Consider the following 203,886-nt stretch of genomic DNA (forward strand, 5'->3'; position numbering starts at 1 on the left):
TAGATCCATAATTTATGTATAGAGATATGAATATAATTGATTTTTCGGCGACTAAAACAAGAGAACCAGTTAAGCATGTTGCAGCGTTACCAAACTCGATCCGGATGATTATCATCGGACCATCCGGATCCGACAAGACGCAATTGTTACTTAATTTAATAATGAGATGGATGAAGTGGGACAAGTTGTATTTAATCGCCCCTAGCGTAGATGATCAACGATACTACGAGGTGTTGAAAGATTTCAACGAGAATGCATCAGCGATCGCTAAAAAAAATGTTATTGAGTTTATTACAGATATCAATGATGCACCAGGCATCGATGATATTGATGGCGACGTTAACAATCTAGTCGTGTACGATGATGTTATGTTAGACAATCAAAAAAACCCAGCTAGGATATTTTCCAGAGGCAGGCATAAAAACACTGACGTGATATATGTCACTCAACGATACACTCAGATTCCAAAAGTAATCAGAGATAACTGTAATATTCTTGCTGTATTCAACGGCGTTGATACACACACGCTACGAAATATTTGGCAGACATGGTGCGGCGGTGACATGGACTTTAATGGTTTTCGAAACTTTTTTAGTCATGCTCAGTCGACCCCACATGGATTTGTAACGATAAATTTACATGATCCTCGGACACGATATCATATCGGACTTGACCAAATATTCGGTTAGTTGTAAATAATTTTCATTGTAAATAACCACTTAGCAGCAGAGGGGGCGATGACATCGACACGGTCGTCGCGCTTTTTTACCGGACGCTGACGACGCTGGGGATCGGCGCGCAGAAGGTATTAATTAAACCAAATGACGTTCCGGACAATTGTCGATTTGGCCCCCTCGACGATGACAACGACGACGACGTCGTTTTTTTTTTACCGGGCGCCGACGACACCGGATCCGCTGAGTGCAGAAGGTATTAATTAAACCAAATGACGATTGGACAAAATGTCCGATTCGCCCCCTCTGCTGCTCAAGGTTGTTGCGACTGGAAGAAAAACTGGTCATATGCAATAACCTTTATTCTTGAGCAAGTTTTTCTCTTCTAGAGTAAGTTTCTTGACCAAATTTTCCAGATGGCTTGCATTTAGGGCAAGAAAGATTTGGGGTTTAAAGGTCAAAGGTCAAGTCAGTTAATAAGAAAATAAGGATTTCTGCACCAAAGTGCAAGACTGCATAATTTACCAAAGTACGATGCCATTGAGACCCACTGGTCAGTTGTCTCCAGTCAACAATGCCCTACTAGTGCCTTTATAGAGTGCTATTATACATGTACTGTTCAAGGTACACTAGTTACCATTGTGCATTATATTGTTCACTATAGTGCACTACCTAGTTCAATGACTAATACATGTCAATTCCAGAACACTTCAGTTTAATTGCTTTGTACATGAAACGCACTGTATAAAGTTTCATGTACATGGGGTTGATATTGTTAACTTACTGTATCTGTGTACTAGATGGCACATGTACAGAGGTACTGACTATTCCGGGTGTTACTGTAATATAATTAATTTAGGTACCTGTAACTAAACAAACCAATTGCAAAAATCAGTTGCAAATAACTGAACATGTTTTAGATTTTGATGCAAGAACACATTATGATTAAAATCTGTTCAGAAAAGCTTAATTGGTGATACCAAGCCAGGTGCCACATCACTTTGTTCATACATCAGATTTCCAGATCTCAATGCCCAAAACTACAGATTTTATAAATATTTAGTGATAACCTCTTAGAGTGATAATAATCCATTGTTGAGAGATGGAAGATGGATTATACAAGAATTACGAGGCCACATCATAAGCTCACTGAGCTTTCATTCCATGTGAGCAAATAAAATGAAAACAAATAATAGCTGGAGTTTAAAGTATTTTATTGCTTATCATGCTTTTTACAGAAATACCAGTCTTGTACATTTTTTTATTAAAAAAATTGTCCAGAACTGCTAGGTTTATATTTACATTACTAGTGCACCCATACAATGGCCATCCATGTAGTTACACTTTCACTAACATTCACAGTATACTTGTGATTATATATATATATATATATATATATATATATATATATATATATATATATATATATATATATATATATCCCAGAATAAATGCACAAATTAATTTTTAATAAATCACTGGTCTGTATATAAAAATTGACTAACTTGTAATAAATTTGTGCATGTGACTTACTTTCCCAAATGCTTTGATATGATGAATATAAAATTAATTAAATACATGTCAGTTTTTGCTCTTTCCTTGAAATCCAAGCCCCTTTTTGTCTATCACAATAGCTCTTATTGATAGGTTTGAGCCCTGCACTGCTTCAATCGTGATCATAAACTGGATTCAAACTATATGCAGGTTAAACAAAAGTATATTGGTATTCTTGTCCTGATTCTTTTTTAATACCATATCACAATTTTTCAACCTCCACTTTCCACAACCTATTGCAGTAAAATCTGAAAATAATCCAATATCGAGTCCATAGTGAAAATACGGTGATCATGTTATACAAGTCTAGTCCAACTACAAGCTGCACATACCCAGATCAGCCATTGCATAATGACCAGGCAGATATGGATCTGTGTAGTTTGTTGGGTACAATCAACAGAACAGACTTTCATCTGCTGGCACATGATGGGATGGCAGATCAGGGTCTAAGTTATTTGCAGCTGGACACAACAACCCAGTAAATATGGCACATGAAATTAATATCCATATACTTTGAACAATTCTCCATTTGTACCATATGTGCTGAAACCTTCAACCAATGACCAACATTTTACCAACACTAGTGTTGAGACGGGAATTTTATTGTTGTAATGAATTAATTTGACTGCATAAAGTAATAATGCAACTGGAGGAAAACATTTTTTAAAAGTGGACTGAAAGAAATGGCCTGAAAATGATTAATGTCTGCACTATTAAAGTCAACCACTGTGGTTGGAATTCCAGTGGAATTTTATTTCAATGAAGGATCAGATGAATCAATGTCTCAACAATTAAGATTGTATCTATCCTTTCTTTATATACAGCTGAATCCCAACCCTCCCTATAAACAAAATAAAATGGAATAGCCTGAAACCATTGTGGATTCACAGTAACACTGAATATCCAAGTGAAATCTAAACTAACTTGGAAGAGGGGTTCCTTTAATAAATATGTGTTACTGCATCATCCTTTGTTACCTTGTTCATCAAGTGCAACAAGTGGACAATTAGATCACATGGTGAAGAATAATACAAGTGTTACTCTTAATGATACAAAATGAAAGATACTTGGATTATCTCTGATACAAATACAATATTAATACTGGAAAAAAAGAAAAATCATGGACACATTTGTTCACCACACCTAATAAATGAATGAATTACCTGGATATTCATTTATGCATACAACAATGATGCACAATAAAATGCAACTGTTATACTACCAAAAATTACACTGAGTGGACAAAGTTAGAAATCTCCAATTTTCTTCACTGAAATATACTTCAATAAAAATGTCTAACAAACATGCATCATACACTTTAAATCAATGACAAGGCTCACGAATAACTGAAAAATGCCAAGCTGTTGCTAATACACCAAACCAACATAATTTTTGACAACACGTATAAGGTCATATACACAAACAGACATTGGGAAAGGAAATAATGCCAGCACACTGGATAACTCTCTCAAATATCTGGATAATCACAAACCTGTTAAAAGGTTCCAATCTAATAATACAGTTTACATTTGGTAAAACAAGAATTTGACAAAATTTGTCACATTTTTCAGCGAATAAATCTTTATCTTTTGAATGCATCATTAATGTATCATTTTAGCTGAGAAGCACATATAAATTTTTGGATGACTTATTAAGAGTGTAAAAGTTGGACTTTTTAAGACTGTTGGAATATATTTATCAGATCAAAAGGAAAGATGTTTTACTTCTTAAATTTATACACTTGCTTAACATAAACCTGAAAGTTGTTGTAGGGTTTAATGCCATTTTTCAGTGCAAGATAGGCTATACATTGCAGCCAGCATAAATAGTTGAGGAAGAACCCGGGAAAACCCTGGAAATAACCACTGACCCACATCAAGCTACTGGCAAACATTCTCACATACCCGAGACTCGAACCCACACAGAGGTGAGATGGCAGTGATCCATCATGGTGAGCAATTTAGATCACTCAGCCACATAGGGCCCCTAAACCGGAAAGAAATTTTACTAGTGTTATCCATAAAATTGAAAGACCTTTCGACAGTATTTTTATTTTAAAAAGCAAACTACACTCTTCCATGTATCCTGTCTTTAGAGATAACCAATCTCATCATTTACTGTCAATATTCTGCTTCTTAACTAGCTCATCTCAAAGACTATTAACATAATTTTTTACATTATTTTGCTAATACAAAGTATTCCTAAGTCGAATCTCAACACTGATTTTAACATTCTCTGGCTTTAACATTAATGTATAAAAAGAAGAAATTTTTAACAATGTCCCTTTTTCCACTTATTTTGACACTGTCTGGCACATCACTAATTTAAACATCTTTACAATTAAAAAATGTACTTTTTTTTATAAGAAAATACACAATGAAAAGATAGAGACCTTGAATATCATTATTAGGCACTCTTGATCACCTAAATTTACACAACCTGGATCCAGAGGGAAATGTACATGTGACCATGCAAAATACAAGAGACAAGCACCACCAATTTTTTTTTGAGCAAGAAAATCTAGCCCAAGCTCAAATCCTCAAATAGGAGGTTGTACATGTACCTAAATTAATACACCAAGTTCTCTGAATCATTTTCCAAAGTTACAAAGTTACAGAATATCAATACATTTGGACTTTGAATCTGAGCTAGAGTTTTATACTCAAAAAGTGTCCAGAATGTGGAATAAAATTTGAGCATACAAATTATGGAATCAGACATGTTGCACACAATATTGTTTACATAAATCCTGAGTAATTCAATTTTTGTCTCCTTTTTGTGGTACCTTTATACATGCAATTACTGAGTAAAGTTTGCAACTGTATGACTCGCACTGAAAGACTGTGTTATGGGGTTAAAACATCAAAACCTAAATCAATTTCTACAATTCAAGGAACAAATGAAATAAATATGGTACTATAAATTATCTGAATTATTATGATACAGTTGTGAACCTTTGTACAAAAGCAATAATGAGCCATGAGAATTAAAAAAAAGGAATAGCCACTGATGGAAGCACAAGACACAACCAAGCTTACCTTTATGAAGTCATGCTCTACCTCTTTTTTATAAGTCACTCATATATGGACAGAAGTGTTACTGGATAGCCCTAAAATTTATTTTTTCAAGTTATGCATTTGACTCCACAGATGGAAACTGAAATATGTGAGTCAACCAAATATATGAACCCAATATGAAACAAGCCTTCCTGAGATAATGTGGGGGAAAAATGCTGCTGGAAAGTTTATCACTGTGAACTTTTGGGCTCCTGGTTCCTTAGAATTGATGTTTAGGGTCTTCCACAATGCATCTTACACAGAATTAAAATGATTCCCCTGCCACTCACTAATGCACTGAAAACTATGGTAAATTTGGTCAGTAATGACATTTTTTTTCAGGTTTTGTGGAGAAAACTGGAAGGCACTGCAAACTTGATGTTGTCCAATGCCAACTGCAGATGAGTCAGCTCAATGTTGAAGTCTTTGTGTAAACCGGTGTTCAAGACTTTGTCTAAGCCAATGTTACACATTTTTTCATACCCATAAATTTAAATGGACCAATAGCAAACTGATTAAATTTGATATATTTAAAGAGCGGGAATGCTTCTTTTCCATCAAAGTCTACCTCCCTGTAGGGAAAGTAGATGTCAAAGGTGAGTCCCACATTTGTAATATTTTCAAGTATTCAACTAAATTGTTTGCGCAATCAAAACTTTCTGTACTTAATGTAGTGGAAGTGGAAAATGCTTTTTTTCCGCCACCAAAATTCAAGTGAATCCCAAAGTTGGAAGGGCTGGGAATTGTGCAATTCTATTACTATAAAACTATATAAATTTACTGAAACTGGAGATTTTCAATCTTATGTAGTTGCTTTTTTGCTGTGATGGAGGCTGGAAATAACAAAGACATATTCAGGCTAGTCATTAAACTATCACGACCAGAATGATAGAACCATCATATAACTATATCATTAATATCACTGCCAAAGCCAGACATCAAATATTATAGTAATAACTAAAACACTTTGTAAAGGAGAGCTATAAATGATCGGCATTATTTTGAATATTTATTTGACTAAACACAGAAATTGTTCAGATCAGTGCAAATCAAGACTGGCCTGTGAAATCATTTACCTACTATACAGAACATATTACTTACCAATGGTCTTGCAGCTATTAAAGTTTGTAAGCTTCTACATACATAAACAATGCACGCTTGTGGATTTAATGTAAAAAATGTTGATTAAAACTTTGAGTGACAAAAATAGAACTTTTAAAAATGCTGTTTTCTAAACAATTTTAACATCATAGATGTGAATTAAAATGTCAATTTCAATGAAAATAAGTAAATCTATGGTAAAAATATTAGAATATATAAAGTTAAACACGATGCAATGAGAGTCAAAGGATTCATAACTATGAGAGTGCTTCAAACATTTTTCTCAGGCAGTATAAAAAAAATCACTTTGCATGGAAATAAATAACATCATTTTAAACTAACAATGATCCAATAAAATGTGTTCAAAACTTATATAAGATAATTTAAAACCAGATGTATTATTATTCACATTGGTCTAGATGATAGAGTACTATAAAAATGTTGCTGAAATGCATGTCAGCACCCAAAAATTGTGTATTTTTTAATAGCATTTCTGCTATGTTACCATACACATTTATATATCATACATATCCTACAAAAAAGCACAGACCCAGATCTGGCCTTTCTTTCACAAAATTTTACTCAAACTTCTGAGTAATAAATGTTACTGCAGATTCTGGAATCTTACTCAAATCAACATATGCACTCTTTGCAACTGGATTAGTAAGATATTTTCTAGTAAATATTTAGAGCAGAGTCAAGCTGATTGACAGATGGGCTTGCTATTGCATCACATATCAGTAAATCAGAGTACAGTTTGGGGCAAGATACACACATAAATATAGAAAGTATTACAGAGTAAGTCTTCATGATATAGAGTTTGTGACAATGTACTCAGAGTAAATGTAACTGACAAACAGTGTCACACAACACTTGCTAACAAACTTGTATCATTTTTTTCTTCATAAATCATATCAAAAGATCAACATTTTCTAATAACACTCATAAGAAAAACACAAATTTACATATTTTTGTGCATGTTTCAGATATTAACATCTGTTCTGAAAAGATACATGCTGTTTTAAGTACCTGTACATGCATGTGTAAGACTAGTAGATTTGTTAAATAAGACCTGGAATGCATATGGAACATCCGATGTGGATGGAAAGTGCATGTCCCTGACTCATAGATGAGGAAAGGCTCTTTACAGAAACAGAAATCTTGAATTATTCATGGATTTTCTTTGGTTATGTTGAGATACATACAAGCTTGTCACATGACTCTAGGTTAAAGAAGACTTATAGTAAATTCATTGATAATACCTGTGACACAGCACCTGTCTACACATAAACAAGTTTATTTGGAGTTTATAATTACCAAACAAAACATATGCTATAGCAATAATACTGTGTGTTGGGTGAGGTCAAAACTGCTTGCTTTAAAAACAGCATTTTAGTTAAGTGCACTAATTGACCATAACTTCCTGTCAGTGTTTTACATGATCAGTGTGCATGAGGCTTAAGATTTCCACATTAGTTGTGCATGCAAAAGCTGCCTGATGTGGTAACTGTCTGAAGAATTGAAGCCTTAAGCATGGCTATTTGTATAAAAAGTTGAAATTCCCTCCTGAAGAAATTTGTCCTTTTTTCCCAGCTGAGAATCAGATGTGAATTCCAAAGAGTGGAACTCTCTTCTTCAACTTCATTCAACCTTGATATCGTACTGCACTCCTCATTCCACTGCAAAGCCACAAGTCTCTTCCACAGCTTGAGTCAACTTGGCTAGAAGCTTTTCATAAGTCTCATAGGGTGGAATATCTATTCTGTTGAAACTAAACATAAATAAAGAAAAGCAAATTCATTTATTTTTTTATAAGTTTCATGGTTTTGTAAAAACATGGCATTTTGTTCGCTACTGTTTCAATAAAAACATCCTTGTTGGTTGGGTCTTCAAATTCGTAATTTGTACTAACACAAAATTCACAAAAATCGGCAACTCACAAAAACGGTGTTAAATCAAAGATATCTCATTCTCTTTATTGTAGCAACATAATTGTATTTATTCATGAAAGGAAAATTATATTTTACAAGTAAAATGTGCTGCAATTTTTGTCACTTAACCTTGCCAGTATCAGCACTATCTGAGTGTTTCTGAGCATTAATATCCATGCCAAGCAGTTAAAACCCCAATGGTGATGGTTCATCTTTATGGAAACTAAACTAAAATCTAATTCTTTCCATAAAATACATCCTCTATTACAACTGAATACAAAATTATTTTTCCACTGTATCCAACTTCCTTTGGGATGCAGTTTTACAGAAATCATGTTTAATGGCATATTTAATTTTGTGTAACAGCACTAACATAAAAGTTTGTCAAAATAATGTTTGTCAAAGAAACAATTGTAATTAGCACTGGACATGTCACAAAGTGACCCACTACCTACAATTTACTTGGCAGGGCTTTAAATAAAAGAGCCTGGCCACTGAAGGTCTCACAAAAGCCAGATACCATATAGGGCTGAACTCCATCAACACTTGATAAAGTTGTCCTATAAAAACAATCTGGAGGATGGAAAGTTAAGGGGGACTAACTCATGTAAATGATGTCATGTAAAACTAGAAATCAAACTCAATCAAGGTATAATAAATATGAAGCCAAACATCAAGCAATGCAACAAATATTGTTAATGTTATGCTGCAGAAACCAAAGTCATTAGGGCTGATGAATGGGGGACAAGACTTGAAAGTGATATCATGCCAGAAACCAAAGTCATTAGGGCAGATGAATGGGGGGATAAGACTCTTTAAGTGATATCATGAAATGGTAGAAACCAAAGTCATTAGGGCAGATGAATGGGGGACAAGACTCTTTAAGTGATATCAGGAAATGCCAGAAACCAAAGTAATTCAGTCTCATATTTGTTTGAAACCCAACCAATATGTGAAAACAAAAGTCAAAATAAGTAATCAAGAGGCATAACTCCTGAAAGTGATGTTGTGGAATGCTGTAAATCAACTTAATTAAAGTCTCATCAATGCAGACCTGTAAACTAAATTTGGTTAAAATCTAACAATCCTAAGCTACAAAAATGAAGTTTAGGAGGATGGTCAACTGAGGATCATAATTCCTCAAAGGGATTACATAAAAGGCTGAAAATGAAATTTTTTCGATGTCTCATCAATGTAAACTAAAGCTGCATACTAAATCTGATTAAAACTATTCCCAGCTAAGTTTTCTTGTAAAAGAGTTCTTGATGGATGCAAATGATTACTATAGTACTCTGCTAACTTCACTGAGTGATGTGCTGATTCACTTTCTTGCAGAGCAAATTTTGTCTGACATCAATTATCTCTGTATCCCTTAAAAATTGCATACAGTTGCATATTATTATAATTCTGCAATATGAAAAGCCTATTTGACCTCAGAAGGTCAATGAATCATGGAAATATAACAAAGTTAAGAATATTGTAACTAACCTAAATACTGAAGAAGAGTCCTTTAACAGACCTAATGCTCTACTGGGAGAAATGAATTTCCAGGATTTCAAGACAAGACCATTTCTTCTTTTTAACTGTTAAGTGCTGAAGCCATCTCTGATGTTCTTCAGCAATAAGAAGATTTTCAAATTAGCTGCTATGGTACACATGGATGTCGGTAGGGCACCATTTTCATTAGGATATCAAGGACAGCATCATAAGTCTTTTGGTGAAAACACAATGTCATCATAATGATCATCCATTTAGAAGTAGTAGTGAGTGACAAGAAGATTTTTAATACAGTCATCATAGCAGCCATAACTGATGTATGACAAGCACCATTTACATTTAGGACCATAAGAAATCTATTGCTGAAAATCTCATGCTGAAATACCACACATTTGCATAGGAATAGAGACAACAATATTTAAGAAGGTATGACCATCCATTCAGGAGTAGCAATAACAAGATTTTCAAGATGGCTGCTGTAGTGGCCATAGTGAAAGTAAAATCAGCACCATTTTCAATTATGACTAACTTGGCATCATAAGAAGTCTTCTCTCAAAACCCAACATCACATCAATTAGGACTTTCCATTTAAAAAGAGCTGAGATAATAAGATTTCTAAGATGGTTGCCATGGCAGCCATAGTGGATGTCAGTTTGACATCCTTTTTATTTATGACCTGCTAGACATAAGATGTCTTCTTTGTGAAAATCTGATGCCAACAAGGCCATTGATTAGTGGTAAAAAAAATTTCTAGATGGATGGCATGGTCGCCGGATTGGCACCTTTTTTATTTAGCACCATCTAGACATCATAAGTCTTTAACCCCAACTGCTGCATCTAAACATCACCTGTAAATAGCTCCTGAACCCCACAGATGCATATATGCAGTGTCGATAAGCCTAATTTACTACCCCAGTGTCACTTATGTGCATATAGTTCAGCAGTACTCAAAACCCCAGTGTCGCATCTATGCGGACGTGACCGCTATGTTAACTAAACATTGACTGGTTGAAAATAAAGAAGTTTACATAATTTTTCATAACCAATGAGAGGACTGTTTATTCAACATTTTGATACAAGTTTGAAAGCTGAGAGGTTAAATACAGACACACTGTAAGGGCTTTTCTGCACTTTACGAAACACGTGTAGTTGAGACAAACAAAGATGGATTTGAATTCAGATATGAGTGACTTTAAAGGGTTCAGTGCAAGTGCTATCGAAGAGTTTAATGGATCAGTCTTAGAAAATGGATCAGATATTGATGATGTGATTTTTAATCAAATGACGAGGCGGACATAATCCCACTTGTACAATGGAGTGATGACCTCGTCGTGTTAGAGATTAATGATTTTGACTCTCAAGTTGGTTCAACAATCGCGCTTGGACCACTAAGCAAAGAGAAAGATTTTTTTCTCAAGTTTCTTCCTGAATCTCTGGTGGAAAAGCTTGTGAAAGAAACAAACAATTATGCCAAGAAAATGGCGGTGCAAAAGCAATACCTGAAATGGTATGAAATCAGCATCACAGAGAAGTGGGCATATCCTGGAATATACATCGTCATTTATATGTGGATAATGACTTTTGAGAGGTCCCACTCTCAACTTCATAATTAGAGTGTGGATTTCATTCATGTTTTTATATGTACATACGTAAATATTGGATTTCTTTTGTGGGATTCAAAACAGTTTACATGACTGGAATTTCTTGTATGATGGGATATAGGAGTATATAAAGTGGAAATATATGAAAAACAGACACTATACAAGGTAAGCTGTTTTTTATTTCACTGAAATCCAGCAAAAACTAATGAAATAATGAATATAAATGTAACCATGTTTTTATTTTGAGTTTCTGTAGTCAGCCATGATGATGTTCTAGTATTTAGCCCAGCAACCAGCCTCAGTAGTCTCAGTAACTGATATGATAGCACTCAGCAGTAGTGAAACTACACAACAGCTGTATTAGCTAAAGGGTTAAGTGAAAACCCCAGGTTAATTAGGAGTAGCAATATAAAGCTTTTCAAGATGGCCAATATTTTGTCCATATTGGATGTAAGATCTGCACCATTTTTATTTGTGACCAACTAGACATCATAGTCTTTTAGTGAAAGCACTGTGTTGATATCATCACCCCCATTTGAGAGGGGTAGCAATAACAAGATTTTGCAGGTCAGAATGGCACTATTTTCATTTAGGACCTATACATGATCATAATAAGTCTTTATGTGAAAACCCAGTGTTAATATGACCATCCATTCATGAGTAGATACAAGATTTCAAAGATGGCTATGTAGTGGATGTCCAAACAGTTGCATTATCATTTATGACTCAGTAAACCGTGTGTGTGTGTGTGTGTGTGTGTTAAGTTTCAAGGTAATCCTCAAGTAGGCTGAGAAAGGCAATAAACTTGTGCTAATGGACTGATGACACAAAACAGACCATCCCAGAAGCTCTTATGGTCAATGGCCAGTAGAGTTAAAAAAGAAAACCCATACATGACAAAGACTCAAGTTATGATGATATAAGGCTGATGGTGTCAAGTGACCTCTGTGTTTCAATCTCACTGTGACTCCTCTACTTATATGATGGTTAAGAACCATATGAAGAAGTTAAGAGAAATATGCCATTGATAAAAAATATCAGAATTTAACTGAATGATATTGTTGATGGTGCTACTCTATGGGGTACTGTATATGAAATATGTAATAAGCCTTCCTATATTTTGCACTGTGACTAAACAATGGGCACTTTTAAAATCCCCATCAACTTTCTCAACATGTGCAATTTTTCACATGGGTTTTGCATAAGATGTATCTACAATCAATTCTATGATTTATATTACTATAAGAAATTAGCTATCTTAGCTGTCAACATAAAAAAGTTTTATTTCTCAACATCTGATAAGCCTTACAAAAAGGACATAAAAAAATAGTGGTTACAGCAATGATATTTTAATGTCAAGGATAAATTAAAATGTATACCAATGTAAAGTACATGGAAATGGTGGGTTCTATTTTGCTATAACATATATATATATTTTTCATATATTTACCATGTATGAGCTTTTGGCAAGTTATCAGTGCTGACATCTATCTGATGAATTGTGAATAGGCGTGGTCCTGCTGCCCCTGTTGAGCCTAAAATAAAACATTCAACCGTCAGATTCCAATACTATCAGTAAGTGCAATGATCCATTCATTCATCCATCCATATGAAACCTCTCTATATGACACAATTATTACTCAAACTTAACACCTGAAACTTCTCCATACTTGTTACTTTATTTCAGTACAAAGAGATTTAAATGAAACACACATCATTGTTACATACCAACACACACGATGATTCTGCAAATTGTTTTTATTGTTGAAATTTGTATCTTAAGTTAATTTTATGTCCTTAGCTCTAAAACCAGCCAAATACTTTCAAACCTGTCTTAATAAAGCACCACTTTTGTGCTGACCCCTCCCCCTTCAAAATGCATAACCAAATCAGGTGGTCACTCAAAAGTGATCATCAAGATTACAAACAATTTAAAACTCAAACTCAATTTGACATTCTGTCAGTAGTTTGTCTTGTTAGCCTTTCAGATATCAGAATGCTGAGTTGAGAACCAACCTGACGTTATAATAGAGTGTGAGAACTGTCTGATTGGTTAGTCACTTGACATGCTAGCCAATCAGACATCAGAATCTCGTGTCAAGTCAAAAAATTGGAAAACTGTAATCTTGGGGTCTGGATTTTCAAGACCAGTGGTCTCCCAAAGCAATTATCTTTCAAATCCACTTTTTCTGTGCTGATTGCGATACATGTTTTGTACCCTTTCACTGTGTTGAGTCAAATTTTATATACCTAATGTACTGTCTATAAGTGCAAGCAATTCTTGCTATGCACATGCATTTTTCACAAAACACAAAATTTGTTCAACCAACAAACATGCTGGTTTTAGTTTTTAACTTGCAGAGCATTTAAATCTTTTCCCTGCTTCTTTAATTCTTCTTAAACAACCCCTAAGTTCCAAATGTAATAAATACTCTCTTCTTTATTTGATATGTACAGTGAATTTTACATATCTGATGTATAGATTACCTTGGAGAGCTTTGAATCCCTGCAGAGGTACTCGAGAGCTCCCTGTGACAAACTGGAGAAGTCTGGCCCGTGCTTCATCATCAAAACCTTCCACTGACCTCCAGAACCACTTGACTATGTTACTGTCAGGTGTGCAATGTTTTAAGCGGGTGTGAAGTTTCCAGTCATCAATGTCTATTTTACCCAGTCCTCCTATCATTAGCTGCAAGAAAGTTTTAACAACCATGTCAGAATGGATTAACAGAATCTTGATCATCTATGGGGGCAGATTTAGCCTGAGGGGTAACATTTTGTCAGGGACAACTTGTTCAACCTCCTGTATAAATCTTACTTCCTGTTGGTTAATATATCTATATGCTGTCCACATGAACAAGGAAGATTCTTTTTCTTACCAACCATATGAATGATTCTACAGCAAAGATTGCAGAATATGAAAATTCCGTATGAGGCATGCATTACAAGACATGCACCAATGACATCAAGTGTGTGTAGATAGTGTGTGAATTAATCCAGCCCTAGGAGATTTACATAACCCTGTGAAAAACTAACTTGTATAATGGGCAATCAATAAAAGATATATATATATATATATATATATATATATATATATATATATAATCCAATTATTTATGGTTTAATAAACAATGTGATAATCACACATCAGCTAACTGATTGGGGCTGTATTATTTTTGGTTTCACCACAAGCTACTTCAATAAAATAAAAATAAAAAGATGAATAGTGCCACTGTATTGTGCTCCACAGTTTCAGCATATACAAGACAATGTGCCTGCCACCAAAGGTTGGTGGTTTCTTCAAGTTTCCTCTATACCCCAACTCCAAGATCATCTCAGTAAAAAAAATCTAACACGTCAAGTGTAAAAGTTATACATTTTTAGCACTATAAATAAAGTTTAAAACAAAAGGAAGTTTGTTTTGAGTACATCTTGAGCAAAACAAAGCCACTTACATCTTTGTGACTTATGTATGAATTAATATACTGCACTAATGCATAAAGTTATTTAATTCATTCTCTAATGTCATCACTAAAGAAATAAATCCAAATGTTAATTTCAAAAGAAACAAATTCTTAACGAAAAGTATGTTACAAGGCACATAACCTAAATAACCTACCTCTAGCTCTCTCTCGTCAAATGGTCGTAGTAAATGTTGTGGAATGATTTCATTGAAACCTTTCTGTAGAGCTAAAAATTGTGCTTCAATGCCCCTCATAAACCTCCACTGTACATATAACCTGGATGAGAAAAAGGAATATCATTAAAAATATGCTGAAAGTATAAATTAAAAAAACTTTTATTTATAAACATAAATCCTTCATTAACTGGAGCACATTTGAAATTCTTGCCAATATTCAACAACCAGGACACCATGTAATGGATGGAAACATTTATACATTATACAGTTCATTAATAAACATCAACAAATAAAGTCAACATGGGACAAAAACAATCTGATTAGAGGGAATGTAATAGATTTCAAGATAAAGAGGATGTAACAAACAACTGACTGAAAATATAAACATCACTATAGCATGAAACTTAGGTCACACTGACCCTACTATGTTTCAGTTACTCCCATCAAGACATATCCAAAATAAATATTTTCATGTGTGTATGTAAAATGGGGTCCAATAAATTGAAGGTGTAACAAACAGCTGAAAATACATGTCATGCATGTATGAAAATCTGCTCACAGTGACAAGTTTTGGTGTTGATGAGTGACTCTTATTGAGATACATCCACAGACCAAGTTTTGTGAGGGTAGATAAAACAGAATTGAAGATACTCAGTGTGTAAAAGAAAATCTTAAATACAAAATGACTCAAACCCCAAAACTCTTCCTGAAAATGTCAACAATTTTCATGCACGTAGGTAAAATTTAGGTTCAATACATTAAGGGCATAATAAACAAAAGTAAGAAAATGTACAAATAACTCGTGCATGAAAATGTAGTCATATGACCTAGTTTTGGTACGGTTGAGTTACTATTGTTGAAATCCCCATACCAATTTTCACCTGTATGTGAAATTGGGTCTTGAATATTGATGGTGTAACAAGCAAGTGACTGAAAAATTTAGAAGTCACTCAAGCATAACAATCTGGACACAGTGATCTAGTTTTTGTATGGTTAAGTGCTCTTGCTGAGATGCATCCACAAATGTTTTGAGTAGGTGAACTAAGATCCATGATACTGAAGATGTAACAGATGAAAAGCTGAAAATATAAAAGTCGTTCAAATGTAAATATTAGGTCACTGTAACTTTGTTTTGTTTAGTTACTCTTGTTGAGATGCAACCACATAACCAATTTCATGAGTGTTGGTTACGTAGGGTCTAAGGTATAAAAAAAACCCAGTTGAAACTATAGCCATTTGTATATGAAGATTAGGCACAATGACATGGTTTCTGTATGGTTGTGTTACTTTTATCAAGCTGTAACCAGATACCAATTTTCAAGAGTGTAGGTGAAATAGGGTCAAGGAAGTCACGAATATATGGCTTAAAAAATTCAAAAATCAAGCACTAAAATTAGGTCACAGTAACATATTTTGGTACAACTAAGCTCTTCTTGTTAAGATGCATCCCCAAACAGATTTTTTTTAATGGGTGTAGCTCAAATATAGTCCAAGGTATTGAAGGTGTATAAAAGAACTGGAGCTCATACATCAGTAAAAGAACATTTACTATGCAAGTATTCCACTAAAAAGGAGGCTAGCTCTTACTTGACATATTCCTTTTTATTCTCCTCCGTGACTTTGATGTTTTCCCCTCCTGGCTTTAACTCATGGTTCTGAAGCTGGCCAAAGGCCTCATGTTGGACACAAAATGTTTGGTCTAATACACCCTCTATGTCATTCTCCCTGAAATATTTAAACAGAATACATTAGGTTACAATGTAACTTCCAAACAAGATCTCCATTAGAGGAGAAGGCCTGTTCAAGGTGAACCTTTGTAAACAAATATCCTTTTAATAATTGGTTTCTTTCTGCTCACAGATGATTTTCTGACAGGATGTTTTGGAGTGAATTTAGGATATGTGGCACTCAAATGTTGTCTCTTTGCTTTGACAACTCGTCACTGAACTTGCCTGTGATGACCTATGTCTGTATGTATGTATCCATCCTTCCGTCAACATGTACAAATACTCACAGCAAGTGTAATAAAACATGCAAGAACTAGTATCTTTGACTACAGCAGTGATCCCCTCTATCCCCACAACTTAAATTGTTCTGTTCCCAATTCAGTGTCGAATGACAGTACCTGTAAGCTGAAATTGTCATATCCACTGCAAGAATGAAAGAAAATTAATATCTGTAACTTAACAACAACTGTATACAATGCACACAAGCAAACAAAGAATTGTTAGCTTTGTTGTTGTTGGTTTAATGTAAAATCAATTAGCAACTGTCAGCTGATTTTTAGAACTGGTGACAAGCCAGCAACAATGTCCAGCGACATCGTATTGACAGATTTGCAATGAACATCCAGATTTTGAAAACATGGCAAGCTTACAAGCAAACACAAGCCCAGCTATGTTCCACTGGCAATGAATATTAACAACTAGAAGCTTTTAACACATACAGTAAAACCTGTTATGAGAGACCGCCCCTTCTGCCAACCAAAAGCGATCTCTCAAGCCAGGTGGTCTCTCATAAGAGGTGTGTGAAAATGGACTGGTTTTCAGGGTCAATAGTTAGCATTGTTGAAAAATAAATAATACCCATACTCACTGTACATGTATCATATCCTTTATTCATGAATCTTGTTAAATATTGCATGCATTCCTCTCAAAATATCTTTATATAATAAAGATATACATCTATCAAACAACGAGAATAAAATTTATATTTCAACATCACATTAATATGTACAAAAATTGAACAGTTAGATATGATGTATATATCTTATTTTATACACTTATTCACTTGTTTTTTTAAAAGAAATCCATTATACTTCTTTGTTGACATGTTTTACTCAGCTATTTGGTCTGAACATGTATCTCAATTATTGCCTTTTCCGGAATCAACTTTCCACTTACTGATATGTTTTTACTCCTTGCAACACAAAACCACTCCCATACTCGCTCGTTCAGATCTCCGTAAACTGTCTGTCATGCCGTGGCATATTTCCTCTGTGCTTGTGCACCTTTCTGCCATTATTTTCTAATGGACTTCTTGTCTTTGATTACATTTTGAACTTGCGTTTTACCGACGCTTAAGCTGACTGCTATTTTGCGAGTGGTCTCGCCTTTTTCATTTCTTTCAATGACATTAATCCTTTCTTCCAGTGTTAAAATTTTTTTTTTTTAAGCGGAGATTCTGCCGTTGTTATTAGTGTTGACGTTATAAAGACTATTGGTTTTGATCAGGTTTTGGGGAATTGTGGAATAAATATATATTATGTACCAATGAATGAAACCAAAAGACATAATTAACTCATCAAGAAACAATACATTATTTTAAATCAACAGCGTTATAGCTCGATAAACAAATGTTCCGACCATCTGCACCCACGTAAACAGATTGTGGCTTGGTGAAACACTAACAAAAGAAATAAAAAATTTTAAAAAAATCCGGAAATGATTCTCACTTACTAGTATTAAAGACAATGAGCTCATTCACCCTCCAGGCATTATGGATTAACTGGAAAGCAAACGACATACTCAAACCAACACTGAAGCCCTTTCAAACGATTTCTCACTTGGACATAAGGACTACCGGCGTTTTGTGAGTTTTCATAAAGATAAAGAAAAAATACAAACCTCTAAATTGACTGCGTATATCCATCATTACTCCCTTTGATGTTACTCTTACTGGCTATTCACATGACTTCGGCACTACAATGGCGGTTAGTGACATGTACTTTAGTCTGGTTTACTGCAGTTTATAAATGACACCGTACGCTGGAGTTGTAAATTTTACAAAACTGGTACTGTAGCAAGACAAATTATTTTTAAATACTTTATTAGAGCAATCTTTGCTATTTACGCAATCTTTGTTACAAAGGATCAAATGATGGTTAGAGGTGTTTATCCCGATATATGGTTGTTCAGCTATAGTGTTATTTAATGTGCACTTTGTTTGCATACTACATTTATCCCGAGCTCTAGTGTTTACAAAGGATTAAGTTAAGGTCAGTGGTGTCAATCTGTTTTGATTTTTTGGCGATGCGGTCATTCATAGCAGTGTCAAAATGCATATTTTGCCAAGAAATCGCGGTCACTGGTCGCGTTCAGCAGGTGGTCGTTCATAACAGAGCGTTTATATAGTAAAATCGATCCGTGCATTACAATTGTGGTCGGAAATGACAGGTGGTCGCTCATAGCAGAGGTCGCTCATGACAGGTTTTACTGTATAATCATCAAAGAAATCTTATGTCTTCAATAATCTATTTCAACAGATTAACAAATAATACTTGTATAATGTGGCAATAAAACTTGGTCCTAATTCAGGTATCTGTCAGAAGAAACTAGTGAACATGAAAAATTCAGAAGCCAAACCATGACTATTTTATATCCAAATTCTGTTATAACAACACATTATAGTGCGATCTTCCCAATCTGATTAAATTCAGATCTCCAGTCCTATGTGAAGATCTGACAGTGACTGCTTACTGGTCATGTTCTGGTGACCTATGTTATTACCATAATTGCTAATTTTATCAGCCAATCAGATAAGTCTTATATCTTTGCATCTAAAAGAATGATTAGCATAGCTGAAGTGCATCAGTGTGTGCTGAATGATTTGAATCAATTTAAAATTTCTGTAAGCTGCATTTCCACTGGCTAACTCAAAGGTCACCAGAACATGAGCCCTAAGCGGTCACTGTCAGATTTTTCACCCAGAACAGTGGAGATCTGATTTTAATGATTGGTCATCTTCCTATACTTTGGAACTGAAAACTTTCTTTATTTAATAATATGTGTAAAAACTTACAGCATCCAGTTTAGGCTGCGGTGGAGTTCTGGGTCCACAGTCTCTAGGTCATCTAGTGTCACTGGCTTGCCAAGTATCTGCTTGTAGAACGGCATGGTAAAGCCACCATCCAGGTAGTGGCCATGGAATATGGCTATACCTATGATCCTCCCCACAAAATGGAAATATGACAAGTGCTCCTGAAATATAGTTTCATAACTTTCTCATCTTTTTGTGTCCTGAATATCTTATCAAACTATTCAGCAGCAGTAGTTTCCAACAAGCATAAATGATCTGCAAACCTATTTTTATGTCATTTCAGGTTATTGCGCTAAAATAAAAAATTCCCATCATCCAATTCCTCTGTCAAATAAACTTGACTCAACTCCAAATGCACACTTACAATATTCAGATGCAATCAAAAGACTGCAATCATATATTTTCATTAGGATTTCTAAATTTCTAGTAACATCTATTGTTCAAGATGGTGAGTCGTGTTTTGTGACAGACAGACCAGGAAATTTAAAATTTCATGTCTAACAACTGAAAACTCAAACAACTGAAAATGCCTGAACGCTATCCGATATAGTGTTCTCAATAGATGACTCCTGTTGGCTTTAAAAACAGTCTTTAGAAAATGTAACACTGTAGCCATATATTATATAACAGTTTTATTACAATGTTGCATTTACCCAGCCATGCACTTTTCAGTTGAAGCCCACTACTTCAAAAGGTAATGAGAAGGCCACAGAGAAATCGGATTAAAAGTTCCACACAAAGTGGTGTCACAACAACTTTGTTTTATGCTACTATGTAGAGGCCACTTTATCTAACTTAAAATCTCTATAAATGAATCTAAATATCAAGACTGCCACCACTTCAGAAAATTTATACCTAAGCTTAACCATTTGCCAGCATAGGTGTGACAAAAATCTACATTTGATATCTCATTGTCTTGTGATGACTGTAACCCTTCAATCTATACATGTAGTGTTCAAAAGTTCTAATACATCACCCTGTATACCTCTCCATATGCCATGACAAAATATGCCCATGCAATTAAAAAAACTGTTTACAACTGTATCATAAAATTAATTACTAATCAAACTCAAGAATCTCAAGCTATTTAGGGTTTGTAACAATTTTTCCAACAATGACCAGTTAGAACTGTCAGCATTTACATATCTGCTTCTGACCCAAGTTTGACATGGACTCTATAAAGAACATGGGGTCTTCAATTTGAACAGCTTGAAGATAATGTAGATTTCTTCTTTATATGCAGGCAAGAGAGGAAATGCAAAGCTTACCACTGTATAAACTTTAGGCATACCATCCCATTATTCCATATTTCAAGATAATGTAGATTTCTTCATACGCAGGCAAGAGAGGAAATTCTAACATATTGCTGTATAAACTTTAGGCACTGTATCATTATTCCATAATTCAAGATAATGTAGATTTCTTCATACGCAGGCAGGAGAGGAAATTCTAGCATATTACTGTATAAACTTCGGGCATACCATCCCATTATTCCACATTTCAAGATAATCATGTAGATTTCTTCATACGCAGGCAAGAGAGGAAATTCTAACATACTGATGTATAAACTTCAGGCATACCATCCCATTATTCCACATTTCAAGATAATCATGTAGATTTCTTCATACGCAGGCAAGAGAGGAAATTCTAACATACTGATGTATAAACTTCAGGCATACCATCCCATTATTCCACATTTCAAGATAATCATGTAGATTTCTTCATACGCAGGCAAGAGAGGAAATTCTAACATACTGATGTATAAACTTCAGGCATACCATCCCATTATTCCATATTTCAAGATAATCATGTAGATTTCTTCATATGCAAGCAAGAGACGAAATTCTAGCATATTGCTGTATAAACTTGAGGAATACCATCCCATTTATCCATTGTAGATTTCTTCTTTATATGCAGGCAAGAGAGGAAATTCAAAGCTTACCACTGTATAAACTTCAGGCATACCATCCCATTATTCCATATTTCAAGATAATCATGTAGATTTCTTCTTTATATGCAGGCAAGAGAGGAAATTCTAGCATATTGCTGTATAAACTTTAGGCACTGTATCATTATTCCATATTTCAAGATAATCATGTAGATTTCTTCTTTATATGCAGGCAAGAGAGGAAATTCAAAGCTTACCACTATAACTTCAGGCATACCATGCCATTATTCCATATTTCAAGATAATCATGTAGATTTCTTCATACGCAGGCAGGAGAGGAAATTCTAACATACTGACGTATAAACTTCAGGCATACCATCCCATTATTCCATATTTCAAGATAATCATGTAGATTTCTTCATACGCGAGAGGAAATTCTAGCATATTGCTGTATAAACTTTAGGCATACTGTACCATTATCCCAAAGTAAATCCAAAGTAAATGATGATTATGTACATTTCTTATTCTGACAAGAGAGAAAACTCAACGTGTCAAAGTATAAACTTCATGTATACTGTACCATTATCACAGTTACAGGTGAATGTAGCAAATGATATATAAGATATAAGACTTTAAAAACTTTGAAACAATGTTAACTTTGATAACAACAGTAACTTTGATAACAACATTGTCCTCACTACTGTCAGAAAATCAACACAATGTCTCATTCAACGAGATAATAATGTAAACAGTTTAATGGCTACCATTCTACATCATCTGACATGTCTCACTTTGATTTGTGAGACACTAGTAGTTTTCCTCAAGACTTACAGGATTGACTCCCGAGTCAGGGTTGATCTGAAGTGTGTAGATATCATCCCTGGCATACTGGAAAAGGCCGTAGTAGGGATTCAACATTTCATGAGATAATAGGTACAGCCATTCTCTGAAACATAACAAACACAAACTGCTTTAAAAGGTCTGCAACTACAGAGCACTTCAAAATACAAAAACAAAATCTGGTCATAAATCTTAATAGTATGTATGTATTAGAGTTTAAAAGCAGTTCAGTTCAATACCGGCTGCATGGTTCTACTTCAAGTTAACTTCTAAAATATGAATATTCTTGACAGCAACTGAAGGACAATGTAATACATTTATTTCATGGTTTTCTGACAGATATTTAATTTAATGTGGCCTGGCAAAAGAGGTCTTATTGTTTTCACAATATCAATGATTATCACATCTTTCAATTCATGATTTGCAGCAATCATGAGATCCTTGAAACCTCTATAAAAATAGTGAATTCAAAGTATATAACAAGTTTAACACTAAAGAATAACTGTATAGAGTAAACAGCAGATATATTTCACCGTGTCCAAAATCCAGTACTAGAGATTTTTACCATGAGATTAAATATATCCATTATTCACTCAGAACAAGCAAATTTTTATTTCCATTTAACGCTAGCGGAAGTGTATCACAAACTGAAGTAGCAGATTTCTTATGGTATCTCACACAGTAATGTCACCCATGTACTGTCTGTTCATGTTCTGTTGCGTTTTGTGTATATTCAAACAGAAAATATGAGTGGTATCATAATTCTCTTTCCTAATTCAAGTTCAGAAATCACATACTTGGGGGGAAAAAAGAAAAAATCTAAGATTAAGTTGCTGGTGAGATTTGAACATGGTTCTTGAAAGCTTAACATGCTATCACTGCACCAAGTTAATGACAACATAGCTGATGAAATTCTTTGTTCATAATGTTATCAATGTCTGCTGAAAGTAAGTTTCTGAGTGGAAAAGAAAATGTGAAAATTCACTCCAGAAAATTGACAAAATTATTTATAATGTAAAATCCACAAATTCATGGACTAGCATAAAAATAAAACCTAACATACTGTTTCCAGCTTTTACCAATTTGACTAATATTACAGCTGCAGTATAACAGGCATTCCACATCCTGGCAGATGCTGCTGCATAGCTGAATGAGCAATGAATAGTCTTATTTATGGAACATCCTCGCCCTTTTTTATGGAAAGCACCTGTGTTCTCAGTTCTGAACAACTTGGCATAATGCACATGGGTATGCAGAAATACCGTTACATGCCAAAAACATCCAAAAATATCTACCTTTTACATAATTTCATGACCTAAAATGATCCAGACCTTGACCTAGATATTTACATACAGCTAAGTGCATGTAAGAGGTGCTTTCACAATCAGAGGAGTGTTTACAAATAACTGTCATCAGCTATGGAACACTAAGGGTTTTAGAGGAGGAATTACATCCATGTATGCACTGACCTCTTAACTTTACATCAATAATTCAATAAATGAAACAAAGACAAAATAGTAAAAAGAAGTGTACCATAAATAAATGACTTTTGCAAATAAAACAACCATTTTTGTATTTTAATCTAAAAATTAAAATCTCACAACGGACTTAATATAAATTTAAAAAAACTCGGTCCTAGAGTACATGTGTTAAGCTATATTTTTCTCCTCAGCCACCCACCATATATCTCTTGCACAGTCCAGAATTAATTATTTCTTCTTTTAATAAATATCCTCCACATTTTTTGTTGTCTCAAGGCTTTACTATATCAATGTTTGGCCTTTTGTACACAATAACATTCAGCCAAACCACCACACAGAAGTATCATGTGCAAGACCTCATTTTACATATTAATTCTACACCCACCCCCTATCCCAGTCCAAACTTTCTTTCCTAACGATTTCTATAATTCTCACCTGGCCACACCCCCATAGTCCAGTCCCTCCTCTCCCTTGAACTTCACCATTAGTCTCTTCCTCAGGTCCTTGGCTCTCATTTTCATAACTTGTCTGTAGGAGTCCTGAAGAAAGAAAGTATCATCATAATCAAAATTTCTAGCCAATACAACTGCCTGAAGCAAGGAGCACAAAAAACTCTTGTGTTCCCTGACATCAGTAGTGTGTATCTATTTTAACTAATGGTTTTCAGTTTAACGAGGTTCCCTATTTTCACCTAATAATGAGATGTGAACATGTATGAACTCTTACAAACATGTAAATATTTGTTTTGCTAATACATCAATTGCCTGTCAGTCATCAAAATTTATATGTGATAATTAAAATTTCAATACACATCTACCATATGTACATGCTTGTAAGTTGGGTCCAGCTTCATACAACAGTGACCCAAATCCGCCATTACACAGAATGTGAGATAATTCATAAAAAACCCCAGCATAGACCCAGATTTGCTTGTGCATTCTTTGATGGCAGACTGGGTCACTGCAGTTTCTAGTTATGATATTTTCTGTTGGCTTTTACTGATTCTGCCTGGCTTTAGGTATTATAAAGACTAATGGCTGGTCACATTAAGTTTCAGTTATCTTCAATTTAGTGTGAAATTTACAATTGGGGCTGAAACTTTCTTGCAGTTTTGACTGATGGAGTTTAAGTTTGATCGAATTAATGAAGGAAAAATTCAGTACCAGCAGCAACATTCAGTGTAAAGTAGATTTTGATCACGTGAGGTCTTAACTTTTAAGAGGTTTCAATGCAGTAATAAAACATGTACATGTTTAACCTGAACTTATTCTAAGTTCGTAATTACTGCACTAATAAATGTTCCATTATCTTCTCTACCATATCCTGAAATGTCTGACACTGTTCAAGTAAAAATTTATATCTGTTTTACATAATTATATTTGCTTCAAATACAGGACTTGGCAAAGTGTCACTTGACTACTTATCCTGCAGGGATGGCGACTATAGGACTTGGCAAAGTGTCACTTGACTACTTATCCTGCAGGGATGGTGACTATAGGACTTGGCAAAGTGTCACTTGACTACTTAACCTGCAGGGATGGTGACTTAAGGACTTGGCAAAGTGTCACTTGACTACTTATCCTGCAGGGATGGTGACTATAAACTTCTACTTGTCCTGCATCAATTTTACTCATCCTATGCTGCAAATGGTACAGAATCTGCTTAAAATGATAATCGTCCATTCAGATGAGCATCTTGAAAAAATAAATTGTGCTTCCTCAAACCACAAGTCATAAATAAAAACATATCAATGGAAATTCTGAGCCAAGATATATCATTAGTTTAGCTTTGTGGTGTTTAACACAATTTTTCAACACATTATAGCCTATACATGATGGCCAGTATATATCTGGTGGTGGAAAAAAACTAAAATATCCTGGGAAATACCATCCCATGGGAAACTACTTGTAAGCTTTCTGACATACATATTGGTCGAGCCGAGGAACACAAACTTAGACCTCTCAGCTACCCAGGCCACCCATGATAAATTAAAATGAACCAAATGAAAAAAATGTAAACCCTAATCATATACCATCTAGCAGTAGGATACTTCAGGTTACATAAAAGGGGAGGAAATACTAACCAACTTGTGGAATAAATCCAAATATATTTAATATGTATGCCCTATCTTATTTCTTGCATCATTAACTTCCTCATCCTCTGCATGAAATCCAATCTCATGACTTTGCCATGAATATATGTAAAAAAGAGATTCTTCAAAGTAAATGCAGATTACTTACCTCAAATATTTCCTCCCTGGACACCTCCATCCTACAGTGACCTCCCTGAGGTTGTATTGCCTGCAAATCCTGTTTCAAAGTCTTCATTTTGTGGACTAAATCACGTTTATACTTCGGTACTGGAGTGTCATTCTCTTTATCACTACTACTTTTCCTGTGAAATAAATGTGTTCAATTAAAATCTATGAGTAAATTTAAGCATTAATTATTGCTATTTCTTTTTTATTTAAATTAATATGTTCTATTGGAAGGTTGAGGAACAAAAAAAAGGGCTGATGCTCTACTGGCTTTAAAGAATTTACATGAATCCAACAAAAGACCATTTCTTTTTTCTTCTTAACTGCTATATATTGAAACCATTTCCGAAACTTCAACATACCAAATTTAGTAACAAAAATATTTCCTTACATATCTGAGCTAACATGTTCCAAGGTACCTGTCAGTAATGGACTCAATTCTCTCAAGATTGTGGTGGCTATATTGTATGTGAGATTCATACTACATGTATTTTCTTTTGGGCCTAGCCAGACATAAGAAGTGTTTTGGTGAAAACCACATGTAGATATGACCATCTATTCAGAATGAGTAGTAATAACAAGACTTTCATGAGGGCTATTATACTGGACATTATTGGCTCCATCTAAAGCATTACTGGCAACCACTATTTATCTCTCAGTCATAATGACCATAACTTTGACTTTTTGATTTTGTAAAACAGTAGAGCTAAAAACCGAAGTTACAGATGATTTATGCTTCTAACTTTTATACTGAAGTGGACTGCTACATGAATATCCCATGGAAAGATTAATCATAGGTTCACTAAACTGTAATGAAAAATGACATTTATCAAATTCAAAAGTACCACATACTGGTTTGTATAACATGCACTGATGTATAAAGCACACCAGATTTTTGACCCAGAATGAGGGGAAAAATTGTTCTGCCATATAATATGCATGTGATATAATACATTTTAAAATCATTATAATTTTGTTCCATTTTAATACCGTGACAATAGTTGGCCATTTTGGAAAGTGCAGTGATCATCATTTAATACATGTCACTTAAATAGTGCAGTGATCATCACTTAATACACAACATTTAAATAGTGCACTGATCATCATTTAATACATGACACTTAAATAGTGCAGTGATCATCATTTAATACACAACATTTAAAAATAGCACAGTGATCATCATTTAATACACAACATTTAAATAGCGCAGTGATCATCATTTAATACATGTCACTTAAACAGTGCACTGTTGATTACTTAATACACAACATTTAAATGGTGCATTGATCATCATTTAATACATGTCACTAAAATAGTGCAGTGATCATCATTTAATACACAACATTTAAATAGCGCAGTGATCATCTTTTAATACACTTAGTGCAATGATGATCACTTAATACATGTCACTTAAATAGTGCAATGATCATCATTTAATATACAACATTAAAATAGCAGTGATCATCATTTAATACATGTCACTAAAATAGTGCAGTGATCATCATTTAATACACAACATTTAAATAGCGCAGTGATCATCTTTTAATACACTTAGTGCAATGATGATCACTTAATACATGTCACTTAAATAGTGCAATGATCATCATTTAATATACAACATTAAAATAGCAGTGATCATCATTTAATACATGTCACTTAAATAGTGCAGTGATCATCACTTAATACATGTCATTTAAGCCGTGCATTGATGATCACTTAATACATGTCATTTAATAGTGCACTGATCAACCAGTGTTTGTCTGGTCTTTCCTGTCAGTACACAGTATCCAGTCATGACCAATGGGGTACTTGGCACAGCTTTAGAACAAGATACCAGTTCTTATGTACATGTATTTCCAGTTGAATCACTGAACAAAATGCTACACTGAGATGTGAAATGAAATGAGTTTATTAGCACAAACAATCCAAGAACAAGACTACTGAGGTCTGTAAGTATTATTTAATTCTTTAATAAGGTTAGTAATGGAAACAATTTAGTACAATACAATTTTCAATGGATTCAATATTTCACAAAAAGTAAATCTAGCTCAAGTGCCTTCATCATTTAATCTGATCAACCTTTAAAAAATATTTTTCTTCAAAGTTTTTTATTATTATAAAATGGCATCTCCTCCTCAAAAATAAAAATTTAGTTTTAAAAAGTGTATTATACACATTAAAATATGGTAATAATTACATATAGGTTGGAAAAGGTATGGCATAATCTCTTATATTTTCTTACGATAATTTCTCAAGCTTTCTGAAATGACCATGAGCAATATTCTTGCTTGACTTCTACGGCTGTGATTAATCATCTCCTTGTAACATTAATAGCACTTCTGACATAGAAGAAATTATAACTTACAATTTCTGCTGGATCAGGTTGATGTTGGCTGATAGCCGAGGGTCAGTAAATTGTGTTGTTCTGTTGTTGTGATCTACAAAATACACCCTCCCATTCCCTGTGTACCTGGCTTCCCAGCCTGTGGGAAGGGTGCCCAGGTCTTCCTCACGCAAATCAAGGTTTGAGATGTCCCTAAGAAATGCAAAACAGTACCATGAAATTGTGAAAGAAATATTTTGTTTTTGTTGTTTGTTTGAAATAACATTCTATTTTGATTTGCAAGTAATTACTAATTATTCGTACATGTATATTGTAACAAGAATGAAAGGTACATAAGTATGCCTGCCCTGTATTTAATATGTCATATATATGCAGGCATGAAGAAGTATGACATGGCTGATGATGGAATTTGTTGACAAACAGGTCCAATATTTCTTATAGTCACAATAACAACCTCCTCGACCTTTGATCTTTTGATTCGAAAATCAATAACAGTCTTCAATGAGTAAGTGCAAGCCCTCAATGAACTTTGGTCAAGGAATATTACTCCCTCAATAACTCAGGAACCCACTTATAATCTGCAGTCAGGCATGGATTCCATTTTTTTTTTACAAAAAAATACCACAAAATGTCTTGGTTGAATGTGGAGAAAATTACAATCAAAACTGATAAAGGAAACCCTGATATATTGCTTGTTTTATCGATAATGGCAATTTATACCCACAAATTTGAATAAATATCATGAAATTACCAATTTTTAACAAGACATTAAATATTTTGTTAAATTTAACATTTTAATAAATAAATACCATTTTAATAAGTTTTGCCACATGAAATTCATGTTTTACTTCTATCTTTTAATTCAATTTCAGTGTAGTCATTATAAATGTGATATGCCCTCTAAGGTATTCAAATGTGAAAAATGTCAACCAGCACAGATATGTTCTTGATCATTTCCGTGTGAACCTAATTAAGTGCCAATCTCCAACTTGTGGAAGTATTCTTGTATTGTTACAATCAATTAAAAGCAGACATGCTTTGTATTATCATAACAAAACAAAGGGGGTAGAATAAAAGAAAAGTTTAAAAGCATGCAAATCCTATCTTAATAAGAACGAGTGGTCACTGTTCTAAATATTATGTAATAAAATTAAACTACATTAAATTAGCCTACTCATTCACAAACATTATTAAAGATAGCAAAGCAACCAAGTGAAATGAGTACTTGGTGTGTGTGTGTGTGTTTTGGATTTCTAACACAGCATTAACAATTTTTCAGTCACATTGATATGATGTCTGCAGAGTGGCAGTTTATAGTGATGTCATGCACTGAGGCATCATGCAGCAGACATGTAGCATCATGTCCCACCCAGTCACATTATCTTGACACCAGGCCGACCAGTCCTAACACTAACCTCTTAATGCTGAGCACCTAGAGAGGCAGCTGCTAGTACCATTTTTGTAAGTCTATGATATGACTTGGCTAGGGTTTGAACATGCAACCTCCCACATCTGAGGCAGATGCTCTAACCATTAGGCCACTGGAGCAGTCTAAATGAGTACTTGCTAATAAAAAACTTTGTTGCACAGATATGGTTCATTACAGCAAAGCAAGTTCCAAAGTTTATAGTGATCTTAAAGGTCCTGAAATGGCACTCAGAGATTTGCTCCATGAGAAGTTTCACTGTTATTTGCAATGAAATCAAACATCAATATTCACAAAAAAAGGAAGAGAAAAAAAATCTAGTTTTGATGTTTATGTTTGGTTCACAAAATAATTTCCTTAGTTTTTGAAAAACAGGAATTTTGTTTTGTTATGAATCAGCAACAACAAAATTCAGTGATAATACAGTGTTTTTGTGTACCTGTGATGATAGTTGAAACCTTATGAAAAATGCTGTTAATGATTTTTCTGAGGTTGAATATCTTGAAAATACAGGTAATTTAAATATATTTTTAAAAAATGCAAACAATTTCATATGACAAGGATCTTTACTGACAATTATTCCCAACTTGTTTATAAAACAACTATTTAGTCATTTAAAGCACTGCAGAAATGCTGCCAGAATTTTATCTAAAAGAAGAGCTCTGCCTGGCAACCTAAATAAGGGGAAAATAGTGGAAAAAAGGAGGGGAGGAGAAAACAACCAGATTTTTCATATGTTCCATAATGCTGTAATAGGGTTTTAAGTCCATCAGTTTTCAGAGAGAGAGAGAGAGAGAGAGAGAGAGAGGTATTTTGATCAAATAAATACCATACTTCTTAATTTCATTTTCTGATTCTTAATTATTCAGTTTTAACTTCATGAGTGTGTATGATTTGGATTTTTAACGTAGCTATAACAATGTTCGGTCATATTGCTAAGATGGCAGCAGTGTGGCAGTTTATAGTGATGTCTAGCACTGGGGCATCATGTTGCAGTCATGTAGTATGATGTTCCACCCAGTCACATTATCCTGACACAAGGCCGACCAGTCCTAACACTTACCTCTTAATGCTGAGCGCCAAGCGAGGTTGCTGTTAGTACCATTTTTGTAAGTCTTTGGTATGACTTGGCTGGGGATCAAACCCACGACCCCCCGCATCCAAGGCAGACATTCTAACCACTAGGCCACCGGAGCGGTTTACCTGTACAAGGCTTTATAGTTTTGTACCACAAGATCCCACAAAGCTAAATTGTTTGAGCAAAGAAATGAAAATTGCACCTGACTTTTAAATTGTCTGCATTTTAATTGGCCTTGGTATTCTGCCTTTACTACATTTAATTTCAAAATACCATCATTTACTACATTTAATTTCAAAATACCATCATGTCATCTATTTTAGTCCATCCAGCATGTAAAAACATATTACGGTAAACACCTATTTTTGGGCTCAAAATCACTCAGTGGTATCTCCATTAACACTTTCCCAGCTCCAATATTCAGATATCCTTCATAACTTTCAAAATCACTGTCATCATCACTATCAATAGTCAGTATTTGCTGAACAAAATTTTTGTATTTGACAAAGAACGAGGCTGGGATTCAGCCATTTGGGGTCTTCTAGGTAGCCTTACTTTAAACATGCATTTTGTAAAATTTTCTTCATGTCTGGTTTTGAACTACAAATTGTTCCTGGGCCTAATGTAATGTGCCAATCAAGTATAGTTTAACAACTTTTCATGTCAAGATGAATTACCCAGATGTGTAAACAACTGCCAACCTGAAAAAAGATGATTTGGCTATCAAGTGCTATGATAACTACTGACTTTACATAAACTGTGACAAACACTTGAAGGGTGAATGGTTAAATAAAACTAGCATACTGCACAGAGTACATTTTCACATGCAAGACTAAACTGATTTGGGGGAGTTCTTGTGAACAACTGTCTCCAAGTGCATGAATGTGTACAAATTTTGCATGATTTGTGCAATTGCACACCCTGGCAGCAATTCTGGCACTGCTACTCCCACAATGGGTTTTCTCAATATCAAGAAGGGATGGCATTCCCTTTATAACTACTTTTTAAATCCCTAGATAACTTGCACCATCGCTTACAGCGCAGTGCATGTTTTTGGACCCTATTGTTCATAAGTAAAGATACCAATGGGTACCTGGGTACTCGCCTGTTAATAATAACCCAGGTAATAAAATGGACAACCAGGCACCAATTCAATTTTTTTCTCCATCTTCTGATCAAGACACAGAATAATGATTACAGTTTGAGGCTTGTGTCATGTGCACATTTATTCATCCTCAAAGGGGCTCATGTTGTTGCTTACAATTTACTGGTCTTACTAGCACAATATAATAATACAAGGGATGACTCTTCTCTCCTTTCTTGCACGACCTATTTAACACATTAACCCTTGGTGATGAGTTTACATGGCAGGAGGTATTATAGAAAGGATGATAGATGTAGCTCTACAATGATACCAAATAATCTGAAATTTCTATATTTTTTAATACCTGTATACAGATTACTCTTCCTATGCTCAGATTACCGGTATGCTTTCTACCACTTATATTAGACCTGGCAATCCCGACGAGTCTGTCTCCGTAAGGCAGTTGATTTTTTCCATAAGTTTGACCAGTTTTCAGTACGGTGTAACAAAATATCAAAAACTGCTATTGTACAGCTGGAAAATGTAACTAAAATTTGATATTTGGAATGAGCAGCAATGCTAAACATGTTCAACTGAAAAGTTTGTAAAGTACGCATAGATTTTATTTACCACTAGTACAGTGCACAAATTTTAGTTCCAAACCCTATGCAGCTCATTGGCTTGTTGCTATCTCTCAACCTGACGTAATTCCTGGAAAGTCTTTTTCCATTTCACATGCCGGTAATCATATTTCTCACCACAAGTAATACTCAAATTGGCACATGATGTCCAATAAACATAACTATCCCTTACAGCTTTTATTCACAAGAATCTGAATATTCCTTTTCATTTTTCCTGTGTTGATTATTAACACTTTTCAAGAGGCTTATTTTCCCTTTCGTCTTAAAGATTAAAGTGTCTAATGTAATACTGTAAAGTTAGTCTGGTTCCCTGACCAATTTCACTACTTTTAATAAGAAACCTAGATCCAAATCAAACATGGATGAATAAACTTTCTGATTTTTCAGCTATGATAATTTTTCCGTAGTTTTGGCTTTTATGTCGTAAGTCCATATTTTAAGGGTAATTTTCGTAAGACTTAGGCAAAATTGTAAGAGTTGGCAGGTCCGTTATATTAGTAATCATTATTAGGGCTGAAACGGTACACCTGTGCTATGTATATGGTACATATCAATACACTTGATGGTCTTCATGTATGTTGGCATACTGGTTGTATTTCCAGTATGCAGATTACAGACAGAGATGTAATTATGATATATCTATATGTAATTCTCATCAATGACAAGAAAACAAAAATACTTTCAAAAACGAATACTTGTTGGCTGTCAGTGAGCCTAAACTGCCGAATGACCTATTTAATAGTGGCTCCATTTAACTCACTTTAACCACCAGGCTCTTTGTTTTGTTCTGCATGAATTCTTTGAAAACATATTAGCATTTTCATGTCTAACTTAAACTTGGAAGACATTAGAATGTTATCTTCAACACAGAAGAAATAAAGCAATTTCCTTGAGCAAAGAAAATCTCATCTAGAACAAATCTGGGCATGTGAATGAGGATGAATACCAACAAAATCTGTAACAGTGTACTTCCTATATCTACTAATTCAGTTAAAAACTCTATAATGAAAGTCACGGGTGTGTCAACTGGATTAACGTTTTTTATTCGAAATTAAAATCCACGTTTAGATGATGTGCTCCATGAATTGATAATAATAAAGGCAGCCCTGTTTGATAATCCTCAAAAGGTGATAATCCAGATAAGTGAAGAGGTGTTGTCATTGTGGGTTGTGTACTAAGTGCAGAATCTCTTGTGGGTGGGGCAGCATAAAACAAAGACTGACTACAGCATGCAGGAAGCTTTTGGCCACAGTATTCTGCTTTGTTTTGGACCATTTTCTGAAGCAGTGATCCCAAAAGAATTTTAAAAAAAACACATTAAAAACTATTGCTATCAGGTCAGGTCTGTATAAAAAATTATGTGGAACTTGGTGATTTAGCCGCAGAGCAAATAAATCCACATCTAGATGTCCACACAGTTTAATTGTAGCATTAAAGACAGTAGAACTTAACTTCAGTCAGAATCCTCATTTATGTTTTTAGACAATCAAGCTGCATTCCAATTCAGTCTTTGCAGCAAATGAAAAACATTTAACCAGATATTGTGTACCACAGCCAGATGGCACATGATAATTTCTGCAAGGTAGGAATGCAATCACCCATTTTGTTCTCATATGAAACTGTCTGAGCTGCCCAATATGTACCTTCCTAGGCATACACCTAAAGATGCAGTTGCAGATGGCAAACATGCTCGTTACCCCATCAAAACTGTAGTGGAAGATGTGCCAAAATCATACGTGATGTTTTCCTTTCGGTTACAACACTATCTGAGTATTTCACTCATTCAAGCCCATCCCCTCTGGGATTAAATTCAGCGGTTTGCATCCACCATTGTACTAAAACTCGCTGTCCAGTTAAACGTGCAAAATTTGGGAAATGGCCTGCAACACTTTGCCTCTGCAAAGGAGCATCCCAATCTGCAAAAATATATTGCTCACAAATGGCAAAAGAATGATAACTGCAACATTTTTGTGCTGAAAATCATAAATTATACTGTTTATTTGGCATTTTCTTCTTTAAAAGTTTGCTCCCAAACTGATCTTATCAATGTAACCATGGTTCTGATCAGTTATGTGACCAATACCATCTCATGGGATGAAGAGTCACTTATGGAGGAAATGAACTAAAGTTACTGTGCAGAAACAATATAAGCATCAGCTAGATAGCCATCATAAAAAATATGCTATGCCTTAAGGAGTGCATATGAAACTGAGAACGGTTGCCTTGACACTGTTTCATTTACAACATCTCACCATCACAAATACAAAATAATTTCACTGCATAATCTCTCTGCACCCACAACCCCAACCCATTCAATAGTGACCCGGAGTCATACTGAAAATTTTCTGATAAACATGATACATCATTCTGCAATCACCACAAAGAAAAATTGTGGTCAGAAAATACTGGAAAAATCACTGTGACTGAAATTTTTGTCCAACTGACTTTGAACACCCTCCAAAAGGTAGAAGCCACATAACACCCCCTACCCAGTGGTTTAGGATATGTAGTAACAGAGAAATGAATAGATGGGCAGACTGATGGAGGTTATCAAAATATTCCCTGTTTAAGCATGGGGGAAACAAGGGATAGGCATCAATGATTACATGTCCTTGTTTTATGTCTGCAGGTATTTTCCTAGCTTACTAAGCAATCCAATCTAGTACCCACTTACCTATTTGATTTTTACATATCATTTTAGTTAATATGTGATGTAACAATATTTTAGTTAAAAGAAGCACTCATTCTTCCAATGCAATTACACTTACAATCATTTCCTTTTTTTTTTTACAAGTGCTTAAATAATGTAACCAACCACTCACAATGACAAAGTATTCACACAGTAAAGTTAAATTTGCTTTAAATGCATACTGCTCCAACATGGAAAACAGAAATATCAAAATGAATTATTTCTGGACATTTTTTAAATGACTTTTGTAAAATTAACGTAAACCACGTGAACACTTTAAACATAATACACAGTATTCAAGAGTTTCAGTAAGAATTTTCTCTATTTCCACTGAATTACTGATCTGAGTTTGTTTATATCCTCCGAAGACAAGCTCCAATTTCCAAAAAGCCATTAAAAGTTATGTATCTCGTTGAAACTTAAAATAAATCAACGGCATTATCTGACAGCATAAATCAGATAAATCATTAATAATAAATCCAAGGTAAAGAATATATATATATTCAAAATTGTCAATAACAAGTCCTGGATCAAGCATATAAGTATTCAAGATCATTAAATATAAGTCCAAGGTAATGCATATATGTCTTCATGATCATCAATAACAAGTCCTGGACAAAACATCTAATCAAGATCATTAATAACAAGTCCAAAGTAAAGCATATCTGTATTCAAGATTATCAATTAAAAGTCCAAAGTAAAGCATATCTGTATTCAACATTATCAATTCAAAGTCCAAAGTAAAGCATATCTGTATTCAAGATTATCAATTAAAAGTCCAAAGTAAAGCATATCTGTATTCAAGATTATCAATTAAAAGTCCAAAGTAAAGCATATCTGTATTCAAGATTATCAATTCAAAGTCCAAAGTAAAGCATATCTGTATTCAAGATTATCAATTAAAAGTCCAAAGTAAAGCATATCTGTATTCAAGATTATCAATTAAAAGTCCAAAGTAAAGCATATCTGTATTCAAGATTATCAATTCAAAGTCCAAAGTAAAGCATGTTTGTACTGAAGCTCATAAATAGTTAAGTCCAAATTAATACATATATGTATTCAAGATTATCAATAGTTAAGTCCAAATTAATACATATATGTATTCAAGATTATCAATAGTTAAGTCCAAATTAATACATATATGTATTCAAGATTATCATTAGTTAAGTCCAAATTAATACATATATGTATTCAAGATTATCAATAGTTAAGTCCAAATTAATACATACATGTATTAAAGACAAATAATAGCTTTGCTCAAGACTACTTTAATTTTCATGATTCAAATCATACAAAAAAAAAATATCATAATTTGCAATTAAGTAGTTTTTGTTTCAAACTTTCAAAACTAAATTTTGTATATTAATTTTAATTTTTTAAATTCACTTCATATATTATTTTTTGCAGGTGATAGTGGAAATTCATTTAATATATTTCTTCATGCTTATTATTCAGGGTTCCTGCACCAAATGATTTTTGTTTTCCAGAATGTTTTTCAGGTTTTAAGGAGAAAAGGACAAATTTCAGGAGTCATTTTTAAAGTATGATACTTTGATTAAAGATATAATACTGCAGTTGAAGGCAAGTGTGTAAAAATCTCTTAGTTACCAGACTCAACCATGGCTACCAACTTAATATGATGATCATAGCAAAATCATTCACTGCAAAGTTACAGTGGAAAAATAACGTACTTTCTCTAAATTTTTAGTTTCACTTGTTAACATTAAATTCCAGGACATTTTTTATATAATAAAAAGTAAATTTTCAAGGAGGTTTCCAGGATATTTTCATTGAATTCAAATTCAAGTGGATTCCAGAACCTCCTTAACCCTTTACCTCATAGAGCATAGTTACAAAGTGTAGCGTGCTATAAATAGAACACCTGTTACCCATTCGACTCCATAAGCATAGGCCTGTCTGTTAACTGTTAAGCAATGTAGTGTATGTTAAATTTAACAGCAATTTTAACCATTTACATTTTTGGTACACATCTATTATGTGTGGAAAAATTTAAGAGTAAAGTCCGATTGTTATAGCTGTGTAATTATTTTTCATGGACAAATTTTTTATGGGTTTTTAAAATCTTGAGAGAACTCGTTCACCGTCAAGTCAGTGAGACCGCGTGTCCAACCATAGCTGCCATTTCTCATACTCAAAATTTACAAGTTTTTTGTCTGTGTCTACATCACTAAGTCATCTGAATTTGATAATTTATAAAAACTAATTGCTGCCTACATCAATATCAGAGCCTTTACCTAAGTTATTGAAGCTTTCATAATTGTGATTCTAATTGTGAAAACTTCATAAGTACTGAATGAAATCCGCGACCTCCATTTTGGAGAGTGTAGATTATGAACCAGTTACTTTAAATAGCAGATATTTACCAGAGCATAAACTGTGACCACATGATCTGACGTAATTCTCATTCGCAGAAATGAATGTAGTATATAATAGGGGGTTTTCCCTGAAGGTGGCGCTACAAAAACCAGCTTAAAATGGCTGATGTTTACAACAGACGGTCAAATGGCGCTTCCATGCAAATGGAGTAGAGGCGTCAAAAGGCGCTTCCATGCAAAAGAAGTCGAGGTGTCCAAATGTGCTTGCATGAGGTAAAGGGTTAAACATCAGAACAGTCACGATTTTTAATTGAAGAATTGTAAAATAATTTATTGTGATTGTGTACAACAACCAATTTATCTGTACATTAATCAGCTGTATAATACAACTCATACATGTAAAATTTTGTCATACCTGGGTACTCTAGGGTCATGCCATGTACTGACACCTGTTCGAGTATGTAAGAAGTAAACTTGGCCTTGTTGTGTTGTTCGTTGTTCTGAAATTTAAAATATACCATTTTTAAAATAAAAACAAAATGCAAATATAAAGTATGAATGATCAGCACATAACAGTTGCTGAAAATGTACAACACAAAAAATATTTGCATGAACTCAGAAAACTTGTACCTTGGAAAACTATTTTAGTCCATAAAAAGGACTGGCAAACCAATGGGGGTTGGGGTGAGGGAAGGGCTACAAAAGTCTAGCATTGCTAGGAATCTGTGCACATATAAAATTTATGACAGCAGAGTCATGAGTATTAAAGAAAATAATCCAAAATCAAGGACTTAAATTTGTGTGCGCATTTTTGAATATTTAATATAGCTTTAATAGTTTTAGTCATATCACTACAATGTCAGCAGTGCAGCAGTTTATAGTGATGTCAAGCACTGGGGCATCATGCCGCAGACATGTAGCATCATGTCCCACCCTGTCACATTATCCTGACACAAGGCCAACCAGTCCTAACACTAACCTCCTAATGCTGAGCACCAACCAAAGCAGCTGCTAGTACCATTTTTATATGTCTTTGTTATGACTCAGCTGGGGTCTGAACCACTGACCTCCCACAACTGAGTCAGATGCTCTAACCACTGAGGCCAATGAAGCAGTCAACTTAAATTTGTCTCTGCAGCATAAAATGCACAGTGTAGTGGCCTAGTATAATGGCACTATGCAGAACAATATCCAGTTTTGTGGCAACAAATGAAAAGATTAGACACATAAACCTACATGAATCATGCTTTAATTATAAACACATCACACATGCTGGTATTAATGGCACTGACAAAAGTTTCTGAGATATGAACTACAACAAGTTTTACTTGATTTGACACAACAGATATAATTAATGTGATAATACAATGCTGGTCTACTTTTAACTGACTGTAAAAATACAACAAATACTTGTCCAAGTCATAAAATAAAACACAATCAAAATTATGTTTTCCAAGAAATGCTCATGGGCGTCACTGTGATGGTTGATTGACATTTGTCACGTTTGAATACAACAGGGCATATCACATTTATGATGATTAGTCTGAAACCAAATTGAACGATAAAAATAAAATATGAATCTCACTTAATAAGACTTATTTATTAATTAAGGGGCCCCGAGTGGCCGAGTGTTCTAAATCGCTGTTACAGATCACTGCCATCTCACCTCTGTCTGCGTGGGTTCGAGTCTCGAATTCAGCCAATATGGGTATGTGAGAAAGCTTGCCAGTAGCTTCTCATGGGTCAGTGGTTCTTTCCAGGGTTTTCCCAGGTTCTTCCTCCACCATTAATACTGTCCACCATGTATAGCCTATAGTGTGCTGAAAAATGGCATTAAACCCTACAACATCAACAACATTTATTAATTATTTATTTATTGAAGTGCTGTCCCCTGTAGGCATTGCTAGCATTTTCACTGACTGACAATTCATTATACATTTTTATTTACAGCACATTGAGCATTTGTTGAAAAGAAAATTTAGTAAAACTATATGACTTCTTACTAAAAACTGCAAATTTCAGGATATTGATTCTGAATTCCCAGGCAGTAACTTCTGTTATTTTTGATGATACAATGAAGGATATATCAAATATTCATTTACCAATTTTGATTGCAATTTTATTCATGAACAGCAAACTGGGCCTTTATATTATGGTACTTTCTATACGGAAGCAAGTGACCCATGCCTGCCCCTGTGTTACAATTGTGATCACAAGTTTTCTCAACATGTTAAAGAATGTGAGTAGTATATACAGTTTTACTATAGGATAAAGAAAAATGACCTTAATAACTAAACCAAAATGCAACAACAGCCCCTCGAAGGGGCTGATACTTTACTTACAAGCTGAAAAGAATCGCCAGGAAATCAAGATAACCATTTCTTTATTTTAACTACTGTGTATTGAAGCCATCTCTGATATTATTGAGCAATAGCAAGATTTTCAAATCAGTTCCTGTAGTGGACATAAAGGATGTCAGATTAGCACAAATTTCATCTAGGACCAACAAAACATCATAAGTATCCTAGTAGAAACCCCATGCTGATATAACTTTCCATTTTGGAAGTGTAATGATAACAAGACTTTCAAGATGGCTGTCATGGTGGACATATTGGATATCAAATTAGCACCATTTTCATTTAGGACCAACATGGCATCATAAGTCTGTTGGTGAAAATGCAATGTTGATAATGACCAGCCATCTTGAAGAAGTAGCCAGAACAAAATTTTCAAGATGGCCACCATGGCAGCCATATCATAAGTCACACAAGCACAATTTTCATTTACAACCAGCTAAATATCATGAAAGGTATTTCATTTAAAACCCCATGCTTTCTATGACCATTAATTCAAGAGTAGTGATAACGAGATTTTCAAGATTTTCAGATAATCAAACAACATCATTTTTATTTAGGACAAACTAGACCCTGGGATATATGTGTATGCGAGTTTCACGGCAATCTTCTATGTAGTCTTGGAAGAGCAGCAATATCAAACTTGTGCTAATAGTTGGATGGACAGACAACAGACTATCCCATAAGCTCTCCTAGTCTATAACCAGCAGAGCTAAGAACAAATACAAATTCACCTCTCTATAACTTTGATATTTTCATCCAATTTTAAACAAAATTTCACAATATACCAAGGCATGTTTTATTTATGTTACTTGCAAAATTTTCAGAAAGCAAAAAATGCAAGAATTAAAGAAACAGACATGTACAAGATTTGGCAGAACTTCAGTTTAACCAAGGTGATCACATGTATGATTTCTCCAGGATTTTTATATAGAGAGAATTGCTGCTTTCTCATTTTCGCAAGGTAGAATTTTCATTTATTTTGTGGGGTGTGGAGAACAGTACTTATGAACAGACCCCATATAGAATGTTTCAATAAACATGTGTGATACATAAATATTCATGAATAAAAATAAAATTTATAGTTGTTTAATACATTACCAGGATGGGGGGGGGGGTGTTATTCATTCAGCTTAGAAGTGATTTGCATGAGTGGATATGATTGTGTCTTGTGACAATAGCAAAATGTTGAATGCATTAGAAATGCATGTAACAGCAGATATTAACACCAAATACCAAAACTATACAACATCTTCAAGTACTGTAGGTAAAACATTTTTAACTACTAGTTAATCAATGAAAGTGTCTCAATGCTCAACTGCAAGAAGTCACTTAGTAAGTGCCTGATTATGATATCTAATCTAAAACTAAAGCACTTGCATGATCAGGCTGAGTTTGTTTAATATTAATGAATGTAACATGTTTCATTACTTCACAGCAAATTCACTGTGCTCAATTTTCAGGTGCTCACTCATTTATAATGGGGGAGAGGATATTCCTATAACATAGCAATGATTTGCACAAATGTGCATGTTGGACGAAATACTGCAGTTGTACAGACCAAGAGAAGGAGTACTCTAAGGTTCCATGCCAACAAACAGTGCATTTATGTACTATTTATAGGGCTTTCAAAATATTTAAACAAAATTCGACTGAATATTTCACAACAATGGTGGTGATGCAATGCTCCTGGTGGGATAGTGAAACTATTCTTGGCTATTTGCAAGTACATACATGCCAATCATTATTGCACCTGTGGTGATAAACATTACAGGCAAATCCACCTGTGGGAATAAAAATTACAGGCAAATCGACCTATGGTTAAAAACATTACAAGCAAATCCACCTATGGTTAGAAACATTAGAGGCAAATTGACCTATGGTTAGAAACATTACAGGTAAATAGACCTATGGTTAGAAACATAACAGGTAAATCCACCTGTGGTCTCAGGGATGTAGAATAGGTCTTATATGTTTTCTGGCATTTTGTTTTGAGGCAACTATTTAAGGCGACCTGTTTGTCATAGAATAATGTTTCTCCTGTCATGGCCTTAGGACACTATCATGGCTTTAGGGTGCTGTTTATATTGGATGGATTTCATCCTTTGTTACCTTTGTCTTTCTTTTGTATGCCTTTTGGGGTCACTTTTGCAATATCTTTACGTCTGTAAATTATTGGTGAATATTTAGATTTGTCACAGTGGTTTGTTTTCCTAGGGATTTTGGCAAAGGTTTTGACTTTACCATTTCGCTGTTTGCCCACTGCTATAAAGCAAAAATTAAGCTATGTGCCATCATTAAATCACAAATACATACAAGTATGCATTCATGCATGACACACACACACAGCATGCAAAAATCTACTGCACTTTTAGCACTTACCATAGCCTTCAGGTAATTGTATCATATTGTGAAGCTGAGCCCTATTCAAATAGTTTCGATGCCGCGTAGAACGTCTGCGTGGCAAAGCACTGTTATTAGCAGAGTCTGATGGACTACTGTCCTCACTATTGCTATTATTATTGTTACTACTAGAACTAGTCTGTACATTAGTACTAGAGACAGTCCGTTGATTGCCACCTCCTGAAACATGGCGCTCACTGCTGTGTGAATTACTGTTCCGATTCGGATTACTAGAACTATTACGACGTGTTGATGAGTTGCTCCTGTTGGATGTGGAAGAAGAGGAAGAGGGACTCTGGCTGTTGCTGCTGTTCTGACTAACTGCTGTATTTGCTGAGGGTGTTATGGATGCCGTCGTTACCACACATTCTGATGCAGGCCTGAAAAAACAAAGGAAACCATGTATTAATCAAGCATTGAGAATCGCTATGTTTTGGCATGAAAGATATGGCATATAATAATAAGAAATTTTGATCCAGTTTCACCCAACTGTTACACAAGACTAATCAAAACAAGCATTTTTGGATCTGCCAAGTTAATTTGTTTTATCTTCACCACATGACAAAAAGTTTCAAGATTTTTTAATGACCTTGTGTGCCAAGATAAAATTTTATTAGAATCGCAAATATTTGTTCTTCAAAATCAAATACACCTGTTTCAAAACAAGTCTAAATATGTTACAAATAAACTAAATTGAAAGTTCTACTGAATATCAAATCTAACGACCCTCGTTTGTTATTAAGACTATACACTGGTGCAAGTTGCAGGACGAAAGGTATTGAACTAGAGATAGTATGTCAACTATCAATCATTCAAAATTGAGGTGTCTAATGGAAAGACCTTTGAAACGGCCATCTTGCCAATAACAACTAAATCAGTTATGACTTTTTCATTTCCAGAACAAAATACTGTTTCACAAGATTTGCAGTTGCAAAAGAATTATTTCTTGTTGACCCATTGGTTATTTTAAAAGATCTTTGTTTTAAGAAAAACATTATATGCCCCTGAAATAAGCTGTTGGTATATCAAACAACACAAACAGATGACCCCAACCAAAAGGGTGATAGAAACCCAAAAATACTGAACTATAACCTTGACAAGATAAGATCATCAACGTGGCATGCAACACTTTCTGATGATAATGTGGTTAAGCACTGAAAACGTTTAACTCAAGCAGCAAATTCAATGTTCAATGGCTGCCATGGCAGATTTCAATGGTTCTGATTACACCCCACAGCGCCTCTTCAAAATTCAAACTACTGCCAAGGGGACATAATCCAAAGTCTTTTAAACATATTAATTGTCCATATGCTAGGCCTGCATAGTTTACTGAAAGTTATTTTTACAATGTTACTGCAAGGGTGATGTTTGTATATCTGACTTCTGGCTCTCAATGGAGGGTCCTAAGTTATATCCTTCTCACAGATGATTACCATATCATGGTCAATATATCTGTAATTTTTGAGAATTACTCTCCTGACAAGATACTTATGAACAAAAAACATAGACATTAGAAAGATATTTTCTAAAGTAAAGCATTGAAATAACAAATATTTTAAAAAATCACAAACAAATCGAAGTTTCAGCATAGCTTCATGGTACAATGAAATGGCTGAAATATAAGCGAGCAAGTCTTTAATTAAATTAACCTGCACAAAAGAGGATGGATAAACAAGGAAGTAAAACAAATTGATATGGGTGTGAAGTGCAAGTATTCATCACCAACTTTGAGAAAAACAAGCAATATCTAGAATTAAAAGATCTTTCCCCAGACACTAGACCTTGCACATTTCTTACAACATGGAATTGCTAATCGATGAAACAGGTAAATCAAGATGTCATTAACTTGTTCATACTTTATAAACAATAACACAATTATTGCAAGATATGGAAGGACTGGAAATTTCATTCCCTTGCTGCCTAAGATTAGAACAGATGTAGGTTATCAAATCAGCCTTTATAATTGTATAGTGTCTGCCTAGTCCTGTATAAGTATGTAACAGAAAAAAAACCAATCTATAATTATCAGGAAAACAGTTCTTCATGAGCAAAGGCCTGTAATATTTGATCTAAAGATATAACATCACCTTTCACTACTACTCTGGAACAAGAAAATCTCCATAAATATCACGATAATGAATCCATTCACTTCGAAAAGAATAGAATAAAAAAAATATGATAAGGGAGCAGTAATTTGAAGAATGTATTGCAAGAATGACTTTTTGTATTTATTTACTCCTATTATGCTCAGGGTTGTGTGGTACTTTCCAAAATGATAAGAAAATAAGCTTTTTGATATAATTGGTACTTGAGCACTTTGGCACTGTAGCTACTTCTTTGGTTTACTTTAAAATTTGCAAAAGGTTTTAAAGAAAACAGTTTAATCCCACTACCTCCAAAAGAAACTTTCACTCTGTTAATGACTTTGTATCTATGTCCTACAACTGAAAATGATATATGATATACCTGTCTCATGATCTTTTCCTTACTAATGACCTTGATCTTTGAACTTGGGGCTTCACTGTTGTACGATAAAGCATGGACCTAGGTCAAGTTTCTTCAAATATCTGTAGAGGTGATAAAAGTGGCAGCCTGGTTTTATAATTAAAAAAATAGGCTACCAACTTACATCATATGTTATGACATTAATCTTGAAAACATTGGGCATGACTGCAAAATACATAAGAAACTGTCAGGTCCAGGTGGCTGAGTGGTCTAAAGTGCTCGTCTTTACCAATCAATGCCATCTCACCTTTGCCCACATGGGTTCGAGTCTCTGGCTTGACATTGTGCGTATGTGCGTATGTGAGAGTTTGCCAGTAGCTCCCCATGGGTAAGTGGTTCCTATTGGGATTTTCTCAGGTTATGCTAGCAACCAGATATAGTCCATCATACACTGAAAAAAGGTGTTAAACCCACAACAAAAAAATGTAAAGTTGATATTTTCAATGGTTCAAAAGTTATACCTCTACATTGACTGAGGTCACTAATTTATATTTTCCAGTAATGTGACCTTGACTTTAAGGTAGGAGGCTTGGCTATGGTATGTAATACACTGTTTATAAATGATATATTTGACAACTATAATTATAACATATTCAGTGGTTCAAAAGTTAAACCAGGAACAAGTGACATAATTTTATTTTCCCCTTGTTCTGAGTGTGACCTTGTTGCAGAGGGTGTGGCTACTGTATGCAACACACTTCTAGTTGTGAGACATATGTAACTAAAGTTTCATTAAAATATCTTGGTTTAAAAGTTATACTCTAAGTTACAAGTCAACGAATAATAATTTCCTATGCAATGACCGTAACATTGAGACTCGAGGCCTGGCTATGGTATGCAGCACACAAGTCATAATATATACTTCTGCAGTTTCATGAAAATGTCAGTGGCTGTCACAAATGTATGGAATGGGAAACAAATGTTAACAGTTGGATAAATGGGCAAATAAATATTCAACACCATAAAATAATATTCCCAACTTAAGATGGACTTAAAAATGCATGGAATATTTAAACCTGCAATGTATTGTTCATATTCAAATGCAAACAGCATTTGAGGTATGTAATGTATATTTAATTGTTTGTTTGTTTCTTAGGTTCTTTTTTAAATTTTTATTTTATTACATACAGTATGCTGGATTGACCTTGTCCAAAACTGAGTTCATTTATGTTTGACCTGATTGACTTTTTAAAAATGTTATTTATTATTTCATGTAAACAACTAATACACAGCTAAATTTTTCTCTATGTGTATGGGCTTAATATAACGATCTTTATTAATAGAAGAAATATGTTTATTCGGGTCAGGGTTTTGGACTTTTCTAAGTGATTTTTGCAGGTTATGATTTTGATTTTGTAAACATCAGGATCATTCTAGAAGGTTATTTTCCATTAGGTAATGTTTTTTTTATATATATAGAAAATGCTAATTGTGACCTGAAGTCAAGTAGAGAACTATATAATCTTGTGATTGTGAGGACTTGGTCATTCCTGCTTTAAGTCTTAGCACAATCAAATTGTATTACCGGTATATGTTGTGACCAGTAATTTTGGGCTGGAATCTTTCTTGTTAAAATTATTTAATTCAAGTGATTATTTTCTCTGGAAAAACAAAAGTGCTTTGATAAAATTCTTGGATAGAGACATTCACCGGAATTTATACTAAATTCAAACCTGGAATTATATTATTGTGATTCAACAAAAGATTGTTGACACATCAGCACTCCATATGCTATAACAGTCACATCATCGCCTTTAGTTTTGGATTTCTTCAGGACTTTGCTGAGCTTGTTGTCTTTCACTCTTTTCTGTTACTTATTTTAAGCGCATACACTCGTAACAGGTAGGGGATTTAATTTTTATTCTGGCAGTGCAAATCTGTTTTCAAAAGTCCATTTTTTCTATGCCTGGTTGTGTTGAATTGCCACTTATGATTATGCCATATGCCCTTATATGTTTAGGCTAAGTAACTTTCTTTTTAGCAAGATCAATACAAATGCTGTAAAACTGGTATTTCCAAAAAGATTCTAGTGAAATTACAAAAGAATAAATAGTATATATGCATATTGATATATACCATTTTGACAATTGTCAGTTAAATTGGCAATTTCTGAGGGTTTCTTACTTCTATTTTCTTCAATGCAAATAAACATGGAAATTATGTGGAAAAAATGTGATTATTTTGTTGTTTATAATATTAAGAGGCATCTTTCTGTTGATAGTGGTAAAGCATGAAATTCACACTAGGGTACAAAATTTAGTCATAATGTTAAATCAAAGGTTTCAGCTAAATACAGCACCATATATATTCACTCACAAGTTTGAGTCCAACTGCAAACAATATAGACCCTGATCTGCCATTGTATAATACGCAAGCAAATAAGGGTGTTTCTTGTTTATTTTACTGATTATTCCAAACAAACTGCATAGACCCAGAATTTGCTGACACAATATGCAATAGCAGATAAGGGACTATATAGTTTGAAGTCAGACTTGACTTTATCAGTGAGTATATGTTATTTTGCATTTAAAATAAAAAACAACAACTTTAAAATATAATTTAACATGGGCATTGTTGAGTGCTGCCACCACAACTAGAAAATGATACATATGTTTGGCTAGATAACTTTCTAATTTATCTGCATATACTTTTTCATTGTTTTGCCTAAATATCACTTTTTGTACTTCAAAACATGTTGATACCTGTCAATGTATGATCTGTAGGTGGGAATGTTTCACCAAGCCAAGGGAAATGAGGTGTAAAAGTACACTGCTGTTAAGTTTAGCATTTAATATATTGCATAGAACAAAAGCCTCAGTCTTAAACTACCCACATTACAAAGCAAAATGTGAGTATTGGTTTATCTGTTGGACAAATCAACAGCCATCCTGTGAGGCTGGCATTTGATACTGTTCCAAACTAACTAACTTTAATAACGCTTCCAAAGTTCTCTATATCAACAAGGAAGGATCTTGCACATTTCCCTTTGTCTCAGCAAAGAAAGAAAATTATGGTTCTTCCCTTTTTGAACACCCTGTAGATTGATAGATATATATGAAATTTATTTCATTAAATAAGCAAACATTTAGCAGCATGATCCAGCTTTCACAGAGATGGTTGTATTATTTTATCATAAGTGACAATCAAGTTCGAAAGTAATAATTATTGCAGACATATTGTAACTTGAAAAATCTTACCCATATGTTTCAGTTGGGAGCCTTGGTGGTTCAGTGGTTAAGATGGTATATTTATGACAGAATTGCATGTGTTCAATGCCCACCATAGGATAAAGCCTGCATTGGCTTCCATAGTGAGTCCTTGGGCATGACATTGTATTATGCTGGCCTCAGCACCTATAACCTTAAAGTACTGCTGTACAAATCTATGTCAATGAGATAATGTTTGTACCAAATTGCACCACCACTTGTTGAATGGTTCTTGTGTTAAGTTGGTTACAAGCAACATCCCATGTGAAGATATGAAGTTAACTGGCAAAGGCCACAACTCTATCAAAGATTATGTGTGTGTGTGTAAGAAATTTGGATTTTTAAAGTAGCTTTCAAAATATTCCACTCATATCACTACAATGTCTGCAGTGTGGCAGTTTATAGTGATGTCAAGTATTGGGGCAGCATGCCGCAGACATGTAGCATCATGTCCACCAGTCACATTATCCTGAAAACAGTCTGACCAGTCCTAATACTAACCATTAATGCTGAGTGCAAAGTGAGGCAGCTGTTAGTACCATTTTTATTAGTCTTTGGTATGACTCGGCTGGGGTTCAAATCCACAACCTCCCCAAATCTGAGGCAGACACTCATACCACTTAGGCCACCAAAGTGGTTTAAGTCATTCAAAAATGGAGCTGACAATACAAACACCATAAAAAAGAAACATCAAGGTCTACAAGACAATGTACACACCTTACTATATTATATTACTCTTTAAATGTGCCGTTTAATTTCATTCTTAATGCATGGCACAATTAATTGTTTTAAATGTATCTGTATACTTGTATGTATGATTTATATGTTCTTTTATGTTTATAATGTTTTTACTTTAGAATTATATTTTAATTTAGAGGTATGGACTTTGTAGTCTGAGATAAAGAATTCTTATTCTTATTCTTATTATTATATGTTGAATGGTTCCTGAACCATGCTGGTTACAAAGCTCTGATGAAGTGAAGATATTAATGAGTGAATTTTGATGACATCACCAAATTTGAATATTACTTGCATATTTGATCATTTGTGCATCAATATTGCACATAAATAACAAAATTAACCATTCCCTGACTATTTGTAAGACATTTCCAAAAACATGTTAAATTTATAGAAAAAAGGCCATATCTCCATCAAAACTGGACCTGAAAAGACAAAACCTTACAAAAGGCATGCCTACATGCAACTGGAAATTCACCTACCAAGCAGCATAAAATTATGCACAGCATTTTAATAGATACAAGTGTACACATGTACAAACTGATGGACTGACAGATAAAAAGGTGATTAACAAAGGGCTCTGATTCTAAAGGCCAATATAAAGAAGACAAATGATTTTCTTGAGAATTCTGAAGAAGAAGGGTTGGCAGAGAATTTGTCATCTAACCTACTGATGCCAGTACAGGGGTAGTATATAACCACTTGTAAAGGTGTGACCCCTCTTATCATGGTCTAAGTCATATCTCACCTACATGGCAGGTAATTTATTATTTGTCAGGTGAACATTACTGCAGCCATGCACTCACACAAAATTGTCTATATATATATATATCTTTGTTCTGCCTCCTAATCAATTTAACTGCATAACTGACACAGGGAATGACATAAAACTTGTTAAGATGTAAGAAAATTGCTAAAGGGACAACTCAACTCCCACACATGATATGGCAAAACAAATGGACACTTTATCAAGTGGTTTTATCTGGCAGCTAAATATTTCAGCAGATCCGACCACAAAGTGAATATACTGAAATAAAATGCACTCTCTACATTCTGAGGAGTAGCATTAATTATCTTAAATCTCTTTCTATGATATGTCTCATATATCACATCATTATTTTAACATTATAGGTTGGAAAACGGAAAAATCCAGGCACATTACTTAAATTTCCATGTTAATTGCATGACAAGATTAATCGTAGCTTCTGCTTAAAGACTTTGTATAGCATTAAATACTAATATCTTCTGTTTGGAATATTTTTACAAGCAGACATCATATCTGTAATTAAGACTTTAGAACAGCGTAAAAAATGCAAATGCGGTCAAATCCGCAAGAAATTTTAGCATTGTGATGAGCTTTGAAGTCTTTCTTGAGCCAAAGTAAAAAAAAAACCACACTGAACAGAATGCATGACAATTACTGTGAATACACCAGTTTCCATGGTTACTGTATCAATTCTCACTGAAACTTTGCTACAGTTATAAACCATAAATTTAAAGGTCAAATATGAAGGTTTCTTTTTAAATATACATGTATTTTTTAATCCTCCATACCTAACTAAACCATATTTGTTACTGTAAATTTCTGTTACATTATTTATGAATAACTACATTTAAAAGTATAACATCATAAAAACTTACATAAGTATTACTCCCTTGATATGCATAGTGAAGTGAAAGCGTCACTGAAACACAGAACTTGCAAACATAGAGATTATAGCACAGGGAATATGCACAAGTAATAAAATGAACAATGATCTTGTGAAATATGAAATGACTGGTACTACATATGCAGTATGGTCAATATAGTCACAGATCAATTCAGAGAAAACAAAACTTATTGTAAGGAGTATTCAACTGCAGAAGCATGACTGTGGCATATTTTGCAACTTTTATATTTTATAAGCCATACTAAAATATAAATACAACAGATCTCTATTTTTTGGTCAAAATTATAAACAACAATGTTTCAAAACAGAACCATGGTTCTTTGAAGTGGTACACAATGGTTCCTACTCACTTTAAATGTTATCCTTTATCTGCTAATATAATATTTCACCATGTTCTACTTTAACATAAAAAATCTATCACGATGAGGTTTAATAAAGATAGATGTCTGCAGTTAAAATACCCAATGAAAGGGAATGACTTATTTTTCAGTATTCTTCTTCACCTCTCATTTTCCCCCAACTATTGCATAATTGATATGTTTAAAATCCATATCTTTATTGGCTAGTAATACGCTTGACAAAAAAAAACTCAAATGAACATTACGGCCTGCCTGAAAAGGTCATCATACTACTTTCCCATCAAACACAATGTAATTACTAGATCCCTATTTTGACATCTTCAGTTAAAAATGTAAAAAGGAAAACCCATCCATTTTTAATTTTTGATAACAATTTGAGACCATATACTGCACAAAATTTGTCTTTTCTATTCGAGATGAATAAGCAATTAATATAATTCAACAGTAGTGGCTGGGTAGCTCATTATAGAATGTTATTACACCTAACATAAAAAAACCAAGCCTCTGTCAAGGCAGGTAATTATGGACAATCTAGCACTTAATTCATTTTCATGGTGTCGGAGTAAAATATTTTTAATCTACACATAATGTTTTAGAAACATAATGTTCTATAAAAAATAATGAAAAATTGACATTCTGAAAAGCGTTTCTATAAATAAACCTTTAATGAGGCAGCAAACAATCATTCTGTGGCAACAGTAGTGACCCTTTCCCAATCGATGAATCAATCAAGTATCAAAACAATTGTTGTTCCTTAAACTACAAAAGTTTAAACCCATGAACTTGCAGTAAACTTAACAGTAACTCTGAGAAATAATAATTTTCTTTATTTCAACCAATAATTACCATATATACTTACTTTTAAGCCAGGCAGAACAAAACAGACTCTAATCTGCTGACACATAAAGCATCTGCAGATCAGGGTCTATGTTGTTTGTTCTACTAACCAATCCTAATCGCTACAAAATCTCTGACAATAATTACAGGTAAAATGTGCACTCTAGACCTGATATTTCTTATCAGATAACTGTCATGATTTTGTGTTGACAAAGAGGATGGGTATCTGATTGATCAATTGTATCTGTCCCTTTCATGTCAATATCTAGAACAATTGTCATTTTCTCTAGCATTGCAATACTAACTTTCATAATAGTAGATCAGAAAGGTAAAGATTAATTTTTAAGTCTATAAGATGATGCTTGTTTTCTCACTTACTCCTGAATTTCTAATTGTGAACGTGTAGCAAAATTGTATATAAAATGAAAAAATATTTTAAAAAATCAAGTGCAATTTTACTTATAAACCAAGTGCATCAACACAACAAATGGTACAAGTGGTTGCTAGTCCAGGTGACATCTGACTGGGACTAAGCTGTCTCAAGCTGACCTTTGTTTATGGTGAAGCCCATACAAGTTGTAGTACCTTTGTTTTAACACAGGCCTGGTGATGTTGGTTGTCATTACAGGGGCCCAGCTGTCTTGGGCACAGTTGTCCTGTAACAGGTGAACCTAATTTCAGATTTCAGTGGTAATAAGTTAGTTTTAAGATAGACCTGTAAATATTGGCTGTCAGGACTAGAGCCAACTTTATTTTCAGTAGTGAAGCCAATTTCAATGGTAGAAAGTTTGTTTCTACACAGGCCTGGTGAAATTGCTATCTGATCCCATTGCTAAAAACATAAAACCTGATTACAGACCAAAGAGATCTGAGAAAGAAACAGGAGGAAATCTAAACCTTCTGTTTTGTTCTATGACATAAACAAAATGCAGTCTGAGTCCAATTGTGTTAACTACTTCCCTTTTGCGAAGCATCCAAGAAATAAGCTAAAATAATTTAGATGCTATGTGTCCAACAAAAAATGTTATTACCATAATGTAAGCAGTTATTTTCATCTTTTTTGCATGATATCCAAAAGCCCATTCTAATAATTGTAGCAATAATCATGTGCCAAAATATGTTTCACTTGGAAATCTCTTAACATTATCCATTAGCAAGGCACCACACATACCGTATATACTTCGTTTAAGACGAGTTCAACTACAAACAACATGGATTCTGATCTGCCATTGCAAAATGCATAGGGTCTGTGTTCCTTGTTCCACTGATTAAAAGCTAAACGGCAACCAAGACAGATTTACAAGATCACAAGAAGCATCTTCTTCAAGACCAAAAAACGACTGAATTAGATCAACTAAACATCGTATCTGAGTATGAAATATTTATGTTAGTGGTAAATCTGTCACATCATCAGCAATATCTGTAAAGCAGCTAATCTTTAGCAAACCTAAAAGTACAATTTCTTGTGCAAACATTAAATTTAACATTGAAAATCATGTAAAATTGATGTTCTGACTGATTTGTTTGAAACAAAACACACTGCAAACAATATGATGCAAATACACTACATTAAGGTGGAATCCCTAATATTTCTTGACAGGATGTTTTCAGTTGAAGACAAGGGGATAAGATGTGACCATTGTATGAATACTTCTTTAAGAAGTGCCAAAAGTTATCATTCCACTAATTATCATAAATGTTTCATGTCTGATATAACATGTTCTTCTTCACACAAAATTACATCTTCTACAAGCCCTATATCTTTAAATTGGTAAGCCGAAGGATTTTTTAGCAAACACAACAACAACAGTCAGGCAACATGCAAATTCCTTATTTCCATTAACTATTTCAATAAATTCTGTGAATTGATGCATCTGTATTCTAGAGCAGTTGTTCCCAACCTTTTTGAGTATGAGGAACCCTTCTTATAAATTGTTACAGACCCCGACATGCTAATAGTTGTACTTTTAGGCTCCCTTGAAATAACCCTGCAGACCACAAGAGGTCTGCGGCTGACAGTTTGGGAACCACTCTTTGAGAGTGTTAAGCAAATAGTATAGTAGGGTATATATTTTGTCAGTTTGGGAACCACTCTTTGAGAGTGTTAAGCAAATAGCATAGTAGGGTATATATTTCCATGTAAGGACCATTACAATGAAAAGTATGGGAAAAGATACCCTGTCACAAACTGTCCATAAAATGAAAAGCAACATTTAAAAATTCACAGAATCTGTGGAGACTGAAGACCACAGACTCCTTTTTTACATACAAAAGGATTCTTTCCAGCATGACAAAATTATTGAGATCGAATCGGTTATCAGGAACCAAAAGTGTACACGACCAATTTACAGCAGGTCAACAATCACTATAAAAAAAATTCCTGAATTCTTGTATATTTAAAGTGGACTTTATCATTTGAATATGACTATTATTGTGATTAATAAAAAAAATTCTTTTCATTATTTAAAAAAGATACAAAACATCACCAGGTCATTTACATCCATTCTTGCCCAGAGTACTTACAATACGTCTCAGTAAAATGTGACATAATATTGATGATATTATAATGTAATCATCTTCGATGGCTGGGACACATCTGACACATGGAGGATGGGAGGCTGCCAAAGGACATCCTATATGGACAGCTGGCCACTGGCACCAGAAGAGTCGGCCGCCCCTCACTCCATTTCAAGGACGTATGCAAAAGGGACATGAAGGCATGCAACATTTCAACCGATGGCTGGGAAGTGCATGCCAAGGACCAAGGAACATGGAGACAGATGGTCCATAAGGGCATAGCAGTCGCTGATGTGAGGAGAGGCCAGCTGGTGGCAGAGAAACGTGAGAGAAAGAAGAGTGTGGCAGCAACCACAGCAACTCAGACTTCCCAGTACGTCTGAAACAACTGCAATAGGGACTGTCACTCATGCATAGGTTTGCACAGCCGCAGCAGACGTCGCCAAAACCCCAGAGATAGACAACAATCCAAGGGCGCTAATCGCATGGTCTCTCAAGACTAAGCCACTTATGATGATAATGTAATAATCACATCAGTCTGAAGCTTTGATTTTACACAAGCAGACTAAATTTTTAAGAAAGATATTTTTATGTTAAGGGGCACAAGGTTGATAGCAGAAGGACAACAGGCATGGAATTCTGAAATGGTAAAGAATTACTCCAATGTATTTTTGCTTTCAACAGAAATGTGATACAAGTTCCAAGATCTAGTCAATATAGTAGTTGTATGTACTAAGTATAATCATCTTATCTCAAATGGCATGTAAGCAGCAGCAGTATGGAAAAGTTTAATGAACAGATAAGTGGATGGATGGTATCAGAATTGTGAATATTATGTCGCCTACTTCTTTGCAAAATGGCATGGATATGTAAAAAGTCTGCTTTCAGTATTCAGACTGCACTATTTAAGCTTTGTTATGTTTCTTTAACAAGCTTAGTGATAGCATATTTTAACTGAGAACAAGGTGAAAATGATTAAATTCACTGGGAAGTATAAAACAACCTTTGATTACGAGAAGAGGTCAACCATAACTTTATACAGTAAAAACTGTTATGAGCAAGCTCTGCTATGAGCAACCACCTGTAATTTCTGACCACAATCTTAATGCATCGCTCAATTTTATTATATAAATACCCTGTCATGAACGCGACCAGCAACCATGATGTCATGGCAGAATATGCATTTTGACACTGCTATGCACGACCGCATCGAAGAAAACAAGATAAACTACACTGACCGGTATTTAATCCATGTTACAATCACTGCTTACATGTTCTTAAAAAAGAAAGAAAAAAAAAATAGGCTGGCTACCAGCATCTTAAATCTTGTAGGTATAATTGTAGTGTTTTATATTTGCTATTGCAAACCACACTAAAGTACATGCGTATTATTCCAGTAATTAGCCTGGTTCCCAGCCTTATTTTCGCTACTGCCCATATGTAGAACCCTGCATTTAGCTCTATGCACAACCGTATCACGAGAACACAGACAGACACAACCAACCATTATGGAATCATCTGTAACAATGATTGCTCAAATAGTAAAGATTGTTCTAATAAAAAACAAGCAAAAACAAAGTACCACAAAAGGGAGGAGGGTCTGGCTACCAGTTGGCATTTAGTGACAGATGGTACAGTCCCTAAACCAGGTTAATGTACATATCACGAACTGCCATTGTAGTGCCAAAACTAAGGTAGTGATCACATATATGGTTTGTCTTTAGAATTAATCCATATTGCCAGTGGGTGAATAAGGTCTTTGTCTCTTAAACCAGCAAGTAAGAATCATTTGCGGGATTGACAATGTTAAAGGCTTGTGAATTTTATATATAAAAAAATTTCCCCTCAATATTACAGTGATTACAGTACATCCCAATCAACAAGCTGTCGATTATTCAATCTGGTGTGACCAGGTTACACACTTTGTTTACAGAGTTAATCCCTGTATGTCTTTTTTGAATTAAGCCATTAACTTTTGGCTCCAAGTAAAATGATTCTGTTTCTGGATCAGATAACCGCTTCTTTTTATTTCATTAATTGTTAGATATACAATGCACATGTATAGAGTTTTCATATTTTCCCAAAGCCCAGTCAAAACCGTCTTTATAGTCGATATTACAGCTGAGCACTAATAATGTTAATTGCTAGTACTTTAGTAACAGTGGAAGAACCTCCAACTAAAAAGAGGCAAATTTTAACGCTGGAGAAAATAATTATTGTAACTGAAAGAAGTGAAAAAGAACAGACCACTCACGACTTGGCAGTTTAAACGTCAGTAAAACAAATTTAGGGTGTTATAAAAGTAAAGAAGTAATTCAGAAACGATTTCATATGCTAATACATGTACATGTGATCTTCAAATGTAAATGTGATTTCATGTTTAACGATAGATCTTAATTGCTATGTAATTTTTTCTTCAGATGAATTCATACAATATTTTAGAAGAACTATTAAAAATGGTATAGAATATATGTACAGTGATTGTGGTTATTTTTCTTTAAATTATTCTGAAACTGGAACTTGGAAACTGGTCTTTTTTTACAAACATGTTATGAGACCACCTGTCTTGACAGACCTTTTTTTCTTGGCAGATGGGGCGGTCTCTCATAACAGGTTTACTGTACTACACACATATAGACCTGTCCACTATAATCTCACCTTGTGGGCCTTTCCCACTGTGTAGTTCTGTTGATATGGTTCACATAATGAACTCGTCCACTGGCTGTTCTTCTTTCTTCCCATCTGAAACAAAAAAATGTAACATGATCGATCAATAAAACAATGATTTTAATGAGCCGTGCTGAAACAGTGTCTAGCATGTCAGACTCATGACTGAAAGTGGGCATAATTAAATCCAACAACTTGATCTTCCTGGGTCAAAGTACTTAAATTCTTGTGTTGAAGAACAGCAAAATAAACCTTTAAATAATGGTACTTCCAGATTCCTATATTCTGGCACATGTCACCTCCATTTTAAGCTATATACAGATAACAGGACACAAGCACCAAGCATCAAAGCCAATATATTTTTTTTCACTTTGACACTTTAAACTGGATAATGCATTTGCTGTTTTCTATATGGTTTCTATTAAGGGCCAGTCAAATTTTCAAGCTCTGCCAATCTTGTTTTATTTATGTCAGATTTTGTAATGTGATCTACACCAATCAGCTGACCTTTCAGCACAGAATATGAGCCTGCTGAGGAGTCTCTCCAGTTTGCATTCATCATGTCAAAATTTTATTTGTTTCAATACAAAGCTTTCCATTCAAGCAGAGATTTCACCAGAAAATTTATATATTAATAATGCTTGGTGGTCATTACAACACAGAACAGTGAAACAAAATAATGTTACAACAATGAACAATAGGACATTTTCACACATAATAAACTTAAATGCACAGATGAAACTGACATAATTATTACATAATGATATCAATATTATGTAATTTTTTTTTTACCAAGACAACAATCTTAGCACTACGAACTCTGGACAGTGATGGAAGTAAATGACTGTTGCAATTTCAGTTTCTTTCTAAGCAATCAAGAAAATCGTTTATAGACTTTAACTCACTGCAACAACAGTCCTGTGAAAGTCAACTCTATATATATATATATATATATATATATATATATATATATATATATATATATATATATACAAGACCTCGGAAAATCTACAGTGACTTTATGACCTGCTCTAAATTCGCTGTGCATACCTTCAGTTCCCCAAACCTTATGTAATCTCAATAACTGTCATATGGAAAACACTCACCAAAATAACATTTCTCTCAGCATTTTATAAGAAGTCATTAATCCTCAACCTGTGGACTTTTATCAAAAGTTTCTTTTTTCCCTGAATTTTTACATACTTATTTGACTATTTTTATTTATTTTATATTTTAAAGGCAATTAGTGACAGGGTACTTACATACTTCTCTATGTAATGATCCATACCTGGGATAAATTTTTAACAAAAGACTAGTGGAAGAATGTGACCAATCTAATTTTTTGTGATTTTGCAATCCTTGGATCTGTAGCTATTAAAAATATTGCTTTAACATTTTTTTAAATATTCTAACATTTCAAAAGGGACATCCTGGCATATGTGGAAAAAAAATTGGACTCTGAAAAATGCTATCTATTTTTAAAAAAGCCTGTAAATCTTGAGGTGAAAAAAAACCTAATCTTCAATAAATTCATGACTATGCATAAGGTTCAGGACTGAACCATATACACTGCATGCTGAACCAAAAGCTCAGGAATGAACCATATACATTGCATGCTGAATCAAACGCTCAGGACTGAACCATATACACTGCATGCTGAACCCAAAGCCCTCAGGACTGAACCATATACACTGTATACTGAACCCAAAGCCCTCAGGACTGAATCATATATGATGTATACAGAACCCAAAGCCCTCAGGACTTAACCATATTAAAACCAACTGAACCAAAAGCCCTCAAAACTGAATCATATACACTGTATACTGAACCAAAAGCCCTCAGGATTAATCTTAACAATTCTGCCATTTCAGGCTTTCAGTTAGTGATTTGACTTCATTAAAATAAAGGAAATTTGGAACCAGAAACTAATTATGTTTTGAGATTTTAGTCTTCTGAGGTTTTGGTTTTGACAAGTTTTCATCCCTCAAAATACAAAACAAGTTCTCTTTCAATAGTTATCGACAAAGTTTTGTAACTGCAACTGGTGAAGAACTGGAGAAACCTTTTTCCTTCTTTCAGCCACAGTTACCTTGACAGCATCCAAATCTAAATCCGATATGTTTCCTCCATACCCCAAGTGCAAGCCATCCACAAAGTTTAGCAACAGTAGATAGTTGTAGACTGGAGTTATTGCAGAAACCATTTTCCTTCTTTCAATCACAGTTACCTTGGAAGCATTTGAGACTACAATCCATAAGGTTTCCTCCTTACCCCATGGTCTCACTGGATAGTTTTGGATTTTGACAACTCCCTAATTTTTAAGCTAGAAGGCATGAACCTAATTATCACAAGCCTAGCATTTATAAATTCACACAGAAGCTAAATCTGAAATGTGGTTTAGATTTACTCTGAGTTAGGCTTGGAAATGGGTCACAGTTAGATGAGCATTGGAATCAAATGTGTAGATTTGGCTGTAAATGTGCAGCTGTATTTACGTGTGTCTGCTACAGAGGTAAATATCTAAAAATTTAGATGGTTGAGGGGTGATGAAAAGTATGCTAATTTGTTATAGTACTAGTGAAACTTATTCATGCATAAGGCATATACTGATTCTTTTGGCTGCCTTGACACAGGAAAATAATGAAAATAGCTCATTGCTGTCAAAAATGAATGTAAAATTTAGGGGTTGGTGGCATTGTTGGTTCAGTATAAAAGCCACCAGTTGCATCAGGAATTAACCTGATTGCTGCTGTCAAAATCTCACATGTATGCTTTCTACAAAAATCATTTGTTTTTATTTGTATCTTCAGTGTAAAATTATTCTCATTTTTTCTGCAATAGGTCATTGTCGGATGAAAATTCACCAAATAAACTATCCACTGAGACCCAAGTGCAAGCCATCCACAAAGTTTAGCAACTGTAAATGGTGGAGAACTAAAAATAGTGTGCAGAAATGAAATTGGTAACAGATGGATGGACAACATCATAATATAATATACTCTGCCTTCTGGCAAGCATATACAAAATACCACAACAAAATCAGCTGTAAGAAATGCAGGTCTTGCCTGTAGGATACATGTTAATAGCTTGGTGTACAATTTGTTTCATATTATTGAGCAAGCCAATAGCTTATATTTTTTGCTCTCCTCCAACACTGGGGGGGGGGGGGGGCACTAATGCTGTAATTGGTCCTACATAAATTATCCATCATTGCTTCCAATACTTCAAAATATATTCGCTGTAGGATATGTAAAGTGCATGCTGGGATCCAATATTAACAGCAAACCACGGCCTGTACATGTATGAACATTTATTCTGTAGTTTATAAAGACCTGTTTAATAGCCAATTTGTCATTAAACCTTAATTAAGCAATATAATTTATTGCTGCAAAGTTTGCAGGCATTGTTGTTGTAGGGTTTAACGCCATTTTTCAGCACAAGATAGGCTATACATGGCAGCCAGTTTCAATGGTGGAGGAAGAACCCAGGAAGAACCACCGACCTTTGACAACTGCAAAATTTGTATTGTGCTTTTCAGTTGTTCATGTTTTGTCAATAATAAAACATTTATCTGCAATCTTGTTTCTTTCCTATTAATACCAACCAATGTAAACATATATTGTTGAAAAATCCCCTTTCAAACATAACTGTTTTTGGAATATGGCCGATTTCATCACTGATCTAGAAGCCTTCTTCCTTGCTTCTTAAACTTTGCCACAGCTCATAAAGATATAATCAGACCTACTTTTAATTAATGCCAAATTGAAATTACCACTTCTTAGGGGAAAAAATTCAGCTTAAATTACCATATATTCTCATAAAAGTTCCATCCAACTGCAAAATGCATAGACCCAGAATGCACCAGAAGATCTGGATTTATGCAGTTTGTGAGGATTAATCAGATGAACACACTAAGAAAGACCTTGACCTGCAGTGAAGTATGCACAACCAGATCTGAGTCTATGCTGTCCAAAGTTAGACCCTACTTACATGCAAAGTTTGTAAAGTATCATAAAAGTTTTTGAAACATGCAGGGATAAGATGGAAATAGGGAAAATAAAAAGTTTCTTTCTTCTCTCTAGTATAGTACAAGTTTTTTTTCTCAAAGAAATTTAAATTGGGCTTATTTTGTTTGCAGATTTATGAGGTACCATATAAACCTGTACTCACTTAGAAGTCCAACTGAAAACAACACAGATCCTAATCTGCCATCGCATAAAGATCTGGCAAGTCTGGGTCCATGCTGTTTGTTTCACAATTACTCCTATAAAAAAATAGCAGAGACCCAGATCTGCAAGCATGTTGCGTCTCTAGGTCTGTGCAGTTTTCAGTTTGATCTGACTTTTATATATATATATATATATATATATATACATACACACGCACACACACACACACACACACACGGTAGCTTCTTGGAATCTCATGCTTTTACATATTTTAAAATATTAAAGCTGAATGGTCAGATGTCAAACTGACATTTCCATGTATGGTATTAACTGCAAAACAATTTGATTGAAATAATAAAACAGCATGCATCAACAATCATAAACCTCAAGTTATTTGTGTGTGTGTGTGTGTATGTGTGTGTGTGTGATTTGGATTTTTAATGTAACTTTAACAATTTTTCAGTCATATTGTGATTATGTCTGCAGTGTGGCTGTTTACACTGATGTCTTGTCTAGCTCCGGGACATCATGCCACAGACATGCAGCATGATGTCCCAATCAGTCACATTATCCCGACAACAGGTCAACCAGTCCTAACACTAACCTCTTAATGCTGAGCACCAAGTGAGGCAGCTGTTAGTACCATTTTTGTACGTGTTTGGTATGACTCGGCCAGGGTCTGAACCCGCATCTGAGGCGTCAAGTTATTTGAGGATTGATTCTGATCATAACAAAATTACATGCATCATCCAGTATTATTGTTTGATTCCATGTACTGCAAGAAAAATGTCATACTAACTTGATGGATGAATAATTGTATCTGACATCATTCTAATGCAAATTGCTCCCACTTGTCAAAGAACTGTGGCAATAGTTTTTTTGTACAATCAGTTTGAGTCCAGCTGATGTAGATACATTAAGTAAAAAATTTATCTTCAATTCTTGAATCCTATTGGTTGCTAATATATTTAGATATTCAATTTAAGGTATTACAACCATTCAGAATTTTCCTGTGTCATCTCTGATAAGGAAACATATCCAAAACAATTTCTGCCATTCCAGTCAAATCAGAGTTCATACTTTCTTGGTCAAGATGATGTATTTAATAACCAACAAATGTCATGTGCCATAGGCGAAAAGTCTGCTATTTTCTTTTTTACATCATTTGTTTTCAGTAATAAGTAAATAGTCATGGATACAGGCATAAAAGTCAAGGAAATGTCTACATATCATATTTATGATAAGTATGGAATTTGCTCTCACATAAACTTAAAATCTTACTGTGACATAAGAAAAGGTGAATTATTTACAAACTCAAGACATATGGTCATAAAATGCAATACATTAACACTAGACAAATAAGTCATGGCATATTATCCAAGGGTCAAACGTACATTTCTAAAATGTCATAGCTCAAAATGTAATCAACATTATACAATGCAACTGCTTGTTTTAGTTCTTTTTTGAAATATCATCCACAGTAGCTCAATTTGTATGAGGTGAGTGGTATTACTCATATAGCAGTTTACCACAGTATTTATTTCCAGTGGTACGCACCACTGTCTTTTCCACTATACTGGTACAGTGTACTTTGGTATTTTCCATTAGTATGGAAAATTATGGAAATTCTCAAATACTCTTGTTACAAATTTAATGATATTAGAAAGATGCTTTCATCTTTCATGAGATAATAATTACAATTTTAAAAAACCAGTTGCATAAATTGTCACAAATTAATTCTGAATATTATATAAATAATTAAATTAATGAACTTTTCATCACATGTTTGACACATACCAAATATCCCAACATCATGGCCCAATGGGATGCTGTGAAAGATATACAGGCTAAATCCAACAGTTGGACAAATTTTGGGTTTAAAAAAAAGAAGAAAAAAAATTGTCTTTTTTTTTGTTTGTTACACTAGCATGTGTTTATGGATGAAGTACATGTATTCCTTTGTAAGACCAAGAATCATCCTTAGATTTTTGGTAGAGCAGTTGTTTTCTTTTTGAATTTTAGGTAATTTCTCAAGTCTGCTAAATATTTTCTTGGTTGCCCAGTCAGTGTTTTTTGTGTACTGACTTTCTCTGATAAATGTCTTGCCCTGAGTGTTAGTATCCCACTCAAAGTTACCACTCCAGTGGTCTAGTGATTTGAGCATCCACCACAGATGCGGGAGGCTGTGGTTTCGATCCCTGGCTGAGTCATAGACTTATAAAAATGGTACTAACAGCTGCCTTGCTTGGTGCTCAGGATTAGGAGGTTAGTGTTAGGACTGGTCGGCCAGGGTGTGTGTGTGTGTGATTAGGATCTTTTACGTAGCTTTAACGGTTTTTCAGTCATATTGCTACAGTGTGGCAGTTTATAGAGATGTCTAGCACAGTGGTTCATCATGCCGCAGACATGTAGCATGATGTCCCACCCAGTCACATTATCCTGACACCAGGCTGACCAGTCCTAACACTAACCTCTTAATGCTGAGTACCAAGCGAGACAGCTGTTAGTACCATTTTTTAAGTTTTTGATATGACTCGGCTGAGGATAAAATCCAAGACCTCCCGCATCCGAGGCGGATGCTCTAACCACTAGGCCACCGGAGAAGTCTGGTCTGGTGTCAGGATAATGTGACTGGGTAACTAACAGCTGCCTTGCTTGGCGCTCAGCATTAACAGGTTTGTGTTAGGACTGGTCGACCTTGTTTCAGGATAATGTGACTGGTTGGGACATCATGCTACATGTCTGCGGCATCATGTCCCAGTGCTAGACATCACTATAAACTGTTACACTGCAGACATCATAGCAATATGACTAAAAAATTGTTAAAGCTACGTTAAAAATCCAAAGCACAAACAAACACACTCAATGTGTCCCTGCCTATTATATATGAATACATTAGTTAGTAAACTGAGGCTTCATTGTCAACACATTTTATCTTTATCAACAAGCTTTGTAAATGTCAGCACAATTAAATGTCTACTAGAGGGTAGCAGCTCAGCTATAATGTAAGTATATTCATCCCATACGTTAGTTTTGAGATGACAACTTATTCAACAGTTAAAATACACATATCAATCATCTACTTTCGGATACTGGCTTTTTAAATGGGGCTGATTTTCTTTCAAGAAAAGATATTTAAGTTTCTTTAATATCAAGAAAAAAAATTCCACCAAATTTAATGGATATAATATCATATTAGTTTGCTTTAAATGCGAGTAAGATATTTTTCCAGTTCTATGAGAGTCAGAAATGTCAAAAATATAAAAATAAAAAAATCCCCGGCCATTGCTCAGAAAAATAAATTGTTGGTCCCTAATATAATTGTGGTATACTGTGGTATAAAACATTGTTATTTGCAGTATCCTGGGAATTATTTTTTTTAAATATAGAAAATAACACAAAATATAGGACTTAAAAGTTGAGAATTTAATGATGTTGATTCAAGTTTCCAGAAAATAGTCACCATTTCAAGGGTAAAACAACCAATATGTCAGGGTTTCATGTAACAATTCTGACTATGATTTGCTAGACAATCAACAAATAAAAGTCAATTCTTGTAGCATTAATGGGATCCACGCCTGCCCCTGCACAAGCTGGTTCATGAGTTACCAGAGTGGAGTTATGGTGTGGGAGTGGTGTACATATAAAATGACCCCACTTTCATTGCATTACAATCTGTTGTGAGAATTGTGTTAATTTACACAACTGACATATGAACTGCATCAATTTTTTTATTCTTAAAGAGATATGGAAAATTTAACTAATGTTTGTCTCGACTTAGTCTAAATGTAAATGAAAGTGCATACATCGTTGTTCTGGTCACAATCATCAAGAATTTAACCTGCAAGTGTATCCCTGTAATCAAACTATATTACACTGGACAACAAATTTTTACAAAAGTCATGTTACTGAAATAAAATTAGTCAATTCTTATCAATTTTTATGTGCTGAACACGAATATGGCAGTCAAATTGCAAAATTGGCTCTAGTTTTTTTGTAATCTGCAAGAAATTAATGTTTACATAACGAAATGCATTCCAATAGTAAAAGGTCAACTGTAATAGCCTACCTATAAAAAATCAAGTCATTGACTACATCTTAGATTTCTTCGCCTGTCTCTTGTACAGCTGTTCGGGAGCATCTCTGAAGAGTGTCCAGCAGTAGTCAGCCAGCATTGTAGTGGACCATTTTCCCTGGTATCTTTGTTCCATTGTTGCGATATCTTGATGAAAACGTTCGCCGTGTTCATCACTAACAATACCACAGTTGCTAGGAAAGAAATCCAAATGGGAATGAAGGAAGTGAATCTTTAGAGACATATTGCAGCCAAGTTTCTTATACTTCATCAACATGTCTTCTACTAGTTCCTTATAGTTTTCTGCCCTAACATTTCCGAGGAAGTTTGTAGAAACTAGGTGAAAAGCATTCCATGCTTGTTTCGCGTCACCTTCCAGCAAGTTGTTGAACCGGTCATCTTTGAAAAGCTCTCGAATCTGAGGACCCACAAAAACTCCCTCTTTAATCTTTGCTTCGCTGAGTCGAGGGAATTTTTCATGCAGGTATCGGAATGCTGGCAAAGTCCGGTCAATGGCTTTCACAAAGTTCTTCATCAAACCTAGTTTGATGTGAAGGGGTGGTAGCAAGATTTTCTGAGCCTCAACCAGAGCTGGGTGTTGGATATTCTTCTCTCCAATGGCTACATTCTGCCTGTGAGTCCATTCCTTCCTCATGTAGTGCATTTCCCTTGCTCGGCTATCCCACTCGCATAAGAAACACATGTATTTTGTATATCCTTGCTGCAGTCCCATTAAAAGGGCAACTACCTTCAAATCACCACAGAGGTGCCAGCTGTACTTGTTATACTCAATGGAATTCAGTAGCTGCCTTAAGTTATCGTATGTCTCTTTCATGTGGACAGCATACGCTACTGGAATAGATGGAAGAATGTTTCCATTGTGCAAAAGCACAGCCTTGAGACTCAGTTTCGAAGAGTCCACAAATAGTCTCCATTCTTGTGGGTCATGAGTGATTTTTAAAGCATTCATGAGGCCCTCAATATCGGAACAGAATATCAGATTACTTTCCTTTCTGAAGAAAGGCTCCAATTGCTGGTGGCACTTTCGATATGCAGTAATTGTGACATCTTCTTCTAGAAGATTCCATTGTTGGAGTCTTGATCCTAGCAATTCTGCCTTGTTCTTTGATAAGTCCAAATCACGAATCAGGTCATTTAGTTCTTCCTGTGTTATTCTGTGTGGGGTTGATGATGCACCACAGTGAAAATCTGGATCACTGCATGCTGATGGACCAGGAGAAGAACAGGTCGACTCACCTTTGTCTTCATCAGATGAATCAAGAGAATATTCTGCTGGAGGTTCTGGAATAGGAAGTCCCTCACCATGTGGAACTGGTCTCAATGCAGACGGAATGTTTGGGTAGACTGTTCTCGACTTCTTTCGCTTCGTTATTCCGCCGGAAAGAGGAGGAACCAAGCAGAAGTAACAGTCATTTAGGTGGTTGCTTGGCTCTCTCCACACCATTGGGACTGCAAACGGCATTGATGACCTTTTGCAATTCAACCACTTTGAAAGCTGTGTTGTACATGTAGCACAGCATATATGCGGAGCCCAAGGCTTGTCTTGGTCACCAACCTTGCATCCGAAGTAAAGATGATATGCCTTCTTCACTTGAGAATTGATACTTTTCTTCTGGTTGGCAAATGTCACTTCCCCACAAATATAGCAAAAATTGTCCGCGGTATTAACACACTTTCGAGGCATTACTGTTCTTTATTGTACGTAAATGGATAAAATAATAAGTTTTATGTAACAGTAGCTTGAACTGTCTCGCACAACGTCTAAAATATTTTAAATGCTGAACCTATCTGATTGGGCTTTATATAGTACACTGCTTACGTCAGCTTCAGCAGCCGCCTGGCATTAGTATAATAGGCCTACACATGTATAGTACACTGCTGACGTCAACTTACTTCAGCAGCCGCATGGCATTAGTATTGCATTGCATCAGAAAATGATGCAATCAACTGTGGATGATGTGAGCATGATGGTATTATGCAATGTTACATCATTATTCCGGATGTTGCTGCAGTCCTACTGGAGAAATTTACACAGTGAAACATAGAAAATGAGGTATATGAATATCTTCAAAACGAGAGCCAATACAAATTTTTCACGGTTATATTCGTGTTCGGCACACCAAAATACTACAGATTAGGGCCTTTTCAAGTCAGTAATGATTTCACTGTTGACCAGTGTTATCATTTACCTGTAAGCAGATGCATATAGAGATTTTATTACCTGGAGAAAACACTGTAGACTGAACATCATGTACATCTCTCTACCTGGTAGTAACAATAACACATATCATGTTTACCATACAGGTGAATGCTTAACCCAACTGATCTCAAAGGTGTTGCATACGAGCCATCATCATTTCTGTCCAGATTCAATGGATTCATCATTTACGTGTCCAGACTAATGTTAGTTACATTTTTATGTAAACAAGCAAATTTTTAATCTTTCAGCACACATTCACATTATGATATGTTGATTGATGTGCAACAGAAAATTCATCACTTTACTGAAGCCATGCAAAGGCAAACATGTTAACTGAACTTTCCAAGTCAAAATTCTTAGAGATTTTATAAACAATTTCCATTCAAGACATCCCTCTGATTACACAGTAACTTCATGACATCTCTGATTAAACCATCTCTTTCAGATACTGAACTGATTAAACAGTCCCTTTAATATAATGTTCTTTTTTTATTAGACAGTCCCCTTCAGACACTACCTTGATTAAACAGTCCCTTTAACCGTGGTAGTGCTGTGTTGTTTTGCTTAACCTTGAAACCAGTGCTGATTTGTTTCTAACTGCACCATCTGTACATGCTGAATTGTTTCAGAACAATACAGACTTTTTGGGCAAAATCTATATAACAGCTCAGAACTATTACTTAAAATCAGATTGATGTGAAATTGTAATGAGTGATGCATATATGCATGCAGATTGCAAACACTAAAAATGTCGGTTAATTGATGTGTGTTCCTGGTTACCATAGCAACCAAGTAGAGAAAATGGGTGGAAAAGTAATTTTTGACACCCCAAAAATAAAATATAGTGTATACTTTTCCATCAAATATAGTTATTCTGAATGTGTACATGAACAGTTATTTTTTTTCTACATATTACATATCCTAAGTTCATTACTTGTAGGCCTATGCTAGATAATTAAAACTTTTCTTTCAAACATGTATCTACATTTCAGTATGTTACAACATTTAGATGATGCAGTATTTATGTTGCTATTATTTACAAATTTTCTACATATAAAACATAAGTCTATTCACTTATATAGTTCACTGATATGGAAAAATACTAATCATACTGAACATGAAAAATAATTATAAATTTACTTTGGTTGCCATAGCAACCAAAAAGTAATGCTAGTGTTTGAAAGGTTTAAAAGACTGTTTAAAATAATATTGTTGGCAGAATCTTTTATGCAACTAAATACAGCATTGACTGTTCAAATAACTCAATGTTATCAAGTTGTTTTAATTATGAAGGTAAAATAATAATTATTATAATGTAGAACAATTATATTTGTCATGTTTTAGGGTGAAGAGAATACTGTTGATGCAATGAAGTCAAACTAACGGAAAACTAGTTATCTCATCTGAAAATTGCCGAAAGGCAGATGTCTTATAGAATTTTATGTAAACACATCTATAAGCAATTGCTATTGCTTGCAAGAATAAATCTGACAAATACAAGTACATGTATCTTTTTATACACGTGACAAACGTACGGTAATAACTGACACGAAATCCATCTCCATCGACTACAGTGGACTATTATTTCATCACATGAAGTAAATGAAATATAAATTTTTCTTTCAAAATAAAAAATACTGTTACAAAAGTTAGGATTTCACACATGGAATTAACGACTTTTAGGGTTATTTCTAGACTCAGACTACATAAACGTTTCTTTTGCCAGCTTCATTACTAAATCTTGTGTACATCAGTACTTTCCTTCACTATCAACATGCATACTGAATTTGATTTCTAAAATAGCTTTTATAATTAATGCATTCTTTAATATGTGACAGCAGATATAGTTTTTGAATAACCTTTACAACTCGAGTTGTTTTAAAATTTCATTTTTAATACATCTTCTAATGTTTAGCTAGTTTAAGCACAACTGTCAGTGGCCTACCAAATAGACGTATTTATTTCTTTTACATTCTATTGTCTACATCTGAATGATTTGAATATCATCAGCTAGAATAATATTGTCACAGCCATTAATTCGGGTCTTCTCACGACACAAAAGAGTTGTGTATCAATTTTCGGTTATATATGGTAATGAAACAGCCAAAAAATGCCAGTGTGCTACCAAATGAGCTCTTTGATCTTTACCGCCAAGTGAGGCAGAAATAAACAACAGTATGAACAGAGATGGAGTTTGAAACAACTGTGGAGCTCTTGTGTCGTGTACACATGTATGATAGTGATATTGGTTAACAGGTATTCTTTTCAGTGGAGCTGTACATTTAAGAGGCCTGAAAGTCATTATTACCGAAAATTAACATAAACATCTCGTTGATTATAAATAATAGAGTAAGTTTTATGTTTATTGGCCTACCTCGGAAACAAACTGACGAGAAAGAAAAAAAAAATTGCCACCGGGTCGAAATTTCAGATATTGGGTGAAGGTTTTGATTATTAGATTCCAAAGTCAATACAGTTTACATTGAGTGGGTTAATAAAGAAGTGAATATCTCTCTCTCTCTCTCTCTCTCTCTTCCATTTCTTTTTAAACTTGATTTTTGAGAAAGAGATAGTGAAGCAGAGCAAAAATAACTTTACAATGCGATATAAATATTGTGATTATTTTTTATATATAAAAATAATAGGCAAGGAAGGAATAAGTTGGAGTTGACAACCGACACCCACCCCACCCTCGTAAAATAAATGGTTGGTCCCTTTCAAGCTAGTACATTTCTCACTCTTGATGATGCAATGTACTTATTGCCCAATATAAGTTAAGACTCTGTACATGACAGACTTGTTGATAAACTTAGCTACTTTAGTTTAAGCTCGATTTAGTGGAACTTTAAAGTTGTTATTGAATGGGATGGCCATGTCACAGCACTTATTTATCAACGTGTGATAGTGTCAGAGTACTTTCATATAAACATGTGGCATATTCCTGCAGAAAATTCTCAAAATTTGGAAAACTGCGTATTGTTATTTATACATCCACACAAAGCCCTAACAAACTTTATTCTAATTTGGACTATCCCATACGTGTACTGTATACAGTAATCAGCGCCAACTGGGTATGGGGCAGCTGCGAGACGGCAACTACTTAACATCCACCATATTGTTTACATCAACGTCCACTGTTGACAACATATTTTCCCGGACAAATAAGTCGTCTGATTATTTGTTTTACTGATGTTACAGTGACGCAGAGCCGCGTTTTTCTTTTTTTTTTTTTTTTAGCCCTGATCTTCGCGACAATTACATATGCGATCTCCCTGCTATTATTAGCACACGATTAATGATTGGCCTAGATTAGACACCCGTAGACGTCACTGTCCTGTGCCATAAACTTATGATGTCCGCCCAAAGAGGTAGGTGACGTTTGACCATAAATATATGGCTCCCGCAGACACAGCCAGGTGACGTCATCCATAAATATATGGCTTCCGCACTACCAGGGTTAAAATATTGCTCTGATTAAATAGTACCTTTAAGATGTTACTATGATTAAACAGCCCCATACTAATATTAGTTTAAAACTGTTCCTTTAAAATATTACTTGGACTAAAACAGTCCTTTTAAAATATTACTCTGATTAAACAGTCCTTTAAAATATCACTCTGATTAAACTGTCCCTATGACATCACTCCCTGATTAAATCACAGTATGCTAGGTACAGGTTAATGTACCATATTTTTTAAATGTTTAATGTGCTTATCAAATTTGAATAATACACACCCCAAATCTGTACATGCTTTAGCTTTTCCACCAATGAATAGAAAAACACCACAGAAATATTACAAAAACATTATTTACTACCATATATACTCGTAAGTCGGGTTCAACTGCAAAAAACAAAGACCCCAATCTACCATAACTGATTACTCTGACAAAAACTCAATGTGTTCAACCAGTGCAGACCTGGATTTGCTGTTACACAATACACTATATCAATCAGTTGAAATATTTACAAGATGCAATTTCTGCAGAAAAGGTTTTCCAACTGCCAGAAACTATTGTCACATAATCTACTGGCAGATATTGATCTACACTGGGCATTCTGATTTAAGGATGATCACTTGTGAAATGTTTGAGAATTTTACTTTTTCAAAACTGGATTTCTTTACTTTGCAAAGGATTACAGCATTCTCATATCAGTTAAAAAGGTATAGGCTGGTATACATTTTCTTCTTCTTTTAGTTAAAACTCCATCCCAAGTAAGGATCATTATATAGAAATGTAAGGGAAAAAGTAACCTGCCACTATAGTCCATAAAATAATAACTAAATGAATATATATTTTTTTTAAATCATCAAATCTGCACAGACTGAAATCATCAAATCTGCACAGACTGAAGATCTGTGACTCCTCTTATCAAATACAAAAAAGAAAAGGGATGCTGGTGAGATAATATTATCAAATACACAAAGAAAAGGGATGCTGTTGAGATAATATTATCAAATACACAAAGAAAAGGGATGCTGTTGAAATCAAATATACAAAGAAAGGGGATGATGGTGAGATAATATCATCAAAAACACACAGAAAAGGCTCTTGGTGTGATAATACCAAATACAATAAGAAATGAGATGCTGATGAAATAATATTTCCAGTATAAAACAAGTTTTGAGATCACATCAGCTTTCCACAACAAAAAGCCTGTGCAGCTGATTGTAGGTTGTAAATCACTAAAGATCTCCAGAGATCTTGCATACATTTTGTTGCCTATTACATTTTATTTTCAAAGTACTGTTACTATGATTAATAAAACTGTTTAAGAATTTTTCTTTCTCATCTTTTAATATGAGACTAAAGTCACAAACACATAATTTCATGTCCAACCTCTCCAGGAGATCTGGTCACACATTATTTTATGTCCAATGTGTCCAGGAGTTCAAGTCAGAAACATATCATGTCCAATCTGCCTTGGAGTTTAAGTCACAAACATATCATTTTCATGTCCAGTCTATCCAAGAGTTCAAGTCACGAACACATTTTATGTCCAATCTGTCCAGGAGTTGAAGTCACACCATATCATGTCCAATCTGTACCAGAGTTCAAGTCACCAACACATCATATCATGCCCAATCTGTCTGGGATTTCAAGTCATTAAGACACCATTTCATGTGCAATGTGTTCAGGAGTTCAAGTCACAAACATATCATGTCCAATCTGTCCTGGAGTTTAAGTCACAAACACATCATTTCATGTCCAATATGTCCTTGAGTTTAAGTCACAAACACATCACGTTCAATCTATCCAGGAGTTCAAGTCACAAACATATCATTTCATGTTCAATCTGTCCAGGAGTTCAAGTCACAAACATAATTTCATACCCAATCTGTCTGGGAGTTCAAGTAATAAACACATCATTTCATGTCTCATCTGTCCAGGAGTTCAAGTCACAAACTGATCATTTCATGTCCAATTTCAGGAGGAGTTCACAACACTAAGAAACACCTGCATAAAAATATTGATGACATCATTATGTAAAGATCACATCATTTTGATCTGCACATTCAGCAATGATTTTACAAAAGATAACTACCTTGAAACAACCATTATAAAGCTGGAACTATCAAAGCACAAAGCCAAGGCCAATCTGGATTCATGCATTATACTGTTGGATATGCCCTACACCTCAGACATTATGGTTTAGTCTGGCAATGCCCTCTTCTTCAGACAATATTGTAGTCTGGCAAGTTTCTAAGCTTTAAAATATATTTTGTAAAAATATCAAAAGTCCAGTATATCTATATAAAATATTATTTAACAGTTTTCACTTAAAAAATTTATAAAATATTGGCATGTGAAACATCAGTCTGAATACTGATTTGAATACTGAATAATACATGAAGCTTGTACAAAGACTGATATGTAACTCGTAACTTCTGACATTTTTGACAGCCAAATAAAAATGTTGCAATGGACTGCTTACTTCCAGTCAAATTAATGCACACATGTACACATCTGCACACAAAAACAAACAATTCAACTGAACATATTGCTCATTAATATTTATTATCAACTGAAAAAGACTAAAAAGTAACATTTTTTGCAAATATTTTCTTGACAGCCTAGCAACAGAAGCTTTTGCATTCATTTCAATTTCTATCTGACATGAAAGCATGCATGACCTATGTTATGGTTTTTGCCAGCAGATATTTATATCACAGCCAGATGCACTGTGCAGATTGGGGCGTACACATAATAACTACAATTATGTGCTAGAGTTTGTATATACTACCTCCAGACTTCAATCTTTAATTGATAATCAATGGCTTAAAACTACATTCTGTTCTTGTCTGGCAGTATATGCCGAAATGCATGTGAAACCAACAAATACCATGCAATGAATGTGCCATGCTATCAAAATTAGACATTAATTGTATAATTCAAAACAGGTCAATGTTATAAAAAAATAAGACATGAAAAAAAATATTAAGGGAAATGTATGCAGAAAGAAGATTTAACATTCAGCTCAGAAAATTTACCACACCTGTGAAAAGCATGTTAAGTGTTTTCTTCAGGCTGTATCCTTGGATAATTTTAGTACTTAAAAGTTTGATCAGGGGGTTGGGAGGGAAGGGTTTTACATCACTTTTAACATTTATTGGCTATATCAGGATATGGAATCCAAGTGCATTTCCCGAGGACCCATTTAGACAGCCAATCCAGGTTGACTTGAGCAGGTACATGTATCAAAACCCTTGACTCTTGGATTATAAGTCCTATATTATACCCTTTGTTGAGAAAGGGAATAAATAATTGGTCATATTGTAAATGAGTAAAGGAACATCAGTAAAGGATATACTACATTATTAGTAAAAGAATGTGCTACATTAGACCCTGCAGCTGTGAGTAGCAATAACAATGTAGCTAGGGAGTGCTTCAGTCAGGCCAAGTGCCACCATCTTACTATTTTTGTACAGAGAGGGTACTCATCTTTATAGGGCTCCCATTCTTTTAACTCTGATTGGATAAGTTCATGAATAGTGGGCAAATTTTGTCATAAACTGCATAAAGGAAACCATTTGTGTTTTCTTTTAACACATTAACCCCTAGCGATGACTTATCGGGGCTGGAGGTAGTAGCCTACTGCCGAGTTCTGTAGCGTCATGGTCATGCATGATACACTAAAGTGGGTGGTATTATAGAAAGGTAGAGAGATGTAGCTCTACAATGATATCAAATAATCTGGAATATCTAGTTGCACTACAAAATACAGATTAAAAAAACTCTTTTTTGGACACGACTTTTTCCTACCCAAAATTTGTCCATGGTCGGAATCCGATTTTGTGTCTGGATTTTAGACTTTTTGGTCTCAGATCTAAGGCAAACCGGTATGAACTGCAAACAGACAGATGAGCCTTTGCAAAAAGTAGGATAAGATGGGCATTTGGAATAAAGAGTGGTCTCGATACAAAAATAATGGCTCCGTTTAGCAAAAAAACAAAACAAAAAAAAACAACAAATAACTCCAACTTTTACCCTTCTGCTCATGCGCGAGTCAAATAGCCAATGAAAAACGATGTTTCTAAGACAACTACACTGTATGTTATGGAAAGTTCACCGGAGATTTGGTGTTTTTGGATCTATTCAGAAATAGCTTTCAAAATGTGTTTCCTACTTGATTTTCAGGCAAATTAAATGACAAAAACCTCCAGGGGTTAATGTGTTAAACTTTACATTATTGGCAACAAATTTATACAGCTCAAGAGAAAAATTTCCTGAAAAATGCACAAAATGTATGGCTCAGTGAGTGTGTCAAGCAGGAGGTTTTATTTATGTATCTAAATATGGAATGTCGAGAACATTTTAGTACTTATCTTTGTTTCATGGGAATAGACTTGTATTAAAACATTCTCTCTTTAACTAGAAATGCATACCAGTTCTCTCCTTTGATCAGCTGGTAGAGGTAGCAACAACAGTCTGTTGTTTCATTAATAAAGTACAAAGAAATCTGTGACAACATGAAATCACCTTGTCTGTACAATAAATATAGATATATTTATAGTACATTAAGGTGATATATTATAAGGTACTTTACTGATAAAAAGTCAGACCCCTTTGGAGAGAGTTGTTGTTGTTTAACGCCATTTTTCAGTACACGATAGGCTATACAAGGCGGCCAGTATTAATGGTGGAGGAAGAACCCGGGAAAATCCCGGAAAGAACCACTGACCCACGAGATAGACCCCTTTGGAAGCAACTATATACTCAATGAATATAAAATCGTTGCTACCATGACTACTGTAACCAGCTCAGTTTTCTTTATTATTACTGCTACTTTACAGTATCAAACTTGCTTAATACATTTAGATATGAAATTAATGTCGTAGTAAAAGAGATTAATACAAATTTTTACTTTATCTTCTACAGATGAGCTGTGAATGTTTTCTGTTTGAAGAATAAGACTCCCCCCCCCCAATTTTATAAAACGGTTTTAAGGCTACTCACAGCTCAGGCTGTTTGTAGCATCCATACCTCTTAAACATCTTCATTTGTCTGTTATTTTATCATAATTTTACCCTGTTTAAGAAATAATATTGTAAAACAAAAAATATGTTTAGAAAACAACTATACAATAAAGCAAAAGGAAATAAAAATTATGTACAGTACTGTATTTAACTTTTCATAGGAAATATTGGAGAAAAATAAATTTTTATGTAAACCTACAATCATATAAACAATAGATCTAGATGAATTAATCTAAAAAATTCTCATGCTGATAGGCATTTATAAGAAAGCATTTATAAGAAAGAAGTACTTTATAGATTTATTGAAAAGTAAGAAGGTGGCTGTTACCAAACCGTTTTGTTTTTTACTTTTCCATAAATAAAACATGAACTGAAACAAGCTTTTCCCATAATTTGGCTTTTGGATTGGACATACATTCATAATTAGAAATTCTGAGCACTTAAGACTGCAAATTCTGGATTGGCAGAGGTACATATCCCCAAAATTTTCTTTCATATACCATATACATTTGCAAATTATGCTTCCAGAACAATCTGGCTATATTCACTAGTGACTAAGAATGAAACAATTCATCTATATATCGATGCTTCGATACACTAGCTGAAACGATACACACAGGACGGAGAATTGATACAAAACGATACTTACCATATGCATGTTATTTTAGCCTTCAGCAGTCATGAATAATTATTAGTTGCCCTGTTATTCTGTAAAATTATAATCCATCTGAAACAGCATTTGCAGTCACAGGCACTCGTGTTTATTTTAGTAAAAATGAAAAAGAGTATTTGAGAAAACCCACTTGTCATCTGCAAGTTAACACCACAGGTGCTCAATGCAAGCATGATGCTGAGAATAAAAAACAATAATCTGAAGGGAAAAAATCATACAGTGACAAAAATACCTTAGATTACCCACATGACCCGTTCTGACATGGGACCCTCTCTATCATACTATATAAGAAAGAAGGTATACGTAACTTCCAAATACTTTGTTCCACCCATGACCCTTGATTTCCTTTTGCTATTTCTGTCTTTAAAGGCACATGACCATACTAAATGAATTAAAAAGGAAGTGATGTCATGTTTTCTTACAACTGCAGTGATAAAATAATACACTAGACCACCAAAAAAAGAGGTGTTACGAGTCTATGCTCTTAAAATATGCAATAGAAAAGAGTGAAAGACAACAAGCTAATAAATGTAGAATTTAACAAAGAATTTATCTCCCTAGAATACATAGTGAAAATGAGAAAAAAGAACTTACAGTATTGCAATTAAATCCCAAAATAATACAAGAATTACAGACACAAGACGTAGTGATTTTAAGTCCTGAATAAAACTCTGTACAAGTCCCCAAGAAATCCAAAAATTGAAGGTGATGACATGTCTGTTATAGCTTATAGAGTGTTGATGCGTCAACAGTCTTTTGTTGAATCACAGTAATATAATTCCAGGTTTGAATTCAGTATAAATTCCAGTGAATCTCTTTATCCAAGAGTTTTATCAGAGCACTTTTGTTTTTTCCAGAGAAAATAATCACTTTAATTCAATAATTTGAAGAAAAAAGATTCCAACCCAAAATTACTGGTCAAAACATATAACATACAACTTGAAAGTGCTAGATGTTGAAGCATGAATGACCAAGTCCTCACAATTACAACATTATATAATTCTCTACTTGACCGCAGGTCACAATTAGCATTTTCAAAATAAAAAAAACACATTACCTACCCGGTAATGGAAAAGAACCTTCTAGAATGATCCTGATGTTTACAAAATCAAAACCATAACCTGGATTACAGTCATGAAATTCCAAAACATCCACCCAAATAAACATATTTACTTCTTCTATTAATAATGATCCTGATATTAAGCCCATAAACTGAGAGAATAATTCAGTTATGTAGTTGTTTACACAAATTAGATAAACAAAAGTCCATCAGGTCAAGCAGAAATTAACTCTATTTTGGACAAGGTCAAGTCCAGCATACATTGTTACATTACAATAGCATGTAATGAAATTAAAAAAATTTAAAACTAACAAACAATTGGGGCCCTGAGTGGCCGAGTGGTCTAAAGCGCTCTCCATTACGGATCACTGCCATCTCACCTCTGTCTGCATCGGTTCGAGTCTTGAATTCAGCCAATGTGGGTATGTGAGAAAGGTGGCCAGTAGCTTCTTGTGGGTCAGTGGTTCTTTCCGGAGTCTTCCCAGATTCTTCCTCCACTGTTAATACTGGTCGCCATGTATAGCCTATCTTGTGCTGAAAAATGGCGTTAAACCCCACAACAACAACAAACAATTAAATTAAATATGGATAACAAAGGTCTCTGTTAATTACAGGCATGGCTGCCATTGTGTACCAAATCAAATAAAGGGGTAGAAAAAAAGAAAGGATAAATGGGATGCAAATCCCACCTGCATAAGGGCTAGCAGTCCTGATCATGTGTCTGGTCAACTCATTTCAACTGATCAATCAAACATGGTTATAAATATTGTTATGAAAGTAATATAATTAAACAACCTTAAATTTGCTTGCTTGTTCATAAATATGATCAAAGATAAAATTGCAACCAAGAGAAGATATGGTTTATTATGGAGAAGTGAGTTCCCGAGTTTGAAGTGAACTTAAAATTCCAGAACTGGCTCTCAGATTTCTCAAGGATGAGAAGTTTCCATGTTGCTTGCAATGAAATCATGGCATCAATCATTTGCTAACTAAACAAAAAAAACAAAAAATTCTTTTGACGTTGACATTTTTTTATACAAATTAAATGTCCCTAGTTTCTAAGAAAATGGAATCTTGTTTTGCTGTGAATCAACAATAAAGATGTCAACATTTTAGAAAAAAATCATCTGGGTACCTGTTGATCCTAATAATCGATTACCTGGATACCCGATCAAAGGGAAAGTGTATTAAATGTGAACCTGAACCACTTTGTTGTACATTCATACATGACAAACCCCAGAGAGGTACAAGTGCAATTATTACAAAGTAACGACAGGCAAAAAAGTGCAATTAGAGCACAGGGGTCAAGTTAGACTTGAATTTTAGGGAGAAGTGACAGTCACTATAAATATAAAACAAGGAAATTGTTCGATGTACATAGCCAAATGGTAGCACATGTTGTCAAAAATACAAGATTAGTTGATGGAGGGTTACCACAGATTAATGTCACATGACACAACCCTTGCGGTGTACTCATTATCCAGTGTCTCGTTTGCTCCTGACATTGCCAGATATAATCTTAAAACTTTGATCTGAACATATAATTGTTTTTTTTAAATTTTATTATTTACATGAATTAAATGGGTGTGTGTGTGTGTTTGATTTGGATTTTTAACATAGCTTTCATAATAATTCAGTCATATCACTACGATGTCTGCAGTGTGGCAGTTTATAAGTTTATAGTGAAGTCTAGCACTGGGGCATTATGCCACAGACATGTAACATATGTCCCATCCAGTTACATTATCCTGACACAAGGCCAACCAGTCCTAACACTAACCTCTTAATGCTGAGCATTGAGCGAGGCAGCTGTTAGTACCATTTTTGTAAGTCGGTATGACTCTACCAGGGATCGAACCCACGAGAGGTTAATTAAATGGGTAACCCATAGCTAATTTTATTACCCAGCTAATTATGAACTGGTGGGTACCCGAGTACCAGCTGACACCTTTAATTAACAACAAAAGCAGTGATGTACCGTAATACTAAATGTTTTTGTGTACACATGAAGGTTGTTGAAATATCTTGGAAAATTGTGTTAATATTTCAGAGGTTGGGAACCTTGAAAAAAAAAGGCAATTTATACACAACTTCATTATAAAAGAAATCTTTATTAACAATTTCACAATTAATCAGCACCATTACTTGCCCCCACCCCATTTTTCTCTATGTCTCCTTGTTAAATTTTTTTAGGTACCTCTGTAACTCGTTCCTTTGCTTATAGCACAGTCTGTGCTTTTGGACTGTGTGTGCATAAGTTATCAAGGAAGATCTCAATTATTATTATTATTATTATTATTATTATCAGATCTCTATTATTACCTCATTGAGAGACAAAACATATACAACTATTGCCCACTCAAAAGCTCCACCCATGTGGTCCTTATTAACTTGAGAAGTTAGCCCAGTTCTCACAACAGTCATCTTTTCAAGTATCAAGTTTCTAAATCAAAAGGTTTAGAAGAAATCGAGCTATATTTAAACATACACACATAATTATTCTTTCATGTAAGATTGCATAATGGACCATTGTATATATAATATCTGGGACACACTGCAGGCTTTTAATTACCATATATACATAATACTCACTTACTCAAGTCAGATCCAATTGCTAAACACATAGACCCTGAACTGCTATCACATAATGTACCTGCATAAGAACAAACAACATAGACCCTGTTAATGCAAGGACAGATCTGGGTCTATGCTGTTCAGTGAGAACCAATTTAATGAGAAGTATAAACTTAATGCAACAGCCATCTTATTTTCCTTTATAGTTAAAATATCAAAAGCAGATGAACTGCCTCCAGTGCTACTTGTTGTAATTCGAATCTGATACACTTTTACTTTTTCCTCACAGATCCATACCTACTGTGTACAAGCAGCCTGAAGCCAATATGTTAACTGCCTAATATTGATTCAAGTCGTAATGCATTTATCTATATAAAAGTATGTTACGTCTGTATGCCTGTATTTGCTTTTAATAGCTCGTTCAATAATGGTTATATGGTACCAATTAAAAGTTCTAAGAAAGTAAAAATGAAGACACATTTTTTTAGAAATATTCCTCAACATTCTCTTGCTAAAATAATGCCAATTATTTTGTATCTGAGCTTTTTATACCACAGATATACAGTCATGAAGAAAAATTATTTCAATTCAAACTAATGCAACTACAAAAGCATAACATTGCAAATCTTCAAGTTTTTTATTTACTGCATACTTCCATCCCCAATTCAAACCCGCACACCCCACTCAAACAGTGACCCAGTGGTCGTAATGCAAAATTCATCACATAAGTGTCTTCCTACTACGACAACATAGAAAAATTTTAATCAGAAAATATTTAAAATTAACATGAACTTATGATCCCACCACAACCCTACCAAGACCAAAGGTGGTGATTGAAGATGACTTCCCTCTTGCTCATGAATTTTCACCCAACAGTTAGGAGAAGCAGAAATGGATAGATGGACAGATAAACAGCTGGACATATGGATGACATCACAATATCCCCTGCTGGTAAAAGTGTACAAATAAAATAAAAAAAATGGAGACAAGTACAAACTGAAGACTAAATATAAATCTGAAAGGTTGAGACTTTAAGTCTGGCTGAGTTATCTCAGTTCTTTTTGTTCGGACTATAAACTGTCACACTGATATTTAATCTTAATTTGCACCTCCAACATATTAAATTAAATAGACAGGGACTATAACATTTAAAATGGGCTTTTTATTTATAAAGAATAATCATTTTGAATACTGATACAGACATTTACAGCTTTCAAAACTCGACAGCATGTGAATTAATACCATTTTAATGTTAAAATGTAAATTTGAGACTCTGCATGCAATGTACGCACTAATTTATTACATCAAGTTACCTGAAATTGGGTGAAGCTCAGGTGTAAGATTACTGTAAATGGCACATCATGCTTAAAAATCATCTATGCAGACACTAGAAGGGGTATGACCAACTCTGGAGATTGCTGACCAAAGGGTATCTGCATTAAGCTATCATACTGTGCCAAAAAATATCCCATTATTCTCTTATTAGATTTATCATGACCATGAACAGTGACCTTCAAGTGCAAACCATCCACAAAGTTTGATCAAGGAACTAACTCAAGAACAAAAGTTGTGCAAAACCCAATTTGCTTTAAGTCACATTACCCTTGACCTCTGACCACTGAACCTAAAATCAATAGATATCTCCCATACATTAAGTACAAGCCCTTAATGTACACAGTATACAACTTAAATTAGTATGCAAAAACATTTTGCCATTTAGTTTGTAACCTTTAACATTATGACCCCAAAATGAATAAATTTCTACATTACCCAAAGCATAAACCATCCAGGTATTTTTTTAAAATGTTACAGGTATATGAACTGAAATTTTTGTGCAGAAACTATTTTTTAATTTTCAGTCAGTGACCGTGACCTTTAATCATTTGACTCCCAAATAAACATATTCTTCTTTTCGCCAGTGATCTTGACCACTGACCACAAAATAAACAACTTTTTCCTTACCCAAAGTAAAGGTGCATGGTTGAAAACAGAATTAGTTTGCAGAAATATTTTTTGATATTTCAACCAGTTACCTTGAACATTTGACTCCAATATTTAATACTTCTACCTCATGCAAACCAGTGATATGTTTATTCTAAGTCTGTGACACAGATCAAAAGTTATTGCATAGAAACATTTTTATGTTAGTCACAGTGAACTCAACTGTCAACATTATGAACTTAAAATCAATACACTTTTTCCCTGCACCAAAATGAAAGCTACATGTATGAAATCTACCATTCAGTCAGATTAATAATCGGGGGACGGCTATCACATTTTACCTTTTACACCAAGTCTATCAAAATTATGCAACTTGCCAGTTCTATGGTGAATTTTTGCTAGCCTTGGGCTATTGGCCACTGCTTATTCTGAACCACTGAAAGTTGAACATGTCAAAGGGAAAGTTAATTAATTAAAAATGACATTTGCAATATGCAATTTCATGTACCTTGATGAAACACAAGTTAACATAAGTAGTATCAGAACATGGGAGTTCTGGGCCACTTTTATCACTGTGCGATAAAAATGTGGTCTAGAGAAAGCTCCCATGGTTCATAGTACTGTGTGATGGGGGTTCTGGACCACTTTTCTTTAAGTAGCCATATGCCCCTTTTTCTGGCTGATGAATAGTCTCATGAGTCTTTGTGTCCATGTGCGAGTGTGTGAATGCCGTCAGTGGGCGTTATATGCTGTGTGATTTGGCAAATAACCGTTTATACCACGATAAACTCAGAAAAAACAACATTAAACTCATAAGTGATTTTCGTCATTTGATTTAATTGTACAAGATCTGCTAATGTGTCAGGAGTCGCTGTCATTTCAAGATGGTCCAGATATTGTTGTGCTTCTACCACATGTAACAACCAGAAATCTTCAACGGAAAAAAGGTATTTTTTGATGATATTTATAAATGTAATAATACAATGGGGTGATTGTTTCCATGCTGAGATTTACTTTTTCAAAGTCTTTTATTGTTGGAAACAAAAAATCTCTGTCCCTCAAAGCCCACTAACTCCAGTACTTTCTTTAATATTTTTCTCAATCATTTATTTTATTCAGAAGTTCCTGAGATGCCTTTGGAGCATCAACAAAGTTTCCTTGAGGAAGAACACTTCCTTTCTTAAAAACACTATTCAGTTTTTGTTCAGTTTCATATGGCATGAAATTTTCCTGGTACATATATGTACTTGTATGATGCTATAGCAACATCTGGATTGATTTTTCCATGCACGTTATACATGATCACATTAAAAAGTGCTTCCATGGCCTTGTTGTTTTCAAACATAGGAGGTTTGGGAACAACAACATCATCATCAGGAATGTTTCCAGATCGATGATTGAGTGCCATCATGCTCATGATGACCTCCACATCCTTGTACTCCAAGCTGACCTGCTGGGAAAAGCTGTGTTTGTTGATGGCACCGTGCAGTGTTTGATTGCTGCAAAATCGTTTTCATGAGATGACCTTGTCCATGCACTCATGATCTTTTCGGTGTGCATCATGATCTTCCTTTCGAGCAAACCGTTGTCATTTAATTAATTAATTTTCATGATCACATCCATGAGGCTTGGATGCAGCTCCGCCCTTGATTTTAATAAGCCAAGTCGATTCTCTGTCATTACAAAATTTAAGTACAGCAAATTACTTGTCAATGGCATCTCTGAGCTGCTGTTGTCACGTATGTCCAACTGAAATATGAGAAACTTTAATCTCCTTGTGTTTCCACTGTTCATATGCATTTTCTACTGATAACTTATTCGTGTTTCTCACCTGATTCATATCTGCATAAATTCCCATGCTCTGCTTAAGAACATGATTGTCATTTCCAGCATACAACGCATCCTTCCTGTAAGTATCATCAAACAATAATTGGTAAAGTTCTATATCTACATGGGCAATTTCAACCATGGCAATAATACTAAAATAATCAACCTAACCCTTTACCTCATGCAAGCGTCTTTGGACGTCTCTACTCCATTTGCATGGAAACGCCTTTTGACGCCTGCTGTAAACATCAGCCTATTTAAGCCGGTTTTCATAGCGCCACCTTCGTGGGAAAACCCTCTATTAGATACTAAATTCATTTCTGCACGATATCTGCTATTTAAAGTAACTGGGTCATAATCTCCACTCTCCAAAATGGCAGTCACGGATTTCATTCAGTACTTACGAAGTTTTCATGATTAGAATCACAACTATGAAAGATTCAATAAGTTAGGTAAAGGCTCTGATATTGATGTAGACAGCAATTAGTTTTTATAAATTATCAAATTCAGATGACTTAGTGATGTAGACGCAGACAAAAAACTTGTAAATTTTGAGCATGAGAAATGGCAGCTATGGCTGGTCAAGCGGCCTCACTAACATGACAGTGAATGAGTTCTCTCAAGATTTTAAAGCAAATAAAAAATTCTTCTGTGAAAAATAATTACACAGCTATAACAATTGGACTTTACTCTTAAATTTTTCCACACGTAATAGATGTGTACCAAAAATTTAAAATGGTTCAAATTGCTGTTAAATGTAACATACACTACATTGCTTAACAGTTAACAGGCAGGCCTATCAGTCGAATAGGTAACGTGTTCTATTTATAGCGCGCTGCACTTTGTAACTATGCTCTATGAGGTAAAGGGTTAAATCAGCTCATGCAATGTAAAAATTTGGAAATGACTTAACCCAAGATTAGAAGGTTCTGTCATGAGAACGGTAAAGTTAAACATGGAGTATCATTTTTGTCCTTCCATCAATGTTGTTCTGTTCAGGTTAATTTTGGTGCTGTTGATGTCTACTAGTCAATGATAAATTGAATTGTCCACGTGAAGTCCATCCATTGTTTGGATCACGATCGGTTCCTGCAGCTTCTCTATCGATCCACATAGAATGGTCCATAGTTCCAATATAGTAAACCATCACTGATCTCATGTCCAGCCCAGTACTCACTCTAACTCGCCTAGGATTCTGTGACGTCGTTCCAGTGGGTGGTGACGACATTGAAAGATCACTAGTCACTTGGTCAGCATGGATAAATTTCCAGATATTACACCAAATGTTTTATCATATTTGTTAGCCAGTGCCACATCAAGATCAGCTAACGAGACAGCCTGAGAAGATACAAGATCCTGTCCTGTTGGAGCTGATAAACCATACTGAATTTTTCCTCCCATGTAAATATTTCCTGTCATTTCTCCTCTGATCAATAACAATTTAGTCTTTGCCAGTCATCGTGCGGCATTGGCATCTGGGAATGGGTACCCTACATTGTCAAGATTGATGATGCTGTGACCGTTCATGCTGAATTAACCTGCATGGGATCCCCGGCACGGTTGACCTTTTTGACCAGCTCATCCTGACTCACAGAAGAGCTGTTGCTTGACCCGATAAGCATACCAAAGGAAGTGTAAGAAATGGTTTGCTGACAAGATCAACTCACGTGAATTTTTCACAAAGTGAATTATAAAAAAATGAACATCATTAATTTTGACATGAAGGAGAAAACAAAAGCGCACCAGCATCATTTTTTGAAAGCCGGATTGCCATTACACGATTGTGGGTCCTACCGATTGTGGTAAAACCAATCTGTTCATGAACATGATCCTGAACAACATGCTGAACTACAACTAAGTGATCATTTACATGCTCAATCCTCACCAGGAAAAATACAGGACACTGCACGAGTTTGACGACATGGTTTCAGGAAACATGCCAGAAGACATTTTTACCACTGTGGATCTGGACCAAATACAACCTGCAGAAGAACTGGATCCTGACACGCATAAGATCATCATGTTCAACGATATTAAAACTGACCTGGAGAACATGAACCACTTCAGCGAGTAATTTTCATTGTCGAGAAACAAGTGCTGCAACAGCCTTCATCTCAGGTGGCGCTCACCAGATAATATGTACTTTTGAGAGAGTGACGTATGTAAGGTGAAGTAGTTCGCATTTAAAACATGCACAGTGGAGAGAATGTTTGCATACCTCTATGCTACATTAATGTAATGTGGATGATATTTCTTCTGGATATTGTACTTTTGGAAATTTTACATGATTTAAGCACACTGCTAACTAAAATGACTGCTCCCTTGTGTTAAAAAATCAGTCTGAATTAGTCTAAAGTACACTATACATAGCAGCTATTAAAATAGGGAAAATGAATTTTGCCAGACTAGACAATACCAGCTTCTGAAAGTGCAATGAATGAATTACCAAATATATAAAATGTAAAAAAAGTTATTGGCTCTTTTTTATACAATTGACCTCTGAAGTTCAGGAAGTGAAAATGACCAAGTAGAGCTAGCACTTTTTTGAAAGGTGCACATTTGAAGTAAGGCCAAGCTGTATACTCTATAACCCATAGTACACCCATCAATCATACACCAAAATAAAGGGAATTAAAGGTTCTTTGCATTATACCTAAGATATACAAGGTCTTTTTTAAATAGCCAGTATAACCAGTGAGGAAAGCCGGGGACATTCTTTTTCTTTAAAATCCTAACCCTATGCAAAATGCGAAACTGTATAGCGCCACCTCAGTCATACTATGATGTGCCTAAATACAGCCAATGTAACAATGGGTGTTTTGTACTGTTTCCAGGCCTCAACTGTAAATGCTGCGGAAAGAGACAAATTCTCGGTGGCACTGTGGACGTCCATGCGCTGATTGGAAAACTTCAAGACCCCATGGAGGATGGACATTGCCTGGACGTAAATATACCAGACCATGGAATCCCTTAGAATGATCAGTCACTGCCCAGTCAAGAGCCCTACATTGGTGTGGATGCCATTGCAATGCAACACAATACCTGTTAGAGATCATCCCAATGAAAAAGTGGGATGTGATCAAGTCATGCTAAGGGACTTAAAAACACTAAAGCCAAAAAATTTCAGAGAACATGTAGATTGAGCTCATGTGCATGTCATCAATGGCACCAAACATAAGCTGGGCATCAGGACTCCTGGTAAAATGAAAAAGTCAGCTGTGACAGAAGATCTTTCGATGATTGCAGAAGAACTGCATAAACCTGCATGCAAGAATTTTCCACGGCACAGAGTCATTGTGGTCACAGCTGACAATATAAAGTTGGCAGATTTCGTCGAAATGAGAGAGTACATTGCATACAATGATCATTTCAAATATTGTGACATGGCAGTCATTGACATGTTCAGCAAATATGTATGGGTGGTTCCTCTCAAAAACAAAAAAGGAAATTCTATTGTTGAAGCATTTGACAGCATTGTAGGTGTGTGAAAGCCGAATCAATTATGGGCAGATCAAGGTAGGGAATTTTATAATAAAATCGTTTCAGATTGGCTTAAAAAAAATAACATTATCTTGTACGGCACATACAATCAATCAAAGTGGCCTCAAAAATCGCATGTGAAAGAGATTTACCAACGATAACACCAATCGATGGTTAGATTTTTTTGCCAGAAATCTTTGACCTATACAATCACCAATGGCACCACAGCATTAAAATGACACCCATGGAGGCATCTTTGGTTGACAAAAAACAACAGGTCATAGGCACCTTATTTTTTAAATCCAAATTCAAAGTAGCTGACCACATCAGAATTAGCAGACAAAAAAACTACATAAAAAAATGGACCAAAGAAGCATTCACCATCAATACCGTTCAAAAAACCATTCCAGTCACCTACACACTTGAACATTCCTCAGGAGAGCTGATCCAAGGTTCTTTTTATAAGCAGGAACTACAAAAAAAATCAGACAGGACATCTTCAGGATCAAAAAAGGTATAAAATCTCTTGTCAAGTGGTTTGGTTATCCTGAACAATTTGACTCGTCGATTCCAACAGCGTCAATGACGCCATTGTCTCATCAGATGCCAACGCCAATTTTATACATTTCACGTGACCTACCAAATGAACTCAGATCACCCTATTCAGTCAATAATAAAACTGATCTCGCTGCAGCGCTGTCAAATTAAAACATTTCAGCTTATTTTTATGTAGTATTGCTGATTACACAACTGAACCAGACGCTGATGACTATGGCTACGTCTCACCAACTCCTCGGACTCTTCTTTACTTATTCCACTTTTGGAATACCACTGTGAACCTCATCACTAGATCGCAATCAATCAACACTCCATGGATAACATGGAAGAGACATCCTCACTATACTACAATCACATCTCTAATACAACCCCAAGTAGTCAAGAATTCCCAACAGCTCCAACACAAGTGAGCTTAAAGAAAAAGTGGACTAAAGCCCCCATTTATTTAAAGTGGTCCAGAACCCCCACAACACATTAGTATAGAGCCATGGGGGACTTCTCAAGCACACAGTGATAAAAGTGGTCCAGAAACCCCATTTTCCTATCCTACTAACATAAGTTAATGATTAGAATGATCCAAGATATGATTTGCTCATCCCTGGTGACTTGCATGTTTGTTACGAGTCTAAAAAATTTACAGCTAATTATTTCTGTAAGAAAATCAATCTGTCTACCTTTGTTCGACACTGATAGAATCGTATATCTGCACTAACATCAGTACAGTAAGACACAGAAATCTGCCCTTTAACATTGATATAACATTTTCATGTTTAAATTTCCTTCATTCTCAAAACAGTTCTTCAAGGCTTTTGAAACAATAAAGGAACATTTTGTTTCATTTAAAACACTCATACAAGGTTTCTCAAGGATAAACATATTTTATGAAATTAAGGGACTTGAATCACCATATTTAAGTACTTATTCGAGCAACTCTCCAAATTCAAGAACTTGTCAGAGCAACTCTCAAAATTCAAGTACTTTGTAAAGTTTTTAAAGCAATTACCCATAAAAGAAGACACTAATTTGTGACTTGGATTTTAGTTACTAGGAGGTGTGAGAATGGCAATACTGTGGAATAACTGAAAATAATGTTGATCTGTGAACAATGAACTATAAACTACGTGCCTAAGGCTCTCATATACTGACCTCTCTAACCAAGTAGTACACAGATTCACATTCTCTAAGCAGACACTTACCTATTTGTTCAAGATTTACACTCCAACTGAATGTGACATTTTTGTTTTTAAATTATTATTTCATTCCTCTTCAACAGATCTAAACAAATTTCTTTTCATTCCACTCCTCTAGTAATGAAATGTTTGAGTGACATTTATATTCATTATCACATACCATTCAAATGAAGCAAAGGTAAAGAGTATAGATTATAAATGTTTAGGATCACAGCAACAGAATAGTATTTACATTTCACAACAGTCTGGATGTGGAAGAAAGAAACCTTTACGATGCAGTGCTTGCAAAGGCCCAGTTTCCAAATGAATGAATGAATACAAATGGGTATACAGTTTAGTCCCACTAATTCAAACAGTCTTCATTAACCCCAGTGTCAACAAAAAAACACATAATTTTTAAATGATCTACAACAAAGTGTCCCCAACACTATGTCATGTGTGTGTGTGTAATTTGGATTTTAATCTTAGCTTTAAAAAAATTTCAGTCATATCACTACGATGTCTGCAGTGTGGCAGTTTATAGTAATGTCTAGCACTGAGACATCATGCCACAGACATGTAGCGTGATATCCCACCCAGTCACATTATCGTGACACCAGGCGGACCAGTCCTAACACTAACCTCTTAATGCTGAGAGATAACCAAGGCAGCTGTTAGTACCATTTTTATAAGTCTTTGGTATGACTCAGCCAGGGATCAAACTCACAACCTCCCACATCTGAGGCAGATGCACTAACCACTAGGCCACCAGAGCGGTGTTATGTCGTAAGTATTAAGTATTATGTTATAAAAATCACAGATGGATAAACAGATGTCAGATTACAGACTAGATTATAATTCACTTTAAAAATTCTTTAAGATGCACATGAAACCATTTAAATTAGTTGACCAACACCCTGTGCATGTAAGTCTTGTTCCAGAAAATAAACCAAGAAATATGCCAGACTAAAAGACAATGTTATCTCAGTGTGCCTTCTTCCAAACCTTTTGCCTCAATACATATATAGAGACAACAAATGAAGATTACTTAGTGGTTATTTAGCTGGAGCTAAGTGCTGTGCTCCACAGCAGCCAATCCTGGCCAATCTGATAGTAGGATTCAAACCTGCACCCATCTGACTGCAAGTCAATATGCTAACCACTGAGCCACTGCAGCTCTCCAGGCAACAATGGAAAAACAGTAATACCAGGCAACAATAAAATACAGTTATGGAGTTTCACCTGTTCCTGCATACCAAAGTTGTGCCTGTTTCTAGATTAATGCCAGAAAACATAACCAGATATAAACTGGTAAACAAGTGTATCATATCAAGCTTTCAAGCCTCTAACATATCACATCACATACAAAGCACTGAAACCTTTCAGATAAGGTGCTACTTTAAAGTATCAGAACAGCAGTCAAGAGGGGTGTTTGTGATGTTTGTGTGTTCAAGGATAAAATGCCACTGCCCAATAACAAAAAACACCCTATAACAGAAAAAAGTCATTAAAAGGGTGGAGCAGCTATAAACAAACATGCTTGGTGTTAACAAGATCACCCTGCCTTGCCTCCTAATAAAATAAAATGAAATTAAAAGAATTACTGAACCTGACATAAAATCAGGTTTACAATCATTACTGAATTCCTTCAATTTTTTTATGTAGTAAACTTGCGTTTCTTTCTTACTGTACCTCAAAATTTTATGTATCTGAAGAATTAAATTAAGTTTTTTCTCACAATGATGTGAATGTACTATACTTTCCTCTTTAACTTGCAAAAACATTAACACCAAACTTTAACATGGAATCTAGCCATTGATGCCACAGTGCTACAGATACTTTGGTCTCACTATTGTCTAATGGGGGGGGGGCTCTGAGTGGCAGAGTACTTCTTACCAGGGCTTTTCTGGGTTTTTCCTCCACCAATTGTATTCCTGCCATGTACAGACTATCTTGCTCTGAGAAATGGACTTAGAACCAAAATAACTACTTTCTAATGACTGTGAAACAAAAACATGCACACTTGAATTATTTGTTTCCAAATAAATCTGATTTTCACAAACAAGGACATAAAGATTATCAATCAATCTAAAAGCCTTCAAATGAATGAGCATTAAACTCATAAATCCATGTAACAGAGAATATAAAGTATATACCTTTTGACATTTGTTCACATGGAGGACACCATCTATAGACAACCTGCAGATCTTGCACAATGAAATTTACAAACTTTTCTACCGCATATCAATATAAACTATACTATAAGGAGACATTCTGGAGGTTTTGTGCATGTTTGAAATATTCATATTTGATCACTGGAAGAATACCAACTCAAACAAAGCCATGTACTTGTAAGAGACCCTGAATTACTAAATTACTATCACTGACCTATATATCCAGAATATAGTCAGGATATTTGCTTGAAAGAGTTAATAACACATCAAGCAGGTGAAAATACTAAAGTTTTTCACACAGAAGATGAAACATATTTGTTATTCACTCACATAAGCAAATTTTCTTTTTATTTTATGCTCAAACATACTGGTCAGCAAAATGTATATAACATAGTTTAGTAGCAGATACCTTACTGGATTCCGCACAATATTGGCTGTTTACCATTTATGTTCTGCTTGGTTTGTGATTATTCACACCAAAAATATAAAGAGTAAATAGTTTTCTTTCCCAATTCAATTAAAACAGCACATTAAGAACTAAAACTAATTGTGACTTGTTGAACTCACTCCAGTGAAAATCCAGCATAAAATTAAAATCAAATAATTACATTTCTCTCTGTCAGGATAATTCATGTACTAATGAAAATTGTACATTTTCCTGAAATTCTGTCTGCAAAAATTAATATACTTTTGTCAGTTTATCAATGCATCCAACAAGTTTATTTCTGGTCAGAAATGAATTACATCTCTTCATATTATCTTCCCTCTGAAAATCTTGAAGATAATCCATATATTCCTTCAAAACTCTTTGTGTGTGTGTGTGTGATTTGGATTTTAAACTTAGTTTTAACAATTTTTCAGTCACATCACTATGATGTCTGGAGTGTGGTAGTTTATAGTGATGTCTAGCACTGAGGCATCATGCCACAGACATGTAGCATGATGTCACATTATCCTGACACCACGCCGACCAGTTCTAACACTAACCTCTTAATGCCTAGCAAGGCAACTGTAAGTACCATTTTTACAAGTCTTTGGTAGGACTTGGTTAGGGTTCGAACCCACGAGCTCCTGCATCCGAGGCAAATGCTCTAACCACTAGGCCACTTCAAAATTCTTTGAAATAATCTCAACACTACAACTTCACATATGGCAATGATTGCTCTAAAAATTTTAATCAACCAAGCCACTTAGACTGGTTCAGAAATTTATTTATGGAACACGAGTGTTTGTAATGATATCCTTGGTATAAATAATGAAATGACTACATCCAAAAGTGAGGTTAACAAAGAGAATACGTAAGTGAGGCAACAGGAACTTGTGAAATTCATGTGTAGGAGATGTTTAATATTTTATCACCAATGAAAGTCAACCTAGTTTTGCCTAATAGAAAAGGAAAAATATTATAATAACTTACATATTTGTTTTTAAATCTGTATTATGCCAGTTGATCCACTTAAGTAAGAATGTGAATTGTCTACATCAAGTCTTTGGGGACATCATACAGAGCAATCAGCATGTCAGCTGTTTTAACTGTTGCCTATTAACAACATCTTCAGTAAATCTACAAGATGGTATGGGCAATCAAAACAGTTTCACAGTCGGATGGTTGTCTATTCAATCGTCTAGTGTGACAGCAGGTAAAACATTCCTTAGTTCAAGTTCCATCTTGAATGTTTCATTTTGTCAGCTTTTAAGAACTTATCTGTTGTCCAGATTTTTTTTTTTACTATTTGAAAATTATTACAAATTTTGAAAGTAAGGTGTATCAAAATTGGAATGGTTGGTCATTTTGGTTAATTACTGTAGTCTTGATTATTCAGCAATTTGACACATTAATGTTTTAGTGATTGAGTCTGGTATCTGAAGTTTGTGTTTTGCCGAGTTCACAAAATACTGATACTCCATCAAATGTCAAAAAACATAACTAATAATTCTTATATAGAGCTATGGGATCCTGAGACAATATAGGACAGTATATATAAAAAAAATGTTTAACAAGGCTTTTCACATGGAACCTGTGCTACAATGTAATTAAAGTCCATAAAAATACAAACTGAATATAAAATCTGAAAAATAACACCACTGCTGAAAAAAAGTGAAACCTTTTTCTCACCATGCTAATGCAGATGAGACAAAAGATATTTATTATCATTTTAAGACAGATCTTTTTAACATTTTTCATTGGGGGGTGGGAAGTGGAAGAGAAACAGACTGAGAGACAGAAATGAAAAATTAAACTTGTATATATACCCTTCAGGAAGTTCATTTGGATCACTTGGAATTGTTGGTGGGACTTCTGAAACATTGTTTGGTCCATGGCCTGAGCCTCCACGATCTCTCGAAATCAAGCTTATCACAATCTGCCCTCGAACACTGTCATTATCTTCTGAATTATTCCTCTGCAAGTCCAATCGCTGAACTGTAACAGAAATTTTTGGTCGTTGACGAATAAAATTCAGCGGCATAGATACACACACAGCCATTGTTAAAAAAATATATGAAGAACAGAATGGATGAAGTACCAGGTGTTACACATCAATGTCACAGCTTCAGAAATAAATCAGTGTGAATGTTCTAACATGAAGTGGTACAATAATACTAGTCCGAGTCTGCTGGTTTAAAGAAGCCAAGTAGCAAAGTCCCACTGGTAGAAAAATGTATTAAATCGATGCAAGCAGTGTGTAATTATGCTTATGTTGACAACAAAATCATTTTTGCCAGAGGGTATGGAATGAGAAAAAAAATCATTTGTTCAATCAATATTGTCACAGAAAGGTGTCCATAAAAATGAACCATAAACTGTTAAATCCTGTTAGAGTGAATGCAACTAAAATTACTGTCAATGATACCGAGTCAACAATCCTCCAAGTAAACAGTCGCATGAAAATCACTTGTGGCTATGTCAAGTCGCTAGTAAAACTAGAGGATTTTTCCTTGCCTATCAGGTAGTAACTTCCTACCTGGTCCTCATCTCCCAAGCCTGACAGGTGGTGGCCAGGTAAAGTAGAAATTGGAGCCAGGTTTGAAATACAAGTCTCTTTAATCAGTGAAAGAGCTGAAAGTCCATTAATATCCAAGGTGTAGGACTGTCAACAAAGAAACACTTCATATATGTAATTAAACTCTTTGCAGACTTGCTCAGTATTTTGTATCTGAAGCTGCTCAATAATATATGGAATAATTCTGCATGTGTGAACACATTTATGACACATAACCTTTTCCTGGTAGTATATTTTTAATTACACCAGTTAAATATTAAATATGGCATGTACAATCACTTGCTGAAAACAGATGGTCCACTAAAAATAGATGATCCACTAATGATACCATGTTCACAGCCAGCTGCTATCAGCAGACAATCAGTCCCCCTTCTTAAATGTGGTACAGGCACACACAATGGGCTGCTGCAGGCAAACTACAGTGCATTACATACACCTTGGTGTTTTGACATACATAACACTGAATACAAATGCTAATACATGTACAACCATAAACCTGGGATGAACAACATCAAATAGCTGCCACTGCTGCTGCCATGCTCACTGCATCCAAATCCAAATCCACCTTGTACATGTCTCCTAAGGCTAATCAACCTCAATATATCTGAATCTTGAAATTTACTGTAGCTGGACATTACTGATATGTTATATAAATGTATGTATTAAATTGTGTTATATGTGAAACTCCTCGTAAAATCCTGCAATACAATGGGCCCCCAGCAAATGTTGTTATATACTGTATAGTAATTAGTTTATAACAAATTCTAATGGCTCCTACTCTCCTATCTGCACTGTCTCACTAGAAACATTGCCCCTCAGTAAAGATCCAGTTATCCACCCTCCCTATAGCAGTGAGTAAATCCTCAAACTGGGTGTAAGTAAACAATTAGTTCCCTACTCATATATACTATAGGTTGTTTTCACAGATGTCACGATTGTGTGTGCAAATACCCACAATGCAATGAGTGCATATCTTGTGCGGCCATTTTGAGTCCCTAACAAACCTTTATCTACACGAGTCATCACATATATTCAAGATAATAATCTGATTTAATTGTCAATTAGGATATTTACTTAAGCGAAATGATACATGGATTATACCTGAAAATATATGCCTCTGTAGCACAAAAATAAAAATAAAACTAAGTGACCTGTCTTATATCGAAAGACAGAAGAGAGAAGTTGAATCGTAACTGTGCATATTACTATCAAATATAAATGCAGTTATTTTTAATACAAACAGACAATACTGTCTTTTAAAAAATATTTTGTGTGATGTCTCTAAGCTTGTCACCTTCAAAGAGTATTTCTGGACAATGATCTTTGGGATACGATAACAGTTACGGAAATAAAATTTCATAGCATGTGTATTATGCCAGAATTTTTATGTACAAATGTTTTTTGCAAACACATGCATGTGCCAAAGACAGCTGACAAATCAGTTTTAATAAGTAGGGTCAAATATTGTATTTGTGGTGGAGATTTTGGATGTAGGATGGATGATTTTGAATGGAAGAGATAACCGTTCAAAGAAATTTCGTCTCCAGTGTATTAAAACGAAACATTTGCCTAATGGAGCATGACTTTGTACTGAATGTCAAAACCGATTATTCCTGAAATACTTTTTAAAATATGAAAATATGTATTAACAATTGGCTTTTTAACGTGAACTATAATATAATGATTGATTTCAGCCCATGTAAATTGAAAACCATTACATACATGTTTCTACTTGTTTGTGTATCCATTTGTTTATGCATCTGTTTATTGATGGATCTATTTGTTTATAAAAGAATAACAAAGACTTGAAATTTCAATGTTTTACTTGAACAAAAAAAGAGGAAAAAGTCATGCATTTGGTCTCGTACAATTGATATGCACAACAGAATGTGATGTTATATTATATCCTTGCGCACAAAATGAGACATGCCTTCACAATTATGTGGGATGAACAATGTTGTGAGGTGCCAGTTTGTGTGGCTAGAGAATCAAAATGGTGGATATGGAAGTACACACATTTTGTGACATCACGTGAAAACAACGGATATATATTCACTTGCAAGTCAAGCCAAAATTACAAATAAAAAATTCAGATCCGCCACATCATAATGCACCTGCAGATTGATGTCTATGTTGTTTGTTCTACTAATTATTCCTAATAAAATGCACAGAACTAGATATGCCATCGCATAATGTGGACTAGCCCAAGACTTAAACCCATGCAGACTGAGGTGAGATGACACTGATCGGTAAAGGAAAGTGCTTTTGACCACTCAGCCACCCAAGGCCCCTCAAATTTTTGTCAAACTAACCAGAATATTACTAGCGTCATACTAGCAGGCAGGCACTAGTTCTGTATGTTTGCGGCAGGGACTTAAAAATTTAGGAAATGATCGTGGTTGGTATGCTAATATGCACATCCTTCCCTGGCTAGGGAGCTAGTGTTGGGGGTGGGGTGGCATGAGATCATTGCGAAAAGTTGGGGGAATAATACTGATCTGCACTCAATTTAAAGTTATGTTTTTCTGGCAATCAGAAAAAGACATGTCTGCAGTTCCCCAGAAAAATTTATGTGAAATATTCCTAAACATAGGTTCTGAAGAAGGCTATGTCTCACCACTGTGCTATGATATACACCCATATAAATGACTGAAAATCCCTAACACTAAACCTTGACTGGTTAATACTGGTGTATTTTGCCAAGTCTAAAGAATGAAAGAAGAATCTCCTCAAAAATATAAAAAATCAATATAAGAGATGCAATTTTTTTCAAATATAGGAAATACAAAGTATTTTCTAGCAACGTTTACAATCAAGATGCATCTTTAAGCCTTTAAGTAATGTAAAATTCTAAAGAGCAAATGGTGACATCTGTGATGCATTGTAAAGTCAACATGGCGATATTGTTATACTTGTACCTTGCCACCTGCTACGCTAACTCACTTAACTAAATGTTGTATAATAGCCAAGCACCACAGATGACTGGGTACCAAGGTATTATTCCATTGGCAAGCCTCTGGTGTCTCAGCTATCAGGCAAGTTCACTAAGTGAGATAACACTGCTGATTTCTTTTAAACTGCTGCACTGTGAGTTCTTTAAAAAAAGAATACTAATCCGAAGTAAAAAAAGCTGACTTTAAAATGAACTCAAGGAAACAAAACTTCATTTTTAACAAGTGTGCAGCAATTTAAAAGAAAAGACCCATGATGGATGTATATGTGGGTACTGTTAATTCAACTCTGACCTGTAAAAACTAATTTAACAATAAAAGAGTTTCAATGAGAAATATTACCGTGACAGTGTTGTTGTAAGTTTAAAAATGTAATGTCAATGTTCATAAATTTGGTGATGTAATCAGCATGTAACAAGTTTATGTCATCCCAGGTAATTTTTCAAAGATCTCAATGATCAATGTCCAAGTTTCTCTTGAAGCAAATTGCCTAAACACTAAAAATTCAAACAAGCCCCATGATCATCAAAATAATTTTGAGATTTTACTTCTCATATTTCCAAACAAGGCTCTATTAATTTTCTGCATCTCAAGTTCTAAAAACAAAGTTCCATGAGACTAATTTCATGAAACTCCCTTCATACCCAACTGCCCCCTGGAGGGGTTAAACAATTGTCATTTGACTTCTTGTATTTCAAAATGAGAATCTAATTCCAGCTTTTCAAAACATGACAAATGTGGCATTTTATTATGGTGTTGAGCTACCTGAGAAAAAAAGTAAAAGCTGAACAAAAATAATATCAAATAAAAGAATAATGCATTAGACAGAGAGAAACATATATTAATGTTTCAGCAAACATGGACAAAAATAGTGAATGTCTGATTCATGTTGTTATTCACAATATGTCTGAAACTCTTTTGAGGAAGAACTAGTGAAGATTCAGCAGGACTAAGGAGTCACCATGGTAGCACAGTTGATATAGCATTAATTTTGTAATCCAAGGGTCACAGGTTGAGTACCTGGCTAGGCCTGGCCAGGTCAGCTGCCATAGTGTTTACTAAACTTCTGCATGATATAGCCAATAATGTGCTAAAAGTGCCATAAAACTAACAAAAACAACAAAAATCAGTAGGACAAGAAAATTTCTCAATCTACTAGTCCTTCAAGCTACAAAAAAATTTATGTCAAATTCTATGCTGTATCTACTTTCTACTTTACACTTTGATACACTATTTTTTGTTAAAGCTCAGCTGTGAATTACTGGAATTTCTGATAGAAACAATCTTGATATTTCACTTGAGTAAAAAAATATCATAATTATTCACTGTACCTCAACAGACACAGATAACATTATAACTGTAATATTTGATTTTGTTCTTAAATGTCATGTAGTTGAGTGATAACTATGTCTGCCTCCTGTTAAAGACTCAAGTTCAAATCTAACAAGGCCAGAATTATTTTTTTCCTTCTTAATGTGCTATTTTACTTCAAATTGTGAAGGAGAATTATGTTACTGTTTATATTTTCTGTGTAAATACTGTTGTAGCTGTGTAGGATAGGGGGCAGCTTCTTTGGGGAATTACATGTAGCTTGTAGAGCAGACAAACAAATGTCTAGGCTACATATTTCTTTAATGGTTTCTTTTCACTGTACCCAATTCAAATTCAAAAGCTCCCACTAACCAATCAATCAATCAATCAAAAAGGATTTAAGTCGCCTATGCACCTAAAGCTTTGGCGACTGGTTAATTCTCGAATGTCGATATTTTTAATTGGTCGATAATGTAGGAATGGAGCCACTAGTCTGGTTTTTATGTGCAAACGTCTCACATTTTAATTATGCTGTCTGGCAGAGGCAAGGCGGAAAGGAACCCATGAAGAAGAAAAAAACACAAACGTAACCAGACACAATTTTCAGTTCACCTAATAATAGAAAAGCATTTTATTCCCATCAATAGTTATTTAAATCCAATACAAATATCAATACGTGTTTTACACAATAGTTATTCCAATCTCAATTCAAATCCATTAGTATAGTAACCAAGTTATTCAACTTCCAATCAGATCCAATTTCACAAAACTGACATAGACAAACTAGAGAACTAACCAAAGAACCCAACTTCCAATCAGATTAGTCTTTACATCATTGACAAGTTAGCAAACCGACCAAGGAATTCAACTCCCAATCAGATCTGATTTTACATATCTCATTCGTACAAGTTAGAGACTAGCAAAAATTAACCGAAGTATTCAACTGCCAATCAGAACCAACCTTGTATAACCGATTTCACTATGCTTAGCAACCCTAAAACGCCAGTTCGTACTCTTATGATCAAATCTAGTCCAGTTGTACTAGTGGACAGTAAATATATCCAATAATGTGTAAGCCACCTGTGCAATTGTTCAAATCCAATGAGTCTTAGAAATTTTCCTATGTTCTATTTATTCTAATAATTCTAGTACATAATGTACTTTTTTTGTAAATTTCCCAATAAATTTCTACGTATTAAAAGGTCTAAGCGACCTAAGAAAAAACAATTCTGTCGCTATTACATAAATGGTTTTAATTTTTTAAGCGGTGGATGAAAGGATCGAATCAGTGTTGTGGTTTTATCAAATCGGGATTCAAAGCTAAAGTGGAATCTCTCAGATAATAGGCAATTTGGTAGCCCTAAGAAGGGCTTTTAGGTCAACAGCCAGAAGGTATTCCAGTGGTTCTCAAAGTCCCATGTATCTGCTGCCGTCATTTGATCCTCATATGTTTCTCTGGGAAATGCCTCGTACCCATACATTCTTGTTAATGCAGCGCCATAATCCACAAGGATAGTGAGCTGTGATTCCTGATAAGCCTTAGGGTAGTGTTGCAATAGGATACGTTGAGCAAATAGCCACTATGGGCGTTAGGTTTATCCTTGGTCTAAAGTGACCTCCAGGCCATATACTTTACAGAGCCTTTTCTGCCTCCGTATATATATCAACCTAGCAGACTTCACAGGAGACATCCTGATATCATATTTCTGTAACTGGCTTGATTGTTTCTGGTACATAGATCTGTGTTTCCTACATTAAACTAAACATCTGATATCTCACTAATGAGTTGTCTAGAAGCTGATTTGAAAACATATAAATGATTATAATATATCTGATCAGACTCACACTCACTTTCAACCTCTTCCTCAAAATATAAATGTTGAATAAATGTAGTTTATGTGTAAGGGTTGGCAAAGATTGTCAGAGTTCAAGTATAAAATATCTATTTCTTTAAAATCTATATATAAGATACTCTTGCTAAATAGAGAAATTTAATCTACTATCATGTCTCAAATATCATCAGCATTTTCAAAATCTAAAACTAATTGTAAGTCCTGTAAATAAACACAAATGCCTGTTCTCACTAACATAGACCACAGAGCTAGACATGTTAAACCAGATGAATAATGTCCATAAGGCCATGGGGTGAGTGTGCTGTAAAGATTCTGCTTGTATTGTTTTGGAAGATGTGGATTCTATTCAACATGACTATGTACAAGACTAGAAAACTAGAAAACAGTTAAATCATATCAAAAGTTCCTACTACAATAATCACAAAACACTGCAGAACATAATAAACCACTGACATTATGCAGGATCCAGTTTGAGCATAAAAAAGAGCATTTGCTTTCTACCAGTGAATAATGAATACATTTCATATTGTAGTTGAAAAACTAAGTATTTTCAGTCTCGGTTTTGCACCCACTCAATGAAATACATCCATTAATCACTTGTTTTAGTAAATACCCTCTATGTAGTATATTTCATTTTCCACAGTATGGCTGCAATATTTGCCTATGTAAATGTTTAGTTTACTGCCTGTAAACACTCACAAACTCGTGTAAATGGAGCAGCACATGATAACTCTGATGGTAGTGGATGTGTATATCCAGGTAGTAATGACTTTTAAATTGGTACATATGCTGCACTATAAAAAATACATGGCGATCATAAGGACATCTTACCTAAATTGTTACAAACTGTAGATTCAACAAATGTCATAATAAGAGGCGAAGGATCGACATACAACAAATGACAAGATTTCAAGTTGAGCCACATCATGTATCCAATCAATGGGTTCCATATGAATAACTATCAACTTTAAGTCTTGAATTTGGGAAATGTTAAACTTCAAATCAATTTGATTAAACAGCATAAATTCAGTTACTGTATACCATGCACACAATCAGATATTTTGGTATTTTTATATTACTGTGAATTCCCTATTTCATGTGTGTATGTGTTGGGGAGGCACTTTCATGGATCCATTGATTACCACACACCATAGATTTAAAGATCAGACAAACAATGAGCCTTCTGGTCTACCAATGATATACAAATTTAACTACTTACACTAATGTCTATTTTGCAAGTCAACAAGAATTGCTACCAATGAAAATAAATTATTTCATGTATAAAATTTAGCCAAGCTTACTTCTTGTGGTTTTCGAATTCACGTTTTTATGTAAATGCAGGTTTCACTAGGTTATATAAGTGAGAAGTTTCATGCATTTTTACAGCAGGGAGGGTGAAGAGACCATGTTTAGGAGGGTCCGTTGTGAAATTAACCCTTCCTACAAAAATGAACAGATAAATGTCACCGAGGCCTCTAACCTGGTTAGCTTATTTTTGTCTCATGTCAAATTTGTATGCATCCTCGTTCACTGACCTGTTGGTCGTCACCTTCCCTGCTGCTATCTGTGTAAAAAAATATGGCAGGTCATGTGGTGTAATTAAATAATTATTATATCAATAATAACACTAATCATGGAAATTTGCACAGCTAAACTACCAAGACAGCGACTAGATGCAATTAAGAAATATTTCCCCATCGGTGATTCTGTCAAGAAACAACTACAAGCGCATCAGGAGTCTCAGGTGGAATTTACAAAAGGTACAGAACAGTTGATTAAACCAATTGTCGAATCAACCAAGAAAATTGTTACAGCAACTGAGGCAGCACAAAAAGGTCTTGAGACATTGCCTGTTGATACTTCTGGTTATCTTCGAGCAACTTGACTGCCACCCTCCTCAACCACAACCTGAAGTTGAGTTATCGCCACTGCCAAAAGTTAAAATTAACAATATGGATAAATTTATGCCGGAAGGTATTGCTGCTATCAATAACCCAGATCAATTAATTAATATTGCTGCATTTGGATATCATAATAGAGATATGTATGTAAAACCCAAATATGTTAAAATTCTAAAATCTGCTGATTTGGGTTAGGGATATATATCGCATCGCTGCAAATATTTTGCAGATCAGATATGAGGCAGATGTTAATTGGTTTAACATTTTTAACCAGGAAGTAGGTGAGTATATTGAACAAAGAAACCAAGAAAGGAGACAAAAAGAAGAAAAAAATGAAGCAGCAAATTGAAAAATCAAAAGCAGAAAGGAAATAAACTGCAAGAGCAGGGAAAAAAAAGCAGACAAAACCTTCAAGAGGGGAGAAAGAAGGAGTAAATGAAAGTGGTATTGCTGCTCGAGGAAGTGGCCTTATTACCGCATGCCCCAATAATGTCCTTGCCGATGTTGATCGACTAGAAATTTGAACTGGCCGAAGACAACCAGATAATAATTCTCCAGAAATCATTAATGAAGCAACTGCTATTTGTCAGAGATTATTTACAGGTGGTATCATGGACATTAATGTTTTCTGGAGTTTATCGATGAAACCATTGATGATTACCAAAGTAATTGATGCAATTAGATCAGTGACAAGAAAAAAAGATGATCATACATAATGCTCAATGTGGACCTGTAATTGTCAGGGTGATAACTTCACCATTACCAACATATACAGTGATCTATGGAGATGGACTTGGTGATATTGTTCAGGGTCTATTCAGAAGGATAGCCCTCAAAGCAATACTGATAGCACAGCAACTGGGAATGAAAGCTATTGACATTGTTCGTGATAAAGGTATTGGTACTGTTGGTGATGTTGCTGGTAAAGCATTCTTAGCAATCAAGGATAGACTAGCACGATTATTACGCAGACCGCCACCAGTAAAACTGGAGACAGTAAATTACTTAGCACTGAAGTGATGCCAGCAAACGTCAGTAAAATAATAAATCGAGCTGCAAATGAGTGGTCGAAGGAATCAGCCAGTGAAAAAGCTCGGAATATAACTGCAAGTCTAATAGCGGGAAGTGGTCTTCATGTTAGATGATAGCAGATATAATAAAATGTTCAAATGTGTATCTGATCCAGCATTTGACATTGATGCATCAGTTCTCAAGGATGAATCGGTGTGCAATTATCAATATTATTCTTATGATGCGCATGTACCCGACTCACGTCAAAAAACTGAATTACAAGTTCAGGATACAAGATGATATTTCTTGCCTGCTGAGGTATTTATTGAGATCAAAGGTAGACTTTTGAAAGCAGATAATACAGCATACAGGATTGGTGATCGAGTTGGTTTTGTTAATAATGGCGTCATTGGGTTATTCAACAGTGCTACATACACGATTGATGGAAGAAACATTAAAATATGCCAGAACAACGTTGACAATAGTAGGACAATACTTGGCCTTGCAAGATACAGCGATGATTACTAGAGGTCAGCAGGTCTGTCAAAGATGTTTGCAAAGGATACCACTGATCATCCAGAGAGTAATAACTTGAGACCAAATGCAGCTGGAACTGCAGATGCATCGATTAATGAAAATTTCAACTTGGAATTTGCAGCATGCAGATTAATGTCAAATATCAATGAAGAATTTTCATGTGTGATTCCACTGTCATATATAATTGGATTCTGCAGACATGTTAGTAAAGTTATATTTGGCACTAAACACACCATGGTACTTGTTAGAAAAACCACCAACAATGATGCAATATAGCATGCTGCTGGGATTGATGCAGGTAAAGTAATACTAACAAAACTTTCATTGTGGATGCCAACAATGACGTCAAAGAATGAAGAACAATGGTTGCGTTCTTTTATGGATTCAGGTGGTAAATCAACGTTGTCATGGTGGATGATGACCACAGACAGTATTCAAAGCGATATTAATGGTTTATTCACATGGCAGATAGCATCACAGCAGGGAGTGTCAGCACCACAACATATATTTATTGCTTTCCAAAATGCTGAACAAGTAGATTTGCAGGAATGAAATCCAATGGTGTTTGACACGCTTGGGGTTAGTGAAGTTTCTTTGAGGATAAATGGACATCAAGGACTGTCTGAAGAAATGTTGCTGAATTTGGATAATAATCATGTTGCACGTGCTTATCATCGGTTTATGGAGCATGATCAGAATGTTGATTCTGGTTTGCAAATATCTCAGCAGGATTTCACAACATTATATCCGATTTATTATTTCTCAATGGAACATTTGGATTTCTTCAGACAATCTGTCTGTGAAGTGACGAATTTTGAATTGCAGTGAACTTTAAAAGTGAATGCATTGAGCATTAAAATTTTATCGCATTTAAACCAGAAAAGTCTTTGTGAAGGGTCACTTCGACCTTTCTTCGTTCAACTCCCCCACGTCAGTGTAAACTTCAAAAGGGCAGCATTCCAACTCAGTGAAATTGACCGGGGTATCATAACACATTCCTTAGAAAGTAAACATTTGCGCTACCAACCCTAACTGCTTGGTAGGAACCTATGTCCACTTATCATTTTTTCAAAGGGAAATTGTTATGCATCATCATTCACAGATTTCGAGCTGTCTGAACCTGATGAAAGGAATTATTTCTTTGGGAAAAATTAGGGACCGCTGCCTATGATTGGGCAGATTAAGTTAAGGTGTACACTTTTTGAGCAATCAGACTTTAAAGTGATCACCTTAGTCTAAATTCTTTAGTCTGAAAATTTCCTGGAAAAGTAAACATAGTCAACTCCATGGAAGCCTAAAGAGAAAAGTCTTTCCTTGTTAAACAAGAAAGGGACCAAGTAGCCATCTTGTAAAAAGAAACACAGGTTTTAGTGTTAGGACGTACAAGTTCTGAAAGAGAACAGCAATAAGGTACACAATTTTAGTTTTATGTAATATTCTATTATTTGATTGTTTGTTTTATGCACATGTGTTTGCTATGACTAGGTGTCCATATTATGTATTGTTTATTCAATTTCATGGAAATGTGTTGATGCTAGAGTTATTATGCAATTTACTTTTATTCAATTTCATGGAAAGTGTTGATGCTAGAATTGTTATGCAATTTACCTTTTAGTTATACAGTTATTAGTTCATTGGTAGAAGTGACTGCATGCAATCCAAATGTTCATATGTGTAGGATTTCACAGGGTATATGAAATAACTTCCTTTGTTTATTAGGACGATATAGATCATCATGAGTTAATGATAATTACCTAATTATATCTGATTTTGTAATGTTTGAATAATCTTGTAGATTAAGGATTGCTGTGAGTTATAATTTGTGAATTTCATGCAATAGTAATCGAACATGTAGTAGCATGCAAAAGAATATGGTAATATTCGATAGACACTCACATGGTAATTTAAGACCTGCCGCTGGAAGCGAGGTCAATGTCCTACTGTACTAGGTCAGAATTTACGCAGTGTGTGGATTGCCAACATGCTCTGAGTAATGCAAGTGAATTTTATGTAACTCTAAAGAGTGGGGCATACAGAAATTATGGGGTAATTTTGTCCTTTAACCCTTTAGCTACGACTCCTGAACCCCACTGACGCATATATGTAGTGTCGATAAGCCTAGTTTACTACCCCAGTGTCGCTTATGTGTGCATAGTTCAGCAGTACTTGAAACCCCAGTGTCACATCTATGCAGACGTGATTGCTATGTTAACTAAACGTTGATTGGTTGAAAATACAGCAGAAGTTTACATATTTTTGATTATCATAACCAATGACAGAACTGTTTACTCAAATTCTGATACAAGTGTGAAAGTTGAGAGATTAAATTTAGACACGCTGTCGTGGATTTTCTGTGCTTTACTTAACACGTGTAGCTGAGATAAACAAAGATGGATTCTGATTCAGATATGAGCAACTTTAAAGGGTTCAGTGCAAGCAATATAAAAGAGTTTAATGGATCATTCTTAGAAAATGGATCGGATATTGATATCAGTCCCGTTTCAACACCAGATGCAAGTCATTTTTATTCAGATGACGAGGTAGACATAGTCCAACTTGCACAATGAAGTTATGACCTCGCTGTGTTCGAGATCAATGATTTTATTCTCATGTTGGTTCAACAATCGAGCTTGGACCACAAAGCAATGAGAAAGATTTTTTTCTAAAGTTTTTTCCTGAATGTCTGGTGGAAACGCTTGTGAAAGAAACAAACAATTATGTCAAGAAAATGGGGGACCAAAAGCAAGAATTGAGGCTTAAATGGTATGAAATCAGCATCACGGAGATGTGAGCATATTTTGAAATATACGTCATTTATGTGTGGGTAATGACTGTTTTGAGAGGTACCACTCTCAACTTTGTAATATAAAGTGGAAATATATGAATAACAGACATTATACAAGGTAAGCTGTTTTTTATTTTTCTGACATCCAGCAAAAACTAATTTAATAATGAATATAAATGTAATCATGTTTTCATAGTCAGTTTCTGTAGTAAGCCTTGATGATGCTCTAGTATTCAGCCTAGGAACCAGCCTCAGTAACTGATATGATAGCACTCAGCAGTAGTGAAACTGCACAACAGCTGTAGTAGTAAAAGTGTTAAGGAACAGCTTTCTGGGAGAGAGAGATGGGACAGTCTGAAGACATAAGTCCTAGGAAAAGAAGGATGAGGTCAGAATAGAAGGACCAGGAAGTCCATGATGTTATCCACTAACTGGAGCTTCTGGATCTATGTTAGTGATATTGGATCAAAGCGACAAGGAAATTTTCATGGTGGAACCCGAAGAAAAAGGCTTTGGTGTGTTGTACTATTGCTGTGTTGAATTCATTGCCAGTATACCACCTACTTAAAGTGTTAGTAATCTACATAATGAATCAATCGATTGATGTTCAACATTGTATTCCCACCCCTCCTTTAGCCCAATGAGAGAGTCAAGATTCACCCATGTGTCTGAAAGATCAAGACGATAAATCATTATTTTAAGACAAGTCAACATTAAAGTAAAACTTTTCATACTTTCAGAAAATGCAGTATGGAGTTCAGTACCTCCTATACAAGAAATCAATATACTTCAAAGCCCGAATTTTAGGGGGTTCTTCACTCATATTCTAGAAACGTTTATTTATGCATATATTTTCAATTTCAATTTCTTTTTTTTTTCTTCAAACCATCAACAGGACATGCTTTTCTAAACAGATTTATGCAAACATCTTTTTGTCATCAATTATTTCCATATTGAGCTGATTGTATATGCGACCACAAAAAAAGTCTTTATCCAACGAAGTTTTGTCTATGTATTGGGAAAGGAATAAATCTAATCCCTCCATTTAGACGATTTGGATATCAACTGTAAGAATTACAAGGCTCCACTGACTTCTTTTCACTCTTATGGATCGGGAAATCAACAAATCATTGCAAAATCTGTAAATACTTATCATAATACATTCATTTTAGCCAAGGAGCTTGTCAGAGGAAAATGACGGATGAAAGCAATGCCTGGAGGTGTCTAATTTAAGTTTGCTGGTTGGTAAATGCATCAACATGATTGACAAGCAGCAATACCTCCACTTGTCTTCATACGAGACAAAATAAATTTGTATTTCTTTTGTACCACATTTCATACACTTGCCTTTAAGTGCATGCTTTTTATTCCTCGTCATTTTTTTTAATCCACTTGTGGGGTGGGTGCTCTGCATCGAACATAATATAAATTCATATACTTATTATATATCTACAACATGGATATCATTGATTTCTCAGTGACATGCAAGCAAGAGCCATTCAAGGATCATCCAGCACTACCAAATTCTATCAGATCAATTATCATAGACCCATCTGGGTCTGGTAAGACGCAATTGTTACTTAACCTAATAATGAGATGGCTCATGTGGGATAAGTTGTATTTAGTGGCACCTTCTGCTGATGATCAGAGATGCTACGATGTGCTTAAAGACTGTAATGAAAATTCAAAGTTGCTGGATGAGGACGGTAATGATATTGATTTTATCACTGGCATCAACGATGCACTATTGGTAGATATCTTTATGTTAGTATCAACGATCTCGTAGCATACGATGTGATGCTAGACAAAAAATCAAATCCAGCTCAGATATTTTCCCTGAAGCAGATAAAAAACACACATATGATACTCAGCGATATGTCCAAAAACCTATAGTAATCAGAGATAGCTGCAACCATTTGGTTGTATTTAATAGTGTTGATACCCATACATAAAGAAACATCCACCAGACTTGGTGTTCAGGGGATATGGATATAATCAAATTTAAAAATTTCTTTTCAAAAGCACAAGCAATTCCTCATGGATTTATCATTATAAATTTACATGATCCTTGGTCGTGATATTATAAGTCTCAATAAAATTTTTGCTTGAGACCTGTCACATTTTTTACACAAACAGAGTGATGACCAACAGGTCAGTGAATGAGGACGCATACAATTTTGACACGAGACAAAAATAAGCTAATCCAGTTAGAGGCCTCGGTGATGTATGTCTGTTCGTTTTTGTAGGAAGGTTTTATTTCACCACAACTGGACCCTCCTAAAAGTGGTCTGTTCACCCTCCCTGCTGCAACTTTCATTTTATATTTCTTCTTCTTCCAACTTGTATTTCATCCTGCATTTTCACAAACATTGTTTTTTAAACAGGTTCCCTCTGGTTCAACTCAAGTCTAGTCAGATTCTTGAAGAAGCAAGAAACAGGAATTCAAACATAATATCCTACAAATCCAACATAGCACAATTTTTTTTTCTCAGAACCTTGGAGTAGCTGGAAGCTGTTATTTTATTTACACTGTTTCAAAATCTAAATTCTGCTGAAATATACAATTCACTGATACAAAAATACTCTCCTAATAGTTTTTTTAAAATAACCATTCAGAATCAAGAACGTACCACTACTACTACCACAATGTACATGGCACTAATATCAGAGAAATATTTGGCACAACACTGGCCCACTGACTGCTGCTACATAAGTTTGTGCCAAAAAGCTGTTTGTTCATAGCAAATGAACAAGTTCCACAAAGTTCCACAACACAAGTGTCTTTTTATTGACAAACTTCACTGTGAAAGAGGAGCTAACTATAACAAACATCAGCTTATTCTATTTAATCCTCTGACTTATCTCCCCTGAATAAGAAGTCTCTTGGTCAGGCTTGAAAAGAAATCTGAAGCGGGTGAAAGTAGATATGCATTGACCATAGAAATGCATTATTTGTTATATTTTACTTTTTAAATGCCATGTGACATTTTCAAAGCATCAGTTATTATAAAATGAAACTAACTAAAATAACAATTCTGCTTCAAACCTAAATGAAAATTTGAGGATTTTAAGAGATAAATTTCTTCATAAAAAAGTCATGGCATTGATTCTAGCTAAGGCACTATGCTTAGTAAAGGATGAACATTGCAACTTTTTTTTTCATGAATTACTAGCCATACATGATACCAAAGATACAATACATTAAATGATGTATTTCTCAAAATATAAATTACTCTTAATAACTTCACATATTTTAATGAACAACTAATAGCCTAGAATACACACCAAGATAAATAATCACAAACTTTTGGTAATCGTCACAAAGAAAGCTAACAAACTATATAAAGCAGTTATTATCCCTGTATGCCCAAGGTGGCAAGCTACCCTCCTCCAGGGCTGCCCTGTCTTGTACCTCCATACGCTTAATGCAGAGCATAATGTTCTAAATGTAAACTTGGCATTCTTCACCTTTAATTCTGCTCTTCTATTACAAAAATTATCATAATTGTACCACTGGAGTACATAAAAATGCCATTTCATATTGCGGGTGCTCTCAAAAGAGATCTGACCACCTTAAAATGCCACAACTGGCAACCAGTCTGACTTGACTAGTGGTCTTGGGATAACTCTGTTAAAGGATGCATCTAAATGACAGTTGTCTCTATATAAACATCAGGTACTTTTAACATGAAATCAATGTAGAACTTAATAACTAAATACTGTAGATCACAAAATATTCAAGGGCATAATTATTATGAACTCAAGTGTATACATAACTTGACAGTTGACCATTTCAATAAGCAGCTTATATAGTACTGTAAGAATACATCTTATGCAAACCATCTCTAAACCTTATATCACTGATAAATTGCCTATTTTACTATATCCTTAATGCATATTCTTTCTGAAGATGAAGGCATAATTAAACACACACAGTCTCTTACTCTTGCTCATAAATTAATTCATCCAAGATGATATAAATCCAGTTACCAACTTCTATTAAAACTGGAAGATTAACAGTCTCCAGATCTAAGGAGGTAACAAGCTCAGCTAACCAGAGGCAAGATACTAATTCTTTCAGTGAAAATCCCATTCTGGTATGACAAGCCATTCAAGAGGATCAATAACAAGACTTTCACAAACAGCCAATGTGGCAGCCATACTGGATGTCCAAGTGGCAGCAGTTTCATTTAGGACCAAATAGGCCTTGAGATGTATGTGTGTGTCAAGTTTCTCAGCTATCATCCTTAAAAGTTTAGCAAGAGCAGTGATAACAAACTGGTGCTAAGGGATGGAAGGATGACAGATGGAAAATGGATGACAGAAAGAAGGCCATACAATAAGCTTCTCAAGTCTGTGACCAATAGAGCAAACAGTGTTAGTCACTGGCCACATATATTGTACAAATGTGAGATATTATTATAGTCATAAAAAAACATATTTGTTATTGATGCACACCATAAAAATGTTTAATCAGACATAAAACTCCACTTTTTAAATGAAAAAGTATTCAGCAATACCCGTAAACAATTGATAGTTTCTGCATGCCATTCAAGTGTTCCCATATATATATATATATATATATATATATATATATATATATATATATATATATATATATATATATATATGATTCTACAGATTTTAAACATTCTCATATGAGAAGAGAAATAGAAGAGCGTAAGTAAAATATATCAAATAAACATTAGAGTACAATAATGTTACTGCAGATGTAAAATATTATTGTTTAAAATATTCATAATTTTTTAATGTGTAGAGTGTAGACTCTGATCAAACTCTTCATTTTGCATTCTTATAACCAATATGAACTCAAAAGGATTTAAAATAAGAACTATGAAGTATTACTCTGGGACGTTTATCATTTATAGGTGTACAAGTTGGTAGAATCAGTAATTTATATATATATATATATATATATATATATATATATATATATATATATATATATATATATATATATATATACACACACACAATGGAACCCCACTATCATGTGATAATTGGGGTCAAAAAAATTAGATCGCGTTAATGTGGGGTTTTATGGTATTTTACTTTTATCAGAGAACAACGCATTGGCACATATACGTTTATTCATGTCTAATGCATATCATAAATAGGGTATCAACACCATTTACTATTGTACCGTTATGGCATGCAATTCATCCATAATGCATGAAATTCCATTGAAAAATTGCACACAGATTTAAAATAATCAATAATTTTGTCACAGATCATTGTGTCTGAATTCAACGTCTAATATATAGCATGAACAGAGTATTAACACCGTTTACTTATTCTCTGATATCGTACTGTCGTGGCATGCAGTTAATCCATAATACATGTAATTCCATTACAAAAATTGCATACATATTTAAACTATTCAGTAATTTTGTACAGATCATTATGAGTCTGAATTCAACACGAAAAATTAACAGCAAAATTTGGTTAATAAAGACAAAACACATGTACAGTTCATTACGTTCCAGGTTCTATGAATGGTGTCTGTACAAATTTCATACTGCTAATATTTTCTCATATGCATTTCTGTGTACCTTTATCTGTTGTAAATTCTCAATAATTAACACTTATACGCCTATTCATTTGAATGACTACAGCATGAATAATTAACAAACAACACATGCTTTCAGCGTGCATACAACTTTTACTTAGATTTTGTGAATATTGAAAGAAGCATGTGAAAAATACTTTTATAAAGATTTTTTAGCTGATCGCATGTACAATATCATATGCTTTCAATTTCCAGCTAATAAAGTGGACATTATTTACTGGTCAACTGATTGCGTTTAATAACATGGCCAAGCCCAGCAGACATGTTGGCAGCTTTCGTTTCTTGACATTTATTAAATTGTGAGAATCTTTTATCAACCACCACATTGTCTGCTGCTTGGCTATGTATGCAGTTAAAGAAGAAACACGTCAGCTATTGTTTGAGCAATGATTGTATACAGAATTAATTGAAAACAATCACAAAGATGACTTACTGGCTTTACTCATGGATCAGTAATAAGTAACATTTCCGATAATGTTTATTCTGGCATGACACTTCAGGAACCTGGTGAAACTTAAATTTCAGAAGCCACGCCATGACCATATTATATTTAAATTCATATGCGAACTCTTCCCCAAATGATAATAAACAATTTACTCAAAATTTCTCATACTTTTTTCAATGGAATTACATATATTACAGATTAATTGCAAGCCCCGATGGTGCGATATGAGACAGAAGTATACAGTGTTGACACTCTATTCATGCTGTATATTAGATGTTGAATTCAGACACAATGATCTGGAAAAAATTATTGAATACTGTAAATCGTTGAGCAATTTTTCAATGGAATTACATGCATTATAGATGAACTGCATGCCACAACGGCACAATAGTAAATGGTGTTGATACCCTATTCATCATATACATTAGACATGAATACATGTATATGTGCCAATGAGTTGTTCTCTGAAAAAAGTAAAATACTGTAAACACCGCATTAACGCGAGCCCAATATTAACGTGATCCAATTTTTTTTAACCCTATTTATTGCGTTATAGTGGGGTTCCACTATATATATATATAGAGAGAGAGAGAGATATACATACATACATACACACACACACACACACATATATCAGGACACAATAAAGCAACTATTTTTTCCTGTCAGAGAATTCTTTTAAGTGTGCCGATTTTATTAATTTTTTTTTACAAAAGTCAGCCAACTTAGGGAAGCTAGCATTGATTCCTTTCTACCTGTATTATGGGAATTTTGAAAATAAATTGAAACAATGGAACAGTTTTTAAAGCTACACAATCTAGTGAGTCATGCCCATACATCGATATAAGGCTGAATAGTAAATTAGTTTTCAGTAGTTTTATCTAAATTTTCCCTATCCATAGTTTATAGTGTTTAATTTTTCAATGACAAGAAGCATATACTTTGTCTTTTTGGGATAAATATATGTCAATTCTGGTGGGCATCCTGCATAGGTGGAAAATCATAGCTAAGGGAAAGTAACAGCACTGTATACTGATATTTTGAGTAATTAAATTATTATTTCTTCTTTACACTTGATAATTTTTTTATTCTTTTTGTGCAAGTAAAACTATGTTTAATCATGTAATGCAAAGCTAATGTAAAAAGAAATATGAGTATGACCAGTGATCTTTAACACATTAACCCCTGGTGACAAATTAACATGGCAGGAGGTAGTAGCCTACTGCTGAGCTCTGTATCGTCAAGGTCATGCATGATACACTGAAGTGGGTGGTATTATAGAAAGGTAGACAGATGCAGCTCTACAATGATACCAAATAACTTGGAATTTCTAGTTACATTACAAAATAAAGAGGGAAAAACCTCATTTTTGGGATCTGATTTTTTTCCACCCAAAATTCACCCGTGGTCAGAATCCTATTTTGTGTCCGGATTTTATACTTTTTGGTCTCAGATCTAAGGCAGACCGGTATGAACTGCAAACAGACAGATGAATCTTTGCAAAAAGTAGGATAAGATGGGCATTTGGAATAAAGAGTGGTTTCGATAAGAAAATAATGGCTCCGTTAAGCAAAAAAAAAACAAAACAAAAAAACCCCTCCAACTTTTACCCTTCTGCTCAAACGCGAGCCAAATAGCCAATGAAAAACGATGTTTCCAACACAACTAGGCATTAGGTTATTGGAAAATCACCTGAAAGTTGATGTTTTAGGATGCATTCAGAAATAGCTTTCAAAATGTGTTTCCTTCCTACTCGAATTTCAGGCAAAAATGACAAAAACCTCCAGGGGTTAATGTGTTAAACGAAAAGGTGCCTCAAATATTCAGACTTCTGGGCCTAAATGATGCAATCAGCATTAACTATCATAAAATTAAATTAATAATGAAAACAGAGCATACCACTTTACAACATTAAGGAAAACATAAAGTAAAACATCAATCAGGAAGAAAGTAGTAAAACAATTTAACTGTTTATGAGACTAGTTCATTTCTGATATCATACATTTTATGACATCATGATCTCAATGATATAAAAGACTTGATAAGAGAAATGGGCTAAAAAGGTATACACTTACAAACAATCTACATGTGAGTTCAATTTATTGTCACATTATTTCATGACATCTAACTGAAAATTTTATATGTGCATACAATATAAACAGGCCAGGACTATACTTACATCCTGTATCTTTCAGCTGCTGGATGGTATTAGACATGATGCGAACACAGCCTAAGAAGCCTGCTCCCTGTTTCTTGTGGATTTTTTTATGGTTCCATACACTAATGGTAATAGAATCCTTTGGACCAACATATCTGAAATATTAATCATATAAAATGTATGATAGTGCTAGAATTACTGGCTTGGGTTTCACCAAAAGAACTTTAGTCTGGACTTGAATCCAAATCTAGAACCCTGCATCTGATTGAATGATACTAAGTTCAAATTAAAACTGACCAATTAAATTTCTAACTTTAATGATGTGGTCATCGAAGAATGTTCTATTATGGCATTTTCTGCTCTGGCTCTCATTTACCTTTGGGAAATACCCAATTTATTCTACTGTTATTTTTTTTAATGATTCTCCTCTTTTGGCATTGTTTTAATAATTTTCGAACAAATATTAAATTTGATTTTCATCATAACTACAACCTCAAGAATGTTACAATAGTGGTCAGCAGTGACTTTCCACAGAAAATCTTATAGCAACTGGGCAAACCTAAAAAAATTCATTCACCAAATTTGGCATGACCTAGCACCCGCAATGGTTTATACTTAACCCAGTAACTATAGTAACTGACCCTTAAGCAAGCTAGTGACTGAAGAGATGATTGACCTGTCAGCATGGAGCACACTTGGTGTAGGTGTCTTGCATAGAATAAATATAAACAATACTTGGTGACTTGGACATTTTGTGTGACGCAATAGTGTTAGAACTGTGATATGAGAATGGACATGATTTACTTCAGGACTGAATTTGAAACCTTAACTCCAGATATTTGTTGTTCAGATATTCTTGAGAACATCATACTATGAATTTTATTTTAAGAAATGTTATCTTTAAACAGTGTTTCATAGGCAGTCACACAACAACCCTTTACCTCATAGAGCATAGTTACAAAGTGCAGTGCACTATAAATAGAACACCTGTTACCTATTCGACTCCATATGCATAGGCCTGCCTGTTAACTGTTAAGCAATGTAGTGTATGTTGTGTTTAAAAGCAATTTTAACCATTTTACATTTTTGGTACACATCTATTATGTGTGGAAAAATTTAAGAGTGAAGTCTGATTGTTATAGCTGTGTAATTATTTTTCATGGAAGAATTTTTTTATGTGCTTTAAAATCTTGAGAGAACTCGTTCACTGTCATGTCAGTGAGGCCACGTGACCAACCGTAGCTGCCATTTCTCATACTTGAAATTTACAAGATTTTTGTCTGCGTCTACATCACTAAGTCATCTGAATTTGATAATTTATAAAAACTAATTGCTGCCTACATCAATATCAGAGCCTTTACCTAAGTTATTGAATCTTTCATATTTGTGATTCTAATTGTGAAAACTTCGTACATACTGTATGAAATCCGCGACCGGCATTTTGGAGATTGGATATGATAACCCAGTTACTTTAAATAGCAGATATCGATCAGTGAATAAACAGTGACCACGTGATCTGACATAATTGTCATTCACAGAAATGAATGTAGTATCTAATAAGATTTTTTTCCCCGAAGGTTGCGCATTGAAAAACTGGCTTAAAATAGCTGATGTTTACAGCAGGCGTCAAAAGGCACTTCCATGCGAATGGAGTAGAGGTGTCAAAAGGCGCTTCCATGTGAATGGAGTAGAGGCGTACAAAGACACTTGCATGAGGTAAAGAGATAAGTTGATTTTATTAGCCCCCCCCCCCACTTTCAAACAAGTGCAGAAATATCATGGTAATGTCAGTTCGTACATACCTTAGATGATTCGAACAATAACTTTTGGGCCCCATATCTAGAATTGGTATCTGCATTGTAAAATGAATATTTTGGGGAAATTATTACAAAGTAGATTTTGGGTCAAGTTATAGTTATGTATAATTCAGACAACAAGTTACAAGTACTACTGTGTTATGGGAGTTCTGGACCACTTTTATCACTACGTGATAAAGGTTGGTCTAGTAGAGACCCCAATATGTATATACTACTGTTTATGGGGATTCTGGACCACTCCAATGTAGAAAAATGGATGTTTTTGGACCACTCAAGGGTATAAAATGTGGGTTCTGAGCCAGTGGGTAGTCACTTCTGCACTTGTTTTGGACAACTATTGGTTGCATCAGTGTTTACATATTATATAGTGGCTTGGTTGTGTCTATGTGTGAGTGTGTGAATGCAATCAGTGGAGTATCAATAATAGGTACACTATGAGTTTCGTCTTTAAACTTTCCAAGCTCTTTTTTATCATTGTCGCAGTGGAAGGGGTGGTCTGATGGATAATCGCTGAAATTGAACATTTCTTGGTGTTGATACAGGTCTGTGTAGACATCGTTGGTGTGAAATTTGTACATGAAGGAGTCTGTATCAGTCATGAGCAACATTGCATTGTCTCCATATTTGTGTTTGAAGAATTGGTAATGAAACTTGAGTATGAGCATTTTGGAGAGATCGAGAACTGCTGCACCAATGTAGATGGTTTGGTCCGGCTTGAGATTGGTTTCTCTGGATTTGATCACAACTAGATCTTCATTGAATATTTTCATGCTTACAAAGGCATCATTGGCCACAAACTTATCTCATCATCGTAGGTTATTGATGATTTCAATTTTCTTTTGCTGCCTATAGTTTCGCATAGTTTTTCCAAACACGCATTTGTTCATGAGTTTGAAGAAGTCTTTGTTGAATGCCATGGAGGCTTAGGCACATTGTGTCATGTTGAAGTCGACGTAGGGTTTCATCCAGAGATTGTTTAAACTTAAGAGCGTGATGAACTTTATAGAGAATGAGTCTATGCTGGAGAGCTTGTTAGAGCAAGTGATGATGCATTTTGCATTTTGGTTTTGTTTGCGAAACTGGGTACTAGTTTTTTTTCACCTTGGCATCTCTAAGTCTGAATTTGTATTTCTCTTGCAGTTGTTCCCAAGAAAGCATCGAGCTGGTGACAAGAATTTGTTCAGCTAAGAATGGATAATCATTATGGACATTATACAGATGGTGTGGATATCCAAGGTAAACTTCAGTGAAATAGCCCCAGTCATCGTGGTATTGTGCTTGTCTTTCTTTGAGGAACTGTTCTCTGGTGATCTACTGAAAATCTACGGGAAGTGGTTCTGACATAGTTCTGACATAGCTGATCCATAGAAATTGTTTGTATCAAGGTATAGGATATACACTAGCAGCTTTGTCGGTTCATAGTTTTTCATGCATTTGTTGTTGGTGATGGCGTGACTTTTGTAAGAGTTCTAAAAGGTCACTCTGGATTGTTTGAGGAGGGCATCCCAGAAGAGTCCTGGTGAGGAGAAATACCAGAGTGTATCGAGGTGGTAATGGGGTCTATGCACTTGTGTCTGAAATTGTCAAGCACGTCCGCAAGCAGAAGCACATCCATTCTGAGGTAGATGTCATGATAATCTCTGAGGATTTTGCAGCTGAATTAGTTCCATATCTTGTTCGCGTATTGGTATTCATCATCAGTAATCCCAGACAGGTGCAGACAGGAATAAAAGGCATCGTGGAATGGCAGCAAAGTTTCATCAGATCTCGACCACACATCGATGTATTTGCAAGGATAATTTCATTTTTGATTGAGTAAATCCATTTTGATGCCAAATCCCTTTCCAGCAAGTTCTTCCAGTGACGTCGGCATAAACTTAAGGCTATCCATGAAACGGAAAGGACCAATCAAGAATGACACATACTTTTCAAAATTGTTGGGGATGCATTATATTTGGGTTCCAACCTTAGCGAGAAGTTGTTTAACAAGCGGATGACTGAGTGCTGCGCCAATGACATGTCCACTGTACCCTCGTGGATTAAGAGTGATCACTGGTATGAAGTCTGGATATTTGAAACATAGATTGCAATCAGCCTGAGTAGCTCCTCAATACTGACCAGTGACATGGCAATGATTTCTGACTTTTTTCTCATGTGGCTTAAAGTACTCTTCGCAGATGTGGCATCACTGAGCTGCTTTGTGATGACGCATTTTTTGTGGCCTGAGTGGAATAATTGTTGCTAGATTTTTTTCAGAGGTTGTTGATGCATTTCAATTCAGCCATGATTTGCACAAAGAACCAGACGATGCCATCTTCGCCTCATTGCTGACAACATGGTGAAGACAAAGTCAAAGTTGATATGGAAGGGTTGTGCGAATCTCAAAACTTGTTTAGAAAATTAAAGGATGAGTGAAAAAGTGAACTGACAATACTATGATGTACATCCTTGATATCTGAACAATACATAACCCACAGTTGTATGGGTATACTTGTGTATATAAAATGATTTGAACAGTTGTTAACAGAATACAGTATTTACCATACACTGTATGTTGCGTCACCGTATTTGTTGGGACACCACAAAATAACTTTTATGCAATTTTTATGTGCGCATGTTGTGGGACACCTTTTAAATCATTTGAAAATTACGTCAGAAAATGCTCTCTAAATGAAACTTTTTATTACAGTTCCATGTAGACATTTATATAAAAGAACTGCCATGTGAAAAATCTATCCTGTCATATATTGTGGACCATTTGAGTTCTGTAAATAATGCTTTTGTGGGATAATTAATAGATGCATCTTAAATTATGTGTGCTGCTGTTTCTATAGTTTATAAATCCTGTCAAGCTAAGATTTAGCACAATTTCCCCATACATTAGAACAATAGTCCATTGTTGGAAGAATATATGACTTGTAGTATAGATTGCTACCCTCATCTTATCATCAGTCCATCTGGGAATGAGATCAAAGTACACCAGAATTTCATCCATGTTAATGACCATATTGTCGGTGAAATCATCTTCTCTTCTGGCTTTCATGAATTCATCAAATGGTTTTATTTTCTCCAAATCTTTTGGGTGATGCTGGGTCATCGATGTCCATGCACTAGGCACTATATTGTATCACTTTAAAAATTGTTCCATTGTTTCAATTTATTTTCAAAACTCCCATGAATACCAGTGAAAAGATTCCAAACTTTGCTTCCTTATCTCAGCCATCTTTGTATATCAAAATAAAAAATTAAAAAATTGGCACACTTAAACGAATCCAAAATCATCTTCCGAAGTCGGATTGCTTTATAATAAAGTAACCGTTGTATAAATATCCTATAAAAAGAAAGAAAAAAATACCCAGCACACTTAAAAGATTCCAAAGTCAGTTTCTGAGGTCGGTTGGCTTTGTAATAAAATAACCAACCTTTGTACTGATATATAAAAAAAATGCTTCAAAGTAGTCAAAGTTGGCTTCCAAGGTTGGCTTTCTTTGTAATAAAAAGAACCTTTGTCTTTGAGGTCTTGTTGGTAAGTCAAACAATGAGTTTACTGCTCACTGCCAGTTGTGTTTATTCGCCGTCCTGGCTTCTATTTGCTTGGCATCTGTAGTTATATTTAATACAAATGGGCATTGATGACTGCAGGTAAATAGTATGCACAACAATAACTTGCTTTAAATGATACTTTTTGTAACCAATGCTAGCAAAAAATGCCCTCAAGTGAAAGTATTTTCAAATAATGATTATTATTTGGAAGCTACTATCATATAGTTGACCTGGATATTATTCAGTCTTGGTTATTTTTCACCTAACACCATGTCATGCATGAACAGCAGTTGTCTTCAAGTGATCAGTTGATTATTTCCATCTCGTCTGCGATTTTGTTGGATCCAGTTTTCAGTCAGATAACATATTCAGACCTCTGAGTACAACCAAACATGATTTGTTTCCCAATGTTCATGTTAATGAACAATGTGCCCTGTGTTACTGGACATAAATGATACATACTACAGTATGGAAGCCTACAAAACATATATGGAGTTTGTGGATATATTTCATTTTTTAATGCTCATGATAAAAATGGAATAAATGAAAACAATACAATGTTAGTTTCTTTCATCTTACAGAAAAACCTGTTATGAGAGACCGTCCCTTCTGCCAACAAAAAACTGTCTCTCAAGACAGATGGTCTCTCATAACAGGTTTGTACAAAAAGCCCCATTTCCAAGGTCCAGTTTAATGAAAAATAACCACAATCACTGAATATATATTCTATAACTTTATTAACAGTTCTTGCTAAAATATTATATGCATTCATCTGAAAACAAAATTATATAGCAATAAGATATACTTCTATCATTAAACATGAAATCACATTTACATCTGAAGATCACATGTACATGTATTAGCATATGAAATCATTTCTGATTTACTCCTTTTCCTTTATAACATCAAATTTGTTTTACCGACTTCTGACCCACTATTTTGGGAGTGGTCTGCTTTTTTCACCTCTTTAAATTATAATAATTATTTTTTCCAGTACTAAAATTTGTCTCTTTTTAGTTGGAGGTTAGACCATTGTTATTAAGGTTCTAGGTATTAACATTATTAGTGCTCAACTGTAATATCGACTATAAAGACAGCTTTGACTGGGCTTTGGGAAAATATGAAAAATCTACACATGTGCATTGCATATCTAACAATGATTGAAATAAAAAGAAACGTTATCTCATCCACAAATAGAATGGCTTAAATTCAAAGAAGACATGCAGGGATTAACTCTATACACAAGTGTGTAACCCGGTCGCACCAACTTGAATAGACGACAGCTTAGTGACTGGGATGAAATCACTGTAACATAGGGGAAAAAACAACAAACATCACAAGTCTTTAACACTATCAATCTAATCTCGCAAACGATTCTCTCTTGCTGGTTTTATAGGCAAAGAACTTATTCACCCCCAAGCAATACTGATGAACTCTAAAGACAAACGATATACACAACCACTACATCAATTTTGGCACTACAATGTCAATTCGCGACATGTACATTAGCCTGATCGCCGGACTCAGACTGTAGCATCTGTCACCAGTAGTCAAAATACTTTTTTTTTTTTTTGGGGGGGGGGTATTCTTTTTATGTTTGTTTAACAATCATTACTAATCATGTGGTCATTGTTACCAATGATTACATATAGGTCAGTGGTGTCTATGTTCTCGCGATACAGTTGTTCACAGGGATACTGGGTCCTATTCAAACATAATGGATGCTAGAAGGCCGGGAACCAGAATAAGTGCGGGAATAATCTACATGTACTTTAGTATGGGTTACAATAGAAACTATAAAACACAAGCTAACCGACAAAAATTAGCCTCTTTTATATTTTTAGAAGCGGTCATTGTTACAGGGATTAAATTTAAATAAAGGTCTGTGGAGTGTATCCTAGTTTTTGCGATGTGGTTGTTCATAGCAGTGTAAAATGCATATTTTGCCAAGATATCGTGTCACTGGTCATGTTCAGCAGAGGTCGCTCATGACAGAGAGTTTATAATAAAATCAATCTGTGCATTATAACTGTGGTTGAAAATGACAGGTGGTCGCAAATAAAAGGTTTTACTATATTATCATGTAAGCATTTTGTTTACCTATTATATTGCAATGTGCACTGGCGGGGGGAGCCATATTTCAATACAAATTTATTTCGTTTCTTAAGTCTTGGGACATGTGACCAAGGTGCAAAAAGTTTCACCATAAGTTCTGGGACAGGAAAAAAAAAATATTTTATCATGTCCCAATATATATGATAAATATGGTATGTTGAGAAGCTGAAAATATAATAAAGTATAAACTAATCACCTGTTTCATATACAAAATATACACACAGTAACACATAGTTAGAATGAGAATTACCCTTTAAAAAAAAAACCCGATTGTATGTTTACAAGATACTGTTCAATTGTTTCTCGTTATTCAGCACAAGACAAGAAATCTTAAACATCATTTGTTTCCACCAATAACAAGGAATCACAGCTATAAAGTTCATGACTGTCCAAAAGAACTGACTCTCAAGATTTCAGTTTTGACTCTTCAGATTTTCATTCTAACTCCTGAGATTGTGGGGTCAGGGGTCAACTGACTCTTCAATTTTTAAATCTATTGAGAACCCTGGTTTGGGTGACTAATGTAGATGCAACTGAAATTCTCTGCATTCAGGAATGTCGGCACAGTCAACCCTAGCTGGTTTGGACAGATGTGAATCTGTTAATCACTGTGAATCTATGAAATATGGACCAATGTGCATTAATGGTGCAGCAAACAGCTCAATGAAAATAAAAATGTCACTCACTGGTAAAAAAAAATATTACATCATAGTAACATAGTTTTTATATGGTTCAGTTACTGTCAATGATATGTATCCATTTCTTATTCTCACTGTGGTACATCCATATACTTATTCTGCTCTAAGATACTGAAAACACAAAAGTCACCCAAGCATGAAAACTACATCACAGTGACCTTGTTCTGGTAAGATTTTGTCACTTTCCTTCAGATGTATCCACATATCAATTTCCATAAATGAAACAAGTGTCCAAGATACTGAGAATGTAACAAATAATTGGCTTAACCCTTTACCTCATACAAGCGTCTTTGGACACCTCTACTCCATTCGCATGGAAGCGCCTTTTGACGCCTGCTGTAAACATCAACCATTTTGAGCTAGTTTTTGTAGCGCCACCTTCAGGCAAAACCCCCTATTAGATACTACATTCATTTCTGCGAATGACAATTATGTCAGATTATGTGGTCGCTATTCATGCACTGGTCGATATCTGCTATTTAAAGTAACTGGGTCGTGATCTCCACTCTCCAAAATGGTAGCCACGGATTTAATTCAGTATGCACGATTAGAATAACAACCACGAAAGATTCAATAAATTAGGTAAAGTCTCTGATATTGATGTAGGCAGCAATTAGTTTTTACAAATTATCAAATTCAGATGACTTAGTGATGTAGACGCAGACGAAAACTTGTAAATTTCGAGTATCAGAAATGGCAGCTACGGTTGGTCACGCGGCCTCACTGACATGATGGTGAACAAGTTCTCTCTCGATTTTAAAGCATATAAAATATTCTTTCGTGAAAAATAATTACACAGCTATAACAATCAGACTTTACTCTTAAATTTTTCCACATATAATAGATGTGTACCTAAAACGTAAAATGGTTCAAATCGCTGTTAAACGTAACACCACTAAATTGCTTAACAATTCACAGGCAGGCCTATGCGTATGCAGTCGGCTAGGTAACAGGTGTTCTATTTGTCACTATGCTCTATGAGGTAAAGGATTAAGATCAAAAAGTTACTCAAGTGTGAATATTAAGTCAGTCATTTATATTTTGCATGCCTTAGCTAAATATCTTTGGACAAATCTACATAGCAATTTTCATGAGTGAAGGTTGAATAGGGTCCAAAATATTAAGACCATAATGAATGAACAAATAAACACACAAACAAATGGGCAAATTGCTGTACACCTGTCCAAATGTTCTGACATGGGGTCAACAAGGACAGTGGTTTTCAAAGTAGTCAAGAAGCAGAGCTAAAAACCTCATCACAGTTCTAGTTTAATTTCAAATGGCCAACTATCAACATACAACTTGGCACAGTCCATGTAGTGCAGAATAACCAATTAACTGTTCACTTTCATGGTGAGCAGAAAAATATGATAAGCCTCTGCTTTTCACTGTTGAAATTCAGTCAACAATCTTAAACAAGAGGTTCTAGTGGACCTGATAACACTCACCTAGCTTACATAACTTAACTGTTGATTATTTTATGATGCAATTTTATGTAGGATTGCAAGAACATAACCCCATATATATATCTTCCAACCTTTATATCATGTTGATTTTACTAGTTCAAATATGTTTTTCTGTAAAAGATAAAGGCATAATTAATATGCATAAAGCAAGCTCACTGCAAAAACTATCAAATATCTTGATAAAAAATGCTTTCCATGTTTAATCAAAAAAAGTGAGAAATACGGTCTCCAGACATGTAAAAAGCTCAGCAAATCAGCTGCAAGATCACCTCATTATGATATTATGATGGGAAAACCTGTCCAAGTTCATGATGATATCTCATTTACCAAGTTGAAGCAAAACACAAGCTAAATTCAGTCGTCTCCAGAGTGGTAACCAGCTCAACCAACCAAGATACAAGTTATCTCATGAATATGTGTACATTTTGCTCTTAAGTTCTTACAATATCTTGATGATAGAAAATGATTAAGCAACTCTTGCCAAACTCTGCTAATAAACTGAATCACTAGTGTTGACATACCTAATCAGATGCAAGATTAGATCAATAATACGTATGGATCTCCCCCAACATCAAATCTGTCAATGATCATGATGACCCAATATCAAATCTGTCAAAGATCATGATGTAAGAAGTTCAGCTAATTAGATCATTAATATGTACAGATCTCACCCAATCTAAAATCAGTCAGAGATCATAAAATGTGAGAAGCTCAGCTAATCTGATGCATGATCAGATCATTAATACATCTGAATCTCACTCAATGTCAAAACTATCAAGATGTTGATAATACTATTCCAAGTTTTATCTTAATTATTCTAAACTATGGCCTCCAGATTTGTGACAAGATTGACCAATCAAGGTAAGATCATGATCAAACTTATTGGAGATCATGATGATGTAAGCCCAGCATTATCTGATCAAAAATAAGGCCCATATAAGATAACTATTACAAAAAATTATATGCTTCATTGACTTTGGCTAAGTTTGGGGTTTAGGCATTGACTTTGGCTAAGTTTGGGGTTTAGGTTAGTTTCTCAAGCACCATTAGACAAAGAGTCCTGCAAATACTGTATGAATGATAAATGTGATGGTAAGTAAACCATCATAACTCTTAAAAACATGATTTCCAAGTTTAATTACAATCAATGAGAAATACAGTCTCTAGACATATAACTAGCTCAGCCAATCCGCTGCAGATGGAAAGATCTCGCTCAAAGAATCTGTCCTAGTTCAAAACTAGATTACTGAGACCAAAATGTCATGCATCTGTTAACTTTTGTAAAGTTATGCAATTGGTTCAGTTTCTGAGCTGGTGTTAGCCACAGGGTCAATTAACTGTGTTATGTAACTGCATCTTAGTGAATGCAACACCATACTATCAATGTAGGTCAATTCAACCTTTATTTCTCACTTTTGAGAGTTTAAATCTATATCTCAGTGAGTTTCACATATAAATTTGGTTTCAAAGTCATATTGGCAGACTGTAACCAACAATTATATAGCTAGCCTCTGCTAAGTTTTACATAGTCTAAACATACTTAGCATGCAGAAAATATGTTCAGACTATATTATTTTTTAGAATGAAATGTTGGGCCCTGTGACAGGGCACAAAAGATATAAAACAAAAGAAAACAGCCTTCTTTTGGACTTTATCAAAAGAGAGCTACGATAACAAATTGATAAAAACCTGACAATTTTTCAACATTTTTTCTTAAAATCTACTGTCCGGCCCTAACAACCAAATTTTTGGAAATAATGTCATAAGCCTTGAGTCTCCTTGAAGTGAAAATTAGCATGACCACTATTACAAGTACAGTTTATGAATCCATAACTACCCTGATTATCCAATGGGAATGAAACTGTACACCTGTGCCACGTACTGATACATATCAGGCTATACAAATCCTACAATATGACATATAATTACATATTAGCCACACTGATGGTAAAATTACTATAATACATTTTAGTTCACCATGTGAATGTAAGCTTATGAATGACATTTTCAAGTCAAAATAGTTAGTGCCAAATATACAATGTATCAGAACTGATTCCTCTTGTTATAAAAAACCATGATAGCTCATTTGGGAGAGCATCAAAATTCTAATGAGTCAGCTTCAATATACACCCAGGTCAGTTGCTTATGTGTGTCCTTGGGAAAGTTGATATGGATATAAATATTGTGACTATTTAAATATAAAGTCAAGGGGTATGGTATGTATTTTTATAATTTCCAGTAAAGTAAATTACTGGTATGCAAAACTGGTATGCAAAAAAAAAAGCATGAACAAGGGGTAAAGTCTCTCTTATTTCAATCACAATGTCCAAGAAGAATTGTGTGCTGGAATATTTATGTTCATGTCATGGTTATCAATTTTCTGTCTATTCTAATACATACGTGTATAAACAAATCCTAATAACCAAATGACAACAAATATCTAAATTAACTTCTTTTTGGACAGGAAACATCTGATCCAAAACTTTTAACCAGTTCTGCTATAAGACAATGGATTGGGACTAACAATTTTTTAATGCCTTTAGATTTGCTCTGATGTAAGATTTTTATGAAAAAGCAGAACAAATCAAGTTTCCCTCAAAGGGACTGACAATCTACTATTGAAACGAATTGCAAGATATGAAATTTCTTCATTTTAACTGGAGAGTGTTGGAAGAAGTAGCAATGATTTGCAAGATATCCACTGGTCATTGTGGCAGCAATAATGAATATCTGAGCACTACCATTTTCATTTAGGATCAACTAACAATTTTGTGCTAATGAATGAGCAGATGGATGACAGACAACATGACATCACATATGCTTCTCTGGTCTACAACCAACAGAGCAAAAAGATAATTTTTCCTCCATAAACTGATTATTATAATCTGGACAAACAATGCAGAAATTTAGTTGGAAACACAATTTTTAACTTTGCTTGGACTGACAAACAAAGTATGTTTCCTGATCTGCATGACTTGCCTCCAGAGTTATGTCCCTTGATACTGGGCCAATTATACTTACAGGTCATAATGCTGGTTCCACTTTGGGTCCAGTGTGTTTTTACAGGTGTCTGTTGAGTGGCACTGGCCCGAACCATCAACACTGATCTTTGCAAACGGATCAGGAAGACCTAGTTAATGAAGCAGAAAATTAGAACCCAAAATTGTAAAACTGGGTCATGAATAATAGAATCCATCATATGCATTCATATAAGATTGGAAAGCTCCACCAAAGTGTCAAAATTTGGCATCAGACACACAGCTGTGCCAAGAGTCTGATGCAAAATTTTAGTCCCAAGAGTGGAAGTTTCCAATCCTATATTGAATCATTGATAGACTCTTTGTCTCACATTTCTGAATGAAAAATGTGGCTTGAAGCAAAAATGGTATATTATGAATACTGCTGTAACTTTCAAAAAGCAGACCACCCATTGAAAATTTCCTTAACCTAAGACAGAGTATAAAAGGTTCAGTTTACACTGAAAAAATTATGTTTAAACATCCAATGATATTACACACATTTTAACTTTCAAACAACAGTGACTGAAAGTGATACAGTAATGGTAATGTCCAGAAGGGACACTGCAGTGCTGAGATGTCAGTTCCTGAGGTGCCAGAGAATGAGACAACCAAACATTCTCCACCTCCAATACAGCAGCCCTAAGAACATTCTTACTGTGATCCAGTAAGACATCTAAATTATGTATGGCATATAGATTGTGCAATGATATAAATGCTAACAGGTCCTGTAAGTATGTAAATGTGTTAAAATTAATGGTTATCTTGCTTACTGTGAAAGAATGTTCAAGTAATAACTGAAACTGGAAAGCATTTGTTACTTCCTGAAAAAACTCAAACTTCACAAGTTCTAGTGATTTTTTAAAACAGATCACTAATATTTAGATATTATGGGATTGTGAACTTCAAGCAAAAAAACCAACAAGACTAACTTACCTCAGAAACTGAAGAGTTTGACAACATGCAAAACTATTCATCTCCGAAAATAAAGATTTGATAATGGAGTGCTCCAATAAGCATCGGCAGTTTTATGCTTTACCAGATAGTAGAGTTGCTTTATTTAGCGATTATGGTGCAGAGTGCGTGTATGCTATGCTCATAGGAGATGGTCAATGTCATTCACGAGTCAGAATGAAGTTCACTTGTGCGAGGTAGAATAAAGCCATCCTGCATTGTGATCATTGGACAACACAATCATACACATATAGGAATGTGAAAACAAATTATTCCCACTTCTTTGTGTATTCAATTTTCTTAAAGTGACAAAAATGCTAACAACAGTCTATTACATGCACTATGAAAACAAAGGTAAACACTATGATAAATTTATATGATGAGTCTTTCTTAAGTTTCCCAGAAGGGACACTGCAGTGCTGAGATGTCAGTTCCTGAGATGCCAGAGAATGAGACAACCAAACATTCTCCACCTCCAATACAGCAGCCCTAAGAACATTCTTACTGTGATCCAGTAGGACATTCAATGTGTCCTGAGCAATGTTCCTGCAGATTTGGAGCAGCTCTGATGATAGCAGCATGGACACTGACAAAGCACCTAAAAAGTTTTGGCAACTATCTTCAGCAAGCAATATAGCATTAGTGTTGAAAAAGATTCCTCCTCCAGAAGAATGAAAGAAGCTGTCAAGAAAAGATAGGTACATGAGGCTATTTTTACAAGTGAATGTCCTGCAAGTTCCAGCATCTTCACTGGAAGGTAAGCCCAGGTTCCTATAAAAAATACCCCATTTGCAAACCCCATGTGTCTGTGTGTGCTTACAATGCCAGTCTGGACACAGGACACTGAAACAAGCAGTTGTGGAAACAAAAAGGAGAGCACAATATGCTTTATATTGTCTAGAAAATTCCCAGCCTTTCAAAAACCTTGCAGGAAAGCTCCCATATCATGGTCAAATGAGGGAGTAAAAAGAGATCTTGTTAGGAAGTAGGCCGCTGTTTGTTTCTTTTTTGTCCTCCACACCTGAAGACTTGAGACACATATCCTGAGAAAAAAGGTGAAATACTCTGTTTACTGCCTTACCAAAAGATCAGATCTCTTTGTCTTCCTTTGCCTATACCTACAAGTGGAAAGAATTGGCAGACCTGGAGGTGGGAAAGGGGACCATCTCAGTAGTTCCTCCACAAAATTGTCAAGTCCAACAAAACCAAAAGGTTGTCATCGTCCTGCTCCTGCATAGATGGGATTTCCTGACCCAGTGTCTCTCTGATAATATGGGTATACTCTATAACCCATATTACCCCCATCAATCATATATCAAAATATAGGGAATTAAAGGTTCTTTGAATTATACCTGAATTAGTCTAAAGTACACTATACATAGCAGCTATTAAAATAGGAAAAATGAATTTTGCCTGACTAGACAATACCAGCTTCTGAAAGTGCAATGAATAAATTACCAAATATATAAAATGTAAAAAAAGTTATCAGCTCTTTTTTATACAATTTACCTCTGAAGTTCAGGAAGTGAAAATGACCAAGTAGAGCTAGCACTTTTTTGAAAGGTGCACATCTGAAGTAAGGCCAAGCTGTATACTCTATAACCCATATTATCCCCATCAATCATATATCAAAATACAGGGAATTAAAGGTTCTTTGAATTATACCTAAGATATACAAGGTCTTTTTTAAAAAGCCAGTATAACCAGTGAGGAAAGCCAGGGAAATTCTTTTTCTTTAAAATCCTAACCTATGCAAAATACAAAACTGAAGAGTGCCTCTTTACTCCTTTAGCACTGAAGAGTACTGGGGGACAAAGGGAATTCACTCTCCCTTTACTGGTACACATTTCTGGGACATAGGCAGCTAATAATTGTTATGATTAAATTCCACATTTGATGAACAAATAGAATAAAGATGCAGAAACCAAACAAAGTTATTATTTTTCTTTTGGCAATACTGGTTTGTATTTTTCCCAAGGAAAGTATTCTTACCACAAGCAAAAATACAAACCTGAAATGCCATATCAGTAGTAAATGAAATTCTGAACTACAGCACATAAGGAAATACCCTAACAGCATACAAGGGAAGGGGATGAACAGAGAAGAGAACTACTAGACAAACATGGTGCAATAATATCCCCTAAACTATCATGAGAACCAAATTCACAACCAATAATGATAATCACTCAATTAAAATGGAAAATTTGAATAATCTGCTGAAAAATATATTTCAATATGAAAATGATGGCAAATTTCTGACAGCGAATTGCACACAACTAAGCATACAAGTTTCAAAGGAAAAACAGTGTCCCGCATGAGAAGCTGGCACTATAGTCAGACTGGTTCTTGGTTCTCTCTGTTATATATTTCTAGAACATTCCAAATATTGGAAGGTTTGAATTATGAGCTCAGGCAAAGTGTCATAGCATCCTGGATGACAAGCAAGCCAATAGCGTGAGGTACTGTATTACTGCTACTATTTTGTTTTTAATTTTGCATTATCTTAACGCATAAGACTATTCTTTATACATGTACATTTTTAGCAGATTTGTCTGCATACATGTAAAATATGCAGTAACACAGTAAATTAACAACTTTGTTGTCACAGTTGTCTTTTGAAGCTTAAAGAATCAATGTATTATAGTTTTAAATTAAACTTATTGTAATGACTGTATGTCTTAGGACATGATAAGTCTTGGGACATTCTTCATTATTTTCAAAAGTAATTCTTTTATGACCTATAAATGTAGGGACACAAAATTATATCAAGTTTATCATGTACAATAAGTCTTGGGATACCTTCAACATTTGTTTGAAAAGTCAATAAATATATTAAATTTTCTTCTGTTTCCTTATTATTTTAGCTCAAATGTGTTTAATTTGATTAATGACAAGTGTTGAGCATTAGCGAGTTACTGTAAACATTTACAACAGTAACCTATTCCTTGTATCTTAAGTTTATTATTGTTTAAGCATCATTGCATTAGAATATTATATCAAGGCACCAGTAATTATGTTTTTATCTACCTTGAAAAAAATGTAAATACCTAACTCAATACGCTGTTCACAACTACCGTAATCTGTCAATCAAGTTATTACAATCGGAATGTTCTACGCCTTTTCCATCAATTCAAGAAATAAACCTCACATGTAACTCATCCCCATTGAAAATTATATTCTGAACTACTTTTGTTCACATGGAACAATATGGTAGTGGAAGGAGACACATCACAATCAGATTATCATCGACCTTTGCTGTTGTATAGTATGCAGTGCGCTCTGCTGGAGGCGAATCACCAAACAAACAAAAATTGATGTATATTCCTACAACTACTTCTGGGGTTATTTAAAAAATTCTGGTGCCATGTCAAAATGTCTGCTAACAGATTCAGTGGAAAATATGCCATCAAAATAAACAAATATGTTTGCAAGTTGGATAGGCAAATTTAAATGTGTGAAGCACAGCGAAAAGGGAGAAAGCTTTGTGTAATGCACAGCTTGCAACACATATTTGAACATTTCTAGTGGGGGAAAAAATTATCTTACAAGACACTTGAAAAAATTGTCACATAATGTGCCTACAGTAATGCAAATGTTTGCACCAACATCAGTAGACAGTGTCACTAAAGCAGAGGTTTTGTTTTGCTAACTTTATGGTGGAGCATAATTTACCATTCTTGGTTGCTGATCATTTTAGTGCACTGTGTAAGGTTTAATTTTGCTGCAAAGGACTATGATAACAAACATTGTTAAAAATGCACTGGACCCAATGTATGAGAATCAAGTAACTTTACTATGCAAGGAAAACCCTTTCTCAGTGATGATGGATGAGTCAAATGATAGTGGTGATGAAAAGTGCCTAGCAATTCTTGTAAGGGTGTCTGACAGTGACATTCACAGAGTGTCAACCAAATTCCTGGCTTTGCCCATCTGCAATATTGGAACTGGTAAAAACCTTTTCAACTGTCTATAAGAAGTCTTAACAGACAGACAGATTCCATGGAAGAACCTACTAGGATTTAGCAGTGACAATGCAAATGTAATGGTAAGAAAAATTTAATCCTCTCCAGAGTTCATAAACAGCAACCAAATGTAATCAACTTTGGGTGTATCTGCCATTTGGCCTGTACCTGTTGTGTATTGGTTTGAAGAAATTGGCTGTCCCAGTTGAAGAACTTCCGGCTGACATCTACTATCACTTCACTTACAGCTCCTAGTGTAGAGGTGTATAAAGAATTCCTAGAGTTTACCAACACTGAGGAGTACAAACTGTTCAAGCATTGTAGCACAATGTTCTTGTCACTCCAGAAATGTATTGCATGCTTCCTTCAACAGTGACCAGCTCTTTAGTCTTATTTCCAGAGCCATGAAGAAGCTGTGAAGATGGGGAGTAGAATGAACAGATCTGTAGAGAACCTTAAAAACCCTGAGATGAAACTGACATATCACTTTCTTCTATACATCATGGAACCACTGAATGACTTTAAAACCATGTTCCAGGCTCATGATGCTATGGTGGGATACCTCCATGTGGAGATGGAACAAATGCTATGGAAATTCATGGGAAAGTTTGTGAAGTCAAGTGTTATTACTGTATCAGCCAGCATTACGGAGGTCAACTTTATGTCACCAGTAAACCAGCATGACAACTCTTTGTTAGCAGTGGGTATGGAAGCCAGGTGCTTCGTTCACAACAACCCAGACAACATTTCTCCAACCCAGCTGAGCTCCTTCTTTAGGAGTGTGAGGTCCTTCTATGAGGAACTTACAGCAAAGATGGTAGCCAAGTTTCCATTTAATGACCACGAAGGCCCTTGCTTACCTGAATCCTGCAAGGAGATTTGAGATTTCAGCAGAAGCTGTGCTTCAGCTGAGTGACAGACTGGTTACAGCAACCTGAAGATGAGTTCAGGGACTTACAGCTCTCCCCAGCATCAAACCTGCCCAGTTTCACTCTGGGAGAAACACCACTGGATGTCTTCTGGGTAGACATGAGCAGAGTTTGCACACCCTTGAAGAAACCCAGATTCCAAAATCCAGTGAAGCCCTCTATGGCAGCACTCAGCTTGCCACACAGTAATGCAGACACTGAGCGCTGTTGAAGAAGATCTAGACAGACCATCACGCAAAATTATGTGGAAAAACTGTGTCATCACTAATATCGTGCAAGATAAATGCAATGTGTAACTGTTTTGAGCTCAGACCTTCAAATGATTTTTGTATCACTGCAAAAGGAGCAAGACTGAAAGCCAACCAACACATGCTGTAAAAAAACTAAGTTTGTTTGAGTTTTTGAGGTTCCAGTGTCATTATATTTTGAACCACAGTGATTCTTGTGATGAATCTTAAATTATTTTTTATGAGATTAAGAAAAAAACTTATAACAAAAACAATAAAGTTCAGTAACTATTATTCATTATAGTTATTTTACTTAGTTTTGGTATGATCTGCACTTTTGCACTTAAACTTATGAGAAAAATAGTTGTTACGCTAATCTCCCTGATTTGGACCCAATCTTCCTGACTTGGTTCCAGAAAACTTGGCATGTATGACAATATACATAGCTAGCAATGTCAGCTTGAATATGTTGGAAAACTGATCATTTCCAGAGCTCAGATCTTATTTTTTTGGATACATCTACCAACAGAAGCTTTGATGAATCAGTAGTGTATCGACTACTATGACAGATTTCTTATTCATTCAATAATGTTGTATTATGGGTTTTAGTTCATCAATGTCATAGTCTGCTTGTGTCAGCAGAGGTATTCATCAAATAAATATCTACTTCTTAATTTCATTTTTGTAACCCTTTATGACTCTTAACCCTGATAAAGATATATGGTTTGCAGCATATAATCCACTGGGCTGAGCTGATTGATAAAAAAAATGAAAATTGCATTGTACTTTTAAATTGCCTGTATTTTTATTAGGCTCAGTATTTTGCCCTTTTACTACGCTTAATTCTGAAATACCACTGAAAGGGAGTCATGCCGTCTATTTTTTTCCATTCTGCATGTACATATGGCTCATATTTAACACCATATTCAGGCTCAAAATAACTCACTGGTATCTCCATCAACACTTCCCAGCTTCAATAATTCTATACAGTTCATAACTTTAAAAATTATTGTCATCATCACCATCATTAGCCAGTATCTGCAGAACAAAACCGAATGAACCATGCCAGAAATCTGACATTTTGGGTTTTCTAGGCAGCCTGTATTTTAAATGCGTATATGTAAAACTTCCTTCAAGGAAGGTTCAAACTACACCACAATAATGTTTATTCATGGGCACTATATGCCAATAAAACTTTATTTAACAACCAATCATGACACGCTTGAAGAACCCATATGTGTAAACACTTCCCAAACAACAGATGTGAGAAGAACGGTGCAATAAAAACTGTATACTTCATTATCATAAGTGGGACTTTCAACTAATTTGCGTGTGTTCTCACACATCACTGTTATCCAAGTTCACAAATTTATACAAATTTTGCAAGAATCAAAAGTTCTTTATGTATCAATTAATGACTGCGAGCAAAGTTTCTCTATAACTTTGCTAATACTTCTTGTTTGTCATGCAGGTAATAAGCTACATTAATTTCTGATTGGTGGTTACTGTTTACCTGGACTAGAACAAGCGATAACCACCAATGAGAATTTAATGTAGCATATTTCACCATTCAACACACTAGAAGTGTAGCTTTCAAATCAACCAAAGTAAACATGTCACAACTCATCACAGAAACTTCATGAAAAAGTGATTATCAAAAGATAAGTAAAATACTTCATTATACATGTGGAACATATTTGGAATGTATAGTATATGCTGAACATTCTGCTGGGTTAACATAATTAGCATGGAATTGGGGGGCAGATTATGACCCATGTCACTTTGCATTAATTTGTAGACAATGGGCGAGTATTCTCAATAGTCTTTTTCAGTTTTACTAATGAAAATGAATGCCTGTAACTGCAGATTCTGTTTTAGATGAATCTCAAATTTTAAAGAATAACAAGGCAAACTAATAAAATGATTAGTCATGGCTGCTGAAGACTAAAATAATGTTCATACAATAATTATCATTTTGTATAGATTCTCCATCTCTTGTATCAATATGTATTGTTACAGCAAAGTATCGATGCACTGATATACCGATGAATCGTTTCACTCTTACCACATATGCTATACTTTTTAAATGCATATCAATCTTCGGACACAGAAATAATTATTTTTTTCGTGTCCCAAGACATACAATCATTATGGTACACTAAATATTTTTATTATATTATACAATTTACTTATTTTTCCACTAAATACTTACGGAAAAAATCCTTCTTGCATAGATTCTTTGCACAAAGTACTGAAAAAAATTGATGTATGTTTACTTTAATATTTGTGTTATTACTACATGTATAATATAATATCTGCAAAATTAATACATATATATTTTAATAACTGATACAAGTACTTTTCAGTATCTCTGCCACATGTATACTTTAATAATTGTATAACGTTGTAAAAGAAAGAAAACTTGGCTATATTCCAAATAAACAGATTCTGGGTTATATTTTACAAAGAAGTCATTTCAAAATTATGGAAAGGTTAAGAAAATTTAAGAAATAAACACTCTCTAACAAGTCTCTCAATACATCTGAATCTATACAATATTACATATAAACACATTAAAATAACACATCACACAAAAACACACTGAAACTTCTAAACCAAATGATCATACAGAATTTTCTCTGGTACATGTACTTCAGTGAAGAAAAAATATTGTTTACTTGTCAATTTATCTTATTTCCATTACTATGAATGGTAGTATAGAAAATATAAATAAATACAAATTCAACTATTGACAAGTGGAGTTGCCAACCTTCTGCATACTTCACATGCAAAACTGCACAAAACAAACATTAACTGTATCAGCAGAGATATTCTACAACAAGCTAAATTACTGAAACAATCTAGAACAGAGTTTCTCTTCTTTCTTTTCTTTATATCTTTCTAAAACAATCGGAAAGGATTTTTCTTATGCACTTATAGAGGAGTTAGATTAATAATAAATCCATGATGTAAATATTCAAATGCATACAATACTCAGATGGAAAAAAATATTTACAAGACCAAATAAAAAGTACATACAGTGTTACATGTAAATGAAAAATATTTTCAAACCCTTAGAGCTGAAACATAGCTAACAATCCACTTGCCCTCCATGTCAAGTACTCAAAGTTTTACTTGCCCCAAATAAATTCTTACTCCACCATCTATTTTAAAGAAATGTAAAAATTGACAATGTTAACATCCTAAATTCACTTATATCAAGGTTGTACTTGTGAAAGATGGCCCACAACTGCCAAGTGCAATATGAACAAAACCTGGGAATAGGCAGAAAGATACAAAATTGTATGAATTCATGTTGTCAATATACATCTACACAAGCACACACACATACATGAAAATTTTTAATTCTCCTGCACATTGCTAATGATAACATTCACTACTCCCAATTTTGTTTCAAAAGAAAAGTCACTTGGGTTTTTCTTGCCCTAGTCTGAGCCAGGGGTAGTAGTAACCAATAATCTGATTGCTTCCCAATTTTCAAAATAATCACAAGTAACTGTAATCAGCAAACATTTGTCTGATTAGAAGTAATTAATATCAATTACAGTCAAAATTATCCTTCAATGAAGATTACTTTCTAATTACATGATTCCATTAATAGTAACATAAGCTCACAACTAAAAAATTCAAAATAATGACAAAAAGATCATGTTGTGATGTGGTGGCATTTTTTACACAATGTTTTTTTTAAAACTTCTGAACTGGCTTCATATGCAATGTGTAATTTCATCATTACTGCTGTGGTCATTTAGTGACTGTATCAATCAGTAGTTCAGTCAAAAATATTTACATAGGCAAAATAAATTTAAACTGTACTAAAAGTTAAATATATTACATATATTTGAAATATACCAGATAAACAATTTAGAATATTTAAATCATATGAACGACAGAGTCTTAAGAATAAATAATGTAACAGGAAGGTCAATTAATACTTTAGTAATAAAAGCACGTGTATTAATTACATTTAATAGTAACTGGCCCAAGGTCTGTGAAGAAGATCAGAAAATCAACAAACTACCATTTACACTCACTTATAACACAGGTCCAACTAAAAAACTTTATAGGTCCAGATCTACAATGGTATAAAGAACCAGCAGATTAGAACCTATATACAATACTTCTGATTTAATACTGACAGGACGCTTAAAAGATGACATGTCAACTCGAGCAACGATGGTGAAATGTTGGTTCTTTCTTAGTGTTCATTTTAGACTGCACCCTTGAACCAATGACCCTTATTTTTCACCTTTGGTACTAGAAATTTCTCTCTACGATACCCCTTGATGAAAAGACCCTAGTAAATAAAGATTAAAGATCAACAACGTATACTTTAGGATGACTGAATCTAGCACATCCCAAACTTACGGTATATACTCGCGTATAAGCTGAATAATTTAGGGAAAAAATAAAGACCTGGAAGAAGGGGGGGAGGCTTATCCGTGGGCCAATGTGTAAACTTGACAGTTTTTAAGACATTGGCATGTAAAAAAAAAGTAACTTTCGGTGACCCAACAATTATTAAACTGTTATAAAGTACTATGATTGAGTTTGTTATTATTTTGCTTGTGCATATTTTCTGATTTCTCCAACACGAAGTTAAATAAAGGTAAATACAGACTTCATAATTCGCGGGCCGGTTGAGTTTACCATGGAGATCAAGCTGAACTATAATGTACAGTACTTACACAGTGCAAAGCGTGCATAGCATCACTTAAATCCTTACTTATTCCCAAACATAGAGGCAGATTTTGCTTTATTAACTGTTTCGACCAAATTGAATTCTTTCAAATAACATTTCAGCTAGTCCTTAATACGAGTTACTCATTGATATAAGCGATCCTACAAACTGAAGTAATATTTTTAAAAAGGTACGCACGTTTATTTGTACAAGGCAAATAACCATCATAATTTACATGTTCACGAAGAGTGGTAATAATAAAGACTAAAATTCTCATAGAGATCAACTAAGATCAACATCAATTTTAGTTTTGTGTTTTAGCTGAACAAACTTAACTTTCCACACAATGGAAAGCTTGATGTTTCGGTGTCTCCTACGATGATAATCAGCGAATCTGTTCTTCGTTTTGTAACTACAGTACAGGCCAGTTAATCATTCAAAAATTGAAACTGGCTTGTGATAAGAGGGAATTTTGACTGGTAACTATACCCGTTTAACACTGGTATATATGGTATAAAAATGCCAGGTGTTCACTCGTGTAAGTTTTTTATGTGGGAATGGAGCTATAGCATATGGAGTTACAGCATTCGTAGTGACCATTCTTGGGATTGAAATTGTGGACGATTTTATTGTTGCTGGTTTTTTTGTGGTTTATTTTTTTATTTTTTTATTATTGTAGAGGTAAAAAAAATCATTCATTTACGTGAATAATGTTTAAACATAACATTCTATTTAGTGAAAAAGCGAATTCTTTATACTAAAATAATTATTTCGTCACAACAATAATTCACAGGTGATACGAAAGAACATGCAGGACTTTTCTTGTTTAGAAGAAATGAAAATCGAAGATATAATTATCAGGAGTTCTCTGCAAAACTCGGAAGATATTATGAAATCGGGAGGTAGGCATGAAAGTTGACCAGTATGGTGTAAGATCGCTTACATCAAAGCAAACTACAACTCAGCTTTGGGGGCGCTCACCAGTTAATATGTACTTTTGAGAGAGTGACGTATGTAAGGTGAAGCTGTTTGCATTTAAAACATGCACAATGAAGAGAATGGTGGCATACCTCTATGCTACATTAATGTAATGTGGATGATATTTCTTTGGATATTGTACTTTTGGAAATTATATATGACTTAAACACACTGCTAACTAAAAAGAATGCTCCCTTGTGCTAAAAATTCAGCCTGAATTAGTTTAAAGTACACTATCCATAGCAGTTATTAAAATAGGGAAAATGATATTTGCCAGACTAGATAATACCAGCTTTTGAAAGTGCAGTGAATGAATTACCAAATATATAAAATGTAAAAAAAAAAAGTTATTGGCTCTTTTTTTTAATACAATTTATCTCTTAAGTTCAGGAAGTGAAAATGACCAAGTGGAGCGAGCACTTTTTTTTGAAAGGTGCACATCTGGAGTAAGGCCAAGCTGTATACTCTATAACCCAAATTACACCCATCAATCATATACCAAAATAAAGGGAAATAAAGGTTTTTTGAATTATACCTAAGATATACAAGGACTTTTTTAAACGGCCAGTATAACCAGTGAGGAAAGCCTGGGAAATTATTTTTCTTTAAAATCCTAACCCTTATGCAAAATACGAAACTGAAGAGCGCCACCTTTTACAGTATTAGCATAATTTTCAATGCATTATTTCCGAAACTTTATTATTGTATTTTGGAGATATCATAAAAGTTGAGTGCAATGGTGCCCATGATTCGACTCCAGGGGATGTACTTAATTCAGCGCATAATCAAACCTACAATGTACATGCGGTGGCACCATTATGTAAATACGTTCAGCAGCTTAATTGTGAGTGCTGAATAGAACCGTATCGTTTGTTCGTTGTGATGTCATACTGGGATTATATTTTAATGAGTTAGATATTTACAATTTCAAAGCAAAGTAAAAACGTAATTACCAGTGCACTGATATAAAATGTCCAATGCAATAATGCATAAATAAACAATAATCAAGTCAAAAGGGAGAGGTAGTGTTACAGGAACTCGTGACTGCAAAATTTTTGTCATTATTCGATCAAATTATACACAAATCTAAATTAGGCAAAAACAATAAGAAAACAGAAAATTAAATAAATTACTTTCAAACAAGTTTATACCATTTCTTTTTAATAATCATGCATGCCAACCTCGAGATAAGTATATATGTAATTTTTTTTAATACCAGTTGCCTAAATAAATGCATTTAGAACTTACCTCGTGCATCTTGAGATGCCTCAGAGTTGTAAGTGAGCTTATACGCGGGTCATGCACTTTTTAATGTGTATACCTGTTCAATTTTGGGGTTGGCTTTTATGCAAATGGGCTTATACACGAGTATATACAGTACTAAACAGAGTATAATGAGTGTCAAAGAAGATGATTAGTTTTGTTGGTCAACAGAAATTACTGAATTGATTAACATGGCCACCAATCAATAGAACACAAATGATGATCATTGATTGAAAATGAAGAAAGAATGAATCAAAAGACAGTGCTGATTCTAAAGTAGTATACATGTCAGAAAAAAATGTAAACTCAAGTATCCGAAATACATATTAGACAGGGTTGTTTATATGAGCATAAAGAATTAAAATCCCATTACTTGAGACCCACCAAAATGAAAGTTGATAATGATCATGGTGGCTCAGATGGCGGATTTATTAATTTCTGCAATACTGAGTCACTTTTACAGCATTACATACTGTCACACACTTTAAATTTTGGGGTAACAAATTTCATTATTTTGTTTAGAAAATTTGTGGGAATTTAAGTTCGTAGATATGTCATTTTAAAAAAGTAGATAAACTGAGCAATAATGTTTACATTTCAATTAAATACTGTATAGTTATTCACTCCCAAGCATTTTCCAGCAAAAAAGCTATAGGCCGAGTGCTGTAATGAGGGTGACTGGGCAAGTTAGTCATTGCAAACATAACTGCAGGCATCTGAATCTAAACTGTTAATATACTTTTGCAAGCATGTACAATCAAACAAGCTAAATTTAAAAGACTGAAATAATACGTTAAGCTTTTTCAGTGTTCTTAAAGACCACAACTAAAGCATGAGCCCTAGGTGTTATTCACTAAATAGGACCTTCAACAGTACAAACCAAGCTTTCTCAAATTAACCTGTTATCTTTACCATATACAGTATAAACTGATCTGCTGAAATTAAGTTTTACTACCTCAACTAACACAATGTTGCTGACAAAGTGGTAAACTTGAAGTAAAATCTCCAACCATTGCGAGCCTGCCTGAAAGAGTACTCTATCTTTACAATGGATACTGATACCATGTGAACTCTACTCACTGCACTTAATAGATTCTGATATATAAACTCTGCAAGTGACTCAATGTGCAGCTTCCAATATATGAACTCTGTGACTCACTGTGCCCAACACTCTAATACTATATGAACTTCATATGTGACTCGCTGCACCTAACAGATTCTGATAACTATATAAACTTTGCATGTGACTCACTCTGTCTCCTTGATTCTGATACTATATAAACTTTGCATGTGACTCACTCTGTCTCCTTGATTCTGATACTATATAAACTTTGCATGTGACTCACTCTGTCTCCTTGATTCTGATACTATATGAACTCTGTATGACGTCTCAATGCACCTAGAACAATGTCAGTAGAAGGTTACAGCACTTTTTGATGTTTTCAAGCCACATGGAGGGAAGAGACGTCTTTCGCACCAAAGAGAAAATGGCCTCATACGAATGTTTGTGCCAGTCACATGCTCAGAACCCCCCAATTTGTCATGGCTGATGTCCATTACTCATCTGAATGGGATGGCAATGAAGATACACTCTCAGATAAAGTTTCAACTGACCTGAAGATATCTACCCATCAGCCATTTCACACAAGGTGAATTATTGCTATAAATAACAAGGTGGCACTCCGGATGAATATGACTAAAATGGGCTTTTGTGAGAGCAAGAGTGATCTGCTGTTTATTAATGAAGTAGTAATATACATGAAACATACTGCGTAATATAAATATATGCTTCCATGTCATTTGCTAAATGAAATAGTGAGCAGTTCTTGTCATCGACAAAATTAAAGCTAAAGAGGAGGTTGCTTTGTAAGGAGGCAACATTTACAAAATTTCAACATGTGTACATGGTTTACAATAACCAAAACAATATTGGTTAATTTAAATGATTAGAAACTAACCTTTTACACAATCTACCCAACAGACTTAATGAACAGATGAAAGATTATAATATGCTGGGGTAGAAAAATCTTTTGTTTGCTGGGTAATCAAGAGATTTCAAACTACAGAGTTATTTGATCCCTGACCCCAAAATATGAAGAGTCAAAATGTAAGTGTTGAAACAGAATCTCAAGGGTCATAAGTTTTTGACAGTCATAAGCTCATATATGGAACTGTTCATTATTCATGAAATAAATGTTTTGTTTATGAATTCAGGCTGAATAAAGAGAAACACTTGTAAGATGCAAACAATCAGATATTGAGACAGACACGGCCATTACTGATTTCTGTACAAGTGTTTATGAATGTGTTTGGTCAAGATTATTTTATACTTCATATTTTTAACATTGTAAAATATTATTTTTTAACACATCAAATAATTTTAAATGCAAAAATATACCAATCCAACTATGTAAGTTATATATGAACCAGATATCTAATTTCTATATCATAACTAATTCAGTCTGATCAAAATGCAAACAAAATTAATGCATCAATCAACATGAACAAGGCATACCATTATCAAGGATCAACATCAGAATTGGTTACATAGTACTGTATAGCCTGAAGTCAGCTGTCAAAACATGTCCATTAATTATTTCCTATTTTTCCTCAACAAACATACCAGCAACCCTCTATGCATCAAAGTTTTCAATTGATGGACCTTTATCCTTTATCTATCCTGGGGAGTTTCATTGACTTCCCATGATCAAGTTTACAATTCCCTTTGTCTTCAAAATGTTTCTGACTAGAAACCTCATGCTTACAAGTTACATATCATTTCTGAGACTCCATATATATTAATTAAAATATCTATTTTTAAAAGAATTTGCAAACTGAAACAAATTGCCCGTAAAAACAAATTCATGTTGTCTACTTATCTTGAATAAATGGCTTCACAAGCCACCATAGTTTCCTCAGTTTTGTTTAATTTTTTGGCACTCAAACAATTGCTGACACTTGATAAAAATTTAGTCCAATCAAAGCACAACTGATTCCAATTTTTTTTATGTTTTGCCAAAATGAAGCAAATTAAAAGCCAATAAAACACAATCTGTCATATTTTCCAGTTTTGTGAACTGATTTTGATCTGATGGGAAACCAAACAAATGCTGATATTTGATCAGAAGTTAATTCAATAAAGTAATTACTGATTCCCTCATACACTATCACCAGCATCAAAGACGATCTTAAAAGAATGAACATTGATTCAATCATGCCCACCTAAGCTTAGCATCAGTGACATGTTAGCTCCATGCTGTTCATAGATTTTAAATAGGTGCAACATTATTAGCCAATAATGTGTAAACAGTAGTCCAACAAATGTTGATCACTGGCACACATAATGTTTATGAAAAGCACTGACTCAGTAGAAAATTAAGTCAGAGGCAAATAAGGGGTGATTTACACTGATCTTCCAGCCCAAATCAATGTGCATCACACAAGCTGATTTTTTCCAAAGGTCAGAAATGGGTCACACTAAAATTTTAAGTGTCGAAACCCATGGGTACACATCTATTGAGAAATTTGTTCTGCATACCCAGGACAATTAAAATGTGCCAGGCAACCATTTTTCCCAACATGAGAGCCTGTCTATGCAACTGTAAAATGTTAAGAAATGATCTTGCTAAAGATTAAAAATGGAATTTGATATTGTTTCCAGCAACAAACATTTGATCATTAAAGCCTCCTCTTGGTACTCAAAGCAGGGAGCCTGAATAATCTCCACATAATTCTATATTTGAGCAGTTGAGTTTTAAAGTGAATTGTATCAGTAAGAGACTACACACACTATGTGTCAGATACCAGTGATCATTATCTGATTAAATAATCACAGTCCTTACAATAAGTCCCTCAAGGTGAATAATACAGAAACAGGACTCGCAAAAGTATAATTTTTTCCAACACACCTGTATCAAATATTGGTATCTTTCATCTCTGATGCAACAGCTGATATAGTTTTTTGACACTTTTATTTCCCTATCTCAACCAATTAAATAAGTGTATAAACATGTATCACTTTCCATAGTTGGACAGATAGGGAGTAAGAAGTATTTTGTGCAATGAAAAATGTTGATTATGGCAATCTTGGGGGAAACTGCAGTCATTTTCCATGCAACCAGAAAAATCAGTTGGACAACCTGACTCTCGAAGATGGTTGCCTAGGGGCATGTCCACTCCTGCAAACACATTATTATCAGTCTCCTCTACCATAAGCCTTCCATTCCGGCATATAAATTCATCATAAACAAGGGCAATTCTACAGCGACAGAATTACATTTTGGAAAAAGTAATGCATCAAATACTGTTTCTGCTCATAGAACTAATATCTTGCAAAGGTAATTTTATATATATATATATATATATTTCTTATTAAAGCCTTGATTCAGGAAACCATTGTTTATTTTCATCAGTGTATTACTTTGGATTATAATAAAATTAATAACTATGGTAACGGAATTATGTAAAATGGATAAAGATATTGGGGCATGCTGAAATTCATAAAAGTTCTCTGAATGTATAGTTTGAGCAATTACTGTGTTGTAGGCTATATATGTGTTCAATTATGACATGTAAGTAGTTTATAACTTTTCACAACTTAACAGATCTGTGCAATATTAAATAATAAATTTAAATGTTGGTAATGTAATTACAATATTTGGGAATAGAAGTACATTCACCAATTTAGAAAATAAAAATCATGGCAAAACATAATTTTACAGAAAATTGTTATATACACTGTACTAGTATCATTTTTACATTAACTTGGCAAAGACTGTACAAGATTAATATTTTCTATAATGTAATTAAACCCCCTGAATGTTGCAGTGACAGTCATATCAAACTTAAAACATCCTCTGCAAATTATTCAACTTTTCAAAGACATGGTACCCAAAGTGTCAAATGTACTAAACTGGATGCCTTCGACAAATATCAATAAAAATATTAAACAGTGAAAATGTTAATCAAATAGCCATTAACATCATACATACATGCATGCATGCATGCATCCATCCATACATACACATACATGCCAACCCCTGGCAAGGAAAAAGTGTAATCCAAGTTGATAAAAAGAGTAATCCAAGCAGAAAAAGTGTAATCCACATATAACATGATACAAATTCATTAAGCATATGTACAAATGATTTATTTATCCCTCTGGACTTTTAACATCAATTATTGCTTAAGTTTTCGTATATAACACTTTGAGTTTTAAAAATCAACAGACTCTCATACTGCATTTCAAAACACTTTGTACCAGCTGAGACTATGAATGTTTTGCACACTAGCAGAGCACTAAGTGCTGGGTTACAGTGCCTGGATCTGAATTCAGTTTTATTTTTGTTAACAATACTGAACAATCTCTCACAGTCAGCATTAGAATGGTAAAGAACCATTATTCCTTTCATAACCTGACAAAGAAGAGGAAATTTATATCTTACAGTTATTGGGTCTTTTAGCTGGGAAATAAGGTGACAAAAAAATCAACTCTGTCCACATAAGTACATTGTCAGGTAAAGTGCCAACTTGATACTTCAAGAGTTCTTCTAATTTATCAGCAGCCTTTCCTGCAGCATGGTGCATCATATGACAGACAACCAGATATGTACAATGATGGAGACATTTTTCAAAATACAGAATGCAACTCCTTTATGAATTCCAGTCATCACTGATGCAGTATCAGCTGAAAACCCCATACAGTTCTGCCAACTTAGGTAAATACAAAGCATTATCAAGCAAATAATAAAAATGTTTTCTCCAGTGGAATCTACTGTTAATTCTGGTAATGGAAAAAGAGCACTCTGACTTTGCCCTTTTCGCTGCCAAAGTCTCTTACACAGACTGGGTACAGCTTTTTGTAATAATCACTACTCCTGTCTGTTGTAATACTAAACAGCCCAATTTTCATGGCTTCTGCAATTTTAAGTGGTCTTCTGCTAAACACCTAACAATATTAGATGATTTTGTTCTTGGACATGCATATCTTCTGCAATTTTGGAATTGGGAAACATCTGTTTGAACAAAGGACCAATGTAGTCTTCTACCGCTAGGGGTAGTCCATGCTCTATTAAGAACTCAGTAGATAACACCTCTGCATTTATAAAATTCGTGTCCACAATTAAGTTTAGCTGTAAAAAAAGAAGTTACCTTAGTATTGGAGTTAGTAAAATGAGCTAATTCAAGGTTTCTTTGTTTTACCACCAGGGCCAATATTAAAAAGCTTTCCACACAGCCTGCAAGGGGCATGAAGCTGCCCCAGAATGGAACGCTGTATTGTGTTATTCATGTATTCATCTCTTAATTTGTTTTTCATCTTTTCCTAATCCATCTGTGAAATTATATGAAAAATATTTTTGCTCTACCACATGCATCAATTAGAATAAAATCTGACTTGACTTTTAGTGCCAATAGCTACAGACTGGTTTTGTACCATATATGAATAAGAACAAAGAATCTGCGAGCAAAGATTAAAAGTGAGAAAACCAGTCATTTCTCTCCTAAGCCAAACAGCTGCTACAAATAGAAACGGAGGTCAAAAGTAGAAACCAGCATGTTTCTTGGAGATAGGTCAACTGCTATAAACAGAACATAATACTGTTAGGAAAGTGCATGCAAGTCTTCAGACAAGTGTACTCTTGTATCATAGTTACGTAGATGCCGTCTTTTCTAGAATACGGTCTGTGGGATTAATGGGATGTTAATAAAAATGAGAAAACAAATTATTAAAATTTTTGGGAGGGGGATATACCAAAAACACGTAATCCAAATACAGTTATGCATAAGGCATAATTTAGTGACAACACACTTGTCATGTGTTAGTCCATCAGAAACAATCACAAGAAAATGGCAGTCTCTGTTCCCAGGCACAAACAGTAAAGAGAGAAACCTGATTTTAAGCCCAATATGATGATAGGATTTTAATCTGGTTTTCTGTGGTGTAATTATCAGCAAAATCCAACTGAAGTACGAGTCTGTGTGGATTGGTCTTAACGGACTCTAGTTCTTGTTTGATTGTTGCTGCTTGATAATGGTGTGCATTAAAATGAAGGGTACCTAACATTTCAGCCTATTCACAGTCTTCAATCAGAGGTCTTGGAAACACTTAATCACACGTATCTGGACACAAACTTTTTATCTGGGATACAAAAAATCAGGAGTTCTTAGTATGCACGCAACTGCCGGGTGGCAAATTCAAAGGCTTGCCAGTACTGCTTCATCCACCTGCTGAGTGTGAAAATGTATTGATCAACTGATCATTTTAACTGTACTGATATTTATAATGATATAATTCAGTGGCTGAAAGGCCCCTATTTGTACATTTTGTCATCATAAGAGTACATCAAAAGAACATAACGCAAAAGACGGAGGGCAAGTTCAAAGGCTTCGACTACCTGCCACATGGTTGGAAAATATGCTGAATTTACGATGACTGAATTCAGAGGTAGAAAGACCCAGAGTTGTACATGTGGTTATTAAAAGAGTACATCAAATTAACAAATGTTGCTTTCATTATTGTATTTGTTTCCTAGGGTAGTACAATAAGTAGTGCATGTGACCTTGAAATCAAGACACATTATTAAGACTTAGACAAAATGCCATTAACAAAACTTGGGTAAGTATTTTGGGGTTAAATGGCAAATTAACGAAGACTGTAATGAGATTCAGAAGAGTGCTGAGTTGCTAGAACAGTAGTAAAGCGTAAGAAAGTGTGTGATGCCTGGCTTAGTGTTTTGAATAAGGCCTTTCCTTGAATTGACAAAATTCAGTCTTACTCTAACGGACAAACACGAGCTATATGTCAGTGGTGTAAAGAATGGGAAAAATTTAACTCCATGACAACCACTGGCTCTCCTCATCTGGGCATTTAGCCACTTGAGGTATGCCCAACATACTTATGGGACTACAACGTTTGCTGGTGGGACTCTTACCAAAATAGGAGTCCTGAACATATAGTTTTAAAATCCTTGTGAGACCTCTGCCAATATTATTAAAAATTATGTAATTGGTGTGTTTAACCCAGTGACATAACATAACTGTGTATCAGATCTATGTGTTATTCCATTACCATAATTCCAGTACTAAAAGTTTAAATCCGTCCCCATAATATTATTATTAAATATAAAATTTAGTGTCATCAGACATCTTGAGTAGTAGTTAGAAAACATATATTTTTTTTTATTTTAAATTATTTTATTTTAAATTACCTATTTCTGCTTTTAATTTGATATTGTTGTTGTTGTTGTGGGGTTTAACGCCATTTTGCAGCACATGATAGGTTAAACATGGCGGCCAGTATTAATGGTGGAGGAAGAACCAGAGAAAACCCCGGAAAGAACCACCGACCCACGAGAAGCTACTGGCAAGCTTTCTCACATACCCACATTAATTTGATATTAGAAGTTTTGTTGGTAATGGAATTACAGACCTGACAGGTGCTAATAATTGTTGTGATGTTAATTCTATATGCTACTAAATATGTATCACAAAAATTGTGTAAATTATTTTACACGTGCTGGTGTTCATGTTTTATAAATAATTAAAGTGTTATCACTTTTCTATGAAACTTTGTATTGTTTGAAAATATGCTGAAATTTTTTCATTAGTAATATTTTAATCTGGTATAGTTTAAAATTCTGATCTGTCATCAACAGATATTAAAAATTTAACAAAAGTTAACATGATTTTGAGATGCAGCACACATTTTTACATTTTAAGTCTTGATATATCTTGAAAATTAAAATTTAGGTTGCATGGCTCTATTTTCATGAAATTACCCTCAAGTAACCATTTACATGTATTTCCAGAATTTATTTTGGGCATTTGAATCAACTTTTTTTCCACCCTGCATTCTACTTTGGAAATAAATGCAGCAGTGTATCTGCCTCCTATTTCACCTTCCCTTCTTTTGTTTACAGCTTCTATCCAAAATTATCTATCATGTGATCTTGACCACTAATAAAAATCTGTGGGCCAGTTAGATCATCATATGTTTCTCTGGCAAAGAATGCTCTCTATTCAGAGTACCAGTTTAGGTAACCTTGAACTTATCTAAATACCACCAAAACAATCTGACAAGCTGTAATAACTTAAGTATTTTTCCTGTGTCACATGGGCATCAAAGAGATGGGGTGGACAGATGGGTAGTCTTCATGCCTAGGCCTACCAAATTCTTATCTGTACGGTTCTAAGCCCATGGAACTACTGGCTGCATATTTTGTAGCAGCAAGTAAAAAGTGTCATCTTAAAATGTAAGAAATCACCCCTAATTGGGATGGTTCAAATAAATAGTGCCAAGAAATTGTCAGTCAACCCTGGAACTGGAGGCCAAATGTTCAAAAATATACCATACAGTCAGCAGCACATATTGACAGTGCTGCACAACTGCTCTAGTCATACAACACTTAAGCACAACCAAATGGTTGAATTTTTCAAACCCTGTTGTGTGCTATATCAGCTGCATGATGAGCAATGGTAATCACAAAAAACTATAGTTAACATGCGAATCGTTTGTTCTTTAACAAAAAAAAATATGGCAAATCACATTTGGCCAAATGTTCTCAAATATAATTTTGTACTTCATATAAAAATGAAGTTAGCATATATGACCCCTATTATATGATTAGAAATACTGTGAACTTATTAAAAACACTAAAATAAAGTAACTAGTCATGACCTGTCATTCCTTACCAGGAATCTATTATACATGTACTTTGTTCTGTCCTTTAATGGCATTAAAAAAAGTGTTCAAAGTTTATGTTCCAGTGTCACCGTGTTTCACTAAAGATTTCGACAAGACTGTTATGGTCATCGAGTATATACTTCAAGAAAACCTGGAGAACACAAGTAAGTAGCATGCATGGCCTACAACGTTATAGTATGTGATGACAAGAATGGAAAAATACAAATAAAGGAATTCCCTGCATTGTTTACACGGAATTCGGTGTCGTTAATGACTTAATTTTTCTCTTCTGAGAACATTTTTCGCCCATGAAGCAAGGTTAATACACGATTTTCTGAATAAATTGTTTAATTCAATTATCTAACAGTGGAATTGGTGAAATGTGCTTCAGACATATACCTTTGTACGAGTTTAAACATAGCAGCCATATTGGTTGTCTGAGGGTTCGGGGATACTGATTGAAACAAACTATCTCGCAGCCGAAAGGCGTCATTTACCTGTCAAACGGATTTTCATAGTGCTGGGTCCATGTCTCCTAGATCCGTTGCTGGCCATTTTAAACAAATTAAGTCATCGTCACTCACTTAATTCTTACATCCATTCCGAACCTATCTACAGTCGAGCGTATGCAAATGAGTTATTTTAAGAGCACTTCCGGTGACTTCAGACTTCGTTTTGAAAGTAATTTCCCTTGTTTCTAATTTGGAAACAAGCACTGTAGTTGTTTAGCATTTATTGGGTAGAATCGACCTTACAAAAATACACACAAATTGCGACATAAGACATAAAACAAACAATCCAAGAAACATACAATGTAAGATTATTCACCTTTAAACAAGTAAAGGAACAATGAGGTGATTTCGCTCTATTACTGTCTCTTACGCAATCTTACGCATTCACAAGATGTTTTATTTACTTTTTATTTATAATCCGTCTCAATGAAGTGTCAGTAGCGCTGATGTGTGATACACACTGAATTTCAAGCGTTATGATGTGTTGTCTTTAGTTGTCATTTTCGGTGATTTTGTTAGAGCTAAAAATAGATTTGTTAAGATTCTCAAAACTTGCACGTAATACTCAGACTCTTTGTAAACAAAGAAATACATCTGTACATGAGGGGAAGAGGATGTGCCAGAAAACTTTATTTTTTATAGTAAGTTTAAAATATTACCATTTCATATAGGGAGACGAGAACATCGACACAATTTATACATTTCTAAAGTACCATCATTAAGTGTGAGAGCATGAAAACACCACGAAATCTTTTAAAACTATTTGAGAAATTTCCAGAAATTCAAATTTACGCCAGTATTTGTGTAACTACTCTAGACAGCACGATAGTCCTGAACCACACATATTTTACACGCTCATTATAATCGATTGATCATGTAAGTAGTCTTATAAGGGGGTGTTCTGGAACAAAACCTATTTTGAACTTGACAACATAACACTCCCCCCCCCCATAGCCCCTTCAAGTTAGTCTAAACAACTAGTAAAACAACTTTGTTGAGGCAACAGTGTCTATTTCATAATCGTTTACTCGCAGAGGACGTGCCATCGAATCGTCACCGTCGTCAAACAAAATAAGGTATGATCCAGACCCTCCCCCCCCATATAAGACTACTGATACATTTCACATAAAATTGCTATCGATTTTTATATCTGATAATTTATACAAAATTACTATATCTAACAAAATTCCAACCCACTATTAAAACTCGCTGAGATTTTCCACTTGTCGCATGTCGGATTGCTATGAATGCGCTATTTACTGAGCTCGCTGAGATTTTACCAATAATATCGATTTTCACACACTCCAATCAGCTTAGTTTCTGATTCATATAGTTATAAATCTGAGTTTCATCTGTGTAACTGCAAAATCTCGGCAGCCGTGTGGTTAAGGCGTACGGACAAACGTTAGATAGATTAGCGGAAACTACTTCATGTGTTTGACACCAGAAAAATGCTATAAGCATATTGTCTTGCGTACCGCGACAGAAGCTATTAGATAATTGGGGGGAACGCGTGGCGGACATTGAAAAAGACGTGCTATACTTGTACGGGTATTCTAAATTATAATTTGTTTTTAAAAATAAAATAATTGCCTGGTGCCACTCGCCTGGCACCCCCGAACCTCAAAGCGCCCGGGGTTCACTTTGGGGATGCATTTTATTACTAAGCGATTAAACAATTACACAATTGAAAATCAGCCTGGACAGCCCTCTGAATCTCTAAAAGCAGCGGGGGGCGGGGGGGGGGGGGGCGAATCCGACATTTTGTCCAATCGTCATTTGGCTTAATTAATACTTTCTGCACTCAGCGGATCCGGTGTCGTCAGCGCCCGGTAAAAAAAAAGACGACGTCGTCGTCGGGGGATCGTCCAATCGTCATTTGGTTTAATTAATACCTTCTGCGCGCCGATCCTAGCGTCGTCAGCGTCCGGTAAACACAGCGACGACCGCGTCGATGTCATCGCCCCCTCTGCTGCTATGATCTTACAAACAGAGTGATCACTAACTCCTCCTCTTGTAGATCAATTAGGTTATTTGACTGATCGGTAAGTCTAAAATTAATTCTCGTTAAAAATCGATTATGGCATCGCATATAGACCGGATTAATCGGACTCTCAACGATTAAAAATCCCGGAGGGGCTGTTGGTGAAAATGAATAAAGGATATACCCCTGTTGAGCCTGATTTGATTGCTTGGTATCCACCTGGTAACTCCCTTCGATAGCATCACACACTAGATTGATCGCTATCACCGATGCGATATTTACGTTGTACGGGGCAATATGCCTACCATCATCTCCGTTATCGTGTCTGAGGATATGAGTTGATGGACTGAGAAAATCATTAAGAGACTTTCTTAGTTCTGGCGCGTTGTATCCTGGAAACCTGAAATCGGGTAAATCGGCTTCTGCGATATTATACTCGGTTAGGAATCGTTGTTTATTATCATCGCTGCTATCGGATATTGTTTTAACGATTCGTTTATTGATATATTCCATGTCTGATATAAGTTGATTTAACACCTCAACGTGTTTTTGTGCTTTTGTTTTCCGTAGCTGTTCTAGTTGTAATTGGTAATAACGATTAATCTCGATAAAAAACCTATTAATATCATTTAAACCAACTGTGGTCGACGCGAACAATTTAGGAGTTTTCTTATACGGAAACTCCCATTGCATGGTATTCCTGTCTTGAAATATAAACTTGCTGGGTAATAACGCGCCTTTTATAATAGACAAATCAATTTGATAAGTGGGATCAATCTCATGAAACGATTGCTTATTCGTGTGCAAGTCCGCGGAGATTTCATGAGGTGGATTCTTAGGCCATCCTAGTATGGTTCTTATTGAACTACCATAAATATTAACCATATACCCCGGTGTGCTTATTTCAATCGTCGACGATAACGTCGGTTCATGAACCGTAATAGCGATTTTTGATTCTTTTCCTGTGATCGATTTTATCCTGCGTTGAAATTCTTTATTGATTTGCTCTATTTGGTATGACCCAGTTGGTATTGTAACCTCCTTCCAGTCTGGGGCCCCATCGGGTTTATTTGTCCATGCAAAAACCAGCGAGTTGTTAGGTTGTTGTCCGTTAAATGCGTCCGCTCGGATATTAGGCCAACTGTGATATATTCGCAATTTTGCCAGCGCTATTTCCTTCACTGGAACCGGTGATGGAAAGTTCACACTGAATTCGGGTTTCGTTGACGTTATCGATATCATATTTGTTTGTACCGGAGTGGTATTCTCCGCGATCCGCTGAAGTAATTGAAACCCTTCGGGGTTCAGCGACATTATTATTATTCGTTGTTTTTAGTGTTTAATTTGAACACCGAATCTTGTTTTAAGCCATTGAAGTGGTTCCGGCTTCCAGTTGAAAATCCTCGATTTTTGACATCGCGGAGCTGTACAACTAGACCATCGTGGAGAATTCAACATCGGATATGAACAAATTAGCAATCGACAACGAGATCAACCCGGATAATTTCGAGTACGCGTCGGATACTATTTGATGTTTTACTGTATACTCGTTGAGTTTTTTCTGAAAACACGATGATATCTTTTTAGTGATTGCGTTGGCGACTCCAGCAATTGTTGTCATCGCGGAGATAGCGATTGGAACAGCGATCGGGGCTATCGTGGTCACCGTGGATAAAATAACACCGGTACCGGCTACTATACCCGACACCGAGTACACGACCGCGTCGATGGCGGTTATTTTTCGGCGGTATTTTTTTATTTTTGCGCGGTATTGTTCGGAAAGCGTTTTCAAATTCGCGGAGAATTCTTTTGCGGTATCGAATCGATATTGATGTGACGTCGGTGATACCTCTGATTCAATTACCCTGGTGGTCATTTTTATTTTAAAAGAGCTAGTGTTTTTAATTAATTAGATTCGCTACAAATTCCACATACCATGTGATGTTTGCCCCGGCTAAATTTCCATCAACGGCATAAATTGTAAACTGTTCAGTTGCGTTCCTGTCTATAATTGTTGATATTGTATTGTTAAACCCTGATGAACTCGACGATAATATATTAAACTGCATCATTGAAACCAGTGTCAATCGATAAATGCCCTTAACAGTTGCGGTAATATTTACTGTATTCTGTGTAGGAGTCCAATTGAATGATCCATGCCGAATTGTGTATACTGTGTTGATGATGTTCTCATGAGGGGTTTTTATTTTTTCGAATTGCTCTGCTACTCTCGGTAGTCCGTCTTTAATCGCTTCAACATCAGTTCTAATTATTTCTATTCTCAGCAAATTCGCGTCCATATTATTCTTGCTCGCTGCAACATTAGTTTTGATTGTTTCTATTTCCCGTGTATTCTCGGTTATACTTTTTTTGTTCGCTGCAACATCAAGTTTGATTGTTCCTATTTCATATGTATGCACGTCTATACCTTTTTTGTTCGCTGCAACATCAGTTTTGATTATTCCTATTCCCCGCCAATACGCGTCCACATATTTTTTGTTCGCTTCAACATCAGTTTTGATTGTTCCTATTTCCTGTGTATGCGCGTCTACACCCCTTTTGTTCGCTTCAATATCAGCTCTGATTGTCATTATGTCCTGTGTATGCGCGTCTACATTATTTATGATCGTTGTAACATCAGTTTTAATTGTTTCTATTTTCCGTCCATGCGAGTCTACATTATTTATGATCGTTGCAACATTAGCGCCGATTATTTCTATTTCCCGTTCATGCATGTCTACACTCCTTTTGTTCGCTGCAACATCAGTTTTGATTGTTTTTATTTCCTGTCCATACGCAGTGATATCATTTATAGTTGTTGTAATATCATCCAGCTTGGTATTTTTTTTACCAAAGAATTTATCAAAGTTGTCATCGATCCTGTTAACATTTTTTCGTAACGTGTAAAATTGGCCCGACAGCGTTGTAAACTCCGAAATAGTATTTTTTATTGTTGCAAGATTCGGTTCGGTTACCGTCGGGGTCCCAAAAAAACTAGCGGTAGTGAGTTGTATATCGGTGACAGATTTTTTCACCTCGGTGACAGATTTTTTCACCTGCGCGTCGAGTTCGGTCACCGATCTATCCAACCTTATAAAACCGTCTTTGACTAATGTTATCGTCGACAGATGTTCACCCGGTTTGAGTCGTCCGTCGCTGGTATACAGCGCGATAGTGTCCTCGGCGGCATCACGCTGTCGTGTTAAAACGTCATCCAGCGACACATTACTGGATCTCAATTTACCCTGGCGGTCTTGAAATACAACTATTTCACCTGGGTCAACACTTGTTAAATTCAACGTATCAGCGATTTCATTCTCAATTAGTTTTTTTATGTCATCGGTGGCGAGCGTTTTTGTGGATTCTTTCAGCGCCGAAACCGTTCGTCCCCAAATATCAATCATCGTTATTGTAAAAAAAAACGGCGTTTCTAATTAACCCGCCGGGCCTCTACGACCCCACTAGTGTATTCGTTTACAACCAGATGAGGTGGTTTCCGCGATGATGAAATCGCCGCGAGTACGTTCAATACCTCACGGCCGCATATCGGCGGGTCGCTTAAGTGCTGTGTTGGCAGCGTGGAATAAAAAACCCGGGCTGAACACGCCCGGATATACCGCATAAACTCGGTCGGCGGAGCTAACCCGTATGAATCAAAATAGACGATCGCACGCGGATCAATCGCGTATGCAACCCAATGAGTTCCCGCTCTGGAGGACCCATCGAGGTTAATTATGCCGGTTTCAATATTCCTTGGTGCCGCCGGTAATTGATCCCTCATAAAAACACCTCTGAAGTTTTTTTATCGCTAACGAGTCGGCGGCGTCTATTAAATCAAAATTAGACATAGGAGTTAATAAACGGTTCCCGGTAGTCTTAGACCCTTTCCCGAGTACCATGAATACGGGGTTCCCGGTAGTCTTAGACCCTTTCCCGAGTACCATGAATACGGGGTTCCCGGTAGTCTTAGACCCTTTCCGGCCACGGATCGTTTTTTTTTATAGCCTTTCCCGGTTGCCTTCTTCAATGCCATCCCCGCCGCGGTACCAACGGCTCCTAACACCGCCGCCTTAGCCACTGCTGGTGCGGCCGCGGCAATCAACGCTGGAATCGCAGCTAACAGCGGAAATATCCCACCGGTCTTTTCCATGTTTTTAATCGCTGCGGCTGAAAAATCTATTTGAACACCCTTTTTATTCTTCATCGCATTATTGAAATGTTTTATTTGACGCGCCGTCAACGATATCTTATGATTACCACCTGCCATTTGTGACGGCTTCAGCGTTATTGTGGTTCCGCATTGTTTAGCCGACTTTGATCGTAATTTCTTGACTTGACCATCAGTCAACTCTACACTGACGACACTATACGACATTTTATTGTAAACGCGTTTGTGCTTTCAATTACATGTTTTCCACTGGCGCATCAACGATTCTCATTCGTCCGCCAACACCTTCTAGCAGCATTGATTTATCGCTGAGAATGACAGCAACCGCTCTATAATTAACACCAGCCGGGGCTATACGAGCTCTAAAGTGTATATCAACGACGGATTGTCTCGTTAAATCAAGATGTTCCAACGAAAAATAATAAATCGGATACAGCTTTTTAAAATCAAGTTGTGATATTTGCAAACCAGTGTCGACGTTTTGATCACGACCCATATATGACAGCAATCGATGGTACACACGTGCGACATGGTTGTTAAGCTGTATATCCTCGGATGGTTCCTGTTGTCCGTTTATTCTCAGCGAAACATCCCTGACTCCTAATTGATCAAATATCATATGGCTGCGTTCTTGATTACCCAATCGTTCCCTATTCTGTAACGCAACAAATATATGACGCGGGGCTGAAACACCCTGTTTTGATGCCAAGTGCCATGTAAACGTATCGGCGACGTTATCCTCTTTAGCATCAGTTGTTACCGCTAGCCAACTCAACAACGATTTTCCCCCCTGTTCCATAAATGATAACAATCGTGCTTCCGTGGTAACTGATGGAGTCAACACCGGCATCCACAATGCTATTTTAGTTAAAACGACTTTACCGGCAGCAACGCTAGCAGCACGCCATATTGCATTGTTATCATCGCCCCTTCGCGTTAGCGCGATTGTATGCTTAGCCCCATAGATAACTTTTCTGACATTTCTGCAGAATCCAAATATGTGATGGAGTGGAATCGCGCATGAAAACTTTCGGCGTGGTCTTTGCAACATCTCTACTCGTGCTGCGAATCCCATATTGTAATCATTGTTAAGACTTTTTATAACAGTGAAATCAGCGCCTGGTTTTGCTCTGCGATCTGGATTGGCTGCTTCAGCCTGGTCAGCTGCGGTATTTTCCTTCGTCAGCACGTTAACGTACTGAAGATGATCAGCGTTATCGGTGGAGTCCTTTGCGAACATCATAGATGGGCCCGCCGATCTTGTATAATCATCCGAGTATCTCGCTAACCCAATTATCGTTGTTGCAACATCAACCTCGCGTTCTATTGATTCAATTTCTCGCCCGTCAATAAGATATCTGGCACTCTCAAATAACGCCATGATACCGTTGTTGACGAAACCAACTCGAACACGATTGTCATCTGCGTATGGTGCATTATCGGCAGCATTTGTCACGAGTTCTCCCTCAATTTCGATAAACGCTTCACACGGCAAAAAATATTTACTGGTATCTTGGACTTGAAGTTCAATTCGCGATCGTAGGTCGGCTTGTAGTGGTTGATAGGAATAAAATTGATAATCGCGGACAGAATCGTCCCTGCGCACTGGGGCATCTATATCAAACGCGGGATCAGCGGTTCGCGCAAACATTTTATTATTTATCATGTTGATGTTTTCAATTGCGATTTTTTCGTCGTAAATTCTTTGAATTCTGTTTAAGACCACTCCCCCGCTATTGTGTTCATGGGCGCGTTGGTGGATGACTGAGCCGCCAACGACTCTAGTTTTTCTTCCACGGCGTTATTTATTACTTTACTGACATTTGCAGGCATCACCGTCGTTGATGGCATCTGTTTTCTTTTTGAAAATCCCCTGGATTTCACCAACGACATTAGTTTGTCCCGCGCGGCTGAAAGCGCCTTTCCGACAACATCTCCAATAGCGCTGATTCCCTTATCACGAATAACATCAATAGCCTTCATTCCTAATTGTTTGGCTAACGGCGCTACTTTTGGAGCCATTCTTGTAAATAACCCCGCAATGGTGCTACCGAGACCATCTCCATAATACGCGCGGTAAACAGGCAATCGCGAGTTTACCACGTAGACGAGTACTGGTTTATCGTGGTTGTAGTGTATGATCATCTTTATTATAAAAACACCGGTTTTTCAATTAGTGATTGACCCCCCCCCCCTTTCCCACCGCCGTGTGGAAAACCGGAATAAATTTTGTCAAAATTTCCTTGGGTTTTTGCCCTCGATAAAAATCCGGTTTTTTTCTGGTTTTTTCTTGATTTTTGGTCATTTTTGGTCGTTTTTTGTTGCCTATAGTCGTTTTTTTTCGATTTTTTCAGCAAAAACATCGATTTTCTCTAAATGATTTCCTGGGGTTTTCACCCGTAAAAACCGACCAAAAAGGACAAAAAAACGACCAAAAACGACCAAAAACGACAAAAAAACGACCAAAAACGACCAAAAATTAACAAAAACGACAATTTTATAATTTTTTTAATCATCCACTAACTCGTCTATGAGCGTTCGATACGCACTAATGTCCATGATACCGCCCGTAAATAACCGCTTGCAAATATCAGCGGCCTCATTGATTATTTCCGGAGAGTTATTTCCGGCTCGTTTTCCTCCGATTAGTACCTCTAGCCGTGATATATCACTGAGAACACTGTTAGGACAGGTAACGCCGTAGGATTCTTTACCAACAGAGTATCCTTTTCCTTTTTTTAGTTTTACCCTTTTTTCAACTTCCTTGTGGAATGCGTCGTAATCGGGATCACCACGATGTGGTAATGCATTCTCGTGTTTACTCGCTAAATACACTATTCTTGTCCAATCCTTTAACGTCTTTATATTTTTCTCGTAATCGCTATTGATATGCTCCTTATCTCGTATGCTCTTAGCAAAATTAGAGGCAGTAAAATCAACTAATTCTTCCCTGCTGCTGAAGCCTCTAATTTGATCTATTGTGCTCTTCTTGAGTACATTACGGGGTATATTCCCCCTTTTCTCTTTTTCTTCCGGTATTTCTTCTTCTGGTTCTCTTGCGGTAGCACCTAGTTCTTCTTCTGGTTCTCTTGCGGTAGCACCTAGTTCTTCTTCGTCGGCCATTGTAACATAAGGTTCTTGTGGGTCCATTATAGCGAGTGGTGGTTGCTTCAAAGACCTTTTTGTTTGTTCGGTCTGAGCCGCTATCTTTTCAAGTACGCCAAGCAGTGACGCCTTTTTCTTTCTTTCTTCGTCGGGAATATCCCCGTATATCGCTGTTTTCACGTCTTTGGTTGCACTCGTTATCGGAGCGAAGAGTTGTTCGCTTCCAACGGTAAAATCAGTTTGTAGTTGCTGCCGCGTTTGAAGTTGTTCTCGAACCCTGTCTCGTAACGGTATGAACTTTTTAAGCGCCGCTAGCCGCTCTCTGGCTAGCCGAGTAGTAAGTGATTCGCCTACCATTATTGCAAATTGCTCCGCAATTTCTAATTTCCCGCCGAGTGTACCATCGGGGGCTCCACGGAGTTTTCGTCTATAATCCTTCTAATGTTTTTGATCTTACTAGAAATCTCCCGGCGTCGTTCATAAACACGTCCGAGTTTTTTTCGTATTATTTCAACGGCAGTGAATAGTCCAATGAATGCATTTGCGTCATTGTGGTACAAGTTTTCATTAATCGTATGTTGTAATCGTTTTATAAAAAAGTACTCGCGGGCCAGGGTAAAACGCCCCCGTTTCGATTGTTCGTTAATAATCTCATAATCGGATAATATTTTTTCGCTGTCAAGACCATCAGATAATTCAATTCCTTGATTTTTTAATTTTGAAATCTCGGCTAATATATTATTGATGTCTTCGATATTCATTATTCTTATAAAACATCTTGTTTTTAAATTAAAAAAAAAATTATTTTACAAAATGAACCCGCGCGGTGTGTTATTTATTACTATTGATAGTATTTAAACATAAAAGAGGTATTACAGACAATTCGTCAGCGCCATAGGCGCCGGTGGCCTTATTTACATATGAAAATCGAATTTTGCGTCCGGTCTTTTTTGAGATCGCTGAATTCTGTATTCCTTCTGCAACAAATCGTATTGAGGCGATACAAATGTCTAAATATTTTCCCGCCTCATTCATCGACTGAAATATTTTTTCCTCGTGAGTTGTTGTATCAAATGACTTTATGGATTTTGCTTTCTTTGGGTATTTACCAGTTTCGCCTTTTTTGGTATTCTGACTTTGCGAGATAGCTTGCAAGTTTATAAGAGAATTATCAGTCTTATTATTATTAATATGATCAATCACAAGTCCATTCTCGATTAATCCGTTGAATACCTCAAATACCGCCCTATGAACATAGTACTTCTTCTTTCCGGCACCAAACATCAAATACCCCTGATTATTTACGGTACCACCCGGCTTCTTCAGTCTGCGGTTTCTGACAATGCCGTCGCGAGATGCCTCGTAATTAGCGAGCACAGGGTGAGGTCTAAACTCTTGGTCCATTTATATAATAATACTACTTGTCTAATTTATTATTTGGTTTAATTATAAATCTTTCAACGTAGTCTTGGGGGGTTTTAATGACGAAGTCAGCGGTGGGGTCAATGACAGCGTTTTTAATTCGCTTGTCATAATAGCGTTTTAGTTCCCTGTATCGCTTTCCGCCACAATTAATACACAACTGCGATTTTCCTCTTACACCGACGTGGCAAACCAAGCACGGGAGGGGGCCAAGAGAACCATTACGAACGCTTTGTAAATGATACCCGCAGAATTCACCTCTACATGATTTATTGCACGGGGTTGTCGACCCAATCATCAACCATTTGCATTTATTCATTATACTATATTCTTTCATTTAAATACTTGTTTTAATTATATGGATGAGTTTGAGAGATTAGCAGCAATTAAGCCCTGGAAAAATATTAAGTTCAATCTCGATAGAGTCCTCAAGGACGCACCAAAAGCGTTAATAAACGATAGAACCCTGTTGAGTAAAATACGCGATTGTATCAATGAATTCAAGCGTGATGGTGCATCTCATAGTTGGTCAACATTTCGAATTGATGGCGTTGTTGATGCTACCATGAACGACAACCGCGCAGCAACGATAATATCACAACTTGGCTCCAGCGAGTATTTCTTCAGAGTAAAATTCATTGTCCGGGTGGAATCAGGTGATTGGATCATACGTGATAAATTTGAACCAGTTCTCAGCGACAAGAAAACAGTCATTGTTAGCCGCGACTCCAAGCCGGGGTTGTTAACCGGAATTGACAAACCATACTATGAACGAGCGTATCCTGAAACAGCAGTTGTTTATGGAATATACCCGTTAAATAAGAAACCTGATATCCGAAAACTGAAACCAATGAAACAGTCAACGGGGATAAATTGTGTAGCAGAACGAATAATAGAGCATTTTACAAATGCATGTCGAGGAAACAAATTGACTGATTTACGACGTAGCAAAATCAACCAGTGGGAACTAACCGTAAAAGAGCGTGGAGCAACCATCAGCGACATAGCGAGATTAGAAACGTCGTTGAGATTTCCAATAACCGTTACAACGATAACCGGTGAAGTATTATACGAATCGAAGTATAAATCAAATGGGGCCCCAATCAAAATTATTGATCATAACGAACACGCATGGACGCCCGCGATCACAATATTTCCACGGGATAGAACAGTAAAGTATATACCCGAAGAATTTATACAGGATAGTTTTCTCGCGGAGAGGAAACTATTTGATGCTATTGCTTGTTTGTGTAAAAACGACCCTGTATCAGTGTGGTTACTTCGCAGCGCTGAAAACGATGCGGATACTTTTGATCAGTTTGTAAGACCAAACGGTGAATTATACCGCACTGAAGCGTTTCACAACAAGATGAAAAAAACCGCCATGGAATTTGAAGAGCATGATGAACAACTGCTAACAAATTGTTTTACGATTCCATCGGTTGCGGCTCATGTTGCAGCAAGGAAAAATGCGTGGAGTCCAACACGCAAGGAATTTCTACCGGATGTACAATCCAGTTGTTTGGAATACTATCACGGTGGACTATGGAACACTGAATACAGCCGCGACGCTATGATTTCCGTTGATATGGTTGCCTGTTATTCAGCGAGTTTTCTCGGGTATGGATCCGCCGCTGAGTATTTCAAACGATTTGGACACCCCAGACATGAAATGACTCGTGTTGCTATTAATGGACCACTGCCTGATTTTGATTTAACCGGATTCGCTCGCGTAGTATCATTTGAGTTCGCGGCAGGACTTCATCGCTGTTGCTATATTTGGATCGGTAGACACATGGCTGAAAAGAAGTGGCTGCCAATAGCGCTGCTACGGTATATGATTGATTGTAAAATGCTAGTTTCGTTGATTGTCAGTGACGCGATTATATCATACCGAGCGCAGACTGAAGTCTGGTTACCAGAACCGGAGCGTCTAGATAGCATAATTGACGAATCCAGAAAACACATCGATGCCGACGAGGAATATATCGTCGAATGGTCCAGGAGGATATTCAACCAACGAAACCGCGAGGCAAAAGATCTCGGTAGAAGAATAATTGGTAAGTTTACACAAGGTGGAAAAAACTGCGACTACAAACGATATTGCTCACGGCTGATTATAGATGACGCAGAATATGATTTTGTAATCAAGGACGCAGTGGCGAAAAATAGATACGTGAACTGTAAAACAGCTTTCTTGTCCAATGGAACAAGGTTGGGTACAGTTGTTACCTACAGCGATGGAGACAGCCCGGCATACCCGCATTTGAGGGCGTCTATGCTGGGTTATGCTTGCATAAATTTATTCTCGATGATAAATAGATTTCCCGACACCGCGGTTAGAGTAGCCGTTGATTCGTTTTATGTTGACGTAAAGTACAAGGAAGACGTAGCCGGGTTTACTAGTCCGGACGAGAGTTGGGGTACATGGAGAATTAAAAATGAAATACGACGCGATTATTCCCCGTCAGCAGATGTCACCGTTGAAAACAATTACCTACGCGGTGATAAATTGTCAGAATGGTCTAATGCACCACCGTGTTCTGATCCAATTTGTAGACACAAAACAGTTTATTTAAGCGGCTGTGGCGGGTCAGGAAAGACGACCCGGGCAATTGAATTATTTCGAACGCGGGCAAGTATAATCGTGCTTACACCGACCCATAGACTAGCGCGAGAGATAAAACACCGAAATGTTGACGCCATTACTTATCACAGCTTTTTTCGATACAGCGGCGGTGAGTGGACTCCTGATCGAATGGGGGAAAAATTTATTCCTGAGGTTATCATCTGGGAAGAAATATGTACTGTTTCGTTAGATGTTTTACAAATGTTTCTTAATTGGTTGCTGCTCGCGAATACAGCGGTGATCATGTGTGGCGACCATGGTCAACCACCACCATTTGTCGGCGAGGGCCCACATGATTGGTTAAAGGGTTTTGTGGACTATTATGAAGAAACCGATACTGATTACCGAGCACTTGATGAACAACTGCGCGAGGTTAAAAAATTAATCAGATTACAGCCGGATAGAATTCAGTGTGAAATAATCCGCGAGGTGATTCCGGAAACGCCGTTAAATGAATTCTGGGAAACATGGAGACCAAACGATTTGATTGTAGCGAGTAGAAAGATAGTCAGAGACACACTTCAGCGGAAGTTGTTTACGTTGCATAAGGAAAAGTTTCCAACGCGTCCAGTGCCGTTATGTTATAGACCCGCGGATACACGGCGGCAGAACACTGAAGTTGAAATTCCAGGCCGGACAGAAAAACAAATTCTCGTGCTGAATGATATTGTGCTCGTTGATATCAGCGTCGTCGAGGACGCGCTACGTGCTGATAAATCCCCGTGGACGCTAGGATACGCAACAACAATACATTCCTCGCAGGGACTAACCATCACGGACACAATTGTTTGGATGGTTGATAATCGCATCGAATGGTCGAATCTAGTCTATCTTGCAGTGTCCCGAGTACGGAGGATAAATCAGCTTCGAAGAATTGTTATTGACGGAGTCAGTGACGGAGTCACCAACGACAACGACATCATCGATGCAAGCGTCATTGATAGAAAACTCTCGGGTTACCGCCAACAGGATAAAAAAAAACAGCGGCGTTTTGATATTGATGCCGAATTAATAATTGCGTTACGACAACAACAGAATAATCACTGCGCGAGTTGTAATTGTATAATGAGTTGGCGCTATTCGGATAAAGACGCTCGCCAATTTACCGTGGACAGGATCGATAACAGTCTTGGTCATGTCAAAAACAATGTGAGATTGACCTGTCTTGAGTGCAATAGACGCAACGGCGCTAGTTAAGACCACGCGGGGGTAATTGAGTATCGTCAGGTATCACTTGTAGTTGCTCGCGTGTAAACCCTCGCTGTGGGGCAGTTGAATCCAGTCTATAGATCGGTGGTCTACCAGTTGATCGTGTTATCGTTGATATGTTATGTGTGGTAACACTCCAGATAGGATCAGTAGCTCTTTTTTTACCGCCTTCAAGCTCTCCTGGTTCATATAGATATCTCACGGTAACATCGCCGAGAATCGGCTTGGAAACGCTATCTATTTTTGATCTTCCGGGTATATACTCGTATTTAATCGTGTCGCTGGGCTTCATGTTGATTGCTCGGGTAATCTCGTTATTTAACGCTGCAATTACGCCTGGCAACCTTTTGACCCATTCACGAGATCGTTTTTCTTGGATAAATTCCTTCGCGTATTGATATCCAAATAACCGTTCAGCAAGAGTCCGATTGAATCGTTCAACAATTGCCTGATCACGATGTAGCGCAGTATGACCTCGTCGTACCGCGACGCTATGATGTTTCAGCGTTGATAAAACAGCGCCGCGAAATTCACTACCAGGATCAACTTGTAATAGATTTGGCCAGCGCAGAGGACCTCTTCGATAAATTCTTTCAAACGCAGCGGCTACTTCAGTTGCTGACTTTGTTTTTAACGGCTCCGCTTGTTTGTATCGACTCGCAACATCAACTACAGTTAGCGCGTATTTGTAACCGTTGTCATGCGGCAGAAATAGTATATCAGCTTGATGAACTTCATTAGGTACGCTGACATCAAAGCGCGAGAAGTTGATTTGTTTAGGCGGTGGTAGATAGATTTGCCATATAGCCTGTTTGGATAACCAATTAGCCGCAGTGGCCTTTGTTACTTTTTCAGCGCTTGCAAGCTTACCAATTGCGGCCTTCCCCTTCCAGTATCCTCTCGGAGAATAATAGATGGATTCCATGTTGTTATTATAAACGCTAGCGTTTTCAATTACCAGCGCGAGAAGCTCCGCTTCCAATCATTAATTTACCTTTCATAGCCGATTTTACCAACCATGAGGCCAATTTTTCTTTGAAGGATTTATCAGGAATAGCATTTAGCGCGTGAATTAATTTTACGTCCGCGATATGACGCTGTTGCAGATCGCTACTTTTGTAAGCAACATCATGAGCATGACACGCCTTATCGATAGCGTTTATTGGATACTCACCGGGTTTGGGCTGATTTTGATCATCGAGTCTGATATCTAATCGCGTTCCGGGGCCACAGTAGCTATATCCTGGAAGGTGCTTTTCTCCTGGATACTTTGCCCACGGGGTTCCGGGGAGTTTTGATAACTTGGCTGCAATATCACCTCCTCGCTTTTTTTTAAAACATCTCCGGGTCTAATAGAAATAAATCTAAATTTCTTTATACCGCATTGTACACACCTACCAGTAAGCGCCGATCTATTATTTTTTGTTGTAACGGTTGTCATATCATTTGTGCCAGTACGCACTCTACACTTCACACAATATAGATCCATAATTTATGTATAGAGACATGAATATAATTGACTTTTCAGCGACTAAAACAAGAGAACCAGTTAAGCATGTTGCAGCGTTACCAAACTCGATCCGGATGATTATCATCGGACCATCTGGATCCGGCAAGACGCAATTGTTACTCAATTTAATAATGAGATGGATGAAGTGGGATAAGTTGTATTTGGTTGCTCCTAGCGTAGATGATCAACGATGCTACGAGGTGTTAAAAGATTTCAACGAGAATGCATCAGCGATCGCTAAAAAAAATGTCATCGAGTTTATTACAGATATCAATGATGCACCAGGTATCGATGATATTGATGGCGACGTTAACAATCTAGTCGTGTACGATGATGTTATGTTAGACAATCAAAAACACCCAGCTAGGATATTTTCCAGAGGCAGGCATAAAAACACTGACGTGATATATGTCACTCAACGATACACTCAGATTCCAAAAGCAATCAGAGACAACTGTAATATTCTTGCTGTATTCAACGGCGTTGATACACACACGCTACGAAATATTTGGCAGACATGGTGCGGCGGTCACATGGACTTTAATGTTTTTCGAAACTTTTTTAGTCATGCTCAGTCGACCCCACATGGATTTGTAACGATAAATTTACATGATCCTCGGACACGATATCGTATCGGACTTGACCAAATATTCGGTTAAATTGTAAATAACCACTTAGCAGCAGGGGGGCGATGACATCGACGCGGTCGTCGCTGTGTTTACCGGACGCTGACTACGCTAGGATCTGCGCGCAGAAGGTATTAATTAAACCAAATGACGATTGGACGATCCCCAGACGACGACGTCGTCTTTTTTTTTTACCGGGCGCTGACGACACCGGATCCGCTGAGTGCAGAAAGTATTAATTAAGCCAAATGACGATTGGACAAAATGTCGGATTCGCCCCCCCCCCCCCCGCTGCTCTAAAATTTCGTTTCGCACTTAGCGATTTACAATGGGGTATGTTTACGCACAATGGAAAAACAAATATAACAATTACTCAATATAAGAGATATCGAACGTCATTCAACCAGATCGTTGGGTACCCCCTTTAATATTTATTTTTTTTTACAGTCAGGTGGCTCGTACTGTGATATTTCACATACAATATTTTACTATCATTATTTATGCAAGCGATTTCACACAGAATTTACTGAGTGTCATTTTTCGTATTTTGCAACTCTGTTCGGTATCATATCTACGAGCAAATTGTCTTTAACTCGCAGTTCCTGTATCAGATCTAACAATATGAGCTTTTCACCTCTAGGATAAGCTCGAAGTTGATTAAGAATTTTATTGTAAGTCGCTATTGCTATTTTACACGATGCATGTTTGTTCTCATATTTTGGCTCGATCTATTTATTTATTGTTGATAAAGAAAACACATATCCCCAACACAATTAACAACAATGGGTTTGCGGTTCCGCCGGCTGTAGCAATTCCAGCTGTTGTTAGTAATATTGAAATATAATTCAGCGCGTCTAATACAGTAAAATAAAAATTGAATGGTAATATTTATAATATTTGATCAGCTCGTCTCTATCGTTGTCTTGGAGACTAGATGAAATATGATTGGGGTCTATTATTTCTTTTTTCGTCATTATGAAACTGGTTTTGTAATTATTTCATTAGCCGTAGTAAAAGTATTTTCAGCTGAAACCTTAACAATCAGAGCACTAATTATTTTATTGATAGGATACGGCAGGAAACTCTCTATACTTATCATACACTTCAGGTGAGATATCATCAGATCGTATATCTGGTAAAATGGGGGATGAAAATGGAGGGTTAAAATATATTCGTATTTCAGTAATATCATTAACTCTATCACGATAAATAACTTCTGTTTCGTCGATATAACTAACAACATAACTGACCCAATTTACAATTTTGAGTACCCAGATGCTGCCTGAGAATTGCATTTGCTGTTCCAAAACTTAAAAGACCGTGAATATCAGCTTCCCCTATATCTATGGCGGGTAGGTTTACGTACCCAGATGCTGCCTGAGAATTGCATTTGCCGTTCCAAAACTTAAAAGACCGTGAATATCAGCTTCCCCTATATCTATGGCGGGTAGGTTTACGTACCCAGCTATCCGCTCTTTGATATATTTGTAGTTTTCTTCTGTCAGTAACTTTCCAGCTTCTTTTATATAGCTTTTTTTAATGCAATCTATTTACAACTATTATGTGTTTCATATTCTTCGTCAATAATTTTTTTACAGTTGTAATTTCGTCAAGCTCTTGATAAAATATATCTCGTTCGACATCATCATATTTCTCAATGCTGGACTCAATTTCTGATACTGCTTTTGGTGCATCATTAATGTGATTTACGTTATATTTCTATATCGTCGGTGAGGGCGTCTATCAAAACTAGATATGCTGTTGTTAGCAGGTTAGTGTCAGCACTGTTATGTACTATTTATAACAGCTTCTTTTTATCATAATAGCCCATACCGAATACACGGAATACTAGACGTTTAGCAAACGTGTCCTTGAGTTTACGATTTTTATTTTTTTTAAAAACCTTGTGTTTCGTTGTCTCCGCTAGTTTGTCTAGCTCGTCGTGAATCTTCTTTAGTCGGTCTTGCTCTGGTTTCTTACCATCATGAAATTTTGTTTTTACAAGTATAGATTTATCAATAGTCAAAACATTTTTTTAATTTAGCTCAAACAGTGTATTTATCAAATATTTGTCAGCCTTTAACCGCCTCTCCTCGCAGTGACTTACAGGACAGTCTTTGCTAATTATATCAAAGTCTCTGATCGCGTATCTCAGCTGAGAACTCTCAATCCAGTAACTCTAGTAAAATTGTCACTGTTTTCATTAGACCGGGTGAACCTAAAGTTAATGTTTTCATTCTAGCAATTAGATTTGCTGCTCTTACTTATTCAATAATTACTGATTCTAGCGAATCAACATCAGCTATTTAGATCTCCGTTTTCGGGTTTAGTATAAAATTATAAAATTCGTTTGCAACCCTGATTGGTAGAGTATCAACATACATTATATGTTACAATCACATAAAACGTTGTCACGTTTGCTCAGCCCCATTTAGTAAGTCGTGTATAAACTAAGGTATTATCACAAGCCATGGTTCATGTCTAAACATTCCCGCAGGCTAGAGTTAATCTCTTACGCAAGGTTACCGTGACCAGAGAGAAGACCCAACATCTTGAATCGGCACAGGCGTTGGATCGCGCGACTTTCCACCTGTGTGTTACAACTTAGTCCAAAGATCAGAGGAACCCGCGAGGGACCGGGGCGTTTTCTAAATCAGTCCGCACGTGGACAGACAGCGAGAAGGACATTGTCCGCTAAGTTGATTGGATCGGGTCAGTGCGACACCCAGTCGGAATTGAGATAGAGGGTGTGATAAGAATCTCGATCCGAATTATACCTTCTAACTAGAGAGCGAAAATTAAGTTTCGCCTAGGAAGATTGCTGAGCAACATATGCTTACTCCGGGGAAGCCACTCGTAGTTTGGCGGTAAAACTTGGAAAGGAGATTCTAAGGAAAGACCTAGCTTCTTAAAGGTCAGTAAGTTATTTGCTCGATTTTTGCAGAATATTACCGCATTGTAATTGTAATTAGGTGTAGTATGTATACTTAATTACTAGGATCGTTTAGTACGTAGAATTACCTTTGTAGTGTTTAATTTATATGCGTATTTGAGAAATGAGCTTCAGTATTATGTACAGAATTATGAAGATTGTTAGCTTGTGGTCAGAATTAAATTTGTAATTCGCTATTAGGTTACTTCATAGTAAACTAGTGCATATATTTAATGTGATATGTTAGAATTTACACATGCTGAGTTGTGAATTTAGAAAATGGTTGAAGTGTATAAGATTAGTTAAAATGGATGTATGGATATATCATAGCATGGATATTTTAATATTTGTGTACTTTGTATGAGTTGTAATGTCAAGAAATGCATCTGACTGCTGTGATATTGTTTAGTAAAATGGGATTTGGAATATGTACTGATGTGACCCAATTTACTGATGTATGTATGAGAGGTAATTCATACCGTGCTTTTATTACGTCGTTGTTTTACCATACAAGAACGTATGAGTATATCGAAGTGAATGAATGCGTGACCGAATAAATTTAATAGCCATTATCTGATGATAGTCTGGGAGTAGTGTGATATGAGAGGGCTAAGGAAAATATTATGCTGTCTTTGTGTTTTCACAGGAAGTTTTTTGGGGGACAAAACTTCCGGCTCAGTTGAATCTCAAGTCTCTAAGAGGGGAGACGGAAGTGAGACTAGCAGAGTAGTCGGAGTCGACAAGTCTAGTTGATGGAGTGAGTCGAGGAGGGGGAGGAGGAAAAAGAGTCGAGGAGGATAAGTTGAGAAGGAGGAGGAGTATAGAGACGTCGAGGAGGAGATGGAATTTGGAGAAAGTCGGGAGGAAGAGGAGAAGGAATTTGTGGAATAGGAGAGAAGAATACACAAATGAGCAGAATACAAGGACAGGTGGAAATCTAACTCACACTACTAATCAAGTGATGCAATAGGCTCTCACAGGGTCGAGCGGAAGGAAAGTAATTGGGAAATTTCAATCATTAGACTATTGAATTGTCATTAACTTGTTATTCGTTGAATTTCACTTTTTTGTATATTCAGTCATTTAACCGTCGGCATTGCTGACTGGGGGGCTCGGGACTTTACATCTATTATCCACTAATTTAACTTACAACCAAACTCGAGCCTGGAAGGGACTTCTATAATAATTTAAATAGTATATTGGGAGCACCACACCCCAACCATAACACCTACCACAGTGGCGGCATGACAACCCGTCACTCCACAATCATCAAGTGTATATACCTGAAACACCGACAAACTTGAATAAATCCCTGAAGCTTCTAAAACATAAATCCGGAAATACGAGTACTTGTTTGTGGCTACTGCAGGATCAAGTCTAAAATGCTCAGTAGAAATATCAATATAAATATTTGATACCGTATACGACGTAGTCAATGTCAAATTGTCACTCGATCCTTAAAATCTCCAGGTATAAATTAAACAAAATTTTCATGTACCTTGTAATTGAAATTTCCATATTGCTACAGCTTCTGAACACCGTATTTTTATTAAAATGTCACTTGATTCTTCGTTTGAGATCCACTCTGACTCTTCAGAAGTAGGACTGTTAAACGCAAACGCATAATTTGGCTTATTTTCCGAATAATAAATTGATGCAGATGCCCAAAAATCTGTTATCTATAGCATCTGCGAGATGTGGAATGTGACCAACAATATTTGTAGCTCGTTTTGTAATACCACCAATCGATTGCGATTGCGTAACACCGTCGACGTACTGTTTATTGGTAAGATCAGACGTAGATACAGGCACATACATAGAAGTTATCTATGTAGCAGCCTTATCGATCGCACCTGTAACTGTACCACTGGATTTTTAAAAATAATTGACACCTGCAGCAGTAATTGCATTTGATGATGCTGCACTTATTTCAGAGTCCACGTTCAATTTATCTGTAAGATCAAATCCGTCGATTGCAGTATAAGTCGTTCTTATATTATTCGAGCCCATGTTTAACTTACCTGTAATTGTACCACCGGTTTTTCTTAACGTAAAGTGTATCAGCAGTTTGACCTGATACATCAATAACACTGTTTGTTGCAGTAGTTGATCTCAGCTCAGTATAAGATCTATTTGTAATATCATATCCATCAGTTGCGTTATATGACATTGTTAATTTATTCGATACTATATCTTACGCCCCAGTCATCGTATCGCCGGATTTTATTACAAAGATGTCCTTGACAAAATTTACATTTGTTACAGAAACGTTATTGGTCAACAATATATTATCAAGTTGGGTATTAAATATTAATTTCCCACCCATATCTAACGCGCCAGTCATCGTCCCACCAGATAATGACAACTCAGAGTTATCTACCGAGCTAGGTTGTGAATAGCTTACCGCCTGTGAATTATTTATGTTAGTGGGGGGGGGGGTATTCAGTTTCAAGATTTACAATCCTTTTTTTAATACTCATATTGATATTTCCGGTCATCTTTCCACCAGTTATTGACGACTTACTAATGCTGACAGCATCAAGTTGGGCAAAACTTACTGCTAGTGAGTTATTATTTAGGGGCATATATTGTCTCAAGGTCTAGCACTCGCTGACCTGACATGATTATGTTGCCGGTTATTGTGTCACCGGATAGCTTAAGATAATTTGCCAGTTTAATATTTTTGTCGCTGTAATTACTATGTTTTTAGCAGATTAACTACTGATTAACGTACCAAATTTTGTGTAGTAGCTCATGTTATTATAATTGCTGCTGACAAAATTTTATATGATGAGTATAATTAACTTTGACACAGAACGAGTAATAAAAATACTAGCATGAGCTACAGCTAAACGAAAAGCAGTTTCATTAAAAATAGATTTCAAAATGCGTAGCTTTCCAACAAAATTACTTCTAACACAACAGCAGGTGAAAAATTTTAAAAGGTAAGCTTTTTATAATTGATCTGTCAGTGGCACAAATAACAGCATTTGCCAGATTGAAAGCGATACTTGGCGGATCAATGGGATAAACGATAGCTACTTTAGCACGAACATTATTGCCAAAGATACTGCCTGTGCTATGGGCTTTAGGAATAGTTGCAGCGTCAGGTGCATTATCAGGAGCGACAAAAAGCTGTATCCGGAGAGGGAGTCGCCGGTGACTGAATCAAATAGTTGCTGTAAAAGGATTGCAGAGCAATCATATTTTTTATCTGATCGATAAATATAACAATGCCGACAACAAGAGCACGAAAACCTCCTATGAAAACAAAGTAAGAACCACAAGAACGAACCGCAACGCGGTCAGGGGCGGGTTTATATGCCCACTGCCTGCAGGGATAGCTGATAGTCTATTACCAAATCTGTGAGGGATAGGATGCGGAATGCAGGTGTACCCAATGCGAGGACGGACTCATGGAAGTCGTGGCCGAGGACTGATGCTACCGGGAAAAAGAAGATAAAATCGTCCGCGTTGAATAATTTTGAAATTGCTGATAAACTTAAAGACATCTGAGGATGTATCGGAGTATTTTCAAAATGTACGTTAGCAAATAGATCACCAACTGCTAATCAAAGCTGTGTCATCAATATACAAGATTTCCAGGACGGATCTGGAACGGATTGGGTAGCGCTTTACAACAACAACTACATTAACTCGATCGGTTTTCCTCCGAGTGATATTATCAAAGAGTACTTCTTAAAAATATATACATAAAAATAAACCATCACTCTAATCAACTTCAACCGATTGGAACTTCAGCTTGTGGTTATGATTGCGTTATGTTTTTCTTGCAGATGTCTTTGACGCAAGTGTCCAAGTATGATGGCAAGCCAGGTTACTTTTTAAAGTTCATTTTGCAGTTTGACCCGTTTCCAAGTATCAGCAATGATCGCAAAGCGGCACTTGGATCGTAAACAATCTGGCATTCATTTTGTCTGATATTAAGTATAAAAATGTCAACATATTGTCTCAAATGCAGAACCAAAATCAATAACATCGATGAAACAACAGAAACAACCGCTAATAACAGAAAAAGTATATGTGGTGTCTGTGGTAAGAGAAAGTGTATGTTCCTTAAACAAGATAAATCCGGTGATACAATCACTGGTCGTTTTGCAATGCAAACACAGAGTGCTAGCACTCTGATAATAAGTTCCGACGATTAAGATAATTTTGTAAGCGGCTAAAAGTAAATGAAATGTAATTGCGAAGATGTGAATAAAGATCTGTGCCTGGAGAAAAATAAGACGGTTGCTTATTGTCAGCGTTGCAATCATAGAGTTGTCTTCGGATCAGGAATGGATACATATAAAGTTATTGGCAAATTACCAAAACCAAATGGAGGTTGGACATTTTCAGGACATAAATATACCGGTCTATGATATCCACTTGATCAGCAACTCGATGAAAATGACGATTCGTTACCAGGATAAGAACCTTACAATAACGTTGATGCGATTGCGATGCGTCATGATATTTGTTATCGTGATGACGTCGTTGACAAGGTAGGTTGCTATCGTATAATGCTTCACGAATTAAGAGATATGAAACCAGATAATATGTGAGAACGATTTGAGGGAAAACTAGTAAAGGTATCATTGGAGTAAAATATAAAATTGGCATTGGTATGCAAGCACACCCGATGCCTCAGAAACGTGTGTCAAAAACAACCAGCGCATGAGCTACACAGACCTAAGAAGAAACGTTTATACGACGGAAGGTCGTCGCAAACGCAATTGATGGTATCTGGGCGATAGATCTCGCAGATATGCAGAATATTGCACAATACAACGATAACAAAGGATATCTGTTTAACGTCATTGATGTCTTTAGCAAATACGCGTTTAGTGTTCCTCTTTCTGATAAAACTGGATCGACGATAAAATGTGCTAGAAGATATTATTGCTAAGACTGGGCAAAAACTAAAATAAAATCTGGAGCGACCATGGATCAGAGTTTTTTTTTACAAACGCTTCGAGCAGTTTGTAAGACAAAACAATATTATAAAACACGTTACTGGTAACGAAGGAAAGAGTATCGTTGTCGAACGAGTCAATCGTACGATAAAAGAAAAGATATACAAGCAGCTTACAGCAAAAAACACCAACAAATATATCATGATCTTCTAGCAATAATATCAGATTATAATAAAACTAAACACTGTACAACAGGTATGTCACCGAACGATGCTATACAAAAAGTCCGGTTCTTCCAAACGAGAATATATATCACAGTCATAAGTTTAACGTTGGTGATCGTGTCAGAATTTCATTAACGAAAAAGACATTTGAAAAAGGTTTTACCCCGAACTGGTTCGAGGAAGTATTTAGCATCGACAAGATTTTAACAACAATATTGGTACACATATAAGCTTAAAGATCTTGCAAATGAAGATGTTATAGAAAGTTTCTACGAGCAAGAACTTCAACTAACAACACACAATATATTTATTATCGAACAAGTAATAAAAACACGTAGTAAACGATGTTTTGCCAAATGGCGCGGTTACAGTGATCGTTTTAACAGCTGGATTCCAACTAGTAAATCAAAGATATTTGACTAGATCGCCAGCGATCCGATTAGATCGCGTAGATCTTTTCATATTTTAGAACATACTTGCATTTTATTGGTCTGCACAACGGTATCAGATGTTGTCTTCGATCTTCTTTTAAATATACAAGTTCAACATCTTTGCAAAATAAAATCAAATTTTATATTTTTTTTTTGACGACAGTAAAGTTCAAATTGTCCAATAAACATAAACAGCTTGAGCATCTCCCAAAATATCTGATGCTCTGTGACAGTAAATTCAATGTATCAATGTTTTTTTAAAAAAAATCTTTTTGGCAAGAAGATATTTGAAATTATATCGTGGATGCGCTGCAACATAAACTTGTTCGTCTTATCTAATAAGAGTAATAGAAATGCCAGACGAAATAAGGAGTATTGTCAGAGCTAAAATATTGAACATGAAACTGCTGTTTGACGCGGCTAAATTTTTTATGATCACTGATAAAACGGATCGCAAACATGTTAATCTTATCGTTGGATATGATCTTAACTCGGCTTTTGAGGTACTGTTAACAGATTTCGAGGTATCAGAACTCGAAAAAGAGACAAAAGATCTTTGTCAGATATGAGTTTTGTATTTTCCTCTGGTGTAACAATGTTAAGATTTTCGAGACGGTTGTCTATCATAATGCCGTTTGTATGATCGATAACTAATCCACTTGGGATAGGCCCATGAAAAACTTGAAAACACAAATCTGTGTGAGAGACAATTAATGAAATTATTATTTTTTCCTCTGACCATCACCTTCAAATATCCAATATTAATGTTACGACCAACAACTTACTTTGCAATGTCCCTGACAACTCCTTTGCTAGCCTCATACAAATCGGATATCGGATGTGGTTTAAACTCCTCTTTCAAAAACAAATTGGAAATATTGTTGTCGGTGACTTGATCAGTGAACAATTTCCAGATAAAGTCGTGTTGAACATTTTAGTATATTCATTATCAGCTTCCGCTTTTGCTGTTATCCTGTAACCCTCCGGTGTTAATACTCCGATCGCATTTTTTGTTTAGAGATTTATAACAACACCGAGTTCATTGCCAGCGAAAAATTGATATTTGAATGACACCAGAATATTTTATGGCACCTTGCAAGACTATTAACGATGATAGGTCGTTATTATAAATTTGCCATCATATACTATTGGGTTTTTCAAATCTCTAATTGGCAAGTTCGTATCGTACTAAAAGAGAAATATAAAAGACAATATTATATCATTTTAAAACCTGCAGATATAGCGAAACGAAGTCTGTTCATGACAAAATATTAGCCAAAAAGAAATTGCAACAGCATTTGCCGGATTTGACAATAGCTACAGATTTGATGATCAACTTTTACTAACAAATTTCTCATCAACAAATCTGTTTCATCTACTTCAACCAACCGTAAAATCTGAGCTTGCACGTACAAGGGTTTGAAGATTCTTGTACAATTTCTTGTTTGTTTTTGAAAGATAAGTATATCATCGGATCGGCAATCTAATTAGATGCAATCATCTCAATAGCAATTCGAAGAATTTATTGATCCTTACATTACTTCGCTATCCCGCCGAGATTTAATTGGAACACATTTGTTGTCATTGTCAGGTGATATATTTCAGGAGATATAGAAAAAGATTGATGAATATACAACATCCGGATCGGATTGAAGATTCGATAAAATTTTCTTTCATAATATGAAATATAACCCATTGCGAGGTAGCTCTTATGTCGATCTGCAACTAAAATTAAAAACACAAAATATTCTGTTATTGTCAAGAACAACGATAACATATGTTTCCAGTGGGCGTTATTATCAGCGTTATTCTCAGCAGATAAGCACACTGAATTTACATTTGTCATTCTAACAATCTAAACTTTTCCGGAATTGTATTTCCCGTTTCCGAGTATCAAATTCCAAAATTTGAGAAACAAAACATTTTACTTTTATGAAGTGGTATTAATGTGTTTAAAGCAGATGATGATATATAAAAGATTTATCCAAGACATACCAGCGATCGAGTCACATCAGATCTCGCGAAATCCAAACAAATCAACAATAAACTTCCTGTTCTATATAAACAATTACGTGTGGATAAAAAACTTTAACGTGTTGGTTGGTGGGCAGTATAGCAAGCAAAACGAAAATAAACATTTCTGTTTCTTGTGTCTCAATGGATGTAAGTCTCAGCTGGTATCAGATCGTCAGCTAGAATAACGTTATAACGTACAAGGAATATCTATGTCAGGTAAAAATGAAAACATATTGCAGTTCACGAACTACAGAGACAAGATGAAAATTCTGTTTATAAAACGCTACGATTTCGAGTCGATTCTACATCCAGTTCTAGAAGTAGAAAAATAACCCTTATAAATCCTCAACAAGAAAAGTACAAAAATATGTTCCTTGTCGGGTCGCATACAAAACTGTATGTGCTGTTGATAAACGTTTATCAAAACCCGTTAAACGTTATCGTGGAGAAAATCCTGCTCCGTAGTTGTTGAAAAATCTCATTAGCGAGGTTGATGCCATCAAGATGTTGCACGTACGACAATGAAAATGAAACCGCTTACAATAAAACAAGAAACATAATTTGCTTCTGCAAAAATATGTAATATTTTCGAGCAGGCGTTTACGACTCAAGATCCAGTAAAAGAGATTACTGTCATATTACAGTAAGTATCGCGGTCCAGCTTATGACAAATGCAATCTTAAATATACCGCACCAGATTTTGTTCCTGTTGTTGCTCATAATTTCCGTGGATACGATTCTCATATTGTCGTAGAAGCATTCGGCAACAAAGATATAATTATCTGTCTGAAAATCAATAACAACGAAGAAATAAAATGTATCCCAAATAACACAGAAAAATATACACTAGGCAAGTTAAGATTCATCGACAGCTTACAGTTTATGGAACATCGTTAGACGGACTCGTGAAAGGGTGTGGAAAGTTCGATAATTTGACTGATCATTTCGGTGACAAAGCAAATTTACTTAAAAGAAAAGACATCTTTCCATACGAGTATCTTGACGATTGGAGCAGATTTTATGAAACAAGTTTGCCTGGCGGGGAAAGTTTTAATTCTCGATTAAATCTTGTAAGTGTCAGCGATAATGACTATGATTATGGTCAGCAAATGTGGAATTATTTCGACTGTAAAACATTTGAATATTATCATGATCTGTATCTGATCACAGATGTGTTGTTGCTCGCAGATATATTCAAAAATGTCAGAGCTGTGAGCGCTGATAACTACGAACTCGACACATCATGGTATTACTCAGCACCGGGATTGTCTTGGGACTCATTACTCAGCCACAGCAAAATAAAACTCGAGTTGCTGACAGATACTGACACGTTTTGTTTCACAGAACGTGTCATTCAATGTGGAATAAGCGTTATAACAAAAAATATGCTAAAGCTAATAACAAGTACATGATCAACTATGATAAGACGTTGCTGTCGTTTTTCGTAGTTTATTTGGATACCAATATCCTATAGGGCTATGTAATGTCTGTGCCCATGCCGTATGGCGGATTTCATTGGATAAGTACAGATCAAATTTGGAAGGAAACGGATAAAATTGTACCAGATGATATTGGCAATTTTGTTGAGGTTGATCTTGACTATCCCGTTGATCTTCATGACGTACATAACGGTTATCCGTTTTGTCCTGAGCCAATGCTGATCGACTACAGTTTGTTATCAGAGCAACAACGTAATTACCCCTCTAGTTCTAACACTAGTGGTAGATCAGTTGTTCAAAAACTAGTACCAAATCTTCTTGACAAACGGAGATATATTTTAGATTATGAAAATCTCAAACAGGTGCTTGATCACGGTCTGTTACGAAGAAAATTTCATCGTGTGTTAAAGTTTAATCAGTAGCGCTGTATGAAAGATTATATCGACTCTAATACTAGATGAAGAGCAGCTGTAAGAACAGAATTTGAAGAAGAAAAAACTACCTTAAGCTCATGAACATCAGCGGCGTTGGAAAGACCGTGGAAAATATCAGAAAGAGAGTCAATATTGAGATCGTCAGTAATGCTGAAATTGGTTAAAAAAAACCTTGTAGCATCTGATACTTTTGTTAGTATGAATTTTTTTAATGAAAATCTTGTCACTATACATAAGAGAAAAACAAACTTGAAGTTGAATAAACCAGTTTATGTCGGTATGGCATTGCTTGAGGTATCAAAGACGTTAATGTACGACTTTCATTACAATTTTGTTAGGGTTGAGTGGCCTGATGCAGAGGTGCTAATTACAGGTACTGACTCGTTGATGTACAATACAGATTCTGATGATACTTACAAACAATTTTATGAATATCGGGATCTGTTTGATCTTTCAGATTATGCAACAAATAGTTGATTTCACTGCGATGAAAATGAAAACGTTTAAAGGTGAAGTTTCTATGAAAATTATAAAGGAATTTATTGGATTACGTAGTAAAATGTATTGCTTAAACTTATCTGACGATAAGGTTAAAAATGTGTAAAGAGAATTTAAAAAAATGTAGTCGGTAAAGTAATCGGATTATTTAATTATAAGTCTGCGTTAGACGGGTTTAGTGGTCATGTTGAAATTATGGCAATAAAATCAAATTGTCACAAAATTGAGACTGATGTTATAATAAATTTTGGTCTTTGCAATTTCGATGATAAATGATGACAATCAAATCGAAGTGTCATAAAACTGAGACGGATGTTATAAAAAAAATCTGGTCTTTGGAATTTCGATGATTAAAGATACTGCTCTGAAGGAATTAATACATTTGCGTTGGGACATAAAATGTCTGATAGAGTTGATTTTTAGCAAGTTTGATTTTTTTAGATTAGTTATTACAGTAAATCGCTAGCGATATCATTAAAAAAATAACGATATTAAAATTTTTGTGTGAAATATGAAATACAATGGAAGATATTACGGCGGAAGATACCACGTTAAAGATGAAGAGAATTCTCTTTCAGGGTAAGCATATGACGATTCTACTTAACATCGAGAAGTATAGCACGTACTTCAAAAATAGAAACAAGATAAAGTTGTCTCTGGTTTTTAATGATTATTCGGAATATTTTGATAAACTTTCTTTGATCACAAACGAGTTTATTAAAGCTATTGACAATTTTTATAATCCAATATCGCAAAACAAATATACAAAAATTACAGTAGATGATGAACTAAAAAATGTTACGTTTCTCATGGAAACTTTATCAAAATGTTAGAACCTGATTCTCTTATCAGCGGTAAAATAAATATGTACTTGTTCTGATGATGAGAGTTATATTATTGCAAAAGCTGAAACGTTAAAAATATCTCGAGAAATCTCCATCAATTTTTTGTGAAATATCAGATATGAAATTGCTTGCAATTTTGTGTGGAATATATCAGTAGTCTTATAAAGGGGGTGTTTCTGGATCAAACCCAATTTTGTTTGAATTTTAGTACAACTACTTCATGCACAGCAGAAGACAACAAGGGTTTCTTTTTTTCAAAGTAGTTCTGAGCACGTGGACACCTTGACTGAGACAACTGGTCTGAGACGACTAGACTGAGATAAGAAAAGTAAGGTTAGCAAAACAGCTAGATTTCTCTGTCGCATGGGTGAGAATACACACTCCCAACAAACCAATACATACACTTAACATTTTTTTCTTCTTCTTATTCATACAAAACAAAATAACAGCTCTATTAAAATGGCAAATATTGGAGTGATTATATATATATATATATATATATATATATATATATATATATATATATATATATATATATATATATATATATATAGTTACGATCTAGAGGCTTAAACTACATAACAAGATAGAGCGAAATCCAACAAGTTTTGTATAATTTAAAATATAAATTTATTTCCCTAAAATACAAAATTAAAGAATGTAAAAAATAGCTTTCAGTAGTTATAGAATTTCTTTAAAAAAATCATATAAGTTATGTAAATTTCAACAGATCCAGTTAGTCAGAATACCTTCCAAAGGTATTCTGAATGAAAACTGCGCTGTCCTTATGTACTAACACCACAGAAGAATCACAGTATTTTGACATCCAAATGTCCTTGAATGTTTCACGATAAATACGTTCAGTTTTTAATACCGGAATAAATCGTACAGCACTGTAGTTATATCTATTGATATTAAATTAAATAAATAAATCAACCTTCTCAATATATTTCTTCCAAGACCAGTAGAATATCAAGAATGAGAAATCCTTTTATATAAGAAGATAATACACAGTAGCAATACAATATAATAAGAAGCTTTTTTTTAAATAGAGCATGTAAGCAATGTAAGAAAATTCTGTATAAATTAGAGAGTGTCTGAGATTGGTTAATTATTGGGGAATAAAACGATATCAAGTTTTCTTTTCAGAGTGAACCTGACCCAAAAGCCTCTAGCAAAAGACAGAAAAAGTCAAGATCCATCAAGAATTAAAAACGTCCAGTAGCTCCCGAGGATTAATTTCATTTTCTAGAGATTCAAAAAGTGACTTCCAGAAAAGTTCGAACCACCCCTTACACGTAATGAATTGAAGTTTGAAGTGCCACTAGAGCAAGCAGCAGGTTTCAGGACAGATTTATGGGAATTATTGTCAGAGACATTGAAACGACAATGTTAACCTACAGATAATCGTTGTTTGAGACTATCCATCAATCACGACAGTTTTAAGTCTTCCATCGGAATCGAGTTTAGTACACAAGCAGAATTATCACTAACCAACATTAATGGAAGCTGCATTTTTACCCTTCTTTTTACATGCTGCTTGCTGCTGGACCCTGGGTCTGAATCAACTGTAACTTTATTTGTAACCGGACCACAACTGCAGAGGTTTATATGAAACATGATCTACTGAGTTACCTTCCTTATACCATTAATTTAAGAATACAAAGGGCTGTGCATGAAAGCTGTGTTCTCCAGAACATATCATATTGATCTTCTCTTACTGCATTGGTATGGGAAAATATGGACGATTGTTTTTGTTCGGATTAATACTGCACAATCTTTGGGAATACATTATTCATCCGAGAAAACGAGTTCATGCTTTCCCATACAAATGCAGTAAAACCTTTATATTATATTTGGAAATGTACTTGAATTTTCAGTACAGTTTCGATGTGTATCAGGTTTTTCAGGTCATGTCATTCGGACTTGCAGAAACAAGAATGTACATTTTGAGGAAATTCAAGATGTATAAATGTAAGTATATTTATTGCCATTCTTATTACCAGCCAAAGAAGACATTCGTTACGCCCTTTCACTTTCATCTCGTTGTTGGAGGGTTGTTTATACCCTGTCACTTTCATCTCGTTGTTGGAGGGACACCCAGCTATGACCTATATCATACTCTGTGTGTCTTCTATCGCTAGCCTCACATTGTATCAAAATAGTTACACGGGGAAAAATGCAAAGTAACTGTTGTGTGACAGTCCATTGAGCCTGCGAAAAATATACTTTTTCGTCGTCTTGGCTCATTGGCTCTGGGACTTTTAGTTTCCTACCAAAACCTTCAGATGCATTTTTTCCCTCGAATGTAGTATTTTTACAGACTTATACAATGGTATGTCTCTAATAGATATGTGATAGCCCTTCAATATGTTTTTCTATGCTATATTTTTATAGACCCTAGAGAACATTGGTCATAGTCTGAACCATTCTATTTGTGAAAAGATATGGATATTTCTTCTAAATAACTGTTTCAATGATCAGAACGGTATTTTCAATTATCGCGTCTCTCATGCTTGTTGTTGACATTGCGAATATCACGTTCAGTCGTGTGATTGTTTGAAAGTTTCGTTTCTGACTCAGTGAACTCATAACTGTTTCATCCATTTGAAAGTATATATCGTTAATTTTATCATATATACTTTCAAATGGACGAAACAGTTTAATTAGTTCAGTCGCAAACAAATCTAATCAACCAAAACCTTTAGCATCTACTACATGATTTCTTGACAAGTAGCTCATAATACACTATACTATTATTAGTCACATTTGCCGCACATGTGCGTACAATATCAAGGTGTTCAGTATCGTAAAATAATGCACGATTTTGATAATGTAAAGTTAACAGAGAAAAAAGTATATAATAAGGTATTATTACAACCATGTAATGTATTACTACCTCTATATAATATACTATTACATCTATGTAAGAGAAACTGAAATATTTACAAAATTACATGGTATATTTTGCAAGATATATATATAACCTGAAAAAGAATGGTACTAGTTTCATAAGTGCTTGTTTTCATTAAGTGGAGCAATTTCTTTTATAATTTGTCTCCACTGCATTTTCTAGAAATATTTTGCCTCTAACAAAAAATAATTTTATTCATAAATATTTTATTTGTGCAAATTATTTCATAAATCTGGTATACTACCTTTTAAAATGGTTCACAGATCTGGTATACTACCTTTCCTTTATGTAACATCTTTTTCAAGAAAGATAGATGTATAACCTGAATAAGAATGTTCTTTTTGATATTGCAATTTCTGGAAGATGGCATAAGTGACCAAAAAAGTTAAATGTCCTTTTATCAATTTCTATAACAGTTCTCTTTATCCTCAGTAAACGTTCACTCATTCCTGACTATGTAGTGTGAAGAAAATCGTACACAAGTTTGGTACATTGATGGTGAAATTCTTCGAACTTTTTAATTATCCTAGTCTGAAAAATTTTCCAAAATTCTCAGCCCTAAAGGACTGATGGTATTATACCTTTTTGGTACAAATAAAAATAAAATTATTTCCTATATAATACAAACCTTGTCTACTTTTGACAAACAGTTCATATTGGAACACATCGGAATTCCAACACGCTCAACTACATTTCAAATACAGCATGATTGTATATTTTCTAGGGGAGAAACGATTCATCGATATATCGATACATCGACATTTTTGCTGCAACGATACACATATCGATACAAGAGATGGAAAATCGATACAAAACGATACTTACTGTAAGTTATTTTAGTCTTTAGTAGTCATGATTAATTATTATTAGTTTGCCTTGCTATTCATTAAATATAGAATTTATCTGAAACAGCATATGCAGTCCTATATAGAAGTGTTTATAAGCAAAAACGAAAACGACTATTGAGAATACTCTCACGCCGTCTGCAAATTATAACAAAACAAATTTACTTGGTTTGTAACCTCCCCCCCCATTCCATGCTAAGTATCTTAACCCAGCAGAATGTTCAGGATATAGGATACATTCCAAATGTGTTCCACATGCATAATGAAGTATTTTACTCATCATTAATAACCACTTCTACGCTAGTTTCTACCTTGAATTGGAAAGCTGCACTACCGGTGTATCACACGGTGAAATATGTCACACTGAAATCTCATTGTTTGTTCTGGTCCAGGTTAAATAATAACTACCAGTCAGGAACCAGTCTTGCTTATTTCCTTCGTTACAAACAGGAAGAACTAGCAAAGCAACATAGAAACATCGCGCAAAAGTCATTGATAAACAGTACTTAAACAGAGAAGCTGTCAGGGTGAGCGATTCCATGAATAGTGCAACATTTTCATCAACTTGCACACTTGGATCACAGTCATGCGAGAACTCTCGAAAATTAGCTGAAAGGCCCGCATATCAAAATGTGCTCAGTGAAGTAAACAATTGTCATTTAACTCTTCTTGTCGCGACATCTGTTTTTCGGGTAGGCAACGTTTACACATCTGGGTTCTTCAAGCATTAGATGAATGGTTGTTAAATTAAATTTGATTGGCACATTGCGCCCTGGAATAAGTATTACGGCAAAGTCTGGACTTTTCATCAGTGATGTTTGACAAATGCGTGTTTAAATACGAGCTACCTAGAAAACCCAAAATGTCTGATTCTCGGCATGGTCCATTACGTTTTCATTCGGTAAATACGGTCATTCTCCCTTTCAGCGGTATTTCAAAATTAATCGCAGAAAGGGCACAATACTACGCGTATTTAAAATACAGACAATTTAAAAGTAGAATGCAATTTTCATTTTTTTTTTTTTTATGAATAAATTTAGCCCTCCAGATCATATGCAACAAAACCATATATCCAGATCAGGGTTAAGATAAACTTTATAAATAAGGATAAAAAATGAAATTAAGAAGTAAAGATATCTAATTAAATAATTCTGTCGGCACAAGCGGACTATGGCACTGACTGACTAAATACATCATTGTGGAACAAATAAGAACTCTGGCAAGGTAGTCATTACACTACTCATTCAAGATGTAAGTTTATCTTGGTGAAAAATCCCATTTTGGAGCACACGTATCCAAAAGATAATATCTGTGAGCTATGGAAAATTTTAAATAACAGCCACAAAGATCAGTTCCACAAGATCTTCAAGATGACAAAGCTAGCTATGCATGTGCCCCTTCAGAAAGAAGCAAAGAAAAGTATTCAAACACAGATAAGGAACAGATTATTCTAAAAAATAATTAACAGATTAATACTTACACATATAGAGGTGACATTTTTTAAAGGTTCTGATTTCAGTAGAGCTATACAAAGGTGGAGCAGGAAGAAAGGGAGAAGTGATAAGTAAATATTTAACCATGAATTGTGAATTGCATATACATATATGACAACTAAATCTATATCTGTAAACTGCATACTCAAAATACAACCAGTATGCTAATATACATAAAGGGGCTTCACCTACCTCCAAAAGATGGAAAGACCATCAAGTTCATATGTGTATTGATATTTATCGTATCGCAGGCTGTGTATCGTGAATCGTATCAATATGCGGCAAAGTGGTATCGTTTCACCCCTAATATTTTCAATTCAAACTTCCAGCATACAGTTTGTCTATTATGATTTAAAACTAGTACTCAGTTTTTACTAACACTGGAGGTTACTTTCATGGAGTATCTGTTACACATATCAAACATCTTTTCCAAATGGATTTGTGTGTTTGCAAGCAGAGTTATATCGTCGGCTAATCCCATATTTCCAGATGAAGTGCATCCAACAGTTAGCCCTAATTTTACTTGTGTAATTCATATAAAATGGCTTTGATATGAATAATATATGAAAACGTTGATCAATGCCGTTGGTCCATTGGAAAAGGTTCCGATTTTTATCAGTTTATAAGAGAAATGCTTTGAATATTTGAATATGATTCCATTATTGTATGTGAAAAGCATTGTGGTTAATTCTGTGAGGTTTCTCCCATCGTAAAGTAAATATTAATTTTGACTGCCATTAATGCCCGGGGTTTCCCAAATTTGAATTGTCTTATGACAGAGATTGTTTCCTTCTTAACTAAATTTTGTTGTAAAGATACATTCATAAATACAAAACCCGTCAGTTTATTCATGATTTACAAAGATGTCTTTAGATATTGTGTAATAGATAGACAACTATTTATCACACAGGCGAGATATCCTATCCGGAAGTATATCCATTAGGTCTATGAATTAGAGAACCCAATTAGAGAAGGAGGCAAAAATGGACATACAAGGTCGAGAAGGATAAATCGAGGCCTCTAACTCGTCCGGAGGCTGGACCGTACAGTGCACTGTCCCTCCCTGCTGTTGTAGATGATCAGGGAACGACCGGTGGTAGATCGTCGTTGATTGTCTGCGCCGCTGTTTATTGATGGGTGCTTGACCATGAGCAAGAAGATGGTAGCTACCGGCGATAGGTCTGTAATTAAATCGTCTTTGTAATAATAATAATGAGCGATTTTGCGCTAACCATGGAATCTCGTACAGCTAATTTAGCTCGACAACGACTAGAGGTGATTAAGAAATATCTCCGCGTCTGTGATTCTGTCAAACATCAACTACAACAGCGTCAGGAGATCAAAGAGGGATTTGTAGAAAGTGCAGCAGAGTTGTTTAAACCGGTCACGAATGCTACTAAAGATCTTCCCACGTTAGAGAAAACTGCTCTAGCGACTGGAAAAAATTCAGAAAGAACCAATGCCACTGAAACAATACTACGATATCATACAGCTGAAATAGCTGTTGTTCAACTACAATTACAAGAAGAAATACTTGAGGGTATTGACAAAGTTCACGAGGAGATCGGCGAAGCGAAGGATACTTTTCCATCAAAACCAAAACCAAAACCACCAGCCCGATTTACCGAAGAAGGTCGTAAAGTATTATGAGACAGAACTATAGCGGTAGCAGCATTCCAATATTCATAATAAATTATTAGATCCAAACACTGCAAGTGTTTCAGAAAAAAACATTTGGGTTTCTTTTTATTTCGAAAGTGCCCTGGTATATCTAGAATCGCTGGTGAACATTAGAATGAATTTGCAAATTTTGCGAGACAAGTAGAAGTTAACAGAGCGCAATTACCTGGAGTTATATTATCGCCCCAAAAATCACAGTTTAGACCACCTCGTATTGAGGAAGAAGAAACAACTGGAAGTGGTCTTGCGACGTGTGGGTTATCTCAACTTCATAAAAACAAATACCTGAGAGTCTAGATAAACTTTGTTCCAGAAATGTTATTAACGACGTTGATCGACTTGAAATTCTGAATGGTCGACGACGAGCCGGCAATAATTCCCCAGAAATCATAAATAAAGCAGCTTCAGTCTGTCGGCTATTATTCACTGGTGGTATCATGGATATCAATGTTTATCGGGCAGTTGTCGATGAAGTTACCAATGATTGGTACAGCGACTAATCTTAACAACGGTAAGTTTGCAATTAGATCAGTAACGAGGAAATAATGATCATACACAATGTTCAACGTGGACCCGAGACAGACAAAATAATGTTGTTGTTGTTGTTGTTGTGGGTTTAACGCCATTTTCAGCACGATAGGCTATACATGGCGGCCAATATTAATGGTGGAGGAAGAACCCGGAAAACCCCGGAAAGAACCACTGACCCACGAGAAGCTACTGGCAAGCTTTCTCACATACCCACATTGGCTGAATCTTAGACTCGAACCGCCGCAGACAGAGGTGAGATGGCAGTGATCCGTAACGAAGAGCGCTTTAGACCACTCGGCCACTCGGGGCCCCGACAAAATAATCAATTTACGATTGCCAACATATAAAGTTATCTACGGTGATGGACTCAGCGATGTCATTCAAGGTCTATTCAGAACGATAGCACCATAAGCGTTCCCGATTGCAAAACAACTAGGAATTAAAGTCATCAACGTTGTTCTTGACAAGGCTATCGTCACCGTTGATGATGTTGCTGGTAAAGCATTCTCAGGAATCAAACAAAAACTCGCACGGATAATACACAGATCGCCAGCCGTCCGACCGCAGCCAGTAAAACAGCTGGAAGTTACACTTCCAAGCACCGAAGTGATAGCAACAAGTGACAGTAAAATAATAAATCAAGCTGCAAATGAACGGCTGAAAGAATAAGCCGATTTGTCACTGACAAAACAGCAAGCTGTCGAGAGAAAGAGAGAGAGAGAGAGAGAATATAACAGCAAGTCTAGCAGCAGGAAGTGGTCTAACTCGACGTCGCTTTAAATAACAGCGAATATAAACAAGATGTTCCAGCGTGTATCTGATTTCGCATTTGCCATGGACGCGCCAGTCCTCAAATATGAATCGGTGAGTATTATTCTTATGATGCACGTGTACCTGAAGCACGTGGAAGAATCGAACTGCAAGTTCAGGATACAAGCATATATTTCTTGCCCGTTGAGGCATTCATTGAGACTTAAGGTAGACTTTTGACAGCAGATGATACAGCAGATGATACAATTTATGGAACTGGAGATCGAGTTGGTTTTGTTAATAATGGTGTTATAGCGTTGTTCAATAGTGCCTTATACATGATTGATGGAAACAATATTTAATCAGGTCTCGAAAATGTTGACGTTATCAATGATGTTTGAAGTTGACACCACTGATCACCCTGAGGACCATAACATAACAATGAATGCCGCAGTAACTGAAGTTGCATGGATGAATGAAAACTTCAACCATGGATTCTCAGCACGTCGATCGATGTTAAACGGTAATGAAGAATTTTCATGTGCAATTCCACTATCACATATCATCGGATTTTGCCGTAAATTGAGAAAAGTTATCTTCAGTGCTAAACATACAGTTGTAATTGTTCGAAAAGCCATGGACAATAGTGCAATATAGCAAGATATGCTGCAGTTGCAGGTATAGTAATGCTAACAAAACATTGGTTTTGGATGTCAACAATGATACCATCGCTGACTGAAGAACAACGGCTGCTCTCTTTCATGGTAAATCAACGTTATCACGGTTGACGATGAGCACAGACAGTATTCAGATTAATGCTGTTGGGTTATTTACATGGCAGATAGCATCACAGCAGAGAGTTTCAGCACCATGACATATATTCATAGCGCTTCAGTATAACACTCGAGTAGATTCATAGGAACGAAATCTAATGGTGTTTGACACACTTACGGTTAGTGAAGTTTCTCTGAGAATAAACGGACATTAAGAACCATCTGAAGAAGCGTTACTGAACTTGGATAACAATCATGTTTATCGTGCATATCATCGTTTCATGATATTCATGAGGCGTGATCAGAATGTTGATTCCAGTTTGCAAATATCCCATCGAATTTTACAAAATTATATCCGATCTATTATTTTTCACTGGAACACTTGGATTTGTTCAGACAATTGGTATTTTCGAGCTTGTTTAGCACGACCTCGCGCTGGTGGTTATAGAACAATCGCTGTTATAATATTAGACAAAACAATGCAGTTTGAGGGTGTTGGTGGACGAATGAGAGTCATTGATGCACCATTGGTAAACATGTGCGTAGATAACATGTGATCCATCCCAGCGATATGTAATTAAATCATCCATGATATTATAATGCCATATCATCACGTGAATCTTTCCTGACGCCTGGTCAGATTAAAAAGCTACAGTCAGCATCAGCGAAGAAATCTGGAGTAAAACTATTGCTGAAATCAAATTGCCTAAATAAGTTACCACTGACTCAACTTCAGCTCAAACACTACAATGACGCCAAGAAATCAAAACTGGCGTGCGACTTGATCCTCTGCGGGCACCATTAAAGACTTAGAAAAAAACGAGATGTATATTTCCACTTCTTGCAGCTATACCAGCTCTATTAGAAGCTGAAGCTCCGTCTGTGGCAAAAGCAGCAGCACTTGGTGCTGTTGGAACTGCTGCTGAGATGGCATTGATAAAAGCGACAGGAGAGTGTCTGACCACTAAAAAACCGGGGGCGAAGTTCTGCCAGGTTCAGGTCTGAGACTACCAGGAACCCAAAGTTAACGATGTTGCTAAAACTTCCCATGTCTAATTTTAATTTGCTTGATGCTGATCGCATATTAAACATCAACACCTTCAGAGGCATTTTTATTCGCGATCAATTACCAAAGTAACCAAATCGTATTGAAACCGGTATCATTAATCTCGATCGTCATTCTGGTCAAGGTACTCACTGGATTGCATATGCTATTGATCTACGTAGTGTTGTTTATTTTGATTCATAAGGATTGGCACCACCAAAGGAATTTCACGAATATATCAGCAGAATCGCTAGCAGAGTGCAGATCGCTAGTGATCGACGCACTCGAACGGTCTTGTATTCAACGTTACCAATACAGACATTAACAGATCCATGTATATGTGGTCCTGAATCGTTAGAGATTCCAGATGCTATATGTCCACCACCGCATAAGGTCGTGCACAAGTACGGTAGTGGTCGTTTTAAACAGGTTAGTAGTTTATAATGTTATATATTTACGGAAGATCTCGCGCTAGCGGTAGGGTTAATAAATTTGGTCTCGGTGATGTTGATTTGTCAGTGTATGCGACTAAATATGAGCTCGCTGATCTTATAAACCTCATTGGGGTTGACAAGGACGAAGTTGTTGTTTTTCGGGATCAGTATCGACGGTTAAAAGCAAGGAATATTTGGTGGGTTGATATTGTCCGACGAGTTCTCGGTGCGGTCACCGATAATATCCCAGTATTTACTGATGGCGGAAGAATCAGAGACTCAAGCTTATCAATCATGACGATCAGAAACGAGATTATCAATGAGGTCAGAAAACGCGTTGTTAAAACCGGTGATACAGTGACTGGCGAACTCAATATGAATAACAATAAAATTGTTGAGAGAACAAGCGTCTGACGATGACGCTGAATCGAAGAAATACTTGGACGACAGCGACACCGCTGTTGGTGATAACTTAGACACGTTGCTGAGTATGATCATGTAAATATGTTTACAAATCTTCGCTAAACCTTTCAGAAACTGGATAAATTTAACGATGATTTCATTGGAAGTCCAAAGGTTGTCAGTATAAGGCTCTCCGAATTTAACAATCGGATCACCCACTTCACTAGCGTGTCGACCAACATTCCAATGTCAGTTGCCGCTATCAACAAAACGCTCTCAGATATAACTAGTGGAATCCATAACATTGCTGAGCGTGTCAGAAGGATTGAGGCAGGTGTAATTCATACGACCCTGTTCATTAACAATGTATACACTAGCATCTGGATCAGCAACATGGTCGAAACAAAATAACCTTATAAAACATACCGCTGAGGTCACCGGTGTGTACAGGTTCTGCGTGTTTGACGGTGCACGATTTAGGATATTTACTACATACTCATGGTGTCATTCCACTGATCGATTTTCCGGAATCGTGTCTGTCGTGTTAAATCAAAATACAGAGGAAATATTCATATTGGATCCCGACGAAAAAAATTCACCGCACGGACATACTGGTGGCGTCTTGAATTTGTCGCCAAAACGCCTCATTTGGTTATTTGGCACTGACATAATTAACCCGTCGTCATTGACAAAGTCACTAACATTGGAGCCGGTGCATCACGCTCACCGCATATCACCGCGCGATCTCGGATCGTTTCACGATCTCGCACAATCCTTCAGATATGAACAATCAAGTTTGTGGCAGGAAGCGTGGAAAACTATTATCGACACGCATACGGCAAAACAAAATAAATACAGGAGACGCATCAAGATTATTGACGTTGTTGTAACAATGACGTTATTCGGCACATTGTCAGCGACATATGTGATATCACCAGTAATAGGAATCGTCGTTGCTGATATCTCCGGCGATGCTGCTGTTCTTCATATCATCGTAAAGAAACTATCAACATACACGAGTGAAAAATTACATGAACATACAACACTGTTGTTGACAACGACGAATGCACATGCGTAGTTATCATCGCTGATATTGTCGAGGCTCAACGACAGGTTAATATCCGACAAAGAATTCGCCGTAATATTTATTATAACATGTGTGCCGCGCAGAACGTAACTCGCGAGACATCTCAGCACAACCGAATGTTAACATTCAGAACGCTAGCGTTCTGAGTGCTAGCACTCCATTTGAATCTGTATAAAATAATCATGACGAACAAATTCAAGAACTGCGGATCGTGAAACGCGAGAACTACTTGAACAAAGTGCAGCCAATACAACAAACCAACAACCACGATGATATCAGCGACTTCAGCTACACCGATAAAGGCACAAAATGGTCGGTCTCTTGAGATCGCGCTTATATATATATATATATATATATATATATATATATATATATATATATATATATATATATATATATATAATTCATCGATTAGGACCGTGCTTGGATGGCCGTTGGCAGCACCACCGCAACCATCACCAGTTCCACAGCAGCAGAGGTCTGATTTTAACACGGACATGCGCGCATAGATAAAAGAACCCGAATACAACGGTATTTCAGACTTGGGAATATTTGAAAAGGATACGATAGTCAGAATGCATCTACAAGTCGACGGGGGCGGTTCGGGAATTTAATATAGTAAATACGTCGAAGGAATTCTCAGAAGGGTTTATGATGAACATGTGCACGTTGCCGGCCACTTACGGCAACTATTTTCCCGCTATGATACCAGTTAGCATCCCTGGTCTAAAATTTCTACCTAACGTGACAACACCCTGGCGATATTTTTTATTCCCGAACAGTGTCACGTTTATCATGGATAATCCAAGTTATGTCAGCGTAAACGTCGTCACCGACGTTAACGTAGGCGACGGCGACGGTGACGATACGTTTTTATTATGAAAGAGTATCTTTGTCCGTGGATCGCTAGATGTTTGTCGGTGCTCGCTCTTTGTTCATGGTATCATCGATGAAAATATCATCTTGCTTTTTTTTCAATGTTCATCACCCCTAAACTCGTTCTTGGCCTTGCATATATGATTGAGTAATTGTAAATTTTTACTCACAGATCAATCCGGCGCTTGGTTAATCTGTCAAGATCGAACCTGAAGCACAAAGGCTTGATTGCAAGTAAGCTTGCAAACTCCTCCATTATATAATTATGGTAAATATATATTTTAATTAAACGTCAATCTAGATTAATATACAATGACTTCACGAGCAGATAGTTTCTAATGGTTGACGATTGGATCAACAAGCCCATATGGCAAACGATGTTATTATGAATTTTGCGGTTATCAACAGCAGAGTGTTAAACACGGTAGTTTAGGGGAAAACCATATGTGAAATGTGGAATTGGTGTGAGAGGCCAAACAGAACTTTGCGTAGCGTGCGGTGCAGAAAATACAGAGCTCTGAAACGGTATTATGATTTTAAAAAATGATGGCCCGGCCACTAGCGACTACGAAGACCGATTGTTTCTGTTGGTAATACGGTTATCTCATGTTCACTGTTGAGGAAAAAAGGTATTACTTCCATAAATGTATTTATGAGTGTTTTGACCTCTTGGTCAATTATGGTCCTGTTGTTGACCACATCAATGGTCACATGCTATTATTCAGTGCGAGAATTGTAAGAAAGGTGAAACAGTAGGGTGGAGGTATCCACGGTTAGTTAGATCTGTAAAACCCGAGACAGGTGAAGAGAGTGTTCCAATCAATATGTGCAGCTGGAATATATTTTAATATTCATTAAAATTCCACACCAACTCAGCGTTATCGAAGCAGTATAATCAGCGAATAAGATTTCAATAGCTTACGCCACGCTGCGAAGGACTATAAACCGACTTGTTAGTCAAGTGTGATAATAGTGTAAATATTTCTTGTGCGGACAAAATATTAATTCGATCGAATATCATAATGTTATTAGCTAACCACATATCGCTAGCGATCCATAGGTAGAAATAAAATTTCCATCAGTGGCCATTTAATATTCAATAGAATGATAAACTATCAGTATCTCACATCATATATAGAAAGGTATATTTAAGGGAGATAACTCCGCTGAGACGAAATAGTATGGTAGCGATTATCACCAAGACTCGCCCCCGATTCCAGGAAATCGACGAGAAAGAAGTCGGGATTACTTGTAATCCAACATGTGATTTTGTCTGTGTTACACCGTTATACAAATTCAGGATACGAGTTCCTTCCTGGCTGCTTCCACATCTTATTTATAACGCCTGATTCTGATGTCTACTCCCAGGAAGAACCTGGTGTTTGGCCATGAGGAGACGTCGACTTTTGGTCTCACTGGACAGTTTATTTGGTGAATTTTCATCCGACAATGACCTATTGCAGACAATGAGAATACTTTTAGACTGACGATACAAATAGAAACAAACTAATGATTTTAGTAGAAAGCAGACATACGGATTTTGACTGCGGCAATCAGGTTAATTCGTGATGCAACTGGTAGCTTTTATACTGAACAAACACTGCCACCAACCCCTAAATTTTACATTCACTTTTGTCAGCAAAGAGCTATTTTGAATATTTTTCTGTGATAAGAAAGTTAACAGAATCAGTATGTGCCTTATGCATGAGTAAAGTTCACTAGTACTATAAAAATTAGCATACTTTTCATCACCCCTCAGCCATCTAGATATTTGGATATTTACCTCTGTAGCAGACACAACAAAATACGTAAGCCAAGCCGGCTGCTCATTTGCAGCCCAAGTTACGCATTTGATCTCTAATGCTCGTCTAACTGTGACAGGCAGTCACCAACAAACCAACCCATTTCCAAGCCTAGCTCGAAGTAAATGTGAACCACAGTACAAATTTAGCTTCTGTGTGAATTTATAAGTGCTAGGCTTGTGATAATTAGGTTTATGTCTTCTACCTTAAAAGTTAGGGAAGTGTCAAAATACGAAAATATCCAGTGAGACCTTATGAGCAGGCGTATCCCGTGGCCGTAGTCCTCCACACGATTTATCCGTTAAATGAACCTAATATCAATGCTCTTCAACCGACGAGGAAGACCAATGTTATTCGTGCACCCGAGAGAATCACAGAACATTACATGAATGCGTTTCGAGGAAATAGTCTAATAGATCTGCGAAACAGAAAAATAAACGAATGGGCCGAAGGTGTAAGAGAATATAAAAGATATCGTAGAGTTGGAAAATAAATTAAAATTCCCAATACAAGTGCGGACAATACCAATGAGATCTTATACATGTCGAAGTATAACTGAAGGAGCTGCGCGATAGTAATAATTGACCACAACGTTCCCGCATAGACCACGAGTATAAAAAAAATTTCCATCCAGAAAAAATGTTATTAGAGTTTTACTGCGGTGATATTTTTTAAGTGTTTTTGGAATATCAGTAAGCGCCACCCAGTGTCGGTATGGCTATTTCGAAGCGATGAAGACAGCAGTGGATTTGATTAATTCGTACCACTCGTCTGTTGAACTTTGTCGTACATAATCTGTTTATGAGCAAATTACTAAGGTTGCACTAATACACAGCCGACACAGATCTAGTAAAACAATTACTGAAAAATTGCTTTACTATTTCATCTGTCATTGCTCATTTTGCTAAAGAGAACTCGACTTTATAATTCCCGATAAGACGAGGAAAGGTGTATTTATGGATAGAGAACTAATAAATCTACCAGAAGGAACCAAGCTAGGTACTATTATCAGCTAATATGATGGTGATTTGCCACAGTTTACTCATTTAAGATCTTCGATGTTTGCTTATGTGTCAATAAACCTGCTATCGATGATCAATCGATTTCCAAAGGACGCTGTCCGAGTCGCAACGGACTCATTTTATATCAGCAAGTAGATCGCTAGCGATCCAAACATAACGCTGCTAGATAAACTTCCAGGGGGTGATGCTCCATGGGAGCACTGACGAATAAAAAAACGAGATGATACTTGATTAATCTGAGTCTGCAGAGTATAAACCTGTTCCCTGGTGTTACAAAAATAGAGAATTGAAGAGCCACCATTGGCACCATCGGTGTATGATCCTGTATTGCGAGATAAAACGGTCTAACTTCATGGTCCTGGTGGTTCTGGAAAAACTACGTGCGCGTTAAAATTGTTTATGGGATTCAGATACGATAGTACTAACCCCAATTCATTGACTTGCCATGGAGATGAAGCAGCGAGATGTTAAGTCTCATACTCATCAGTTTCTTGCCATGGCGCGGTGATGCGTGGACCCAAGAAAGAATGGGTGAGAAATATATTCCTAGAATGATCTTGTGGGATGAGATATGCACGGTACCCAATAACACCTTAAAAATGTTTCTTGCCTGGTTATCGACGAAATCAACGGCGATTATCATATGCGGTGAACATTGTCAACCACCACCCATTGTGGGAGAATTACCAAGTGGTTGGTTAAAATAATCCGTAGATGATTGCGAATAAATGTTATACGACCACAGAACCGCTGATGAATCGCTGAGAGTGCTAAAAGTGCTAACACGATTACAACCTGTCAAGATTCAATGAGATATAATACGCGCTTTAATTCCAGAGACTACGATTGATGATTTCTGGAACCTATGCGGCTTAGCGATCTTATAGGCGCATCTAGGAAAATAGTTCGTGATTCACTTCAACGTAAATTATTCTCACATCACAGAGAAGTATTTCCAGATCAAACAGTTCCATTGTCTTATCAATGCCACTGAGCTAGCAAGCCTTGGATCGCCGATGAAAAAAAAACTCGTTCTTAATGATATCGTTGCTGTCCCTGTGTATGTTTTTAAGAAAGCGCTAGCAGAGCCATCGAGTGCTAGCACTCCGAGGAGGGATTTGCCACTTTCAAATTCACCAGGTTCATATAGATACCGGACAGTCACGACAACCAGTACTGGTGAGAAAGGGTCATGTCGCTGGTACTCATTCACTGGTATCTGTTTGTTCGAGATTGTATTGATGGGCTTCATAGAAATTCCACGAGTGACTTCATTGTTTAATACGGCTATCAGGTGCGGTAGTATTGCAAATAATTCACGAGATCTGTCCTAGTTCAGTAATTCCTGGGCGTACTGATACCCAAAACAGTCGCTCAGCAAGTGTTCGATTAAATCATTCGACGATTTTCTGATCAGATGTAACGCAGTGTGTCCTCGTCTGGTTTTCACACTGTGTTGTTTCATCAGAAATATTACTGCACCAAGAAATTCTTTGCCCGGATCAACCTGTAGCAAATGTGGACATCGCAGGCCTCAATGCGGCCCGGATCCACGTTGATAAATTCGTTCAAACGCAGCTGCAACTTTAGTTGCTGTTTTAGTTGATAGTAGCTCCGCTTCTTTGTATCTGTTTGTAACATCGACGTCAGTCAACGCATATTTGTATGTGTGTGAACGACGTCTACCGGTTATAATACTACTGTCATGGGGCAAGAGCAAAATATATTCCTAGTGAACTTCGTTGGGAGTGCTAACGTCAAATCGTCCGACCAAATAGTTTTAGACAGCCAAAAAATCTGTGGCAACAGCACGTGTGACACCTGCAGCATCAGCGAGTTTACATATGCACCCTTGTTCCCTTTGTTCGAAGATGGATGATAATGACAATAGTTTTATTACCAGGATGACATAACCTGTGCAGATCACTATTATATATCCGGTACACTCTTAAAAACTTTGTTTTTAATGTTTCGCACCGTCAGCACAAAGACACAAGCCGATTTAATAATTACATCAACAATATGTATCATGAATAAACAAATATTCATATCTGTCGTATTGAAAGGTTGCAGAAGTTCCTTTAGTTTATTTTAAAATAATTTATTAACCGTCTTTTCGGCTAGGTTTTGTTTACACTTGATCAGAATGCAAATAACGAACCCTTTAATGCCAAACCAATTATTGTATATAATCCGTCTTAAATAACTAACGTAACAATATCGCTGCGGATACTTAATTCACGACGTCAATTGAATAATTGCCTAAATTGTTCAAGCAAATAGTTATTGTGTCAAAATTGTTTTCGCTTGGAGTGGATGAAATTGAAGACTAAAGGTTCACGTGGAACACTTATGCATTTGCGATAGAAAGAGCTGCTATTGAAAGAGCTGCTAATGTGCTTGTCAACTGCTGAGATTGTGCCCACGTGTGGACAAGGCCTACGTACCAATAATGCCAAGGCACACGTATGTTCAGGAAAGAAAAAATGTCAGATTTGTCAGCACATCGTGGACTTGGAACACGAATGCTACGTGCAAAAATACCAACCCCCACCAGAGAAAGAGGACGGTCACAAGAAGAAAGGCAATTTCATCTTTTTCGATTTCGAATGCATGCAAGAGACCGGCATTCACATTCCTAATTTCTGCGTGGCTCTTCGAGCGTGCGAGAAGTGCATTCAAGAACCTATCTTCAGTCATTGCCCTCACTGCAGCAAGATTCCTGGAGGACGTGAAAAAATCTTTCGGGGACCGAACACGCTAGCCGATTTTGCACAATGGGTCTTAGACCCCATCGACAAGACGTGGAGCCAAGAGGACATCGAACGTTACGGAAATTGTCATCGTCATGCCACAGTGATGGCTCACAATTTCTCCGGATACGATGGACAGTTTCTTTTGAGATACTATACGGAACAAGGCACCGAGCGTCCTAAAGTCACTTTGAACGGAGCCAAAATCATTTTCATGCAAGTGGGACAAGTACAGTTTAAAGATTCGATGAGTTACTTGGCCATGCCTTTGAGCCGAATGCCTAAAACGTTTGGAATGACAGAAATGGCTAAAGGGTACTTTCCACACTTTTTCAATACGGAAGCCAATCAACACGCCGTTCTACCCCATTTACCTGAGGCTCACTATTACGACCCCGACAACATGCGTACCGAACAACGAGAAGCTTTCTACGCTTGGTACCAGGCTCACGTCTCCGACCCTTTCGACTTTCAGGAAGAAATGTTAAAGTATTGTCGTTCCGACGTGGACATTTTACGACGTTGCTGTGGAAAATTTCGAGAACTGTTCATGGAACACGGAGGGGTCGATCCATTGAAAGAAGCTTGCACCATTGCCAAAGCGTGTTCCTTAGTGTACCGGCAACGATTCATGCCTGAAAACACCGTGGCTGTCATCAGTCCTCAAACGACCAATTATGTCAAACGTCAATACTCGGTCAAAGCCCTACGCTGGTTACATTACTTGTGCGACAAGGAAGACAAGTGGATTCAGCATGCCCGCAACGGAGGGGGCGAAAAGACCATCGGAACGCATTCGGTCGATGGCTGGGACTTAGAAAACCCCAAGATCGTGTACGAGTTTAACGGTTGCTTATTTCACGGATGTCCCGTCTGCTACCCTGACCGTGGCACCAAAAATCAGTTTTTACAACGAACCATGGAAGACTTGTACCAGGCCACTTGTCAGCGACGCCTAAAGTTAGAACAGGAAGGATACCAAGTGGTGGAAATGTGGGAACACGAATACGATCACCGTTTGAAAACCGATCCCGAGTTTAAACGCCTCGTGGAAAGTTACCAGTTCATGGACCCGCTGAACCCGAGGGATAGTTTGTACGGAGGAAGGACCAATGCCACCTGTTTGCTGTACCAAGCCGACGAAGAGAAAGGAGAAGAAATCAAATACTTGGACGTGTGTTCGCTGTATCCTTACGTGTGCAAATATTGTCACTTTCCTGCAGGGCACCCGCAATTGCTGACGGAACACATCGACCTTAAAAACATTCGACAATACGAAGGTCTGATCAAGTGCAAAGTCTTGCCTCCCACGGACTTGTACCATCCCGTGCTACCTCACCATTGTCAAGGCAAACTGATGTTTCCTTTGTGCCGTACTTGTGCCGAAACGTGCAACCAAGACCAACCTTGTCAGCACACCCAGGAAGAACGGGTCTTGACGGGGACGTGGGTCAGCGTGGAATTGTTCAAAGCTCTGGACATGGGATACCAACTGTTAGAAGTGTACGAAATTTGTCACTTTCCCAAGACACAATACCACAAGGGTGACCCCAGGCAGAAAGACATTTTCGCCGACTACGTGGATGCCTTTTTGAAACTGAAGCAAGAAGCCAGTGGCTATCCTTCCTGGTGTCACACTCCCGAAGACCAAATAAAATTCAAAGAGAAATACTGGGCACAAGAAGGCATTACTTTAGATCACATCGAGAAAAACGAAGGCAGGCGATCGTTTGCCAAAGTGATGTTAAATTGCTTGTGGGGTAAAATGGCACAACGACCGTGTTTACCCAAGACGAAATATTTGACAGAACCTTCCCGCTACTTTCAGATGATTCACGACAAAACCAAATACATGAAACACGTGGACGTCGTTCGTGAGGATTTGATCTTGGTCACTTACGAAGAAGATCTGGACTTTGTACAAGACGACTCTTTTGGAAATGTCATCATTGCGGCTTACGTGACAGCCCATGCTCGCTTAAAATTGTACGAAGCTTTAGAACTGTTAGGGGAACCGGTCCTGTACTTTGACACGGACAGTTGCATTTACATCCATCACTCGAGTCAACAGCACCCTGACATCGAAGGAGACCGTTTAGGAACCTGGACAGACGAGCATCCCGACGACAAGATTCTAAGTTTCGTCAGTGGCGGTCCATAAAATTACGGCTACGAATACCGGGACAAACAAGGAGAAGTGCACACGAAGTGTAAAGTGAAAGGATTGACTCTGAATTATCGTACCAGTCGAGTGGTGAACTTTGGGGTACTGAAAGAAGCCTTGCAATCTGGAGAGGATGAACACTTTAAAGTGACCACCTATCAACCCAACAAGATTGTACGTTTACCCACTCACCACATCGTCAGTCGACCCTTGGAAAAAGTCTATCAAATCGTGTACCAGAAGCGAGTGCGACTTCCCCAATCATTTCACCTTACCGTATGGACACGTCGGTATTGGTCTGTATATAAAAAGGAACCCTAGGCAAGATCGATAGTTCATTGTGACTACCAAGACCAAGCGAACAAGATGAATACTTTCAGAGAAACACAAAACAAGTTTAGAAAGGCACAATTCAAGTGTGGGGCTTCTGAAGTGGAATGCGATTGTGAGCCTTGCGATGGGAACGATGCTGTACGCTGTGACCTTAGCGATTCCGTAAAGCATCATGGGAACTTTGTTCTCACTACCCCTATCATGGAAAGTGATGCTGTGCGTGTCAAACCTGAGGGATGCGAAAGCGATGCCACTCGTCCTCTTGGATATTTTACTGGGTTTCGTTTCAAAGGTGGATGTTCACCTTCACGTCTACCTCCCTACGGATGTCATCCAGCCCTGAGCAAACTCCTGTCCATGTCACCCAACCCTCATCGAAACGAACCTGTGAAAGACGAATATTCGTTTCCTGTGCGTTTGTCGGAATACTGCGACTTTGAAAATCGTCTTCAATCGTTCAAAGGAAAATGGCCTAAGTATCTGGGAGGACCGACCCCAGAAGAATTAGCCAGAGCCGGATTGTTCTACTTGGGCGAAGGAGATAAAGTAAAGTGCTTCAGTTGCGGTGTGTCACTTCACCACTGGGAACCACAAGATTCGGCCTACGTAGAACATGCTCGATGGTCACCGAATTGTCATTACTTACCCTTAATGGGACCGAGACATTGAAGTAACTTACCATAATCTGTTTATGGATACTTTACAAGAGAACATTCGCACTTTGCCTGTGGAGTTAAGAGAAAGGATTTACCGAGAGCTGGTCAAAATACAAGTCAAACGTAAAGAACAATTGCATCCGTTACGTCACCGGTGTTTGAACCACTGGTACCTGAATGCTATACAAGGGCTGATTCAGTTGAAAGTGTTCCATTGGACAGACATTGATCAACGATCCCCTAGTTTTAAAAAGGACTGGTTTGCTATTGATGATTCTATCTACTACATTGTAAACTTACTGCATCGAATTCCAGAGGAAGAGTTAACGAATTACCAACATCTTGTATACAATGTCAACTTAGTGAAAGAGGAAACTTCTGAACGAATTGTAATGTGTAAATTAGTAACTAAACGATTTAAATTCGACACTGAAGTAAAACCATGTCTGTGCAAACGGTACATTTCTTGTGTCAGACAAAAGAGGATTTAGTATGACCTATTCATGGATACTTTGCTAGAGAACATTCGTGCTTTGCTTGTGGAGTTGAGAGAACGCATTTACCGAGAACTGATCAAAATACAAGTGAAACGTAAACGCAAAGTTATTCATCCGTTTTTAAATTATGCTTTGTTCCAAAGTATAAGAAGACTGATTATGAGTGGATATTACATCAGGCACAAAGGTAAACGAGGCTATTGGCCACCACCCAAGGATTCCAAAAACAGTGTATATACTTATGGATACTTTACAAGAGAACATTTTGGGCTTGCCTGTGGAGTTGAGAGAACGCATTTACCGAGAGCTGGTCAAAATACAAGTCAAACGTAAAGAACAGTTGCATCCGTTACGTCACCAGATCTTTAACCACTGGTACCTGAATGGTATAAAAGAACTGATTCGTCAGAAATTGTTTCAGTGGTCAGACATTGTTCAA

General features: G+C 35.8%; 1 protein-coding gene across 1 annotated transcript; it reads right to left on the reverse strand.

Moving 5' to 3' along the window:
• Positions 1 to 1,871: 1,871 nt before the first annotated feature.
• LOC149803244 (E3 ubiquitin-protein ligase SMURF2-like) lies at positions 1,872 to 151,125 on the reverse strand. The gene is made up of 18 exons (XM_089952892.1): positions 150,985 to 151,125; positions 136,075 to 136,113; positions 127,795 to 127,903; positions 115,156 to 115,289; positions 93,844 to 94,012; positions 57,184 to 57,267; positions 42,673 to 43,073; positions 38,352 to 38,436; positions 28,704 to 28,874; positions 26,322 to 26,475; positions 24,517 to 24,620; positions 22,592 to 22,706; positions 19,855 to 20,033; positions 16,642 to 16,779; positions 15,034 to 15,154; positions 13,902 to 14,103; positions 12,865 to 12,949; positions 1,872 to 8,156 (listed from the first exon to the last, which is right to left on the reverse strand). The coding sequence occupies exons 1-18, from the start codon at positions 151,040 to 151,042 to the stop codon at positions 8,057 to 8,059; spliced, it is 2,448 nt and encodes an 815-aa protein (XP_089809018.1). The 5' UTR covers positions 151,043 to 151,125; the 3' UTR covers positions 1,872 to 8,056.
• Positions 151,126 to 203,886: the final 52,761 nt, after the last annotated feature.

The sequence above is a fragment of the Sinohyriopsis cumingii genome, chromosome 3 (assembly GCF_028554795.1).
Source record: "Sinohyriopsis cumingii isolate HCF-2022 chromosome 3, ASM2855479v2, whole genome shotgun sequence".
Classification (NCBI taxonomy): domain Eukaryota; kingdom Metazoa; phylum Mollusca; class Bivalvia; order Unionida; family Unionidae; genus Sinohyriopsis; species Sinohyriopsis cumingii.

Coding starts and splice junctions, on each gene's coding strand:
- LOC149803244 (XM_089952892.1), bottom strand. CDS start 151,042: ATGGCCAGCAACGGATCTAGGAGACATGGACCCAGCACTATGAAAATC. Junction 43,074..57,183: donor CAGTGGGAAAGGCCCACAAG/GTGAGATTATAG, acceptor TTGTTTTTTCAG/GCCTGCATCAGAATGTGTGG. Junction 14,104..15,033: donor TTGACGAGAGAGAGCTAGAG/GTAGGTTATTTA, acceptor ACTTTCTTGCAG/CTAATGATAGGAGGACTGGG.